Source organism: Hyperolius riggenbachi, chromosome 2 (assembly GCF_040937935.1).
Source record: "Hyperolius riggenbachi isolate aHypRig1 chromosome 2, aHypRig1.pri, whole genome shotgun sequence".
In the NCBI taxonomy this organism is placed as follows: Eukaryota; Metazoa; Chordata; class Amphibia; order Anura; family Hyperoliidae; genus Hyperolius; species Hyperolius riggenbachi.
Window position 1 is genome coordinate 155,488,343 of NC_090647.1, and position 170,430 is coordinate 155,658,772.

General features: G+C 59.4%; 264 non-coding genes and 471 pseudogenes across 264 annotated transcripts; all 735 read left to right on the forward strand.

Annotated features, from left to right (window-relative positions):
- The first annotated feature begins 21,889 nt into the window (after positions 1-21,889).
- LOC137557017 (5S ribosomal RNA) lies at positions 21,890-22,008 on the forward strand (annotated as a pseudogene).
- An 83-nt stretch (positions 22,009-22,091) lies between these two features.
- LOC137556896 (5S ribosomal RNA) lies at positions 22,092-22,210 on the forward strand (annotated as a pseudogene).
- Positions 22,211-22,293: 83 nt separating this feature from the next.
- Positions 22,294-22,412, forward strand: LOC137556897 (5S ribosomal RNA; annotated as a pseudogene).
- An 84-nt stretch (positions 22,413-22,496) lies between these two features.
- Positions 22,497-22,615, forward strand: LOC137556898 (5S ribosomal RNA; annotated as a pseudogene).
- Positions 22,616-22,698: 83 nt separating this feature from the next.
- LOC137551122 (5S ribosomal RNA) lies at positions 22,699-22,817 on the forward strand (annotated as a pseudogene).
- An 83-nt stretch (positions 22,818-22,900) lies between these two features.
- On the forward strand, positions 22,901-23,019 carry LOC137552829 (5S ribosomal RNA; annotated as a pseudogene).
- A 275-nt stretch (positions 23,020-23,294) lies between these two features.
- Positions 23,295-23,413, forward strand: LOC137557043 (5S ribosomal RNA; annotated as a pseudogene).
- An 83-nt stretch (positions 23,414-23,496) lies between these two features.
- LOC137549744 (5S ribosomal RNA) lies at positions 23,497-23,615 on the forward strand (annotated as a pseudogene).
- Positions 23,616-23,698: 83 nt separating this feature from the next.
- Positions 23,699-23,817, forward strand: LOC137549983 (5S ribosomal RNA; annotated as a pseudogene).
- An 83-nt stretch (positions 23,818-23,900) lies between these two features.
- On the forward strand, positions 23,901-24,019 carry LOC137553628 (5S ribosomal RNA; annotated as a pseudogene).
- An 83-nt stretch (positions 24,020-24,102) lies between these two features.
- On the forward strand, positions 24,103-24,221 carry LOC137548870 (5S ribosomal RNA; annotated as a pseudogene).
- An 83-nt stretch (positions 24,222-24,304) lies between these two features.
- LOC137553975 (5S ribosomal RNA) lies at positions 24,305-24,423 on the forward strand (annotated as a pseudogene).
- Positions 24,424-24,506: 83 nt separating this feature from the next.
- LOC137557605 (5S ribosomal RNA) lies at positions 24,507-24,625 on the forward strand (annotated as a pseudogene).
- Positions 24,626-24,708: 83 nt separating this feature from the next.
- On the forward strand, positions 24,709-24,829 carry LOC137550928 (5S ribosomal RNA; annotated as a pseudogene).
- Positions 24,830-24,912: 83 nt separating this feature from the next.
- Positions 24,913-25,032, forward strand: LOC137551176 (5S ribosomal RNA; annotated as a pseudogene).
- An 83-nt stretch (positions 25,033-25,115) lies between these two features.
- On the forward strand, positions 25,116-25,234 carry LOC137556908 (5S ribosomal RNA; annotated as a pseudogene).
- Positions 25,235-25,317: 83 nt separating this feature from the next.
- Positions 25,318-25,436, forward strand: LOC137558137 (5S ribosomal RNA; annotated as a pseudogene).
- An 83-nt stretch (positions 25,437-25,519) lies between these two features.
- Positions 25,520-25,638, forward strand: LOC137549877 (5S ribosomal RNA; annotated as a pseudogene).
- Positions 25,639-25,721: 83 nt separating this feature from the next.
- Positions 25,722-25,840, forward strand: LOC137559077 (5S ribosomal RNA; annotated as a pseudogene).
- An 84-nt stretch (positions 25,841-25,924) lies between these two features.
- Positions 25,925-26,043, forward strand: LOC137558436 (5S ribosomal RNA; annotated as a pseudogene).
- Positions 26,044-26,126: 83 nt separating this feature from the next.
- LOC137557561 (5S ribosomal RNA) lies at positions 26,127-26,245 on the forward strand (annotated as a pseudogene).
- An 83-nt stretch (positions 26,246-26,328) lies between these two features.
- On the forward strand, positions 26,329-26,449 carry LOC137550929 (5S ribosomal RNA; annotated as a pseudogene).
- An 83-nt stretch (positions 26,450-26,532) lies between these two features.
- LOC137556900 (5S ribosomal RNA) lies at positions 26,533-26,651 on the forward strand (annotated as a pseudogene).
- An 83-nt stretch (positions 26,652-26,734) lies between these two features.
- LOC137557236 (5S ribosomal RNA) lies at positions 26,735-26,853 on the forward strand (annotated as a pseudogene).
- Positions 26,854-26,936: 83 nt separating this feature from the next.
- On the forward strand, positions 26,937-27,055 carry LOC137559078 (5S ribosomal RNA; annotated as a pseudogene).
- Positions 27,056-27,138: 83 nt separating this feature from the next.
- LOC137549878 (5S ribosomal RNA) lies at positions 27,139-27,257 on the forward strand (annotated as a pseudogene).
- An 83-nt stretch (positions 27,258-27,340) lies between these two features.
- Positions 27,341-27,459, forward strand: LOC137559080 (5S ribosomal RNA; annotated as a pseudogene).
- Positions 27,460-27,542: 83 nt separating this feature from the next.
- On the forward strand, positions 27,543-27,661 carry LOC137558438 (5S ribosomal RNA; annotated as a pseudogene).
- Positions 27,662-27,744: 83 nt separating this feature from the next.
- Positions 27,745-27,863, forward strand: LOC137559233 (5S ribosomal RNA; annotated as a pseudogene).
- An 83-nt stretch (positions 27,864-27,946) lies between these two features.
- Positions 27,947-28,065, forward strand: LOC137547581 (5S ribosomal RNA; annotated as a pseudogene).
- An 83-nt stretch (positions 28,066-28,148) lies between these two features.
- LOC137549347 (5S ribosomal RNA) lies at positions 28,149-28,267 on the forward strand (annotated as a pseudogene).
- Positions 28,268-28,350: 83 nt separating this feature from the next.
- On the forward strand, positions 28,351-28,469 carry LOC137556901 (5S ribosomal RNA; annotated as a pseudogene).
- An 83-nt stretch (positions 28,470-28,552) lies between these two features.
- Positions 28,553-28,671, forward strand: LOC137557018 (5S ribosomal RNA; annotated as a pseudogene).
- An 83-nt stretch (positions 28,672-28,754) lies between these two features.
- Positions 28,755-28,873, forward strand: LOC137549157 (5S ribosomal RNA). Its single transcript, XR_011026785.1, has one exon. It is a non-coding gene; the product is annotated as a 5S ribosomal RNA (ribosomal RNA).
- Positions 28,874-28,956: 83 nt separating this feature from the next.
- On the forward strand, positions 28,957-29,075 carry LOC137549168 (5S ribosomal RNA). Its single transcript, XR_011026786.1, has one exon. It is a non-coding gene; the product is annotated as a 5S ribosomal RNA (ribosomal RNA).
- An 83-nt stretch (positions 29,076-29,158) lies between these two features.
- Positions 29,159-29,277, forward strand: LOC137549179 (5S ribosomal RNA). The gene has a single exon (XR_011026788.1). It is a non-coding gene; the product is annotated as a 5S ribosomal RNA (ribosomal RNA).
- An 83-nt stretch (positions 29,278-29,360) lies between these two features.
- Positions 29,361-29,479, forward strand: LOC137558858 (5S ribosomal RNA; annotated as a pseudogene).
- Positions 29,480-29,562: 83 nt separating this feature from the next.
- On the forward strand, positions 29,563-29,681 carry LOC137549190 (5S ribosomal RNA). Its single transcript, XR_011026789.1, has one exon. It is a non-coding gene; the product is annotated as a 5S ribosomal RNA (ribosomal RNA).
- An 83-nt stretch (positions 29,682-29,764) lies between these two features.
- On the forward strand, positions 29,765-29,883 carry LOC137556233 (5S ribosomal RNA). The gene has a single exon (XR_011028891.1). It is a non-coding gene; the product is annotated as a 5S ribosomal RNA (ribosomal RNA).
- An 83-nt stretch (positions 29,884-29,966) lies between these two features.
- On the forward strand, positions 29,967-30,085 carry LOC137556234 (5S ribosomal RNA). Its single transcript, XR_011028892.1, has one exon. It is a non-coding gene; the product is annotated as a 5S ribosomal RNA (ribosomal RNA).
- An 83-nt stretch (positions 30,086-30,168) lies between these two features.
- On the forward strand, positions 30,169-30,287 carry LOC137554926 (5S ribosomal RNA). The gene has a single exon (XR_011027639.1). It is a non-coding gene; the product is annotated as a 5S ribosomal RNA (ribosomal RNA).
- Positions 30,288-30,370: 83 nt separating this feature from the next.
- On the forward strand, positions 30,371-30,489 carry LOC137556237 (5S ribosomal RNA). Its single transcript, XR_011028894.1, has one exon. It is a non-coding gene; the product is annotated as a 5S ribosomal RNA (ribosomal RNA).
- Positions 30,490-30,572: 83 nt separating this feature from the next.
- Positions 30,573-30,690, forward strand: LOC137550429 (5S ribosomal RNA; annotated as a pseudogene).
- An 84-nt stretch (positions 30,691-30,774) lies between these two features.
- Positions 30,775-30,893, forward strand: LOC137549202 (5S ribosomal RNA). The gene has a single exon (XR_011026790.1). It is a non-coding gene; the product is annotated as a 5S ribosomal RNA (ribosomal RNA).
- An 83-nt stretch (positions 30,894-30,976) lies between these two features.
- Positions 30,977-31,094, forward strand: LOC137550430 (5S ribosomal RNA; annotated as a pseudogene).
- An 84-nt stretch (positions 31,095-31,178) lies between these two features.
- On the forward strand, positions 31,179-31,297 carry LOC137549848 (5S ribosomal RNA). The gene has a single exon (XR_011026860.1). It is a non-coding gene; the product is annotated as a 5S ribosomal RNA (ribosomal RNA).
- Positions 31,298-31,380: 83 nt separating this feature from the next.
- On the forward strand, positions 31,381-31,498 carry LOC137550431 (5S ribosomal RNA; annotated as a pseudogene).
- Positions 31,499-31,582: 84 nt separating this feature from the next.
- On the forward strand, positions 31,583-31,701 carry LOC137549215 (5S ribosomal RNA). The gene has a single exon (XR_011026792.1). It is a non-coding gene; the product is annotated as a 5S ribosomal RNA (ribosomal RNA).
- Positions 31,702-31,784: 83 nt separating this feature from the next.
- Positions 31,785-31,902, forward strand: LOC137550433 (5S ribosomal RNA; annotated as a pseudogene).
- Positions 31,903-31,986: 84 nt separating this feature from the next.
- LOC137549226 (5S ribosomal RNA) lies at positions 31,987-32,105 on the forward strand. The gene has a single exon (XR_011026793.1). It is a non-coding gene; the product is annotated as a 5S ribosomal RNA (ribosomal RNA).
- Positions 32,106-32,188: 83 nt separating this feature from the next.
- LOC137556719 (5S ribosomal RNA) lies at positions 32,189-32,307 on the forward strand. Its single transcript, XR_011029358.1, has one exon. It is a non-coding gene; the product is annotated as a 5S ribosomal RNA (ribosomal RNA).
- Positions 32,308-32,390: 83 nt separating this feature from the next.
- LOC137549237 (5S ribosomal RNA) lies at positions 32,391-32,509 on the forward strand. Its single transcript, XR_011026794.1, has one exon. It is a non-coding gene; the product is annotated as a 5S ribosomal RNA (ribosomal RNA).
- Positions 32,510-32,592: 83 nt separating this feature from the next.
- On the forward strand, positions 32,593-32,710 carry LOC137551280 (5S ribosomal RNA; annotated as a pseudogene).
- An 84-nt stretch (positions 32,711-32,794) lies between these two features.
- LOC137551139 (5S ribosomal RNA) lies at positions 32,795-32,912 on the forward strand (annotated as a pseudogene).
- Positions 32,913-32,996: 84 nt separating this feature from the next.
- LOC137549249 (5S ribosomal RNA) lies at positions 32,997-33,115 on the forward strand. Its single transcript, XR_011026795.1, has one exon. It is a non-coding gene; the product is annotated as a 5S ribosomal RNA (ribosomal RNA).
- An 83-nt stretch (positions 33,116-33,198) lies between these two features.
- On the forward strand, positions 33,199-33,316 carry LOC137552089 (5S ribosomal RNA; annotated as a pseudogene).
- Positions 33,317-33,400: 84 nt separating this feature from the next.
- Positions 33,401-33,519, forward strand: LOC137558114 (5S ribosomal RNA; annotated as a pseudogene).
- An 83-nt stretch (positions 33,520-33,602) lies between these two features.
- On the forward strand, positions 33,603-33,720 carry LOC137550434 (5S ribosomal RNA; annotated as a pseudogene).
- Positions 33,721-33,804: 84 nt separating this feature from the next.
- On the forward strand, positions 33,805-33,922 carry LOC137550435 (5S ribosomal RNA; annotated as a pseudogene).
- An 84-nt stretch (positions 33,923-34,006) lies between these two features.
- LOC137549260 (5S ribosomal RNA) lies at positions 34,007-34,125 on the forward strand. The gene has a single exon (XR_011026796.1). It is a non-coding gene; the product is annotated as a 5S ribosomal RNA (ribosomal RNA).
- An 83-nt stretch (positions 34,126-34,208) lies between these two features.
- LOC137550436 (5S ribosomal RNA) lies at positions 34,209-34,326 on the forward strand (annotated as a pseudogene).
- Positions 34,327-34,410: 84 nt separating this feature from the next.
- Positions 34,411-34,529, forward strand: LOC137549273 (5S ribosomal RNA). The gene has a single exon (XR_011026798.1). It is a non-coding gene; the product is annotated as a 5S ribosomal RNA (ribosomal RNA).
- An 83-nt stretch (positions 34,530-34,612) lies between these two features.
- Positions 34,613-34,730, forward strand: LOC137550437 (5S ribosomal RNA; annotated as a pseudogene).
- Positions 34,731-34,814: 84 nt separating this feature from the next.
- LOC137549285 (5S ribosomal RNA) lies at positions 34,815-34,933 on the forward strand. The gene has a single exon (XR_011026799.1). It is a non-coding gene; the product is annotated as a 5S ribosomal RNA (ribosomal RNA).
- An 83-nt stretch (positions 34,934-35,016) lies between these two features.
- On the forward strand, positions 35,017-35,134 carry LOC137551281 (5S ribosomal RNA; annotated as a pseudogene).
- An 84-nt stretch (positions 35,135-35,218) lies between these two features.
- LOC137553172 (5S ribosomal RNA) lies at positions 35,219-35,336 on the forward strand (annotated as a pseudogene).
- Positions 35,337-35,420: 84 nt separating this feature from the next.
- On the forward strand, positions 35,421-35,539 carry LOC137549297 (5S ribosomal RNA). The gene has a single exon (XR_011026801.1). It is a non-coding gene; the product is annotated as a 5S ribosomal RNA (ribosomal RNA).
- Positions 35,540-35,622: 83 nt separating this feature from the next.
- On the forward strand, positions 35,623-35,740 carry LOC137550439 (5S ribosomal RNA; annotated as a pseudogene).
- An 84-nt stretch (positions 35,741-35,824) lies between these two features.
- LOC137549308 (5S ribosomal RNA) lies at positions 35,825-35,943 on the forward strand. The gene has a single exon (XR_011026802.1). It is a non-coding gene; the product is annotated as a 5S ribosomal RNA (ribosomal RNA).
- An 83-nt stretch (positions 35,944-36,026) lies between these two features.
- Positions 36,027-36,145, forward strand: LOC137549320 (5S ribosomal RNA). Its single transcript, XR_011026803.1, has one exon. It is a non-coding gene; the product is annotated as a 5S ribosomal RNA (ribosomal RNA).
- Positions 36,146-36,228: 83 nt separating this feature from the next.
- LOC137550440 (5S ribosomal RNA) lies at positions 36,229-36,346 on the forward strand (annotated as a pseudogene).
- An 84-nt stretch (positions 36,347-36,430) lies between these two features.
- LOC137549351 (5S ribosomal RNA) lies at positions 36,431-36,549 on the forward strand (annotated as a pseudogene).
- Positions 36,550-36,632: 83 nt separating this feature from the next.
- Positions 36,633-36,750, forward strand: LOC137550441 (5S ribosomal RNA; annotated as a pseudogene).
- An 84-nt stretch (positions 36,751-36,834) lies between these two features.
- LOC137550442 (5S ribosomal RNA) lies at positions 36,835-36,952 on the forward strand (annotated as a pseudogene).
- Positions 36,953-37,036: 84 nt separating this feature from the next.
- LOC137552097 (5S ribosomal RNA) lies at positions 37,037-37,154 on the forward strand (annotated as a pseudogene).
- An 84-nt stretch (positions 37,155-37,238) lies between these two features.
- Positions 37,239-37,356, forward strand: LOC137550443 (5S ribosomal RNA; annotated as a pseudogene).
- Positions 37,357-37,440: 84 nt separating this feature from the next.
- LOC137550445 (5S ribosomal RNA) lies at positions 37,441-37,558 on the forward strand (annotated as a pseudogene).
- An 84-nt stretch (positions 37,559-37,642) lies between these two features.
- Positions 37,643-37,761, forward strand: LOC137549332 (5S ribosomal RNA). Its single transcript, XR_011026805.1, has one exon. It is a non-coding gene; the product is annotated as a 5S ribosomal RNA (ribosomal RNA).
- Positions 37,762-37,844: 83 nt separating this feature from the next.
- Positions 37,845-37,962, forward strand: LOC137550446 (5S ribosomal RNA; annotated as a pseudogene).
- Positions 37,963-38,046: 84 nt separating this feature from the next.
- On the forward strand, positions 38,047-38,164 carry LOC137550447 (5S ribosomal RNA; annotated as a pseudogene).
- Positions 38,165-38,248: 84 nt separating this feature from the next.
- On the forward strand, positions 38,249-38,367 carry LOC137549345 (5S ribosomal RNA). The gene has a single exon (XR_011026807.1). It is a non-coding gene; the product is annotated as a 5S ribosomal RNA (ribosomal RNA).
- An 83-nt stretch (positions 38,368-38,450) lies between these two features.
- On the forward strand, positions 38,451-38,568 carry LOC137552400 (5S ribosomal RNA; annotated as a pseudogene).
- Positions 38,569-38,652: 84 nt separating this feature from the next.
- Positions 38,653-38,770, forward strand: LOC137551621 (5S ribosomal RNA; annotated as a pseudogene).
- Positions 38,771-38,854: 84 nt separating this feature from the next.
- On the forward strand, positions 38,855-38,972 carry LOC137550448 (5S ribosomal RNA; annotated as a pseudogene).
- An 84-nt stretch (positions 38,973-39,056) lies between these two features.
- LOC137550449 (5S ribosomal RNA) lies at positions 39,057-39,174 on the forward strand (annotated as a pseudogene).
- An 84-nt stretch (positions 39,175-39,258) lies between these two features.
- On the forward strand, positions 39,259-39,377 carry LOC137557641 (5S ribosomal RNA; annotated as a pseudogene).
- An 83-nt stretch (positions 39,378-39,460) lies between these two features.
- On the forward strand, positions 39,461-39,578 carry LOC137550451 (5S ribosomal RNA; annotated as a pseudogene).
- An 84-nt stretch (positions 39,579-39,662) lies between these two features.
- On the forward strand, positions 39,663-39,781 carry LOC137549356 (5S ribosomal RNA). Its single transcript, XR_011026808.1, has one exon. It is a non-coding gene; the product is annotated as a 5S ribosomal RNA (ribosomal RNA).
- An 83-nt stretch (positions 39,782-39,864) lies between these two features.
- LOC137549368 (5S ribosomal RNA) lies at positions 39,865-39,983 on the forward strand. The gene has a single exon (XR_011026809.1). It is a non-coding gene; the product is annotated as a 5S ribosomal RNA (ribosomal RNA).
- An 83-nt stretch (positions 39,984-40,066) lies between these two features.
- LOC137550452 (5S ribosomal RNA) lies at positions 40,067-40,184 on the forward strand (annotated as a pseudogene).
- Positions 40,185-40,268: 84 nt separating this feature from the next.
- Positions 40,269-40,387, forward strand: LOC137549379 (5S ribosomal RNA). The gene has a single exon (XR_011026810.1). It is a non-coding gene; the product is annotated as a 5S ribosomal RNA (ribosomal RNA).
- An 83-nt stretch (positions 40,388-40,470) lies between these two features.
- On the forward strand, positions 40,471-40,588 carry LOC137550453 (5S ribosomal RNA; annotated as a pseudogene).
- An 84-nt stretch (positions 40,589-40,672) lies between these two features.
- On the forward strand, positions 40,673-40,791 carry LOC137549391 (5S ribosomal RNA). Its single transcript, XR_011026811.1, has one exon. It is a non-coding gene; the product is annotated as a 5S ribosomal RNA (ribosomal RNA).
- An 83-nt stretch (positions 40,792-40,874) lies between these two features.
- LOC137547944 (5S ribosomal RNA) lies at positions 40,875-40,993 on the forward strand (annotated as a pseudogene).
- An 83-nt stretch (positions 40,994-41,076) lies between these two features.
- Positions 41,077-41,194, forward strand: LOC137550557 (5S ribosomal RNA; annotated as a pseudogene).
- An 84-nt stretch (positions 41,195-41,278) lies between these two features.
- LOC137550454 (5S ribosomal RNA) lies at positions 41,279-41,396 on the forward strand (annotated as a pseudogene).
- Positions 41,397-41,480: 84 nt separating this feature from the next.
- On the forward strand, positions 41,481-41,599 carry LOC137556874 (5S ribosomal RNA; annotated as a pseudogene).
- An 83-nt stretch (positions 41,600-41,682) lies between these two features.
- On the forward strand, positions 41,683-41,800 carry LOC137550455 (5S ribosomal RNA; annotated as a pseudogene).
- Positions 41,801-41,884: 84 nt separating this feature from the next.
- Positions 41,885-42,002, forward strand: LOC137552569 (5S ribosomal RNA; annotated as a pseudogene).
- Positions 42,003-42,086: 84 nt separating this feature from the next.
- LOC137552098 (5S ribosomal RNA) lies at positions 42,087-42,204 on the forward strand (annotated as a pseudogene).
- Positions 42,205-42,288: 84 nt separating this feature from the next.
- LOC137550456 (5S ribosomal RNA) lies at positions 42,289-42,406 on the forward strand (annotated as a pseudogene).
- An 84-nt stretch (positions 42,407-42,490) lies between these two features.
- On the forward strand, positions 42,491-42,609 carry LOC137557177 (5S ribosomal RNA; annotated as a pseudogene).
- An 83-nt stretch (positions 42,610-42,692) lies between these two features.
- LOC137550457 (5S ribosomal RNA) lies at positions 42,693-42,810 on the forward strand (annotated as a pseudogene).
- Positions 42,811-42,894: 84 nt separating this feature from the next.
- On the forward strand, positions 42,895-43,013 carry LOC137549404 (5S ribosomal RNA). The gene has a single exon (XR_011026813.1). It is a non-coding gene; the product is annotated as a 5S ribosomal RNA (ribosomal RNA).
- Positions 43,014-43,096: 83 nt separating this feature from the next.
- Positions 43,097-43,215, forward strand: LOC137556843 (5S ribosomal RNA). Its single transcript, XR_011029481.1, has one exon. It is a non-coding gene; the product is annotated as a 5S ribosomal RNA (ribosomal RNA).
- A 72-nt stretch (positions 43,216-43,287) lies between these two features.
- Positions 43,288-43,406, forward strand: LOC137549415 (5S ribosomal RNA). Its single transcript, XR_011026814.1, has one exon. It is a non-coding gene; the product is annotated as a 5S ribosomal RNA (ribosomal RNA).
- Positions 43,407-43,489: 83 nt separating this feature from the next.
- LOC137551999 (5S ribosomal RNA) lies at positions 43,490-43,607 on the forward strand (annotated as a pseudogene).
- An 84-nt stretch (positions 43,608-43,691) lies between these two features.
- Positions 43,692-43,809, forward strand: LOC137550458 (5S ribosomal RNA; annotated as a pseudogene).
- An 84-nt stretch (positions 43,810-43,893) lies between these two features.
- On the forward strand, positions 43,894-44,011 carry LOC137550459 (5S ribosomal RNA; annotated as a pseudogene).
- An 84-nt stretch (positions 44,012-44,095) lies between these two features.
- Positions 44,096-44,214, forward strand: LOC137549426 (5S ribosomal RNA). Its single transcript, XR_011026815.1, has one exon. It is a non-coding gene; the product is annotated as a 5S ribosomal RNA (ribosomal RNA).
- An 83-nt stretch (positions 44,215-44,297) lies between these two features.
- Positions 44,298-44,415, forward strand: LOC137550460 (5S ribosomal RNA; annotated as a pseudogene).
- An 84-nt stretch (positions 44,416-44,499) lies between these two features.
- Positions 44,500-44,617, forward strand: LOC137550462 (5S ribosomal RNA; annotated as a pseudogene).
- Positions 44,618-44,701: 84 nt separating this feature from the next.
- Positions 44,702-44,820, forward strand: LOC137549437 (5S ribosomal RNA). Its single transcript, XR_011026816.1, has one exon. It is a non-coding gene; the product is annotated as a 5S ribosomal RNA (ribosomal RNA).
- Positions 44,821-44,903: 83 nt separating this feature from the next.
- LOC137551793 (5S ribosomal RNA) lies at positions 44,904-45,021 on the forward strand (annotated as a pseudogene).
- Positions 45,022-45,092: 71 nt separating this feature from the next.
- Positions 45,093-45,210, forward strand: LOC137551622 (5S ribosomal RNA; annotated as a pseudogene).
- An 84-nt stretch (positions 45,211-45,294) lies between these two features.
- On the forward strand, positions 45,295-45,412 carry LOC137550463 (5S ribosomal RNA; annotated as a pseudogene).
- An 84-nt stretch (positions 45,413-45,496) lies between these two features.
- LOC137552369 (5S ribosomal RNA) lies at positions 45,497-45,614 on the forward strand (annotated as a pseudogene).
- Positions 45,615-45,698: 84 nt separating this feature from the next.
- Positions 45,699-45,816, forward strand: LOC137551673 (5S ribosomal RNA; annotated as a pseudogene).
- Positions 45,817-45,900: 84 nt separating this feature from the next.
- LOC137550464 (5S ribosomal RNA) lies at positions 45,901-46,018 on the forward strand (annotated as a pseudogene).
- An 84-nt stretch (positions 46,019-46,102) lies between these two features.
- Positions 46,103-46,221, forward strand: LOC137557178 (5S ribosomal RNA; annotated as a pseudogene).
- An 83-nt stretch (positions 46,222-46,304) lies between these two features.
- On the forward strand, positions 46,305-46,422 carry LOC137550465 (5S ribosomal RNA; annotated as a pseudogene).
- Positions 46,423-46,506: 84 nt separating this feature from the next.
- Positions 46,507-46,625, forward strand: LOC137549450 (5S ribosomal RNA). Its single transcript, XR_011026818.1, has one exon. It is a non-coding gene; the product is annotated as a 5S ribosomal RNA (ribosomal RNA).
- Positions 46,626-46,708: 83 nt separating this feature from the next.
- On the forward strand, positions 46,709-46,826 carry LOC137551601 (5S ribosomal RNA; annotated as a pseudogene).
- A 73-nt stretch (positions 46,827-46,899) lies between these two features.
- On the forward strand, positions 46,900-47,017 carry LOC137550466 (5S ribosomal RNA; annotated as a pseudogene).
- Positions 47,018-47,101: 84 nt separating this feature from the next.
- Positions 47,102-47,219, forward strand: LOC137552000 (5S ribosomal RNA; annotated as a pseudogene).
- An 84-nt stretch (positions 47,220-47,303) lies between these two features.
- On the forward strand, positions 47,304-47,421 carry LOC137550467 (5S ribosomal RNA; annotated as a pseudogene).
- An 84-nt stretch (positions 47,422-47,505) lies between these two features.
- Positions 47,506-47,623, forward strand: LOC137550468 (5S ribosomal RNA; annotated as a pseudogene).
- Positions 47,624-47,707: 84 nt separating this feature from the next.
- Positions 47,708-47,825, forward strand: LOC137549525 (5S ribosomal RNA; annotated as a pseudogene).
- Positions 47,826-47,909: 84 nt separating this feature from the next.
- LOC137550469 (5S ribosomal RNA) lies at positions 47,910-48,027 on the forward strand (annotated as a pseudogene).
- An 84-nt stretch (positions 48,028-48,111) lies between these two features.
- LOC137550470 (5S ribosomal RNA) lies at positions 48,112-48,229 on the forward strand (annotated as a pseudogene).
- An 84-nt stretch (positions 48,230-48,313) lies between these two features.
- On the forward strand, positions 48,314-48,431 carry LOC137550471 (5S ribosomal RNA; annotated as a pseudogene).
- An 84-nt stretch (positions 48,432-48,515) lies between these two features.
- LOC137550473 (5S ribosomal RNA) lies at positions 48,516-48,633 on the forward strand (annotated as a pseudogene).
- An 84-nt stretch (positions 48,634-48,717) lies between these two features.
- LOC137551794 (5S ribosomal RNA) lies at positions 48,718-48,835 on the forward strand (annotated as a pseudogene).
- Positions 48,836-48,906: 71 nt separating this feature from the next.
- LOC137551623 (5S ribosomal RNA) lies at positions 48,907-49,024 on the forward strand (annotated as a pseudogene).
- An 84-nt stretch (positions 49,025-49,108) lies between these two features.
- LOC137550474 (5S ribosomal RNA) lies at positions 49,109-49,226 on the forward strand (annotated as a pseudogene).
- Positions 49,227-49,310: 84 nt separating this feature from the next.
- On the forward strand, positions 49,311-49,428 carry LOC137552370 (5S ribosomal RNA; annotated as a pseudogene).
- An 84-nt stretch (positions 49,429-49,512) lies between these two features.
- On the forward strand, positions 49,513-49,630 carry LOC137551675 (5S ribosomal RNA; annotated as a pseudogene).
- An 84-nt stretch (positions 49,631-49,714) lies between these two features.
- LOC137552372 (5S ribosomal RNA) lies at positions 49,715-49,832 on the forward strand (annotated as a pseudogene).
- An 84-nt stretch (positions 49,833-49,916) lies between these two features.
- Positions 49,917-50,034, forward strand: LOC137550475 (5S ribosomal RNA; annotated as a pseudogene).
- Positions 50,035-50,118: 84 nt separating this feature from the next.
- On the forward strand, positions 50,119-50,236 carry LOC137549527 (5S ribosomal RNA; annotated as a pseudogene).
- An 84-nt stretch (positions 50,237-50,320) lies between these two features.
- Positions 50,321-50,438, forward strand: LOC137550476 (5S ribosomal RNA; annotated as a pseudogene).
- An 84-nt stretch (positions 50,439-50,522) lies between these two features.
- On the forward strand, positions 50,523-50,640 carry LOC137550477 (5S ribosomal RNA; annotated as a pseudogene).
- Positions 50,641-50,724: 84 nt separating this feature from the next.
- Positions 50,725-50,842, forward strand: LOC137550478 (5S ribosomal RNA; annotated as a pseudogene).
- An 84-nt stretch (positions 50,843-50,926) lies between these two features.
- Positions 50,927-51,044, forward strand: LOC137550479 (5S ribosomal RNA; annotated as a pseudogene).
- An 84-nt stretch (positions 51,045-51,128) lies between these two features.
- LOC137551635 (5S ribosomal RNA) lies at positions 51,129-51,246 on the forward strand (annotated as a pseudogene).
- An 84-nt stretch (positions 51,247-51,330) lies between these two features.
- LOC137550558 (5S ribosomal RNA) lies at positions 51,331-51,448 on the forward strand (annotated as a pseudogene).
- Positions 51,449-51,532: 84 nt separating this feature from the next.
- LOC137551693 (5S ribosomal RNA) lies at positions 51,533-51,650 on the forward strand (annotated as a pseudogene).
- Positions 51,651-51,734: 84 nt separating this feature from the next.
- On the forward strand, positions 51,735-51,852 carry LOC137550481 (5S ribosomal RNA; annotated as a pseudogene).
- An 84-nt stretch (positions 51,853-51,936) lies between these two features.
- On the forward strand, positions 51,937-52,054 carry LOC137552090 (5S ribosomal RNA; annotated as a pseudogene).
- Positions 52,055-52,138: 84 nt separating this feature from the next.
- LOC137550482 (5S ribosomal RNA) lies at positions 52,139-52,256 on the forward strand (annotated as a pseudogene).
- Positions 52,257-52,340: 84 nt separating this feature from the next.
- On the forward strand, positions 52,341-52,458 carry LOC137550483 (5S ribosomal RNA; annotated as a pseudogene).
- An 84-nt stretch (positions 52,459-52,542) lies between these two features.
- LOC137550485 (5S ribosomal RNA) lies at positions 52,543-52,660 on the forward strand (annotated as a pseudogene).
- An 84-nt stretch (positions 52,661-52,744) lies between these two features.
- On the forward strand, positions 52,745-52,862 carry LOC137550486 (5S ribosomal RNA; annotated as a pseudogene).
- Positions 52,863-52,946: 84 nt separating this feature from the next.
- LOC137550487 (5S ribosomal RNA) lies at positions 52,947-53,064 on the forward strand (annotated as a pseudogene).
- An 84-nt stretch (positions 53,065-53,148) lies between these two features.
- LOC137550488 (5S ribosomal RNA) lies at positions 53,149-53,266 on the forward strand (annotated as a pseudogene).
- Positions 53,267-53,350: 84 nt separating this feature from the next.
- LOC137550489 (5S ribosomal RNA) lies at positions 53,351-53,468 on the forward strand (annotated as a pseudogene).
- An 84-nt stretch (positions 53,469-53,552) lies between these two features.
- Positions 53,553-53,670, forward strand: LOC137550491 (5S ribosomal RNA; annotated as a pseudogene).
- An 84-nt stretch (positions 53,671-53,754) lies between these two features.
- LOC137550492 (5S ribosomal RNA) lies at positions 53,755-53,872 on the forward strand (annotated as a pseudogene).
- A 73-nt stretch (positions 53,873-53,945) lies between these two features.
- On the forward strand, positions 53,946-54,063 carry LOC137550493 (5S ribosomal RNA; annotated as a pseudogene).
- An 84-nt stretch (positions 54,064-54,147) lies between these two features.
- LOC137550977 (5S ribosomal RNA) lies at positions 54,148-54,265 on the forward strand (annotated as a pseudogene).
- Positions 54,266-54,349: 84 nt separating this feature from the next.
- On the forward strand, positions 54,350-54,467 carry LOC137550494 (5S ribosomal RNA; annotated as a pseudogene).
- An 84-nt stretch (positions 54,468-54,551) lies between these two features.
- On the forward strand, positions 54,552-54,669 carry LOC137550495 (5S ribosomal RNA; annotated as a pseudogene).
- An 84-nt stretch (positions 54,670-54,753) lies between these two features.
- Positions 54,754-54,871, forward strand: LOC137550498 (5S ribosomal RNA; annotated as a pseudogene).
- An 84-nt stretch (positions 54,872-54,955) lies between these two features.
- Positions 54,956-55,073, forward strand: LOC137552091 (5S ribosomal RNA; annotated as a pseudogene).
- An 84-nt stretch (positions 55,074-55,157) lies between these two features.
- On the forward strand, positions 55,158-55,275 carry LOC137552373 (5S ribosomal RNA; annotated as a pseudogene).
- An 84-nt stretch (positions 55,276-55,359) lies between these two features.
- Positions 55,360-55,477, forward strand: LOC137549756 (5S ribosomal RNA; annotated as a pseudogene).
- An 84-nt stretch (positions 55,478-55,561) lies between these two features.
- On the forward strand, positions 55,562-55,679 carry LOC137553099 (5S ribosomal RNA; annotated as a pseudogene).
- An 84-nt stretch (positions 55,680-55,763) lies between these two features.
- LOC137549528 (5S ribosomal RNA) lies at positions 55,764-55,881 on the forward strand (annotated as a pseudogene).
- Positions 55,882-55,965: 84 nt separating this feature from the next.
- On the forward strand, positions 55,966-56,083 carry LOC137550499 (5S ribosomal RNA; annotated as a pseudogene).
- An 84-nt stretch (positions 56,084-56,167) lies between these two features.
- Positions 56,168-56,285, forward strand: LOC137551266 (5S ribosomal RNA; annotated as a pseudogene).
- Positions 56,286-56,369: 84 nt separating this feature from the next.
- LOC137553189 (5S ribosomal RNA) lies at positions 56,370-56,488 on the forward strand (annotated as a pseudogene).
- Positions 56,489-56,572: 84 nt separating this feature from the next.
- Positions 56,573-56,690, forward strand: LOC137550500 (5S ribosomal RNA; annotated as a pseudogene).
- An 84-nt stretch (positions 56,691-56,774) lies between these two features.
- LOC137550501 (5S ribosomal RNA) lies at positions 56,775-56,892 on the forward strand (annotated as a pseudogene).
- An 84-nt stretch (positions 56,893-56,976) lies between these two features.
- Positions 56,977-57,094, forward strand: LOC137550502 (5S ribosomal RNA; annotated as a pseudogene).
- An 84-nt stretch (positions 57,095-57,178) lies between these two features.
- LOC137551143 (5S ribosomal RNA) lies at positions 57,179-57,296 on the forward strand (annotated as a pseudogene).
- An 84-nt stretch (positions 57,297-57,380) lies between these two features.
- Positions 57,381-57,498, forward strand: LOC137550503 (5S ribosomal RNA; annotated as a pseudogene).
- An 84-nt stretch (positions 57,499-57,582) lies between these two features.
- On the forward strand, positions 57,583-57,700 carry LOC137550504 (5S ribosomal RNA; annotated as a pseudogene).
- Positions 57,701-57,784: 84 nt separating this feature from the next.
- Positions 57,785-57,902, forward strand: LOC137553397 (5S ribosomal RNA; annotated as a pseudogene).
- Positions 57,903-57,987: 85 nt separating this feature from the next.
- LOC137549757 (5S ribosomal RNA) lies at positions 57,988-58,105 on the forward strand (annotated as a pseudogene).
- An 84-nt stretch (positions 58,106-58,189) lies between these two features.
- On the forward strand, positions 58,190-58,307 carry LOC137551241 (5S ribosomal RNA; annotated as a pseudogene).
- Positions 58,308-58,391: 84 nt separating this feature from the next.
- LOC137553398 (5S ribosomal RNA) lies at positions 58,392-58,509 on the forward strand (annotated as a pseudogene).
- An 85-nt stretch (positions 58,510-58,594) lies between these two features.
- LOC137549758 (5S ribosomal RNA) lies at positions 58,595-58,712 on the forward strand (annotated as a pseudogene).
- Positions 58,713-58,796: 84 nt separating this feature from the next.
- On the forward strand, positions 58,797-58,914 carry LOC137551242 (5S ribosomal RNA; annotated as a pseudogene).
- Positions 58,915-58,998: 84 nt separating this feature from the next.
- On the forward strand, positions 58,999-59,116 carry LOC137551915 (5S ribosomal RNA; annotated as a pseudogene).
- Positions 59,117-59,200: 84 nt separating this feature from the next.
- LOC137550505 (5S ribosomal RNA) lies at positions 59,201-59,318 on the forward strand (annotated as a pseudogene).
- An 84-nt stretch (positions 59,319-59,402) lies between these two features.
- On the forward strand, positions 59,403-59,520 carry LOC137550506 (5S ribosomal RNA; annotated as a pseudogene).
- An 84-nt stretch (positions 59,521-59,604) lies between these two features.
- On the forward strand, positions 59,605-59,722 carry LOC137550507 (5S ribosomal RNA; annotated as a pseudogene).
- An 84-nt stretch (positions 59,723-59,806) lies between these two features.
- On the forward strand, positions 59,807-59,924 carry LOC137552586 (5S ribosomal RNA; annotated as a pseudogene).
- Positions 59,925-60,008: 84 nt separating this feature from the next.
- Positions 60,009-60,126, forward strand: LOC137549562 (5S ribosomal RNA; annotated as a pseudogene).
- Positions 60,127-60,211: 85 nt separating this feature from the next.
- LOC137550509 (5S ribosomal RNA) lies at positions 60,212-60,329 on the forward strand (annotated as a pseudogene).
- Positions 60,330-60,413: 84 nt separating this feature from the next.
- Positions 60,414-60,531, forward strand: LOC137552291 (5S ribosomal RNA; annotated as a pseudogene).
- Positions 60,532-60,615: 84 nt separating this feature from the next.
- On the forward strand, positions 60,616-60,733 carry LOC137550510 (5S ribosomal RNA; annotated as a pseudogene).
- An 84-nt stretch (positions 60,734-60,817) lies between these two features.
- LOC137550511 (5S ribosomal RNA) lies at positions 60,818-60,935 on the forward strand (annotated as a pseudogene).
- Positions 60,936-61,020: 85 nt separating this feature from the next.
- LOC137550513 (5S ribosomal RNA) lies at positions 61,021-61,138 on the forward strand (annotated as a pseudogene).
- Positions 61,139-61,222: 84 nt separating this feature from the next.
- Positions 61,223-61,340, forward strand: LOC137551294 (5S ribosomal RNA; annotated as a pseudogene).
- An 84-nt stretch (positions 61,341-61,424) lies between these two features.
- LOC137550514 (5S ribosomal RNA) lies at positions 61,425-61,542 on the forward strand (annotated as a pseudogene).
- An 84-nt stretch (positions 61,543-61,626) lies between these two features.
- On the forward strand, positions 61,627-61,744 carry LOC137551140 (5S ribosomal RNA; annotated as a pseudogene).
- An 84-nt stretch (positions 61,745-61,828) lies between these two features.
- On the forward strand, positions 61,829-61,946 carry LOC137550841 (5S ribosomal RNA; annotated as a pseudogene).
- An 84-nt stretch (positions 61,947-62,030) lies between these two features.
- Positions 62,031-62,148, forward strand: LOC137552292 (5S ribosomal RNA; annotated as a pseudogene).
- An 84-nt stretch (positions 62,149-62,232) lies between these two features.
- Positions 62,233-62,350, forward strand: LOC137550515 (5S ribosomal RNA; annotated as a pseudogene).
- An 85-nt stretch (positions 62,351-62,435) lies between these two features.
- On the forward strand, positions 62,436-62,553 carry LOC137553878 (5S ribosomal RNA; annotated as a pseudogene).
- Positions 62,554-62,637: 84 nt separating this feature from the next.
- Positions 62,638-62,755, forward strand: LOC137551561 (5S ribosomal RNA; annotated as a pseudogene).
- An 84-nt stretch (positions 62,756-62,839) lies between these two features.
- Positions 62,840-62,957, forward strand: LOC137550516 (5S ribosomal RNA; annotated as a pseudogene).
- Positions 62,958-63,041: 84 nt separating this feature from the next.
- On the forward strand, positions 63,042-63,159 carry LOC137550517 (5S ribosomal RNA; annotated as a pseudogene).
- Positions 63,160-63,243: 84 nt separating this feature from the next.
- On the forward strand, positions 63,244-63,361 carry LOC137550518 (5S ribosomal RNA; annotated as a pseudogene).
- An 83-nt stretch (positions 63,362-63,444) lies between these two features.
- LOC137550519 (5S ribosomal RNA) lies at positions 63,445-63,562 on the forward strand (annotated as a pseudogene).
- Positions 63,563-63,646: 84 nt separating this feature from the next.
- LOC137553348 (5S ribosomal RNA) lies at positions 63,647-63,764 on the forward strand (annotated as a pseudogene).
- An 84-nt stretch (positions 63,765-63,848) lies between these two features.
- Positions 63,849-63,966, forward strand: LOC137550521 (5S ribosomal RNA; annotated as a pseudogene).
- Positions 63,967-64,050: 84 nt separating this feature from the next.
- On the forward strand, positions 64,051-64,168 carry LOC137550522 (5S ribosomal RNA; annotated as a pseudogene).
- Positions 64,169-64,252: 84 nt separating this feature from the next.
- LOC137551613 (5S ribosomal RNA) lies at positions 64,253-64,370 on the forward strand (annotated as a pseudogene).
- An 84-nt stretch (positions 64,371-64,454) lies between these two features.
- Positions 64,455-64,572, forward strand: LOC137553870 (5S ribosomal RNA; annotated as a pseudogene).
- An 84-nt stretch (positions 64,573-64,656) lies between these two features.
- Positions 64,657-64,774, forward strand: LOC137552293 (5S ribosomal RNA; annotated as a pseudogene).
- Positions 64,775-64,858: 84 nt separating this feature from the next.
- On the forward strand, positions 64,859-64,976 carry LOC137550523 (5S ribosomal RNA; annotated as a pseudogene).
- Positions 64,977-65,060: 84 nt separating this feature from the next.
- Positions 65,061-65,178, forward strand: LOC137550524 (5S ribosomal RNA; annotated as a pseudogene).
- Positions 65,179-65,262: 84 nt separating this feature from the next.
- LOC137550525 (5S ribosomal RNA) lies at positions 65,263-65,380 on the forward strand (annotated as a pseudogene).
- Positions 65,381-65,464: 84 nt separating this feature from the next.
- Positions 65,465-65,582, forward strand: LOC137550526 (5S ribosomal RNA; annotated as a pseudogene).
- An 84-nt stretch (positions 65,583-65,666) lies between these two features.
- On the forward strand, positions 65,667-65,784 carry LOC137552457 (5S ribosomal RNA; annotated as a pseudogene).
- An 84-nt stretch (positions 65,785-65,868) lies between these two features.
- LOC137552294 (5S ribosomal RNA) lies at positions 65,869-65,986 on the forward strand (annotated as a pseudogene).
- Positions 65,987-66,070: 84 nt separating this feature from the next.
- Positions 66,071-66,188, forward strand: LOC137553504 (5S ribosomal RNA; annotated as a pseudogene).
- An 84-nt stretch (positions 66,189-66,272) lies between these two features.
- LOC137550527 (5S ribosomal RNA) lies at positions 66,273-66,390 on the forward strand (annotated as a pseudogene).
- Positions 66,391-66,475: 85 nt separating this feature from the next.
- LOC137552587 (5S ribosomal RNA) lies at positions 66,476-66,593 on the forward strand (annotated as a pseudogene).
- Positions 66,594-66,677: 84 nt separating this feature from the next.
- On the forward strand, positions 66,678-66,795 carry LOC137553871 (5S ribosomal RNA; annotated as a pseudogene).
- Positions 66,796-66,879: 84 nt separating this feature from the next.
- On the forward strand, positions 66,880-66,997 carry LOC137552295 (5S ribosomal RNA; annotated as a pseudogene).
- Positions 66,998-67,081: 84 nt separating this feature from the next.
- Positions 67,082-67,199, forward strand: LOC137550529 (5S ribosomal RNA; annotated as a pseudogene).
- Positions 67,200-67,283: 84 nt separating this feature from the next.
- On the forward strand, positions 67,284-67,401 carry LOC137550530 (5S ribosomal RNA; annotated as a pseudogene).
- Positions 67,402-67,485: 84 nt separating this feature from the next.
- On the forward strand, positions 67,486-67,603 carry LOC137550531 (5S ribosomal RNA; annotated as a pseudogene).
- An 84-nt stretch (positions 67,604-67,687) lies between these two features.
- Positions 67,688-67,805, forward strand: LOC137550533 (5S ribosomal RNA; annotated as a pseudogene).
- A 68-nt stretch (positions 67,806-67,873) lies between these two features.
- Positions 67,874-67,991, forward strand: LOC137552458 (5S ribosomal RNA; annotated as a pseudogene).
- An 85-nt stretch (positions 67,992-68,076) lies between these two features.
- On the forward strand, positions 68,077-68,194 carry LOC137552296 (5S ribosomal RNA; annotated as a pseudogene).
- An 84-nt stretch (positions 68,195-68,278) lies between these two features.
- Positions 68,279-68,396, forward strand: LOC137553505 (5S ribosomal RNA; annotated as a pseudogene).
- Positions 68,397-68,480: 84 nt separating this feature from the next.
- LOC137550534 (5S ribosomal RNA) lies at positions 68,481-68,598 on the forward strand (annotated as a pseudogene).
- An 84-nt stretch (positions 68,599-68,682) lies between these two features.
- On the forward strand, positions 68,683-68,800 carry LOC137552297 (5S ribosomal RNA; annotated as a pseudogene).
- An 84-nt stretch (positions 68,801-68,884) lies between these two features.
- On the forward strand, positions 68,885-69,002 carry LOC137553171 (5S ribosomal RNA; annotated as a pseudogene).
- Positions 69,003-69,086: 84 nt separating this feature from the next.
- LOC137551733 (5S ribosomal RNA) lies at positions 69,087-69,204 on the forward strand (annotated as a pseudogene).
- Positions 69,205-69,288: 84 nt separating this feature from the next.
- Positions 69,289-69,406, forward strand: LOC137551396 (5S ribosomal RNA; annotated as a pseudogene).
- An 84-nt stretch (positions 69,407-69,490) lies between these two features.
- LOC137551832 (5S ribosomal RNA) lies at positions 69,491-69,608 on the forward strand (annotated as a pseudogene).
- An 84-nt stretch (positions 69,609-69,692) lies between these two features.
- Positions 69,693-69,810, forward strand: LOC137550535 (5S ribosomal RNA; annotated as a pseudogene).
- An 84-nt stretch (positions 69,811-69,894) lies between these two features.
- LOC137550536 (5S ribosomal RNA) lies at positions 69,895-70,012 on the forward strand (annotated as a pseudogene).
- Positions 70,013-70,096: 84 nt separating this feature from the next.
- On the forward strand, positions 70,097-70,214 carry LOC137553804 (5S ribosomal RNA; annotated as a pseudogene).
- An 84-nt stretch (positions 70,215-70,298) lies between these two features.
- LOC137552298 (5S ribosomal RNA) lies at positions 70,299-70,416 on the forward strand (annotated as a pseudogene).
- Positions 70,417-70,500: 84 nt separating this feature from the next.
- Positions 70,501-70,618, forward strand: LOC137550674 (5S ribosomal RNA; annotated as a pseudogene).
- An 84-nt stretch (positions 70,619-70,702) lies between these two features.
- LOC137553850 (5S ribosomal RNA) lies at positions 70,703-70,820 on the forward strand (annotated as a pseudogene).
- Positions 70,821-70,904: 84 nt separating this feature from the next.
- Positions 70,905-71,022, forward strand: LOC137549066 (5S ribosomal RNA; annotated as a pseudogene).
- Positions 71,023-71,106: 84 nt separating this feature from the next.
- LOC137549067 (5S ribosomal RNA) lies at positions 71,107-71,224 on the forward strand (annotated as a pseudogene).
- An 84-nt stretch (positions 71,225-71,308) lies between these two features.
- On the forward strand, positions 71,309-71,426 carry LOC137550537 (5S ribosomal RNA; annotated as a pseudogene).
- Positions 71,427-71,511: 85 nt separating this feature from the next.
- On the forward strand, positions 71,512-71,629 carry LOC137550538 (5S ribosomal RNA; annotated as a pseudogene).
- Positions 71,630-71,713: 84 nt separating this feature from the next.
- On the forward strand, positions 71,714-71,831 carry LOC137553758 (5S ribosomal RNA; annotated as a pseudogene).
- An 85-nt stretch (positions 71,832-71,916) lies between these two features.
- On the forward strand, positions 71,917-72,034 carry LOC137550539 (5S ribosomal RNA; annotated as a pseudogene).
- An 84-nt stretch (positions 72,035-72,118) lies between these two features.
- Positions 72,119-72,236, forward strand: LOC137552299 (5S ribosomal RNA; annotated as a pseudogene).
- An 84-nt stretch (positions 72,237-72,320) lies between these two features.
- LOC137552374 (5S ribosomal RNA) lies at positions 72,321-72,438 on the forward strand (annotated as a pseudogene).
- Positions 72,439-72,522: 84 nt separating this feature from the next.
- LOC137552092 (5S ribosomal RNA) lies at positions 72,523-72,640 on the forward strand (annotated as a pseudogene).
- Positions 72,641-72,724: 84 nt separating this feature from the next.
- Positions 72,725-72,842, forward strand: LOC137550540 (5S ribosomal RNA; annotated as a pseudogene).
- An 84-nt stretch (positions 72,843-72,926) lies between these two features.
- LOC137550541 (5S ribosomal RNA) lies at positions 72,927-73,044 on the forward strand (annotated as a pseudogene).
- An 84-nt stretch (positions 73,045-73,128) lies between these two features.
- LOC137552375 (5S ribosomal RNA) lies at positions 73,129-73,246 on the forward strand (annotated as a pseudogene).
- Positions 73,247-73,331: 85 nt separating this feature from the next.
- LOC137556578 (5S ribosomal RNA) lies at positions 73,332-73,450 on the forward strand. The gene has a single exon (XR_011029222.1). It is a non-coding gene; the product is annotated as a 5S ribosomal RNA (ribosomal RNA).
- An 83-nt stretch (positions 73,451-73,533) lies between these two features.
- On the forward strand, positions 73,534-73,651 carry LOC137550542 (5S ribosomal RNA; annotated as a pseudogene).
- Positions 73,652-73,735: 84 nt separating this feature from the next.
- On the forward strand, positions 73,736-73,853 carry LOC137552019 (5S ribosomal RNA; annotated as a pseudogene).
- Positions 73,854-73,938: 85 nt separating this feature from the next.
- LOC137551913 (5S ribosomal RNA) lies at positions 73,939-74,056 on the forward strand (annotated as a pseudogene).
- Positions 74,057-74,141: 85 nt separating this feature from the next.
- LOC137550545 (5S ribosomal RNA) lies at positions 74,142-74,259 on the forward strand (annotated as a pseudogene).
- An 84-nt stretch (positions 74,260-74,343) lies between these two features.
- LOC137552301 (5S ribosomal RNA) lies at positions 74,344-74,461 on the forward strand (annotated as a pseudogene).
- An 84-nt stretch (positions 74,462-74,545) lies between these two features.
- Positions 74,546-74,663, forward strand: LOC137552588 (5S ribosomal RNA; annotated as a pseudogene).
- Positions 74,664-74,747: 84 nt separating this feature from the next.
- LOC137552053 (5S ribosomal RNA) lies at positions 74,748-74,865 on the forward strand (annotated as a pseudogene).
- Positions 74,866-74,949: 84 nt separating this feature from the next.
- LOC137552303 (5S ribosomal RNA) lies at positions 74,950-75,067 on the forward strand (annotated as a pseudogene).
- An 84-nt stretch (positions 75,068-75,151) lies between these two features.
- On the forward strand, positions 75,152-75,269 carry LOC137550546 (5S ribosomal RNA; annotated as a pseudogene).
- Positions 75,270-75,354: 85 nt separating this feature from the next.
- Positions 75,355-75,472, forward strand: LOC137552343 (5S ribosomal RNA; annotated as a pseudogene).
- Positions 75,473-75,557: 85 nt separating this feature from the next.
- Positions 75,558-75,675, forward strand: LOC137552304 (5S ribosomal RNA; annotated as a pseudogene).
- Positions 75,676-75,759: 84 nt separating this feature from the next.
- Positions 75,760-75,877, forward strand: LOC137553279 (5S ribosomal RNA; annotated as a pseudogene).
- Positions 75,878-75,962: 85 nt separating this feature from the next.
- LOC137550547 (5S ribosomal RNA) lies at positions 75,963-76,080 on the forward strand (annotated as a pseudogene).
- An 84-nt stretch (positions 76,081-76,164) lies between these two features.
- On the forward strand, positions 76,165-76,282 carry LOC137550548 (5S ribosomal RNA; annotated as a pseudogene).
- Positions 76,283-76,367: 85 nt separating this feature from the next.
- On the forward strand, positions 76,368-76,485 carry LOC137550549 (5S ribosomal RNA; annotated as a pseudogene).
- An 84-nt stretch (positions 76,486-76,569) lies between these two features.
- On the forward strand, positions 76,570-76,687 carry LOC137552305 (5S ribosomal RNA; annotated as a pseudogene).
- An 84-nt stretch (positions 76,688-76,771) lies between these two features.
- Positions 76,772-76,889, forward strand: LOC137550550 (5S ribosomal RNA; annotated as a pseudogene).
- Positions 76,890-76,973: 84 nt separating this feature from the next.
- Positions 76,974-77,091, forward strand: LOC137552306 (5S ribosomal RNA; annotated as a pseudogene).
- An 84-nt stretch (positions 77,092-77,175) lies between these two features.
- On the forward strand, positions 77,176-77,293 carry LOC137550551 (5S ribosomal RNA; annotated as a pseudogene).
- An 85-nt stretch (positions 77,294-77,378) lies between these two features.
- On the forward strand, positions 77,379-77,496 carry LOC137549759 (5S ribosomal RNA; annotated as a pseudogene).
- Positions 77,497-77,580: 84 nt separating this feature from the next.
- LOC137553352 (5S ribosomal RNA) lies at positions 77,581-77,698 on the forward strand (annotated as a pseudogene).
- An 84-nt stretch (positions 77,699-77,782) lies between these two features.
- LOC137553229 (5S ribosomal RNA) lies at positions 77,783-77,900 on the forward strand (annotated as a pseudogene).
- Positions 77,901-77,984: 84 nt separating this feature from the next.
- LOC137553764 (5S ribosomal RNA) lies at positions 77,985-78,102 on the forward strand (annotated as a pseudogene).
- Positions 78,103-78,186: 84 nt separating this feature from the next.
- On the forward strand, positions 78,187-78,304 carry LOC137553851 (5S ribosomal RNA; annotated as a pseudogene).
- An 84-nt stretch (positions 78,305-78,388) lies between these two features.
- Positions 78,389-78,506, forward strand: LOC137553799 (5S ribosomal RNA; annotated as a pseudogene).
- Positions 78,507-78,590: 84 nt separating this feature from the next.
- On the forward strand, positions 78,591-78,708 carry LOC137552589 (5S ribosomal RNA; annotated as a pseudogene).
- An 84-nt stretch (positions 78,709-78,792) lies between these two features.
- Positions 78,793-78,910, forward strand: LOC137552307 (5S ribosomal RNA; annotated as a pseudogene).
- An 84-nt stretch (positions 78,911-78,994) lies between these two features.
- LOC137550552 (5S ribosomal RNA) lies at positions 78,995-79,112 on the forward strand (annotated as a pseudogene).
- An 84-nt stretch (positions 79,113-79,196) lies between these two features.
- LOC137550842 (5S ribosomal RNA) lies at positions 79,197-79,314 on the forward strand (annotated as a pseudogene).
- Positions 79,315-79,398: 84 nt separating this feature from the next.
- LOC137552758 (5S ribosomal RNA) lies at positions 79,399-79,516 on the forward strand (annotated as a pseudogene).
- An 84-nt stretch (positions 79,517-79,600) lies between these two features.
- LOC137552308 (5S ribosomal RNA) lies at positions 79,601-79,718 on the forward strand (annotated as a pseudogene).
- An 84-nt stretch (positions 79,719-79,802) lies between these two features.
- On the forward strand, positions 79,803-79,920 carry LOC137553765 (5S ribosomal RNA; annotated as a pseudogene).
- Positions 79,921-80,004: 84 nt separating this feature from the next.
- LOC137553852 (5S ribosomal RNA) lies at positions 80,005-80,122 on the forward strand (annotated as a pseudogene).
- An 84-nt stretch (positions 80,123-80,206) lies between these two features.
- LOC137553800 (5S ribosomal RNA) lies at positions 80,207-80,324 on the forward strand (annotated as a pseudogene).
- An 84-nt stretch (positions 80,325-80,408) lies between these two features.
- On the forward strand, positions 80,409-80,526 carry LOC137552591 (5S ribosomal RNA; annotated as a pseudogene).
- An 84-nt stretch (positions 80,527-80,610) lies between these two features.
- LOC137552759 (5S ribosomal RNA) lies at positions 80,611-80,728 on the forward strand (annotated as a pseudogene).
- An 84-nt stretch (positions 80,729-80,812) lies between these two features.
- Positions 80,813-80,930, forward strand: LOC137551739 (5S ribosomal RNA; annotated as a pseudogene).
- Positions 80,931-81,014: 84 nt separating this feature from the next.
- Positions 81,015-81,132, forward strand: LOC137553768 (5S ribosomal RNA; annotated as a pseudogene).
- An 84-nt stretch (positions 81,133-81,216) lies between these two features.
- On the forward strand, positions 81,217-81,334 carry LOC137553853 (5S ribosomal RNA; annotated as a pseudogene).
- An 84-nt stretch (positions 81,335-81,418) lies between these two features.
- Positions 81,419-81,536, forward strand: LOC137553802 (5S ribosomal RNA; annotated as a pseudogene).
- Positions 81,537-81,620: 84 nt separating this feature from the next.
- Positions 81,621-81,738, forward strand: LOC137552592 (5S ribosomal RNA; annotated as a pseudogene).
- An 84-nt stretch (positions 81,739-81,822) lies between these two features.
- On the forward strand, positions 81,823-81,940 carry LOC137552309 (5S ribosomal RNA; annotated as a pseudogene).
- Positions 81,941-82,024: 84 nt separating this feature from the next.
- On the forward strand, positions 82,025-82,142 carry LOC137550553 (5S ribosomal RNA; annotated as a pseudogene).
- An 84-nt stretch (positions 82,143-82,226) lies between these two features.
- On the forward strand, positions 82,227-82,344 carry LOC137550554 (5S ribosomal RNA; annotated as a pseudogene).
- An 84-nt stretch (positions 82,345-82,428) lies between these two features.
- Positions 82,429-82,546, forward strand: LOC137552761 (5S ribosomal RNA; annotated as a pseudogene).
- Positions 82,547-82,630: 84 nt separating this feature from the next.
- LOC137553468 (5S ribosomal RNA) lies at positions 82,631-82,748 on the forward strand (annotated as a pseudogene).
- Positions 82,749-82,832: 84 nt separating this feature from the next.
- On the forward strand, positions 82,833-82,950 carry LOC137553769 (5S ribosomal RNA; annotated as a pseudogene).
- An 84-nt stretch (positions 82,951-83,034) lies between these two features.
- LOC137553854 (5S ribosomal RNA) lies at positions 83,035-83,152 on the forward strand (annotated as a pseudogene).
- An 84-nt stretch (positions 83,153-83,236) lies between these two features.
- Positions 83,237-83,354, forward strand: LOC137554454 (5S ribosomal RNA; annotated as a pseudogene).
- An 84-nt stretch (positions 83,355-83,438) lies between these two features.
- LOC137552593 (5S ribosomal RNA) lies at positions 83,439-83,556 on the forward strand (annotated as a pseudogene).
- Positions 83,557-83,640: 84 nt separating this feature from the next.
- LOC137552762 (5S ribosomal RNA) lies at positions 83,641-83,758 on the forward strand (annotated as a pseudogene).
- An 84-nt stretch (positions 83,759-83,842) lies between these two features.
- LOC137553469 (5S ribosomal RNA) lies at positions 83,843-83,960 on the forward strand (annotated as a pseudogene).
- Positions 83,961-84,044: 84 nt separating this feature from the next.
- LOC137553770 (5S ribosomal RNA) lies at positions 84,045-84,162 on the forward strand (annotated as a pseudogene).
- Positions 84,163-84,246: 84 nt separating this feature from the next.
- Positions 84,247-84,364, forward strand: LOC137553855 (5S ribosomal RNA; annotated as a pseudogene).
- An 84-nt stretch (positions 84,365-84,448) lies between these two features.
- LOC137552763 (5S ribosomal RNA) lies at positions 84,449-84,566 on the forward strand (annotated as a pseudogene).
- An 84-nt stretch (positions 84,567-84,650) lies between these two features.
- On the forward strand, positions 84,651-84,768 carry LOC137553470 (5S ribosomal RNA; annotated as a pseudogene).
- An 84-nt stretch (positions 84,769-84,852) lies between these two features.
- On the forward strand, positions 84,853-84,970 carry LOC137553771 (5S ribosomal RNA; annotated as a pseudogene).
- Positions 84,971-85,054: 84 nt separating this feature from the next.
- On the forward strand, positions 85,055-85,172 carry LOC137553856 (5S ribosomal RNA; annotated as a pseudogene).
- Positions 85,173-85,256: 84 nt separating this feature from the next.
- On the forward strand, positions 85,257-85,374 carry LOC137554455 (5S ribosomal RNA; annotated as a pseudogene).
- Positions 85,375-85,458: 84 nt separating this feature from the next.
- Positions 85,459-85,576, forward strand: LOC137552594 (5S ribosomal RNA; annotated as a pseudogene).
- Positions 85,577-85,660: 84 nt separating this feature from the next.
- LOC137552310 (5S ribosomal RNA) lies at positions 85,661-85,778 on the forward strand (annotated as a pseudogene).
- Positions 85,779-85,862: 84 nt separating this feature from the next.
- Positions 85,863-85,981, forward strand: LOC137556238 (5S ribosomal RNA). Its single transcript, XR_011028895.1, has one exon. It is a non-coding gene; the product is annotated as a 5S ribosomal RNA (ribosomal RNA).
- An 84-nt stretch (positions 85,982-86,065) lies between these two features.
- Positions 86,066-86,184, forward strand: LOC137556239 (5S ribosomal RNA). The gene has a single exon (XR_011028896.1). It is a non-coding gene; the product is annotated as a 5S ribosomal RNA (ribosomal RNA).
- Positions 86,185-86,268: 84 nt separating this feature from the next.
- LOC137556240 (5S ribosomal RNA) lies at positions 86,269-86,387 on the forward strand. Its single transcript, XR_011028897.1, has one exon. It is a non-coding gene; the product is annotated as a 5S ribosomal RNA (ribosomal RNA).
- An 83-nt stretch (positions 86,388-86,470) lies between these two features.
- Positions 86,471-86,589, forward strand: LOC137556241 (5S ribosomal RNA). Its single transcript, XR_011028898.1, has one exon. It is a non-coding gene; the product is annotated as a 5S ribosomal RNA (ribosomal RNA).
- Positions 86,590-86,672: 83 nt separating this feature from the next.
- LOC137558100 (5S ribosomal RNA) lies at positions 86,673-86,791 on the forward strand (annotated as a pseudogene).
- Positions 86,792-86,874: 83 nt separating this feature from the next.
- On the forward strand, positions 86,875-86,993 carry LOC137556242 (5S ribosomal RNA). The gene has a single exon (XR_011028899.1). It is a non-coding gene; the product is annotated as a 5S ribosomal RNA (ribosomal RNA).
- Positions 86,994-87,076: 83 nt separating this feature from the next.
- LOC137548073 (5S ribosomal RNA) lies at positions 87,077-87,195 on the forward strand (annotated as a pseudogene).
- An 83-nt stretch (positions 87,196-87,278) lies between these two features.
- Positions 87,279-87,397, forward strand: LOC137556243 (5S ribosomal RNA). The gene has a single exon (XR_011028900.1). It is a non-coding gene; the product is annotated as a 5S ribosomal RNA (ribosomal RNA).
- An 83-nt stretch (positions 87,398-87,480) lies between these two features.
- Positions 87,481-87,599, forward strand: LOC137556244 (5S ribosomal RNA). The gene has a single exon (XR_011028901.1). It is a non-coding gene; the product is annotated as a 5S ribosomal RNA (ribosomal RNA).
- Positions 87,600-87,683: 84 nt separating this feature from the next.
- Positions 87,684-87,802, forward strand: LOC137549773 (5S ribosomal RNA; annotated as a pseudogene).
- Positions 87,803-87,885: 83 nt separating this feature from the next.
- Positions 87,886-88,004, forward strand: LOC137556245 (5S ribosomal RNA). Its single transcript, XR_011028902.1, has one exon. It is a non-coding gene; the product is annotated as a 5S ribosomal RNA (ribosomal RNA).
- Positions 88,005-88,087: 83 nt separating this feature from the next.
- On the forward strand, positions 88,088-88,206 carry LOC137556246 (5S ribosomal RNA). The gene has a single exon (XR_011028903.1). It is a non-coding gene; the product is annotated as a 5S ribosomal RNA (ribosomal RNA).
- An 83-nt stretch (positions 88,207-88,289) lies between these two features.
- LOC137556248 (5S ribosomal RNA) lies at positions 88,290-88,408 on the forward strand. The gene has a single exon (XR_011028905.1). It is a non-coding gene; the product is annotated as a 5S ribosomal RNA (ribosomal RNA).
- Positions 88,409-88,491: 83 nt separating this feature from the next.
- On the forward strand, positions 88,492-88,610 carry LOC137550606 (5S ribosomal RNA; annotated as a pseudogene).
- Positions 88,611-88,693: 83 nt separating this feature from the next.
- On the forward strand, positions 88,694-88,812 carry LOC137556850 (5S ribosomal RNA). Its single transcript, XR_011029488.1, has one exon. It is a non-coding gene; the product is annotated as a 5S ribosomal RNA (ribosomal RNA).
- An 83-nt stretch (positions 88,813-88,895) lies between these two features.
- On the forward strand, positions 88,896-89,014 carry LOC137556249 (5S ribosomal RNA). Its single transcript, XR_011028906.1, has one exon. It is a non-coding gene; the product is annotated as a 5S ribosomal RNA (ribosomal RNA).
- An 83-nt stretch (positions 89,015-89,097) lies between these two features.
- On the forward strand, positions 89,098-89,216 carry LOC137549336 (5S ribosomal RNA; annotated as a pseudogene).
- Positions 89,217-89,299: 83 nt separating this feature from the next.
- On the forward strand, positions 89,300-89,418 carry LOC137558881 (5S ribosomal RNA; annotated as a pseudogene).
- Positions 89,419-89,502: 84 nt separating this feature from the next.
- LOC137556250 (5S ribosomal RNA) lies at positions 89,503-89,621 on the forward strand. Its single transcript, XR_011028907.1, has one exon. It is a non-coding gene; the product is annotated as a 5S ribosomal RNA (ribosomal RNA).
- An 83-nt stretch (positions 89,622-89,704) lies between these two features.
- LOC137558418 (5S ribosomal RNA) lies at positions 89,705-89,823 on the forward strand (annotated as a pseudogene).
- An 83-nt stretch (positions 89,824-89,906) lies between these two features.
- On the forward strand, positions 89,907-90,025 carry LOC137556251 (5S ribosomal RNA). The gene has a single exon (XR_011028908.1). It is a non-coding gene; the product is annotated as a 5S ribosomal RNA (ribosomal RNA).
- An 83-nt stretch (positions 90,026-90,108) lies between these two features.
- LOC137549326 (5S ribosomal RNA) lies at positions 90,109-90,227 on the forward strand. The gene has a single exon (XR_011026804.1). It is a non-coding gene; the product is annotated as a 5S ribosomal RNA (ribosomal RNA).
- An 82-nt stretch (positions 90,228-90,309) lies between these two features.
- On the forward strand, positions 90,310-90,428 carry LOC137558708 (5S ribosomal RNA; annotated as a pseudogene).
- Positions 90,429-90,511: 83 nt separating this feature from the next.
- On the forward strand, positions 90,512-90,630 carry LOC137558709 (5S ribosomal RNA; annotated as a pseudogene).
- An 83-nt stretch (positions 90,631-90,713) lies between these two features.
- Positions 90,714-90,832, forward strand: LOC137556253 (5S ribosomal RNA). Its single transcript, XR_011028909.1, has one exon. It is a non-coding gene; the product is annotated as a 5S ribosomal RNA (ribosomal RNA).
- An 83-nt stretch (positions 90,833-90,915) lies between these two features.
- LOC137556254 (5S ribosomal RNA) lies at positions 90,916-91,034 on the forward strand. The gene has a single exon (XR_011028910.1). It is a non-coding gene; the product is annotated as a 5S ribosomal RNA (ribosomal RNA).
- An 83-nt stretch (positions 91,035-91,117) lies between these two features.
- Positions 91,118-91,236, forward strand: LOC137559291 (5S ribosomal RNA; annotated as a pseudogene).
- An 84-nt stretch (positions 91,237-91,320) lies between these two features.
- On the forward strand, positions 91,321-91,439 carry LOC137558419 (5S ribosomal RNA; annotated as a pseudogene).
- Positions 91,440-91,523: 84 nt separating this feature from the next.
- Positions 91,524-91,642, forward strand: LOC137548319 (5S ribosomal RNA; annotated as a pseudogene).
- An 83-nt stretch (positions 91,643-91,725) lies between these two features.
- On the forward strand, positions 91,726-91,844 carry LOC137556255 (5S ribosomal RNA). Its single transcript, XR_011028911.1, has one exon. It is a non-coding gene; the product is annotated as a 5S ribosomal RNA (ribosomal RNA).
- An 83-nt stretch (positions 91,845-91,927) lies between these two features.
- On the forward strand, positions 91,928-92,046 carry LOC137548215 (5S ribosomal RNA; annotated as a pseudogene).
- Positions 92,047-92,129: 83 nt separating this feature from the next.
- LOC137556256 (5S ribosomal RNA) lies at positions 92,130-92,248 on the forward strand. The gene has a single exon (XR_011028912.1). It is a non-coding gene; the product is annotated as a 5S ribosomal RNA (ribosomal RNA).
- An 83-nt stretch (positions 92,249-92,331) lies between these two features.
- Positions 92,332-92,450, forward strand: LOC137549455 (5S ribosomal RNA; annotated as a pseudogene).
- Positions 92,451-92,533: 83 nt separating this feature from the next.
- On the forward strand, positions 92,534-92,652 carry LOC137556257 (5S ribosomal RNA). Its single transcript, XR_011028913.1, has one exon. It is a non-coding gene; the product is annotated as a 5S ribosomal RNA (ribosomal RNA).
- An 83-nt stretch (positions 92,653-92,735) lies between these two features.
- On the forward strand, positions 92,736-92,854 carry LOC137548897 (5S ribosomal RNA; annotated as a pseudogene).
- Positions 92,855-92,937: 83 nt separating this feature from the next.
- On the forward strand, positions 92,938-93,056 carry LOC137556258 (5S ribosomal RNA). The gene has a single exon (XR_011028914.1). It is a non-coding gene; the product is annotated as a 5S ribosomal RNA (ribosomal RNA).
- Positions 93,057-93,139: 83 nt separating this feature from the next.
- LOC137558710 (5S ribosomal RNA) lies at positions 93,140-93,258 on the forward strand (annotated as a pseudogene).
- Positions 93,259-93,341: 83 nt separating this feature from the next.
- Positions 93,342-93,460, forward strand: LOC137553751 (5S ribosomal RNA; annotated as a pseudogene).
- Positions 93,461-93,543: 83 nt separating this feature from the next.
- Positions 93,544-93,662, forward strand: LOC137556260 (5S ribosomal RNA). The gene has a single exon (XR_011028916.1). It is a non-coding gene; the product is annotated as a 5S ribosomal RNA (ribosomal RNA).
- An 83-nt stretch (positions 93,663-93,745) lies between these two features.
- On the forward strand, positions 93,746-93,864 carry LOC137557824 (5S ribosomal RNA; annotated as a pseudogene).
- An 83-nt stretch (positions 93,865-93,947) lies between these two features.
- LOC137558271 (5S ribosomal RNA) lies at positions 93,948-94,066 on the forward strand (annotated as a pseudogene).
- Positions 94,067-94,149: 83 nt separating this feature from the next.
- LOC137558711 (5S ribosomal RNA) lies at positions 94,150-94,268 on the forward strand (annotated as a pseudogene).
- An 83-nt stretch (positions 94,269-94,351) lies between these two features.
- LOC137549031 (5S ribosomal RNA) lies at positions 94,352-94,470 on the forward strand (annotated as a pseudogene).
- An 83-nt stretch (positions 94,471-94,553) lies between these two features.
- LOC137559125 (5S ribosomal RNA) lies at positions 94,554-94,672 on the forward strand (annotated as a pseudogene).
- An 83-nt stretch (positions 94,673-94,755) lies between these two features.
- Positions 94,756-94,874, forward strand: LOC137556261 (5S ribosomal RNA). Its single transcript, XR_011028917.1, has one exon. It is a non-coding gene; the product is annotated as a 5S ribosomal RNA (ribosomal RNA).
- An 83-nt stretch (positions 94,875-94,957) lies between these two features.
- Positions 94,958-95,076, forward strand: LOC137557055 (5S ribosomal RNA; annotated as a pseudogene).
- Positions 95,077-95,159: 83 nt separating this feature from the next.
- On the forward strand, positions 95,160-95,278 carry LOC137557553 (5S ribosomal RNA; annotated as a pseudogene).
- Positions 95,279-95,361: 83 nt separating this feature from the next.
- On the forward strand, positions 95,362-95,480 carry LOC137558882 (5S ribosomal RNA; annotated as a pseudogene).
- An 83-nt stretch (positions 95,481-95,563) lies between these two features.
- On the forward strand, positions 95,564-95,682 carry LOC137557554 (5S ribosomal RNA; annotated as a pseudogene).
- Positions 95,683-95,765: 83 nt separating this feature from the next.
- LOC137556262 (5S ribosomal RNA) lies at positions 95,766-95,884 on the forward strand. The gene has a single exon (XR_011028918.1). It is a non-coding gene; the product is annotated as a 5S ribosomal RNA (ribosomal RNA).
- An 83-nt stretch (positions 95,885-95,967) lies between these two features.
- LOC137559030 (5S ribosomal RNA) lies at positions 95,968-96,086 on the forward strand (annotated as a pseudogene).
- An 83-nt stretch (positions 96,087-96,169) lies between these two features.
- On the forward strand, positions 96,170-96,288 carry LOC137556263 (5S ribosomal RNA). The gene has a single exon (XR_011028919.1). It is a non-coding gene; the product is annotated as a 5S ribosomal RNA (ribosomal RNA).
- Positions 96,289-96,371: 83 nt separating this feature from the next.
- LOC137549453 (5S ribosomal RNA) lies at positions 96,372-96,490 on the forward strand (annotated as a pseudogene).
- Positions 96,491-96,573: 83 nt separating this feature from the next.
- On the forward strand, positions 96,574-96,692 carry LOC137558966 (5S ribosomal RNA; annotated as a pseudogene).
- Positions 96,693-96,764: 72 nt separating this feature from the next.
- Positions 96,765-96,883, forward strand: LOC137556264 (5S ribosomal RNA). The gene has a single exon (XR_011028920.1). It is a non-coding gene; the product is annotated as a 5S ribosomal RNA (ribosomal RNA).
- Positions 96,884-96,966: 83 nt separating this feature from the next.
- LOC137556265 (5S ribosomal RNA) lies at positions 96,967-97,085 on the forward strand. Its single transcript, XR_011028921.1, has one exon. It is a non-coding gene; the product is annotated as a 5S ribosomal RNA (ribosomal RNA).
- Positions 97,086-97,168: 83 nt separating this feature from the next.
- On the forward strand, positions 97,169-97,287 carry LOC137556266 (5S ribosomal RNA). The gene has a single exon (XR_011028922.1). It is a non-coding gene; the product is annotated as a 5S ribosomal RNA (ribosomal RNA).
- Positions 97,288-97,370: 83 nt separating this feature from the next.
- Positions 97,371-97,489, forward strand: LOC137556267 (5S ribosomal RNA). The gene has a single exon (XR_011028923.1). It is a non-coding gene; the product is annotated as a 5S ribosomal RNA (ribosomal RNA).
- An 83-nt stretch (positions 97,490-97,572) lies between these two features.
- On the forward strand, positions 97,573-97,691 carry LOC137556268 (5S ribosomal RNA). The gene has a single exon (XR_011028924.1). It is a non-coding gene; the product is annotated as a 5S ribosomal RNA (ribosomal RNA).
- Positions 97,692-97,774: 83 nt separating this feature from the next.
- On the forward strand, positions 97,775-97,893 carry LOC137550030 (5S ribosomal RNA; annotated as a pseudogene).
- An 83-nt stretch (positions 97,894-97,976) lies between these two features.
- Positions 97,977-98,095, forward strand: LOC137556269 (5S ribosomal RNA). Its single transcript, XR_011028925.1, has one exon. It is a non-coding gene; the product is annotated as a 5S ribosomal RNA (ribosomal RNA).
- An 83-nt stretch (positions 98,096-98,178) lies between these two features.
- Positions 98,179-98,297, forward strand: LOC137549312 (5S ribosomal RNA; annotated as a pseudogene).
- An 83-nt stretch (positions 98,298-98,380) lies between these two features.
- On the forward strand, positions 98,381-98,499 carry LOC137557130 (5S ribosomal RNA; annotated as a pseudogene).
- Positions 98,500-98,582: 83 nt separating this feature from the next.
- Positions 98,583-98,701, forward strand: LOC137558528 (5S ribosomal RNA; annotated as a pseudogene).
- Positions 98,702-98,784: 83 nt separating this feature from the next.
- Positions 98,785-98,903, forward strand: LOC137547995 (5S ribosomal RNA; annotated as a pseudogene).
- An 83-nt stretch (positions 98,904-98,986) lies between these two features.
- Positions 98,987-99,105, forward strand: LOC137559031 (5S ribosomal RNA; annotated as a pseudogene).
- Positions 99,106-99,188: 83 nt separating this feature from the next.
- LOC137556271 (5S ribosomal RNA) lies at positions 99,189-99,307 on the forward strand. The gene has a single exon (XR_011028927.1). It is a non-coding gene; the product is annotated as a 5S ribosomal RNA (ribosomal RNA).
- Positions 99,308-99,390: 83 nt separating this feature from the next.
- LOC137558712 (5S ribosomal RNA) lies at positions 99,391-99,509 on the forward strand (annotated as a pseudogene).
- Positions 99,510-99,592: 83 nt separating this feature from the next.
- On the forward strand, positions 99,593-99,711 carry LOC137556272 (5S ribosomal RNA). The gene has a single exon (XR_011028928.1). It is a non-coding gene; the product is annotated as a 5S ribosomal RNA (ribosomal RNA).
- An 83-nt stretch (positions 99,712-99,794) lies between these two features.
- LOC137558967 (5S ribosomal RNA) lies at positions 99,795-99,913 on the forward strand (annotated as a pseudogene).
- Positions 99,914-99,985: 72 nt separating this feature from the next.
- LOC137556273 (5S ribosomal RNA) lies at positions 99,986-100,104 on the forward strand. Its single transcript, XR_011028929.1, has one exon. It is a non-coding gene; the product is annotated as a 5S ribosomal RNA (ribosomal RNA).
- An 83-nt stretch (positions 100,105-100,187) lies between these two features.
- Positions 100,188-100,306, forward strand: LOC137556274 (5S ribosomal RNA). Its single transcript, XR_011028930.1, has one exon. It is a non-coding gene; the product is annotated as a 5S ribosomal RNA (ribosomal RNA).
- Positions 100,307-100,389: 83 nt separating this feature from the next.
- On the forward strand, positions 100,390-100,508 carry LOC137556275 (5S ribosomal RNA). The gene has a single exon (XR_011028931.1). It is a non-coding gene; the product is annotated as a 5S ribosomal RNA (ribosomal RNA).
- Positions 100,509-100,591: 83 nt separating this feature from the next.
- Positions 100,592-100,710, forward strand: LOC137557229 (5S ribosomal RNA; annotated as a pseudogene).
- An 83-nt stretch (positions 100,711-100,793) lies between these two features.
- Positions 100,794-100,912, forward strand: LOC137558859 (5S ribosomal RNA; annotated as a pseudogene).
- Positions 100,913-100,995: 83 nt separating this feature from the next.
- Positions 100,996-101,114, forward strand: LOC137558713 (5S ribosomal RNA; annotated as a pseudogene).
- An 83-nt stretch (positions 101,115-101,197) lies between these two features.
- Positions 101,198-101,316, forward strand: LOC137556276 (5S ribosomal RNA). The gene has a single exon (XR_011028932.1). It is a non-coding gene; the product is annotated as a 5S ribosomal RNA (ribosomal RNA).
- Positions 101,317-101,399: 83 nt separating this feature from the next.
- On the forward strand, positions 101,400-101,518 carry LOC137558714 (5S ribosomal RNA; annotated as a pseudogene).
- Positions 101,519-101,601: 83 nt separating this feature from the next.
- On the forward strand, positions 101,602-101,720 carry LOC137549461 (5S ribosomal RNA). The gene has a single exon (XR_011026819.1). It is a non-coding gene; the product is annotated as a 5S ribosomal RNA (ribosomal RNA).
- Positions 101,721-101,803: 83 nt separating this feature from the next.
- Positions 101,804-101,922, forward strand: LOC137556277 (5S ribosomal RNA). The gene has a single exon (XR_011028933.1). It is a non-coding gene; the product is annotated as a 5S ribosomal RNA (ribosomal RNA).
- An 84-nt stretch (positions 101,923-102,006) lies between these two features.
- LOC137558715 (5S ribosomal RNA) lies at positions 102,007-102,125 on the forward strand (annotated as a pseudogene).
- Positions 102,126-102,208: 83 nt separating this feature from the next.
- Positions 102,209-102,327, forward strand: LOC137558716 (5S ribosomal RNA; annotated as a pseudogene).
- An 84-nt stretch (positions 102,328-102,411) lies between these two features.
- On the forward strand, positions 102,412-102,530 carry LOC137548598 (5S ribosomal RNA; annotated as a pseudogene).
- An 83-nt stretch (positions 102,531-102,613) lies between these two features.
- On the forward strand, positions 102,614-102,732 carry LOC137548129 (5S ribosomal RNA; annotated as a pseudogene).
- An 83-nt stretch (positions 102,733-102,815) lies between these two features.
- LOC137556279 (5S ribosomal RNA) lies at positions 102,816-102,934 on the forward strand. The gene has a single exon (XR_011028934.1). It is a non-coding gene; the product is annotated as a 5S ribosomal RNA (ribosomal RNA).
- An 83-nt stretch (positions 102,935-103,017) lies between these two features.
- Positions 103,018-103,136, forward strand: LOC137557080 (5S ribosomal RNA; annotated as a pseudogene).
- An 84-nt stretch (positions 103,137-103,220) lies between these two features.
- LOC137558717 (5S ribosomal RNA) lies at positions 103,221-103,339 on the forward strand (annotated as a pseudogene).
- An 84-nt stretch (positions 103,340-103,423) lies between these two features.
- LOC137556280 (5S ribosomal RNA) lies at positions 103,424-103,542 on the forward strand. Its single transcript, XR_011028935.1, has one exon. It is a non-coding gene; the product is annotated as a 5S ribosomal RNA (ribosomal RNA).
- An 83-nt stretch (positions 103,543-103,625) lies between these two features.
- On the forward strand, positions 103,626-103,744 carry LOC137556281 (5S ribosomal RNA). The gene has a single exon (XR_011028936.1). It is a non-coding gene; the product is annotated as a 5S ribosomal RNA (ribosomal RNA).
- An 83-nt stretch (positions 103,745-103,827) lies between these two features.
- Positions 103,828-103,946, forward strand: LOC137556283 (5S ribosomal RNA). The gene has a single exon (XR_011028938.1). It is a non-coding gene; the product is annotated as a 5S ribosomal RNA (ribosomal RNA).
- An 83-nt stretch (positions 103,947-104,029) lies between these two features.
- On the forward strand, positions 104,030-104,148 carry LOC137559320 (5S ribosomal RNA; annotated as a pseudogene).
- Positions 104,149-104,232: 84 nt separating this feature from the next.
- Positions 104,233-104,351, forward strand: LOC137557186 (5S ribosomal RNA; annotated as a pseudogene).
- Positions 104,352-104,434: 83 nt separating this feature from the next.
- Positions 104,435-104,553, forward strand: LOC137558720 (5S ribosomal RNA; annotated as a pseudogene).
- An 83-nt stretch (positions 104,554-104,636) lies between these two features.
- Positions 104,637-104,755, forward strand: LOC137558721 (5S ribosomal RNA; annotated as a pseudogene).
- Positions 104,756-104,838: 83 nt separating this feature from the next.
- On the forward strand, positions 104,839-104,957 carry LOC137549601 (5S ribosomal RNA; annotated as a pseudogene).
- Positions 104,958-105,040: 83 nt separating this feature from the next.
- LOC137556284 (5S ribosomal RNA) lies at positions 105,041-105,159 on the forward strand. The gene has a single exon (XR_011028940.1). It is a non-coding gene; the product is annotated as a 5S ribosomal RNA (ribosomal RNA).
- Positions 105,160-105,242: 83 nt separating this feature from the next.
- On the forward strand, positions 105,243-105,361 carry LOC137549186 (5S ribosomal RNA; annotated as a pseudogene).
- Positions 105,362-105,444: 83 nt separating this feature from the next.
- LOC137556285 (5S ribosomal RNA) lies at positions 105,445-105,563 on the forward strand. Its single transcript, XR_011028941.1, has one exon. It is a non-coding gene; the product is annotated as a 5S ribosomal RNA (ribosomal RNA).
- An 84-nt stretch (positions 105,564-105,647) lies between these two features.
- LOC137549712 (5S ribosomal RNA) lies at positions 105,648-105,766 on the forward strand (annotated as a pseudogene).
- An 83-nt stretch (positions 105,767-105,849) lies between these two features.
- Positions 105,850-105,968, forward strand: LOC137550706 (5S ribosomal RNA; annotated as a pseudogene).
- An 84-nt stretch (positions 105,969-106,052) lies between these two features.
- LOC137548758 (5S ribosomal RNA) lies at positions 106,053-106,171 on the forward strand (annotated as a pseudogene).
- An 83-nt stretch (positions 106,172-106,254) lies between these two features.
- LOC137548482 (5S ribosomal RNA) lies at positions 106,255-106,373 on the forward strand (annotated as a pseudogene).
- An 83-nt stretch (positions 106,374-106,456) lies between these two features.
- Positions 106,457-106,575, forward strand: LOC137548599 (5S ribosomal RNA; annotated as a pseudogene).
- An 83-nt stretch (positions 106,576-106,658) lies between these two features.
- Positions 106,659-106,777, forward strand: LOC137556286 (5S ribosomal RNA). Its single transcript, XR_011028942.1, has one exon. It is a non-coding gene; the product is annotated as a 5S ribosomal RNA (ribosomal RNA).
- Positions 106,778-106,860: 83 nt separating this feature from the next.
- Positions 106,861-106,979, forward strand: LOC137548746 (5S ribosomal RNA; annotated as a pseudogene).
- An 83-nt stretch (positions 106,980-107,062) lies between these two features.
- On the forward strand, positions 107,063-107,181 carry LOC137556287 (5S ribosomal RNA). The gene has a single exon (XR_011028943.1). It is a non-coding gene; the product is annotated as a 5S ribosomal RNA (ribosomal RNA).
- Positions 107,182-107,264: 83 nt separating this feature from the next.
- LOC137556288 (5S ribosomal RNA) lies at positions 107,265-107,383 on the forward strand. The gene has a single exon (XR_011028944.1). It is a non-coding gene; the product is annotated as a 5S ribosomal RNA (ribosomal RNA).
- Positions 107,384-107,466: 83 nt separating this feature from the next.
- On the forward strand, positions 107,467-107,585 carry LOC137550229 (5S ribosomal RNA). Its single transcript, XR_011026899.1, has one exon. It is a non-coding gene; the product is annotated as a 5S ribosomal RNA (ribosomal RNA).
- An 84-nt stretch (positions 107,586-107,669) lies between these two features.
- On the forward strand, positions 107,670-107,788 carry LOC137556290 (5S ribosomal RNA). The gene has a single exon (XR_011028945.1). It is a non-coding gene; the product is annotated as a 5S ribosomal RNA (ribosomal RNA).
- An 83-nt stretch (positions 107,789-107,871) lies between these two features.
- On the forward strand, positions 107,872-107,990 carry LOC137556291 (5S ribosomal RNA). Its single transcript, XR_011028946.1, has one exon. It is a non-coding gene; the product is annotated as a 5S ribosomal RNA (ribosomal RNA).
- An 84-nt stretch (positions 107,991-108,074) lies between these two features.
- LOC137559066 (5S ribosomal RNA) lies at positions 108,075-108,193 on the forward strand (annotated as a pseudogene).
- Positions 108,194-108,276: 83 nt separating this feature from the next.
- On the forward strand, positions 108,277-108,395 carry LOC137559067 (5S ribosomal RNA; annotated as a pseudogene).
- Positions 108,396-108,478: 83 nt separating this feature from the next.
- On the forward strand, positions 108,479-108,597 carry LOC137556292 (5S ribosomal RNA). The gene has a single exon (XR_011028947.1). It is a non-coding gene; the product is annotated as a 5S ribosomal RNA (ribosomal RNA).
- An 83-nt stretch (positions 108,598-108,680) lies between these two features.
- Positions 108,681-108,799, forward strand: LOC137556293 (5S ribosomal RNA). Its single transcript, XR_011028948.1, has one exon. It is a non-coding gene; the product is annotated as a 5S ribosomal RNA (ribosomal RNA).
- Positions 108,800-108,883: 84 nt separating this feature from the next.
- On the forward strand, positions 108,884-109,002 carry LOC137556587 (5S ribosomal RNA). Its single transcript, XR_011029230.1, has one exon. It is a non-coding gene; the product is annotated as a 5S ribosomal RNA (ribosomal RNA).
- An 83-nt stretch (positions 109,003-109,085) lies between these two features.
- Positions 109,086-109,204, forward strand: LOC137556295 (5S ribosomal RNA). The gene has a single exon (XR_011028950.1). It is a non-coding gene; the product is annotated as a 5S ribosomal RNA (ribosomal RNA).
- Positions 109,205-109,287: 83 nt separating this feature from the next.
- On the forward strand, positions 109,288-109,406 carry LOC137556296 (5S ribosomal RNA). Its single transcript, XR_011028951.1, has one exon. It is a non-coding gene; the product is annotated as a 5S ribosomal RNA (ribosomal RNA).
- Positions 109,407-109,490: 84 nt separating this feature from the next.
- On the forward strand, positions 109,491-109,609 carry LOC137559069 (5S ribosomal RNA; annotated as a pseudogene).
- An 83-nt stretch (positions 109,610-109,692) lies between these two features.
- On the forward strand, positions 109,693-109,811 carry LOC137559070 (5S ribosomal RNA; annotated as a pseudogene).
- An 84-nt stretch (positions 109,812-109,895) lies between these two features.
- Positions 109,896-110,014, forward strand: LOC137556794 (5S ribosomal RNA). Its single transcript, XR_011029432.1, has one exon. It is a non-coding gene; the product is annotated as a 5S ribosomal RNA (ribosomal RNA).
- Positions 110,015-110,097: 83 nt separating this feature from the next.
- Positions 110,098-110,216, forward strand: LOC137559101 (5S ribosomal RNA; annotated as a pseudogene).
- Positions 110,217-110,299: 83 nt separating this feature from the next.
- Positions 110,300-110,418, forward strand: LOC137548325 (5S ribosomal RNA; annotated as a pseudogene).
- Positions 110,419-110,501: 83 nt separating this feature from the next.
- LOC137556297 (5S ribosomal RNA) lies at positions 110,502-110,620 on the forward strand. Its single transcript, XR_011028952.1, has one exon. It is a non-coding gene; the product is annotated as a 5S ribosomal RNA (ribosomal RNA).
- An 84-nt stretch (positions 110,621-110,704) lies between these two features.
- Positions 110,705-110,823, forward strand: LOC137556298 (5S ribosomal RNA). Its single transcript, XR_011028953.1, has one exon. It is a non-coding gene; the product is annotated as a 5S ribosomal RNA (ribosomal RNA).
- Positions 110,824-110,906: 83 nt separating this feature from the next.
- Positions 110,907-111,025, forward strand: LOC137556663 (5S ribosomal RNA). Its single transcript, XR_011029304.1, has one exon. It is a non-coding gene; the product is annotated as a 5S ribosomal RNA (ribosomal RNA).
- An 83-nt stretch (positions 111,026-111,108) lies between these two features.
- On the forward strand, positions 111,109-111,227 carry LOC137556299 (5S ribosomal RNA). The gene has a single exon (XR_011028954.1). It is a non-coding gene; the product is annotated as a 5S ribosomal RNA (ribosomal RNA).
- Positions 111,228-111,310: 83 nt separating this feature from the next.
- On the forward strand, positions 111,311-111,429 carry LOC137556300 (5S ribosomal RNA). The gene has a single exon (XR_011028955.1). It is a non-coding gene; the product is annotated as a 5S ribosomal RNA (ribosomal RNA).
- An 84-nt stretch (positions 111,430-111,513) lies between these two features.
- LOC137556301 (5S ribosomal RNA) lies at positions 111,514-111,632 on the forward strand. Its single transcript, XR_011028956.1, has one exon. It is a non-coding gene; the product is annotated as a 5S ribosomal RNA (ribosomal RNA).
- Positions 111,633-111,715: 83 nt separating this feature from the next.
- LOC137558860 (5S ribosomal RNA) lies at positions 111,716-111,834 on the forward strand (annotated as a pseudogene).
- An 83-nt stretch (positions 111,835-111,917) lies between these two features.
- Positions 111,918-112,036, forward strand: LOC137556927 (5S ribosomal RNA; annotated as a pseudogene).
- Positions 112,037-112,120: 84 nt separating this feature from the next.
- LOC137557577 (5S ribosomal RNA) lies at positions 112,121-112,239 on the forward strand (annotated as a pseudogene).
- Positions 112,240-112,323: 84 nt separating this feature from the next.
- LOC137556302 (5S ribosomal RNA) lies at positions 112,324-112,442 on the forward strand. The gene has a single exon (XR_011028957.1). It is a non-coding gene; the product is annotated as a 5S ribosomal RNA (ribosomal RNA).
- Positions 112,443-112,525: 83 nt separating this feature from the next.
- LOC137558265 (5S ribosomal RNA) lies at positions 112,526-112,644 on the forward strand (annotated as a pseudogene).
- An 83-nt stretch (positions 112,645-112,727) lies between these two features.
- On the forward strand, positions 112,728-112,846 carry LOC137557497 (5S ribosomal RNA; annotated as a pseudogene).
- Positions 112,847-112,929: 83 nt separating this feature from the next.
- Positions 112,930-113,048, forward strand: LOC137556303 (5S ribosomal RNA). Its single transcript, XR_011028958.1, has one exon. It is a non-coding gene; the product is annotated as a 5S ribosomal RNA (ribosomal RNA).
- A 94-nt stretch (positions 113,049-113,142) lies between these two features.
- On the forward strand, positions 113,143-113,261 carry LOC137556304 (5S ribosomal RNA). The gene has a single exon (XR_011028959.1). It is a non-coding gene; the product is annotated as a 5S ribosomal RNA (ribosomal RNA).
- An 83-nt stretch (positions 113,262-113,344) lies between these two features.
- On the forward strand, positions 113,345-113,463 carry LOC137549393 (5S ribosomal RNA; annotated as a pseudogene).
- Positions 113,464-113,547: 84 nt separating this feature from the next.
- LOC137556306 (5S ribosomal RNA) lies at positions 113,548-113,666 on the forward strand. The gene has a single exon (XR_011028961.1). It is a non-coding gene; the product is annotated as a 5S ribosomal RNA (ribosomal RNA).
- An 83-nt stretch (positions 113,667-113,749) lies between these two features.
- On the forward strand, positions 113,750-113,868 carry LOC137556307 (5S ribosomal RNA). The gene has a single exon (XR_011028962.1). It is a non-coding gene; the product is annotated as a 5S ribosomal RNA (ribosomal RNA).
- An 83-nt stretch (positions 113,869-113,951) lies between these two features.
- On the forward strand, positions 113,952-114,070 carry LOC137556665 (5S ribosomal RNA). The gene has a single exon (XR_011029306.1). It is a non-coding gene; the product is annotated as a 5S ribosomal RNA (ribosomal RNA).
- An 84-nt stretch (positions 114,071-114,154) lies between these two features.
- On the forward strand, positions 114,155-114,273 carry LOC137556308 (5S ribosomal RNA). The gene has a single exon (XR_011028963.1). It is a non-coding gene; the product is annotated as a 5S ribosomal RNA (ribosomal RNA).
- An 83-nt stretch (positions 114,274-114,356) lies between these two features.
- On the forward strand, positions 114,357-114,475 carry LOC137556309 (5S ribosomal RNA). Its single transcript, XR_011028964.1, has one exon. It is a non-coding gene; the product is annotated as a 5S ribosomal RNA (ribosomal RNA).
- Positions 114,476-114,558: 83 nt separating this feature from the next.
- Positions 114,559-114,677, forward strand: LOC137556310 (5S ribosomal RNA). The gene has a single exon (XR_011028965.1). It is a non-coding gene; the product is annotated as a 5S ribosomal RNA (ribosomal RNA).
- Positions 114,678-114,760: 83 nt separating this feature from the next.
- LOC137556928 (5S ribosomal RNA) lies at positions 114,761-114,879 on the forward strand (annotated as a pseudogene).
- An 84-nt stretch (positions 114,880-114,963) lies between these two features.
- LOC137556311 (5S ribosomal RNA) lies at positions 114,964-115,082 on the forward strand. The gene has a single exon (XR_011028966.1). It is a non-coding gene; the product is annotated as a 5S ribosomal RNA (ribosomal RNA).
- An 83-nt stretch (positions 115,083-115,165) lies between these two features.
- Positions 115,166-115,284, forward strand: LOC137556312 (5S ribosomal RNA). The gene has a single exon (XR_011028967.1). It is a non-coding gene; the product is annotated as a 5S ribosomal RNA (ribosomal RNA).
- Positions 115,285-115,367: 83 nt separating this feature from the next.
- On the forward strand, positions 115,368-115,486 carry LOC137549547 (5S ribosomal RNA; annotated as a pseudogene).
- Positions 115,487-115,569: 83 nt separating this feature from the next.
- On the forward strand, positions 115,570-115,688 carry LOC137557498 (5S ribosomal RNA; annotated as a pseudogene).
- An 83-nt stretch (positions 115,689-115,771) lies between these two features.
- LOC137558861 (5S ribosomal RNA) lies at positions 115,772-115,890 on the forward strand (annotated as a pseudogene).
- A 94-nt stretch (positions 115,891-115,984) lies between these two features.
- On the forward strand, positions 115,985-116,103 carry LOC137556313 (5S ribosomal RNA). Its single transcript, XR_011028968.1, has one exon. It is a non-coding gene; the product is annotated as a 5S ribosomal RNA (ribosomal RNA).
- An 84-nt stretch (positions 116,104-116,187) lies between these two features.
- LOC137549394 (5S ribosomal RNA) lies at positions 116,188-116,306 on the forward strand (annotated as a pseudogene).
- Positions 116,307-116,389: 83 nt separating this feature from the next.
- LOC137556314 (5S ribosomal RNA) lies at positions 116,390-116,508 on the forward strand. The gene has a single exon (XR_011028969.1). It is a non-coding gene; the product is annotated as a 5S ribosomal RNA (ribosomal RNA).
- An 83-nt stretch (positions 116,509-116,591) lies between these two features.
- On the forward strand, positions 116,592-116,710 carry LOC137556315 (5S ribosomal RNA). Its single transcript, XR_011028970.1, has one exon. It is a non-coding gene; the product is annotated as a 5S ribosomal RNA (ribosomal RNA).
- An 83-nt stretch (positions 116,711-116,793) lies between these two features.
- On the forward strand, positions 116,794-116,912 carry LOC137556317 (5S ribosomal RNA). Its single transcript, XR_011028972.1, has one exon. It is a non-coding gene; the product is annotated as a 5S ribosomal RNA (ribosomal RNA).
- An 83-nt stretch (positions 116,913-116,995) lies between these two features.
- Positions 116,996-117,114, forward strand: LOC137556318 (5S ribosomal RNA). Its single transcript, XR_011028973.1, has one exon. It is a non-coding gene; the product is annotated as a 5S ribosomal RNA (ribosomal RNA).
- Positions 117,115-117,198: 84 nt separating this feature from the next.
- On the forward strand, positions 117,199-117,317 carry LOC137549395 (5S ribosomal RNA; annotated as a pseudogene).
- An 84-nt stretch (positions 117,318-117,401) lies between these two features.
- LOC137556319 (5S ribosomal RNA) lies at positions 117,402-117,520 on the forward strand. Its single transcript, XR_011028974.1, has one exon. It is a non-coding gene; the product is annotated as a 5S ribosomal RNA (ribosomal RNA).
- An 84-nt stretch (positions 117,521-117,604) lies between these two features.
- Positions 117,605-117,723, forward strand: LOC137559292 (5S ribosomal RNA; annotated as a pseudogene).
- An 83-nt stretch (positions 117,724-117,806) lies between these two features.
- On the forward strand, positions 117,807-117,924 carry LOC137551464 (5S ribosomal RNA; annotated as a pseudogene).
- Positions 117,925-118,007: 83 nt separating this feature from the next.
- Positions 118,008-118,126, forward strand: LOC137556320 (5S ribosomal RNA). The gene has a single exon (XR_011028975.1). It is a non-coding gene; the product is annotated as a 5S ribosomal RNA (ribosomal RNA).
- An 84-nt stretch (positions 118,127-118,210) lies between these two features.
- LOC137556321 (5S ribosomal RNA) lies at positions 118,211-118,329 on the forward strand. The gene has a single exon (XR_011028976.1). It is a non-coding gene; the product is annotated as a 5S ribosomal RNA (ribosomal RNA).
- Positions 118,330-118,413: 84 nt separating this feature from the next.
- On the forward strand, positions 118,414-118,532 carry LOC137558420 (5S ribosomal RNA; annotated as a pseudogene).
- An 83-nt stretch (positions 118,533-118,615) lies between these two features.
- LOC137556322 (5S ribosomal RNA) lies at positions 118,616-118,734 on the forward strand. Its single transcript, XR_011028977.1, has one exon. It is a non-coding gene; the product is annotated as a 5S ribosomal RNA (ribosomal RNA).
- An 83-nt stretch (positions 118,735-118,817) lies between these two features.
- On the forward strand, positions 118,818-118,936 carry LOC137548021 (5S ribosomal RNA; annotated as a pseudogene).
- An 84-nt stretch (positions 118,937-119,020) lies between these two features.
- Positions 119,021-119,139, forward strand: LOC137557825 (5S ribosomal RNA; annotated as a pseudogene).
- An 84-nt stretch (positions 119,140-119,223) lies between these two features.
- LOC137556323 (5S ribosomal RNA) lies at positions 119,224-119,342 on the forward strand. The gene has a single exon (XR_011028978.1). It is a non-coding gene; the product is annotated as a 5S ribosomal RNA (ribosomal RNA).
- An 83-nt stretch (positions 119,343-119,425) lies between these two features.
- On the forward strand, positions 119,426-119,544 carry LOC137557826 (5S ribosomal RNA; annotated as a pseudogene).
- Positions 119,545-119,627: 83 nt separating this feature from the next.
- LOC137556324 (5S ribosomal RNA) lies at positions 119,628-119,746 on the forward strand. Its single transcript, XR_011028979.1, has one exon. It is a non-coding gene; the product is annotated as a 5S ribosomal RNA (ribosomal RNA).
- An 83-nt stretch (positions 119,747-119,829) lies between these two features.
- LOC137556326 (5S ribosomal RNA) lies at positions 119,830-119,948 on the forward strand. Its single transcript, XR_011028980.1, has one exon. It is a non-coding gene; the product is annotated as a 5S ribosomal RNA (ribosomal RNA).
- An 83-nt stretch (positions 119,949-120,031) lies between these two features.
- LOC137556327 (5S ribosomal RNA) lies at positions 120,032-120,150 on the forward strand. Its single transcript, XR_011028981.1, has one exon. It is a non-coding gene; the product is annotated as a 5S ribosomal RNA (ribosomal RNA).
- An 83-nt stretch (positions 120,151-120,233) lies between these two features.
- Positions 120,234-120,352, forward strand: LOC137556329 (5S ribosomal RNA). The gene has a single exon (XR_011028983.1). It is a non-coding gene; the product is annotated as a 5S ribosomal RNA (ribosomal RNA).
- An 83-nt stretch (positions 120,353-120,435) lies between these two features.
- On the forward strand, positions 120,436-120,554 carry LOC137558421 (5S ribosomal RNA; annotated as a pseudogene).
- Positions 120,555-120,637: 83 nt separating this feature from the next.
- Positions 120,638-120,756, forward strand: LOC137556330 (5S ribosomal RNA). Its single transcript, XR_011028984.1, has one exon. It is a non-coding gene; the product is annotated as a 5S ribosomal RNA (ribosomal RNA).
- Positions 120,757-120,839: 83 nt separating this feature from the next.
- Positions 120,840-120,958, forward strand: LOC137548023 (5S ribosomal RNA; annotated as a pseudogene).
- Positions 120,959-121,041: 83 nt separating this feature from the next.
- LOC137557827 (5S ribosomal RNA) lies at positions 121,042-121,160 on the forward strand (annotated as a pseudogene).
- Positions 121,161-121,243: 83 nt separating this feature from the next.
- On the forward strand, positions 121,244-121,362 carry LOC137556331 (5S ribosomal RNA). The gene has a single exon (XR_011028985.1). It is a non-coding gene; the product is annotated as a 5S ribosomal RNA (ribosomal RNA).
- An 83-nt stretch (positions 121,363-121,445) lies between these two features.
- Positions 121,446-121,564, forward strand: LOC137556332 (5S ribosomal RNA). The gene has a single exon (XR_011028986.1). It is a non-coding gene; the product is annotated as a 5S ribosomal RNA (ribosomal RNA).
- Positions 121,565-121,647: 83 nt separating this feature from the next.
- On the forward strand, positions 121,648-121,766 carry LOC137556333 (5S ribosomal RNA). Its single transcript, XR_011028987.1, has one exon. It is a non-coding gene; the product is annotated as a 5S ribosomal RNA (ribosomal RNA).
- An 84-nt stretch (positions 121,767-121,850) lies between these two features.
- Positions 121,851-121,969, forward strand: LOC137556335 (5S ribosomal RNA). The gene has a single exon (XR_011028989.1). It is a non-coding gene; the product is annotated as a 5S ribosomal RNA (ribosomal RNA).
- Positions 121,970-122,052: 83 nt separating this feature from the next.
- On the forward strand, positions 122,053-122,171 carry LOC137547688 (5S ribosomal RNA; annotated as a pseudogene).
- Positions 122,172-122,254: 83 nt separating this feature from the next.
- LOC137556336 (5S ribosomal RNA) lies at positions 122,255-122,373 on the forward strand. Its single transcript, XR_011028990.1, has one exon. It is a non-coding gene; the product is annotated as a 5S ribosomal RNA (ribosomal RNA).
- Positions 122,374-122,457: 84 nt separating this feature from the next.
- Positions 122,458-122,576, forward strand: LOC137556337 (5S ribosomal RNA). Its single transcript, XR_011028991.1, has one exon. It is a non-coding gene; the product is annotated as a 5S ribosomal RNA (ribosomal RNA).
- An 83-nt stretch (positions 122,577-122,659) lies between these two features.
- LOC137548020 (5S ribosomal RNA) lies at positions 122,660-122,778 on the forward strand (annotated as a pseudogene).
- Positions 122,779-122,861: 83 nt separating this feature from the next.
- On the forward strand, positions 122,862-122,980 carry LOC137549472 (5S ribosomal RNA). The gene has a single exon (XR_011026820.1). It is a non-coding gene; the product is annotated as a 5S ribosomal RNA (ribosomal RNA).
- Positions 122,981-123,063: 83 nt separating this feature from the next.
- On the forward strand, positions 123,064-123,182 carry LOC137556338 (5S ribosomal RNA). The gene has a single exon (XR_011028992.1). It is a non-coding gene; the product is annotated as a 5S ribosomal RNA (ribosomal RNA).
- Positions 123,183-123,265: 83 nt separating this feature from the next.
- LOC137558425 (5S ribosomal RNA) lies at positions 123,266-123,384 on the forward strand (annotated as a pseudogene).
- Positions 123,385-123,467: 83 nt separating this feature from the next.
- On the forward strand, positions 123,468-123,586 carry LOC137556339 (5S ribosomal RNA). Its single transcript, XR_011028993.1, has one exon. It is a non-coding gene; the product is annotated as a 5S ribosomal RNA (ribosomal RNA).
- Positions 123,587-123,670: 84 nt separating this feature from the next.
- Positions 123,671-123,789, forward strand: LOC137552115 (5S ribosomal RNA; annotated as a pseudogene).
- Positions 123,790-123,872: 83 nt separating this feature from the next.
- LOC137550310 (5S ribosomal RNA) lies at positions 123,873-123,991 on the forward strand. The gene has a single exon (XR_011026907.1). It is a non-coding gene; the product is annotated as a 5S ribosomal RNA (ribosomal RNA).
- An 83-nt stretch (positions 123,992-124,074) lies between these two features.
- LOC137556342 (5S ribosomal RNA) lies at positions 124,075-124,193 on the forward strand. The gene has a single exon (XR_011028995.1). It is a non-coding gene; the product is annotated as a 5S ribosomal RNA (ribosomal RNA).
- Positions 124,194-124,277: 84 nt separating this feature from the next.
- LOC137556343 (5S ribosomal RNA) lies at positions 124,278-124,396 on the forward strand. The gene has a single exon (XR_011028996.1). It is a non-coding gene; the product is annotated as a 5S ribosomal RNA (ribosomal RNA).
- Positions 124,397-124,479: 83 nt separating this feature from the next.
- On the forward strand, positions 124,480-124,598 carry LOC137556344 (5S ribosomal RNA). The gene has a single exon (XR_011028997.1). It is a non-coding gene; the product is annotated as a 5S ribosomal RNA (ribosomal RNA).
- An 83-nt stretch (positions 124,599-124,681) lies between these two features.
- LOC137558722 (5S ribosomal RNA) lies at positions 124,682-124,800 on the forward strand (annotated as a pseudogene).
- Positions 124,801-124,883: 83 nt separating this feature from the next.
- On the forward strand, positions 124,884-125,002 carry LOC137556345 (5S ribosomal RNA). The gene has a single exon (XR_011028998.1). It is a non-coding gene; the product is annotated as a 5S ribosomal RNA (ribosomal RNA).
- Positions 125,003-125,085: 83 nt separating this feature from the next.
- On the forward strand, positions 125,086-125,204 carry LOC137556346 (5S ribosomal RNA). Its single transcript, XR_011028999.1, has one exon. It is a non-coding gene; the product is annotated as a 5S ribosomal RNA (ribosomal RNA).
- Positions 125,205-125,287: 83 nt separating this feature from the next.
- LOC137556348 (5S ribosomal RNA) lies at positions 125,288-125,406 on the forward strand. The gene has a single exon (XR_011029000.1). It is a non-coding gene; the product is annotated as a 5S ribosomal RNA (ribosomal RNA).
- Positions 125,407-125,489: 83 nt separating this feature from the next.
- On the forward strand, positions 125,490-125,608 carry LOC137556349 (5S ribosomal RNA). Its single transcript, XR_011029001.1, has one exon. It is a non-coding gene; the product is annotated as a 5S ribosomal RNA (ribosomal RNA).
- An 83-nt stretch (positions 125,609-125,691) lies between these two features.
- Positions 125,692-125,810, forward strand: LOC137557941 (5S ribosomal RNA; annotated as a pseudogene).
- Positions 125,811-125,893: 83 nt separating this feature from the next.
- On the forward strand, positions 125,894-126,012 carry LOC137556350 (5S ribosomal RNA). The gene has a single exon (XR_011029002.1). It is a non-coding gene; the product is annotated as a 5S ribosomal RNA (ribosomal RNA).
- An 83-nt stretch (positions 126,013-126,095) lies between these two features.
- On the forward strand, positions 126,096-126,214 carry LOC137556351 (5S ribosomal RNA). Its single transcript, XR_011029003.1, has one exon. It is a non-coding gene; the product is annotated as a 5S ribosomal RNA (ribosomal RNA).
- An 83-nt stretch (positions 126,215-126,297) lies between these two features.
- On the forward strand, positions 126,298-126,416 carry LOC137556352 (5S ribosomal RNA). Its single transcript, XR_011029004.1, has one exon. It is a non-coding gene; the product is annotated as a 5S ribosomal RNA (ribosomal RNA).
- Positions 126,417-126,499: 83 nt separating this feature from the next.
- On the forward strand, positions 126,500-126,618 carry LOC137556354 (5S ribosomal RNA). Its single transcript, XR_011029006.1, has one exon. It is a non-coding gene; the product is annotated as a 5S ribosomal RNA (ribosomal RNA).
- An 83-nt stretch (positions 126,619-126,701) lies between these two features.
- On the forward strand, positions 126,702-126,820 carry LOC137557040 (5S ribosomal RNA; annotated as a pseudogene).
- An 83-nt stretch (positions 126,821-126,903) lies between these two features.
- On the forward strand, positions 126,904-127,022 carry LOC137556848 (5S ribosomal RNA). Its single transcript, XR_011029486.1, has one exon. It is a non-coding gene; the product is annotated as a 5S ribosomal RNA (ribosomal RNA).
- Positions 127,023-127,105: 83 nt separating this feature from the next.
- On the forward strand, positions 127,106-127,224 carry LOC137558189 (5S ribosomal RNA; annotated as a pseudogene).
- Positions 127,225-127,307: 83 nt separating this feature from the next.
- LOC137556355 (5S ribosomal RNA) lies at positions 127,308-127,426 on the forward strand. Its single transcript, XR_011029007.1, has one exon. It is a non-coding gene; the product is annotated as a 5S ribosomal RNA (ribosomal RNA).
- Positions 127,427-127,509: 83 nt separating this feature from the next.
- LOC137556356 (5S ribosomal RNA) lies at positions 127,510-127,628 on the forward strand. Its single transcript, XR_011029008.1, has one exon. It is a non-coding gene; the product is annotated as a 5S ribosomal RNA (ribosomal RNA).
- Positions 127,629-127,711: 83 nt separating this feature from the next.
- On the forward strand, positions 127,712-127,830 carry LOC137557091 (5S ribosomal RNA; annotated as a pseudogene).
- An 83-nt stretch (positions 127,831-127,913) lies between these two features.
- Positions 127,914-128,032, forward strand: LOC137558723 (5S ribosomal RNA; annotated as a pseudogene).
- Positions 128,033-128,115: 83 nt separating this feature from the next.
- Positions 128,116-128,234, forward strand: LOC137556877 (5S ribosomal RNA; annotated as a pseudogene).
- Positions 128,235-128,317: 83 nt separating this feature from the next.
- LOC137557557 (5S ribosomal RNA) lies at positions 128,318-128,436 on the forward strand (annotated as a pseudogene).
- Positions 128,437-128,519: 83 nt separating this feature from the next.
- On the forward strand, positions 128,520-128,638 carry LOC137556357 (5S ribosomal RNA). Its single transcript, XR_011029009.1, has one exon. It is a non-coding gene; the product is annotated as a 5S ribosomal RNA (ribosomal RNA).
- Positions 128,639-128,722: 84 nt separating this feature from the next.
- Positions 128,723-128,841, forward strand: LOC137556358 (5S ribosomal RNA). The gene has a single exon (XR_011029010.1). It is a non-coding gene; the product is annotated as a 5S ribosomal RNA (ribosomal RNA).
- An 83-nt stretch (positions 128,842-128,924) lies between these two features.
- LOC137547780 (5S ribosomal RNA) lies at positions 128,925-129,043 on the forward strand (annotated as a pseudogene).
- Positions 129,044-129,126: 83 nt separating this feature from the next.
- Positions 129,127-129,245, forward strand: LOC137556359 (5S ribosomal RNA). Its single transcript, XR_011029011.1, has one exon. It is a non-coding gene; the product is annotated as a 5S ribosomal RNA (ribosomal RNA).
- An 83-nt stretch (positions 129,246-129,328) lies between these two features.
- Positions 129,329-129,447, forward strand: LOC137556360 (5S ribosomal RNA). The gene has a single exon (XR_011029012.1). It is a non-coding gene; the product is annotated as a 5S ribosomal RNA (ribosomal RNA).
- Positions 129,448-129,530: 83 nt separating this feature from the next.
- LOC137556361 (5S ribosomal RNA) lies at positions 129,531-129,649 on the forward strand. The gene has a single exon (XR_011029013.1). It is a non-coding gene; the product is annotated as a 5S ribosomal RNA (ribosomal RNA).
- Positions 129,650-129,732: 83 nt separating this feature from the next.
- LOC137556362 (5S ribosomal RNA) lies at positions 129,733-129,851 on the forward strand. Its single transcript, XR_011029014.1, has one exon. It is a non-coding gene; the product is annotated as a 5S ribosomal RNA (ribosomal RNA).
- An 83-nt stretch (positions 129,852-129,934) lies between these two features.
- LOC137556363 (5S ribosomal RNA) lies at positions 129,935-130,053 on the forward strand. The gene has a single exon (XR_011029015.1). It is a non-coding gene; the product is annotated as a 5S ribosomal RNA (ribosomal RNA).
- An 83-nt stretch (positions 130,054-130,136) lies between these two features.
- On the forward strand, positions 130,137-130,255 carry LOC137557042 (5S ribosomal RNA; annotated as a pseudogene).
- Positions 130,256-130,338: 83 nt separating this feature from the next.
- LOC137556849 (5S ribosomal RNA) lies at positions 130,339-130,457 on the forward strand. The gene has a single exon (XR_011029487.1). It is a non-coding gene; the product is annotated as a 5S ribosomal RNA (ribosomal RNA).
- Positions 130,458-130,540: 83 nt separating this feature from the next.
- LOC137558190 (5S ribosomal RNA) lies at positions 130,541-130,659 on the forward strand (annotated as a pseudogene).
- Positions 130,660-130,743: 84 nt separating this feature from the next.
- Positions 130,744-130,862, forward strand: LOC137556365 (5S ribosomal RNA). Its single transcript, XR_011029017.1, has one exon. It is a non-coding gene; the product is annotated as a 5S ribosomal RNA (ribosomal RNA).
- An 83-nt stretch (positions 130,863-130,945) lies between these two features.
- Positions 130,946-131,064, forward strand: LOC137556366 (5S ribosomal RNA). Its single transcript, XR_011029018.1, has one exon. It is a non-coding gene; the product is annotated as a 5S ribosomal RNA (ribosomal RNA).
- Positions 131,065-131,147: 83 nt separating this feature from the next.
- Positions 131,148-131,266, forward strand: LOC137557093 (5S ribosomal RNA; annotated as a pseudogene).
- An 83-nt stretch (positions 131,267-131,349) lies between these two features.
- Positions 131,350-131,468, forward strand: LOC137558724 (5S ribosomal RNA; annotated as a pseudogene).
- Positions 131,469-131,551: 83 nt separating this feature from the next.
- Positions 131,552-131,670, forward strand: LOC137556878 (5S ribosomal RNA; annotated as a pseudogene).
- An 83-nt stretch (positions 131,671-131,753) lies between these two features.
- On the forward strand, positions 131,754-131,872 carry LOC137557558 (5S ribosomal RNA; annotated as a pseudogene).
- Positions 131,873-131,955: 83 nt separating this feature from the next.
- Positions 131,956-132,074, forward strand: LOC137556367 (5S ribosomal RNA). Its single transcript, XR_011029019.1, has one exon. It is a non-coding gene; the product is annotated as a 5S ribosomal RNA (ribosomal RNA).
- Positions 132,075-132,157: 83 nt separating this feature from the next.
- LOC137556368 (5S ribosomal RNA) lies at positions 132,158-132,276 on the forward strand. Its single transcript, XR_011029020.1, has one exon. It is a non-coding gene; the product is annotated as a 5S ribosomal RNA (ribosomal RNA).
- An 83-nt stretch (positions 132,277-132,359) lies between these two features.
- On the forward strand, positions 132,360-132,478 carry LOC137547782 (5S ribosomal RNA; annotated as a pseudogene).
- An 84-nt stretch (positions 132,479-132,562) lies between these two features.
- LOC137556369 (5S ribosomal RNA) lies at positions 132,563-132,681 on the forward strand. The gene has a single exon (XR_011029021.1). It is a non-coding gene; the product is annotated as a 5S ribosomal RNA (ribosomal RNA).
- Positions 132,682-132,764: 83 nt separating this feature from the next.
- On the forward strand, positions 132,765-132,883 carry LOC137558725 (5S ribosomal RNA; annotated as a pseudogene).
- Positions 132,884-132,966: 83 nt separating this feature from the next.
- Positions 132,967-133,085, forward strand: LOC137558870 (5S ribosomal RNA; annotated as a pseudogene).
- Positions 133,086-133,169: 84 nt separating this feature from the next.
- LOC137556929 (5S ribosomal RNA) lies at positions 133,170-133,288 on the forward strand (annotated as a pseudogene).
- An 83-nt stretch (positions 133,289-133,371) lies between these two features.
- Positions 133,372-133,490, forward strand: LOC137556370 (5S ribosomal RNA). Its single transcript, XR_011029022.1, has one exon. It is a non-coding gene; the product is annotated as a 5S ribosomal RNA (ribosomal RNA).
- Positions 133,491-133,574: 84 nt separating this feature from the next.
- On the forward strand, positions 133,575-133,693 carry LOC137556371 (5S ribosomal RNA). Its single transcript, XR_011029023.1, has one exon. It is a non-coding gene; the product is annotated as a 5S ribosomal RNA (ribosomal RNA).
- An 83-nt stretch (positions 133,694-133,776) lies between these two features.
- On the forward strand, positions 133,777-133,895 carry LOC137556372 (5S ribosomal RNA). The gene has a single exon (XR_011029024.1). It is a non-coding gene; the product is annotated as a 5S ribosomal RNA (ribosomal RNA).
- Positions 133,896-133,979: 84 nt separating this feature from the next.
- Positions 133,980-134,098, forward strand: LOC137559294 (5S ribosomal RNA; annotated as a pseudogene).
- An 83-nt stretch (positions 134,099-134,181) lies between these two features.
- On the forward strand, positions 134,182-134,300 carry LOC137556373 (5S ribosomal RNA). Its single transcript, XR_011029025.1, has one exon. It is a non-coding gene; the product is annotated as a 5S ribosomal RNA (ribosomal RNA).
- An 83-nt stretch (positions 134,301-134,383) lies between these two features.
- On the forward strand, positions 134,384-134,502 carry LOC137557499 (5S ribosomal RNA; annotated as a pseudogene).
- An 83-nt stretch (positions 134,503-134,585) lies between these two features.
- On the forward strand, positions 134,586-134,704 carry LOC137556374 (5S ribosomal RNA). Its single transcript, XR_011029026.1, has one exon. It is a non-coding gene; the product is annotated as a 5S ribosomal RNA (ribosomal RNA).
- An 84-nt stretch (positions 134,705-134,788) lies between these two features.
- Positions 134,789-134,907, forward strand: LOC137556376 (5S ribosomal RNA). Its single transcript, XR_011029028.1, has one exon. It is a non-coding gene; the product is annotated as a 5S ribosomal RNA (ribosomal RNA).
- An 84-nt stretch (positions 134,908-134,991) lies between these two features.
- Positions 134,992-135,110, forward strand: LOC137557500 (5S ribosomal RNA; annotated as a pseudogene).
- Positions 135,111-135,193: 83 nt separating this feature from the next.
- On the forward strand, positions 135,194-135,312 carry LOC137558281 (5S ribosomal RNA; annotated as a pseudogene).
- An 83-nt stretch (positions 135,313-135,395) lies between these two features.
- LOC137556377 (5S ribosomal RNA) lies at positions 135,396-135,514 on the forward strand. The gene has a single exon (XR_011029029.1). It is a non-coding gene; the product is annotated as a 5S ribosomal RNA (ribosomal RNA).
- An 83-nt stretch (positions 135,515-135,597) lies between these two features.
- LOC137558726 (5S ribosomal RNA) lies at positions 135,598-135,716 on the forward strand (annotated as a pseudogene).
- Positions 135,717-135,799: 83 nt separating this feature from the next.
- LOC137558871 (5S ribosomal RNA) lies at positions 135,800-135,918 on the forward strand (annotated as a pseudogene).
- Positions 135,919-136,001: 83 nt separating this feature from the next.
- Positions 136,002-136,120, forward strand: LOC137556930 (5S ribosomal RNA; annotated as a pseudogene).
- Positions 136,121-136,203: 83 nt separating this feature from the next.
- LOC137556379 (5S ribosomal RNA) lies at positions 136,204-136,322 on the forward strand. The gene has a single exon (XR_011029030.1). It is a non-coding gene; the product is annotated as a 5S ribosomal RNA (ribosomal RNA).
- Positions 136,323-136,406: 84 nt separating this feature from the next.
- On the forward strand, positions 136,407-136,525 carry LOC137556380 (5S ribosomal RNA). The gene has a single exon (XR_011029031.1). It is a non-coding gene; the product is annotated as a 5S ribosomal RNA (ribosomal RNA).
- An 83-nt stretch (positions 136,526-136,608) lies between these two features.
- Positions 136,609-136,727, forward strand: LOC137556788 (5S ribosomal RNA). The gene has a single exon (XR_011029427.1). It is a non-coding gene; the product is annotated as a 5S ribosomal RNA (ribosomal RNA).
- An 83-nt stretch (positions 136,728-136,810) lies between these two features.
- On the forward strand, positions 136,811-136,929 carry LOC137556381 (5S ribosomal RNA). The gene has a single exon (XR_011029032.1). It is a non-coding gene; the product is annotated as a 5S ribosomal RNA (ribosomal RNA).
- Positions 136,930-137,012: 83 nt separating this feature from the next.
- LOC137556382 (5S ribosomal RNA) lies at positions 137,013-137,131 on the forward strand. Its single transcript, XR_011029033.1, has one exon. It is a non-coding gene; the product is annotated as a 5S ribosomal RNA (ribosomal RNA).
- Positions 137,132-137,214: 83 nt separating this feature from the next.
- On the forward strand, positions 137,215-137,333 carry LOC137559295 (5S ribosomal RNA; annotated as a pseudogene).
- An 83-nt stretch (positions 137,334-137,416) lies between these two features.
- On the forward strand, positions 137,417-137,535 carry LOC137556383 (5S ribosomal RNA). The gene has a single exon (XR_011029034.1). It is a non-coding gene; the product is annotated as a 5S ribosomal RNA (ribosomal RNA).
- An 84-nt stretch (positions 137,536-137,619) lies between these two features.
- LOC137557502 (5S ribosomal RNA) lies at positions 137,620-137,738 on the forward strand (annotated as a pseudogene).
- An 83-nt stretch (positions 137,739-137,821) lies between these two features.
- On the forward strand, positions 137,822-137,940 carry LOC137556384 (5S ribosomal RNA). Its single transcript, XR_011029036.1, has one exon. It is a non-coding gene; the product is annotated as a 5S ribosomal RNA (ribosomal RNA).
- Positions 137,941-138,024: 84 nt separating this feature from the next.
- On the forward strand, positions 138,025-138,143 carry LOC137556385 (5S ribosomal RNA). The gene has a single exon (XR_011029037.1). It is a non-coding gene; the product is annotated as a 5S ribosomal RNA (ribosomal RNA).
- An 83-nt stretch (positions 138,144-138,226) lies between these two features.
- On the forward strand, positions 138,227-138,345 carry LOC137557503 (5S ribosomal RNA; annotated as a pseudogene).
- An 83-nt stretch (positions 138,346-138,428) lies between these two features.
- On the forward strand, positions 138,429-138,547 carry LOC137558282 (5S ribosomal RNA; annotated as a pseudogene).
- A 94-nt stretch (positions 138,548-138,641) lies between these two features.
- LOC137556386 (5S ribosomal RNA) lies at positions 138,642-138,760 on the forward strand. The gene has a single exon (XR_011029038.1). It is a non-coding gene; the product is annotated as a 5S ribosomal RNA (ribosomal RNA).
- An 83-nt stretch (positions 138,761-138,843) lies between these two features.
- Positions 138,844-138,962, forward strand: LOC137556388 (5S ribosomal RNA). Its single transcript, XR_011029040.1, has one exon. It is a non-coding gene; the product is annotated as a 5S ribosomal RNA (ribosomal RNA).
- An 83-nt stretch (positions 138,963-139,045) lies between these two features.
- Positions 139,046-139,164, forward strand: LOC137556390 (5S ribosomal RNA). The gene has a single exon (XR_011029041.1). It is a non-coding gene; the product is annotated as a 5S ribosomal RNA (ribosomal RNA).
- An 83-nt stretch (positions 139,165-139,247) lies between these two features.
- On the forward strand, positions 139,248-139,366 carry LOC137549511 (5S ribosomal RNA; annotated as a pseudogene).
- Positions 139,367-139,449: 83 nt separating this feature from the next.
- Positions 139,450-139,568, forward strand: LOC137549483 (5S ribosomal RNA). Its single transcript, XR_011026821.1, has one exon. It is a non-coding gene; the product is annotated as a 5S ribosomal RNA (ribosomal RNA).
- A 94-nt stretch (positions 139,569-139,662) lies between these two features.
- LOC137556391 (5S ribosomal RNA) lies at positions 139,663-139,781 on the forward strand. Its single transcript, XR_011029042.1, has one exon. It is a non-coding gene; the product is annotated as a 5S ribosomal RNA (ribosomal RNA).
- An 84-nt stretch (positions 139,782-139,865) lies between these two features.
- On the forward strand, positions 139,866-139,984 carry LOC137555388 (5S ribosomal RNA). The gene has a single exon (XR_011028075.1). It is a non-coding gene; the product is annotated as a 5S ribosomal RNA (ribosomal RNA).
- Positions 139,985-140,068: 84 nt separating this feature from the next.
- LOC137556392 (5S ribosomal RNA) lies at positions 140,069-140,187 on the forward strand. The gene has a single exon (XR_011029043.1). It is a non-coding gene; the product is annotated as a 5S ribosomal RNA (ribosomal RNA).
- An 84-nt stretch (positions 140,188-140,271) lies between these two features.
- LOC137556393 (5S ribosomal RNA) lies at positions 140,272-140,390 on the forward strand. The gene has a single exon (XR_011029044.1). It is a non-coding gene; the product is annotated as a 5S ribosomal RNA (ribosomal RNA).
- Positions 140,391-140,473: 83 nt separating this feature from the next.
- On the forward strand, positions 140,474-140,592 carry LOC137550693 (5S ribosomal RNA; annotated as a pseudogene).
- Positions 140,593-140,675: 83 nt separating this feature from the next.
- On the forward strand, positions 140,676-140,794 carry LOC137556919 (5S ribosomal RNA; annotated as a pseudogene).
- An 83-nt stretch (positions 140,795-140,877) lies between these two features.
- LOC137549053 (5S ribosomal RNA) lies at positions 140,878-140,996 on the forward strand (annotated as a pseudogene).
- An 84-nt stretch (positions 140,997-141,080) lies between these two features.
- LOC137559103 (5S ribosomal RNA) lies at positions 141,081-141,199 on the forward strand (annotated as a pseudogene).
- Positions 141,200-141,282: 83 nt separating this feature from the next.
- On the forward strand, positions 141,283-141,401 carry LOC137549494 (5S ribosomal RNA). The gene has a single exon (XR_011026822.1). It is a non-coding gene; the product is annotated as a 5S ribosomal RNA (ribosomal RNA).
- An 83-nt stretch (positions 141,402-141,484) lies between these two features.
- LOC137550978 (5S ribosomal RNA) lies at positions 141,485-141,603 on the forward strand (annotated as a pseudogene).
- Positions 141,604-141,686: 83 nt separating this feature from the next.
- On the forward strand, positions 141,687-141,805 carry LOC137556394 (5S ribosomal RNA). Its single transcript, XR_011029045.1, has one exon. It is a non-coding gene; the product is annotated as a 5S ribosomal RNA (ribosomal RNA).
- An 83-nt stretch (positions 141,806-141,888) lies between these two features.
- LOC137556395 (5S ribosomal RNA) lies at positions 141,889-142,007 on the forward strand. Its single transcript, XR_011029046.1, has one exon. It is a non-coding gene; the product is annotated as a 5S ribosomal RNA (ribosomal RNA).
- An 83-nt stretch (positions 142,008-142,090) lies between these two features.
- LOC137556396 (5S ribosomal RNA) lies at positions 142,091-142,209 on the forward strand. The gene has a single exon (XR_011029047.1). It is a non-coding gene; the product is annotated as a 5S ribosomal RNA (ribosomal RNA).
- Positions 142,210-142,293: 84 nt separating this feature from the next.
- On the forward strand, positions 142,294-142,412 carry LOC137556397 (5S ribosomal RNA). Its single transcript, XR_011029048.1, has one exon. It is a non-coding gene; the product is annotated as a 5S ribosomal RNA (ribosomal RNA).
- Positions 142,413-142,495: 83 nt separating this feature from the next.
- On the forward strand, positions 142,496-142,614 carry LOC137556398 (5S ribosomal RNA). Its single transcript, XR_011029049.1, has one exon. It is a non-coding gene; the product is annotated as a 5S ribosomal RNA (ribosomal RNA).
- An 84-nt stretch (positions 142,615-142,698) lies between these two features.
- On the forward strand, positions 142,699-142,817 carry LOC137557049 (5S ribosomal RNA; annotated as a pseudogene).
- Positions 142,818-142,900: 83 nt separating this feature from the next.
- LOC137556931 (5S ribosomal RNA) lies at positions 142,901-143,019 on the forward strand (annotated as a pseudogene).
- An 83-nt stretch (positions 143,020-143,102) lies between these two features.
- LOC137556400 (5S ribosomal RNA) lies at positions 143,103-143,221 on the forward strand. The gene has a single exon (XR_011029051.1). It is a non-coding gene; the product is annotated as a 5S ribosomal RNA (ribosomal RNA).
- An 83-nt stretch (positions 143,222-143,304) lies between these two features.
- On the forward strand, positions 143,305-143,423 carry LOC137556401 (5S ribosomal RNA). Its single transcript, XR_011029052.1, has one exon. It is a non-coding gene; the product is annotated as a 5S ribosomal RNA (ribosomal RNA).
- An 83-nt stretch (positions 143,424-143,506) lies between these two features.
- Positions 143,507-143,625, forward strand: LOC137547784 (5S ribosomal RNA; annotated as a pseudogene).
- Positions 143,626-143,708: 83 nt separating this feature from the next.
- Positions 143,709-143,827, forward strand: LOC137556402 (5S ribosomal RNA). The gene has a single exon (XR_011029053.1). It is a non-coding gene; the product is annotated as a 5S ribosomal RNA (ribosomal RNA).
- An 83-nt stretch (positions 143,828-143,910) lies between these two features.
- Positions 143,911-144,029, forward strand: LOC137556403 (5S ribosomal RNA). The gene has a single exon (XR_011029054.1). It is a non-coding gene; the product is annotated as a 5S ribosomal RNA (ribosomal RNA).
- An 83-nt stretch (positions 144,030-144,112) lies between these two features.
- LOC137556795 (5S ribosomal RNA) lies at positions 144,113-144,231 on the forward strand. Its single transcript, XR_011029433.1, has one exon. It is a non-coding gene; the product is annotated as a 5S ribosomal RNA (ribosomal RNA).
- An 83-nt stretch (positions 144,232-144,314) lies between these two features.
- LOC137550668 (5S ribosomal RNA) lies at positions 144,315-144,433 on the forward strand (annotated as a pseudogene).
- Positions 144,434-144,517: 84 nt separating this feature from the next.
- LOC137558911 (5S ribosomal RNA) lies at positions 144,518-144,636 on the forward strand (annotated as a pseudogene).
- Positions 144,637-144,720: 84 nt separating this feature from the next.
- Positions 144,721-144,839, forward strand: LOC137557504 (5S ribosomal RNA; annotated as a pseudogene).
- Positions 144,840-144,922: 83 nt separating this feature from the next.
- Positions 144,923-145,041, forward strand: LOC137547810 (5S ribosomal RNA; annotated as a pseudogene).
- An 83-nt stretch (positions 145,042-145,124) lies between these two features.
- On the forward strand, positions 145,125-145,243 carry LOC137556404 (5S ribosomal RNA). The gene has a single exon (XR_011029055.1). It is a non-coding gene; the product is annotated as a 5S ribosomal RNA (ribosomal RNA).
- Positions 145,244-145,326: 83 nt separating this feature from the next.
- LOC137551939 (5S ribosomal RNA) lies at positions 145,327-145,445 on the forward strand (annotated as a pseudogene).
- Positions 145,446-145,528: 83 nt separating this feature from the next.
- LOC137556405 (5S ribosomal RNA) lies at positions 145,529-145,647 on the forward strand. Its single transcript, XR_011029056.1, has one exon. It is a non-coding gene; the product is annotated as a 5S ribosomal RNA (ribosomal RNA).
- An 83-nt stretch (positions 145,648-145,730) lies between these two features.
- Positions 145,731-145,849, forward strand: LOC137556406 (5S ribosomal RNA). The gene has a single exon (XR_011029057.1). It is a non-coding gene; the product is annotated as a 5S ribosomal RNA (ribosomal RNA).
- An 83-nt stretch (positions 145,850-145,932) lies between these two features.
- On the forward strand, positions 145,933-146,051 carry LOC137550009 (5S ribosomal RNA). The gene has a single exon (XR_011026875.1). It is a non-coding gene; the product is annotated as a 5S ribosomal RNA (ribosomal RNA).
- Positions 146,052-146,134: 83 nt separating this feature from the next.
- Positions 146,135-146,253, forward strand: LOC137556407 (5S ribosomal RNA). The gene has a single exon (XR_011029058.1). It is a non-coding gene; the product is annotated as a 5S ribosomal RNA (ribosomal RNA).
- Positions 146,254-146,336: 83 nt separating this feature from the next.
- LOC137547774 (5S ribosomal RNA) lies at positions 146,337-146,455 on the forward strand (annotated as a pseudogene).
- An 83-nt stretch (positions 146,456-146,538) lies between these two features.
- LOC137556408 (5S ribosomal RNA) lies at positions 146,539-146,657 on the forward strand. The gene has a single exon (XR_011029059.1). It is a non-coding gene; the product is annotated as a 5S ribosomal RNA (ribosomal RNA).
- An 83-nt stretch (positions 146,658-146,740) lies between these two features.
- Positions 146,741-146,859, forward strand: LOC137556409 (5S ribosomal RNA). Its single transcript, XR_011029060.1, has one exon. It is a non-coding gene; the product is annotated as a 5S ribosomal RNA (ribosomal RNA).
- An 83-nt stretch (positions 146,860-146,942) lies between these two features.
- On the forward strand, positions 146,943-147,061 carry LOC137556411 (5S ribosomal RNA). Its single transcript, XR_011029062.1, has one exon. It is a non-coding gene; the product is annotated as a 5S ribosomal RNA (ribosomal RNA).
- Positions 147,062-147,144: 83 nt separating this feature from the next.
- Positions 147,145-147,263, forward strand: LOC137547599 (5S ribosomal RNA; annotated as a pseudogene).
- An 83-nt stretch (positions 147,264-147,346) lies between these two features.
- On the forward strand, positions 147,347-147,465 carry LOC137549479 (5S ribosomal RNA; annotated as a pseudogene).
- An 83-nt stretch (positions 147,466-147,548) lies between these two features.
- On the forward strand, positions 147,549-147,667 carry LOC137547689 (5S ribosomal RNA; annotated as a pseudogene).
- An 83-nt stretch (positions 147,668-147,750) lies between these two features.
- Positions 147,751-147,869, forward strand: LOC137557505 (5S ribosomal RNA; annotated as a pseudogene).
- An 83-nt stretch (positions 147,870-147,952) lies between these two features.
- LOC137559296 (5S ribosomal RNA) lies at positions 147,953-148,071 on the forward strand (annotated as a pseudogene).
- Positions 148,072-148,154: 83 nt separating this feature from the next.
- Positions 148,155-148,273, forward strand: LOC137559303 (5S ribosomal RNA; annotated as a pseudogene).
- Positions 148,274-148,356: 83 nt separating this feature from the next.
- On the forward strand, positions 148,357-148,475 carry LOC137556412 (5S ribosomal RNA). The gene has a single exon (XR_011029063.1). It is a non-coding gene; the product is annotated as a 5S ribosomal RNA (ribosomal RNA).
- An 83-nt stretch (positions 148,476-148,558) lies between these two features.
- On the forward strand, positions 148,559-148,677 carry LOC137556413 (5S ribosomal RNA). The gene has a single exon (XR_011029064.1). It is a non-coding gene; the product is annotated as a 5S ribosomal RNA (ribosomal RNA).
- Positions 148,678-148,760: 83 nt separating this feature from the next.
- On the forward strand, positions 148,761-148,879 carry LOC137558449 (5S ribosomal RNA; annotated as a pseudogene).
- An 83-nt stretch (positions 148,880-148,962) lies between these two features.
- Positions 148,963-149,081, forward strand: LOC137549505 (5S ribosomal RNA). Its single transcript, XR_011026823.1, has one exon. It is a non-coding gene; the product is annotated as a 5S ribosomal RNA (ribosomal RNA).
- Positions 149,082-149,164: 83 nt separating this feature from the next.
- On the forward strand, positions 149,165-149,283 carry LOC137556414 (5S ribosomal RNA). Its single transcript, XR_011029065.1, has one exon. It is a non-coding gene; the product is annotated as a 5S ribosomal RNA (ribosomal RNA).
- An 83-nt stretch (positions 149,284-149,366) lies between these two features.
- LOC137556416 (5S ribosomal RNA) lies at positions 149,367-149,485 on the forward strand. Its single transcript, XR_011029066.1, has one exon. It is a non-coding gene; the product is annotated as a 5S ribosomal RNA (ribosomal RNA).
- An 83-nt stretch (positions 149,486-149,568) lies between these two features.
- On the forward strand, positions 149,569-149,687 carry LOC137557506 (5S ribosomal RNA; annotated as a pseudogene).
- An 83-nt stretch (positions 149,688-149,770) lies between these two features.
- Positions 149,771-149,889, forward strand: LOC137549439 (5S ribosomal RNA; annotated as a pseudogene).
- Positions 149,890-149,972: 83 nt separating this feature from the next.
- LOC137556417 (5S ribosomal RNA) lies at positions 149,973-150,091 on the forward strand. Its single transcript, XR_011029067.1, has one exon. It is a non-coding gene; the product is annotated as a 5S ribosomal RNA (ribosomal RNA).
- Positions 150,092-150,174: 83 nt separating this feature from the next.
- Positions 150,175-150,293, forward strand: LOC137556418 (5S ribosomal RNA). Its single transcript, XR_011029068.1, has one exon. It is a non-coding gene; the product is annotated as a 5S ribosomal RNA (ribosomal RNA).
- Positions 150,294-150,376: 83 nt separating this feature from the next.
- LOC137549811 (5S ribosomal RNA) lies at positions 150,377-150,495 on the forward strand (annotated as a pseudogene).
- Positions 150,496-150,578: 83 nt separating this feature from the next.
- LOC137552239 (5S ribosomal RNA) lies at positions 150,579-150,697 on the forward strand (annotated as a pseudogene).
- An 83-nt stretch (positions 150,698-150,780) lies between these two features.
- LOC137549517 (5S ribosomal RNA) lies at positions 150,781-150,899 on the forward strand. The gene has a single exon (XR_011026824.1). It is a non-coding gene; the product is annotated as a 5S ribosomal RNA (ribosomal RNA).
- An 83-nt stretch (positions 150,900-150,982) lies between these two features.
- LOC137556419 (5S ribosomal RNA) lies at positions 150,983-151,101 on the forward strand. The gene has a single exon (XR_011029069.1). It is a non-coding gene; the product is annotated as a 5S ribosomal RNA (ribosomal RNA).
- An 83-nt stretch (positions 151,102-151,184) lies between these two features.
- LOC137555402 (5S ribosomal RNA) lies at positions 151,185-151,303 on the forward strand. The gene has a single exon (XR_011028087.1). It is a non-coding gene; the product is annotated as a 5S ribosomal RNA (ribosomal RNA).
- Positions 151,304-151,386: 83 nt separating this feature from the next.
- Positions 151,387-151,505, forward strand: LOC137556420 (5S ribosomal RNA). The gene has a single exon (XR_011029070.1). It is a non-coding gene; the product is annotated as a 5S ribosomal RNA (ribosomal RNA).
- Positions 151,506-151,588: 83 nt separating this feature from the next.
- On the forward strand, positions 151,589-151,707 carry LOC137556421 (5S ribosomal RNA). Its single transcript, XR_011029072.1, has one exon. It is a non-coding gene; the product is annotated as a 5S ribosomal RNA (ribosomal RNA).
- An 84-nt stretch (positions 151,708-151,791) lies between these two features.
- Positions 151,792-151,910, forward strand: LOC137557934 (5S ribosomal RNA; annotated as a pseudogene).
- An 83-nt stretch (positions 151,911-151,993) lies between these two features.
- Positions 151,994-152,112, forward strand: LOC137549099 (5S ribosomal RNA; annotated as a pseudogene).
- Positions 152,113-152,195: 83 nt separating this feature from the next.
- LOC137556796 (5S ribosomal RNA) lies at positions 152,196-152,314 on the forward strand. The gene has a single exon (XR_011029434.1). It is a non-coding gene; the product is annotated as a 5S ribosomal RNA (ribosomal RNA).
- An 83-nt stretch (positions 152,315-152,397) lies between these two features.
- On the forward strand, positions 152,398-152,516 carry LOC137556423 (5S ribosomal RNA). Its single transcript, XR_011029074.1, has one exon. It is a non-coding gene; the product is annotated as a 5S ribosomal RNA (ribosomal RNA).
- An 83-nt stretch (positions 152,517-152,599) lies between these two features.
- Positions 152,600-152,718, forward strand: LOC137557936 (5S ribosomal RNA; annotated as a pseudogene).
- An 83-nt stretch (positions 152,719-152,801) lies between these two features.
- LOC137558141 (5S ribosomal RNA) lies at positions 152,802-152,920 on the forward strand (annotated as a pseudogene).
- An 83-nt stretch (positions 152,921-153,003) lies between these two features.
- LOC137556424 (5S ribosomal RNA) lies at positions 153,004-153,122 on the forward strand. The gene has a single exon (XR_011029075.1). It is a non-coding gene; the product is annotated as a 5S ribosomal RNA (ribosomal RNA).
- An 83-nt stretch (positions 153,123-153,205) lies between these two features.
- LOC137556425 (5S ribosomal RNA) lies at positions 153,206-153,324 on the forward strand. Its single transcript, XR_011029076.1, has one exon. It is a non-coding gene; the product is annotated as a 5S ribosomal RNA (ribosomal RNA).
- An 83-nt stretch (positions 153,325-153,407) lies between these two features.
- LOC137549443 (5S ribosomal RNA) lies at positions 153,408-153,526 on the forward strand. Its single transcript, XR_011026817.1, has one exon. It is a non-coding gene; the product is annotated as a 5S ribosomal RNA (ribosomal RNA).
- Positions 153,527-153,608: 82 nt separating this feature from the next.
- On the forward strand, positions 153,609-153,727 carry LOC137552729 (5S ribosomal RNA; annotated as a pseudogene).
- An 83-nt stretch (positions 153,728-153,810) lies between these two features.
- LOC137556426 (5S ribosomal RNA) lies at positions 153,811-153,929 on the forward strand. Its single transcript, XR_011029078.1, has one exon. It is a non-coding gene; the product is annotated as a 5S ribosomal RNA (ribosomal RNA).
- An 83-nt stretch (positions 153,930-154,012) lies between these two features.
- On the forward strand, positions 154,013-154,131 carry LOC137556798 (5S ribosomal RNA). The gene has a single exon (XR_011029436.1). It is a non-coding gene; the product is annotated as a 5S ribosomal RNA (ribosomal RNA).
- Positions 154,132-154,214: 83 nt separating this feature from the next.
- Positions 154,215-154,333, forward strand: LOC137559104 (5S ribosomal RNA; annotated as a pseudogene).
- An 83-nt stretch (positions 154,334-154,416) lies between these two features.
- On the forward strand, positions 154,417-154,535 carry LOC137556637 (5S ribosomal RNA). The gene has a single exon (XR_011029278.1). It is a non-coding gene; the product is annotated as a 5S ribosomal RNA (ribosomal RNA).
- An 84-nt stretch (positions 154,536-154,619) lies between these two features.
- On the forward strand, positions 154,620-154,738 carry LOC137558862 (5S ribosomal RNA; annotated as a pseudogene).
- An 84-nt stretch (positions 154,739-154,822) lies between these two features.
- On the forward strand, positions 154,823-154,941 carry LOC137559071 (5S ribosomal RNA; annotated as a pseudogene).
- Positions 154,942-155,024: 83 nt separating this feature from the next.
- Positions 155,025-155,143, forward strand: LOC137559072 (5S ribosomal RNA; annotated as a pseudogene).
- An 83-nt stretch (positions 155,144-155,226) lies between these two features.
- LOC137559073 (5S ribosomal RNA) lies at positions 155,227-155,345 on the forward strand (annotated as a pseudogene).
- Positions 155,346-155,429: 84 nt separating this feature from the next.
- On the forward strand, positions 155,430-155,548 carry LOC137559105 (5S ribosomal RNA; annotated as a pseudogene).
- An 83-nt stretch (positions 155,549-155,631) lies between these two features.
- Positions 155,632-155,750, forward strand: LOC137556427 (5S ribosomal RNA). Its single transcript, XR_011029079.1, has one exon. It is a non-coding gene; the product is annotated as a 5S ribosomal RNA (ribosomal RNA).
- An 83-nt stretch (positions 155,751-155,833) lies between these two features.
- On the forward strand, positions 155,834-155,952 carry LOC137556428 (5S ribosomal RNA). The gene has a single exon (XR_011029080.1). It is a non-coding gene; the product is annotated as a 5S ribosomal RNA (ribosomal RNA).
- Positions 155,953-156,036: 84 nt separating this feature from the next.
- LOC137556429 (5S ribosomal RNA) lies at positions 156,037-156,155 on the forward strand. Its single transcript, XR_011029081.1, has one exon. It is a non-coding gene; the product is annotated as a 5S ribosomal RNA (ribosomal RNA).
- An 83-nt stretch (positions 156,156-156,238) lies between these two features.
- On the forward strand, positions 156,239-156,357 carry LOC137556666 (5S ribosomal RNA). Its single transcript, XR_011029307.1, has one exon. It is a non-coding gene; the product is annotated as a 5S ribosomal RNA (ribosomal RNA).
- An 83-nt stretch (positions 156,358-156,440) lies between these two features.
- Positions 156,441-156,559, forward strand: LOC137558727 (5S ribosomal RNA; annotated as a pseudogene).
- An 84-nt stretch (positions 156,560-156,643) lies between these two features.
- On the forward strand, positions 156,644-156,762 carry LOC137556430 (5S ribosomal RNA). The gene has a single exon (XR_011029082.1). It is a non-coding gene; the product is annotated as a 5S ribosomal RNA (ribosomal RNA).
- Positions 156,763-156,845: 83 nt separating this feature from the next.
- Positions 156,846-156,964, forward strand: LOC137556432 (5S ribosomal RNA). The gene has a single exon (XR_011029083.1). It is a non-coding gene; the product is annotated as a 5S ribosomal RNA (ribosomal RNA).
- Positions 156,965-157,047: 83 nt separating this feature from the next.
- On the forward strand, positions 157,048-157,166 carry LOC137556433 (5S ribosomal RNA). The gene has a single exon (XR_011029084.1). It is a non-coding gene; the product is annotated as a 5S ribosomal RNA (ribosomal RNA).
- Positions 157,167-157,249: 83 nt separating this feature from the next.
- Positions 157,250-157,368, forward strand: LOC137556932 (5S ribosomal RNA; annotated as a pseudogene).
- An 83-nt stretch (positions 157,369-157,451) lies between these two features.
- Positions 157,452-157,570, forward strand: LOC137556435 (5S ribosomal RNA). Its single transcript, XR_011029086.1, has one exon. It is a non-coding gene; the product is annotated as a 5S ribosomal RNA (ribosomal RNA).
- Positions 157,571-157,653: 83 nt separating this feature from the next.
- On the forward strand, positions 157,654-157,772 carry LOC137556436 (5S ribosomal RNA). The gene has a single exon (XR_011029087.1). It is a non-coding gene; the product is annotated as a 5S ribosomal RNA (ribosomal RNA).
- An 83-nt stretch (positions 157,773-157,855) lies between these two features.
- On the forward strand, positions 157,856-157,974 carry LOC137547728 (5S ribosomal RNA; annotated as a pseudogene).
- Positions 157,975-158,057: 83 nt separating this feature from the next.
- LOC137556437 (5S ribosomal RNA) lies at positions 158,058-158,176 on the forward strand. The gene has a single exon (XR_011029088.1). It is a non-coding gene; the product is annotated as a 5S ribosomal RNA (ribosomal RNA).
- A 94-nt stretch (positions 158,177-158,270) lies between these two features.
- LOC137556438 (5S ribosomal RNA) lies at positions 158,271-158,389 on the forward strand. Its single transcript, XR_011029089.1, has one exon. It is a non-coding gene; the product is annotated as a 5S ribosomal RNA (ribosomal RNA).
- Positions 158,390-158,472: 83 nt separating this feature from the next.
- Positions 158,473-158,591, forward strand: LOC137549396 (5S ribosomal RNA; annotated as a pseudogene).
- An 83-nt stretch (positions 158,592-158,674) lies between these two features.
- LOC137556439 (5S ribosomal RNA) lies at positions 158,675-158,793 on the forward strand. The gene has a single exon (XR_011029090.1). It is a non-coding gene; the product is annotated as a 5S ribosomal RNA (ribosomal RNA).
- An 83-nt stretch (positions 158,794-158,876) lies between these two features.
- On the forward strand, positions 158,877-158,995 carry LOC137557559 (5S ribosomal RNA; annotated as a pseudogene).
- An 83-nt stretch (positions 158,996-159,078) lies between these two features.
- Positions 159,079-159,197, forward strand: LOC137556440 (5S ribosomal RNA). Its single transcript, XR_011029091.1, has one exon. It is a non-coding gene; the product is annotated as a 5S ribosomal RNA (ribosomal RNA).
- Positions 159,198-159,280: 83 nt separating this feature from the next.
- LOC137556441 (5S ribosomal RNA) lies at positions 159,281-159,399 on the forward strand. The gene has a single exon (XR_011029092.1). It is a non-coding gene; the product is annotated as a 5S ribosomal RNA (ribosomal RNA).
- Positions 159,400-159,482: 83 nt separating this feature from the next.
- LOC137558422 (5S ribosomal RNA) lies at positions 159,483-159,601 on the forward strand (annotated as a pseudogene).
- Positions 159,602-159,684: 83 nt separating this feature from the next.
- LOC137557560 (5S ribosomal RNA) lies at positions 159,685-159,803 on the forward strand (annotated as a pseudogene).
- An 83-nt stretch (positions 159,804-159,886) lies between these two features.
- LOC137548024 (5S ribosomal RNA) lies at positions 159,887-160,005 on the forward strand (annotated as a pseudogene).
- An 83-nt stretch (positions 160,006-160,088) lies between these two features.
- LOC137557828 (5S ribosomal RNA) lies at positions 160,089-160,207 on the forward strand (annotated as a pseudogene).
- An 83-nt stretch (positions 160,208-160,290) lies between these two features.
- On the forward strand, positions 160,291-160,409 carry LOC137556442 (5S ribosomal RNA). The gene has a single exon (XR_011029093.1). It is a non-coding gene; the product is annotated as a 5S ribosomal RNA (ribosomal RNA).
- An 83-nt stretch (positions 160,410-160,492) lies between these two features.
- LOC137556443 (5S ribosomal RNA) lies at positions 160,493-160,611 on the forward strand. Its single transcript, XR_011029094.1, has one exon. It is a non-coding gene; the product is annotated as a 5S ribosomal RNA (ribosomal RNA).
- An 83-nt stretch (positions 160,612-160,694) lies between these two features.
- Positions 160,695-160,813, forward strand: LOC137556444 (5S ribosomal RNA). The gene has a single exon (XR_011029095.1). It is a non-coding gene; the product is annotated as a 5S ribosomal RNA (ribosomal RNA).
- An 83-nt stretch (positions 160,814-160,896) lies between these two features.
- Positions 160,897-161,015, forward strand: LOC137556446 (5S ribosomal RNA). The gene has a single exon (XR_011029097.1). It is a non-coding gene; the product is annotated as a 5S ribosomal RNA (ribosomal RNA).
- An 83-nt stretch (positions 161,016-161,098) lies between these two features.
- On the forward strand, positions 161,099-161,217 carry LOC137552617 (5S ribosomal RNA; annotated as a pseudogene).
- Positions 161,218-161,300: 83 nt separating this feature from the next.
- LOC137556448 (5S ribosomal RNA) lies at positions 161,301-161,419 on the forward strand. The gene has a single exon (XR_011029098.1). It is a non-coding gene; the product is annotated as a 5S ribosomal RNA (ribosomal RNA).
- Positions 161,420-161,502: 83 nt separating this feature from the next.
- Positions 161,503-161,621, forward strand: LOC137556449 (5S ribosomal RNA). Its single transcript, XR_011029099.1, has one exon. It is a non-coding gene; the product is annotated as a 5S ribosomal RNA (ribosomal RNA).
- Positions 161,622-161,704: 83 nt separating this feature from the next.
- Positions 161,705-161,823, forward strand: LOC137558451 (5S ribosomal RNA; annotated as a pseudogene).
- Positions 161,824-161,906: 83 nt separating this feature from the next.
- Positions 161,907-162,025, forward strand: LOC137549529 (5S ribosomal RNA). Its single transcript, XR_011026825.1, has one exon. It is a non-coding gene; the product is annotated as a 5S ribosomal RNA (ribosomal RNA).
- An 83-nt stretch (positions 162,026-162,108) lies between these two features.
- LOC137556450 (5S ribosomal RNA) lies at positions 162,109-162,227 on the forward strand. The gene has a single exon (XR_011029100.1). It is a non-coding gene; the product is annotated as a 5S ribosomal RNA (ribosomal RNA).
- Positions 162,228-162,310: 83 nt separating this feature from the next.
- On the forward strand, positions 162,311-162,429 carry LOC137558427 (5S ribosomal RNA; annotated as a pseudogene).
- An 83-nt stretch (positions 162,430-162,512) lies between these two features.
- Positions 162,513-162,631, forward strand: LOC137556451 (5S ribosomal RNA). Its single transcript, XR_011029101.1, has one exon. It is a non-coding gene; the product is annotated as a 5S ribosomal RNA (ribosomal RNA).
- An 83-nt stretch (positions 162,632-162,714) lies between these two features.
- LOC137552117 (5S ribosomal RNA) lies at positions 162,715-162,833 on the forward strand (annotated as a pseudogene).
- An 83-nt stretch (positions 162,834-162,916) lies between these two features.
- Positions 162,917-163,035, forward strand: LOC137556854 (5S ribosomal RNA). The gene has a single exon (XR_011029492.1). It is a non-coding gene; the product is annotated as a 5S ribosomal RNA (ribosomal RNA).
- An 83-nt stretch (positions 163,036-163,118) lies between these two features.
- Positions 163,119-163,237, forward strand: LOC137556453 (5S ribosomal RNA). Its single transcript, XR_011029103.1, has one exon. It is a non-coding gene; the product is annotated as a 5S ribosomal RNA (ribosomal RNA).
- Positions 163,238-163,320: 83 nt separating this feature from the next.
- Positions 163,321-163,439, forward strand: LOC137551935 (5S ribosomal RNA; annotated as a pseudogene).
- An 83-nt stretch (positions 163,440-163,522) lies between these two features.
- Positions 163,523-163,641, forward strand: LOC137556454 (5S ribosomal RNA). The gene has a single exon (XR_011029104.1). It is a non-coding gene; the product is annotated as a 5S ribosomal RNA (ribosomal RNA).
- Positions 163,642-163,724: 83 nt separating this feature from the next.
- On the forward strand, positions 163,725-163,843 carry LOC137548025 (5S ribosomal RNA; annotated as a pseudogene).
- Positions 163,844-163,926: 83 nt separating this feature from the next.
- LOC137557831 (5S ribosomal RNA) lies at positions 163,927-164,045 on the forward strand (annotated as a pseudogene).
- Positions 164,046-164,128: 83 nt separating this feature from the next.
- Positions 164,129-164,247, forward strand: LOC137558350 (5S ribosomal RNA; annotated as a pseudogene).
- An 83-nt stretch (positions 164,248-164,330) lies between these two features.
- On the forward strand, positions 164,331-164,449 carry LOC137556455 (5S ribosomal RNA). The gene has a single exon (XR_011029105.1). It is a non-coding gene; the product is annotated as a 5S ribosomal RNA (ribosomal RNA).
- Positions 164,450-164,532: 83 nt separating this feature from the next.
- On the forward strand, positions 164,533-164,651 carry LOC137556456 (5S ribosomal RNA). The gene has a single exon (XR_011029106.1). It is a non-coding gene; the product is annotated as a 5S ribosomal RNA (ribosomal RNA).
- An 83-nt stretch (positions 164,652-164,734) lies between these two features.
- LOC137556457 (5S ribosomal RNA) lies at positions 164,735-164,853 on the forward strand. The gene has a single exon (XR_011029107.1). It is a non-coding gene; the product is annotated as a 5S ribosomal RNA (ribosomal RNA).
- An 83-nt stretch (positions 164,854-164,936) lies between these two features.
- On the forward strand, positions 164,937-165,055 carry LOC137547691 (5S ribosomal RNA; annotated as a pseudogene).
- An 83-nt stretch (positions 165,056-165,138) lies between these two features.
- LOC137556459 (5S ribosomal RNA) lies at positions 165,139-165,257 on the forward strand. Its single transcript, XR_011029109.1, has one exon. It is a non-coding gene; the product is annotated as a 5S ribosomal RNA (ribosomal RNA).
- Positions 165,258-165,340: 83 nt separating this feature from the next.
- Positions 165,341-165,459, forward strand: LOC137556460 (5S ribosomal RNA). The gene has a single exon (XR_011029110.1). It is a non-coding gene; the product is annotated as a 5S ribosomal RNA (ribosomal RNA).
- Positions 165,460-165,542: 83 nt separating this feature from the next.
- Positions 165,543-165,661, forward strand: LOC137556461 (5S ribosomal RNA). The gene has a single exon (XR_011029111.1). It is a non-coding gene; the product is annotated as a 5S ribosomal RNA (ribosomal RNA).
- Positions 165,662-165,744: 83 nt separating this feature from the next.
- On the forward strand, positions 165,745-165,863 carry LOC137556575 (5S ribosomal RNA). Its single transcript, XR_011029219.1, has one exon. It is a non-coding gene; the product is annotated as a 5S ribosomal RNA (ribosomal RNA).
- Positions 165,864-165,946: 83 nt separating this feature from the next.
- Positions 165,947-166,065, forward strand: LOC137557509 (5S ribosomal RNA; annotated as a pseudogene).
- Positions 166,066-166,148: 83 nt separating this feature from the next.
- On the forward strand, positions 166,149-166,267 carry LOC137549540 (5S ribosomal RNA). Its single transcript, XR_011026827.1, has one exon. It is a non-coding gene; the product is annotated as a 5S ribosomal RNA (ribosomal RNA).
- Positions 166,268-166,350: 83 nt separating this feature from the next.
- LOC137556462 (5S ribosomal RNA) lies at positions 166,351-166,469 on the forward strand. Its single transcript, XR_011029112.1, has one exon. It is a non-coding gene; the product is annotated as a 5S ribosomal RNA (ribosomal RNA).
- An 83-nt stretch (positions 166,470-166,552) lies between these two features.
- Positions 166,553-166,671, forward strand: LOC137551844 (5S ribosomal RNA; annotated as a pseudogene).
- An 83-nt stretch (positions 166,672-166,754) lies between these two features.
- LOC137556464 (5S ribosomal RNA) lies at positions 166,755-166,873 on the forward strand. Its single transcript, XR_011029113.1, has one exon. It is a non-coding gene; the product is annotated as a 5S ribosomal RNA (ribosomal RNA).
- Positions 166,874-166,956: 83 nt separating this feature from the next.
- Positions 166,957-167,075, forward strand: LOC137552118 (5S ribosomal RNA; annotated as a pseudogene).
- An 83-nt stretch (positions 167,076-167,158) lies between these two features.
- Positions 167,159-167,277, forward strand: LOC137558210 (5S ribosomal RNA). Its single transcript, XR_011029669.1, has one exon. It is a non-coding gene; the product is annotated as a 5S ribosomal RNA (ribosomal RNA).
- An 83-nt stretch (positions 167,278-167,360) lies between these two features.
- Positions 167,361-167,479, forward strand: LOC137556465 (5S ribosomal RNA). The gene has a single exon (XR_011029114.1). It is a non-coding gene; the product is annotated as a 5S ribosomal RNA (ribosomal RNA).
- Positions 167,480-167,562: 83 nt separating this feature from the next.
- LOC137556466 (5S ribosomal RNA) lies at positions 167,563-167,681 on the forward strand. The gene has a single exon (XR_011029115.1). It is a non-coding gene; the product is annotated as a 5S ribosomal RNA (ribosomal RNA).
- Positions 167,682-167,764: 83 nt separating this feature from the next.
- On the forward strand, positions 167,765-167,883 carry LOC137559435 (5S ribosomal RNA; annotated as a pseudogene).
- Positions 167,884-167,966: 83 nt separating this feature from the next.
- Positions 167,967-168,085, forward strand: LOC137551936 (5S ribosomal RNA; annotated as a pseudogene).
- An 83-nt stretch (positions 168,086-168,168) lies between these two features.
- Positions 168,169-168,287, forward strand: LOC137556467 (5S ribosomal RNA). The gene has a single exon (XR_011029116.1). It is a non-coding gene; the product is annotated as a 5S ribosomal RNA (ribosomal RNA).
- An 83-nt stretch (positions 168,288-168,370) lies between these two features.
- Positions 168,371-168,489, forward strand: LOC137548519 (5S ribosomal RNA; annotated as a pseudogene).
- An 83-nt stretch (positions 168,490-168,572) lies between these two features.
- Positions 168,573-168,691, forward strand: LOC137548067 (5S ribosomal RNA; annotated as a pseudogene).
- Positions 168,692-168,774: 83 nt separating this feature from the next.
- On the forward strand, positions 168,775-168,893 carry LOC137557832 (5S ribosomal RNA; annotated as a pseudogene).
- Positions 168,894-168,976: 83 nt separating this feature from the next.
- LOC137548326 (5S ribosomal RNA) lies at positions 168,977-169,095 on the forward strand (annotated as a pseudogene).
- An 83-nt stretch (positions 169,096-169,178) lies between these two features.
- Positions 169,179-169,298, forward strand: LOC137551198 (5S ribosomal RNA; annotated as a pseudogene).
- An 83-nt stretch (positions 169,299-169,381) lies between these two features.
- Positions 169,382-169,500, forward strand: LOC137556468 (5S ribosomal RNA). Its single transcript, XR_011029117.1, has one exon. It is a non-coding gene; the product is annotated as a 5S ribosomal RNA (ribosomal RNA).
- An 83-nt stretch (positions 169,501-169,583) lies between these two features.
- LOC137557644 (5S ribosomal RNA) lies at positions 169,584-169,702 on the forward strand (annotated as a pseudogene).
- Positions 169,703-169,785: 83 nt separating this feature from the next.
- Positions 169,786-169,904, forward strand: LOC137553162 (5S ribosomal RNA; annotated as a pseudogene).
- An 83-nt stretch (positions 169,905-169,987) lies between these two features.
- Positions 169,988-170,106, forward strand: LOC137558289 (5S ribosomal RNA; annotated as a pseudogene).
- Positions 170,107-170,189: 83 nt separating this feature from the next.
- Positions 170,190-170,308, forward strand: LOC137555414 (5S ribosomal RNA). Its single transcript, XR_011028099.1, has one exon. It is a non-coding gene; the product is annotated as a 5S ribosomal RNA (ribosomal RNA).
- Positions 170,309-170,391: 83 nt separating this feature from the next.
- LOC137548604 (5S ribosomal RNA) overlaps positions 170,392-170,430 on the forward strand; it is a 119-nt pseudogene continuing 80 nt past the window's right edge.

Sequence of the window (170,430 nt, forward strand, 5' to 3'; positions counted from 1 at the left end):
GCTTAACGGTTACGTCACCGAGCCTCCAGCAAGCGTAGCAGACAAGACAGGCACACGAAAACAGGAACAAGCGAGAGATAGGATCCACAGCACTAGCGAAAAGTGGCTAGCGCGATCCAGGTACAGAGTAGCAGAACAGAAGGATCCCCAGCGCTAGCGAAAAGTGGCTAGCGCGATCCCAGAAGACAGAACAGAAGGATCCCCAGCGCTAGCGAAAAGTAGCTAGCGCGATCCCAGAAGACAGAACAGAAGGATCCCCAGCGCTAGCGAAAAGTAGCTAGCGCGATCCCAGAAGACAGAACAGAAGGATCCCCAGCGCTAGCGAAAAGTAGCTAGCGCGATCCCAGGAGACAGAACAGAAGAGATAGCTGGTAGCAACCGCTGCACCAGCTATACTCCAAGAACAGAGATCAGAACCATTTCCTGTCGACCACCGTTGGGACAGGACAATGACAACAGAACAAACAAACAGATAATACAACCTGACTGGGCTAGAAGGGGAGCCTAAAGCAACCCCCAGGAATTAACTATTCTAGATAGCAACGGCTGACACTCCAGCAGTGTCCATCAGGAACAGACCATGGAAGGGAAATGACCAGCAAAGCCTTCTGGGAAACATAAAGCTCTTATAGTGCCAGTCATCAAAGAAGGCAGGTAGGGGATTTGCATAACGAATGTATGCAAATTCCCCAGCAAGAGAACAGACCGGAACTTGCAATGGAAAGACAGGTCTCTGTTCCAGAGTCCTGCAGCATGCAAACCTAAACAATGGTCAAAAGGCTGCCTGCCTGCGCAGGCAGCTGAGTGGATTCTCACAAACGCCCTACCTGATGCCTAACCATCCCCCACACACAAACACCCTACCTGATGCCTAACACCCTCCCCCCCACAAACACCCTACCTGACACTTAATGCCACCGCCCCGCACAAACACCCTACCTGATGCCTAACTCTAATCATCCCCCCCAACACACACACAAACACCCTACATGATGCCTAACCCTAAACCCCCTCCCCCCACAAACATCCTACCTGACACCTAATGTCACCCTCCCCCCGCACAAACACCCTACCTGATGCCTAACCCTAACCACCCCCGCCCAAACAGCCTACCTGACACCTAACGCCACCGACCCACACAAACACCCTACCTGAAGCCTAAACCTAATCATCCTCCTGGCACAAACACCTTACCTGATGCCTTACCCTAATCATCCCCCTCACACAAACACCCTACCTGATGCCTAACTCTAATCATCCCCCCAACACACACACAAAAACCCTACATGATGCCTAACCCTAACCCCCCTCCCCCCACAAACATCCTACCTGACACCTAATGCCACCCTCCCCACGCACAAACACCCTACCTGATACCTAACCACCCCGACCAAACACCCTATCTGATGCGTAACCCTAACCATCCTCCCCACACCAACACCCTACGCCACCGACCCGCACAAACACCCTACCCGAAGCCTAACCCTAATCATCCCCCTCACACAAACACCCTACCTGATGCCTAACCCTAACCATCCTCCTGGCAAAAACACCCTACCTGATACCTTACCCTAACCCGAATGGGTGTAAGGGGGAAGAGGTCAGTGTGGGTGCTGGGGGGGAGAGAGTTCGTTAGTTTGGGTACTGGGGGGAAAGATCAGTGCTAGAGGGGGAGAGGTCAGTGTGGGTGCCCGGGAGGGAGAGGTCAGTGTGGGTGCTGGGGGGGGGGGAGGTCAGTGTGGGTGTAGGGGGATATGTGAGGAGAGGTCAGTGGTCAGTGTAGGTGCCAGGGAGAGTTGAGGTCAGTGTGGGTACTAGGGAGGGGGGGAGGTCAGTGTGGGTGTGGTGAGGATATGTGAGGAGATGTCAGTGTAGGTGCCAGGGAGAGTTACGTTCAGTGTGGGTACTAGGGAGGGTGGGGGGGTCAGTGTGGGTGTAGGGTAGAGTGACCAGATCTTTGTGGGTCCAACCTGGGACGGGGAGGGGGGGGCGTCACGCGTAGCGCGCCACGGTGAAAAGTGGGGAGGACTGAGGAGCGCGCAGCGACGAAGACTGGGGAGAGGGCTGGCGAAAAATGGGCGTGGCCATGCCATTGTATGGGCGGAGCTAACGTAATGATGTAACAGCGAGGCATAAGAAAGCAGTGTTTACTCCATTATGTGGACAAACAAGACTTTGCATCATGGGTGTGCAGAAACTGTGTGATGCTAATAGTATACCGTAACCACAAAGCAGCAAACATAGCTACCTATGACCATTAAATAATAAATGCAGTAACAGTTACCCCGGACACCAGAAAATAAACACAATGGGCAACATGTCAGCACAAAATAAACGCAATGCGGGCAACATGTCAGTACAAAATAAACGCAATGCGGGCAAACATGTCAGAACAAAATAAATGCAATTCGGGCAAACATTTCACCAAAAAATTAACGCAATGCGGGCAAACATTTCACCAGAAAATTAACGCAATGCGGGCAAACATTTCACCAGAAAAGAAACGCAATGCGGGCAAACATTTCACCAGAAAAGAAACGCATTGCGGGCAAACATTTCACTAAAAAAGAAACGCAATGCGGGAAAACATTTCACCAGAAAAGAAACGCAATGCAGGCAAACATTTCACCAGAAAAGAAACGCAATGCGGGCAAACATTTCACCAGAAAAGAAACGCAATGCAGGCAAACATTTCACCAGAAAAGAAACGCAATGCGGGAAAACATTTCACCAGAAAAGAAACGCAATGCGGGCAAACATTTCACCAGAAAAGAAACGCAATGCGGGCAAACATTTCACCTGAAAAAAAAAAGCAATGCGGGCAAACATTTCATTAGAAAAGAAATGCAATGCGGGCAAACATTTCACCAGAAAAGAAACACAATGCAGACAAACATTTCACCAGAAAATTAACGCAATGCGGGCAAACATTTCACCAGAAAAGAAACGCAATGCGGGCAAACATTTCACCAGAAAAGAAACGCAATGCGGGCAAACATTTCACCTGGAAAAAAAAAACACAATGCGGGCAAACATTTCACCAGAAAAGAAACGCAATGCGGGCAAACATTTCACCTGGAAAAGAAATGCAATGCGGGCAAACATTACACCTGGAAAAAAAATGCAATGCGGGCAAACATTTCACCTGAAAAAGAAACGCAATGCGGGCAAACATTTCACCTGGAAAAGAAACGCAATGCGGGCAAACATTTCACCTGGAAAAGAAACGCAATGCGGGCAAACATTTCACCTGGAAAAGAAACGCAATGCGGGCAAACATTTCACCTGGAAAAGAAAGCATTTACTCACCTGGCAGAAGTCTCCGGCCTCTGGCGCGCTGCTCCCGGGACCACCTTCCTCCTGAAGTCTCCCGCGCTGACAACCTGGCAGAGCAGGGCTACGGCAAGATGGCGCCCGAAGCCCTGTACTGGAGACAAATAGTCTCCAGTACAGGGCTCCGGCAGCCATCTTACCGTAGCCCTGCTCGCCTGCCGGTGTTGGAACAGACACCGGAAGAGGAGGCTGGAGCGGGGCTGCGGGCAATGAACTGGCACGGCGTCTATAGACGCCGCTGCCAGTTCATAAGGATAGAGTGGCCAGAGTCCCGAGGCCGGGACGTCCCGCTGCTGAAAGCGGGACGTTTCCCGGGACCTCATGCAGCCTGGGACAGCGGACCCCGAATCCGGGACGTGTCCCAGGCAATCTGGGACGTCTGGTCACTCTGATATGTGAGGAGAGGTCAGTGGTCAGTGTTGGTGCCAGGGAAAGTTGAGGTCAGTGTGGATACTAGGGAGGGGGGAGGTCAGTGTGGGTGTGGTGGGGATATGTGAGGAGATGTCAGTGTAGGTGCCAGGGATAGTTGAGGTCAGTGTGGGTACTAGGGAGGGGGGGTCCAGTGTGGGTGTAGGGTGATATGTGCAGAGAGGTCAGTGGTCAGTGTTGGTGCCAGGGAGAGTTGAGGTCAGTGTGGGTACTAGGGAGGGGGGAGGTCAGTGTGGGTATGGTGGGGATATGTGAGGAGATGTCAGTGTTGGTGCCAGGGATAGTTGAGGTCAGTGTGGGTACTAGGGAGGGGGGAGGTTAGTGTGGGTGTGGTGGGGATATGTGAGGAGATGTCAGTGTAGGTGCCAGGGATAGTTGAGGTCAGTGTGGGTACTAGGGAGGGGGGATCCAGTGTGGGTGTAGGGTGATATGTGCAGAGAGGTCAGTAGTCAGTGTTGGTGCCAGGGAGAGTTGAGGTCAGTGTGGGTACTAGGGAGGGGGGAGGTCAGTGTGGGTATGGTGGGGATATGTGAGGAGATGTCAGTGTTGGTGCCAGGGATAGTTGAGGTCAGTGTGGGTACTAGGGAGGGGGGAGGTTAGTGTGGGTGTGGTGGGGATATGTGAGGAGATGTCAGTGTAGGTGCCAGGGATAGTTGAGGTCAGTGTGGGTACTAGGGAGGGGGGAGGTCAGTGTGGGTGTGGTGGGAATATGTTAGGAGATGCCAGTGTAGGTGCCAGGGAGAGTTGAGGTCAGTTTGGGTACTAGGGAGGGGGGAGGTCAGTGTGGGTGTTGTGAGGATATGTGAGGAGATGTCAGTGTAGGTGCCAGGGAGAGTTGAGTTCAGTGTGGGTACTAGGGAGGGGGGGGGGGTCCAGTGTGGGTGTAGGGTGATATGTGAGGAGAGGTCAGTGGTCAGTGTTGGTGCCAGGGAGAGTTGAGGTCAGTGTGGATACTAGGGAGGGGGGAGGTTAGTGTGGGTGTGGTGGGGATATGTGAGGAGATGCCAGTGTAGGTGCCAGGGAAAGTTGAGGTCAGTGTGGGTACTAGGGAGGGGGGAGGTTAGTGTGGGTGTGGTGGGGATATGTGAGGAGATGCCAGTGTAGGTGCCAGGGAAAGTTGAGGTCAGTGTGGGTACTAGGGAGGGGGGAGGTTAGTGTGGGTGTGGTGAGGATATGTGAGGAGATGTCAGTGTAGGTGCCAGGGAGAGTTGAGTTCAGTGTAGGGTCTAGGGAGGGGGGAGGTCAGTGTTGGCATGGTGGGGCAATGTGAGAAGATGTCAGTGTAGGTGCCAGGGATAGTTGAGGTCAGTGTAAGTACAGGGGAAGGGGGGTCGGCGTGGGTGTGGTGGGGATATGTGAGGAGCGGTCAGTTTTAGTGCCAGTAAGAGTTAAGGTCAGTGTTAGTACTGGGGAGGAGGGAGGTCGGTGTGGGGGGATATGAGAGGAGAGGTCAGTGTGGGTGCGTTAGTTTGGGTACTGGGGGGAAAGATCAGTGCTGGAGGGGGAGAGGTCAGTGTGGGTGCTGGGGAGGGAGAGGTCAGTGTGGGTGCTGGGGGGAGGTCAGTGTGGGTGTGAGGGAGATATGTGAGGAGAGGTCAGTGTGGGTGCTGGGGGGGAGGTCAGTGTGGGTGTAGGGGGATATGTGAGGAGAGGTCAGTGTGGGTGCCAAGGAGAGTTGAGGTCAGTGTGGGTACTAGGGAGGGGGAAGGTCAGTGTGGGTGTGGTGAGGATATGTGAGGAGATGTCAGTGTAGGTGCCAGGGAGAGTTGCGTTCAGTGTGGGTACTAGGGAGGGGGGGGGGGGGGGTCAGTGTGGGTGTAGGGTGATATGTGAGGAGAGGCCAGTGGTCAGTGTTGGTGCCAGGGAGAGTTAAGGTCAGTGTGGGTACTAGGGAGGGGGGAGGTCAGTGTGGGTGTGGTGGGGATATGTGGGGATATGTGAGGAGATGTCAGTGTAGGTGCCAGGGATAGTTGAGGTCAGTGTGGGTACTAGGGAGGGGGGAGGTCAGTGTGGGTATGGTGGGGATATGTGAGGAGATGTCAGTGTAGGCGCCAGGGATAGTTGAGGTCAGTGTAAGTACAGGGGGAGGGGGGTCGGCGTGGGTGTGGTGGGGATATGTGAGGAGCGGTCAGTGTTGGTGCCAGTAAGAGTTGAGGTCAGTGTGGGTACTGGGGGAAGAAGCCTGTCAGGGGAGGCACCATATTACCTACCTGAACCATATTCTACCTGAAGTGTTACTCGCGTATGTGGTGGGAGGAGTTTGTCGTAGTTAGTGGAGGGGCGGGGCTTCTCCCGGCCGAGGGGCGGGGCTTCTCGCGGCGAGGAGCAGTGCCTAGTCCGACATCTCCATCTCCCTGCAGCTCGGGGTCACGTGACAGGCTCTGTGCTTCTCCAGTGACATCACACTCCTCATAGCATCCCATCACTGCCCCCTGGAGGCATCGACTAGCATTACACGTGTCTGCTAGAGACCACTCCTCCACTCCCAGCAGCGATCTCCGCTCTCTGCCTCCCTCTCACCCCCGCAATCTGCCCCCGAACAGCCGCCTCCCCGCCGCTAGCTCTGTGACCGCCAGGGGGCGCCCATGGATCGGGGGATTTCCACAAGAAAGCGGCGGCATTCCTCAGGGTTTCCTGTTCGGGTCTTCAGGGGGAGGTACGGAGATGGAGAGGCAGCAGGGGTCCCGGGTTTGCGGGTCGCCGATCGCCTGAAAACCCGCAAGGAGGCCGGACAAGAAGCACAAATCTGGCGCGCGGAGGATGTGTCTGTTCTCAACGTGGTCCTCTCTGTGGCTTTATAAGGAAGCTCCGCTGTAGGAGTGAGGCACTCGCCTCGAGACCTCTGTCGCTGATCGCAGCTCCGATGCCGCACACTGAAGAAGGAAGGAATGTTTTGGTAATTATTGATTTTTTTTTAATATTATTTAAACAACAATCATAGAGTCACATATAAGGATTTCAATACAGCAATTATGGTAATTAAAGCGGCATATATAGTAGCCAGAGAGTAGGTATGTAACCAGCTATACCAAATGATATCGTAAATGACTGTTATATATAACTGTCAAATGGCTATAATAAAAATCATTATGTGTGTGTGTGTGTGTGTGTGTGTGTGTGTGTGTGTGTGTGTGTGTGTGTGTGTGTGTCAAAGTTTTATTGAAAAGATAATCAAAGTCATTATATAAGAAAAGCCAGTGAGCCTCACGCAGGAACCAATACATCAGTGTGAATTATGAAAAGAGGTAAACAAATATGATCACATCCTTAGTTCAGAATAGACTATCAACAAAATGCAAACAATACTGTTTTTCCCCCCACCTGATGACGTCACAATACTCACCTGGGTATAAATACAGGATGCTGGGATTACCTGATGACCTCACAATACTCACCTGGGTATAAATACAGGATGCTGGGATTACCTGATGACCTCACAATACTCACCTGGGTATACATAGAGGATGATGGTATTACTATCTGATGACCTCACAATACTCACCTGGGTATAAATACAGGATGCTGGGATTACCTGATGACCTCACAATACTCAGCTGGGTATACATCGAGGATGCTGGTATTACTATCTGATGACGTCACAATACTCACCTGGGTATAAATACAGGATGCTGGGATTACCTGATGACCTCACAATACTTAGCTGGCTATACATAGAGGATGCTGGTATTACTATCTGATGACGTCACAATACTCACCTGGGTATAAATACAGGGTGCTGGGATTAACTGATGACCTCACAATACTCAGCTGGGTATACATAGAGGATGCTGGTATTACTATCTGATGACGTCACAATACTCACCTGGGTATAAATACAGGATGCTGGGATTACCTGATGACCTCACAATACTCAGCTGGGTATACATAGAGGATGCTGGTATTACTATCTGATGACCTCACAATACTCACCTGGGTATCAGTACAGGATGCTGGGATTACCTGATGACCTCACAATACTCACCTGGGTATAAATACAGGATGCTGGTATTACCTGATGACCTCACAATACTCAGCTGGGTATCAATCAGTACAGGATGCTGGGATTACCTGAGGACCTCACAATACTCAGCTGGGTATCAGTACAGGATGCTGGGATTACCTGATGACCTCACAATACTCAGCTGGGTATCAGTACAGGATGCTGGGATTACCTGATGACCTCACAATACTCAGCTGGGTATCAGTACAGGATGCTGGGAGCCTCTATCCTATTATTTATTTTTATTATTTAAACAACTCTTTTTATTATTTAAATAACAATCATATAGTCACATAAGGATCTCAATACAGCAATGATGGTAATTACAGCATGTATAGTAGCCAGAGAGAAAGTTATATAAACAAATATACCAAATTGTATCAGAAAGGACCTTTGCATATAACTGTCAAAAAGCTATAGCAGGGCTCTATGGAAGGAGTCACTGATGCTAGAGGTCTGCCGCTGATCGCAGCTAGGATGCCGCAAGAAGGAATATTTTAAAGTAGGGATGGGACGAATCCACAATTTCTTCGAATCCGAATCCGGATCCGAATCTAAAAAGGTTCTCGAATATCTCGAACCTTTCGAATCCCGAATCTAACGAATCCTGCACATAAGAATTGTGCGATCCATGCAATAGTTGCCCGCACTATAGGTAGCTAGGTAAAGGTGTCTTCAATATAGCTAGCAAGGTATAGGGGCCTTCACTATAGGTTGCAAGGTATAGTGGCCTTCAGTATAGGCAGCAGGGTATAGTGGCCTTCATTATAGGCAGCCAGGTATAGTGGCCTTCAGTATAGGCAGCAGGGTATAGGGGTCTTCAGTATAGACAGCAGGGTATAGGGGTCTTCAGTATAGGCAGCAGGGTATAGGGGGCCTCAGTATAGGTAGCAGGGTATAGGGGCCTTCAGTATAGGCAGCAGGGTATAGGGGCCTTCAGTATAGGTAGCAGAGTATAGGGGGCTTCAGTATAGGTAGCAGGGTATAGGGGCCTTCAGTATAGGCAGCAGGGTATAGGGGCCTAGCCTTCAGTATAGGTAGCAGAGTATAGGGGCCTTCAGTATAGGTAGCAGGGTATAGGGGCCTTCAGTATAGGTAGCAGGGTATAGGGGCCTTCAGTATAGGTAGCAGGCTATGGGGGTGCTTCAGTATAGGTAACAGGCTATGGGGGGCTTCAGTATAGGTAGCAGGCTATGGGGGTGCTTCAGTATAGGTAACAGGCTATGGGGGGCTTCAGTATAGGTAGCAGGCTATGGGGGTGCTTCAGTATAGGTAACAGGCTATGGGGGGCTTCAGTATAGGTAGCAGGCTATGGGGGGCTTCAGTATAGGTAGCAGGCTATGGGGGGCTTCAGTATAGTTAGCAGGCTATGGGGGTGCTTCAGTATAGGTAACAGGCTACGGGGGGCTTCAGTATAGGTAGTAGGCTATGGGGGGGCTTCAGTATAGGTAGCAGGCTATGGGGGGGCTTCAGTATAGGTAGCAGGCTATGGGGGGGGCTTCAGTATAGGTAACAGGCTATGGGGGGCTTCAGTATAGGTAGCAGGCTATGGGGGTGCTTCAGTATAGGTAACAGGCTATGGGGGGCTTCAGTATAGGTAGCAGGCTATGGGGGTGCTTCAGTATAGGTAACAGGCTATGGGGGGCTTCAGTATAGGTAGCAGGCTATGGGGGGCTTCAGTATAGTTAGCAGGCTATGGGGGTGCTTCAGTATAGGTAACAGGCTATGGGGGGCTTCAGTATAGGTAGCAGGCTATGGGGGGCTTCAGTATAGGTAGCAGGCTATGGGGGGCTTCAGTATAGTTAGCAGGCTATGGGGGTGCTTCAGTATAGGTAACAGGCTACGGGGGGCTTCAGTATAGGTAGCAGGCTATGGGGGGGCTTCAGTATAGGTAGCAGGCTATGGGGGGGCTTCAGTATAGGTAACAGACTATGGGGGGGCTTCAGTATAGGTAGCAGGCTATGGGGGTGCTTCAGTATAGGTAACAGGCTATGGGGGGCTTCAGTATAGGTAGCAGGCTATGGGGGTGCTTCAGTATAGGTAACAGGCTATGGGGGGCTTCAGTATAGGTAGCAGGCTATGGGGGGCTTCAGTATAGTTAGCAGGCTATGGGGGGCTTTAGTATAGGTAGCAGGCTATGGGGGGCTTCAGTATAGATAGCAGGCTATGAGGGGCTGCAGTATAGGTAGCTGGGTAATCCTCCTCCCTCCCCCCGCAGCCTCCTCCACTCGTCCCCCTGCATACATAAGGAGAAGCAGCCTCTCACCTCCAGCATCAGCGTGGAGCCCGGAGCAGCAGCCTTCTCCCTTCACTTCCTAGTTCCCCCTAGTGGCCACCTGACCGGCTCTTACTGATGACGCGTAGTAAGTGCCGGTCACTAGGGGGAATAAGGAAGTGTGCAGGAGGTCTGCCGCTCCGGGCTCCACGCTGGAGGTGAGAGGCTGCTTCATCTTATTTATGCGGCGGGGCGAGCGGAGGCGGCTGCGGGGAGCGGGAGGAGGACAATTGCGAGCGGGGGGAAGCGGCGGATGCGCGGCGATGCAGCGTCGGGATTCGGCGAACGGAAAATGGCGTCGGGATTCGAGTCCACGAATCTCGAATATTTCCTAATATTCGAGGGATTCGTGGATTCGCCGGATTCGTCGTCCCATCCCTATTTTAAAGTAATATTGTTTTTTAATTATTTAACACAAAGATCATAGAGTCACATTTTATATTTTGTTGTTTCAACGTTTTATTGAAGAGATAAGCAAAGTCATTTTATACACAAAAGCCAACTAGCTTCATGCAGGAAGCGTTACATCAGAGTGAATTATGAAAAGAAGTAAACAAATATAATTAGGGATGGGACGACGAATCCGGCGAATCCACGAATCCCTCGAATATTAGGAAATATTCGAGATTCGTGGACTCGAATCCCGACGCCATTTTCCGTTCGCCGAATCCGCCGAATCCCGACGCTGCATCGCCGCGCATCCGCCGCTTCCCCCGCTCGCAATTGTCCTCCTCCCGCTCCCCGCAGCCGCCTCCGCTCGCCCGCCGCATAAATAAGATGAAGCAGCCTCTCACCTCCAGCGTGGAGCCCGGAGCGGCAGACCTCCTGCACACTTCCTTATTCCCCCTAGTGACCGGCTCTTACTACGCGTCATCAGTAAGAGCCGGTCAGGTGGCCACTAGGGGGAACTAGGAAGTGAAGGGAGAAGGCTGCTGCTCCGGGCTCCACGCTGATGCTGGAGGTGAGAGGCTGCTTCTCCTTATGTATGCAGGGGGACGAGTGGAGGAGGCTGCGGGGGGAGGGAGGAGGATTACCCAGCTACCTATACTGCAGCCCCTCATAGCCTGCTATCTATACTGAAGCCCCCCATAGCCTGCTACCTATACTAAAGCCCCCCATAGCCTGCTAACTATGCTGAAGCTCCCCATACTGAAGCCCCCCCATAGCCTGCTACCTATACTGAAGCCCCCATAGCCTGTTACCTATACTAAAGCCCCTATAGCCTGCTAACTATACTGAAGCCCCCCATACTGAAGCCCCCCATAGCATGCTACCTATAATAAAGCCCCCATAGCCTGCTAACTATGCTGAAGCCCCCCATACTGAAGCCCCCCATAGCCTGCTACCTATACTGAAGCCCCCCATAGCCTGCTACCTATACTGAAGCCCCCCATAGCCTGCTACCTATACTGAAGCCCCCCATAGCCTGCTACCTATACTGAAGCCCCCCATAGCCTGTTACCTATACTGAAGCCCCCCCATAGCCTGCTACCTATACTGAAGCCCCCCCATAGCCTGCTACCTATACTGAAGCCCCCCGTAGCCTGTTACCTATACTGAAGCACCCCCATAGCCTGCTAACTATACTGAAGCCCCCCATAGCCTGCTACCTATACTGAAGCCCCCCATAGCCTGCTACCTATACTGAAGCCCCCCCATAGCCTGTTACCTATACTGAAGCACCCCCATAGCCTGCTAACTATACTGAAGCCCCCCATAGCCTGCTACCTATACTGAAGCCCCCCATAGCCTGTTACCTATACTGAAGCACCCCCATAGCCTGCTACCTATACTGAAGCCCCCCATAGCCTGTTACCTATACTGAAGCACCCCCATAGCCTGCTACCTATACTGAAGCCCCCCCATAGTCTGTTACCTATACTGAAGCCCCCCCATAGCCTGCTACCTATACTGAAGCCCCCCCATAGCCTGCTACCTATACTGAAGCCCCCCGTAGCCTGTTACCTATACTGAAGCACCCCCATAGCCTGCTAACTATACTGAAGCCCCCCATAGCCTGCTACCTATACTGAAGCCCCCCATAGCCTGCTACCTATACTGAAGCCCCCCATAGCCTGTTACCTATACTGAAGCACCCCCATAGCCTGCTAACTATACTGAAGCCCCCCATAGCCTGCTACCTATACTGAAGCCCCCCATAGCCTGTTACCTATACTGAAGCACCCCCATAGCCTGCTACCTATACTGAAGCCCCCCATAGCCTGTTACCTATACTGAAGCACCCCCATAGCCTGCTACCTATACTGAAGCCCCCCATAGCCTGTTACCTATACTGAAGCCCCCCCATAGCCTGCTACCTATACTGAAGCCCCCCCATAGCCTGCTACCTATACTGAAGCCCCCCCATAGCCTACTACCTATACTGAAGCCCCCCGTAGCCTGTTACCTATACTGAAGCACCCCCATAGCCTGCTAACTATACTGAAGCCCCCCATAGCCTGCTACCTATACTGAAGCCCCCCCATAGCCTGCTACCTATACTGAAGCCCCCCATAGCCTGTTACCTATACTGAAGCACCCCCATAGCCTGCTACCTATACTGAAGCCCCCCATAGCCTGTTACCTATACTGAAGCACCCCCATAGCCTGCTACCTATACTGAAGCCCCCCATAGCCTGTTACCTATACTGAAGCACCCCCATAGCCTGCTACCTATACTGAAGGCCCCTATACCCTGCTACCTATACTGAAGGCCCCTATACCCTGCTACCTATACTGAAGGCCCCTATACTCTGCTACCTATACTGAAGGCTAGGCCCCTATACCCTGCTGCCTATACTGAAGGCCCCTATACCCTGCTACCTATACTGAAGCCCCCTATACTCTGCTACCTATACTGAAGGCCCCTATACCCTGCTGCCTATACTGAAGGCCCCTATACCCTGCTACCTATACTGAGGCCCCCTATACCCTGCTGCCTATACTGAAGACCCCTATACCCTGCTGTCTATACTGAAGACCCCTATACCCTGCTGCCTATACTGAAGGCCACTATACCTGGCTGCCTATAATGAAGGCCACTATACCCTGCTGCCTATACTGAAGGCCACTATACCTTGCAACCTATAGTGAAGGCCCCTATACCTTGCTAGCTATACTGAAGACACCTTTACCTAGCTACCTATAGTGCGGGCAACTATTGCATGGATCGCACAATTCTTATGTGCAGGATTCGTTAGATTCGGGATTCGAAAGGTTCGAGATATTCGAGAACCTTTTTAGATTCGGATCCGGATTCGGATTCGAAGAAATTGTGGATTCGTCCCATCCCTAAATATAATCATTGCATTTAAATATCTATCCGAACAATAAGTATGCCTGTTCACTAGGGTGCGTTCATAGCTGATAGTCCAGCAGCCCCACATTGTACTAAACATGTTAAAGGCTTCCTCATTTTGCCGTATCAAATTATTTTTGATAATATCAGAGAAATTCCTTCTTCTATTCGTTTTTGTTGTCACTAGTGAGGAGATGCTTCCGGCGGGTACTGGGCAAAGCTTATGTTGGGTACACACGATGCAATTTCCCACCTGATTGACCGAAATCAAGTGATTATTTCCAACTTGTCCAATTGGCTCCCGATCGATAAAAGGATCGATTTTGTGCACTTATAATTGGAAAATTGATTGCTTTATTGATCGGGTGCACTTTGGACATGTACACATGATGCAACTTCCTGTCCGATCTAGTTTTGATCGGGCAGGAAATTGCATGTGTATACCCAGCATTTCAGTGGATTGTGGGCGGAGCTTCTCACAGCTGGGGGGGGGGATGGAGAAGTCTGTCAGTGGGAAGCACCATATTACCTGGTAGGTGGAGCTTCTCACAGCCTATTTCTTGAAAAAATAGATGTCTGGCCACCCAGAGCCCCCCCCCTCTGCAGGTGACCATCTCCAGTGATGGAGCCGCATCTGAGCCTCCAGTGCTGACATCCCCACCTCCCTGTAGCTCCGGGGTCACGTGACAGGCTCTGTGCTTCTCCAGTCACATCACACTCCTCATAGCTTACCATCACCGCCCCATGGAGGCTCCAAGTGGCATTACATGTGTCTGCCAAAGACCCCTCCTCCATCCCCAGCAGCGATCGCCCCCCTCTCACCATGCAATATGCCCCCGAACAGCAGCCTCCCCGCCACTAGCGCTATGACCGCCAGGGGGCGCCCATGGATCAGGGGATTTCCACATGAAAGTGGCAGTATTTCTCCGGGTTTCTTGTTCGGGTCTCTTGATCTCTGTGTGCCCTGTGTTGCTGGCTGGTGTGGAGTGGCATTGACTGGCGTCTTCAAGTTCTTGGGAGGGTCAGGTAAGAGGAAATCAGCGGTGGAGGACATGGGCGGCGGCAGCCATCGGTAGCTCAGAGTCACGTGGTCTTTTAGCTGAGCTGCCCACGTGACTCCGAAATTTGTAGCAGCTTCGGCAGGCGGCAGGCATTTGGCATCAGCGACGTTCCTGCTTTGCTACCGCCAGCAGAGAACGTCAGAAGAAATCAGTGGCTTGGGCAGGAGGAAGTCAGCGGCAGAGGACATCGGCGGTGGCGGCGGACATTGGTGGCTTGGAGTCACGTGGGCCATCAGCTGGAGCTGCCCACGTGACTCCGGTACTTGCATCGGCTTCGGAATGGCATGTGGCACCAGCAATGTCCCTTCTTCTCTACCACCATCAGGAAAGTGGAGGACATCGGCGGTGGAGGACATCGGTGGGTCTGTGTCACTATCGCCCCTCTGGAAGACATCAGCGGCGGAGGACATTAGCAGCTCTGAGTCACATGGGCCATCAGCTGGAGTTGCCCACGTGATTCCAGTTCTTTCAGCGGCTCCAGCTCCAGGAGGCATACTTGCCACAGATGCCAGCACAGCACGGACAGACCGGACTGCAGGGGACCCGGGACACCATCACCATTAGCCCAGGATCAAAAGCAGCCCAGCAGCATGCCTCTCCCCTAGGATTGGTGAGTATGAAACATGCATGTGTGTACATGTTGGAGGCAGGCATTGTGACTTAGTGGTGTAGGTAGTGGAGGTTATTATAGCTTAGTGTAGGTAGTGGGGGCAGGCATTGTAGTTTAGTGTAGGTTGGATGGCATTGTAGTTTAGCGTAGGTAGTGGGGGCATTGTGGCTTAGTGTAGGTAGTGGGGGTATTGTGGCTTAGTGTAGGTAGTGGGGGCATTGTAGCTTAGTGTAGGTTTTGGGGGGCAGCGGTAGTAAGTATAATGTAGGTAATGGGGCAGCAGGAGTAAGTGTAGAGTAGTTAGTGTAGCTGGTGGGGCAATAAGGGTTAATGTAGGGTAGTTACTGGAGCAGCAGGGGTCAGTGTAGCTTAGCTAGAGACAGTTTGGAAAGAAAAGGACCCATACAATGCCCCTGGACCATAGACGCTACAGGTTTAGTAGTTTTTTTTTTTTTTTCAGATTTGTGCCCTCTAAACCTAGGTGCGGCAAAAATCTGAAAAAAAAAACGTGTTTCCCCGAAAGTAGGCCTTCCCTTTAAAATAAGACCAATCCCAAATTCCTAGCATGCTCGAAATATAAGGCCTACCCCTAAAATAAGCCCTAGTGGTTGTGCAAGTCCCGTCCGTCTGCCCCCCTTCCACCACTGCCACTTTACCTCCTACTGACCCCCCCCCCCCCCCTCCTCCAGAAAGACGCATCCTCTTTCTTCACTGCCTGCCAACATACCGGTAATTCAAACCGCAGGACAGGTGATTCCCCCACTGCTGCTTTATTTCCTGCTGGCCCCGTTCCGTCATAATTCAAACCGCTGATCAGCGGTAAACTGCGGTTAAGTCAGCTAGTTACACTGTAACAGCGCTTCCGGATCCAACAGGTAGAAAAAGAGGGCTGTGCACATCCCTTAATAAAACTTCACTTTTATTCAATTTCTAAAAAGGCATACTTTACATATTCCATACAGGATAGAGAGAGGTACAAGGCTGGTGGGGAGGTCGACAGCTGTTTCGCGCCGTCACATACTGTGGCGCATCATCAGGACACCCACCCCTAAGTGAATCACCCCTTAAATAGACTCTTACCCTTCCAGGTGGAGCAGCTGCCCTGCATTAGCCCAAAAAGCGCGCCATCCGTACCTGGAACGCACGCCGGGTGATTCCAGGAAATGGTAAAAGTGAAGGCTTCCACTTGGTGGAATGCAAATACCGGAAGGCGTCATTGCGTCATATCCGGAAGTCGCTACTCCTGACGCATGCGTACAATAAGGACGCGTCCGCGTCATAGTAAGGGCACTTGCCCGCACTCGTAAAACAGGATGTGCATAGCGTATGCGTCCAAAGGGACGCCTCGATGGCTGACAATGAAAAAGCCATCCAAAAAATAGCCCCTAGAGGACAATGTAACTACGCTAAAAACGCTATAAACCAAATGCAGATGTCGCTGCCATCTAGTGGCCATATGTATTAAGACCACTCTATAAATTCATAATGGAAGCGACATATATCAGGCAACTGCTCCATCCTAATCCACAATTGAAACCAATACATTAAAACTAGCTACACATACCATAGAACGTCGTATAAAGTCCATCCATGTGGGGGGGAGATGGACCAATGATAGTCAAACTGTAACAAACAATATTAACCAGTATATATGCATATGCAAATTAAATACTCACCACCCCACAGAAATGGACTGTCCGACTGCAATCCTGTAACTAGAAAAAGAAGAAGGGTATAGGTTCATATAGGGGTGACCACTATGCAAGGGAATACAATTAAAAATAGATTAAAATATAAACACCTTAATCAGATAAATACTGCTAAATTATTCTTTTCATTAAGTCCTAAAGGTCCCACCGCATCAAAGTATGATATCCAAAAACTTTCCCTTTGTAGGAGTTTTCGATGCCAATCACCGCCCCTCCTGTCTCGTCTAACCTGTTCAAGTCCCAAAAACCTTAACTTAGTCACATCACTGTCATGAGCTGCTCGAATATGTTCTATCACTCTGGGGCACCCCACCCCACTATGGACTGACCGGCAGTGGGCCTGATAACGGTCTTTAAGCATGTTTGTAGTCTCACCAACGTAAATACGCTGGCAAGGGCACAACAATGCATAGACCAGACCTCTAGTTCTGCAATTTATGAACTGTTTGATCCTACACGTCCGTCCACCGTGGGTAAAGGTGCTACCCAGTTCCAAAAAGTTACAACATGAGCACCTCTGACATTTAAAATTGCCCTTTGGGCGATTGGAACCTAGCCAGGTTTGAGACTGTGGGCTAATAAACTCACTGTGTGTCAGTCTATCTTTCAAGTTAGGAGCCCGTTTGTATGAGACACAAGGGCGGGACATGCTCTTTGAACAAAGTGTCTTGTCTTGTTGGATGATCCACCAATTTCTATCTATTGCCTGTTTTATCTGATGAAACATTGGCGAATAGGAAAAATGCATAAAAAACCTCTTGTGGGCACAGTTTTGATTGTTTTCTTTCTTATGCAGTAACAGTGAGGCCCTCTCTTTTGAAGCTGCCCGAGAAAATGCTTGCTGGATTACATTTGACTTGTATCCTCTATCCAATAATCTAACCTTAAGGTCCTCAGACTGCTCCAGGAAGGTCTCCCATGTGCTAGCATTCCTCCGCAAACGGAGGAACTGCCCATAAGGGACCCCCCTGATCGTTGAGGACGGATGCGCTTCCGTGTACAGGAAGTGAAATCTCTATTTACTTCCTGTTCATGGAAGTGCTGTTACAGTGTAACTAGCTGCCCTAGCTGCAGTTTACAGCTGATCAGCAGTTTGAATTATGACAGCGGGCAATGGGGAACGGGGCCAACAGGAAACAAAGCATCAGTGGGGAAATCACCAGTTTACTGCTGTCCTGCGGTTTGAATTACTGGTACAGTGAAGAGCGTGGATGGGACTTTATGGAGGAGGGGGTCATCAAAAGGTAAAGTGGTGGTGGGGGAATGGGGATCTTGCTACCCTAACCATATATAAGACCTCCCCGAAAATAAGAACTAGCACATCTTTTGAAGGAAAAAAAAAAATAAGACAATGCCTTATTTTTGGGGAAACACGGTAGTAGCCAGAGAGAAAGTTATGTAAGCTGGTATACCAAATAATATCAGAAATGACGGTTATCTATAACTGTCAAATAGCTATTAAAAAAAGACCATAGAGTCACATATATATATTTTTTTTAGTTTCAACGTTTTATTGAAAAGATAAGCAGTCATTATATAGAAAAGCCAATTAACCTCACCCAGGAAGCATACATCAGTGTGAATTTGAAAGTGTATTATTGAAGTGTATTAAGTGTGAATTATGAGTGTAAACAAATGTAATCACATCCTTAGTTCAGAATAGACTATCAATGAAATGCAAACAATGCTGACGTGCTGTAAATTGTCTTTCCAGATGAAAAAAACTTGACTAATCAGTTACAGCTGTTTTTTTTCCCACCGCTACCTCACAACACTCAGCTCCGTATAGATAGAGGATGCTAGTATTACCTGATGACGTCACAATACTCAGCTGGGTAGAGATAGAGGATGCTGGGATTACGTTATGACCTTACAATGCACAGCTGGGTATAGAGAATGCTGGGATTACCTGATGACCTCACAATACTCAGATCGGTATAAATAGAGGATGCTGGGAGTCTCTGGCTCATGCCCTCTCAGGTGGTGCTTTTCACTGCTTTTCTAGTCTGGATGAAGACTGGGGAAGAGGGAGGAATGGAAAGCAGTTCCTGGTCACTCTGCAGTATTGGAGGCTGGGTGCAGGATTCTGCAGAGAATACATCCTGTAAGGGCTGGTGCACACCAGAGCGGTTCTGAAGTGCTCTTTAAAATACTTGCAGGGGAAAAAAAAAACTTGGCTAATGAAAGTGAATGGGATGGTGCACACCAGAGCGGTTAGTTTTTTCCACAAACTCGGGCTGCAGCATTTTTTAGATTTCTGAGTCGTTTCTGCCTCAATGTTAAAGTATAGGAAAGTGGAAACCGGCTCTGAAAAATGCTAGATCAGAGTGGTTTTCCAGACGTTTTTGTTACAGAAGCTGTTCAGTAACAGCTTTTACTGTAACAGTATTTGTAATCTGCTACACAAAAAACGCTAGGCATTCGTAGAAAACATGCCTAGAATCGCTCTGAAATCTGCTTCAAAAACCTCTAGCGTTTTGCAGATCTGCTAGAGGTTTTTGGTGTGCTGCAGCACTACAAATGGGAGAGGTACCCAAAGTCATTTATCACCCCCATTTACAACTGACTGACAGAGCGTAACTGTATATGGCCCTGAAACATGGTCACACTCGATAGTAATCTGGTGTCAAAACATAACAACAAGCAAAGTAATTGTACGTCTGTCATTGTTTGACTTGTGTTAGATTATTCTCACTGCCATGTGGTCCGGCCCCTGTTGTAGGAGCGCGACAGGTTGATAATGGAATTTTGAGTTACCTTGTGGTCTGGAGCCCTGGAGTTGGAGTGCGACGGGCTGCTGACCTAATTTTGATTGTTATAGCATGTTATGCCATAAGGCATTACATCCTGTGCGCATGCATTAGGTGGCGTAAAGAAAACTTTGTGTTAGCGCATGCGCATCATGCAAAAATTCATACTCAAATATGCCCAAATAGGGTTGTGTTTGTCATACTCATTGCCGTATGGTCCGGCGCCCTGTGGAAGGAGCGTGACGGGTTTATAATGTAACTTTAAGTTACCTTTTTGTCCAGCACCCTGTGGTAGGAGCGCGATGGGCTGATAATGTAATTTTAAGTTACCTTTTGATCCGGAGCCCTGGGGTAGGAGAGCAACGGGCTGATAATGTAATCTTGAGTTACCTTTTGGTCTGGCACCCTTTAGTAGGAGTGCGACGGGCTGATAATGTAATTTTGAGTTACCTTCTGGTGCGGCACCCTTTGGTAGGAGCGCGACGGGCTGCTAACGTAAATTTGGATTACCTTAGCCAAAGTACTTTGCCAAAAAATAATATAATAAAATACCTTACAACTAATAAGTGTAACGATTTGTGTCAGCAAAGAACAGAATTCTGATTTGTAAAGGATTGCGGAGATGCCGCCGCGTCAAGCAGTAGCATGGCGGCTATCTCCGCGTTCCAGCCGGCGGGTTCCGTCGTGCGGGGACAGGATGGACTGGTGCCTGGGTTAGTGGGGAATGAGAGGGAAGCCGCGGCAGCGCCGAGTGGCATGGCGGCTGTCCCCGCGTTTCAGCCAGTAGCTTTCGTCGCATGGTGGATCTTTGCCTACTCTTTCACCGGCACACAGACTAAGTTCTACGCGCGCGCACACAGACAGGATCTTTATGCATACAGAAGGGGAGTCAGCTGATCAGCCGGTCAGCTGACTCCAACACTGATCAGGATTGGTTGAGTGACTGGGGCGTGGCTTTAGAGCGCTCCCAATATATATAGGGCAGGCCTGTCAGTTGTTCCTTGTCTGCTGTTGCATTCGCTACGTGTTAGCACTCAGACCATAGTCAGACCCGAAAGTGTGCTAGAACCAGCAGGAGCTGGGGATCCACAGTTAGGCCTGGTGCACACCAAAAAACGCTAGCAGATCCGCAAAATGCTAGCAGATTTTGAAACGCTTTTTGTTATTTTTCTGTAGCGTTTCAGCTAGCATTTTGCGGTTTTGTGAAGCGTTTTTGGTGTAGTAGATTTCAGATATTGTTACAGTAAAGCTGTTACTGAACAGCTTCTGTAACAAAAACGCCTGCAAAACCGCTCTGAACTGCTGTTTTTCAGAGCAGTTTGCGTTTTTCCTATACTAAACATTGAGGCAGAAACGCATCCACAATCCAAAAAATGCCTCACCCCGGGAGTATGCGTTTCTGCAAAACGCCTCCCGCTCTGGTGTGCACCACCCCATTGAGATACATTGACCAAGCGTATCCACAGCCGCAAGCGGCTGCAGAAACGCTGAAAATGCCGCTCGGTGTGCACCAGCCCTTAGACAGATTCTGTTGATAGCTTAAAGTACTAATTGAATTGTATTATTTGTTATGACCTTCTGCTAGCCTTGACTACTCTCCTGTCTTGTGATTCTGTGCCTTCGCCTATCTGATCTGGTTGCCGACTGGCTTACCCCTCCGTTTTTGTGCTGTATCTGCCCGTGTGTTGCCAAACTGGCTAGTCTGACTCTCCTGCCCTCACCAGGGAGCTTAGTCCTGGTGAGGGGCCCTTAGGTTAGTTATCACCTGCTCCTCAGGTAGATAGCTGCAGTACAGTCTGAATCATCTAGATAGCTGCAGTACAGTCTGAATCATCTAGATAGCTGCAGTACAGTCTGAATCAATTCAATTCACTTTATTGTCATTGTGTAACACAACAAAATTACTTTTCATGACAACCCCACGGTGCATATAGGGAACATAGTGATAGTAACAAGGAAGAGAAGAAATTATACAAGTATGCCAGGTATTACAGATGTTTAAACAATTTGTACACATTGTTAATTATTTCAGAGAGGATTCAGAGTTTATCAAGTTTGGGAAAAAGCTGTCTTTCAGTCTGTTTGTGTGTGTGCGGGTTGATCTAAAACGTTTACTTGATGGAAGGAGCTCAAACAAGGCATTTCCAGGGTGAGTGTTGTTTTTGATAATGTTTTTGGCCCTTCTCAAGCTGCGAGTATTATACAAAAGTTTGGAGCTTGCCTGTGGACACACTAAGCCGAAGGCGCCCGCTCTTGTCAGATCGCAGAATCAAAGCGGCTTCAGGCCTGGTTAGTAGCTGCATGGGAGACCGGCTGTGAACCCCCCCGGTGCTGCAGGCTTTTTTTTTGGGTTTGCGGCCTAATGGCTATGAGCACGCGTGGGAAGCCTCACCTTCAAGGCGCCGGAACGGCGCCATGGAGTTTGCCTGTGGCCACACTAAGCCGAAAGCGCCCGCTCTCGTCAGATCGCGGAAGCTAAGCGGCTTCAGGCCTGGTTAGTAGCTGCATGGGAGACCGGCTGTGAACCCCAGGTGCTGCAGGCGTTTTTTTGGGTTTGAGGCCCAATGGCTATGAGCACGCGTGGGAAGCCTCACCTTCAAGGCGCCGGAACGGCGCCTTGGAATTTGCCTGCGGCCACACTAAGCCAAAAGCGCCCGCTCTCGTCAGATCGCGGAAGCTAAGTGGCTTCAGGCCTGGTTAGTAGCTGCATGGGAGACCGGCTGTGAACCCCAGGTGCTGCAGGCGTTTTTTTGGGTTTGAGGCCCAATGGCTATGAGCACGCGTGGGAAGCCTCACCTTCAAGGCGCCAGAACGGCGCCTTGGAGTTTGCCTGCGGCCACACTAAGCCAAAAGCGCCCGCTCTCGTCAGATCGCGGAAGCTAAGTGGCTTCAGGCCTGGTTAGTAGCTGCATGGGAGACCGGCTGTGAACCCCAGGTGCTGCAGGCGTTTTTTTTGGGTTTGAGGCCCAATGGCTATGAGCACGCGTGGGAAGCCTCACCTTCAAGGCGCCGGAACGGCGCCTTGGAGTTTGCCTGCGGCCACACTAAGCCAAAAGCGCCCGCTCTCGTCAGATCGCGGAAGCTAAGTGGCTTCAGGCCTGGTTAGTAGCTGCATGGGAGACCGGCTGTGAACCCCAGGTGCTGCAGGCGTTTTTTTGGGTTTGAGGCCCAATGGCTATGAGCACGCCTGGGAAGCCTCACCTTCAAGGCGCCGGAACGGCGCCTTGGAGTTTGCCTGCAGCTACATTAAGCCAAAAGCGCCCGCTCTCGTCAGATCGCGGAAGCTAAGTGGCTTCAGGCCTGGTTAGTAGCTGCATGGGAGACTGGCTGTGAACCCCAGGTGCTGCAGGCGTTTTTTTGGGTTTGAGGCCCAATGGCTATGAGCACGCGTGGGAAGCCTCACCTTCAAGGCGCCGGAACGGCGCTTTGGAGTTTGCCTGCGGCCACACAAAGCCAAAAGCGCCCGCTCTTGTCAGATTGCGGAAGCTAAGTGGCTTCAGGCCTGGTTAGTAGCTGCATGGGAGACCGGCTGTGAACCCCAGGTGCTGCAGGCGTTTTTTGGGTTTGAGGCCCAATGGCTATGAGCACGCGTGGGAAGCCTCACCTTCAAGGCGCCGGAACGGCGCCTTGGAGTTTGCCTGCGGCCACACTAAGCCAAAAGCGCCCGCTCTCGTCAGATCGCGGAAGCTAAGTGGCTTCACGCCTGGTTTGTAGCTGCCGGCTGTGAACCCCAGGTGCTGCAGGCGTTTTTTTGGGTTTGAGGCCCAATGGCTATGAGCACGCGTGGGAAGCCTCACCTTCAAGGCGCCGGAACGGCGCCTTGGAGTTTGCCTGCGGCCACACTAAGCCAAAAGCGCCCGCTCTCGTCAGATCGCGGAAGCTAAGTGGCTTCAGGCCTGGTTAGTAGCTGCATGGGAGACCGGCTGTGAACCCCTGGTGCTGCAGGCGTTTTTTTGGGTTTGAGGCCCAATGGCTATGAGCACGCGTGGGAAGCCTCACCTTCAAGGCGCCGGAACGGCGCCTTGGAGTTTGCCTGCGGCCACACTAAGCCAAAAGCGCCCGCTATCGTCAGATCGCGGAAGCTAAGTGGCTTCAGGCCTGGTTAGTAGCTGCATGGGAGACCGGCTGTGAACCCCAGGTGCTGCAGGCGTTTTTTTGGGTTTGAGGCCCAATGGCTATGAGCACGCGTGGGAAGCCTCACCTTCAAGGCGCCGGAACGGCGCCTTGGAGTTTGCCTGCGGCCACACTAAGCCAAAAGCGCCCGCTCTCGTCAGATTGCGGAAGCTAAGTGGCTTCAGGCCTGGTAAGTAGCTGCATGGGAGACCGGCTGTGAACCCCAGGTGCTGCAGGTGTTTTTTTGGGTTTGAGGCCCAATGGCTATGAGCACGCGTGGGAAGCCTCACCTTCAAGGCGCCGGAACGGTGCCTTGGAGTTTCCCTGCGGCCACACTAAGCCAAAAGCGCCTGCTCTCGTCAGATTGCGGAAGCTAAGTGGCTTCAGGCCTGGTTAGTGGCTGCATGGGAGACCGGCTGTGAACCCCAGGTGCTGCAGGCGTTTTTTTGGGTTTGAGGCCCAATGGCTATGAGCACGCGTGGGAAGCCTCACCTTCAAGGCGCCGGAACGGCGCCTTGGAGTTTGCCTGCGGCCACACTAAGCCAAAATCGCCCGCTCTCGTCAGATCGCGGAAGCTAAGTGGCTTCAGGCCTGGTTAGTAGCTGCATGGGAGACCGGCTGTGAACCCCAGGTGCTGCAGTCGTTTTTTTGGGTTTGAGGCCCAATGGCTATGAGCACGCGTGGGAAGCCTCACCTTCAAGGCGCCGGGACGGCGCCTTGGAGTTTGCCTGCATCCACACTAAGCCAAAAGCGCCCGCTCTCGTCAGATCGTGGAAGCTAAGTGGCTTCAGGTCTGGTTAGTAGCTGCTTGGGAGACTGGCTGTGAACCCCAGGTGCTGCAGGCGTTTTTTTGGGTTTGAGGCCCAATGGCTATGAGCACGCGTGGGAAGCCTCACCTTCAAGGCGCCAGAACGGCGCCTTGGAGTTTGCCTGCGGCCACACTAAGCCAAAAACGCCCGCTCTCGTCAGATCGCGGAAGCTAAGTGGCTTCAGGCCTGGTTAGTAGCTGCATGGGAGACCGGCTGTGAACCCCAGGTGCTGCAGGCGTTTTTTTGGGTTTGAGGCCCAATGGCTATGAGCACGCGTGGGAAGCCTCACCTTCAAGGCGCCGGAACGGCGCCTTGGAGTTTGCCTGCGGCCACACTAAGCCAAAAGCGCCCGCTCTCGTCAGATCGCGGAAGCTAAAAGTGGCTTCAGGCCTGGTTAGTAGCTGCATGGGAGACCGGCTGTGAACCCCAGGTGCTGCAGGCGTTTTTTTGGGTTTGAGGCCCAATAGCTATGAGCACGCGTGGGAAGCCTCACCTTCAAGGCGCCGGAACGGCGCCTTGGAGTTTGCCTGCGGCCACACTAAGCCAAAAGCGCCCGCTCTCGTCAGATACGCGGAAGCTAAGAGGCTTCAGGCCTGGTTAGTAGCTGCATGGGAGACCGGCTGTGAACCCCAGGTGCTGCAGGCGTTTTATTGGGTTTGAGGCCCAATGGCTATGAGCACGCGTGGGAAGTCTCACTTTCAAGGCGCCGGAACGGCGCCTTGGAGTTTACCTGCGGCCACACTAAGCCAAAAGCGCCCGCTCTCGTCCGATCGCGGAAGCTAAGTGGCTTCAGGCCTGGTTAGTAGCTGCATGGGAGACCGGCTGTGAACCCCAGGTGCTGCAGGTGTTTTTTTGGGTTTGAGGCCCAATGGCTATGAGCACGCGTGGGAAGCCTCACCTTCAAGGCGCCGGAACGGCGCCTTGGAGTATGCCTGCGGCCACACTAAGCCAAAAGCGCCCGCTCTCGTCAGATCGCGGAAGCTAAGTGGCTTTAGGCCTGGTTAGTAGCTGCATGGGAGTCCGGCTGTGAACCCCAGGTGCTGCAGGCGTTTTTTTGGGTTTGAGGCCCAATGGCTATGAGCACGCGTGGGAAGCCTCACCTTCAAGGCGCCGGAACGGCGCCTTGGAGTTTGCCTGCGGCCACACAAAGCCAAAAGCGCCTGCTCTCGTCAGATCGCGGAAGCTAAGTGGCTTCAGGCCTGGTTAGTAGCTGCATGGGAGACCGGCTGTGAACCCCAGGTGCTGCAGGCGTTTTTTTGGGTTTGAGGCCCAATGGCTATGAGCACGCGTGGGAAGCCTCACCTTCAAGGCGCCGGAACGGCGCCTTGGAGTTTGCCTGCGGCCACACTAAGCCAAAAGCGCCCGCTCTCGTCAGATCGCGGAAGCTAAGTGGCTTCAGGCCTGGTTAGTAGCTGCATGGGAGTCCGGCTGTGAACCCCAGGTGCTGCAGGCGTTTTTTTTGGGTTTGAGGCCCAATGGCTATGAGCACGCGTGGGAAGCCTCACCTTCAAGGCGCCGGAACGGCGCCTTGGAGGTTGCCTGCGGCCACACTAAGCCAAAAGCGCCCGCTCTCGTCAGATCGCGGAAGCTAAATGGCTTCAGGCCTGGTTAGTAGCTGCATGGGAGACCGGCTGTGAACCCCAGGTGCTGCAGGCGTTTTTTTGGGTTTGAGGCCCAATGGCTATGAGCACACGTGGGAAGCCTCACCTTCAAGGCGCCGGAACGGCGCCTTGGAGCTTGCCTGCGGCCAGACTAAGCCAAAAGCGCCCGCTCTCGTCAGATCGCGGAAGCTAAGTGGCTTCAGGCCTGGTTAGTAGCTGCATGGGAGACCGGCTGTGAACCCCAGGTGCTGCAGGCGTTTTTTTGGGTTTGAGGCCCAATGGCTATGAGCACGCGTGGGAAGCCTCACCTTCAAGGCGCCGGAACGGCGCCTTGGAGTTTGCCTGCGGCCACACTAAGCCAAAAGCGCCCGCTCTCGTCAGATCGCGGAAGCTAAAAGTGGCTTCAGGCCTGGTTAGTAGCTGCATGGGAGACCGGCTGTGAACCCCAGGTGCTGCAGGCGTTTTTTTGGGTTTGAGGCCCAATGGCTATGAGCACGCGTGGGAAGCCTCACCTTCAAGGCGCCGGAACGGCGCCTTGGAGTTTGCCTGCGGCCACACTAAGCCAAAAGCGCCCGCTCTCGTCAGATCGCGGAAGCTAAGTGGCTTCAGGCCTGGTTAGTAGCTGCATGGGAGACCGGCTGTGAACCCCAGGTGCTGCAGGCGTTTTATTGGGTTTGAGGCCCAATGGCTATGAGCACGCGTGGGAAGTCTCACCTTCAAGGCGCCGGAACGGCGCCTTGGAGTTTACCTGCGGCCACACTAAGCCAAAAGCGCCCGCTCTCGTCAGATCGCGGAAGCTAAGTGGCTTCAGGCCTGGTTAGTAGCTGCATGGGAGACCGGCTGTGAACCCCAGGTGCTGCAGGTGTTTTTTTGGGTTTGAGGCCCAATGGCTATGAGCACGCGTGGGAAGCCTCACCTTCAAGGCGCCGGAACGGCGCCTTGGAGTATGCCTGCGGCCACACTAAGCCAAAAGCGCCCGCTCTCGTCAGATCGCGGAAGCTAAGTGGCTTCAGGCCTGGTTAGTAGCTGCATGGGAGTCCGGCTGTGAACCCCAGGTGCTGCAGGCGTTTTTTTGGGTTTGAGGCCCAATGGCTATGAGCACGCGTGGGAAGCCTCACCTTCAAGGCGCCGGAACGGCGCCTTGGAGTTTGCCTGCGGCCACACAAAGCCAAAAGCGCCTGCTCTCGTCAGATCGCGGAAGCTAAGTGGCTTCAGGCCTGGTTAGTAGCTGCATGGGAGACCGGCTGTGAACCCCAGGTGCTGCAGGCGTTTTTTTGGGTTTGAGGCCCAATGGCTATGAGCACGCGTGGGAAGCCTCACCTTCAAGGCGCCGGAACGGCGCCTTGGAGTTTGCCTGCGGCCACACTAAGCCAAAAGCGCCCGCTCTCGTCAGATCGCGGAAGCTAAGTGGCTTCAGGCCTGGTTAGTAGCTGCATGGGAGTCCGGCTGTGAACCCCAGGTGCTGCAGGCGTTTTTTTGGGTTTGAGGCCCAATGGCTATGAGCACGCGTGGGAAGCCTCACCTTCAAGGCGCCGGAACGGCGCCTTGGAGGTTGCCTGCGGCCACACTAAGCCAAAAGCGCCCGCTCTCGTCAGATCGCGGAAGCTAAATGGCTTCAGGCCTGGTTAGTAGCTGCATGGGAGACCGGCTGTGAACCCCAGGTGCTGCAGGCGTTTTTTTGGGTTTGAGGCCCAATGGCTATGAGCACACGTGGGAAGCCTCACCTTCAAGGCGCCGGAACGGCGCCTTGGAGCTTGCCTGCGGCCAGACTAAGCCAAAAGCGCCCGCTCTCGTCAGATCGCGGAAGCTAAGTGGTTTCAGGCCTGGTTAGTAGCTGCATGGGAGACCGGCTGTGAACCCCAGGTGCTGCAGGCGTTTTTTTGGGTTTGAGGCCCAATGGCTATGAGCACGCGTGGGAAGCCTCACCTTCAAGGCGCCGGAACGGCGCCTTGGAGTTTGCCTGCGGCCACACTAAGCCAAAAGCGCCCGCTCTCGTCAGATCGCGGAAGCTAAGTGGCTTCAGGCCTGGTTAGTAGCTGCATGGGAGACTGGCTGTGAACCCCAGGTGCTGCAGGCGTTTTTTTGGGTTTGAGGCCCAATGGCTATGAGCACGCGTGGGAAGCCTCACCTTCAAGGCGCCGGAACGGCGCCTTGGAGTTTGCCTGCGGCCACACTAAGCCAAAAGCGCCCGCTCTCGTCAGATCGTGGAAGCTAAGTGGCTTCAGGCCTGGTTAGTAGCTGCATGGGAGTCCGGCTGTGAACCCCAGGTGCTGCAGGCGTTTTTTTGGGTTTGAGGCCCAATGGCTATGAGCACGCGTGGGAAGCCTCACCTTCAAGGCGCCGGAACGGCGCCTTGGAGTTTGCCTGCGGCCACACTAAGCCAAAAGCGCCCGCTCTCGTCAGATCGCGGAAGCTAAGTGGCTTCAGGCCTGGTTAGTAGCTGCATGGGAGACCGGCTGTGAACCCCAGGTGCTGCAGGCGTTTTTTGGGGTTTGAGGCCCAATGGCTATGAGCACGCGTGGGAAGCCTCACCTTCAAGGCGCCGGAACGGCGCCTTGGAGGTTGCCTGTGGCCACACTAAGCCGAAAGCGCCCGCTCTCGTCAGATCGCGGAAGCTAAGCGGCTTCAGGCCTGGTTAGTAGCTGCATGGGAGACCGGCTGTGAACCCCAGGTGCTGCAGGCGTTGTTTTGGGTTTGAGGCCCAATGGCTATGAGCACGCGTGGGAAGCCTCACCTTCAAGGCGCCGGAACGGCGCCTTGGAGGTTGCCTGCGGCCACACTAAGCCGAAAGCGCCCGCTCTCGTCAGATCGCGGAAGCTAAGCGGCTTCAGGCCTGGTTAGTAGCTGCATGGGAGACCGGCTGTGAACCCCAGGTGCTGCAGGCATTGTTTTGGGTTTGAGGCCCAATGGCTATGAGCACGCGTGGGAAGCCTCACCTTCAAGGCGCCGGAACGGCGCCTTGGAGGTTGCCTGCGGCCACACTAAGCCGAAAGCGCCCGCTCTCGTCAGATCGCGGAAGCTAAGCGGCTTCAGGCCTGGTTAGTAGCTGCATGGGAGACCGGCTGTGAACCCCAGGTGCTGCAGGCATTGTTTTGGGTTTGAGGCCCAATGGCTATGAGCACGCGTGGGAAGCCTCACCTTCAAGGCGCCGGAACAGCGCCCTGCAGGTTGCCTGCGGCCACACTAAGCCGAAAGCGCCCGCTCTCGTCAGATCGCGGAAGCTAAGCGGCTTCAGGCCTGGTTAGTAGCTGCATGGGAGACCGGCTGTGAACCCCAGGTGCTGCAGGCATTGTTTTGGGTTTGAGGCCCAATGGCTATGAGCACGCGTGGGAAGCCTCACCTTCAAGGCGCCGGAACGGCGCCTTGGAGGTTGCCTGCGGCCACACTAAGCCGAAAGCGCCCGCTCTCGTCAGATTGCGGAAGCTAAGCGGCTTCAGGCCTGGTTAGTAGCTGCATGGGAGACCGGCTGTGAACCCCAGGTGCTGCAGGCGTTGTTTTGGGTTTGAGGCCCAATGGCTATGAGCACGCGTGGGAAGCCTCACCTTCAAGGCGCCGGAACGGCGCCTTGGAGGTTGCCTGCGGCCACACTAAGCCGAAAGCGCCCGCTCTCGTCAGATCGCGGAAGCTAAGCGGCTTCAGGCCTGGTTAGTAGCTGCATGGGAGACCGGCTGTGAACCCCAGGTGCTGCAGGCATTGTTTTGGGTTTGAGGCCCAATGGCTATGAGCACGCGTGGGAAGCCTCACCTTCAAGGCGCCGGAATGGCGCCCTGGAGGTTGCCTGCGGCCACACTAAGCCGAAAGCGCCCGCTCTCGTCAGATCGCGGAAGCTAAGCGGCTTCAGGCCTGGTTAGTAGCTGCATGGGAGACCGGCTGTGAACCCCAGGTGCTGCAGGCGTTGTTTTGGGTTTGAGGCCCAATGGCTATGAGCACGCGTGGGAAGCCTCACCTTCAAGGCGCCGGAACGGCGCCTTGGAGGTTGCCTGCGGCCACACTAAGCCGAAAGCGCCCGCTCTCGTCAGATCGCGGAAGCTAAGCGGCTTCAGGCCTGGTTAGTAGCTGCATGGGAGACCGGCTGTGAACCCCAGGTGCTGCAGGCGTTGTTTTGGGTTTGAGGCCCAATGGCTATGAGCACGCGTGGGAAGCCTCACCTTCAAGGCGCCGGAACGGCGCCTTGGAGGTTGCCTGCGGCCACACTAAGCCGAAAGCGCCCGCTCTCGTCAGATCGCGGAAGCTAAGCGGCTTCAGGCCTGGTTAGTAGCTGCATGGGAGACCAGCTGTGAACCCCAGGTGCTGCAGGCATTGTTTTGGGTTTGAGGCCCAATGGCTATGAGCACGCGTGGGAAGCCTCACCTTCAAGGCGCCGGAATGGCGCCCTGGAGGTTGCCTGCGGCCACACTAAGCCGAAAGCGCCCGCTCTCGTCAGATCGCGGAAGCTAAGCGGCTTCAGGCCTGGTTAGTAGCTGCATGGGAGACCGGCTGTGAACCCCAGGTGCTGCAGGCGTTGTTTTGGGTTTGAGGCCCAATGGCTATGAGCACGCGTGGGAAGCCTCACCTTCAAGGCGCCGGAACGGCGCCTTGGAGGTTGCCTGCGGCCACACTAAGCCGAAAGCGCCCGCTCTCGTCAGATCGCGGAAGCTAAGCGGCTTCAGGCCTGGTTAGTAGCTGCATGGGAGACCGGCTGTGAACCCCAGGTGCTGCAGGCGTTGTTTTGGGTTTGAGGCCCAATGGCTATGAGCACGCGTGGGAAGCCTCACCTTCAAGGCGCCGGAACGGCGCCTTGGAGGTTGCCTGCGGCCACACTAAGCCGAAAGCGCCCGCTCTCGTCAGATCGCGGAAGCTAAGCGGCTTCAGGCCTGGTTAGTAGCTGCATGGGAGACCGGCTGTGAACCCCAGGTGCTGCAGGCATTGTTTTGGGTTTGAGGCCCAATGGCTATGGGCACGCGTGGGAAGCCTCACCTTCAAGGCGCCGGAACGGCGCCCTGGAGGTTGCCTGCGGCCACACTAAGCCGAAAGCGCCCGCTCTCGTCAGATCGCGGAAGCTAAGCGGCTTCAGGCCTGGTTAGTAGCTGCATGGGAGACCGGCTGTGAACCCCAGGTGCTGCAGGCGTTGTTTTGGGTTTGAGGCCCAATGGCTATGAGCACGCGTGGGAAGCCTCACCTTCAAGGCGCCGGAACGGCGCCTTGGAGGTTGTCTGCGGCCACACTAAGCCGAAAGCGCCCGCTCTCATCAGATCGCGGAAGCTAAGCGGCTTCAGGCCTGGTTAGTAGCTGCATGGGAGACCGGCTGTGAACCCCAGGTGCTGCAGGCATTGTTTTGGGTTTGAGGCCCAATGGCTATGAGCACGCGTGGGAAGCCTCACCTTCAAGGCGCCGGAACGGCGCCCTGGAGGTTGCCTGCGGCCACACTAAGCCGAAAGCGCCCGCTCTCGTCAGATCGCGGAAGCTAAGCGGCTTCAGGCCTGGTTAGTAGCTGCATGGGAGACCGGCTGTGAACCCCAGGTGCTGCAGGCGTTGTTTTGGGTTTGAGGCCCAATGGCTATGAGCACGCGTGGGAAGCCTCACCTTCAAGGCACCGGAACGGCGCCTTGGAGATTGCCTGCGGCCACACTAAGCCGAAAGCGCCCGCTCTCGTCAGATCGCGGAAGCTAAGCGGCTTCAGGCCTGGTTAGTAGCTGCATGGGAGACCGGCTGTGAACCCCAGGTGCTGCAGGCATTGTTTTGGGTTTGAGGCCCAATGGCTATGAGCACGCGTGGGAAGCCTCACCTTCAAGGCGCCGGAACGGCGCCTTGGAGGTTGCCTGCGGCCACACTAAGCCGAAAGCGCCCGCTCTCGTCAGATCGCGGAAGCTAAGCGGCTTCAGGCCTGGTTAGTAGCTGCATGGGAGACCGGCTGTGAACCCCAGGTGCTGCAGGCGTTGTTTTGGGTTTGAGGCCCAATGGCTATGAGCACGCGTGGGAAGCCTCACCTTCAAGGCGCCGGAACGGCGCCTTGAAGGTTGCCTGCGGCCACACTAAGCCGAAAGCGCCCGCTCTCGTCAGATCGCGGAAGCTAAGCGGCTTCAGGCCTGGTTAGTAGCTGCATGGGAGACCGGCTGTGAACCCCAGGTGCTGCAGGCATTGTTTTGGGTTTGAGGCCCAATGGCTATGAGCACGCGTGGGAAGCCTCACCTTCAAGGCGCCGGAACGGCGCCCTGGAGGTTGCCTGCGGCCACACTAAGTCGAAAGCGCCCGCTCTCGTCAGATCGCGGAAGCTAAGCGGCTTCAGGCCTGGTTAGTAGCTGCATGGGAGACCGGCTGTGAACCCCAGGTGCTGCAGGCATTGTTTTGGGTTTGAGGCCCAATGGCTATGAGCACGCGTGGGAAGCCTCACCTTCAAGGCGCCGGAACGGCGCCTTGGAGGTTGCCTGCGGCCACACTAAGCCGAAAGCGCCCGCTCTCGTCAGATCGCGGAAGCTAAGCGGCTTCAGGCCTGGTTAGTAGCTGCATGGGAGACCGGCTGTGAACCCCAGGTGCTGCAGGCATTGTTTTGGGTTTGAGGCCCAATGGCTATGAGCACGCGTGGGAAGCCTCACCTTCAAGGCGCCGGAACGGCGCTCTGGAGGTTGCTTGCGGCCACACTAAGCCGAAAGCGCCCGCTCTCGTCAGATCGCGGAAGCTAAGCGGCTTCAGGCCTGGTTAGTAGCTGCATGGGAGACCGGCTGTGAACCCCAGGTGCTGCAGGCGTTGTTTTGGGTTTGAGGACCAATGGCTATGAGCACGCGTGGGAAGCCTCACCTTTAAGGCGCCGGAACGGCGCCTTGGAGGTTGCCTGCGGCCACACTAAGCCGTAAGCGCCCGCTCTCGTCAGATCGCGGAAGCTAAGCGGCTTCAGGCCTGGTTAGTAGCTGCATGGGAGACCGGCTGTGAACCCCAGGTGCTGCAGGCGTTGTTTTGGGTTTGAGGCCCAATGGCTATGAGCACGCGTGGGAAGCCTCACCTTCAAGGCGCCGGAACGGCGCCTTGGAGGTTGCCTGCGGCCACACTAAGCCGAAAGCGCCCGCTCTCGTCAGATCGCGGAAGCTAAGCGGCTTCAGGCCTGGTTAGTAGCTGCATGGGAGACCGGCTGTGAACCCCAGGTGCTGCAGGCATTGTTTTGGGTTTGAGGCCCAATGGCTATGAGCACGCGTGGGAAGCCTCACCTTCAAGGCGCCGGAACGGCGCCCTGGAGGTTGCCTGCGGCCACACTAAGCCGAAAGCGCCCGCTCTCGTCAGATCGCGGAAGCTAAGCGGCTTCAGGCCTGGTTAGTAGCTGCATGGGAGACTGGCTGTGAACCCCAGGTGCTGCAGGCGTTGTTTTGGGTTTGAGGCCCAATGGCTATGAGCACGCGTGGGAAGCCTCACCTTCAAGGCGCCGGAACGGCGCCTTGGAGGTTGCCTGCGACCACACTAAGCCGAAAGCGCCCGCTCTCGTCAGATCGCGGAAGCTAAGCGGCTTCAGGCCTGGTTAGTAGCTGCATGGGAGACCGGCTGTGAACCCCAGGTGCTGCAGGCATTGTTTTGGGTTTGAGGCCCAATGGCTATGAGCACGCGTGGGAAGCCTCACCTTCAAGGCGCCGGAACGGCGCCCTGGAGGTTGCCTGCGGCCACACTAAGCCGAAAGCGCCCGCTCTCGTCAGATCGCGGAAGCTAAGCGGCTTCAGGCCTGGTTAGTAGCTGCATGGGAGACCGGCTGTGAACCCCAGGTGCTGCAGGCGTTGTTTTGGGTTTGAGGCCCAATGGCTATGAGCACGCGTGGGAAGCCTCACCTTCAAGGCGCCGGAACGGCGCCTTGGAGGTTGCCTGCGGCCACACTAAGCCGAAAGCGCCCGCTCTCGTCAGATCGCGGAAGCTAAGCGGCTTCAGGCCTGGTTAGTAGCTGCATGGGAGACCGGCTGTGAACCCCAGGTGCTGCAGGCGTTGTTTTGGGTTTGAGGCCCAATGGCTATGAGCACGCGTGGGAAGCCTCACCTTCAAGGCGCCGGAACGGCGCCTTGGAGGTTGCCTGCGGCCACACTAAGCCGAAAGCGCCCGCTCTCGTCAGATCGCGGAAGCTAAGCGGCTTCAGGCCTGGTTAGTAGCTGCATGGGAGACCGGCTGTGAACCCCAGGTGCTGCAGGCATTGTTTTGGGTTTGAGGCCCAATGGCTATGAGCACGCGTGGGAAGCCTCACCTTCAAGGCGCCGGAATGGCGCCCTGGAGGTTGCCTGCGGCCACACTAAGCCGAAAGCGCCCGCTCTCGTCAGATCGCGGAAGCTAAGCGGCTTCAGGCCTGGTTAGTAGCTGCATGGGAGACCGGCTGTGAACCCCAGGTGCTGCAGGCGTTGTTTTGGGTTTGAGGCCCAATGGCTATGAGCATGCGTGGGAAGCCTCACCTTCAAGGCGCCGGAACGGCGCCTTGGAGGTTGCCTGCGGCCACACTAAGCCGAAAGCGCCCGCTCTCGTCAGATCGCGGAAGCTAAGCGGCTTCAGGCCTGGTTAGTAGCTGCATGGGAGACCGGCTGTGAACCCCAGGTGCTGCAGGCATTGTTTTGGGTTTGAGGCCCAATGGCTATGAGCACGCGTGGGAAGCCTCACCTTCAAGGCGCCGGAACGGCGCCCTGGAGGTTGCCTGCGGCCACACTAAGCCGAAAGCGCCCGCTCTCGTCAGATCGCGGAAGCTAAGCGGCTTCAGGCCTGGTTAGTAGCTGCATGGGAGACCGGCTGTGAACCCCAGGTGCTGCAGGCGTTGTTTTGGGTTTGAGGCCCAATGGCTATGAGCACGCGTGGGAAGCCTCACCTTCAAGGCGCCGGAACGGCGCCTTGGAGGTTGCCTGCGGCCACACTAAGCCGAAAGCGCCCGCTCTCGTCAGATCGCGGAAGCTAAGCGGCTTCAGGCCTGGTTAGTAGCTGCATGGGAGACCGGCTGTGAACCCCAGGTGCTGCAGGCATTGTTTTGGGTTTGAGGCCCAATGGCTATGAGCACGCGTGGGAAGCCTCACCTTCAAGGCGCCCGAACGGCGCCCTGGAGGTTGCTTGCGGCCACACTAAGCCGAAAGCGCCCGCTCTCGTCAGATCGCGGAAGCTAAGCGGCTTCAGGCCTGGTTAGTAGCTGCATGGGAGACCGGCTGTGAACCCCAGGTGCTGCAGGCGTTGTTTTGGGTTTGAGGCCCAATGGCTATGAGCACGCGTGGGAAGCCTCACCTTTAAGGCGCCGGAACGGCGCCTTGGAGGTTGCCTGCGGCCACACTAAGCCGTAAGCGCCCGCTCTCGTCAGATCGCGGAAGCTAAGCGGCTTCAAGCCTGGTTAGTAGCTGCATGGGAGACCGGCTGTGAACCCCAGGTGCTGCAGGCGTTGTTTTGGGTTTGAGGCCCAATGGCTATGAGCACGCGTGGGAAGCCTCACCTTCAAGGCGCCGGAACGGCGCCTTGGAGGTTGCCTGCGGCCACACTAAGCCGAAAGCGCCCGCTCTCGTCAGATCGCGGAAGCTAAGCGGCTTCAGGCCTGGTTAGTAGCTGCATGGGAGACCGGCTGTGAACCCCAGGTGCTGCAGGCATTGTTTTGGGTTTGAGGCCCAATGGCTATGAGCACGCGTGGGAAGCCTCACCTTCAAGGCGCCGGAACGGCGCCCTGGAGGTTGCCTGCGGCCACACTAAGCCGAAAGCGCCCGCTCTCGTCAGATCGCGGAAGCTAAGCGGCTTCAGGCCTGGTTAGTAGCTGCATGGGAGACCGGCTGTGAACCCCAGGTGCTGCAGGCGTTGTTTTGGGTTTGAGGCCCAATGGCTATGAGCACGCGTGGGAAGCCTCACCTTCAAGGCGCCGGAACGGCGCCTTGGAGGTTGCCTGCGGCCACACTAAGCCGAAAGCGCCCGCTCTCGTCAGATCGCGGAAGCTAAGCGGCTTCAGGCCTGGTTAGTAGCTGCATGGGAGACCGGCTGTGAACCCCAGGTGCTGCAGGCATTGTTTTGGGTTTGAGGCCCAATGGCTATGAGCACGCGTGGGAAGCCTCACCTTCAAGGCGCCGGAACGGCGCCTTGGAGGCTGCCTGCGGCCACACTAAGCCGAAAGCGCCCGCTCTCGTCAGATCGCGGAAGCTAAGCGGCTTCAGGCCTGGTTAGTAGCTGCATGGGAGACCGGCTGTGAACCCCAGGTGCTGCAGGCATTGTTTTGGGTTTGAGGCCCAATGGCTATGAGCACGCGTGGGAAGCCTCACCTTCAAGGCGCCGGAACGGCGCCCTGGAGGTTGCCTGCGGCCACACTAAGCCGAAAGCGCCCGCTCTCGTCAGATCGCGGAAGCTAAGCGGCTTCAGGCCTGGTTAGTAGCTGCATGGGAGACCGGCTGTGAACCCCAGGTGCTGCAGGCGTTGTTTTGGGTTTGAGGCCCAATGGCTATGAGCACGCGTGGGAAGCCTCACCTTCAAGGCGCCGGAACGGCGCCTTGGAGGTTGCCTGCGGCCACACTAAGCCGAAAGCGCCCGCTCTCGTCAGATCGCGGAAGCTAAGCGGCTTCAGGCTTGGTTAGTAGCTGCATGGGAGACGGGCTGTGAACCCCAGGTGCTGCAGGCATTGTTTTGGGTTTGAGGCCCAATGGCTATGAGCACGCGTGGGAAGCCTCACCTTCAAGGCGCCGGAATGGCGCCCTGGAGGTTGCCTGCGGCCACACTAAGCCGAAAGCGCCCGCTCTCGTCAGATCGCGGAAGCTAAGCGGCTTCAGGCCTGGTTAGTAGCTGCATGGGAGACCGGCTGTGAACCCCAGGTGCTGCAGGCGTTGTTTTGGGTTTGAGGCCCAATGGCTATGAGCACGCGTGGGAAGCCTCACCTTCAAGGCGCCGGAACGGCGCCTTGGAGGTTGCCTGCGGCCACACTAAGCCGAAAGCGCCCGCTCTCGTCAGATCGCGGAAGCTAAGCGGCTTCAGGCCTGGTTAGTAGCTGCATGGGAGACCGGCTGTGAACCCCAGGTGCTGCAGGCGTTGTTTTGGGTTTGAGGCCCAATGGCTATGAGCACGCGTGGGAAGCCTCACCTTCAAGGCGCCGGAACGGCGCCCTGGAGGTTGCCTGCGGCCACACTAAGCCGAAAGCGCCCGCTCTCGTCAGATCGCGGAAGCTAAGCGGCTTCAGGCCTGGTTAGTAGCTGCATGGGAGACCGGCTGTGAACCCCAGGTGCTGCATGCGTTGTTTTGGGTTTGAGGCCCAATGGCTATGAGCACGCGTGGGAAGCCTCACCTTCAAGGCGCCGGTACGGCGCCCTGGAGGTTGCCTGCGGCCACACTAAGCCGAAAGCGCCCGCTCTCGTCAGATCGCGGAAGCTAAGCGGCTTCAGGCCTGGTTAGTAGCTGCATGGGAGACCGGCTGTGAACCCCAGGTGCTGCAGGCGTTGTTTTGGGTTTGAGGCCCAATGGCTATGAGCACGCGTGGGAAGCCTCACCTTCAAGGCGCCGGAACGGCGCCTTGGAGGTTGCCTGCGGCCACACTAAGCCGAAAGCGCCCGCTCTCGTCAGATCGCGGAAGCTAAGCGGCTTCAGGCCTGGTTAGTAGCTGCATGGGAGACCGGCTGTGAACCCCAGGTGCTGCAGGCGTTGTTTTGGGTTTGAGGCCCAATGGCTATGAGCACGCGTGGGAAGCCTCACCTTCAAGGCGCCGGAACGGCGCCTTGGAGGTTGCCTGCGGCCACACTAAGCCGAAAGCGCCCGCTCTCGTCAGATCGCGGAAGCTAAGCGGCTTCAGGCCTGGTTAGTAGCTGCATGGGAGACCGGCTGTGAACCCCAGGTGCTGCAGGCATTGTTTTGGGTTTGAGGCCCAATGGCTATGAGCACGCGTGGGAAGCCTCACCTTCAAGGCGCCGGAACGGCGCCCTGGAGGTTGCCTGCGGCCACACTAAGCCGAAAGCGCCCGCTCTCGTCAGATCGCGGAAGCTAAGCGGCTTCAGGCCTGGTTAGTAGCTGCATGGGAGACCGGCTGTGAACCCCAGGTGCTGCAGGCGTTGTTTTGGGTTTGAGGCCCAATGGCTATGAGCACGCGTGGGAAGCCTCACCTTCAAGGCGCCGGAACGGCGCCTTGTAGGTTGCCTGCGGCCACACTAAGCCGAAAGCGCCCGCTCTCGTCAGATCGCGGAAGCTAAGCGGCTTCAGGCCTGGTTAGTAGCTGCATGGGAGACCGGCTGTGAACCCCAGGTGCTGCAGGCGTTGTTTTGGGTTTGAGGCCCAATGGCTATGAGCACGCGTAGGAAGCCTCACCTTCAAGGCGCCGGAACGGCGCCTTAGAGGTTGCCTGCGGCCACACTAAGCCGAAAGCGCCCGCTCTCGTCAGATCGCGGAAGCTAAGCGGCTTCAGGCCTGGTTAGTAGCTGCATGGGAGACCGGCTGTGAACCCCAGGTGCTGCAGGCATTGTTTTGGGTTTGAGGCCCAATGGCTATGAGCACGCGTGGGAAGCCTCACCTTCAAGGCGCCGGAACGGCGCCCTGGAGGTTGCCTGCGGCCACACTAAGCCGAAAGCGCCTGCTCTCGTCAGATCGCGGAAGCTAAGCGGCTTCAGGCCTGGTTAGTAGCTACATGGGAGACCGGCTGTGAACCCCAGGTGCTGCAGGCGTTGTTTTGGGTTTGAGGCCCAATGCCTATGAGCACGCGTGGGAAGCCTCACCTTCAAGGCGCCAGAACGGCGCCTTGGAGGTTGCCTGCGGCCACACTAAGCCGAAAGTGCCCGCTCTCGTCAGATCGCGGAAGCTAAGCGGCTTCAGGCCTGGTTAGTAGCTGCATGGGAGACCGGCTGTGAACCCCAGGTGCTGCAGGCGTTGTTTTGGGTTTGAGGCCCAATGGCTATGAGCACGCGTGGGAAGCCTCACCTTCAAGGCGCCGGAACGGCGCCCTGGAGGTTGCCTGCGGCCACACTAAGCCGAAAGCGCCCGCTCTCGTCAGATCGCGGAAGCTAAGCGGCTTCAGGCCTGGTTAGTAGCTGCATGGGAGACCGGCTGTGAACCCCAGGTGCTGCAGGCGTTGTTTTGGGTTTGAGGCCCAATGGCTATGAGCACGCGTGGGAAGCCTCACCTTCAAGGCGCCGGAACGGCGCCTTGGAGGTTGCCTGCGGCCACACTAAGCCGAAAGCGCCCGCTCTCGTCAGATCGCGGAAGCTAAGCGGCTTCAGGCCTGGTTAGTAGCTGCATGGGAGACCGGCTGTGAACCCCAGGTGCTGCAGGCGTTGTTTTGGGTTTGAGGCCCAATGGCTATGAGCACGCGTGGGAAGCCTCACCTTCAAGGCGCCGGAACGGCGCCTTGGAGGTTGACTGCGGCCACACTAAGCCGAAAGCGCCCGCTCTCGTCAGATCGCGGAAGCTAAGCGGCTTCAGGCCTGGTTAGTAGCTGCATGGGAGACCGGCTGTGAACCCCAGGTGCTGCAGGCATTGTTTTGGGTTTGAGGCCCAATGGCTATGAGCACGCGTGGGAAGCCTCACCTTCAAGGCGCTGTTACGGCGCCCTGGAGGTTGCCTGCGGCCACACTAAGCCGAAAGCGCCCGCTCTCGTCAGATCGCGGAAGCTAAGCGGCTTCAGGCCTGGTTAGTAGCTGCATGGGAGACCGGCTGTGAACCCCAGGTGCTGCAGGCGTTGTTTTGGGTTTGAGGCCCAATGGCTATGAGCACGCGTGGGAAGCCTCACCTTCAAGGCTCCGGAACGGCGCCTTGGAGGTTGCCTGCGGCCACACTAAGCCGAAAGCGCCCGCTCTCGTCAGATCGCGGAAGCTAAGCGGCTTCAGGCCTGGTTAGTAGCTGCATGGGAGACCGGCTGTGAACCCCAGGTGCTGCAGGCATTGTTTTGGGTTTGAGGCCCAATGGCTATGAGCACGTGTGGGAAGCCTCACCTTCAAGGCGCCGGAACGGCGCCTTGGAGGTTGCCTGCGGCCACACTAAGCCGAAAGCGCCCGCTCTCGTCAGATCGCGGAAGCTAAGCGGCTTCAGGCCTGGTTAGTAGCTGCATGGGAGACCGGCTGTGAACCCCAGGTGCTGCAGGCATTGTTTTGGGTTTGAGGCCCAATGGCTATGAGCACGCGTGGGAAGCCTCACCTTCAAGGCGCCGGAACGGCGCCCTGGAGGTTGCCTGCGGCCACACTAAGCCGAAAGCGCCCGCTCTCGTCAGATCGCGGAAGCTAAGCGGCTTCAGGCCTGGTTAGTAGCTGCATGGGAGACCGGCTGTGAACCCCAGGTGCTGCAGGCGTTGTTTTGGGTTTGAGGCCCAATGGCTATGAGCACGCGTGGGAAGCCTCACCTTCAAGGCGCCGGAACGGCGCCTTGGAGGTTGCCTGCGGCCACACTAAGCCGAAAGCGCCCGCTCTCGTCAGATCGCGGAAGCTAAGCGGCTTCAGGCCTGGTTAGTAGCTGCATGGGAGACCGGCTGTGAACCCCAGGTGCTGCAGGCATTGTTTTGGATTTGAGGCCCAATGGCTATGAGCACGCGTGGGAAGCCTCACCTTCAAGGCGCCGGAACGGCGCCCTGGAGGTTGCCTGCGGCCACACTAAGCCGAAAGCGCCCGCTCTCGTCAGATCGCGGAAGCTAAGCGGCTTCAGGCCTGGTTAGTAGCTGCATGGGAGACCGGCTGTGAACCCCAGGTGCTGCAGGCGTTGTTTTGGGTTTGAGGCCCAATGGCTATGAGCACGCGTGGGAAGCCTCACCTTCAAGGCGCCGGAACGGCGCCTTGGAGGTTGCCTGCGGCCACACTAAGCCGAAAGCGCCCGCTCTCGTCAGATCGCGGAAGCTAAGCGGCTTCAGGCCTGGTTAGTAGCTGCATGGGAGACCGGCTGTGAACCCCAGGTGCTGCAGGCATTGTTTTGGGTTTGAGGCCCAATGGCTATGAGCACGCGTGGGAAGCCTCACCTTCAAGGCGCCGGAACGGCGCCTTGGAGGTTACCTGCGGCCACACTAAGCCGAAAGCGCCCGCTCTCGTCAGATCGCGGAAGCTAAGCGGCTTCAGGCCTGGTTAGTAGCTGCATGGGAGACTGGCTGTGAACCCCAGGTGCTGCAGGCATTGTTTTGGGTTTGAGGCCCAATGGCTATGAGCACGCGTGGGAAGCCTCACCTTCAAGGCGCCGGAACGGCGCCCTGGAGGTTGCCTGCGGCCACACTAAGCCGGAAGCGCCCGCTCTCGTCAGATCGCGGAAGCTAAGCGGCTTCAGGCCTGGTTAGTAGCTGCATGGGAGACCGGCTGTGAACCCCAGGTGCTGCAGGCGTTGTTTTGGGTTTGAGGCCCAATGGCTATGAGCACGCGTGGGAAGCCTCACCTTCAAGGCGCCGGAACGGCGCCTTGGAGGTTGCCTGCGGCCACACTAAGCCGAAAGCGCCCGCTCTCGTCAGATCGCGGAAGCTAAGCGGCTTCAGGCCTGGTTAGTAGCTGCATGGGAGACCGGCTGTGAACCCCAGGTGCTGCAGGCGTTGTTTTGGGTTTGAGGCCCAATGGCTATGAGCACGCGTGGGAAGCCTCACCTTCAAGGCGCCGGAACGGCGCCTTGGAGGTTGCCTGCGGCCACACTAAGCCGAAAGCGCCCGCTCTCGTCAGATCGCGGAAGCTAAGCGGCTTCAGGCTTGGTTAGTAGCTGCATGGGAGACCGGCTGTGAACCCCAGGTGCTGCAGGCATTGTTTTGGGTTTGAGGCCCAATGGCTATGAGCACGCGTGGGAAGCCTCACCTTCAAGGCGCCGGAATGGCGCCCTGGAGGTTGCCTGCGGCCACACTAAGCCGAAAGCGCCCGCTCTCGTCAGATCGCGGAAGCTAAGCGGCTTCAGGCCTGGTTAGTAGCTGCATGGGAGACCGGCTGTGAACCCCAGGTGCTGCAGGCGTTGTTTTGGGTTTGAGGCCCAATGGCTATGAGCACGCGTGGGAAGCCTCACCTTCAAGGCGCCGGAACGGCGCCTTGGAGGTTGCCTGCGGCCACACTAAGCCGAAAGCGCCCGCTCTCGTCAGATCGCGGAAGCTAAGCGGCTTCAGGCCTGGTTAATAGCTGCATGGGAGACCGGCTGTGAACCCCAGGTGCTGCAGGCGTTGTTTTGGGTTTGAGGCCCAATGGCTATGAGCACGCGTGGGAAGCCTCACCTTCAAGGCGCCGGAACGGCGCCCTGGAGGTTGCCTGCGGCCACACTAAGCCGAAAGCGCCCGCTCTCGTCAGATCGCGGAAGCTAAGCGGCTTCAGGCCTGGTTAGTAGCTGCATGGGAGACCGGCTGTGAACCCCAGGTGCTGCATGCGTTGTTTTGGGTTTGAGGCCCAATGGCTATGAGCACGCGTGGGAAGCCTCACCTTCAAGGCGCCGGTACGGCGCCCTGGAGGTTGCCTGCGGCCACACTAAGCCGAAAGCGCCCGCTCTCGTCAGATCGCGGAAGCTAAGCGGCTTCAGGCCTGGTTAGTAGCTGCATGGGAGACCGGCTGTGAACCCCAGGTGCTGCAGGCGTTGTTTTGGGTTTGAGGCCCAATGGCTATGAGCACGCGTGGGAAGCCTCACCTTCAAGGCGCCGGAACGGCGCCTTGGAGGTTTCCTGCGGCCACACTAAGCCGAAAGCGCCCGCTCTCGTCAGATCGCGGAAGCTAAGCGGCTTCAGGCCTGGTTAGTAGCTGCATGGGAGACCGGCTGTGAACCCCAGGTGCTGCAGGCATTGTTTTGGGTTTGAGGCCCAATGGCTATGAGCACGCGTGGGAAGCCTCACCTTCAAGGCGCCGGAACGGCGCCCTGGAGGTTGCCTGCGGCCACACTAAGCCGAAAGCGCCCGCTCTCGTCAGATCGCGGAAGCTAAGCGGCTTCAGGCCTGGTTAGTAGCTGCATGGGAGACCGGCTGTGAACCCCAGGTGCTGCAGGCGTTGTTTTGGGTTTGAGGCCCAATGGCTATGAGCACGCGTGGGAAGCCTCACCTTCAAGGCGCCGGAACGGCGCCTTGGAGGTTGCCTGCGGCCACACTAAGCCGAAAGCGCCCGCTCTCGTCAGATCGCGGAAGCTAAGCGGCTTCAGGCCTGGTTAGTAGCTGCATGGGAGACCGGCTGTGAACCCCAGGTGCTGCAGGCATTGTTTTGGGTTTGAGGCCCAATGGCTATGAGCACGCGTGGGAAGCCTCACCTTCAAGGCGCCGGAACGGCGCCCTGGAGGTTGCCTGCGGCCACACTAAGCCGAAAGCGCCCGCTCTCGTCAGATCGCGGAAGCTAAGCGGCTTCAGGCCTGGTTAGTAGCTGCATGGGAGACCGGCTGTAAACCCCAGGTGCTGCAGGCATTGTTTTGGGTTTGAGGCCCAATGGCTATGAGCACGCGTGGGAAGCCTCACCTTCAAGGCGCCTTGGAGGTTGCCTGCGGCCACACTAAGCCGAAAGCGCCCGCTCTCGTCAGATCGCGGAAGCTAAGCGGCTTCAGGCCTGGTTAGTAGCTGCATGGGAGACCGGCTGTGAACCCCAGGTGCTGCAGGCATTGTTTTGGGTTTGAGGCCCAATGGCTATGAGCACGCGTGGGAAGCCTCACCTTCAAGGCGCCGGAACGGCGCCCTGGAGGTTGCCTGCGGCCACACTAAGCCGAAAGCGCCCGCTCTCGTCAGATCGCGGAAGCTAAGCGGCTTCAGGCCTGGTTAGTAGCTGCATGGGAGACCGGCTTTGAACCCCAGGTGCTGCAGGCGTTGTTTTGGGTTTGAGGCCCAATGGCTATGAGCACGCGTGGGAAGCCTCACCTTCAAGGCGCCGGAACGGCGCCTTGGAGGTTGCCTGCGGCCACACTAAGCCGAAAGCGCCCGCTCTCGTCAGATCGCGGAAGCTAAGCGGCTTCAGGCCTGGTTAGTAGCTGCATGGGAGACCGGCTGTGAACCCCAGGTGCTGCAGGCGTTGTTTTGGGTTTGAGGCCCAATGGCTATGAGCACGCGTGGGAAGCCTCACCTTCAAGGCGCCGGAACGGCGCCTTGGAGGTTGCCTGCGGCCACACTAAGCCGAAAGCGCCCGCTCTCGTCAGATCGCGGAAGCTAAGCGGCTTCAGGCCTGGTTAGTAGCTGCATGGGAGACCGGCTGTGAACCCCAGGTGCTGCAGGCGTTGTTTTGGGTTTGAGGCCCAATGGCTATGAGCACGCGTGGGAAGCCTCACCTTCAAGGCGCCGGAACGGCGCCTTGGAGGTTGCCTGCGGCCACACTAAGCCGAAAGCGCCCGCTCTCGTCAGATCGCGGAAGCTAAGCGGCTTCAGGCCTGGTTAGTAGCTGCATGGGAGACCGGCTGTGAACCCCAGGTGCTGCAGGCATTGTTTTGGGTTTGAGGCCCAATGGCTATGAGCACGCGTGGGAAGCCTCACCTTCAAGGCGCCGGAACGGCGCCCTGGAGGTTGCCTGCGGCCACACTAAGCCGAAAGCGCCCGCTCTCGTCAGATCGCGGAAGCTAAGCGGCTTCAGGCCTGGTTAGTAGCTGCATGGGAGACCGGCTGTGAACCCCAGGTGCTGCAGGCGTTGTTTTGGGTTTGAGGCCCAATGGCTATGAGCACGCGTGGGAAGCCTCACCTTCAAGGCGCCGGAACGGCGCCTTGTAGGTTGCCTGCGGCCACACTAAGCCGAAAGCGCCCGCTCTCGTCAGATCGCGGAAGCTAAGCGGCTTCAGGCCTGGTTAGTAGCTGCATGGGAGACCGGCTGTGAACCCCAGGTGCTGCAGGCGTTGTTTTGGGTTTGAGGCCCAATGGCTATGAGCACGCGTAGGAAGCCTCACCTTCAAGGCGCCGGAACGGCGCCTTAGAGGTTGCCTGCGGCCACACTAAGCCGAAAGCGCCCGCTCTCGTCAGATCGCGGAAGCTAAGCGGCTTCAGGCCTGGTTAGTAGCTGCATGGGAGACCGGCTGTGAACCCCAGGTGCTGCAGGCATTGTTTTGGGTTTGAGGCCCAATGGCTATGAGCACGCGTGGGAAGCCTCACCTTCAAGGCGCCGGAACGGCGCTCTGGAGGTTGCCTGCGGCCACACTAAGCCGAAAGCGCCTGCTCTCGTCAGATCGCGGAAGCTAAGCGGCTTCAGGCCTGGTTAGTAGCTGCATGGGAGACCGGCTGTGAACCCCAGGTGCTGCAGGCGTTGTTTTGGGTTTGAGGCCCAATGCCTATGAGCACGCGTGGGAAGCCTCACCTTCAAGGCGCCAGAGGTTGCCTGCGGCCACACTAAGCCGAAAGTGCCCGCTCTCGTCAGATCGCGGAAGCTAAGCGGCTTCAGGCCTGGTTAGTAGCTGCATGGGAGACCGGCTGTGAACCCCAGGTGCTGCAGGCGTTGTTTTGGATTTGAGGCCCAATGGCTATGAGCACGCGTGGGAAGCCTCACCTTCAAGGCGCCGGAACGGCGCCCTGGAGGTTGCCTGCGGCCACACTAAGCCGAAAGCGCCCGCTCTCGTCAGATCGCGGAAGCTAAGCGGCTTCAGGCCTGGTTAGTAGCTGCATGGGAGACCGGCTGTGAACCCCAGGTGCTGCAGGCGTTGTTTTGGGTTTGAGGCCCAATGGCTATGAGCACGCGTGGGAAGCCTCACCTTCAAGGCGCCGGAACGGCGCCTTGGAGGTTGCCTGCGGCCACACTAAGCCGAAAGCGCCCGCTCTCGTCAGATTGCGGAAGCTAAGCGGCTTCAGGCCTGGTTAGTAGCTGCATGGGAGACCGGCTGTGAACCCCAGGTGCTGCAGGCGTTGTTTTGGGTTTGAGGCCCAATGGCTATGAGCACGCGTGGGAAGCCTCACCTTCAAGGCGCCGGAACGGCGCCTTGGAGGTTGACTGCGGCCACACTAAGCCGAAAGCGCCCGCTCTCGTCAGATCGCGGAAGCTAAGCGGCTTCAGGCCTGGTTAGTAGCTGCATGGGAGACCGGCTGTGAACCCCAGGTGCTGCAGGCGTTGTTTTGGGTTTGAGGCCCAATGGCTATGAGCACGCGTGGGAAGCCTCACCTTCAAGGCGCCGGTACGGCGCCCTGGAGGTTGCCTGCGGCCACACTAAGCCGAAAGCGCCCGCTCTCGTCAGATCGCGGAAGCTAAGCGGCTTCAGGCCTGGTTAGTAGCTGCATGGGAGACCGGCTGTGAACCCCAGGTGCTGCAGGCGTTGTTTTGGGTTTGAGGCCCAATGGCTATGAGCACGCGTGGGAAGCCTCACCTTCAAGGCGCCGGAACGGCGCCTTGGAGGTTTCCTGCGGCCACACTAAGCCGAAAGCGCCCGCTCTCGTCAGATCGCGGAAGCTAAGCGGCTTCAGGCCTGGTTAGTAGCTGCATGGGAGACCGGCTGTGAACCCCAGGTGCTGCAGGCATTGTTTTGGGTTTGAGGCCCAATGGCTATGAGCACGCGTGGGAAGCCTCACCTTCAAGGCGCCGGAACGGCGCCCTGGAGGTTGCCTGCGGCCACACTAAGCCGAAAGCGCCCGCTCTCGTCAGATCGCGGAAGCTAAGCGGCTTCAGGCCTGGTTAGTAGCTGCATGGGAGACCGGCTGTGAACCCCAGGTGCTGCAGGCGTTGTTTTGGGTTTGAGGCCCAATGGCTATGAGCACGCGTGGGAAGCCTCACCTTCAAGGCGCCGGAACGGAGCCTTGGAGGTTGCCTGCGGCCACACTAAGCCGAAAGCGCCCGCTCTCGTCAGATCGCGGAAGCTAAGCGGCTTCAGGCCTGGTTAGTAGCTGCATGGGAGACCGGCTGTGAACCCCAGGTGCTGCAGGCATTGTTTTGGGTTTGAGGCCCAATGGCTATGAGCACGCGTGGGAAGCCTCACCTTCAAGGCGCCGTAACGGCGCCCTGGAGGTTGCCTGCGGCCACACTAAGCCGAAAGCGCCCGCTCTCGTCAGATCGCGGAAGCTAAGCGGCTTCAGGCCTGGTTAGTAGCTGCATGGGAGACCGGCTGTAAACCCCAGGTGCTGCAGGCATTGTTTTGGGTTTGAGGCCCAATGGCTATGAGCACGCGTGGGAAGCCTCACCTTCAAGGCGCCTTGGAGGTTGCCTGCGGCCACACTAAGCCGAAAGCGCCCGCTCTCGTCAGATCGCGGAAGCTAAGCGGCTTCAGGCCTGGTTAGTAGCTGCATGGGAGACCGGCTGTGAACCCCAGGTGCTGCAGGCATTGTTTTGGGTTTGAGGCCCAATGGCTATGAGCACGCGTGGGAAGCCTCACCTTCAAGGCGCCGGAACGGCGCCCTGGAGGTTGCCTGCGGCCACACTAAGCCGAAAGCGCCCGCTCTCGTCAGATCGCGGAAGCTAAGCGGCTTCAGGCCTGGTTAGTAGCTGCATGGGAGACCGGCTTTGAACCCCAGGTGCTGCAGGCGTTGTTTTGGGTTTGAGGCCCAATGGCTATGAGCACGCGTGGGAAGCCTCACCTTCAAGGCGCCGGAACGGCGCCTTGGAGGTTGCCTGCGGCCACACTAAGCCGAAAGCGCCCGCTCTCGTCAGATCGCGGAAGCTAAGCGGCTTCAGGCCTGGTTAGTAGCTGCATGGGAGACCGGCTGTGAACCCCAGGTGCTGCAGGCATTGTTTTGGGTTTGAGGCCCAATGGCTATGAGCACGCGTGGGAAGCCTCACCTTCAAGGCGCCGGAACGGCGCCCTGTAGGTTGCCTGCGGCCACACTAAGCCGAAAGCGCCCGCTCTCGTCAGATCGCGGAAGCTAAGCGGCTTCAGGCCTGGTTAGTAGCTGCATGGGAGACCGGCTGTGAACCCCAGGTGCTGCAGGCGTTGTTTTGGGTTTGAGGCCCAATGGCTATGAGCACGCGTGGGAAGCCTCACCTTCAAGGCGCCGGAACGGCGCCTTGGAGGTTACCTGCGGCCACACTAAGCCGAAAGCGCCCGCTCTCGTCAGATCGCGGAAGCTAAGCGGCTTCAGGCCTGGTTAGTAGCTGCATGGGAGACCGGCTGTGAACCCCAGGTGCTGCAGGCGTTGTTTTGGGTTTGAGGCCCAATGGCTATGAGCACGCGTGGGAAGCCTCACCTTCAAGGCGCCGGAACGGCGCCTTGGAGGTTGCCTGCGGCCACACTAAGCCGAAAGCGCCCGCTCTCGTCAGATCGCGGAAGCTAAGCGGCTTCAGGCCTGGTTAGTAGCTGCATGGGAGACCGGCTGTGAACCCCAGGTGCTGCAGGCATTGTTTTGGGTTTGAGGCCCAATGGCTATGAGCACGCGTGGGAAGCCTCACCTTCAAGGCGCCGGAACGGCGCCCTGGAGGTTGCCTGCGGCCACACTAAGCCGAAAGCGCCCGCTCTCGTCAGATCGCGGAAGCTAAGCGGCTTCAGGCCTGGTTAGTAGCTGCATGGGAGACCGGCTGTGAACCCCAGGTGCTGCAGGCGTTGTTTTGGGTTTGAGGCCCAATGGCTATGAGCACGCGTGGGAAGCCTCACCTTCAAGGCGCCGGAACGGCGCCTTGTAGGTTGCCTGCGGCCACACTAAGCCGAAAGCGCCCGCTCTCGTCAGATCGCGGAAGCTAAGCGGCTTCAGGCCTGGTTAGTAGCTGCATGGGAGACCGGCTGTGAACCCCAGGTGCTGCAGGCGTTGTTTTGGGTTTGAGGCCCAATGGCTATGAGCACGCGTAGGAAGCCTCACCTTCAAGGCGCCGGAACGGCGCCTTAGAGGTTGCCTGCGGCCACACTAAGCCGAAAGCGCCCGCTCTCGTCAGATCGCGGAAGCTAAGCGGCTTCAGGCCTGGTTAGTAGCTGCATGGGAGACCGGCTGTGAACCCCAGGTGCTGCAGGCATTGTTTTGGGTTTGAGGCCCAATGGCTATGAGCACGCGTGGGAAGCCTCACCTTCAAGGCGCCGGAACGGCGCTCTGGAGGTTGCCTGCGGCCACACTAAGCCGAAAGCGCCTGCTCTCGTCAGATCGCGGAAGCTAAGCGGCTTCAGGCCTGGTTAGTAGCTGCATGGGAGACCGGCTGTGAACCCCAGGTGCTGCAGGCGTTGTTTTGGGTTTGAGGCCCAATGCCTATGAGCACGCGTGGGAAGCCTCACCTTCAAGGCGCCAGAGGTTGCCTGCGGCCACACTAAGCCGAAAGTGCCCGCTCTCGTCAGATCGCGGAAGCTAAGCGGCTTCAGGCCTGGTTAGTAGCTGCATGGGAGACCGGCTGTGAACCCCAGGTGCTGCAGGCGTTGTTTTGGATTTGAGGCCCAATGGCTATGAGCACGCGTGGGAAGCCTCACCTTCAAGGCGCCGGAACGGCGCCCTGGAGGTTGCCTGCGGCCACACTAAGCCGAAAGCGCCCGCTCTCGTCAGATCGCGGAAGCTAAGCGGCTTCAGGCCTGGTTAGTAGCTGCATGGGAGACCGGCTGTGAACCCCAGGTGCTGCAGGCGTTGTTTTGGGTTTGAGGCCCAATGGCTATGAGCACGCGTGGGAAGCCTCACCTTCAAGGCGCCGGAACGGCGCCTTGGAGGTTGCCTGCGGCCACACTAAGCCGAAAGCGCCCGCTCTCGTCAGATTGCGGAAGCTAAGCGGCTTCAGGCCTGGTTAGTAGCTGCATGGGAGACCGGCTGTGAACCCCAGGTGCTGCAGGCGTTGTTTTGGGTTTGAGGCCCAATGGCTATGAGCACGCGTGGGAAGCCTCACCTTCAAGGCGCCGGAACGGCGCCTTGGAGGTTGACTGCGGCCACACTAAGCCGAAAGCGCCCGCTCTCGTCAGATCGCGGAAGCTAAGCGGCTTCAGGCCTGGTTAGTAGCTGCATGGGAGACCGGCTGTGAACCCCAGGTGCTGCAGGCATTGTTTTGGGTTTGAGGCCCAATGGCTATGAGCACGCGTGGGAAGCCTCACCTTCAAGGCGCTGTTACGGCGCCCTGGAGGTTGCCTGCGGCCACACTAAGCCGAAAGCGCCCGCTCTCGTCAGATTGCGGAAGCTAAGCGGCTTCAGGCCTGGTTAGTAGCTGCATGGGAGACCGGCTGTGAACCCCAGGTGCTGCAGGCGTTGTTTTGGGTTTGAGGCCCAATGGCTATGAGCACGCGTGGGAAGCCTCACCTTCAAGGCTCCGGAACGGCGCCTTGGAGGTTGCCTGCGGCCACACTAAGCCGAAAGCGCCCGCTCTCGTCAGATCGCGGAAGCTAAGCGGCTTCAGGCCTGGTTAGTAGCTGCATGGGAGACCGGCTGTGAACCCCAGGTGCTGCAGGCATTGTTTTGGGTTTGAGGCCCAATGGCTATGAGCACGGGTGGGAAGCCTCACCTTCAAGGCGCCGGAACGGCGCCTTGGAGGTTACCTGCGGCCACACTAAGCCGAAAGCGCCCGCTCTCGTCAGATCGCGGAAGCTAAGCGGCTTCAGGCCTGGTTAGTAGCTGCATGGGAGACCGGCTGTGAACCCCAGGTGCTGCAGGCATTGTTTTGGGTTTGAGGCCCAATGGCTATGAGCACGCGTGGGAAGCCTCACCTTCAAGGCGCCGGAACGGCGCCCTGGAGGTTGCCTGCGGCCACACTAAGCCGAAAGCGCCCGCTCTCGTCAGATCGCGGAAGCTAAGCGGCTTCAGGCCTGGTTAGTAGCTGCATGGGAGACCGGCTGTGAACCCCAGGTGCTGCAGGCGTTGTTTTGGGTTTGAGGCCCAATGGCTATGAGCACGCGTGGGAAGCCTCACCTTCAAGGCGCCGGAACGGCGCCTTGGAGGTTGCCTGCGGCCACACTAAGCCGAAAGCGCCCGCTCTCGTCAGATCGCGGAAGCTAAGCGGCTTCAGGCCTGGTTAGTAGCTGCATGGGAGACCGGCTGTGAACCCCAGGTGCTGCAGGCATTGTTTTGGATTTGAGGCCCAATGGCTATGAGCACGCGTGGGAAGCCTCACCTTCAAGGCGCCGGAACGGCGCCCTGGAGGTTGCCTGCGGCCACACTAAGCCGAAAGCGCCCGCTCTCGTCAGATCGCGGAAGCTAAGCGGCTTCAGGCCTGGTTAGTAGCTGCATGGGAGACCGGCTGTGAACCCCAGGTGCTGCAGGCGTTGTTTTGGGTTTGAGGCCCAATGGCTATGAGCACGCGTGGGAAGCCTCACCTTCAAGGCGCCGGAACGGCGCCTTGGAGGTTGCCTGCGGCCACACTAAGCCGAAAGCGCCCGCTCTCGTCAGATCGCGGAAGCTAAGCGGCTTCAGGCCTGGTTAGTAGCTGCATGGGAGACCGGCTGTGAACCCCAGGTGCTGCAGGCATTGTTTTGGGTTTGAGGCCCAATGGCTATGAGCACGCGTGGGAAGCCTCACCTTCAAGGCGCCGGAACGGCGCCTTGGAGGTTACCTGCGGCCACACTAAGCCGAAAGCGCCCGCTCTCGTCAGATCGCGGAAGCTAAGCGGCTTCAGGCCTGGTTAGTAGCTGCATGGGAGACTGGCTGTGAACCCCAGGTGCTGCAGGCATTGTTTTGGGTTTGAGGCCCAATGGCTATGAGCACGCGTGGGAAGCCTCACCTTCAAGGCGCCGGAACGGCGCCCTGGAGGTTGCCTGCGGCCACACTAAGCCGGAAGCGCCCGCTCTCGTCAGATCGCGGAAGCTAAGCGGCTTCAGGCCTGGTTAGTAGCTGCATGGGAGACCGGCTGTGAACCCCAGGTGCTGCAGGCGTTGTTTTGGGTTTGAGGCCCAATGGCTATGAGCACGCGTGGGAAGCCTCACCTTCAAGGCGCCGGAACGGCGCCTTGGAGGTTGCCTGCGGCCACACTAAGCCGAAGGCGCCCGCTCTCGTCAGATCGCGGAAGCTAAGCGGCTTCAGGCCTGGTTAGTAGCTGCATGGGAGACCGGCTGTGAACCCCAGGTGCTGCAGGCGTTGTTTTGGGTTTGAGGCCCAATGGCTATGAGCACGCGTGGGAAGCCTCACCTTCAAGGCGCCGGAACGGCGCCTTGGAGGTTGCCTGCGGCCACACTAAGCCGAAAGCGCCCGCTCTCGTCAGATCGCGGAAGCTAAGCGGCTTCAGGCCTGGTTAGTAGCTGCATGGGAGACCGGCTGTGAACCCCAGGTGCTGCAGGCATTGTTTTGGGTTTGAGGCCCAATGGCTATGAGCACGCGTGGGAAGCCTCACCTTCAAGGCGCCGGAACGGCGCCTTGGAGGTTGCCTGCGGCCACACTAAGCCGAAAGCGCCCGCTCTCGTCAGATCGCGGAAGCTAAGCGGCTTCAGGCCTGGTTAGTAGCTGCATGGGAGACTGGCTGTGAACCCCAGGTGCTGCAGGCATTGTTTTGGGTTTGAGGCCCAATGGCTATGAGCACGCGTGGGAAGCCTCACCTTCAAGGCGCCGGAACGGCGCCCTGGAGGTTGCCTGCGGCCACACTAAGCCGAAAGCGCCCGCTCTCGTCAGATCGCGGAAGCTAAGCGGCTTCAGGCCTGGTTAGTAGCTGCATGGGAGACCGGCTGTGAACCCCAGGTGCTGCAGGCGTTGTTTTGGGTTTGAGGCCCAATGGCTATGAGCACGCGTGGGAAGCCTCACCTTCAAGGCGCCGGAACGGCGCCTTGGAGGTTGCCTGCGGCCACACTAAGCCGAAAGCGCCCGCTCTCGTCAGATCGCGGAAGCTAAGCGGCTTCAGGCCTGGTTAGTAGCTGCATGGGAGACCGGCTGTGAACCCCAGGTGCTGCAGGCATTGTTTTGGGTTTGAGGCCCAATGGCTATGAGCACGCGTGGGAAGCCTCACCTTCAAGGCGCCGGAACGGCGCCCTGGAGGTTGCCTGCGGCCACACTAAGCCGAAAGCGCCCGCTCTCGTCAGATCGCGGAAGCTAAGCGGCTTCAGGCCTGGTTAGTAGCTGCATGGGAGACCGGCTGTGAACCCCAGGTGCTGCAGGCGTTGTTTTGGGTTTGAGGCCCAATGGCTATGAGCACGCGTGGGAAGCCTCACCTTCAAGGCGCCGGAACGGCGCCTTGGAGGTTGCCTGCGGCCACACTAAGCCGAAAGCGCCCGCTCTCGTCAGATCGCGGAAGCTAAGCGGCTTCAGGCCTGGTTAGTAGCTGCATGGGAGACCGGCTGTGAACCCCAGGTGCTGCAGGCATTGTTTTGGGTTTGAGGCCCAATGGCTATGAGCACGCGTGGGAAGCCTCACCTTCAAGGCGCCGGAACGGCGCTTTGGAGGTTGCCTGCGGCCACACTAAGCCGAAAGCGCCCGCTCTCGTCAGATCGCGGAAGCTAAGCGGCTTCAGGCCTGGTTAGTAGCTGCATGGGAGACCGGCTGTGAACCCCAGGTGCTGCAGGCATTGTTTTGGGTTTGAGGCCCAATGGCTATGAGCACGCGTGGGAAGCCTCACCTTCAAGGCGCCCTAACGGCGCCCTGGAGGTTGCCTGCGGCCACACTAAGCCGAAAGCGCCCGCTCTCGTCAGATCGCGGAAGCTAAGCGGCTTCAGGCCTGGTTAGTAGCTGCATGGGAGACCGGCTGTGAACCCCAGGTGCTGCAGGCGTTGTTTTGGGTTTGAGGCCCAATGGCTATGAGCACGCGTGGGAAGCCTCACCTTTAAGGCGCCGGAACGGCGCCTTGGAGGTTGCCTGCGGCCACACTAAGCCGAAAGCGCCCGCTCTCGTCAGATCGCGGAAGCTAAGCGGCTTCAGGCCTGGTTAGTAGCTGCATGGGAGACCGGCTGTGAACCCCAGGTGCTGCAGGCGTTGTTTTGGGTTTGAGGCCCAATGGCTATGAGCACGCGTGGGAAGCCTCACCTTCAAGGCGCCGCAACGGCGCCTTGGAGGTTGCCTGCGGCCACACTAAGCCGAAAGCGCCCGCTCTCGTCAGATCGCGGAAGCTAAGCGGCTTCAGGCCTGGTTAGTAGCTGCATGGGAGACCGGCTGTGAACCCCAGGTGCTGCAGGCATTGGTTTGGGTTTGAGGCCCAATGGCTATGAGCACGCGTGGGAAGCCTCACCTTCAAGGCGCCGGAACGGCGCCCTGGAGGTTGCCTGCGGCCACACTAAGCCGAAAGCGCCCGCTCTCGTCAGATCGCGGAAGCTAAGCGGCTTCAGGCCTGGTTAGTAGCTGCATGGGAGACCGGCTGTGAACCCCAGGTGCTGCAGGCGTTGTTTTGGGTTTGAGGCCCAATGGCTATGAGCACGCGTGGGAAGCCTCACCTTCAAGGCGCCTTGGAGGTTGCCTGCGGCCACACTAAGCCGAAAGCGCCCGCTCTCGTCAGATCGCGGAAGCTAAGCGGCTTCAGGCCTGGTTAGTAGCTGCATGGGAGACCGGCTGTGAACCCCAGGTGCTGCAGGCATTGTTTTGGGTTTGAGGCCCAATGGCTATGAGCACGCGTGGGAAGCCTCACCTTCAAGGCGCCGGAACGGCGCCTTGGAGGTTGCCTGCGGCCACACTAAGCCGAAAACGCCCGCTCTCGTCAGATCGCGGAAGCTAAGCGGCTTCAGGCCTGGTTAGTAGCTGCATGGGAGACCGGCTGTGAACCCCAGGTGCTGCAGGCATTGTTTTGGGTTTGAGGCCCAATGGCTATGAGCACGCGTGGGAAGCCTCACCTTCAAGGCGCCGGAACGGCGCCCTGGAGGTTGCCTGCGGCCACACTAAGCCGAAAGCGCCCGCTCTCGTCAGATCGCGGAAGCTAAGCGGCTTCAGGCCTGGTTAGTAGCTGCATGGGAGACCGGCTGTGAACCCCAGGTGCTGCAGGCGTTGTTTTGGGTTTGAGGCCCAATGGCTATGAGCACGCGTGGGAAGCCTCACCTTCAAGGCGCCGGAACGGCGCCTTGGAGGTTGCCTGCGGCCACACTAAGCCGAAAGCGCCCGCTCTCGTCAGATCGCGGAAGCTAAGCGGCTTCAGGCCTGGTTAGTAGCTGCATGGGAGACCGGCTGTGAACCCCAGGTGCTGCAGGCATTGTTTTGGGTTTGAGGCCCAATGGCTATGAGCACGCGTGGGAAGCCTCACCTTCAAGGCGCCGGAACGGCGCCCTGTAGGTTGCCTGCGGCCACACTAAGCCGAAAGCGCCCGCTCTCGTCAGATCGCGGAAGCTAAGCGGCTTCAGGCCTGGTTAGTAGCTGCATGGGAGACCGGCTGTGAACCCCAGGTGCTGCAGGCGTTGTTTTGGGTTTGAGGCCCAATGGCTATGAGCACGCGTGGGAAGCCTCACCTTCAAGGCGCCGGAACGGCGCCTTGGAGGTTGCCTGCGGCCACACTAAGCCGAAAGCGCCCGCTCTCGTCAGATCGCGGAAGCTAAGCGGCTTCAGGCCTGGTTAGTAGCTGCATGGGAGACTGGCTGTGAACCCCAGGTGCTGCAGGCGTTGTTTTGGGTTTGAGGCCCAATGGCTATGAGCACGCGTGGGAAGCCTCACCTTCAAGGCGCCGGAACGGCGCCTTGGAGGTTGCCTGCGGCCACACTAAGCCGAAAGCGCCCGCTCTCGTCAGATTGCGGAAGCTAAGCGGCTTCAGGCCTGGTTAGTAGCTGCATGGGAGACCGGCTGTGAACCCCAGGTGCTGCAGGCATTGTTTTGGGTTTGAGGCCCAATGGCTATGAGCACGCGTGGGAAGCCTCACCTTCAAGGCGCCGGAACGGCGCCCTGGAGGTTTCCTGCGGCCACACTAAGCCGAAAGCGCCCGCTCTCGTCAGATCGCGGAAGCTAAGCGGCTTCAGGCCTGGTTAGTAGCTGCATGGGAGACCGGCTGTGAACCCCAGGTGCTGCAGGCGTTGTTTTGGGTTTGAGGCCCAATGGCTATGAGCACGCGTGGGAAGCCTCACCTTCAAGGCGCCGGAACGGCGCCTTGGAGGTTGCCTGCGGCCACACTAAGCCGAAAGCGCCCGCTCTCGTCAGATCGCGGAAGCTAAGCGGCTTCATGCCTGGTTAGTAGCTGCATGGGAGACCGGCTGTGAACCCCAGGTGCTGCAGGCGTTGTTTTGGGTTTGAGGCCCAATGGCTATGAGCACGCGTGGGAAGCCTCACCTTCAAGGCGCCGGAACGGCGCCTTGGAGGTTACCTGCGGCCACACTAAGCCGAAAGCGCCCGCTCTCGTCAGATCGCGGAAGCTAAGCGGCTTCAGGCCTGGTTAGTAGCTGCATGGGAGACCGGCTGTGAACCCCAGGTGCTGCAGGCATTGTTTTGGGTTTGAGGCCCAATGGCTATGAGCACGCGTGGGAAAACTCACCTTCAAGGCGCCGGAACGGCGCCCTGGAGGTTGCCTGCGGCCACACTAAGCCGAAAGCGCCCGCTCTCGTCAGATCGCGGAAGCTAAGCGGCTTCAGGCCTGGTTAGTAGCTGCATGGGAGACCGGCTGTGAACCCCAGGTGCTGCAGGCATTGTTTTGGGTTTGAGGCCCAATGGCTATGAGCACGCGTGGGAAGCCTCACCTTCAAGGCGCCGGTACGGCGCCCTGGAGGTTGTCTGCGGCCACACTAAGCCGAAAGCGCCCGCTCTCGTCAGATCGCGGAAGCTAAGCGGCTTCAGGCCTGGTTAGTAGCTGCATGGGAGACCGGCTGTGAACCCCAGGTGCTGCAGGCGTTGTTTTGGGTTTGAGGCCCAATGGCTATGAGCACGCGTGGGAAGCCTCACCTTCAAGGCGCCGGAACGGCGCCTTGGAGGTTGCCTGCGGCCACACTAAGCCGAAAGCGCCCGCTCTCGTCTAGATCGCAGAAGCTAAGCGGCTTCAGGCCTGGTTAGTAGCTGCATGGGAGACCGGCTGTGAACCCCAGGTGCTGCAGGCATTGTTTTGGGTTTGAGGCCCAATGGCTATGAGCACGTGTGGGAAGCCTCACCTTCAAGGCGCCGGAACGGCGCCTTGGAGGTTGCCTGCGGCCACACTAAGCCGAAAGCGCCCGCTCTCGTCAGATCGCGGAAGCTAAGCGGCTTCAGGCCTGGTTAGTAGCTGCATGGGAGACCGGCTGTGAACCCCAGGTGCTGCAGGCGTTGTTTTGGGTTTGAGGCCCAATGGCTATGAGCACGCGTGGGAAGCCTCACCTTCAAGGCGCCGGAACGGCGCCTTGGAGGTTGCCTGCGGCCACACTAAGCCGAAAGCGCCCGCTCTCGTCAGATCGCGGAAGCTAAGCGGCTTCAGGCCTGGTTAGTAGCTGCATGGGAGACCGGCTGTGAACCCCAGGTGCTGCAGGCATTGTTTTGGGTTTGAGGCCCAATGGCTATGAGCACGCGTGGGAAGCCTCACCTTTAAGGCGCCGGAACGGCGCCTTGGAGGTTGCCTGCGGCCACACTAAGCCGAAAGCGCCCGCTCTCGTCAGATCGCGGAAGCTAAGCGGCTTCAGGCCTGGTTAGTAGCTGCATGGGAGACCGGCTGTGAACCCCAGGTGCTGCAGGCATTGTTTTGGGTTTGAGGCCCAATGGCTATGAGCACGCGTGGGAAGCCTCACCTTCAAGGCGCCGGAACGGCGCCCTGGAGCTTGCCTGCGGCCACACTAAGCCGAAAGCGCCCGCTCTCGTTAGATCGCGGAAGCTAAGCGGCTTCAGGCCTGGTTAGTAGCTGCATGGGAGACCGGCTGTGAACCCCAGGTGCTGCAGGCGTTGTTTTGGGTTTGAGGCCCAATGACTATGAGCACGCGTGGGAAGCCTCACCTTCAAGGCGCCGGAACGGCGCCTTGGAGGTTGCCTGCGGCCACACTAAGCCGAAAGCGCCCGCTCTCGTCAGATCGCGGAAGCTAAGCGGCTTCAGGCCTGGTTAGTAGCTGCATGGGAGACCGGCTGTGAACCCCAGGTGCTGCAGGCGTTGTTTTGGGTTTGAGGCCCAATGGCTATGAGCACGCGTGGGAAGCCTCACCTTCAAGGCGCCGGAACGGCGCCCTGGAGGTTGCCTGCGGCCACACTAAGCCGAAAGCGCCCGCTCTCGTCAGATCGCGGAAGCTAAGCGGCTTCAGGCCTGGTTAGTAGCTGCATGGGAGACCGGCTGTGAACCCCAGGTGCTGCAGGCGTTGTTTTGGGTTTGAGGCCCAATGGCTATGAGCACGCGTGGGAAGCCTCACCTTCAAGGCGCCGGAACGGCGCCTTGGAGGTTGCCTGCGGCCACACTAAGCCGAAAGCGCCCGCTCTCGTCAGATCGCGGAAGCTAAGCAGGTTCAGGCCTGGTTAGTAGCTGCATGGGAGACCGGCTGTGAACCCCAGGTGCTGCAGGCATTGTTTTGGGTTTGAGGCCCAATGGCTATGAGCACGCGTGGGAAGCCTCACCTTCAAGGCGCCGGAACGGCGCCTTGGAGGTTTTCCTGCGGCCACACTAAGCCGAAAGCGCCCGCTCTCGTCAGATCGCGGAAGCTAAGCGGCTTCAGGCCTGGTTAGTAGCTGCATGGGAGACCGGCTGTGAACCCCAGGTGCTGCAGGCATTGTTTTGGGTTTGAGGCCCAATGGCTATGAGCACGCGTGGGAAGCCTCACCTTCAAGGCGCCGGAACGGCGCCTTGGAGGTTGCCTGCGGCCACACTAAGCCGAAAGCCCCCGCTCTCGTCAGATCGCGGAAGCTAAGCGGCTTCAGGCCTGGTTAGTAGCTGCATGGGAGACCGGCTGTGAACCCCAGGTGCTGCAGGCGTTGTTTTGGTTTTGAGGCCCAATGGCTATGAGCACGCGTGGGAAGCCTCACCTTCAAGGCGCCGGAACGGCGCCTTGGAGGTTGCCTGCGGCCACACTAAGCCGAAAGCGCCCGCTCTCGTCAGATCGCGGAAGCTAAGCAGGTTCAGGCCTGGTTAGTAGCTGCATGGGAGACCGGCTGTGAACCCCAGGTGCTGCAGGCATTGTTTTGGGTTTGAGGCCCAATGGCTATGAGCACGCGTGGGAAGCCTCACCTTCAAGGCGCCGGAACGGCGCCTTGGAGGTTTTCCTGCGGCCACACTAAGCCGAAAGCGCCCGCTCTCGTCAGATCGCGGAAGCTAAGCGGCTTCAGGCCTGGTTAGTAGCTGCATGGGAGACCGGCTGTGAACCCCAGGTGCTGCAGGCATTGTTTTGGGTTTGAGGCCCAATGGCTATGAGCACGCGTGGGAAGCCTCACCTTCAAGGCGCCGGAACGGCGCCTTGGAGGTTGCCTGCGGCCACACTAAGCCGAAAGCCCCCGCTCTCGTCAGATCGCGGAAGCTAAGCGGCTTCAGGCCTGGTTAGTAGCTGCATGGGAGACCGGCTGTGAACCCCAGGTGCTGCAGGCATTGTTTTGGGTTTGAGGCCCAATGGCTATGAGCACGCGTGGGAAGCCTCACCTTCAAGGCGCCGGAACGGCGCCCTGGAGGTTGCCTGCGGCCACACTAAGCCGAAAGCGCCCGCTCTCGTGAGATCGCGGAAGCTAAGCGGCTTCAGGCCTGGTTAGTAGCTGCATGGGAGACCGGCTGTGAACCCCAGGTGCTGCAGGCGTTGTTTTGGGTTTGAGGCCCAATGGCTATGAGCACGCGTGGGAAGCCTCACCTTCAAGGCGCCGGAACGGCGCCTTGGAGGTTGCCTGCGGCCACACTAAGCCGAAAGCGCCCGCTCTCGTCAGATCGCGGAAGCTAAGCGGCTTCAGGCCTGGTTAGTAGCTGCATGGGAGACCGGCTGTGAACCCCAGGTGCTGCAGGCGTTGTTTTGGGTTTGAGGCCCAATGGCTATGAGCACGCGTGGGAAGCCTCACCTTCAAGGCGCCGGAACGGCGCCTTGGAGGTTGCCTGCGGCCACACTAAGCCGAAAGCGCCCGCTCTCGTCAGATCGCGGAAGCTAAGCGGCTTCAGGCCTGGTTAGTAGCTGCATGGGAGACCGGCTGTGAACCCCAGGTGCTGCAGGCATTGTTTTGGGTTTGAGGCCCAATGGCTATGAGCACGCGTGGGAAGCCTCACCTTCAAGGCGCCGGAACGGCGCCTTGGAGGTTGCCTGCGGCCACACTAAGCCGAAAGCGCCCGCTCTCGTCAGATCGCGGAAGCTAAGCGGCTTCAGGCCTGGTTAGTAGCTGCATGGGAGACCGGCTGTGAACCCCAGGTGCTGCAGGCGTTGTTTTGGGTTTGAGGCCTAATGGCTATGAGCACGCGTGGGAAGCCTCACCTTCAAGGCGCCGGAACGGCGCCTTGGAGGTTGCCTGCGGCCACACTAAGCCGAAAGCGCCCGCTCTTGTCAGATCGCGGAAGCTAAGCGGCTTCAGGCCTGGTTAGTAGCTGCATGGGAGACCGGCTGTGAACCCCAGGTGCTGCAGGCGTTTTTTTGGGTTTGAGGCCCAATGGCTATGAGCACGCGTGGGAAGCCTCACCTTCAAGGCGCCGAAACGGCGCCTTGGAGTTTGCCTGCGGCCACACTAAGCCGAAAGCGCCCGCTCTCGTCAGATCGCGGAAGCTAAGCGGCTTCAGGCCTGGTTAGTAGCTGCATGGGAGACCGGCTGTCAACCCCAGGTGCTGCAGGCGTTTTTTTTGGGTTTGAGGCCCAATGGCTATGAGCACGCGTGGGAAGCCTCACCTTCAAGGCGCCGAAACGGCGCCTTGGAGTTTGCCTGCGGCCACACTAAGCCGAAAGCGCCCGCTCTCGTCAGATCGCGGAAGCTAAGCGGCTTCAGGCCTGGTTAGTAGCTGCATGGGAGACCGGCTGTGAACCCCAGGTGCTGCAGGCGTTTTTTTGGGTTTGAGGCCCAATGGCTATGAGCACGCGTGGGAAGCCTCACCTTCAAGGCGCCGAAACGGCGCCTTGGAGTTTGCCTGCGGCCACACTAAGCCGAAAGCGCCCGCTCTCGTCAGATCGTGGAAGCTAAGCGGCTTCAGGCCTGGTTAGTAGCTGCATGGGAGACCGGCTGTGAACCCCAGGTGCTGCAGGCGTTTTTTTGGGTTTGAGGCCCAATGGCTATGAGCACGCGTGGGAAGCCTCACCTTCAAGGCGCCGAAACGGCGCCTTGGAGTTTGCCTGCGGCCACACTAAGCCGAAAGCGCCCGCTCTCGTCAGATCGCGGAAGCTAAGCGGCTTCAGGCCTGGTTAGTAGCTGCATGGGAGACCGGCTGTGAACCCCAGGTGCTGCAGGCGTTTTTTTGGGTTTGAGGCCCAATGGCTATGAGCACGCGTGGGAAGCCTCACCTTCAAGGCGCCGAAACGGCGCCTTGGAGTTTGCCTGCGGCCACACTAAGCCGAAAGCGCCCGCTCTCGTCAGATCGCGGAAGCTAAGCGGCTTCAGGCCTGGTTAGTAGCTGCATGGGAGACCGGCTGTGAACCCCAGGTGCTGCAGGCGTTTTTTTTGGGTTTGAGGCCCAATGGCTATGAGCACGCGTGGGAAGCCTCACCTTCAAGGCGCCGAAACGGCGCCTTGGAGTTTGCCTGCGGCCACACTAAGCCGAAAGCGCCCGCTCTCGTCAGATCGCGGAAGCTAAGCGGCTTCAGGCCTGGTTAGTAGCTGCATGGGAGACCGGCTGTGAACCCCAGGTGCTGCAGGCGTTTTTTTGGGTTTGAGGCCCAATGGCTATGAGCACGCGTGGGAAGCCTCACCTTCAAGGCGCCGAAACGGCGCCTTGGAGTTTGCCTGCAGCCACACTAAGCCGTAAGCGCCCGCTCTCGTCAGATCGCGGAAGCTAAGCGGCTTCAGGCCTGGTTAGTAGCTGCATGGGAGACCGGCTGTGAACCCCAGGTGCTGCAGGCGTTTTTTGGGGTTTGAGGCCCAATGGCTATGAGCACGCGTGGGAAGCCTCACCTTCAAGGCGCCGAAACGGCGCCTTGGAGTTTGCCTGCGGCCACACTAAGCCGAAAGCGCCCGCTCTCGTCAGATCGCGGAAGCTAAGCGGCTTCAGGCCTGGTTAGTAGCTGCATGGGAGACCGGCTGTGAACCCCAGGTGCTGCAGGCGTTTTTTTGGGTTTGAGGCCCAATGGCTATGAGCACGCGTGGGAAGCCTCACCTTCAAGGCGCCGAAACGGCGCCTTGGAGTTTGCCTGCGGCCACACTAAGCCGTAAGCGCCCGCTCTCGTCAGATCGCGGAAGCTAAGCGGCTTCAGGCCTGGTTAGTAGCTGCATGGGAGACCGGCTGTGAACCCCAGGTGCTGCAGGCGTTTTTTTGGGTTTGAGGCCCAATGGCTATGAGCACGCGTGGGAAGCCTCACCTTCAAGGCGCCGAAACGGCGCCTTGGAGTTTGCCTGCGGCCACACTAAGCCGAAAGCGCCCGCTCTCGTCAGATCGCGGAAGCTAAGCGGCTTCAGGCCTGGTTAGTAGCTGCATGGGAGACCGGCTGTGAACCCCAGGTGCTGCAGGTGTTCTTTTGGGTTTGAGGCCCAATGGCTATGAGCACGCGTGGGAAGCCTCACCTTCAAGGCGCCGAAACGGCGCCTTGGAGTTTGCCTGCGGCCACACTAAGCCGAAAGCGCCCGCTCTCGTCAGATCGTGGAAGCTAAGCGGCTTCAGGCCTGGTTAGTAGCTGCATGGGAGACCGGCTGTGAACCCCAGGTGCTGCAGGCGTTTTTTTGGGTTTGAGGCCCAATGGCTATGAGCACGCGTGGGAAGCCTCACCTTCAAGGCGCCGAAACGGCGCCTTGGAGTTTGCCTGCGGCCACACTAAGCCGAAAGCGCCCGCTCTCGTCAGATCGCGGAAGCTAAGCGGCTTCAGGCCTGGTTAGTAGCTGCATGGGAGACCGGCTGTGAACCCCAGGTGCTGCAGGCGTTTTTTTTGGGTTTGAGGCCCAATGGCTATGAGCACGCGTGGGAAGCCTCACCTTCAAGGCGCCGAAACGGCGCCTTGGAGTTTGCCTGCGGCCACACTAAGCCGAAAGCGGCCGCTCTCGTCAGATCGTGGAAGCTAAGCGGCTTCAGGCCTGGTTAGTAGCTGCATGGGAGACCGGCTGTGAACCCCAGGTGCTGCAGGTGTTTTTTTGGGTTTGAGGCCCAATGGCTATGAGCACGCGTGGGAAGCCTCACCTTCAAGGCGCCGGAACGGCGCCTTGGAGTTTGCCTGCGGTCACACTAAGCCGAATGCGCCCGCTCTCGTCAGATCGCGGAAGCTAAGCGGCTTCAGGCCTGGTTAGTAGCTGCATGGGAGACCGGCTGTGAACCCCAGGTGCTGCAGGCGTTTTTTTGGGTTTGAGGCCCAATGGCTATGAGCACGCGTGGGAAGCCTCACCTTCAAGGCGCCGAAACGGCGCCTTAGAGTTTGCCTGCGGCCACACTAAGCCGAAAGCGCCCGCTCTCGTCAGATCGCGGAAGCTAAGCGGCTTCAGGCCTGGTTAGTAGCTGCATGGGAGACCGGCTGTGAACCCCAGGTGCTGCAGGCGGTTTTTTGGGTTTGAGGCCCAATGGCTATGAGCACGCGTGGGAAACCTCACCTTCAAGGCGCCGAAACGGCGCCTTGGAGTTTGCCTGCGGCCACACTAAGCCGAAAGCGCCCGCTCTCGTCAGATCGCGGAAGCTAAGCGGCTTCAGGCCTGGTTAGTAGCTGCATGGGAGACCGGCTGTGAACCCCAGGTGCTGCAGGCGGTTTTTTGGGTTTGAGGCCCAATGGCTATGAGCACGCGTGGGAAGCCTCACCTTCAAGGCGCCGAAACGGCGCCTTGGAGTTTGCCTGCGGCCACACTAAGCCGAAAGCGCCCGCTCTCGTCAGATCGCGGAAGCTAAGCGGCTTCAGGCCTGGTTAGTAGCTGCATGGGAGACCGGCTGTGAACCCCAGGTGCTGCAGGCGTTTTTTGGGTTTGAGGCCCAATGGCTATGAGCACGCGTGGGAAGCCTCACCTTCAAGGCGCCGAAACGGCGCCTTGGAGTTTGCCTGCGGCCACACTAAGCCGAAAGCGCCCGCTCTCGTCAGATCGCGGAAGCTAAGCGGCTTCAGGCCTGGTTAGTAGCTGCATGGGAGACCGGCTGTGAACCCCAGGTGCTGCAGGCGTTTTTTTGGGTTTGAGGCCCAATGGCTATGAGCACGCGTGGGAAACCTCACCTTCAAGGCGCCGAAACGGCGCCTTGGAGTTTGCCTGCGGCCACACTAAGCCGAAAGCGCCCGCTCTCGTCAGATCGTGGAAGCTAAGCGGCTTCAGGCCTGGTTAGTAGCTGCATGGGAGACTGGCTGTGAACCCCAGGTGCTGCAGGCGTTTTTTTGGGTTTGAGGCCCAATGGCTATGAGCACGCGTGGGAAACCTCACCTTCAAGGCGCCGAAACGGCGCCTTGGAGTTTGCCTGCGGCCACACTAAGCCGAAAGCGCCCGCTCTCGTCAGATCGCGGAAGCTAAGCGGCTTCAGGCCTGGTTAGTAGCTGCATGGGAGACCGGCTGTGAACCCCAGGTGCTGCAGGCGTTTTTTTGGGTTTGAGGCCCAATGGCTATGAGCACGCGTGGGAAGCCTCACCTTCAAGGCGCCGAAACGGCGCCTTGGAGTTTGCCTGCGGCCACACTAAGCCGAAAGCGCCCGCTCTCGTCAGATCGCGGAAGCTAAGCGGCTTCAGGCCTGGTTAGTAGCTGCATGGGAGACCGGCTGTGAACCCCAGGTGCTGCAGGCGGTTTTTTGGGTTTGAGGCCCAATGGCTATGAGCACGCGTGGGAAGCCTCACCTTCAAGGCGCCGAAACGGCGCCTTGGAGTTTGCCTGCGGCCACACTAAGCCGAAAGCGCCCGCTCTCGTCAGATCGCGGAAGCTAAGCGGCTTCAGGCCTGGTTAGTAGCTGCATGGGAGACCGGCTGTGAACCCCAGGTGCTGCAGACGTTTTTTTGGGTTTGAGGCCCAATGGCTATGAGCACGCGTGGGAAGCCTCACCTTCAAGGCGCCGAAACGGCGCCTTGGAGTTTGCCTGCGGCCACACTAAGCCGAAAGCGCCCGCTCTCGTCAGATCGAGGAAGCTAAGCGGCTTCAGGCCTGGTTAGTAGCTGCATGGGAGACCGGCTGTGAACCCCAGGTGTTGCAGGCGTTTTTTTGGGTTTGAGGCCCAATGGCTATGAGCACGCGTGGGAAGCCTCACCTTCAAGGCGCCGAAACGGCGCCTTGGAGTTTGCCTGCGGCCACACTAAGCCGAAAGCGCCCGCTCTCGTCAGATCGTGGAAGCTAAGCGGCTTCAGGCCTGGTTAGTAGCTGCATGGGAGACCGGCTGTGAACCCCAGGTGCTGCAGGCGTTTTTTTGGGTTTGAGGCCCAATGGCTATGAGCACGCGTGGGAAGCCTCACCTTCAAGGCGCCGAAACGGCGCCTTGGAGTTTGCCTGCGGCCACACTAAGCCGAAAGCGCCCGCTCTCGTCAGATCGCGGAAGCTAAGCGGCTTCAGGCCTGGTTAGTAGCTGCATGGGAGACCGGCTGTGAACCCCAGGTGCTGCAGGCGTTTTTTTGGGTTTGAGGCCCAATGGCTATGAGCACGCGTGGGAAGCCTCACCTTCAAGGCGCCGGAACGGCGCCTTGGAGTTTGCCTGCGGCCACACTAAGCCGAAAGCGCCCGCTCTCGTCAGATCGCGGAAGCTAAGCGGCTTCAGGCCTGGTTAGTAGCTGCATGGGAGACCGGCTGTGAACCCCAGGTGCTGCAGGCGTTTTTTTGGGTTTGAGGCCCAATGGCTATGAGCACGCGTGGGAAGCCTCACCTTCAAGGCGCCGAAACGGCGCCTTGGAGTTTGCCTGCGGCCACACTAAGCCGAAAGCGCCCGCTCTCGTCAGATCGCGGAAGCTAAGCGGCTTCAGGCCTGGTTAGTAGCTGCATGGGAGACCGGCTGTGAACCCCAGGTGCTGCAGGCGTTTTTTGGGGTTTGAGGCCCAATGGCTATGAGCACGCGTGGGAAGCCTCACCTTCAAGGCGCCGAAACGGCGCATTGGAGTTTGCCTGCGGCCACACTAAGCCGAAAGCGCCCGCTCTCGTCAGATCGCGGAAGCTAAGCGGCTTCAGGCCTGGTTAGTAGCTGCATGGGAGACCGGCTGTGAACCCCAGGTGCTGCAGGCGTTTTTTTGGGTTTGAGGCCCAATGGCTATGAGCACGCGTGGGAAGCCTCACCTTCAAGGCGCCGAAACGGCGCCTTGGAGTTTGCCTGCGGCCACACTAAGCCAAAAGCGCCCGCTCTCGTCAGATCGCGGAAGCTAAGCGGCTTCAGGCCTGGTTAGTAGCTGCATGGGAGACCGGCTGTGAACCCCAGGTGCTGCAGGCGTTTTTTTGGGTTTGAGGCCCAATGGCTATGAGCACGCGTGGGAAGCCTCACCTTCAAGGCGCCGAAACGGCGCCTTAGAGTTTGCCTGCGGCCACACTAAGCCGAAAGCGCCCGCTCTCGTCAGATCGTGGAAGCTAAGCGGCTTCAGGCCTGGTTAGTAGCTGCATGGGAGACCGGCTGTGAACCCCAGGTGCTGCAGGCGTTTTTTTGGGTTTGAGGCCCAATGGCTATGAGCACGCGTGGGAAGCCTCACCTTCAAGGAGCCGAAACGGCGCCTTGGAGTTTGCCTGCGGCCACACTAAGCCGAAAGCGCCCGCTCTTGTCAGATCGCGGAAGCTAAGCGGCTTCAGGCCTGGTTAGTAGCTGCATGGGAGACTGGCTGTGAACCCCAGGTGCTGCAGGCGTTTTTTTGGGTTTGAGGCCCAATGGCTATGAGCACGCGTGGGAAGCCTCACCTTCAAGGCGCCGGAACGGCGCCTTGGAGTTTGCCTGCGGCCACACTAAGCCGAAAGCGCCCGCTCTCGTCAGATCGCGGAAGCTAAGCGGCTTCAGGCCTGGTTAGTAGCTGCATGGGAGACCGGCTGTGAACCCCAGGTGCTGCAGGCGTTTTTTTTGGGTTTGAGGCCCAATGGCTATGAGCACGCGTGGGAAGCCTCACCTTCAAGGCGCCGAAACGGCGCCTTGGAGTTTGCCTGCGGCCACACTAAGCCGAAAGCGCCCGCTCTTGTCAGATCGCGGAAGCTAAGCGGCTTCAGGCCTGGTTAGTAGCTGCATGGGAGACCGGCTGTGAACCCCAGGTGCTGCAGGCGTTTTTTTGGGTTTGAGGCCCAATGGCTATGAGCACGCGTGGGAAGCCTCACCTTCAAGGCGCCGAAACGGCGCCTTGGAGTTTGCCTGCGGCCACACTAAGCCGAAAGCGCCCGCTCTCGTCAGATCGAGGAAGCTAAGCGGCTTCAGGCCTGGTTAGTAGCTGCATGGGAGACCGGCTGTGAACCCCAGGTGTTGCAGGCGTTTTTTTGGGTTTGAGGCCCAATGGCTATGAGCACGCGTGGGAAGCCTCACCTTCAAGGCGCCGAAACGGCGCCTTGGAGTTTGCCTGCGGCCACACTAAGCCGAAAGCGCCCGCTCTCGTCAGATCGTGGAAGCTAAGCGGCTTCAGGCCTGGTTAGTAGCTGCATGGGAGACCGGCTGTGAACCCCAGGTGCTGCAGGCGTTTTTTTGGGTTTGAGGCCCAATGGCTATGAGCACGCGTGGGAAGCCTCACCTTCAAGGCGCCGAAACGGCGCCTTGGAGTTTGCCTGCGGCCACACTAAGCCGAAAGCGCCCGCTCTCGTCAGATCGCGGAAGCTAAGCGGCTTCAGGCCTGGTTAGTAGCTGCATGGGAGACCGGCTGTGAACCCCAGGTGCTGCAGGCGTTTTTTTGGGTTTGAGGCCCAATGGCTATGAGCACGCGTGGGAAGCCTCACCTTCAAGGCGCCGGAACGGCGCCTTGGAGTTTGCCTGCGGCCACACTAAGCCGAAAGCGCCCGCTCTCGTCAGATCGCGGAAGCTAAGCGGCTTCAGGCCTGGTTAGTAGCTGCATGGGAGACCGGCTGTGAACCCCAGGTGCTGCAGGCGTTTTTTTGGGTTTGAGGCCCAATGGCTATGAGCACGCGTGGGAAGCCTCACCTTCAAGGCGCCGAAACGGCGCCTTGGAGTTTGCCTGCGGCCACACTAAGCCGAAAGCGCCCGCTCTCGTCAGATCGCGGAAGCTAAGCGGCTTCAGGCCTGGTTAGTAGCTGCATGGGAGACCGGCTGTGAACCCCAGGTGCTGCAGGCGTTTTTTGGGGTTTGAGGCCCAATGGCTATGAGCACGCGTGGGAAGCCTCACCTTCAAGGCGCCGAAACGGCGCATTGGAGTTTGCCTGCGGCCACACTAAGCCGAAAGCGCCCGCTCTCGTCAGATCGCGGAAGCTAAGCGGCTTCAGGCCTGGTTAGTAGCTGCATGGGAGACCGGCTGTGAACCCCAGGTGCTGCAGGCGTTTTTTTGGGTTTGAGGCCCAATGGCTATGAGCACGCGTGGGAAGCCTCACCGGCGCCTTGGAGTTTGCCTGCGGCCACACTAAGCCAAAAGCGCCCGCTCTCGTCAGATCGCGGAAGCTAAGCGGCTTCAGGCCTGGTTAGTAGCTGCATGGGAGACCGGCTGTGAACCCCAGGTGCTGCAGGCGTTTTTTTTGGGTTTGAGGCCCAATGGCTATGAGCACGCGTGGGAAGCCTCACCTTCAAGGCGCCGAAACGGCGCCTTAGAGTTTGCCTGCGGCCACACTAAGCCGAAAGCGCCCGCTCTCGTCAGATCGTGGAAGCTAAGCGGCTTCAGGCCTGGTTAGTAGCTGCATGGGAGACCGGCTGTGAACCCCAGGTGCTGCAGGCGTTTTTTTGGGTTTGAGGCCCAATGGCTATGAGCACGCGTGGGAAGCCTCACCTTCAAGGAGCCGAAACGGCGCCTTGGAGTTTGCCTGCGGCCACACTAAGCCGAAAGCGCCCGCTCTTGTCAGATCGCGGAAGCTAAGCGGCTTCAGGCCTGGTTAGTAGCTGCATGGGAGACTGGCTGTGAACCCCAGGTGCTGCAGGCGTTTTTTTGGGTTTGAGGCCCAATGGCTATGAGCACGCGTGGGAAGCCTCACCTTCAAGGCGCCGGAACGGCGCCTTGGAATTTGCCTGCGGCCACACTAAGCCGAAAGCGCCCGCTCTCGTCAGATCGCGGAAGCTAAGCGGCTTCAGGCCTGGTTAGTAGCTGCATGGGAGACCGGCTGTGAACCCCAGGTGCTGCAGGCGTTTTTTTGGGTTTGAGGCCCAATGGCTATGAGCACGCGTGGGAAGCCTCACCTTCAAGGCGCCGAAACGGCGCCTTGGAGTTTGCCTGCGGCCACACTAAGCCGAAAGCGCCCGCTCTCGTCAGATCGTGGAAGCTAAGCGGCTTCAGGCCTGGTTAGTAGCTGCATGGGAGACCGGCTGTGAACCCCAGGTGCTGCAGGCGTTTTTTTGGGTTTGAGGCCCAATGGCTATGAGCACGCGTGGGAAGCCTCACCTTCAAGGCGCCGAAACGGCGCCTTGGAGTTTGCCTGCAGCCACACTAAGCCTAAAGCGCCCGCTCTCGTCAGATCGTGGAAGCTAAGCGGCTTCAGGCCTGGTTAGTAGCTGCATGGGAGACCGGCTGTGAACCCCAGGTGCTGCAGGCGTTTTTTTGGGTTTGAGGCCCAATGGCTATGAGCACGCGTGGGAAGCCTCACCTTCAAGGCGCCGAAACGGCGCCTTGGAGTTTGCCTGCAGCCACACTAAGCCTAAAGCGCCCGCTCTCGTCAGATCGCGGAAGCTAAGCGGCTTCAGGCCTGGTTAGTAGCTGCATGGGAGACCGGCTGTGAACCCCAGGTGCTGCAGGCGTTTTTTTGGGTTTGAGGCCCAATGGCTATGAGCACGCGTGGGAAGCCTCACCTTCAAGGCGCCGGAACGGCGCCTTGGAGTTTGCCTGCGGCCACACTAAGCCGAAAGCACCCGCTCTCGTCAGATCGTGGAAGCTAAGCGGCTTCAGGCCTGGTTAGTAGCTGCATGGGAGACCGGCTGTGAACCCCAGGTGCTGCAGGCGTTTTTTTGGGTTTGAGGCCCAATGGCTATGAGCACGCGTGGGAAGCCTCACCTTCAAGGCGCCGAAACGGCGCCTTGGAGTTTGCCTGCGGCCACACTAAGCCGAAAGCGCCCGCTCTCGTCAGATTGCGGAAGCTAAGCGGCTTCAGGCCTGATTAGTAGTTGCATGGGAGACCGGCTGTGAACCCCAGGTGCTGCAGGCGTTTTTTTGGGTTTGAGGCCCAATGGCTATGAGCACGCGTGGGAAGCCTCACCTTCAAGGCGCCGAAACGGCGCCTTGGAGTTTGCCTGCGGCCACACTAAGCCGAAAGCGCCCGCTCTCGTCAGATCGCGGAAGCTAAGCGGCTTCAGGCCTGGTTAGTAGCTGCATGGGAGACCGGCTGTGAACCCCAGGTGCTGCAGGCGTTTTTTTGGGTTTGAGGCCCAATGGCTATGAGCACGCGTGGGAAGCCTCACCTTCAAGGCGCCGAAACGGCGCCTTGGAGTTTGCCTGCGGCCACACTAAGCCGAAAGCGCCCGCTCTCGTCAGATCGCGGAAGCTAAGCGGCTTCAGGCCTGGTTAGTAGCTGCATGGGAGACCGGCTGTGAACCCCAGGTGCTGCAGGCGTTTTTTTGGGTTTGAGGCCCAATGGCTATGAGCACGCGTGGGAAGCCTCACCTTCAAGGCGCCGAAACGGCGCCTTGGAGTTTGCCTGCGGCCACACTAAGCCAAAAGCGCCCGCTCTCGTCAGATCGCAGAAGCTAAGCGGCTTCAGGCCTGGTTAGTAGCTGCATGGGAGACCGGCTGTGAACCCCAGGTGCTGCAGGCGTTTTTTTGGGTTTGAGGCCCAATGGCTATGAGCACGCGTGGGAAGCCTCACCTTCAAGGCGCCGAAACGGCGCCTTGGAGTTTGCCTGCGGCCACACTAAGCCGAAAGCGCCCGCTCTCGTCAGATCGTGGAAGCTAAGCGGCTTCAGGCCTGGTTAGTAGCTGCATGGGAGACCGGCTGTGAACCCCAGGTGCTGCAGGCGTTTTTTTGGGTTTGAGGCCCAATGGCTATGAGCACGCGTGGGAAGCCTCACCTTCAAGGCGCCGAAACGGCGCCTTGGAGTTTGCCTGCGGCCACACTAAGCCGAAAGCGCCCGCTCTCGTCTGATCGCGGAAGCTAAGCGGCTTCAGGCCTGGTTAGTAGCTGCATGGGAGACCGGCTGTGAACCCCAGGTGCTGCAGGCGTTTTTTTGGGTTTGAGGCCCAATGGCTATGAGCACGCGTGGGAAGCCTCACCTTCAAGGCGCCGAAACGGCGCCTTGGAGTTTGCCTGTGGCCACACTAAGCCGAAAGCGCCCGCTTTTGTCAGATCGCGGAAGCTAAGCGGCTTCAGGCCTGGTTAGTAGCTGCATGGGAGACCGGCTGTGAACCCCAGGTGCTGCAGGCGTTTTTTTGGGTTTGAGGCCCAATGGCTATGAGCACGCGTGGGAAGCCTCACCTTCAAGGCGCCGAAACGGCGCCTTGGAGTTTGCCTGCGGCCACACTAAGCCGAAAGCACCCGCTCTCGTCAGATCGCGGAAGCTAAGCGGCTTCAGGCCTGGTTAGTAGCTGCATGGGAGACCGGCTGTGAACCCCAGGTGCTGCAGGCGTTTTTTTGGGTTTGAGGCCCAATGGCTATGAGCACGCGTGGGAAGCCTCACCTTCAAGGCGCCGAAACGGCGCCTTGGAGTTTGCCTGCGGCCACACTAAGCCGAAAGCACCCGCTCTCGTCAGATCGCGGAAGCTAAGCGGCTTCAGGCCTGGTTAGTAGCTGCATGGGAGACCGGCTGTGAACCCCAGGTGCTGCAGGCGTTTTTTTGGGTTTGAGGCCCAATGGCTATGAGCACGCGTGGGAAGCCTCACCTTCAAGGCGCCGAAACGGCGCCTTGGAGTTTGCCTGCGGCCACACTAAGCCGAAAGCGCCCGCTCTCGTCAGATCGCGGAAGCTAAGCGGCTTCAGGCCTGGTTAGTAGCTGCATGGGAGACCGGCTGTGAACCCCAGGTGCTGCAGGCGTTTTTTTTGGGTTTGAGGCCCAATGGCTATGAGCACGCGTGGGAAGCCTCACCTTCAAGGCGCCGAAACGGCGCCTTGGAGTTTGCCTGCGGCCACACTAAGCCGAAAGCGCCCGCTCTCGTCAGATCGCGGAAGCTAAGCGGCTTCAGGCCTGGTTAGTAGCTGCATGGGAGACCGGCTGTGAACCCCAGGTGCTGCAGGCGTTTTTTTGGGTTTGAGGCCCAATGGCTATGAGCACGCGTGGGAAGCCTCACCTTCAAGGCGCCGAAACGGCGCCTTGGAGTTTGCCTGCGGCCACACTAAGCCGAAAGCGCCCGCTCTCGTCAGATTGCGGAAACTAAGCGGCTTCAGGCCTGGTTAGTAGCTGCATGGGAGACCGGCTGTGAACCCCAGGTGCTGCAGGCGTTTTTTTTGGGTTTGAGGCCCAATGGCTATGAGCACGCGTGGGAAGCCTCACCTTCAAGGCGCCGAAACGGCGCCTTGGAGTTTGCCTGCGGCCACACTAAGCCGAAAGCGCCCGCTCTCGTCAGATCGCGGAAGCTAAGCGGCTTCAGGCCTGGTTAGTAGCTGCATGGGAGACCGGCTGTGAACCCCAGGTGCTGCAGGCGTTTTTTTGGGTTTGAGGCCCAATGGCTATGAGCACGCGTGGGAAGCCTCACCTTCAAGGCGCCGAAACGGCGCCTTGGAGTTTGCCTGCGGCCACACTAAGCCGAAAGCGCCCGCTCTCGTCAGATCGTGGAAGCTAAGCGGCTTCAGGCCTGGTTAGTAGCTGCATGGGAGACCGGCTGTGAACCCCAGGTGCTGCAGGCGTTTTTTTGGGTTTGAGGCCCAATGGCTATGAGCACGCGTGGGAAGCCTCACCTTCAAGGCGCCGAAACGGCGCCTTGGAGTTTGCCTGCGGCCACACTAAGCCGAAAGCGCCCGCTCTCGTCAGATTGCGGAAGCTAAGCGGCTTCAGGCCTGGTTAGTAGCTGCATGGGAGACCGGCTGTGAACCCCAGGTGCTGCAGGCGTTTTTTTGGGTTTGAGGCCCAATGGCTATGAGCACGCGTGGGAAGCCTCACCTTCAAGGCGCCGAAACGGCGCCTTGGAGTTTGCCTGCGGCCACACTAAGCCGAAAGCGCCCGCTCTCGTCAGATCGCGGAAGCTAAGCGGCTTCAGGCCTGGTTAGTAGCTGCATGGGAGACTGGCTGTGAACCCCAGGTGCTGCAGGCGTTTTTTTGGGTTTGAGGCCCAATGGCTATGAGCACGCGTGGGAAGCCTCACCTTCAAGGCGCCGAAACGGCGCCTTGGAGTTTGCCTGCGGCCACACTAAGCCGAAAGCGCCCGCTCTCGTCAGATCGCGGAAGCTAAGCGGCTTCAGGCCTGGTTAGTAGCTGCATGGGAGACCGGCTGTGAACCCCAGGTGCTGCAGGCGTTTTTTTGGGTTTGAGGCCCAATGGCTATGAGCACGCGTGGGAAGCCTCACCTTCAAGGCGCCGGAACGGCGCCTTGGAGTTTGCCTGCGGCCACACTAAGCCGAAAGCGCCCGCTCTCGTCAGATCGCGGAAGCTAAGCGGCTTCAGGCCTGGTTAGTAGCTGCATGGGAGACCGGCTGTGAACCCCAGGTGCTGCAGGCGTTTTTTTGGGTTTGAGGCCCAATGGCTATGAGCACGCGTGGGAAGCCTCACCTTCAAGGCGCCGAAACGGCGCCTTGGAGTTTGCCTGCGGCCACACTAAGCCGAAAGCGCCCGCTCTCGTCAGATTGCGGAAGCTAAGCGGCTTCAGGCCTGGTTAGTAGCTGCATGGGAGACCGGCTGTGAACCCCAGGTGCTGCAGGCGTTTTTTTTGGGTTTGAGGCCCAATGGCTATGAGCACGCGTGGGAAGCCTCACCTTCAAGGCGCCGAAACGGCGCCTTGGAGTTTGCCTGCGGCCACACTAAGCTGAAAGCGCCCGCTCTCGTCAGATCGCGGAAGCTAAGCGGCTTCAGGCCTGGTTAGTAGCTGCATGGGAGACCGGCTGTGAACCCCAGGTGCTGCAGGCTTTTTTTTGGGTTTTAGGCCCAATGGCTATGAGCACGCGTGGGAAGCCTCACCTTCAAGGCGCCGAAACGGCGCCTTGGAGTTTGCCTGCGGCCACACTAAGCCGAAAGCGCCCGCTCTCGTCAGATCGCGGAAGCTAAGCGGCTTCAGGCCTGGTTAGTAGCTGCATGGGAGACCGGCTGTGAACCCCAGGTGCTGCAGGCGTTTTTTTGGGTTTGAGGCCCAATGGCTATGAGCACGCGTGGGAAGCCTCACCTTCAAGGCGCCGAAACGGCGCCTTGGAGTTTGCCTGCGGCCACACCAAGCCGAAAGCGCCCGCTCTCGTCAGATCGCGGAAGCTAAGCGGCTTCAGGCCTGGTTAGTAGCTGCATGGGAGACCGGCTGTGAACCCCAGGTGCTGCAGGCGTTTTTTTTGGGTTTGAGGCCCAATGGCTATGAGCACGCGTGGGAAGCCTCACCTTCAAGGCGCCGAAACGGCGCCTTGGGGTTTGCCTGCGGCCACACTAAGCCGAAAGCGCCCGCTCTCGTCAGATCGCGGAAGCTAAGTGGCTTCAGGCCTGGTTAGTAGCTGCATGGGAGACCGGCTGTGAACCCCAGGTGCTGCAGGCGTTTTTTTTGGGTTTGAGGCCCAATGGCTATGAGCACGCGTGGGAAGCCTCACCTTCAAGGCGCCGAAACGGCGCCTTGGAGTTTGCCTGCGGCCACACTAAGCCGAAAGCGCCCGCTCTCGTCAGATCGCGGAAGCTAAGCGGCTTCAGGCCTGGTTAGTAGCTGCATGGGAGACCGGCTGTGAACCCCAGGTGCTGCAGGCGTTTTTTTGTGTTTGAGGCCCAATGGCTATGAGCACGCGTGGGAAGCCTCACCTTCAAGGCGCCGAAATGGCGCCTTGGAGTTTGCCTGCGGCCACACTAAGCCGAAAGCGCCCGCTCTCGTCAGATCGTGGAAGCTAAGCGGCTTCAGGCCTGGTTAGTAGCTGCATGGGAGACCGGCTGTGAACCCCAGGTGCTGCAGGCGTTTTTTTGGGTTTGAGGCCCAATAGCTATGAGCACGCGTGGGAAGCCTCACCTTCAAGGCGCCGAAACGGCGCCTTGGAGTTTGCCTGCGGCCACACTAAGCCGAAAGCGCCCGCTCTTGTCAGATCGCGGAAGCTAAGCGGCTTCAGGCCTGGTTAGTAGCTGCATGGGAGACCGGCTGTGAACCCCAGGTGCTGCAGGCGTTTTTTTGGGTTTGAGGCCCAATGGCTATGAGCACGCGTGGGAAGCCTCACCTTCAAGGCGCCGGAACGGCGCCTTGGAGTTTGCCTGCGGCCACACTAAGCCGAAAGCGCCTGCTCTCGTCAGATCGCGGAAGCTAAGCGGCTTCAGGCCTGGTTAGTAGCTGCATGGGAGACCGGCTGTGAACCCCAGGTGCTGCAGGTGTTTTTTTGGGTTTGAGGCCCAATGGCTATGAGCACGCGTGGGAAGCCTCACCTTCAAGGCGCCGAAACGGCGCCTTGGAGTTTGCCTGCGGCCACACTAAGCCGAAAGCGCCCGCTCTCGTCAGATCGTGGAAGCTAAGCGGCTTCAGGCCTGGTTAGTAGCTGCATGGGAGACCGGCTGTGAACCCCAGGTGCTGCAGGCGTTTTTTTGGGTTTGAGGCCCAATGGCTATGAGCACGCGTATGAAGCCTCACCTTCAAGGCGCCGAAACGGCGCCTTGGAGTTTGCCTGCGGCCACACTAAGCCGAAAGCGCCCGCTCTCGTCAGATCGCGGAAGCTAAGCGGCTTCAGGCCTGGTTAGTAGCTGCATGGGAGACCGGCTGTGAACCCCAGGTGCTGCAGGCGTTTTTTTTGGGTTTGAGGCCCAATGGCTATGAGCACGCGTGGGAAGCCTCACCTTCAAGGCGCCGAAACGGCGCCTTGGAGTTTGCCTGCGGCCACACTAAGCCGAAAGCGCCCGCTCTCGTCAGATCGTGGAAGCTAAGCGGCTTCAGGCCTGGTTAGTAGCTGCATGGGAGACCGGCTGTGAACCCCTGGTGCTGCAGGCGTTTTTTTTGGGTTTGAGGCCCAATGGCTATGAGCACGCGTGGGAAGCCTCACCTTCAAGGCGCCGAAACGGCGCCTTGGAGTTTGCCTGCGGCCACACTAAGCCGAAAGCGCCCGCTCTCGTCAGATCGTGGAAGCTAAGCGGCTTCAGGCCTGGTTAGTAGCTGCATGGGAGACCGGCTGTGAACCCCAGGTGCTGCAGGCGTTTTTTTGGGTTTGAGGCCCAATGGCTATGAGCACGCGTGGGAAGCCTCACCTTCAAGGCGCCGAAACGGCGCCTTGGAGTTTGCCTGCGGCCACACTAAGCCGAAAGCGCTCGCTCTTGTCAGATCGCGGAAGCTAAGCGGCTTCAGGCCTGGTTAGTAGCTGCATGGGAGACCGGCTGTGAACCCCAGGTGCTGCAGGCGTTTTTTTTGGGTTTGAGGCCCAATGGCTATGAGCACGCGTGGGAAGCCTCACCTTCAAGGCGCCGGAACGGCGCCTTGGAGTTTGCCTGCGGCCACACTAAGCCGAAAGCGCCCGCTCTCGTCAGATCGCGGAAGCTAAGCGGCTTCAGGCCTGGTTAGTAGCTGCATGGGAGACCGGCTGTGAACCCCAGGTGCTGCAGGCGTTTTTTTGGGTTTGAGGCCCAATGGCTATGAGCACGCGTGGGAAGCCTCACCTTCAAGGCGCCGAAACGGCGCTTTGGAGTTTGCCTGCGGCCACACTAAGCCGAAAGCGCCCGCTCTCGTCAGATCGCGGAAGCTAAGCGGCTTCAGGCCTGGTTAGTAGCTGCATGGGAGACCGGCTGTGAACCCCAGGTGCTGCAGGCGGTTTTTTTGGGTTTGAGGCCCAATGGCTATGAGCACGCGTGGGAAGCCTCTCCTTCAAGGCGCCGAAACGGCGCCTTGGAGTTTGCCTGCGGCCACACTAAGCCGAAAGCGCCCGCTCTCGTCAGATCGCGGAAGCTAAGCGGCTTCAGGCCTGGTTAGTAGCTGCATGGGAGACCGGCTGTGAACCCCAGGTGCTGCAGGCGTTTTTTTGGGTTTGAGGCCCAATGGCTATGAGCACGCGTGGGAAGCCTCACCTTCAAGGCGCCGAAACGGCGCCTTGGAGTTTGCCTGCGGCCACACTAAGCCGAAAGCGCCCGCTCTCGTCAGATCGTGGAAGCTAAGCGGCTTCAGGCCTGGTTAGTAGCTGCATGGGAGACCGGCTGTGAACCCCAGGTGCTGCAGGCGTTTTTTTGGGTTTGAGGCCCAATGGCTATGAGCACGCGTGGGAAGCCTCACCTTCAAGGCGCCGAAACGGCGCCTTGGAGTTTGCCTGCGGCCACACTAAGCCGAAAGCGCCCGCTCTCGTCAGATCGCGGAAGCTAAGCGGCTTCAGGCCTGGTTAGTAGCTGCATGGGAGACCGGCTGTGAACCCCAGGTGCTGCAGGCGTTTTTTTGGGTTTGAGGCCCAATGGCTATGAGCACGCGTGGGAAGCCTCACCTTCAAGGCGCCGGAACGGCGCCTTGGAGTTTGCCTGCGGCCACACTAAGCCGAAAGCGCCCGCTCTCGTCAGATCGTGGAAGCTAAGCGGCTTCAGGCCTGGTTAGTAGCTGCATGGGAGACCGGCTGTGAACCCCAGGTGCTGCAGGCGTTTTTTTGGGTTTGAGGCCCAATGGCTATGAGCACGCGTGGGAAGCCTCACCTTCAAGGCGCCGAAACGGCGCCTTGGAGTTTGCCTGCGGCCACACTAAGCCGAAAGCGCCCGCTCTCGTCAGATCGCGGAAGCTAAGCGGCTTCAGGCCTGGTTAGTAGCTGCATGGGAGACCGGCTGTGAACCCCAGGTGCTGCAGGCGTTTTTTTTGGGTTTGAGGCCCAATGGCTATGAGCACGCGTGGGAAGCCTCACCTTCAAGGCGCCGAAACGGCGCCTTGGAGTTTTCCTGCGGCCACACTAAGCCGAAAGCGCCCGCTCTCGTCAGATCGCGGAAGCTAAGCGGCTTCAGGCCTGGTTAGTAGCTGCATGGGAGACCGGCTGTGAACCCCAGGTGCTGCAGGCGTTTTTTTGGGTTTGAGGCCCAATGGCTATGAGCACGCGTGGGAAGCCTCACCTTCAAGGCGCCGAAACGGCGCCTTGGATTTTGCCTGCGGCCACACTAAGCCGAAAGTGCCCGCTCTCGTCAGATCGCAGAAGCTAAGCGGCTTCAGGCCTGGTTAGTAGCTGCATGGGAGACCGGCTGTGAACCCCAGGTGCTGCAGGCGTTTTTTTGGGTTTGAGGCCCAATGGCTATGAGCACGCGTGGGAAGCCTCACCTTCAAGGCGCCGAAACGGCGCCTTGGAGTTTACCTGCGGCCACACTAAGCCGAAAGCGCCCGCTCTCGTCAGATTGTGGAAGCTAAGCGGCTTCAGGCCTGGTTAGTAGCTGCATGGGAGACCGGCTGTGAACCCCAGGTGCTGCAGGCGTTTTTTTGGGTTTGAGGCCCAATGGCTATGAGCACGCGTGGGAAGCCTCACCTTCAAGGCGCCGAAACGGCGCCTTGGAGTTTCCCTGCGGCCACACTAAGCCGAAAGCGCCCGCTCTTGTCTGATCGCTGAAGCTAAGCGGCTTCAGGCCTGGTTAGTAGCTGCATGGGAGACCGGCTGTGAACCCCAGGTGCTGCAGGCGTTTTTTTGGGTTTGAGGCCCAATGGCTATGAGCACGCGTGGGAAGCCTCACCTTCAAGGCGCCGAAACGGCGCCTTGGAGTTTGCCTGTGGCCACACTAAGCCGAAAGCGCCCGCTTTTGTCAGATCGCGGAAGCTAAGCGGCTTCAGGCCTGGTTAGTAGCTGCATGGGAGACCGGCTGTGAACCCCAGGTGCTGCAGGCGTTTTTTTGGGTTTGAGGCCCAATGGCTATGAGCACGCGTGGGAAGCCTCACCTTCAAGGCGCCGGAACGGCGCCTTGGAGTTTGCCTGCGGCCACACTAAGCCGAAAGCGCCCGCTCTCGTCAGATCGTTGAAGCTAAGCGGCTTCAGGCCTGGTTAGTAGCTGCATGGGAGACCGGCTGTGAACCCCAGGTGCTGCAGGCGGTTTTTTGGGTTTGAGGCCCAATGGCTAAGAGCACGCGTGGGAAGCCTCACCTTCAAGGCGCCGAAACGGCGCCTTGGAGTTTGCCTGCGGCCACACTAAGCCGAAAGCGCCCGCTCTTGTCAGATCGCGGAAGCTAAGCGGCTTCAGGCCTGGTTAGTAGCTGCATGGGAGACCGGCTGTGAACCCCAGGTGCTGCAGGCGTTTTTTTGGGTTTGAGGCCCAATGGCTATGAGCACGCGTGGGAAGCCTCACCTTCAAGGCGCCGAAACGGCGCCTTGGAGTTTGCCTGCGGCCACACTAAGCCGAAAGCGCCCGCTCTCGTCAGATCGTGGAAGCTAAGCGGCTTCAGGCCTGGTTAGTAGCTGCATGGGAGACCGGCTGTGAACCCCAGGTGCTGCAGGCGTTTTTTTGGGTTTGAGGCCCAATGGCTATGAGCACGCGTGGGAAGCCTCACCTTCAAGGCGCCGAAACGGCGCCTTGGAGTTTGCCTGCGGCCACACTAAGCCGAAAGCGCCCGCTCTCGTCAGATCGCGGAAGCTAAGCGGCTTCAGGCCTGGTTAGTAGCTGCATGGGAGACCGGCTGTGAACCCCAGGTGCTGCAGGCGTTTTTTTGGGTTTGAGGCCCAATGGCTATGAGCACGCGTGGGAAGCCTCACCTTCAAGGCGCCGAAACGGCGCCTTGGAGTTTGCCTGCGGCCACACTAAGCCGAAAGCGCCCGCTCTCGTCAGATCGCGGAAGCTAAGCGGCTTCAGGCCTGGTTAGTAGCTGCATGGGAGACCGGCTGTGAACCCCAGGTGCTGCAGGTGTTTTTTTGGGTTTGAGGCCCAATGGCTATGAGCACGCGTGGGAAGCCTCACCTTCAAGGCGCCGAAACGGCGCCTTGGAGTTTGCCTGCGGCCACACTAAGCCGAAAGCGCCCGCTCTCGTCAGATCGCAGAAGCTAAGCGGCTTCAGGCCTGGTTAGTAGCTGCATGGGAGACCGGCTGTGAACCCCAGGTGCTGCAGGCGTTTTTTTGGGTTTGAGGCCCAATGGCTATGAGCACGCGTGGGAAGCCTCACCTTCAAGGCGCCGAAACGGCGCCTTGGAGTTTGCCTGCGGCCACACTAAGCCGAAAGCGCCCGCTCTCGTCAGATCGTGGAAGCTAAGCGGCTTCAGGCCTGGTTAGTAGCTGCATGGGAGACCGGCTGTGAACCCCAGGTGCTGCAGGCGTTTTTTTGGGTTTGAGGCCCAATGGCTATGAGCACGCGTGGGAAGCCTCACCTTCAAGGCGCCGAAACGGCGCCTTGGAGTTTCCCTGCGGCCACACTAAGCCGAAAGCGCCCGCTCTTGTCTGATCGCTGAAGCTAAGCGGCTTCAGGCCTGGTTAGTAGCTGCATGGGAGACCGGCTGTGAACCCCAGGTGCTGCAGGCGTTTTTTTGGGTTTGAGGCCCAATGGCTATGAGCACGCGTGGGAAGCCTCACCTTCAAGGCGCCGAAACGGCGCCTTGGAGTTTGCCTGTGGCCACACTAAGCCGAAAGCGCCCGCTTTTGTCAGATCGCGGAAGCTAAGCGGCTTCAGGCCTGGTTAGTAGCTGCATGGGAGACCGGCTGTGAACCCCAGGTGCTGCAGGCGTTTTTTTGGGTTTGAGGCCCAATGGCTATGAGCACGCGTGGGAAGCCTCACCTTCAAGGCGCCGGAACGGCGCCTTGGAGTTTGCCTGCGGCCACACTAAGCCGAAAGCGCCCGCTCTCGTCAGATCGTTGAAGCTAAGCGGCTTCAGGCCTGGTTAGTAGCTGCATGGGAGACCGGCTGTGAACCCCAGGTGCTGCAGGCGTTTTTTTGGGTTTGAGGCCCAATGGCTATGAGCACGCGTGGGAAGCCTCACCTTCAAGGCGCCGAAACGGCGCCTTGGAGTTTGCCTGCGGCCACACTAAGCCGAAAGCGCCCGCTCTTGTCAGATCGCGGAAGCTAAGCGGCTTCAGGCCTGGTTAGTAGCTGCATGGGAGACCGGCTGTGAACCCCAGGTGCTGCAGGCGTTTTTTTGGGTTTGAGGCCCAATGGCTATGAGCACGCGTGGGAAGCCTCACCTTCAAGGCGCCGAAACGGCGCCTTGGATTTTGCCTGCGGCCACACTAAGCCGAAAGCGCCCGCTCTCGTCAGATCGCAGAAGCTAAGCGGCTTCAGGCCTGGTTAGTAGCTGCATGGGAGACCGGCTGTGAACCCCAGGTGCTGCAGGCGTTTTTTTGGGTTTGAGGCCCAATGGCTATGAGCACGCGTGGGAAGCCTCACCTTCAAGGCGCCGAAACGGCGCCTTGGAGTTTACCTGCGGCCACACTAAGCCGAAAGCGCCCGCTCTCGTCAGATCGTGGAAGCTAAGCGGCTTCAGGCCTGGTTAGTAGCTGCATGGGAGACCGGCTGTGAACCCCAGGTGCTGCAGGCGTTTTTTTGGGTTTGAGGCCCAATGGCTATGAGCACGCGTGGGAAGCCTCACCTTCAAGGCGCCGAAACGGCGCCTTGGAGTTTCCCTGCGGCCACACTAAGCCGAAAGCGCCCGCTCTTGTCTGATCGCTGAAGCTAAGCGGCTTCAGGCCTGGTTAGTAGCTGCATGGGAGACCGGCTGTGAACCCCAGGTGCTGCAGGCGTTTTTTTGGGTTTGAGGCCCAATGGCTATGAGCACGCGTGGGAAGCCTCACCTTCAAGGCGCCGAAACGGCGCCTTGGAGTTTGCCTGTGGCCACACTAAGCCGAAAGCGCCCGCTTTTGTCAGATCGCGGAAGCTAAGCGGCTTCAGGCCTGGTTAGTAGCTGCATGGGAGACCGGCTGTGAACCCCAGGTGCTGCAGGCGTTTTTTTGGGTTTGAGGCCCAATGGCTATGAGCACGCGTGGGAAGCCTCACCTTCAAGGCGCCGGAACGGCGCCTTGGAGTTTGCCTGCGGCCACACTAAGCCGAAAGCGCCCGCTCTCGTCAGATCGTTGAAGCTAAGCGGCTTCAGGCCTGGTTAGTAGCTGCATGGGAGACCGGCTGTGAACCCCAGGTGCTGCAGGCGGTTTTTTGGGTTTGAGGCCCAATGGCTATGAGGACGCGTGGGAAGCCTCACCTTCAAGGCGCCGAAACGGCGCCTTGGAGTTTGCCTGCGGCCACACTAAGCCGAAAGCGCCCGCTCTTGTCAGATCGCGGAAGCTAAGCGGCTTCAGGCCTGGTTAGTAGCTGCATGGGAGACCGGCTGTGAACCCCAGGTGCTGCAGGCGTTTTTTTGGGTTTGAGGCCCAATGGCTATGAGCACGCGTGGGAAGCCTCACCTTCAAGGCGCCGAAACGGCGCCTTGGAGTTTGCCTGCGGCCACACTAAGCCGAAAGCGCCCGCTCTCGTCAGATCGTGGAAGCTAAGCGGCTTCAGGCCTGGTTAGTAGCTGCATGGGAGACCGGCTGTGAACCCCAGGTGCTGCAGGCGTTTTTTTGGGTTTGAGGCCCAATGGCTATGAGCACGCGTGGGAAGCCTCACCTTCAAGGCGCCGAAACGGCGCCTTGGAGTTTGCCTGCGGCCACACTAAGCCGAAAGCGCCCGCTCTCGTCAGATCGCGGAAGCTAAGCGGCTTCAGGCCTGGTTAGTAGCTGCATGGGAGACCGGCTGTGAACCCCAGGTGCTGCAGGCGTTTTTTTGGGTTTGAGGCCCAATGGCTATGAGCACGCGTGGGAAGCCTCACCTTCAAGGCGCCGAAACGGCGCCTTGGAGTTTGCCTGCGGCCACACTAAGCCGAAAGCGCCCGCTCTCGTCAGATCGCGGAAGCTAAGCGGCTTCAGGCCTGGTTAGTAGCTGCATGGGAGACCGGCTGTGAACCCCAGGTGCTGCAGGCGTTTTTTTGGGTTTGAGGCCCAATGGCTATGAGCACGCGTGGGAAGCCTCACCTTCAAGGCGCCGAAACGGCGCCTTGGAGTTTGCCTGCGGCCACACTAAGCCGAAAGCGCCCGCTCTCGTCAGATCGCAGAAGCTAAGCGGCTTCAGGCCTGGTTAGTAGCTGCATGGGAGACCGGCTGTGAACCCCAGGTGCTGCAGGCGTTTTTTTGGGTTTGAGGCCCAATGGCTATGAGCACGCGTGGGAAGCCTCACCTTCAAGGCGCCGAAACGGCGCCTTGGAGTTTGCCTGCGGCCACACTAAGCCGAAAGCGCCCGCTCTCGTCAGATTGTGGAAGCTAAGCGGCTTCAGGCCTGGTTAGTAGCTGCATGGGAGACCGGCTGTGAACCCCAGGTGCTGCAGGCGTTTTTTTGGGTTTGAGGCCCAATGGCTATGAGCACGCGTGGGAAGCCTTACCTTCAAGGCGCCGAAACGGCGCCTTGGAGTTTCCCTGCGGCCACACTAAGCCGAAAGCGCCCGCTCTTGTCTGATCGCTGAAGCTAAGCGGCTTCAGGCCTGGTTAGTAGCTGCATGGGAGACCGGCTGTGAACCCCAGGTGCTGCAGGCGTTTTTTTGGGTTTGAGGCCCAATGGCTATGAGCACGCGTGGGAAGCCTCACCTTCAAGGCGCCGAAACGGCGCCTTGGAGTTTGCCTGTGGCCACACTAAGCCGAAAGCGCCCGCTTTTGTCAGATCGCGGAAGCTAAGCGGCTTCAGGCCTGGTTAGTAGCTGCATGGGAGACCGGCTGTGAACCCCAGGTGCTGCAGGCGTTTTTTTGGGTTTGAGGCCCAATGGCTATGAGCACGCGTGGGAAGCCTCACCTTCAAGGCGCCGGAACGGCGCCTTGGAGTTTGCCTGCGGCCACACTAAGCCGAAAGCGCCCGCTCTCGTCAGATCGTTGAAGCTAAGCGGCTTCAGGCATGGTTAGTAGCTGCATGGGAGACCGGCTGTGAACCCCAGGTGCTGCAGGCGTTTTTTGGGGTTTGAGGCCCAATGGCTATGAGCACGCGTGGGAAGCCTCACCTTCAAGGCGCCGAAACGGCGCCTTGGAGTTTGCCTGCGGCCACACTAAGCCGAAAGCGCCCGCTCTTGTCAGATCGCGGAAGCTAAGCGGCTTCAGGCCTGGTTAGTAGCTGCATGGGAGACCGGCTGTGAACCCCAGGTGCTGCAGGCGTTTTTTTGGGTTTGAGGCCCAATGGCTATGAGCACGCGTGGGAAGCCTCACCTTCAAGGCGCCGAAACGGCGCCTTGGAGTTTGCCTGCGGCCACACTAAGCCGAAAGCGCCCGCTCTCGTCAGATCGCAGAAGCTAAGCGGCTTCAGGCCTGGTTAGTAGCTGCATGGGAGACCGGCTGTGAACCCCAGGTGCTGCAGGCGTTTTTTTGGGTTTGAGGCCCAATGGCTATGAGCACGCGTGGGAAGCCTCACCTTCAAGGCGCCGAAACGGCGCCTTGGAGTTTGCCTGCGGCCACACTAAGCCGAAAGCGCCCGCTCTCGTCAGATTGTGGAAGCTAAGCGGCTTCAGGCCTGGTTAGTAGCTGCATGGGAGACCGGCTGTGAACCCCAGGTGCTGCAGGCGTTTTTTTGGGTTTGAGGCCCAATGGCTATGAGCACGCGTGGGAAGCCTTACCTTCAAGGCGCCGAAACGGCGCCTTGGAGTTTCCCTGCGGCCACACTAAGCCGAAAGCGCCCGCTCTTGTCTGATCGCTGAAGCTAAGCGGCTTCAGGCCTGGTTAGTAGCTGCATGGGAGACCGGCTGTGAACCCCAGGTGCTGCAGGCGTTTTTTTGGGTTTGAGGCCCAATGGCTATGAGCACGCGTGGGAAGCCTCACCTTCAAGGCGCCGAAACGGCGCCTTGGAGTTTGCCTGTGGCCACACTAAGCCGAAAGCGCCCGCTTTTGTCAGATCGCGGAAGCTAAGCGGCTTCAGGCCTGGTTAGTAGCTGCATGGGAGACCGGCTGTGAACCCCAGGTGCTGCAGGCGTTTTTTTGGGTTTGAGGCCCAATGGCTATGAGCACGCGTGGGAAGCCTCACCTTCAAGGCGCCGAAACGGCGCCTTGGAGTTTGCCTGCGGCCACACTAAGCCGAAAGCGCCCGCTCTCGTCAGATCGCAGAAGCTAAGCGGCTTCAGGCCTGGTTAGTAGCTGCATGGGAGACCGGCTGTGAACCCCAGGTGCTGCAGGCGTTTTTTTGGGTTTGAGGCCCAATGGCTATGAGCACGCGTGGGAAGCCTCACCTTCAAGGCGCCGAAACGGCGCCTTGGAGTTTGCCTGCGGCCACACTAAGCCGAAAGCGCCCGCTCTCGTCAGATTGTGGAAGCTAAGCGGCTTCAGGCCTGGTTAGTAGCTGCATGGGAGACCGGCTGTGAACCCCAGGTGCTGCAGGCGTTTTTTTGGGTTTGAGGCCCAATGGCTATGAGCACGCGTGGGAAGCCTTACCTTCAAGGCGCCGAAACGGCGCCTTGGAGTTTCCCTGCGGCCACACTAAGCCGAAAGCGCCCGCTCTTGTCTGATCGCTGAAGCTAAGCGGCTTCAGGCCTGGTTAGTAGCTGCATGGGAGACCGGCTGTGAACCCCAGGTGCTGCAGGCGTTTTTTTGGGTTTGAGGCCCAATGGCTATGAGCACGCGTGGGAAGCCTCACCTTCAAGGCGCCGAAACGGCGCCTTGGAGTTTGCCTGTGGCCACACTAAGCCGAAAGCGCCCGCTTTTGTCAGATCGCGGAAGCTAAGCGGCTTCAGGCCTGGTTAGTAGCTGCATGGGAGACCGGCTGTGAACCCCAGGTGCTGCAGGCGTTTTTTTGGGTTTGAGGCCCAATGGCTATGAGCACGCGTGGGAAGCCTCACCTTCAAGGCGCCGGAACGGCGCCTTGGAGTTTGCCTGCGGCCACACTAAGCCGAAAGCGCCCGCTCTCGTCAGATCGTTGAAGCTAAGCGGCTTCAGGCATGGTTAGTAGCTGCATGGGAGACCGGCTGTGAACCCCAGGTGCTGCAGGCGTTTTTTGGGGTTTGAGGCCCAATGGCTATGAGCACGCGTGGGAAGCCTCACCTTCAAGGCGCCGAAACGGCGCCTTGGAGTTCGCCTGCGGCCACACTAAGCCGAAAGCGCCCGCTCTTGTCAGATCGCGGAAGCTAAGCGGCTTCAGGCCTGGTTAGTAGCTGCATGGGAGACCGGCTGTGAACCCCAGGTGCTGCAGGCGTTTTTTTGGGTTTGAGGCCCAATGGCTATGAGCACGCGTGGGAAGCCTCACCTTCAAGGCGCCGAAACGGCGCCTTGGAGTTTGCCTGCGGCCACACTAAGCCGAAAGCGCCCGCTCTCGTCAGATCGTGGAAGCTAAGCGGCTTCAGGCCTGGTTAGTAGCTGCATGGGAGACCGGCTGTGAACCCCAGGTGCTGCAGGCGTTTTTTTGGGTTTGAGGCCCAATGGCTATGAGCACGCGTGGGAAGCCTCACCTTCAAGGCGCCGAAACGGCGCCTTGGAGTTTGCCTGCGGCCACACTAAGCCGAAAGCGCCCGCTCTCGTCAGATCGCGGAAGCTAAGCGGCTTCAGGCCTGGTTAGTAGCTGCATGGGAGACCGGCTGTGAACCCCAGGTGCTGCAGGCGTTTTTTTTGGGTTTGAGGCCCAATGGCTATGAGCACGCGTGGGAAGCCTCACCTTCAAGGCGCCGGAACGGCGCCTTGGAGTTTGCCTGCGGCCACACTAAGCCGAAAGCGCCCGCTCTCGTCAGATCGCGGAAGCTAAGCGGCTTCAGGCCTGGTTAGTAGCTGCATGGGAGACCGGCTGTGAACCCCAGGTGCTGCAGGCGTTTTTTTTGGGTTTGAGGCCCAATGGCTATGAGCACGCGTGGGAAGCATCACCTTCAAGGCGCCGAAACGGCGCCTTGGAGATTGCCTGCGGCCACACTAAGCCGAAAGCGCCCGCTCTCGTCAGATCGCGGAAGCTAAGCGGCTTCAGGCCTGGTTAGTAGCTGCATGGGAGACCGGCTGTGAACCCCAGGTGCTGCAGGCGTGTTTTTGGGTTTGAGGCCCAATGGCTATGAGCACGCGTGGGAAGCCTCACCTTCAAGGCGCCGAAACGGCGCCTTGGAGTTTGCCTGCGGCCACACTAAGCCGAAAGCGCCCGCTCTCGTCAGATCGCGGAAGCTAAGCGGCTTCAGGCCTGGTTAGTAGCTGCATGGGAGACCGGCTGTGAACCCCAGGTGCTGCAGGCGGTTTTTTGGGTTTGAGGCCCAATGGCTATGAGCACGCGTGAGAAGCCTCACCTTCAAGGCGCCGAAACGGCGCCTTGGAGTTTGCCTGCGGCCACACTAAGCCGAAAGCGCCCGCTCTCGTCAGATCGCGGAAGCTAAGTGGCTTCAGGCCTGGTTAGTAGCTGCATGGGAGACCGGCTGTGAACCCCAGGTGCTGCAGGCGTTTTTTTGGGTTTGAGGCCCAATGGCTATGAGCACGCGTGGGAAGCCTCACCTTCAAGGCGCCGAAACGGCGCCTTGGAGTTTGCCTGCGGCCACACTAAGCCGAAAGCGCCCGCTCTCGTCAGATCGCGGAAGCTAAGCGGCTTCAGGCCTGGTTAGTAGCTGCATGGGAGACCGGCTGTGAACCCCAGGTGCTGCAGGCGTTTTTTTGGGTTTGAGGCCCAATGGCTATGAGCACGCGTGGGAAGCCTCACCTTCAAGGCGCCGAAACGGCGCCTTGGAGTTTGCCTGCGGCCACACTAAGCCGAAAGCGCCCGCTCTCGTCAGATCGTGGAAGCTAAGCGGTTTCAGGCCTGGTTAGTAGCTGCATGGGAGACCGGCTGTGAACCCCAGGTGCTGCAGGCGTTTTTTTGGGTTTGAGGCCCAATGGCTATGAGCACGCGTGGGAAGCCTCACCTTCAAGGCGCCGAAACGGCGCCTTGGAGTTTGCCTGCGGCCACACTAAGCCGAAAGCGCCCGCTCTCGTCAGATCGCGGAAGCTAAGCGGCTTCAGGCCTGGTTAGTAGCTGCATGGGAGACCGGCTGTGAACCCCAGGTGCTGCAGGCGTTTTTTTGGGTTTGAGGCCCAATGGCTATGAGCACGCGTGGGAAGCCTCACCTTCAAGGCGCCGGAACGGCGCCTTGGAGTTTGCCTGCGGCCACACTAAGCCGAAAGCGCCCGCTCTCGTCAGATCGCGGAAGCTAAGCGGCTTCAGGCCTGGTTAGTAGCTGCATGGGAGACCGGCTGTGAACCCCAGGTGCTGCAGGCGTTTTTTTTGGGTTTGAGGCCCAATGGCTATGAGCACGCGTGGGAAGCATCACCTTCAAGGCGCCGAAACGGCGCCTTGGAGATTGCCTGCGGCCACACTAAACCGAAAGCGCCCGCTCTCGGCAGATCGCGGAAGCTAAGCGGCTTCAGGCCTGGTTAGTAGCTGCATGGGAGACCGGCTGTGAACCCCAGGTGCTGCAGGCGTGTTTTTGGGTTTGAGGCCCAATGGCTATGAGCACGCGTGGGAAGCCTCACCTTCAAGGCGCCGAAACGGCGCCTTGGAGTTTGCCTGCGGCCACACTAAGCCGAAAGCGCCCGCTCTCGTCAGATCGCGGAAGCTAAGCGGCTTCAGGCCTGGTTAGTAGCTGCATGGGAGACCGGCTGTGAACCCCAGGTGCTGCAGGCGGTTTTTTGGGTTTGAGGCCCAATGGCTATGAGCACGCGTGAGAAGCCTCACCTTCAAGGCGCCGAAACGGCGCCTTGGAGTTTGCCTGCGGCCACACTAAGCCGAAAGCGCCCGCTCTCGTCAGATCGCGGAAGCTAAGCGGCTTCAGGCCTGGTTAGTAGCTGCATGGGAGACCGGCTGTGAACCCCAGGTGCTGCAGGCGTTTTTTTGGGTTTGAGGCCCAATGGCTATGAGCACGCGTGGGAAGCCTCACCTTCAAGGCGCCGAAACGGCGCCTTGGAGTTTGCCTGCGGCCACACTAAGCCGAAAGCGCCCGCTCTCGTCAGATCGCGGAAGCTAAGCGGCTTCAGGCCTGGTTAGTAGCTGCATGGGAGACCGGCTGTGAACCCCAGGTGCTGCAGGCGTTTTTTTGGGTTTGAGGCCCAATGGCTATGAGCACGCGTGGGAAGCCTCACCTTCAAGGCGCCGAAACGGCGCCTTGGAGTTTGCCTGCGGCCACACTAAGCCGAAAGCGCCCGCTCTCGTCAGATCGTGGAAGCTAAGCGGTTTCTGGCCTGGTTAGTAGCTGCATGGGAGACCGGCTGTGAACCCCAGGTGCTGCAGGCGTTTTTTTGGGTTTGAGGCCCAATGGCTATGAGCACGCGTGGGAAGCCTCACCTTCAAGGCGCCGAAACGGCGCCTTGGAGTTTGCCTGCGGCCACACTAAGCCGAAAGCGCCCGCTCTTGTCAGATCGCGGAAGCTAAGCGGCTTCAGGCCTGGTTAGTAGCTGCATGGGAGACCGCCTGTGAACCCCAGGTGCTGCAGGCGTTTTTTTGGGTTTGAGGCCCAATGGCTATGAGCACGCGTGGGAAGCCTCACCTTCAAGGCGCCGGAACGGCGCCTTGGAGTTTGCCTGCGGCCACACTAAGCCGAAAGCGCCCGCTCTCGTCAGATCGCGGAAGCTAAGCGGCTTCAGGCCTGGTTAGTAGCTGCATGGGAGACCGGCTGTGAACCCCAGGTGCTGCAGGCGTTTTTTTGGGTTTGAGGCCCAATGGCTATGAGCACGCGTGGGAAGCCTCACCTTCAAGGCGCCGAAACGGCGCCTTGGAGTTTTCCTGCGGCCACACTACGCCGAAAGCGCCCGCTCTCGTCAGATCGCGGAAGCTAAGCGGCTTCAGGCCTGGTTAGTAGCTGCATGGGAGACCGGCTGTGAACCCCAGGTGCTGCAGGCGGTTTTTTGGGTTTGAGGCCCAATGGCTATGAGCACGCGTGGGAAGCCTCAACTTCAAGGCGCCGAAACGGCGCCTTGGAGTTTGCCTGCGGCCACACTAAGCCGAAAGCGCCCGCTCTCGTCAGATCGCGGAAGCTAAGCGGCTTCAGGCCTGGTTAGTAGCTGCATGGGAGACCGGCTGTGAACCCCAGGTGCTGCAGGAGTTTTTTTTGGGTTTGAGGCCCAATGGCTATGAGCACGCGTGGGAAGCCTCACCTTCAAGGCGCCGAAACGGCGCCTTGGAGTTTGCCTGCGGCCACACTAAGCCGAAAGCGCCCGCTCTCGTCAGATCGCGGAAGCTAAGCGGCTTCAGGCCTGGTTAGTAGCTGCATGGGAGACCGGCTGTGAACCCCAGGTGCTGCAGGCGTTTTTTTGGGTTTGAGGCCCAATGGCTATGAGCACGCGTGGGAAGCCTCACCTTCAAGGCGCCGAAACGGCGCCTTGGAGTTTGCCTGCGGCCACACTAAGCCGAAAGCGCCCGCTCTCGTCAGATCGCGGAAGCTAAGCGGCTTCAGGCCTGGTTAGTAGCTGCATGGGAGACTGGCTGTGAACCCCAGGTGCTGCAGGCGTTTTTTTGGGTTTGAGGCCCAATGGCTATGAGCACGCGTGGGAAGCCTCACCTTCAAGGCGCCGAAACGGCGCCTTGGAGTTTGCCTGCGGCCACACTAAGCCGAAAGCGCCCGCTCTCGTCAGATCGCGGAAGCTAAGCGGCTTCAGGCCTGGTTAGTAGCTGCATGGGAGACCGGCTGTGAACCCCAGGTGCTGCAGGCGGTTTTTTGGGTTTGAGGCCCAATGGCTATGAGCACGCGTGGGAAGCCTCAACTTCAAGGCGCCGAAACGGCGCCTTGGAGTTTGCCTGCGGCCACACTAAGCCGAAAGCGCCCGCTCTCGTCAGATCGCGGAAGCTAAGCGGCTTCAGGCCTGGTTAGTAGCTGCATGGGAGACCGGCTGTGAACCCCAGGTGCTGCAGGCTTTTTTTGGGTTTGAGGCCCAATGGCTATGAGCACGCGTGGGAAGCCTCACCTTCAAGGCGCCGAAACGGCGCCTTGGAGTTTGCCTGCGGCCACACTAAGCCGAAAGCGCCCGCTCTCGTCAGATCGTGGAAGCTAAGCGGCTTCAGGCCTGGTTAGTAGCTGCATGGGAGACCGGCTGTGAACCCCAGGTGCTGCAGGCGTTTTTTTGGGTTTGAGGCCCAATGGCTATGAGCACGCGTGGGAAGCCTCACCTTCAAGGCGCCGAAACGGCGCCTTGGAGTTTGCCTGCGGCCACACTAAGCCGAAAGCGCCCGCTCTCGTCAGATCGTGGAAGCTAAGCGGCTTCAGGCCTGGTTAGTAGCTGCATGGGAGACCGGCTGTGAACCCCAGGTGCTGCAGGCGTTTTTTTGGGTTTGAGGCCCAATGGCTATGAGCACGCGTGGGAAGCCTCACCTTCAAGGCGCCGAAACGGCGCCTTGGAGTTTGCCTGCGGCCACACTAAGCCGAAAGCGCCCGCTCTCGTCAGATCGCGGAAGCTAAGCGGCTTCAGGCCTGGTTAGTAGCTGCATGGGAGACCGGCTGTGAACCCCAGGTGCTGCAGGCGTTTTTTTGGGTTTGAGGCCCAATGGCTATGAGCACGCGTGGGAAGCCTCACCTTCAAGGCGCCGGAACGGCGCCTTGGAGTTTGCCTGCGGCCACACTAAGCCGAAAGCGCCCGCTCTCGTCAGATCGCGGAAGCTAAGCGGCTTCAGGCCTGGTTAGTAGCTGCATGGGAGACCGGCTGTGAACCCCAGGTGCTGCAGGCGTTTTTTTGGGTTTGAGGCCCAATGGCTATGAGCACGCGTGGGAAGCCTCACCTTCAAGGCGCCGAAACGGCGCCTTGGAGTTTGCCTGCGGCCACACTAAGCCGAAAGCGCCCGCTCTTGTCAGATCGCGGAAGCTAAGCGGCTTCAGGCCTGGTTAGTAGCTGCATGGGAGACCGGCTGTGAACCCCAGGTGCTGCAGGCGTTTTTTTTGGGTTTGAGGCCCAATGGCTATGAGCACGCGTGGGAAGCCTCACCTTCAAGGCGCCGAAACGGCGCCTTGGAGTTTGCCTGCGGCCACACTAAGCCGAAAGCGCCCGCTCTCGTCAGATCGCGGAAGCTAAGCGGCTTCAGGCCTGGTTAGTAGCTGCATGGGAGACTGGCTGTGAACCCCAGGTGCTGCAGGCGTTTTTTTTGGGTTTGAGGCCCAATGGCTATGAGCACGCGTGGGAAGCCTCACCTTCAAGGCGCCGAAACGGCGCCTTGGAGTTTGCCTGCGGCCACACTAAGCCGAAAGCGCCCGCTCTCGTCAGATTGCGGAAGCTAAGCGGCTTCAGGCCTGGTTAGTAGCTGCATGGGAGACCGGCTGTGAACCCCAGGTGCTGCAGGTGTTTTTTTGGGTTTGAGGCCCAATGGCTATGAGCACGCGTGGGAAGCCTCACCTTCAAGGCGCCGAAACGGCGCCTTGGAGTTTGCCTGCGGCCACACTAAGCCGAAAGCGCCCGCTCTCGTCAGATCGCGGAAGCTAAGCGGCTTCAGGCCTGGTTAGTAGCTGCATGGGAGACCGGCTGTGAACCCCAGGTGCTGCAGGCGTTTTTTTGGGTTTGAGGCCCAATGGCTATGAGCACGCGTGGGAAGCCTCACCTTCAAGGCGCCGAAACGGCGCCTTGGAGTTTGCCTGCGGCCACACTAAGCCGAAAGCGCCCGCTCTCGTCAGATCGTGGAAGCTAAGCGGCTTCAGGCCTGGTTAGTAGCTGCATGGGAGACCGGCTGTGAACCCCAGGTGCTGCAGGTGTTTTTTTGGGTTTGAGGCCCAATGGCTATGAGCACGCGTGGGAAGCCTCACCTTCAAGGCGCCGAAACGGCGCCTTGGAGTTTGCCTGCGGCCACACTAAGCCGAAAGCGCCCGCTCTCGTCAGATCGCGGAAGCTAAGCGGCTTCAGGCCTGGTTAGTAGCTGCATGGGAGACCGGCTGTGAACCCCAGGTGCTGCAGGCGTTTTTTTGGGTTTGAGGCCCAATGGCTATGAGCACGCGTGGGAAGCCTCACCTTCAAGGCGCCGAAACGGCGCCTTGGAGTTTGCCTGCGGCCACACTAAGCCGAAAGCGCACGCTCTCGTCAGATCGCGGAAGCTAAGCGGCTTCAGGCCTGGTTAGTAGCTGCATGGGAGACTGGCTGTGAACCCCAGGTGCTGCAGGCGTTTTTTTGGGTTTGAGGCCCAATGGCTATGAGCACGCGTGGGAAGCCTCACCTTCAAGGCGCCGAAACGGCGCCTTGGAGTTTGCCTGCGGCCACACTAAGCCGAAAGCGCCCGCTCTCGTCAGATCGCGGAAGCTAAGCGGCTTCAGGCCTGGTTAGTAGCTGCATGGGAGACCGGCTGTGAACCCCAGGTGCTGCAGGCGTTTTTTTGGGTTTGAGGCCCAATGGCTATGAGCACGCGTGGGAAGCCTCACCTTCAAGGCGCCGAAACGGCGCCTTGGAGTTTGCCTGCGGCCACACTAAGCCGAAAGCGCCCGCTCTCGTCAGATCGTGGAAGCTAAGCGGCTTCAGGCCTGGTTAGTAGCTGCATGGGAGACTGGCTGTGAACCCCAGGTGCTGCAGGCGTTTTTTTGGGTTTGAGGCCCAATGGCTATGAGCACGCGTGGGAAGCCTCACCTTCAAGGCGCCGAAACGGCGCCTTGGAGTTTGCCTGCGGCCACACTAAGCCGAAAGCGCCCGCTCTCGTCAGATCGCGGAAGCTAAGCGGCTTCAGGCCTGGTTAGTAGCTGCATGGGAGACCGGCTGTGAACCCCAGGTGCTGCAGGCGTTTTTTTGGGTTTGAGGCCCAATGGCTATGAGCACGCGTGGGAAGCCTCACCTTCAAGGCGCCGAAACGGCGCCTTGGAGTTTGCCTGCGGCCACACTAAGCCGAAAGCGCCCGCTCTCGTCAGATCGTGGAAGCTAAGCGGCTTCAGGCCTGGTTAGTAGCTGCATGGGAGACCGGCTGTGAACCCCAGGTGCTGCAGGCGTTTTTTTGGGTTTGAGGCCCAATGGCTATGAGCACGCGTGGGAAGCCTCACCTTCAAGGCGCCGAAACGGCGCCTTGGAGTTTGCCTGCGGCCACACTAAGCCGAAAGCGCCCGCTCTTGTCAGATCGCGGAAGCTAAGCGGCTTCAGGCCTGGTTAGTAGCTGCATTCGAGACCGGCTGTGAACCCCAGGTGCTGCAGGCGTTTTTTTGGGTTTGAGGCCCAATGGCTATGAGCACGCGTGGGAAGCCTCACCTTCAAGGCGCCGGAACGGCGCCTTGGAGTTTGCCTGCGGCCACACTAAGCCGAAAGCGCCCGCTCTCGTCAGATCGCGGAAGCTAAGCGGCTTCAGGCCTGGTTAGTAGCTGCATGGGAGACCGGCTGTGAACCCCAGGTGCTGCAGGCGTTTTTTTGGGTTTGAGGCCCAATGGCTATGAGCACGCGTGGGAAGCCTAACCTTCAAGGCGCCGAAACGGCGCCTTGGAGTTTGCCTGCGGCCACACTAAGCCGAAAGCGCCTGCTCTCGTCAGATCGCGGAAGCTAAGCGGCTTCAGGCCTGGTTAGTAGCTGCATGGGAGACCGGCTGTGAACCCCAGGTGCTGCAGGCGGTTTTTTGGGTTTGAGGCCCAATGGCTATGAGCACGCGTGGGAAGCCTCACCTTCAAGGCGCCGAAACGGCGCCTTGGAGTTTGCCTGCGGCCGCACTAAGCCGAAAGCGCCCGCTCTCGTCAGATCGCGGAAGCTAAGCGGCTTCAGGCCTGGTTAGTAGCTGCATGGGAGACCGGCTGTGAACCCCAGGTGCTGCAGGCGTTTTTTTGGGTTTGAGGCCCAATGGCTATGAGCACGCGTGGGAAGCCTCACCTTCAAGGCGCCGAAACGGCGCCTTGGAGTTTGCCTGCGGCCACACTAAGCCGAAAGCGCCCGCTCTCGTCAGATCGTGGAAGCTAAGCGGCTTCAGGCCTGGTTAGTAGCTGCATGGGAGACCGGCTGTGAACCCCAGGTGCTGCAGGCGTTTTTTTGGGTTTGAGGCCCAATGGCTATGAGCACGCGTGGGAAGCCTCACCTTCAAGGCGCCGAAACGGCGCCTTGGAGTTTGCCTGCGGCCACACTAAGCCGAAAGCGCCCGCTCTCGTCAGATCGCGGAAGCTAAGCGACTTCAGGCCTGGTTAGTAGCTGCATGGGAGACTGGCTGTGAACCCCAGGTGCTGCAGGCGTTTTTTTGGGTTTGAGGCCCAATGGCTATGAGCACGCGTGGGAAGCCTCACCTTCAAGGCGCCGGAACGGCGCCTTGGAGTTTGCCTGCGGCCACACTAAGCCGAAAGCGCCCGCTCTCGTCAGATCGCGGAAGCTAAGCGTCTTCAGGCCTGGTTAGTAGCTGCATGGGAGACCGGCTGTGAACCCCAGGTGCTGCAGGCGTTTTTTTGGGTTTGAGGCCCAATGGCTATGAGCACGCGTGGGAAGCCTCACCTTCAAGGCGCCGAAACGGCGCCTTGGAGTTTGCCTGCGGCCACACTAAGCCGAAAGCGCCCGCTCTCGTCAGATCGCGGAAGCTAAGCGGCTTCAGGCCTGGTTAGTAGCTGCATGGGAGACCGGCTGTGAACCCCAGGTGCTGCAGGCGTTTTTTTGGGTTTGAGGCCCAATGGCTATGAGCACGCGTGGGAAGCCTCACCTTCAAGGCGCCGAAACGGCGCCTTGGAGTTTGCCTGCGGCCACACTAAGCCGAAAGCGCCCGCTCTCTTCAGATCGCGGAAGCTAAGCGGCTTCAGGCCTGGTTAGTAGCTGCATGGGAGACCGGCTGTGAACCCCAGGTGCTGCAGGCGTTTTTTTGGGTTTGAGGCCCAATGGCTATGAGCACGCGTGGGAAGCCTCACCTTCAAGGCGCCGAAACGGCGCCTTGGAGTTTGCCTGCGGCCACACTAAGCCGAAAGTGCCCGCTCTCGTCAGATCGCGGAAGCTAAGCGGCTTCAGGCCTGGTTAGTAGCTGCATGGGAGACCGGCTGTGAACCCCAGGTGCTGCAGGCGTTTTTTTGGGTTTGAGGCCCAATGGCTATGAGCACGCGTGGGAAGCCTCACCTTCAAGGCGCCGAAACGGCGCCTTGGAGTTTGCCTGCGGCCACACTAAGCCGAAAGCGCCCGCTCTCGTCAGATCGCGGAAGCTAAGCGGCTTCAGGCCTGGTTAGTAGCTGCATGGGAGACCGGCTGTGAACCCCAGGTGCTGCAGGAGTTTTTTTGGGTTTGAGGCCCAATGGCTATGAGCACGCGTGGGAAGCCTCACCTTCAAGGCGCCGAAACGGCGCCTTGGAGTTTGCCTGCGGCCACACTAAGCCGAAAGTGCCCGCTCTCGTCAGATCGCGGAAGCTAAGCGGCTTCAGGCCTGGTTAGTAGCTGCATGGGAGACCGGCTGTGAACCCCAGGTGCTGCAGGCGTTTTTTTGGGTTTGAGGCCCAATGGCTATGAGCACGCGTGGGAAGCCTCACCTTCAAGGCGCCGAAACGGCGCCTTGGAGTTTGCCTGCGGCCACACTAAGCCGAAAGCGCCCGCTCTCGTCAGATCGCGGAAGCTAAGCGGCTTCAGGCCTGGTTAGTAGCTGCATGGGAGACCGGCTGTGAACCCCAGGTGCTGCAGGCGTTTTTTTGGGTTTGAGGCCCAATGGCTATGAGCACGCGTGGGAAGCCTCACCTTCAAGGCGCCGAAACGGCGCCTTGGAGTTTGCCTGCGGCCACACTAAGCCGAAAGCGCCCGCTCTCGTCAGATCGCGGAAGCTAAGCAGCTTCAGGCCTGGTTAGTAGCTGCATGGGAGACCGGCTGTGAACCCCAGGTGCTGCAGGCGTTTTTTTGGGTTTGAGGCCCAATGGCTATGAGCACGCGTGGGAAGCCTCACCTTCAAGGCGCCGAAACGGCGCCTTGGAGTTTGCCTGCGGCCACACTAAGCCGAAAGCGCCCGCTCTCGTCAGATCGCGGAAGCTAAGCGGCTTCAGGCCTGGTTAGTAGCTGCATGGGAGACCGGCTGTGAACCCCAGGTGCTGCAGGCGTTTTTTTGGGTTTGAGGCCCAATGGCTATGAGCACGCGTGGGAAGCCTCACCTTCAAGGCGCCGAAACGGCGCCTTGGAGTTTGCCTGCGGCCACACTAAGCCGAAAGCGCCCGCTCTTGTCAGATCGTGGAAGCTAAGCGGCTTCAGGCCTGGTTAGTAGCTGCATGGGAGACCGGCTGTGAACCCCAGGTGCTGCAGGCGTTTTTTTGGGTTTGAGGCCCAATGGCTATGAGCACGCGTGGGAAGCCTCACCTTCAAGGCGCCGAAACGGCGCCTTGGAGTTTGCCTGCGGCCACACTAAGCCAAAAGCGCCCGCTCTCGTCAGATCGCGGAAGCTAAGCGGCTTCAGGCCTGGTTAGTAGCTGCATGGGAGACCGGCTGTGAACCCCAGGTGCTGCAGGCGTTTTTTTGGGTTTGAGGCCCAATGGCTATGAGCACGCGTGGGAAGCCTCACCTTCAAGGCGCCGTTTCGTTTGCCTGCGGCCACACTAAGCCGAAAGCGCCCGCTCTCGTCAGATCGCGGAAGCTAAGCGGCTTCAGGCCTGGTTAGTAGCTGCATGGGAGACCGGCTGTGAACCCCAGGTGCTGCAGGCGTTTTTTTGGGTTTGAGGCCCAATGGCTATGAGCACGCGTGGGAAGCCTCACCTTCAAGGCGCCGAAACGGCGCCTTGGAGTTTGCCTGCGGCCACACTAAGCCGAAAGCGCCCGCTCTCGTCAGATCGCGGAAGCTAAGCGGCTTCAGGCCTGGTTAGTAGCTGCATGGGAGACCGGCTGTGAACCCCAGGTGCTGCAGGCGTTTTTTTGGGTTTGAGGCCCAATGGCTATGAGCACGCGTGGGAAGCCTCACCTTCAAGGCGCCGAAACGGCGCCTTGGAGTTTGCCTGCGGCCACACTAAGCCGAAAGCGCCCGCTCTCGTCAGATCGCGGAAGCTAAGCGGCTTCAGGCCTGGTTAGTAGCTGCATGGGAGACCGGCTGTGAACCCCAGGTGCTGCAGGCGGTTTTTTGGGTTTGAGGCCCAATGGCTATGAGCACGCGTGGGAAGCCTCACCTTCAAGGCGCCGAAACGGCGCCTTGGAGTTTGCCTGCGGCCACACTAAGCCGAAAGCGCCCGCTCTCGTCAGATCGCGGAAGCTAAGCGGCTTCAGGCCTGGTTAGTAGCTGCATGGGAGACCGGCTGTGAACCCCAGGTGCTGCAGGCGTTTTTTTGGGTTTGAGGCCCAATGGCTATGAGCACGCGTGGGAAGCCTCACCTTTAAGGCGCCGAAACGGCGCCTTGGAGTTTGCCTGCGGCCACACTAAGCCGAAAGCGCCCGCTCTCGTCAGATCGCGGAAGCTAAGCGGCTTCAGGCCTGGTTAGTAGCTGCATGGGAGACCGGCTGTGAACCCCAGGTGCTGCAGGCGTTTTTTTGGGTTTGAGGCCCAATGGCTATGAGCACGCGTGGGAAGCCTCACCTTCAAGGCGCCGAAACGGCGCCTTGGAGTTTGCCTGCGGCCACACTAAGCCGAAAGCGCCCGCTCTCGTCAGATCGTGGAAGCTTAGCGGCTTCAGGCCTGGTTAGTAGCTGCATGGGAGACCGGCTGTGAACCCCAGGTGCTGCAGGCGTTTTTTTGGGTTTGAGGCCCAATGGCTATGAGCACGCGTGGGAAGCCTCACCTTCAAGGCGCCGAAACGGCGCCTTGGAGTTTGCCTGCGGCCACACTAAGCCGAAAGCGCCCGCTCTCGTCAGATCGCGGAAGCTAAGCGGCTTCAGGCCTGGTTAGTAGCTGCATGGGAGACCGGCTGTGAACCCCAGGTGCTGCAGGCGTTTTTTTGGGTTTGAGGCCCAATGGCTATGAGCACGCGTGGGAAGCCTCACCTTCAAGGCGCCGAAACGGCGCCTTGGAGTTTGCCTGCGGCCACACTAAGCCGGAAGCGCCCGCTCTCGACAGATCGTGGAAGCTAAGCGGCTTCAGGCCTGGTTAGTAGCTGCATGGGAGACCGGCTGTGAACCCCAGGTGCTGCAGGCGTTTTTTTGGGTTTGAGGCAGAATGGCTATGAGCACGCGTGGGAAGCCTCACCTTCAAGGCGCCGAAACGGCGCCTTGGAGTTTGCCTGCGGCCACACTAAGCTGAAAGCGCCCGCTCTCGTCAGATCGCGGAAGCTAAGCGGCTTCAGGCCTGGTTAGTAGCTGCATGGGAGACCGGCTGTGAACCCCAGGTGCTGCAGGCGTTTTTTTGGGTTTGAGGCCCAATGGCTATGAGCACGCGTGGGAAGCCTCACCTTCAAGGCGCCGAAACGGCGCCTTGGAGTTTGCCTGCGGCCACACTAAGCCGAAAGCGCCCGCTCTTGTCAGATCGCGGAAGCTAAGCGGCTTCAGGCCTGGTTAGTAGCTGCATGGGAGACCGGCTGTGAACCCCAGGTGCTGCAGGCATTTTTTTGGGTTTGAGGCCCAATGGCTATGAGCACGCGTGGGAAGCCTCACCTTCAAGGCGCCGGAACGGCGCCTTGGATTTTGTCTGCGGCCACACTAAGACGAAAGCGCCCGCTCTCGTCAGATCGCGGAAGCTAAGCGGCTTCAGGCCTGGTTAGTAGCTGCATGGGAGACCGGCTGTGAACCCCAGGTGCTGCAGGCGTTTTTTTGGGTTTGAGGCCCAATGGCTATGAGCACGCGTGGGAAGCCTCACCTTCAAGGCGCCGAAACGGCGCCTTGGAGTTTGCCTGCGGCCACACTAAGCCGAAAGCGCCCGCTCTCGTCAGATCGCGGAAGCTAAGCAGCTTCAGGCCTGGTTAGTAGCTGCATGGGAGACCGGCTGTGAACCCCAGGTGCTGCAGGCGTTTTTTTGGGTTTGAGGCCCAATGGCTATGAGCACGCGTGGGAAGCCTCACCTTCAAGGCGCCGAAACGGCGCCTTGGAGTTTGCCTGCGGCCACACTAAGCCGAAAGCGCCCGCTCTCGTCAGATCGCGGAAGCTAAGCGGCTTCAGGCCTGGTTAGTAGCTGCATGGGAGACCGGCTGTGAACCCCAGGTGCTGCAGGCGTTTTTTTGGGTTTGAGGCCCAATGGCTATGAGCACGCGTGGGAAGCCTCACCTTCAAGGCGCCGAAACGGCGCCTTGGAGTTTGCCTGCGGCCACACTAAGCCGAAAGCGCCCGCTCTCGTCAGATCGTGGAAGCTAAGCGGCTTCAGGCCTGGTTAGTAGCTGCATGGGAGACCGGCTGTGAACCCCAGGTGCTGCAGGCGTTTTTTTGGGTTTGAGGCCCAATGGCTATGAGCACGCGTGGGAAGCCTCACCTTCAAGGCGCCGAAACGGCGCCTTGGAGTTTGCCTGCGGCCACACTAAGCCGAAAGCGCCCGCTCTCGTCAGATCGCGGAAGCTAAGCGGCTTCAGGCCTGGTTAGTAGCTGCATGGGAGACCGGCTGTGAACCCCAGGTGCTGCAGGCGTTTTTTTGGGTTTGAGGCCCAATGGCTATGAGCACGCGTGGGAAGCCTCACCTTCAAGGCGCCGGAACGGCGCCTTGGAGTTTGCCTGCGGCCACACTAAGCCAAAAGCGCCCGCTCTCGTCAGATCGCGGAAGCTAAGCGGCTTCAGGCCTGGTTAGTAGCTGCATGGGAGACCGGCTGTGAACCCCAGGTGCTGCAGGCGTTTTTTTGGGTTTGAGGCCCAATGGCTATGAGCACGCGTGGGAAGCCTCACCTTCAAGGCGCCGTTTCGTTTGCCTGCGGCCACACTAAGCCGAAAGCGCCCGCTCTCGTCAGATCGCGGAAGCTAAGCGGCTTCAGGCCTGGTTAGTAGCTGCATGGGAGACCGGCTGTGAACCCCAGGTGCTGCAGGCGTTTTTTTGGGTTTGAGGCCCAATGGCTATGAGCACGCGTGGGAAGCCTCACCTTCAAGGCGCCGAAACGGCGCCTTGGAGTTTGCCTGCGGCCACACTAAGCCGAAAGCGCCCGCTCTCGTCAGATCGCGGAAGCTAAGCGGCTTCAGGCCTGGTTAGTAGCTGCATGGGAGACCGGCTGTGAACCCCAGGTGCTGCAGGCGTTTTTTTGGGTTTGAGGCCCAATGGCTATGAGCACGCGTGGGAAGCCTCACCTTCAAGGCGCCGAAACGGCGCCTTGGAGTTTGCCTGCGGCCACACTAAGCCGAAAGCGCCCGCTCTCGTCAGATCGCGGAAGCTAAGCGGCTTCAGGCCTGGTTAGTAGCTGCATGGGAGACCGGCTGTGAACCCCAGGTGCTGCAGGCGGTTTTTTGGGTTTGAGGCCCAATGGCTATGAGCACGCGTGGGAAGCCTCACCTTCAAGGCGCCGAAACGGCGCCTTGGAGTTTGCCTGCGGCCACACTAAGCCGAAAGCGCCCGCTCTCGTCAGATCGCGGAAGCTAAGCGGCTTCAGGCCTGGTTAGTAGCTGCATGGGAAACCGGCTGTGAACCCCAGGTGCTGCAGGCGTTTTTTTGGGTTTGAGGCCCAATGGCTATGAGCACGCGTGGGAAGCCTCACCTTTAAGGCGCCGAAACGGCGCCTTGGAGTTTGCCTGCGGCCACACTAAGCCGAAAGCGCCCGCTCTCGTCAGATTGCGGAAGCTAAGCGGCTTCAGGCCTGGTTAGTAGCTGCATGGGAGACCGGCTGTGAACCCCAGGTGCTGCAGGCGTTTTTTTGGGTTTGAGGCCCAATGGCTATGAGCACGCGTGGGAAGCCTCACCTTCAAGGCGCCGAAACGGCGCCTTGGAGTTTGCCTGCGGCCACACTAAGCCGAAAGCGCCCGCTCTCGTCAGATCGTGGAAGCTAAGCGGCTTCAGGCCTGGTTAGTAGCTGCATGGGAGACCGGCTGTGAACCCCAGGTGCTGCAGGCGTTTTTTTGGGTTTGAGGCCCAATGGCTATGAGCACGCGTGGGAAGCCTCACCTTCAAGGCGCCGAAACGGCGCCTTGGAGTTTGCCTGCGGCCACACTAAGCCGAAAGCGCCCGCTCTCGTCAGATCGCGGAAGCTAAGCGGCTTCAGGCCTGGTTAGTAGCTGCATGGGAGACCGGCTGTGAACCCCAGGTGCTGCAGGCGTTTTTTTGGGTTTGAGGCCCAATGGCTATGAGCACGCGTGGGAAGCCTCACCTTCAAGGCGCCGAAACGGCGCCTTGGAGTTTGCCTGCGGCCACACTAAGCCGAAAGCGCCCGCTCTCGTCAGATCGTGGAAGCTAAGCGGCTTCAGGCCTGGTTAGTAGCTGCATGGGAGACCGGCTGTGAACCCCAGGTGCTGCAGGCGTTTTTTTGGGTTTGAGGCCCAATGGCTATGAGCACGCGTGGGAAGCCTCACCTTCAAGGCGCCGAAACGGCGCCTTGGAGTTTGCCTGCGGCCACACTAAGCCGAAAGCGCCCGCTCTCGTCAGATCGCGGAAGCTAAGCGGCTTCAGGCCTGGTTAGTAGCTGCATGGGAGACCGGCTGTGAACCCCAGGTGCTGCAGGCATTTTATTGGGTTTGAGGCCCAATGGCTATGAGCACGCTTGGGAAGCCTCACCTTCAAGGCGCCGAAACGGCGCCTTGGAGTTTGCCTGCGGCCACACTAAGCCGAAAGCGCCCGCTCTCGTCAGATCGCGGAAGCTAAGCGGCTTCAGGCCTGGTTAGTAGCTGCATGGGAGACCGGCTGTGAACCCCAGGTGCTGCAGGCGTTTTTTTTGGGTTTGAGGCCCAATGGCTATGAGCACGCGTGGGAAGCCTCACCTTCAAGGCGCCGAAACGGCGCTTTGGAGTTTGCCTGCGGCCACACTAAGCCGAAAGCGCCCGCTCTCGTCAGATCGTGGAAGCTAAGCGGCTTCAGGCCTGGTTAGTAGCTGCATGGGAGACCGGCTGTGAACCCCAGGTGCTGCAGGCGTTTTTTTGGGTTTGAGGCCCAATGGCTATGAGCACGCGTGGGAAGCCTCACCTTCAAGGCGCCGAAACGGCGCCTTGGAGTTTGCCTGCGGCCACACTAAGCCGAAAGCGCCCGCTCTCGTCAGATCGTGGAAGCTAAGCGGCTTCAGGCCTGGTTAGTAGCTGCATGGGAGACCGGCTGTGAACCCCAGGTGCTGCAGGCGTTTTTTTTGGGTTTGAGGCCCAATGGCTATGAGCACGTGTGGGAAGCCTCACCTTCAAGGCGCCGAAACGGCGCTTTGGAGTTTGCCTGCGGCCACACTAAGCCGAAAGCGCCCGCTCTTGTCAGATCGCGGAAGCTAAGCGGCTTCAGGCCTGGTTAGTAGCTGCATGGGAGACCGGCTGTGAACCCCAGGTGCTGCAGGTGTTTTTTTGGGTTTGAGGCCCAATGGCTATGAGCACGCGTGGGAAGCCTCACCTTCAAGGCGCCGGAACGGCGCCTTGGAGTTTGCCTGCGGCCACACTAAGCCGAAAGCGCCCGCTCTCGTCAGATCGCGGAACCTAAGCGGCTTCAGGCCTGGTTAGTAGCTGCATGGGAGACCGGCTGTGAACCCCAGGTGCTGCAGGCGTTTTTTTGGGTTTGAGGCCCAATGGCTATGAGCACGCGTGGGAAGCCTCACCTTCAAGGCGCCGAAACGGAGCCTTGGAGTTTGCCTGCGGCCACACTAAGCCGAAAGCGCCCGCTCTCGTCAGATCGCGGAAGCTAAGCGGCTTCAGGCCTGGTTAGTAGCTGCATGGGAGACCGGCTGTGAACCCCAGGTGCTGCAGGCGTTTTTTTGGGTTTGAGGCCCAATGGCTATGAGCACGCGTGGGAAGCCTCACCTTCAAGGCGCCGAAACGGCGCCTTGGAGTTTGCCTGCGGCCACACTAAGCCGAAAGCGCCCGCTCTCGTCAGATCGCGGAAGCTAAGCGGCTTCAGGCCTGGTTAGTAACTGCATGGGAGACCGGCTGTGAACCCCAGGTGCTGCAGGCGTTTTTTTTGGGTTTGAGGCCCAATGGCTATGAGCACGCGTGGGAAGCCTCACCTTCAAGGCGCCGAAACGGCGCCTAGGAGTTTGCCTGCGGCCACACTAAGCCGAAAGCGCCCGCTCTCGTCAGATCGTGGAAGCTAAGCGGCTTCAGGCCTGGTTAGTAGCTGCATGGGAGACCGGCTGTGAACCCCAGGTGCTGCAGGCGTTTTTTTTGGGTTTGAGGCCCAATGGCTATGAGCACGCGTGGGAAGCCTCACCTTCAAGGCGCCGAAACGGCGCCTTGGAGTTTGCCTGCGGCCACACTAAGCCGAAAGCGCCCGCTCTCGTCAGATCGCGGAAGCTAAGCGGCTTCAGGCCTGGTTAGTAGCTGCATGGGAGACCGGCTGTGAACCCCAGGTGCTGCAGGCGTTTTTTTGGGTTTGAGGCCCAATGGCTATGAGCACGCGTGGGAAGCCTCACCTTCAAGGCGCCGAAACGGCGCCTTGGAGTTTGCCTGCGGCCACACTAAGCCGAAAGCGCCCGCTCTCGTCAGATCGCGGAAGCTAAGCGGCTTCAGGCCTGGTTAGTAGCTGCATGGGAGACCGGCTGTGAACCCCAGGTGCTGCAGGCGTTTTTTTGGGTTTGAGGCCCAATGGCTATGAGCACGCGTGGGAAGCCTCACCTTCAAGGCGCCGAAACGGCGCCTTGGAGTTTGCCTGCGGCCACACTAAGCCGAAAGCGCCCGCTCTCGTCAGATCGCGGAAGCTAAGCGGCTTCAGGCCTGGTTAGTAGCTGCATGGGAGACCGGCTGTGAACCCCAGGTGCTGCAGGCGTTTTTTTGGGTTTGAGGCCCAATGGCTATGAGCACGCGTGGGAAGCCTCACCTTCAAGGCGCCGGAACGGCGCCTTGGAGTTTGCCTGCGGCCACACTAACCCGAAAGCGCCCGCTCTCGTCAGATCGCGGAAGCTAAGCGGCTTCAGGCCTGGTTAGTAGCTGCATGGGAGACCGGCTGTGAACCCCAGGTGCTGCAGGCGTTTTTTTTGGGTTTGAGGCCCAATGGCTATGAGCACGCGTGGGAAGCCTCACCTTCAAGGCGCCGAAACGGCGCCTTGGAGTTTGCCTGCGGCCACACTAAGCCGAAAGCGCCCGCTCTCATCAGATCGCGGAAGCTAAGCGGCTTCAGGCCTGGTTAGTAGCTGCATGGGAGACTGGCTGTGAACCCCAGGTGCTGCAGGCGTTTTTTTGGGTTTGAGGCCCAATGGCTATGAGCACGCGTGGGAAGCCTCACCTTCAAGGCGCCGAAACGGCGCCTTGGAGTTTGCCTGCGGCCACACTAAGCCGAAAGCGCCCGCTCTCGTCAGATCGTGGAAGCTAAGCGGCTTCAGGCCTGGTTAGTAGCTGCATGGGAGACCGGCTGTGAACCCCAGGTGCTGCAGGCGTTTTTTTGGGTTTGAGGCCCAATGGCTATGAGCACGCGTGGGAAGCCTCACCTTCAAGGCGCCGAAACGGCGCCTTGGAGTTGGCCTGCGGCCACACTAAGCCGAAAGCGCCCGCTCTCGTCAGATCGTGGAAGCTAAGCGGCTTCAGGCCTGGTTAGTAGCTGCATGGGAGACCGGCTGTGAACCCCAGGTGCTGCAGGCGTTTTTTTGGGTTTGAGGCCCAATGGCTATGAGCACGCGTGGGAAGCCTCACCTTCAAGGCGCCGAAACGGCGCCTTGGAGTTTGCCTGCGGCCACACTAAGCCAAAAGCGCCCGCTCTTGTCAGATCGCGGAAGCTAAGCGGCTTCAGGCCTGGTTAGTAGCTGCATGGGAGACCGGCTGTGAACCCCAGGTGCTGCAGGCGTTTTTTTGGGTTTGAGGCCCAATGGCTATGAGCACGCGTGGGAAGCCTCACCTTCAAGGCGCCGGAACGGCGCCTTGGACTTTGCCTGCGGCCACACTAAGCCGAAAGCGCCCGCTCTCGTCAGATCGCGGAAGCTAAGCGGCTTCAGGCCTGGTTAGTAGCTGCATGGGAGACCGGCTGTGAACCCCAGGTGCTGCAGGCGTTTTTTTGGGTTTGAGGCCCAATGGCTATGAGCACGCGTGGGAAGCCTCACCTTCAAGGCGCCGAAACGGCGCCTTGGAGTTTGCCTGCGGCCACACTAAGCCGAAAGCGCCTGCTCTCGTCAGATCGCGGAAGCTAAGCGGCTTCAGGCCTGGTTAGTAGCTGCATGGGAGACCGGCTGTGAACCCCAAGTGCTGCAGGCGTTTTTTTGGGTTTGAGGCCCAATGGCTATGAGCACGCGTGGGAAGCCTCACCTTCAAGGCGCCGAAACGGCGCCTTGGAGTTTGCCTGCGGCCACACTAAGCCGAAAGCGCCCGCTCTCGTCAGATCGCGGAAGCTAAGCGGCTTCAGGCCTGGTTAGTAGCTGCATGGGAGACCGGCTGTGAACCCCAGGTGCTGCAGGCGTTTTTTTTGGGTTTGAGGCCCAATGGCTATGAGCACGCGTGGGAAGCCTCACCTTCAAGGCGCCGAAACGGCGCCTTGGAGTTTCCCTGCGGCCACACTAAGCCGAAAGCGCCCGCTCTCGTCAGATCGCGGAAGCTAAGCGGCTTCAGGCCTAGTTAGTAGCTGCATGGGAGACCGGCTGTGAACCCCAGGTGCTGCAGGCGTTTTTTTGGGTTTGAGGCCCAATGGCTATGAGCACGCGTGGGAAGCCTCACCTTCAAGGCGCCGAAACGGCGCCTTGGAGTTTGCCTGCGGCCACACTGAGCCGAAAGCGAACGCTCTCGTCAGATCGCGGAAGCTAAGCGGCTTCAGGCCTGGTTAGTAGCTGCATGGGAGACCGGCTGTGAACCCCAGGTGCTGCAGGCGTTTTTTTTGGGTTTGAGGCCCAATGGCTATGAGCACGCGTGGGAAGCCTCACCTTCAAGGAGCCGAAACGGCGCCTAGGAGTTTGCCTGCGGCCACACTAAGCCGAAAGAGCCCGCTCTCGTCAGATCGCGGAAGCTAAGCGGCTTCAGGCCTGGTTAGTAGCTGCATGGGAGACCGGCTGTGAACCCCAGGTGCTGCAGGTGTTTTTTTGGGTTTGAGGCCCAATGGCTATGAGCACGCGTGGGAAGCCTCACCTTCAAGGCGCCGAAACGGCGCCTTGGAGTTTGCCTGCGGCCACGCTAAGCCGAAAGCGCCCGCTCTCGTCAGATCGTGGAAGCTAAGCGGCTTCAGGCCTGGTTAGTAGCTGCATGGGAGACCGGCTGTGAACCCCAGGTGCTGCAGGCGTTTTTTTGGGTTTGAGGCCCAATGGCTATGAGCACGCGTGGGAAGCCTCACCTTCAAGGCGCCGAAACGGCGCCTTGGAGTTTGCCTGCGGCCACACTAAGCCGAAAGCGCCCGCTCTTGTCAGATCGCGGAAGCTAAGCGGCTTCAGGCCTGGTTAGTAGCTGCATGGGAGACCGGCTGTGAACCCCAGGTGCTGCAGGTGTTTTTTTGGGTTTGAGGCCCAATGGCTATGAGCACGCGTGGGAAGCCTCACCTTCAAGGCGCCGGAACGGCGCCTTGGAGTTTGCCTGCGGCCACACTAAGCCGAAAGCGCCCGCTCTCGTCAGATCGCGGAAGCTAAGCGGCTTCAGGCCTGGTTAGTAGCTGCATGGGAGACCGGCTGTGAACCCCAGGTGCTGCAGGCGGTTTTTTGGGTTTGAGGCCCAATGGCTATGAGCACGCGTGGGAAGCCTCACCTTCAAGGCGCCGAAACGGCGCCTTGGAGTTTGCCTGCGGCCACACTAAGCCGAAAGCGCCCGCTTTCGTCAGATCGTGGAAGCTAAGCGGCTTCAGGCCTGGTTAGTAGCTGCATGGGAGACCGGCTGTGAACCCCAGGTGCTGCAGGCGTTTTTTTGGGTTTGAGGCCCAATGGCTATGAGCACGCGTGGGAAGCCTCACCTTCAAGGCGCCGAAACGGCGCCTTGGAGTTTGCCTGCGGCCACACTAAGCCGAAAGCGCCCGCTCTCGTCAGATCGCGGAAGCTAAGCGGCTTCAGGCCTGGTTAGTAGCTGCATGGGAGACCGGCTGTGAACCCCAGGTGCTGCAGGCGTTTTTTTGGGTTTGAGGCCCAATGGCTATGAGCACGCGTGGGAAGCCTCACCTTCAAGGCGCCGAAACGGCGCCTTGGAGTTTGCCTGCGGCCACACTAAGCCGAAAGCGCCCGCTCTCGTCAGATCGCGGAAGCTAAGCGGCTTCAGGCCTGGTTAGTAGCTGCATGGGAGACCGGCTGTGAACCCCAGGTGCTGCAGGCGTTTTTTTGGGTTTGAGGCCCAATGGCTATGAGCACGCGTGGGAAGCCTCACCTTCAAGGCGCCGAAACGGCGCCTTGGAGTTTGCCTGCAGCCACACTAAGCCGAAAGCGCCCGCTCTCGTCAGATCGCGGAAGCTAAGCGGCTTCAGGCCTGGTTAGTAGCTGCATGGGAGACCGGCTGTGAACTCCAGGTGCTGCAGGCGTTTTTTTTGGGTTTGAGGCCCAATGGCTATGAGCACGCGTGGGAAGCCTCACCTTCAAGGCGCCGAAACGGCGCCTTGGAGTTTGCCTGCGGCCACACTAAGCCGAAAGCGCCCGCTCTCGTCAGATCGCGGAAGCTAAGCGGCTTCAGGCCTGGTTAGTAGCTGCATGGGAGACCGGCTGTGAACCCCAGGTGCTGCAGGCGTTTTTTTGGGTTTGAGGCCCAATGGCTATGAGCACGCGTGGGAAGCCTCACCTTCAAGGCGCCGAAACGGCGCCTTGGAGTTTGCCTGCGGCCACACTAAGCCGAAAGCGCCCGCTCTCGTCAGATCGCGGAAGCTAAGCGGCTTCAGGCCTGGTTAGTAGCTGCATGGGAGACCGGCTGTGAACCCCAGGTGCTGCAGGCGTTTTTTTTGGGTTTGAGGCCCAATGGCTATGAGCACGCGTGGGAAGCCTCACCTTCAAGGCGCCGAAACGGCGCCTTGGAGTTTGCCTGCGGCCACACTAAGCCGAAAGCGCCCGCTCTCGTCAGATCGCGGAAGCTAAGCGGCTTCAGTCCTGGTTAGTAGCTGCATGGGAGACCGGCTGTGAACCCCAGGTGCTGCAGGCGTTTTTTTGGGTTTGAGGCCCAATGGCTATGAGCACGCGTGGGAAGCCTCACCTTCAAGGCGCCGAAACGGCGCCTTGGAGTTTGCCTGCGGCCACACTAAGCCGAAAGCGCCCGCTCTCGTCAGATCGCGGAAGCTAAGCGGCTTCAGTCCTGGTTAGTAGCTGCATGGGAGACCGGCTGTGAACCCCAGGTGCTGCAGGCGTTTTTTTGGGTTTGAGGCCCAATGGCTATGAGCACGCGTGGGAAGCCTCACCTTCAAGGCGCCGAAACGGCGCCTTGGAGTTTGCCTGCGGCCACACTAAGCCGAAAGCGCCCGCTCTCGTCAGATCGCGGAAGCTAAGCGGCTTCAGGCCTGGTTAGTAGCTGCATGGGAGACCGGCTGTGAACCCCAGGTGCTGCAGGCGTTTTTTTGGGTTTGAGGCCCAATGGCTATGAGCACGCGTGGGAAGCCTCACCTTCAAGGCGCCGAAACGGCGCCTTGGAGTTTGCCTGCGGCCACACTAAGCCGAAAGCGCCCGCTCTCGTCAGATCGCGGAAGCTAAGCGGCTTCAGGCCTGGTTAGTAGCTGCATGGGAGACCGGCTGTGAACCCCAGGTGCTGCAGGCGTTTTTTTTGGGTTTGAGGCCCAATGGCTATGAGCACGCGTGGGAAGCCTCACCTTCAAGGCGCCGAAACGGCGCCTTGGAGTTTGCCTGCAGCCACACTAAGCCGAAAGCGCCCGCTCTCGTCAGATCGCGGAAGCTAAGCGGCTTCAGGCCTGGTTAGTAGCTGCATGGGAGACCGGCTGTGAACCCCAGGTGCTGCAGGCGTTTTTTTGGGTTTGAGGCCCAATGGCTATGAGCACGCGTGGGAAGCCTCACCTTCAAGGCGCCGAAACGGCGCCTTGGAGTTTGCCTGCGGCCACACTAAGCCGAAAGCGCCCGCTCTCGTCAGATCGCGGAAGCTAAGCGGCTTCAGGCCTGGTTAGTAGCTGCATGGGAGACCGGCTGTGAACCCCAGGTGCTGCAGGCGTTTTTTTGGGTTTGAGGCCCAATGGCTATGAGCACGCGTGGGAAGCCTCACCTTCAAGGCGCCGAAACGGCGCCTTGGAGTTTGCCTGCGGCCACACTAAGCCGAAAGCGCCCGCTCTCGTCAGATCGCGGAAGCTAAGCGGCTTCAGGCCTGGTTAGTAGCTGCATGGGAGACCGGCTGTGAACCCCAGGTGCTGCAGGCGTTTTTTTTGGGTTTGAGGCCCAATGGCTATGAGCACGCGTGGGAAGCCTCACCTTCAAGGCGCCGAAACGGCGCTTTGGAGTTTGCCTGCGGCCACACTAAGCCGAAAGCGCCCGCTCTCGTCAGATCGCGGAAGCTAAGCGGCTTCAGTCCTGGTTAGTAGCTGCATGGGAGACCGGCTGTGAACCCCAGGTGCTGCAGGCGTTTTTTTGGGTTTGAGGCCCAATGGCTATGAGCACGCGTGGGAAGCCTCACCTTCAAGGCGCCGAAACGGCGCCTTGGAGTTTGCCTGCGGCCACACTAAGCCGAAAGCGCCCGCTCTCGTCAGATCGCGGAAGCTAAGCGGCTTCAGTCCTGGTTAGTAGCTGCATGGGAGACCGGCTGTGAACCCCAGGTGCTGCAGGCGTTTTTTTTGGGTTTGAGGCCCAATGGCTATGAGCACGCGTGGGAAGCCTCACCTTCAAGGCGCCGAAACGGCGCCTTGGAGTTTGCCTGCGGCCACACTAAGCCGAAAGCGCCCGCTCTCGTCAGATCGCGGAAGCTAAGCGGCTTCAGGCCTGGTTAGTAGCTACATGGGAGACCGGCTGTGAACCCCAGGTGCTGCAGGCGTTTTTTTGGGTTTGAGGCCCAATGGCTATGAGCACGCGTGGGAAGCCTCACCTTCAAGGCGCCGAAACGGCGCCTTGGAGTTTGCCTGCGGCCACACTAAGCCGAAAGCGCCCGCTCTCGTCAGATCACGGAAGCTAAGCGGCTTCAGGCCTGGTTAGTAGCTGCATGGGAGACCGGCTGTGAACCCCAGGTGCTGCAGGCGTTTTTTTGGGTTTGAGGCCCAATGGCTATGAGCACGCGTGGGAAGCCTCACCTTCAAGGCGCCGAAACGGCGCCTTGGAGTTTGCCTGCGGCCACACTAAGCCGAAAGCGCCCGCTCTCGTCAGATCGCGGAAGCTAAGCGGCTTCATGCCTGGTTAGTAGCTGCATGGGAGACCGGCTGTGAACCCCAGGTGCTGCAGGCGTTTTTTTGGGTTTGAGGCCCAATGGCTATGAGCACGCGTGGGAAGCCTCACCTTCAAGGCGCCGGAACGGCGCCTTGGAGTTTGCCTGCGGCCACACTAAGCCGAAAGCGCCCGCTCTCGTCAGATCGCGGAAGCTAAGCGGCTTCAGGCCTGGTTAGTAGCTGCATGGGAGACCGGCTGTGAACCCCAGGTGCTGCAGGCGTTTTTTTTGGGTTTGAGGCCCAATGGCTATGAGCACGCGTGGGAAGCCTCACCTTCAAGGCGCCGAAACGGAGCGTTGGAGTTTGCCTGCGGCCACACTAAGCCGAAAGCGCCCGCTCTCGTCAGATCGCGGAAGCTAAGCGGCTTCAGGCCTGGTTAGTAGCTGCATGGGAGACCGGCTGTGAACCCCAGGTGCTGCAGGCGTTTTTTTGGGTTTGAGGCCCAATGGCTATGAGCACGCGTGGGAAGCCTCACCTTCAAGGCGCCGAAACGGCGCCTTGGAGTTTGCCTGCGGCCACACTAAGCCGAAAACGCCCGCTCTCGTCAGATCGCGGAAGCTAAGCGGCTTCAGGCCTGGTTAGTAGCTGCATGGGAGACCGGCTGTGAACCCCAGGTGCTGCAGGCGTTTTTTTGGGTTTGAGGCCCAATGGCTATGAGCACGCGTGGGAAGCCTCACCTTCAAGGCGCCGGAACGGCGCCTTGGAGTTTGCCTGCGGCCACACTAAGCCGAAAGCGCCCGCTCTCGTCAGATCGCGGAAGCTAAGCGGCTTCAGGCCTGGTTAGTAGCTGCATGGGAGACCGGCTGTGAACCCCAGGTGCTGCAGGCGTTTTTTTGGGTTTGAGGCCCAATGGCTATGAGCACGCGTGGGAAGCCTCACCTTCAAGGCGCCGAAACGGAGCCTTGGAGTTTGCCTGCGGCCACACTAAGCCGAAAGCGCCCGCTCTCGTCAGATCGCGGAAGCTAAGCGGCTTCAGGCCTGGTTAGTAGCTGCATGGGAGACCGGCTGTGAACCCCAGGTGCTGCAGGCGTTTTTTTTGGGTTTGAGGCCCAATGGCTATGAGCACGCGTGGGAAGCCTCACCTTCAAGGCGCCGAAACGGCGCTTTGGAGTTTGCCTGCGGCCACACTAAGCCGAAAGCGCCCGCTCTCGTCAGATCGCGGAAGCTAAGCGGCTTCAGGCCTGGTTAGTAGCTGCATGGGAGACCGGCTGTGAACCCCAGGTGCTGCAGGCGTTTTTTTGGGTTTGAGGCCCAATGGCTATGAGCACGCGTGGGAAGCCTCACCTTCAAGGCGCCGAAACAGCGCCTTGGAGTTTGCCTGCGGCCACACTAAGCCGAAAGCGCCCGCTCTCGTCAGATTGCGGAAGCTAAGCGGCTTCAGGCCTGGTTAGTAGCTGCATGGGAGACCGGCTGTGAACCCCAGGTGCTGCAGGCGTTTTTTTGGGTTTGAGGCCCAATGGCTATGAGCACGCGTGGGAAGCCTCACCTTCAAGGCGCCGAAACGGCGCCTTGGAGTTTGTCTGCGGCCACACTAAGCCGAAAGCGCCCGCTCTCGTCAGATCGCGGAAGCTAAGCGGCTTCAGGCCTGGTTAGTAGCTGCATGGGAGACCGGCTGTGAACCCCAGGTGCTGCAGGCGTTTTTTTTGGGTTTGAGGCCCAATGGCTATGAGCACGCGTGGGAAGCCTCACCTTCAAGGCGCCGGAACGGCGCCTGGGAGTTTGCCTGCGGCCACACTAAGCCGAAAGCGCCCGCTCTCGTCAGATCGCGGAAGCTAAGCGGCTTCAGGCCTGGTTAGTAGCTGCATGGGATACCGGCTGTGAACCCCAGGTGCTGCAGGCGTTTTTTTTGGGTTTGAGGCCCAATGGCTATGAGCACGCGTGGGAAGCCTCACCTTCAAGGCGCCGGAACGGCGCCTTGGAGTTTGCCTGCGGCCACACTAAGCCGAAAGCGCCCGCTCTCGTCAGATCGCGGAAGCTAAGCGGCTTCAGGCCTGGTTAGTAGCTGCATGGGAGACCGGCTGTGAACCCCAGGTGCTGCAGGCGTTTTTTTGGGTTTGAGGCCCAATGGCTATGAGCACGCGTGGGAAGCCTCACCTTCAAGGCGCCGAAACGGCGCCTTGGAGTTTGCCTGCGGCCACACTAAGCCGAAAGCGCCCGCTCTCGTCAGATCGCGGAAGCTAAGCGGCTTCAGGCCTGGTTAGTAGCTGCATGGGAGACCGGCTGTGAACCCCAGGTGCTGCTGGCGTTTTTTTGGGTTTGAGGCCCAATGGCTATGAGCACGCGTGGGAAGCCTCACCTTCAAGGCGCCGAAACGGCGCCGTGGAGTTTGCCTGCGGCCACACTAAGCCGAAAGCGCCCGCTCTCGTCAGATCGCGGAAGCTAAGCGGCTTCAGGCCTGGTTAGTAGCTGCATGGGAGACCGGCTGTGAACCCCAGGTGCTGCAGGTGTTTTTTTGGGTTTGAGGCCCAATGGCTATGAGCACGCGTGGGAAGCCTCACCTTCAAGGCGCCGAAACGGCGCCTTGGAGTTTGCCTGCGGCCACACTAAGCCGAAAGCGCCCGCTCTCGTCAGATCGCGGAAGCTAAGCGGCTTCAGGCCTGGTTAGTAGCTGCATGGGAGACCGGCTGTGAACCCCAGGTGCTGCAGGCGTTTTTTTGGGTTTGAGGCCCAATGGCTATGAGCACGCGTGGGAAGCCTCACCTTCAAGGCGCCGAAACGGCGCCGAAACGGCGCCTTGGAGTTTGCCTGCGGCCACACTAAGCCGAAAGCGCCCGCTCTCGTCAGATCGCGGAAGCTAAGCGGCTTCAGGCCTGGTTAGTAGCTGCATGGGAGACCGGCTGTGAACCCCAGGTGCTGCAGGCGTTTTTTTGGGTTTGAGGCCCAATGGCTATGAGCACGCGTGGGAAGCCTCACCTTCAAGGCGCCGGAACGGCGCCTTGGAGTTTGCCTGCGGCCACACTAAGCCGAAAGCGCCCGCTCTCGTCATATCGCGGAAGCTAAGCGGCTTCAGGCCTGGTTAGTAGCTGCATGGGAGACCGGCTGTGAACCCCAGGTGCTGCAGGCGTTTTTTTTGGGTTTGAGGCCCAATGGCTATGAGCACGCGTGGGAAGCCTCACCTTCAAGGCGCCGAAACGGCGCCTTGGAGTTTGCCTGCGGCCACACTAAGCCGAAAGCGCCCGCTCTCGTCAGATCGCGGAAGCTAAGCGGCTTCAGGCCTGGTTAGTAGCTGCATGGGAGACCGGCTGTGAACCCCAGGTGCTGCAGGCGTTTTTTTGGGTTTGAGGCCCAATGGCTATGAGCACGCGTGGGAAGCCTCACCTTCAAGGCGCCGAAACGGAGCCTTGGAGTTTGCCTGCGGCCACACTAAGCCGAAAGCGCCCGCTCTCGTCAGATCGCGGAAGCTAAGCGGCTTCAGGCCTGGTTAGTAGCTGCATGGGAGACCGGCTGTGAACCCCAGGTGCTGCAGGCGTTTTTTTGGGTTTGAGGCCCAATGGCTATGAGCACGCGTGGGAAGCCTCACCTTCAAGGCGCCGAAACGGCGCCTTGGAGTTTGCCTGCGGCCACACTAAGCCGAAAACGCCCGCTCTCGTCAGATCGCGGAAGCTAAGCGGCTTCAGGCCTGGTTAGTAGCTGCATGGGAGACCGGCTGTGAACCCCAGGTGCTGCAGGCGTTTTTTTTGGGTTTGAGGCCCAATGGCTATGAGCACGCGTGGGAAGCCTCACCTTCAAGGCGCCGAAACGGAGCCTTGGAGTTTGCCTGCGGCCACACTAAGCCGAAAGCGCCCGCTCTCGTCAGATCGCGGAAGCTAAGCGGCTTCAGGCCTGGTTAGTAGCTGCATGGGAGACCGGCTGTGAACCCCAGGTGCTGCAGGCGTTTTTTTGGGTTTGAGGCCCAATGGCTATGAGCACGCGTGGGAAGCCTCACCTTCAAGGCGCCGAAACGGCGCTTTGGAGTTTGCCTGCGGCCACACTAAGCCGAAAGCGCCCGCTCTCGTCAGATCGCGGAAGCTAAGCGGCTTCAGGCCTGGTTAGTAGCTGCATGGGAGACCGGCTGTGAACCCCAGGTGCTGCAGGCGTTTTTTTGGGTTTGAGGCCCAATGGCTATGAGCACGCGTGGGAAGCCTCACCTTCAAGGCGCCGAAACAGCGCCTTGGAGTTTGCCTGCGGCCACACTAAGCCGAAAGCGCCCGCTCTCGTCAGATCGCGGAAGCTAAGCGGCTTCAGGCCTGGTTAGTAGCTGCATGGGAGACCGGCTGTGAACCCCAGGTGCTGCAGGCGTTTTTTTGGGTTTGAGGCCCAATGGCTATGAGCACGCGTGGGAAGCCTCACCTTCAAGGCGCCGAAACGGCGCCTTGGAGTTTGTCTGCGGCCACACTAAGCCGAAAGCGCCCGCTCTCGTCAGATCGCGGAAGCTAAGCGGCTTCAGGCCTGGTTAGTAGCTGCATGGGAGACCGGCTGTGAACCCCAGGTGCTGCAGGCGTTTTTTTTGGGTTTGAGGCCCAATGGCTATGAGCACGCGTGGGAAGCCTCACCTTCAAGGCGCCGGAACGGCGCCTGGGAGTTTGCCTGCGGCCACACTAAGCCGAAAGCGCCCGCTCTCGTCAGATCGCGGAAGCTAAGCGGCTTCAGGCCTGGTTAGTAGCTGCATGGGAGACCGGCTGTGAACCCCAGGTGCTGCAGGCGTTTTTTTGGGTTTGAGGCCCAATGGCTATGAGCACGCGTGGGAAGCCTCACCTTCAAGGCGCCGGAACGGCGCCTTGGAGTTTGCCTGCGGCCACACTAAGCCGAAAGCGCCCGCTCTCGTCAGATCGCGGAAGCTAAGCGGCTTCAGGCCTGGTTAGTAGCTGCATGGGAGACCGGCTGTGAACCCCAGGTGCTGCAGGCGTTTTTTTGGGTTTGAGGCCCAATGGCTATGAGCACGCGTGGGAAGCCTCACCTTCAAGGCGCCGAAACGGCGCCTTGGAGTTTGCCTGCGGCCACACTAAGCCGAAAGCGCCCGCTCTCGGCAGATCGCGGAAGCTAAGCGGCTTCAGGCCTGGTTAGTAGCTGCATGGGAGACCGGCTGTGAACCCCAGGTGCTGCTGGCGTTTTTTTGGGTTTGAGGCCCAATGGCTATGAGCACGCGTGGGAAGCCTCACCTTCAAGGCGCCGAAACGGCGCCTTGGAGTTTGCCTGCGGCCACACTAAGCCGAAAGCGCCCGCTCTCGTCAGATCGCGGAAGCTAAGCGGCTTCAGGCCTGGTTAGTAGCTGCATGGGAGACCGGCTGTGAACCCCAGGTGCTGCAGGTGTTTTTTTGGGTTTGAGGCCCAATGGCTATGAGCACGCGTGGGAAGCCTCACCTTCAAGGCGCCGAAACGGCGCCTTGGAGTTTGCCTGCGGCCACACTAAGCCGAAAGCGCCCGCTCTCGTCAGATTGCGGAAGCTAAGCGGCTTCAGGCCTGGTTAGTAGCTGCATGGGAGACCGGCTGTGAACCCCAGGTGCTGCAGGCGTTTTTTTGGGTTTGAGGCCCAATGGCTATGAGCACGCGTGGGAAGCCTCACCTTCAAGGCGCCGAAACGGCGCCGAAACGGCGCCTTGGAGTTTGCCTGCGGCCACACTAAGCCGAAAGCGCCCGCTCTCGTCAGATCGCGGAAGCTAAGCGGCTTCAGGCCTGGTTAGTAGCTGCATGGGAGACCGGCTGTGAACCCCAGGTGCTGCAGGCGTTTTTTTTGGGTTTGAGGCCCAATGGCTATGAGCACGCGTGGGAAGCCTCACCTTCAAGGCGCCGGAACGGCGCCTTGGAGTTTGCCTGCGGCCACACTAAGCCGAAAGCGCCCGCTCTCGTCATATCGCGGAAGCTAAGCGGCTTCAGGCCTGGTTAGTAGCTGCATGGGAGACCGGCTGTGAACCCCAGGTGCTGCAGGCGTTTTTTTGGGTTTGAGGCCCAATGGCTATGAGCACGCGTGGGAAGCCTCACCTTCAAGGCGCCGAAACGGCGCCTTGGAGTTTGCCTGCGGCCACACTAAGCCGAAAGCGCCCGCTCTCGTCAGATCGCGGAAGCTAAGCGGCTTCAGGCCTGGTTAGTAGCTGCATGGGAGACCGGCTGTGAACCCCAGGTGCTGCAGGCGTTTTTTTTGGTTTGAGGCCCAATGGCTATGAGCACGCGTGGGAAGCCTCACCTTCAAGGCGCCGGAACGGCGCCTTGGAGTTTGCCTGCGGCCACACTAAGCCGAAAGCGCCCGCTCTCGTCAGATCGCGGAAGCTAAGCGGCTTCAGGCCTGGTTAGTAGCTGCATGGGAGACCGGCTGTGAACCCCAGGTGCTGCAGGCGTTTTTTTGGGTTTGAGGCCCAATGGCTATGAGCACGCGTGGGAAGCCTCACCTTCAAGGCGCCGAAACGGAGCCTTGGAGTTTGCCTGCGGCCACACTAAGCCGAAAGCGCCCGCTCTCGTCAGATCGCGGAAGCTAAGCGGCTTCAGGCCTGGTTAGTAGCTGCATGGGAGACCGGCTGTGAACCCCAGGTGCTGCAGGCGTTTTTTTGGGTTTGAGGCCCAATGGCTATGAGCACGCGTGGGAAGCCTCACCTTCAAGGCGCCGAAACGGCGCCTTGGAGTTTGCCTGCGGCCACACTAAGCCGAAAGCGCCCGCTCTCGTCAGATCGCGGAAGCTAAGCGGCTTCAGGCCTGGTTAGTAGCTGCATGGGAGACCGGCTGTGAACCCCAGGTGCTGCAGGCGTTTTTTTTGGGTTTGAGGCCCAATGGCTATGAGCACGCGTGGGAAGCCTCACCTTCAAGGCGCCGAAACGGCGCCTTGGAGTTTGCCTGCGGCCACACTAAGCCGAAAGCGCCCGCTCTCGTCATATCGCGGAAGCTAAGCGGCTTCAGGCCTGGTTAGTAGCTGCATGGGAGACCGGCTGTGAACCCCAGGTGCTGCAGGCGTTTTTTTTGGGTTTGAGGCCCAATGGCTATGAGCACGCGTGGGAAGCCTCACCTTCAAGGCGCCGAAACGGCGCCTTGGAGTTTGCCTGCGGCCACACTAAGCCGAAAGCGCCCGCTCTCGTCAGATCGCGGAAGCTAAGCGGCTTCAGGCCTGGTTAGTAGCTGCATGGGAGACCGGCTGTGAACCCCAGGTGCTGCAGGCGTTTTTTTTTGGTTTGAGGCCCAATGGCTATGAGCACGCGTGGGAAGCCTCACCTTCAAGGCGCCGGAACGGCGCCTTGGAGTTTGCCTGCGGCCACACTAAGCCGAAAGCGCCCGCTCTTGTCAGATCGCGGAAGCTAAGCGGCTTCAGGCCTGGTTAGTAGCTGCATGGGAGACCGGCTGTGAACCCCAGGTGCTGCAGGCGTTTTTTTGGGTTTGAGGCCCAATGGCTATGAGCACGCGTGGGAAGCCTCACCTTCAAGGCGCCGAAACGGAGCCTTGGAGTTTGCCTGCGGCCACACTAAGCGAAAGCGCCCGCTCTCGTCAGATCGCGGAAGCTAAGCGGCTTCAGGCCTGGTTAGTAGCTGCATGGGAGACCGGCTGTGAACCCCAGGTGCTGCAGGCGTTTTTTTGGGTTTGAGGCCCAATGGCTATGAGCACGCGTGGGAAGCCTCACCTTCAAGGCGCCGAAACGGCGCCTTGGAGTTTGCCTGCGGCCACACTAAGCCGAAAGCGCCCGCTCTCGTCAGATCGCGGAAGCTAAGCGGCTTCAGGCCTGGTTAGTAGCTGCATGGGAGACCGGCTGTGAACCCCAGGTGCTGCAGGCGTTTTTTTTGGGTTTGAGGCCCAATGGCTATGAGCACGCGTGGGAAGCCTCACCTTCAAGGCGCCGAAACGGCGCCTTGGAGTTTGCCTGCGGCCACACTAAGCCGAAAGCGCCCGCTCTCGTCAGATCGCGGAAGCTAAGCGGCTTCAGGCCTGGTTAGTAGCTGCATGGGAGACCGGCTGTGAACCCCAGGTGCTGCAGGCGTTTTTTTTGGGTTTGAGGCCCAATGGCTATGAGCACGCGTGGGAAGCCTCACCTTCAAGGCGCCGGAACGGCGCCTTGGAGTTTGCCTGCGGCCACACTAAGCCGAAAGCGCCCGCTCTCGTCAGATCGCGGAAGCTAAGCGGCTTCAGGCCTGGTTAGTAGCTGCATGGGAGACTGGCTGTGAACCCCAGGTGCTGCAGGCGTTTTTTTGGGTTTGAGGCCCAATGGCTATGAGCACGCGTGGGAAGCCTCACCTTCAAGGCGCCGAAACGGCGCCTTGGAGTTTGCCTGCGGCCACACTAAGCCGAAAGCGCCCGCTCTCGTCAGATCGCGGAAGCTAAGCGGCTTCAGGCCTGGTTAGTAGCTGCATGGGAGACCGGCTGTGAACCCCAGGTGCTGCAGGCGTTTTTTTGGGTTTGAGGCCCAATGGCTATGAGCACGCGTGGGAAGCCTCACCTTCAAGGCGCCGGAACGGCGCCTTGGAGTTTGCCTACGGCCACACTAAGCCGAAAGCGCCCGCTCTCGTCAGATCGCGGAAGCTAAGCGGCTTCAGGCCTGGTTAGTAGCTGCATGGGAGACCGGCTGTGAACCCCAGGTGCTGCAGGCGTTTTTTTTGGGTTTGAGGCCCAATGGCTATGAGCACGCGTGGGAAGCCTCACCTTCAAGGCGCCGAAACGGAGCCTTGGAGTTTGCCTGCGGCCACACTAAGCCGAAAGCGCCTGCTCTCGTCAGATCGCGGAAGCTAAGCGGCTTCAGGCCTGGTTAGTAGCTGCATGGGAGACCGGCTGTGAACCCCAGGTGCTGCAGGCGTTTTTTTTGGGTTTGAGGCCCAATGGCTATGAGCACGCGTGGGAAGCCTCACCTTCAAGGCGCCGAAACGGCGCCTTGGAGTTTGCCTGCGGCCACACTAAGCCGAAAGCGCCCGCTCTCGTCAGATCGCGGAAGCTAAGCGGCTTCAGGCCTGGTTAGTAGCTGCATGGGAGACCGGCTGTGAACCCCAGGTGCTGCAGGCGTTTTTTTGGGTTTGAGGCCCAATGGCTATGAGCACGCGTGGGAAGCCTCACCTTCAAGGCGCCGGAACGGCGCCTTGGAGCTTGCCTGCGGCCACACTAAGCCGAAAGCGCCTGCTCTCGTCAGATCGCGGAAGCTAAGCGGCTTCAGGCCTGGTTAGTAGCTGCATGGGAGACCGGCTGTGAACCCCAGGTGCTGCAGGCGTTTTTTTGGGTTTGAGGCCCAATGGCTATGAGCACGCGTGGGAAGCCTCACCTTCAAGGCGCCGAAACGGCGCCTTGGAGTTTGCCTGCGGCCACACTAAGCCGAAAGCGCCCGCTCTCGTCAGATCGCGGAAGCTAAGCGGCTTCAGGCCTGGTTAGTAGCTGCATGGGAGACCGGCTGTGAACCCCAGGTGCTGCAGGCGTTTTTTTGGGTTTGAGGCCCAATGGCTATGAGCACGCGTGGTAAGCCTCACCTTCAAGGCGCCGAAACGGCGCCTTGGAGTTTGCCTGCGGCCACACTAAGCCGAAAGCGCCCGCTCTCGTCAGATCGCGGAAGCTAAGCGGCTTCAGGCCTGGTTAGTAGCTGCATGGGAGACCGGCTGTGAACCCCAGGTGCTGCAGGCGTTTTTTTGGGTTTGAGGCCCAATGGCTATGAGCACGCGTGGGAAGCCTCACCTTCAAGGCGCCGAAACGGCGCCTTGGAGTTTGCCTGCGGCCACACTAAGCCGAAAGCGCCCGCTCTCGTCAGATCGCGGAAGCTAAGCGGCTTCAGGCCTGGTTAGTAGCTGCATGGGAGACCGGCTGTGAACCCCAGGTGCTGCAGGCGTTTTTTTGGGTTTGAGGCCCAATGGCTATGAGCACGCGTGGGAAGCCTCACCTTCAAGGCGCCGAAACGGCGCCTTGGAGTTTGCCTGCGGCCACACTAAGCCGAAAGCGCCCGCTCTCGTCAGATCGCGGAAGCTAAGCGGCTTCAGGCCTGGTTAGTAGCTGCATGGGAGACCGGCTGTGAACCCCAGGTGCTGCAGGCGTTTTTTTGGGTTTGAGGCCCAATGGCTATGAGCACGCGTGGGAAGCCTCACCTTCAAGGCGCCGGAACGGCGCCTTGGAGTTTGCCTGCGGCCACACTAAGCCGAAAGCGCCCGCTCTCGTCAGATCGCGGAAGCTAAGCGGCTTCAGGCCTGGTTAGTAGCTGCATGGGAGACTGGCTGTGAACCCCAGGTGCTGCAGGCGTTTTTTTGGGTTTGAGGCCCAATGGCTATGAGCACGCGTGGGAAGCCTCACCTTCAAGGCGCCGAAACGGCGCCTTGGAGTTTGCCTGCGGCCACACTAAGCCGAAAGCGCCCGCTCTCGTCAGATCGCGGAAGCTAAGCGGCTTCAGGCCTGGTTAGTAGCTGCATGGGAGACCGGCTGTGAACCCCAGGTGCTGCAGGCGTTTTTTTGGGTTTGAGGCCCAATGGCTATGAGCACGCGTGGGAAGCCTCACCTTCAAGGCGCCGGAACGGCGCCTTGGAGTTTGCCTACGGCCACACTAAGCCGAAAGCGCCCGCTCTCGTCAGATCGCGGAAGCTAAGCGGCTTCAGGCCTGGTTAGTAGCTGCATGGGAGACCGGCTGTGAACCCCAGGTGCTGCAGGCGTTTTTTTGGGTTTGAGGCCCAATGGCTATGAGCACGCGTGGGAAGCCTCACCTTCAAGGCGCCGAAACGGAGCCTTGGAGTTTGCCTGCGGCCACACTAAGCCGAAAGCGCCTGCTCTCGTCAGATCGCGGAAGCTAAGCGGCTTCAGGCCTGGTTAGTAGCTGCATGGGAGACCGGCTGTGAACCCCAGGTGCTGCAGGCGTTTTTTTGGGTTTGAGGCCCAATGGCTATGAGCACGCGTGGGAAGCCTCACCTTCAAGGCGCCGAAACGGCGCCTTGGAGTTTGCCTGCGGCCACACTAAGCCGAAAGCGCCCGCTCTCGTCAGATCGCGGAAGCTAAGCGGCTTCAGGCCTGGTTAGTAGCTGCATGGGAGACCGGCTGTGAACCCCAGGTGCTGCAGGCGTTTTTTTGGGTTTGAGGCCCAATGGCTATGAGCACGCGTGGGAAGCCTCACCTTCAAGGCGCCGGAACGGCGCCTTGGAGCTTGCCTGCGGCCACACTAAGCCGAAAGCGCCCGCTCTCGTCAGATCGCGGAAGCTAAGCGGCTTCAGGCCTGGTTAGTAGCTGCATGGGAGACCGGCTGTGAACCCCAGGTGCTGCAGGCGTTTTTTTGGGTTTGAGGCCCAATGGCTATGAGCACGCGTGGGAAGCCTCACCTTCAAGGCGCCGAAACGGCGCCTTGGAGTTTGCCTGCGGCCACACTAAGCCGAAAGCGCCCGCTCTCGTCAGATCGCGGAAGCTAAGCGGCTTCAGGCCTGGTTAGTAGCTGCATGGGAGACCGGCTGTGAACCCCAGGTGCTGCAGGCGTTTTTTTTGGGTTTGAGGCCCAATGGCTATGAGCACGCGTGGTAAGCCTCACCTTCAAGGCGCCGAAACGGCGCCTTGGAGTTTGCCTGCGGCCACACTAAGCCGAAAGCGCCCGCTCTCGTCAGATCGCGGAAGCTAAGCGGCTTCAGGCCTGGTTAGTAGCTGCATGGGAGACCGGCTGTGAACCCCAGGTGCTGCAGGCGTTTTTTTGGGTTTGAGGCCCAATGGCTATGAGCACGCGTGGGAAGCCTCACCTTCAAGGCGCCGAAACGGAGCCTTGGAGTTTGCCTGCGGCCACACTAAGCCGAAAGCGCCCGCTCTCGTCAGATCGCGGAAGCTAAGCGGCTTCAGGCCTGGTTAGTAGCTGCATGGGAGACCGGCTGTGAACCCCAGGTACTGCAGGTGTTTTTTTGGGTTTGAGGCCCAATGGCTATGAGCACGCGTGGGAAGCCTCACCTTCAAGGCGCCGAAACGGCGCCTTGGAGTTTGCCTGCGGCCACACTAAGCCGAAAGCGCCCGCTCTCGTCAGATCGCGGAAGCTAAGCGGCTTCAGGCCTGGTTAGTAGCTGCATGGGAGACCGGCTGTGAACCCCAGGTGCTGCAGGCGTTTTTTTTGGGTTTGAGGCCCAATGGCTATGAGCACGCGTGGGAAGCCTCACCTTCAAGGCGCCGGAACGGCGCCTTGGAGTTTGCCTGCGGCCACACTAAGCCGAAAGCGCCCGCTCTCGTCAGATCGCGGAAGCTAAGCGGCTTCAGGCCTGGTTAGTAGCTGCATGGGAGACCGGCTGTGAACCCCAGGTGCTGCAGGCGGTTTTTTGGGTTTGAGGCCCAATGGCTATGAGCACGCGTGGGAAGCCTCACCTTCAAGGCGCCGAAACGGAGCCTTGGAGTTTGCCTGCGGCCACACTAAGCCTAAAGCGCCCGCTCTCGTCAGATCGCGGAAGCTAAGCGGCTTCAGGCCTGGTTAGTAGCTACATGGGAGACCGGCTGTGAACCCCAGGTGCTGCAGGTGTTTTTTTGGGTTTGAGGCCCAATGGCTATGAGCACGCGTGGGAAGCCTCACCTTCAAGGCGCCGAAACGGCGCCTTGGAGTTTGCCTGCGGCCACACTAAGCCGAAAGCGCCCGCTCTCGTCAGATCGCGGAAGCTAAGCGGCTTCAGGCCTGGTTAGTAGCTGCATGGGAGACCGGCTGTGAACCCCAGGTGCTGCAGGCATTTTTTTGGGTTTGAGGCCCAATGGCTATGAGCACGCGTGGGAAGCCTCACCTTCAAGGCGCCGAAACGGCGCCTTGGAGTTTGCCTGCGGCCACACTAAGCCGAAAGCGCCCGCTCTCGTCAGATCGCGGAAGCTAAGCGGCTTCAGGCCTGGTTAGTAGCTGCATGGGAGACCGGCTGTGAACCCCAGGTGCTGCAGGCGTTTTTTTGGGTTTGAGGCCCAATGGCTATGAGCACGCGTGGGAAGCCTCACCTTCAAGGCGCCGAAACGGAGCCTTGGAGTTTGCCTGCGGCCACACTAAGCCGAAAGCGCCCGCTCTTGTCAGATCGCGGAAGTTAAGCGGCTTCAGGCCTGGTTAGTAGCTGCATGGGAGACCGGCTGTGAACCCCAGGTGCTGCAGGCGTTTTTTTGGGTTTGAGGCCCAATGGCTATGAGCACGCGTGGGAAGCCTCACCTTCAAGGCGCCGAAACGGCGCCTTGGAGTTTGCCTGCGGCCACACTAAGCCGAAAGCGCCCGCTCTCGTCAGATCGCGGAAGCTAAGCGGCTTCAGGCCTGGTTAGTAGCTGCATGGGAGACCGGCTGTGAACCCCAGGTGCTGCAGGCGTTTTTTTTGGGTTTGAGGCCCAATGGCTATGAGCACGCGTGGGAAGCCTCACCTTCAAGGCGCCGAAACGGCGCCTTGGAGTTTGCCTGCGGCCACACTAAGCCGAAAGCGCCCGCTCTCGTCAGATCGCGGAAGCTAAGCGGCTTCAGGCCTGGTTAGTAGCTGCATGGGAGAAGGGCTGTGAACCCCAGGTGCTGCAGGCGTTTTTTTGGGTTTGAGGCCCAATGGCTATGAGCACGTGTGGGAAGCCTCACCTTCAAGGCGCCGAAACGGCGCCTTGGAGTTTGCCTGCGGCCACACTAAGCTGAAAGCGCCCGCTCTCGTCAGATCGCGGAAGCTAAGCGGCTTCAGGCCTGGTTAGTAGTTGCATGGGAGACCGGCTGTGAACCCCAGGTGCTGCAGGCGTTTTTTTGGGTTTGAGGCCCAATGGCTATGAGCACGCGTGGGAAGCCTCACCTTCAAGGCGCCGAAACGGCGCCTTGGAGTTTGCCTGCGGCCACACTAAGCCGAAAGCGCCCGCTCTCGTCAGATCGCGGAAGCTAAGCGGCTTCAGGCCTGGTTAGTAGCTGCATGGGAGACCGGCTGTGAACCCCAGGTGCTGCAGGCGTTTTTTTTGGGTTTGAGGCCCAATGGCTATGAGCACGCGTGGGAAGCCTCACCTTCAAGGCGCCGAAACGGCGCCTTGGAGTTTGCCTGCGGCCACACTAAGCCGAAAGCGCCCGCTCTCGTCAGATCGCGGAAGCTAAGCGGCTTCAGGCCTGGTTAGTAGCTGCATGGGAGACCGGCTGTGAACCCCAGGTGCTGCAGGCGTTTTTTTGGGTTTGAGGCCCAATGGCTATGAGCACGCGTGGGAAGCCTCACCTTCAAGGCGCCGAAACGGCGCCTTGGAGTTTGCCTGCGGCCACACTAAGCCGAAAGCGCCCGCTCTCGTCAGATCGCGGAAGCTAAGCGGCTTCAGGCCTGGTTAGTAGCTGCATGGGAGACCGGCTGTGAACCCCAGGTGCTGCAGGCGTTTTTTTGGGTTTGAGGCCCAATGGCTATGAGCACGCGTGGGAAGCCTCACCTTCAAGGCGCCGAAACGGCGCCTTGGAGTTTGCCTGCGGCCACACTAAGCCGAAAGCGCCCGCTCTCGTCAGATCGTGGAAGCTAAGCGGCTTCAGGCCTGGTTAGTAGCTGCATGGGAGACCGGCTGTGAACCCCAGGTGCTGCAGGCGTTTTTTTGGGTTTGAGGCCCAATGGCTATGAGCACGCGTGGGAAGCCTCACCTTCAAGGCGCCGAAACGGCGCCTTGGAGATTGCCTGCGGCCACACTAAGCCGAAAGCGCCCGCTCTCGTCAGATCGCGGAAGCTAAGCGGCTTCAGGCCTGGTTAGTAGCTGCATGGGAGACCGGCTGTGAACCCCAGGTGCTGCAGGCGTTTTTTTGGGTTTGAGGCCCAATGGCTATGAGCACGCGTGGGAAGCCTCACCTTCAAGGCGCCGGAACGGCGCCTTGGAGTTTGCCTGCGGCCACACTAAGCCGAAAGCGCCCGCTCTCGTCAGATCGCGGAAGCTAAGCGGCTTCAGGCCTGGTTAGTAGCTGCATGGGAGACCGGCTGTGAACCCCAGGTGCTGCAGGCGTTTTTTTGGGTTTGAGGCCCAATGGCTATGAGCACGCGTGGGAAGCCTCACCTTCAAGGCGCCGAAACGGCGCCTTGGAGATTGCCTGCGGCCACACTAAGCCGAAAGCGCCCGCTCTCGTCAGATCGCGGAAGCTAAGCGGCTTCAGGCCTGGTTAGTAGCTGCATGGGAGACCGGCTGTGAACCCCAGGTGCTGCAGGCGTTTTTTTGGGTTTGAGGCCCAATGGCTATGAGCACGCGTGGGAAGCCTCACCTTCAAGGCGCCGGAACGGCGCCTTGGAGTTTGCCTGCGGCCACACTAAGCCGAAAGCGCCCGCTCTCGTCAGATCGCGGAAGCTAAGCGGCTTCAGGCCTGGTTAGTAGCTGCATGGGAGACCGGCTGTGAACCCCAGGTGCTGCAGGCGTTTTTTTGGGTTTGAGGCCCAATGGCTATGAGCACGCGTGGGAAGCCTCACCTTCAAGGCGCCGGAACGGCGCCTTGGAGTTTGCCTGCGGCCACACTAAGCCGAAATCGCCCGCTCTCGTCAGATCGCGGAAGCTAAGCGGCTTCAGGCCTGGTTAGTAGCTGCATGGGAGACCGGCTGTGAACCCCAGGTGCTGCAGGCGTTTTTTGGGGTTTGAGGCCCAATGGCTATGAGCACGCGTGGGAAGCCTCACCTTCAAGGCGCCGAAACGGCGCCTTGGAGTTTGCCTGCGGCCACACTAAGCCGAAAGCGCCCGCTCTCGTCAGATCGCGGAAGCTAAGCGGCTTCAGGCCTGGTTAGTAGCTGCATGGGAGACCGGCTGTGAACCCCAGGTGCTGCAGGCGGTTTTTTGGGTTTGAGGCCCAATGGCTATGAGCACGCGTGGGAAGCCTCACCTTCAAGGCGCCGAAACGGCGCCTTGGAGTTTGCCTGCGGCCACACTAAGCCGAAAGCGCCCGCTCTCGTCAGATCGCGGAAGCTAAGCGGCTTCAGGCCTGGTTAGTAGCTGCATGGGAGACCGGCTGTGAACCCCAGGTGCTGCAGGCGTTTTTTTGGGTTTGAGGCCCAATGGCTATGAGCACGCGTGGGAAGCCTCACCTTCAAGGCGCCGAAACGGCGCCTTGGAGTTTGCCTGCGGCCACACTAAGCCGAAAGCGCCCGCTCTCGTCAGATCGCGGAAGCTAAGCGGCTTCAGGCCTGGTTAGTAGCTGCATGGGAGACCGGCTGTGAACCCCAGGTGCTGCAGGCGTTTTTTTGGGTTTGAGGCCCAATGGCTATGAGCACGCGTGGGAAGCCTCACCTTCAAGGCGCCGAAACGGCGCCTTGGAGTTTGCCTGCGGCCACACTAAGCCGAAAGCGCCCGCTCTCGTCAGATCGCGGAAGCTAAGCGGCTTCAGGCCTGGTTAGTAGCTGCATGGGAGACCGGCTGTGAACCCCAGGTGCTGCAGGCGTTTTTTTGGGTTTGAGGCCCAATGGCTATGAGCACGCGTGGGAAGCCTCACCTTCAAGGCGCCGGAACGGCGCCTTGGAGTTTGCCTGCGGCCACACTAGGCCGAAAGCGCCCGCTCTCGTCAGATCGCGGAAGCTAAGCGGCTTCAGGCCTGGTTAGTAGCTGCATGGGAGACCGGCTGTGAACCCCAGGTGCTGCAGGCGTTTTTTTGGGTTTGAGGCCCAATGGCTATGAGCACGCGTGGGAAGCCTCACCTTCAAGGCGCCGAAACGGCGCCTTGGAGTTTGCCTGCGGCCACACTAAGCCGAAAGCGCCCGCTCTCGTCAGATCGCGGAAGCTAAGCGGCTTAAGGCCTGGTTAGTAGCTGCATGGGAGACCGGCTGTGAACCCCAGGTGCTGCAGGTGTTTTTTTGGGTTTGAGGCCCAATGGCTATGAGCACGCGTGGGAAGCCTCACCTTCAAGGCGCCGAAACGGCACCTTGGAGGTTGCCTGCGGCCACACTAAGCCGAAAGCGCCCGCTCTCGTCAGGTCGCGGAAGCTAAGCGGCTTCAGGCCTGGTTAGTAGCTGCATGGGAGACCGGCTGTGAACCCCAGGTGCTGCAGGCGTTTTTTTGGGTTTGAGGCCCAATGGCTATGAGCACGCGTGGGAAGCCTCACCTTCAAGGCGCCGAAACGGCGCTTTGGAGTTTGCCTGCGGCCACACTAAGCCGAAAGCGCCCGCTCTCGTCAGATCGCGGAAGCTAAGCGGCTTCAGGCCTGGTTAGTAGCTGCATGGGAGACCGGCTGTGAACCCCAGGTGCTGCAGGCGTTTTTTTGGGTTTGAGGCCCAATGGCTATGAGCACGCGTGGGAAGCCTCACCTTCAAGGCGCCGAAACGGCGCCTTGGAGTTTGCCTGCGGCCACACTAAGCCGAAAGCGCCCGCTCTCGTCAGATCGCGGAAGCTAAGCGGCTTCAGGCCTGGTTAGTAGCTGCATGGGAGACCGGCTGTGAACCCCAGGTGCTGCAGGCGTTTTTTTGGGTTTGAGGCCCAATGGCTATGAGCATGCGTGGGAAGCCTCACCTTCAAGGCGCCGAAACGGCGCCTTGGAGTTTGCCTGCGGCTACACTAAGCCGAAAGCGCCCGCTCTCGTCAGATCGCGGAAGCTAAGCGGCTTCAGGCCTGGTTAGTAGCTGCATGGGAGACCGGCTGTGAACCCCAGGTGCTGCAGGCGTTTTTTTGGGTTTGAGGCCCAATGGCTATGAGCACGCGTGGGAAGCCTCGCCTTCAAGGCGCCGAAACGGCGCCTTGGAGTTTGCCTGCGGCCACACTAAGCCGAAAGCGCCCGCTCTCGTCAGATCGTGGAAGCTAAGCGGCTTCAGGCCTGGTTAGTAGCTGCATGGGAGACCGGCTGTGAACCCCAGGTGCTGCAGGCGTTTTTTTGGGTTTGAGGCCCAATGGCTATGAGCACGCGTGGGAAGCCTCACCTTCAAGGCGCCGAAACGGCGCCTTGGAGTTTGCCTGCGGCCACACTAAGCCGAAAGCGCCCGCTCTCCTCAGATCGCGGAAGCTAAGCGGCTTCAGGCCTGGTTAGTAGCTGCATGGGAGACCGGCTGTGAACACCAGGTGCTGCAGGCGTTTTTTTGGGTTTGAGGCCCAATGGCTATGAGCACGCGTGGGAAGCCTCACCTTCAAGGCGCCGAAACGGCGCCTTGGAGTTTGCCTGCGGCCACACTAAGCCGAAAGTGCCCGCTCTCGTCAGATCGCGGAAGCTAAGCGGCTTCAGGCCTGGTTAGTAGCTGCATGGGAGACCGGCTGTGAACCCCAGGTGCTGCAGGCGTTTTGTTGGGTTTGAGGCCCAATGGCTATGAGCACGCGTGGGAAGCCTCACCTTCAAGGCGCCGAAACGGCGCCTTGGAGTTTGCCTGCGGCCACACTAAGCCGAAAGCGCCCGCTCTCGTCAGATCGCGGAAGCTAAGCGGCTTCAGGCCTGGTTAGTAGCTGCATGGGAGACCGGCTGTGAACCCCAGGTGCTGCAGGCGTTTTTTTTGGGTTTGAGGCCCAATGGCTATGAGCACGCGTGGGAAGCCTCACCTTCAAGGCGCCGAAACGGCGCCTTGGAGTTTGCCTGCGGCCACACTAAGCCGAAAGCGCCCGCTCTCGTCAGATCGCGGAAGCTAAGCGGCTTCAGGCCTGGTTAGTAGCTGCATGGGAGACCGGCTGTGAACCCCAGGTGCTGCAGGCGTTTTTTTGGGTTTGAGGCCCAATGGCTATGAGCACGCGTGGGAAGCCTCACCTTCAAGGCGCCGGAACGGCGCCTTGGAGTTTGCCTGCGGCCACACTAAGCCGAAAGCGCCCGCTCTCGTCAGATCGCGGAAGCTAAGCGGCTTCAGGCCTGGTTAGTAGCTGCATGGGAGACCGGCTGTGAACCCCATGTGCTGCAGGCGTTTTTTTGGGTTTGAGGCCCAATGGCTATGAGCACGCGTGGGAAGCCTCACCTTCAAGGCGCCTAAACGGAGCCTTGGAGTTTGCCTGCGGCCACACTAAGCCGAAAGCGCCCGCTCTCGTCAGATCGCGGAAGCTAAGCGGCTTCAGGCCTGGTTAGTAGCTGCATGGGAGACCGGCTGTGAACCCCAGGTGCTGCAGGCGTTTTTTGGGGTTTGAGGCCCAATGGCTATGAGCACGCGTGGGAAGCCTCACCTTCAAGGCGCCGAAACGGCGCCTTGGAGTTTGCCTGCGGCCACACTAAGCCGAAAGCGCCCGCTCTCGTCAGATCGCGGAAGCTAAGCGGCTTCAGGCCTGGTTAGTAGCTGCATGGGAGACCGGCTGTGAACCCCAGGTGCTGCAGGCGGTTTTTTGGGTTTGAGGCCCAATGGCTATGAGCACGCGTGGGAAGCCTCACCTTCAAGGCGCCGAAACGGCGCCTTGGAGTTTGCCTGCGGCCACACTAAGCCGAAAGCGCCCGCTCTCGTCAGATCGCGGAAGCTAAGCGGCTTCAGGCCTGGTTAGTAGCTGCATGGGAGACCGGCTGTGAACCCCAGGTGCTGCAGGCGTTTTTTTGGGTTTGAGGCCCAATGGCTATGAGCACGCGTGGGAAGCCTCACCTTCAAGGCGCCGAAACGGCGCCTTGGAGTTTGCCTGCGGCCACACTAAGCCGAAAGCGCCCGCTCTCGTCAGATCGCGGAAGCTAAGCGGCTTCAGGCCTGGTTAGTAGCTGCATGGGAGACCGGCTGTGAACCCCAGGTGCTGCAGGCGTTTTTTTGGGTTTGAGGCCCAATGGCTATGAGCACGCGTGGGAAGCCTCACCTTCAAGGCGCCGAAACGGCGCCTTGGAGTTTGCCTGCGGCCACACTAAGCCGAAAGCGCCCGCTCTCGTCAGATCGCGGAAGCTAAGCGGCTTCAGGCCTGGTTAGTAGCTGCATGGGAGACCGGCTGTGAACCCCAGGTGCTGCAGGCGTTTTTTTGGGTTTGAGGCCCAATGGCTATGAGCACGCGTGGGAAGCCTCACCTTCAAGGCGCCGGAACGGCGCCTTGGAGTTTGCCTGCGGCCACACTAGGCCGAAAGCGCCCGCTCTCGTCAGATCGCGGAAGCTAAGCGGCTTCAGGCCTGGTTAGTAGCTGCATGGGAGACCGGCTGTGAACCCCAGGTGCTGCAGGCGTTTTTTTGGGTTTGAGGCCCAATGGCTATGAGCACGCGTGGGAAGCCTCACCTTCAAGGCGCCGAAACGGCGCCTTGGAGTTTGCCTGCGGCCACACTAAGCCGAAAGCGCCCGCTCTCGTCAGATCGCGGAAGCTAAGCGGCTTAAGGCCTGGTTAGTAGCTGCATGGGAGACCGGCTGTGAACCCCAGGTGCTGCAGGTGTTTTTTTGGGTTTGAGGCCCAATGGCTATGAGCACGCGTGGGAAGCCTCACCTTCAAGGCGCCGAAACGGCACCTTGGAGGTTGCCTGCGGCCACACTAAGCCGAAAGCGCCCGCTCTCGTCAGGTCGCGGAAGCTAAGCGGCTTCAGGCCTGGTTAGTAGCTGCATGGGAGACCGGCTGTGAACCCCAGGTGCTGCAGGCGTTTTTTTTGGGTTTGAGGCCCAATGGCTATGAGCACGCGTGGGAAGCCTCACCTTCAAGGCGCCGAAACGGCGCTTTGGAGTTTGCCTGCGGCCACACTAAGCCGAAAGCGCCCGCTCTCGTCAGATCGCGGAAGCTAAGCGGCTTCAGGCCTGGTTAGTAGCTGCATGGGAGACCGGCTGTGAACCCCAGGTGCTGCAGGCGTTTTTTTGGGTTTGAGGCCCAATGGCTATGAGCACGCGTGGGAAGCCTCACCTTCAAGGCGCCGAAACGGCGCCTTGGAGTTTGCCTGCGGCCACACTAAGCCGAAAGCGCCCGCTCTCGTCAGATCGCGGAAGCTAAGCGGCTTCAGGCCTGGTTAGTAGCTGCATGGGAGACCGGCTGTGAACCCCAGGTGCTGCAGGCGTTTTTTTGGGTTTGAGGCCCAATGGCTATGAGCATGCGTGGGAAGCCTCACCTTCAAGGCGCCGAAACGGCGCCTTGGAGTTTGCCTGCGGCTACACTAAGCCGAAAGCGCCCGCTCTCGTCAGATCGCGGAAGCTAAGCGGCTTCAGGCCTGGTTAGTAGCTGCATGGGAGACCGGCTGTGAACCCCAGGTGCTGCAGGCGTTTTTTTGGGTTTGAGGCCCAATGGCTATGAGCACGCGTGGGAAGCCTCGCCTTCAAGGCGCCGAAACGGCGCCTTGGAGTTTGCCTGCGGCCACACTAAGCCGAAAGCGCCCGCTCTCGTCAGATCGTGGAAGCTAAGCGGCTTCAGGCCTGGTTAGTAGCTGCATGGGAGACCGGCTGTGAACCCCAGGTGCTGCAGGCGTTTTTTTGGGTTTGAGGCCCAATGGCTATGAGCACGCGTGGGAAGCCTCACCTTCAAGGCGCCGAAACGGCGCCTTGGAGTTTGCCTGCGGCCACACTAAGCCGAAAGCGCCCGCTCTCCTCAGATCGCGGAAGCTAAGCGGCTTCAGGCCTGGTTAGTAGCTGCATGGGAGACCGGCTGTGAACACCAGGTGCTGCAGGCGTTTTTTTGGGTTTGAGGCCCAATGGCTATGAGCACGCGTGGGAAGCCTCACCTTCAAGGCGCCGAAACGGCGCCTTGGAGTTTGCCTGCGGCCACACTAAGCCGAAAGTGCCCGCTCTCGTCAGATCGCGGAAGCTAAGCGGCTTCAGGCCTGGTTAGTAGCTGCATGGGAGACCGGCTGTGAACCCCAGGTGCTGCAGGCGTTTTGTTGGGTTTGAGGCCCAATGGCTATGAGCACGCGTGGGAAGCCTCACCTTCAAGGCGCCGAAACGGCGCCTTGGAGTTTGCCTGCGGCCACACTAAGCCGAAAGCGCCCGCTCTCGTCAGATCGCGGAAGCTAAGCGGCTTCAGGCCTGGTTAGTAGCTGCATGGGAGACCGGCTGTGAACCCCAGGTGCTGCAGGCGTTTTTTTGGGTTTGAGGCCCAATGGCTATGAGCACGCGTGGGAAGCCTCACCTTCAAGGCGCCGAAACGGCGCCTTGGAGTTTGCCTGCGGCCACACTAAGCCGAAAGCGCCCGCTCTCGTCAGATCGCGGAAGCTAAGCGGCTTCAGGCCTGGTTAGTAGCTGCATGGGAGACCGGCTGTGAACCCCAGGTGCTGCAGGCGTTTTTTTGGGTTTGAGGCCCAATGGCTATGAGCACGCGTGGGAAGCCTCACCTTCAAGGCGCCGGAACGGCGCCTTGGAGTTTGCCTGCGGCCACACTAAGCCGAAAGCGCCCGCTCTCGTCAGATCGCGGAAGCTAAGCGGCTTCAGGCCTGGTTAGTAGCTGCATGGGAGACCGGCTGTGAACCCCATGTGCTGCAGGCGTTTTTTTTGGGTTTGAGGCCCAATGGCTATGAGCACGCGTGGGAAGCCTCACCTTCAAGGCGCCTAAACGGAGCCTTGGAGTTTGCCTGCGGCCACACTAAGCCGAAAGCGCCCGCTCTCGTCAGATCGCGGAAGCTAAGCGGCTTCAGGCCTGGTTAGTAGCTGCATGGGAGACCGGCTGTGAACCCCAGGTGCTGCAGGCGTTTTTTTGGGTTTGAGGCCCAATGGCTATGAGCACGCGTGGGAAGCCTCACCTTCAAGGCGCCGAAACGGCGCCTTGGAGTTTGCCTGCGGCCACACTAAGCCGAAAGCGCCCGCTCTCGTCAGATCGTGGAAGCTAAGCGGCTTCAGGCCTGGTTAGTAGCTGCATGGGAGACCGGCTGTGAACCCCAGGTGCTGCAGGCGTTTTTTTGGGTTTGAGGCCCAATGGCTATGAGCACGCGTGGGAAGCCTCACCTTCAAGGCGCCGAAACGGCGCCTTGGAGTTTGCCTGCGGCCACACTAAGCCGAAAGCGCCCGCTCTCGTCAGATCACGGAAGCTAAGCGGCTTCAGGCCTGGTTAGTAGCTGCATGGGAGACCGACTGTGAACCCCAGGTGCTGCAGGCGTTTTTTTTGGGTTTGAGGCCCAATGGCTATGAGCACGCGTGGGAAGCCTCACCTTCAAGGCGCCGAAACGGCGCCTTGGAGTTTGTCTGCGGCCACACTAAGCCGAAAGCGCCCGCTCTCGTCAGATCGCGGAAGCTAAGCGGCTTCAGGCCTGGTTAGTAGCTGCATGGGAGACCGGCTGTGAACCCCAGGTGCTGCAGGCGTTTTTTTGGGTTTGAGGCCCAATGGCTATGAGCACGCGTGGGAAGCCTCACCTTCAAGGCGCCGAAACGGCGCCTTGGAGTTTGCCTGCGGCCACACTAAGCCGAAAGCGCCCGCTCTCGTCAGATCGCGGAAGCTAAGCGGCTTCAGGCCTGGTTAGTAGCTGCATGGGAGACCGGCTGTGAACCCCAGGTGCTGCAGGCGTTTTTTTTGGGTTTGAGGCCCAATGGCTATGAGCACGCGTGGGAAGCCTCACCTTCAAGGCGCCGAAACGGCGCCTTGGAGTTTGCCTGCGGCCACACTAAGCCGAAAGCGCCCGCTCTCGTCAGATCGCGGAAGCTAAGCGGCTTCAGGCCTGGTTAGTAGCTGCATGGGAGACCGGCTGTGAACCCCAGGTGCTGCAGGCGTTTTTTTGGGTTTGAGGCCCAATGGCTATGAGCACGCGTGGGAAGCCTCACCTTCAAGGCGCCGAAACGGAGCCTTGGAGTTTGCCTGCGGCCACACTAAGCCGAAAGCGCCCGCTCTCGTCAGATCGCGGAAGCTAAGCGGCTTCAGGCCTGGTTAGTAGCTGCATGGGAGACCGGCTGTGAACCCCAGGTGCTGCAGGCGTTTTTTTTGGGTTTGAGGCCCAATGGCTATGAGCACGCGTGGGAAGCCTCACCTTCAAGGCGCCGAAACGGCGCCTTGGAGTTTGCCTGCGGCCACACTAAGCCGAAAGCGCCCGCTCTTGTCAGATCGCGGAAGCTAAGCGGCTTCAGGCCTGGTTAGTAGCTGCATGGGAGACCGGCTGTGAACCCCAGGTGCTGCAGGCGTTTTTTTGGGTTTGAGGCCCAATGGCTATGAGCACGCGTGGGAAGCCTCACCTTCAAGGCGCCGAAACGGCGCCTTGGAGTTTGCCTGCGGCCACACTAAGCCGAAAGCGCCCGCTCTCGTCAGATCGCGGAAGCTAAGCGGCTTCAGGCCTGGTTAGTAGCTGCATGGGAGACCGGCTGTGAACCCCAGGTGCTGCAGGCGTTTTTTTGGGTTTGAGGCCCAATGGCTATGAGCACGCGTGGGAAGCCTCACCTTCAAGGCGCCGGAACGGCACCTTGGAGTTTGCCTGCGGCCACACTAAGCCGAAAGCGCCCGCTCTCGTCAGATCGCGGAAGCTAAGCGGCTTCAGGCCTGGTTAGTAGCTGCATGGGAGACCGGCTGTGAACCCCAGGTGCTGCAGGTGTTTTTTTGGGTTTGAGGCCCAATGGCTATGAGCACGCGTGGGAAGCCTCACCTTCAAGGCGCCGAAACGGCGCCTTGGAGTTTGCCTGCGGCCACACTAAGCCGAAAGCGCCCGCTCTCGTCAGATCGCGGAAGCTAAGCGGCTTCAGGCCTGGTTAGTAGCTGCATGGGAGACCGGCTGTGAACCCCAGGTGCTGCAGGCGTTTTTTTTGGGTTTGAGGCCCAATGGCTATGAGCACGCGTGGGAAGCCTCACCTTCAAGGCACCGGAACGGCGCCTTGGTGTTTGCCTGCGGCCACACTAAGCCGAAAGCGCCCGCTCTCGTCAGATCGCGGAAGCTAAGCGGCTTCAGGCCTGGTTAGTAGCTGCATGGGAGACCGGCTGTGAACCCCAGGTGCTGCAGGCGTTTTTTTTGGGTTTGAGGCCCAATGGCTATGAGCACGCGTGGGAAGCCTCACCTTCAAGGCGCCGAAACGGAGCCTTGGAGTTTGCCTGCGGCCACACTAAGCCGAAAGCGCCCGCTCTCGTCAGATCGCGGAAGCTAAGCGGCTTCAGGCCTGGTTAGTAGCTGCATGGGAGACCGGCTGTGAACCCCAGGTGCTGCAGGTGTTTTTTTGGGTTTGAGGCCCAATGGCTATGAGCACGCGTGGGAAGCCTCACCTTCAAGGCGCCGAAACGGCGCCTTGGAGTTTGCCTGCGGCCACACCAAGCCGAAAGCGCCCGCTCTCGTCAGATCGCGGAAGCTAAGCGGCTTCAGGCCTGGTTAGTAGCTGCATGGGAGACCGGCTGTGAACCCCAGGTGCTGCAGGCGTTTTTTTGGGTTTGAGGCCCAATGGCTATGAGCACGCGTGGGAAGTCTCACCTTCAAGGCGCCGAAACGGCGCCTTGGAGTTTGCCTGCGGCCACACTAAGCCGAAAGCGCCCGCTCTCGTCAGATCGCGGAAGCTAAGCGGCTTCAGGCCTGGTTAGTAGCTGCATGGGAGACCGGCTGTGAACCCCAGGTGCTGCAGGCGTTTTTTTGGGTTTGAGGCCCAATGGCTATGAGCACGCGTGGGAAGCCTCACCTTCAAGGCGCCGAAACGGCGCCTTGGAGTTTGCCTGCGGCCACACTAAGCCGAAAGCGCCCGCTCTCGTCAGATCGTGGAAGCTAAGCGGCTTCAGGCCTGGTTAGTAGCTGCATGGGAGACCGGCTGTGAACCCCAGGTGCTGCAGGCGTTTTTTTGGGTTTGAGGCCCAATGGCTATGAGCACGCGTGGGAAGCCTCACCTTCAAGGCGCCGAAACGGCGCCTTGGAGTTTGCCTGCGGCCACACTAAGCCGAAAGCGCCCGCTCTCGTCAGATCACGGAAGCTAAGCGGCTTCAGGCCTGGTTAGTAGCTGCATGGGAGACCGACTGTGAACCCCAGGTGCTGCAGGCGTTTTTTTGGGTTTGAGGCCCAATGGCTATGAGCACGCGTGGGAAGCCTCACCTTCAAGGCGCCGAAACGGCGCCTTGGAGTTTGTCTGCGGCCACACTAAGCCGAAAGCGCCCGCTCTCGTCAGATCGCGGAAGCTAAGCGGCTTCAGGCCTGGTTAGTAGCTGCATGGGAGACCGGCTGTGAACCCCAGGTGCTGCAGGCGTTTTTTTGGGTTTGAGGCCCAATGGCTATGAGCACGCGTGGGAAGCCTCACCTTCAAGGCGCCGAAACGGCGCCTTGGAGTTTGCCTGCGGCCACACTAAGCCGAAAGCGCCCGCTCTCGTCAGATCGCGGAAGCTAAGCGGCTTCAGGCCTGGTTAGTAGCTGCATGGGAGACCGGCTGTGAACCCCAGGTGCTGCAGGCGTTTTTTTTGGGTTTGAGGCCCAATGGCTATGAGCACGCGTGGGAAGCCTCACCTTCAAGGCGCCGAAACGGCGCCTTGGAGTTTGCCTGCGGCCACACTAAGCCGAAAGCGCCCGCTCTCGTCAGATCGCGGAAGCTAAGCGGCTTCAGGCCTGGTTAGTAGCTGCATGGGAGACCGGCTGTGAACCCCAGGTGCTGCAGGCGTTTTTTTGGGTTTGAGGCCCAATGGCTATAAGCACGCGTGGGAAGCCTCACCTTCAAGGCGCCGAAACGGCGCCTTGGAGTTTGCCTGCGGTCACACTAAGCCGAAAGCGCCCGCTCTCGTCAGATCGCGGAAGCTAAGCGGCTTCAGGCCTGGTTAGTAGCTGCATGGGAGACCGGCTGTGAACCCCAGGTGCTGCAGGCGTTTTTTTGGGTTTGAGGCCCAATGGCTATGAGCACGCGTGGGAAGCCTCACCTTCAAGGCGCCGGAACGGCGCCTTGGAGTTTGCCTGCGGCCACACTAAGCCGAAAGCGCCCGCTCTCGTCAGATCGCGGAAGCTAAGCGGCTTCAGGCCTGGTTAGTAGCTGCATGGGAGACCGGCTGTGAACCCCAGGTGCTGCAGGCGTTTTTTTGGGTTTGAGGCCCAATGGCTATGAGCACGCGTGGGAAGCCTCACCTTCAAGGCGCCGAAACGGAGCCTTGGAGTTTGCCTGCGGCCACACTAAGCCGAAAGCGCCCGCTCTCGTCAGATCGCGGAAGCTAAGCGGCTTCAGGCCTGGTTAGTAGCTGCATGGGAGACCGGCTGTGAACCCCAGGTGCTGCAGGCGTTTTTTTGGGTTTGAGGCCCAATGGCTATGAGCACGCGTGGGAAGCCTCACCTTCAAGGCGCCGAAACGGCGCCTTGGAGTTTGCCTGCGGCCACACTAAGCCGAAAGCGCCCGCTCTTGTCAGATCGCGGAAGCTAAGCGGCTTCAGGCCTGGTTAGTAGCTGCATGGGAGACCGGCTGTGAACCCCAGGTGCTGCAGGCGTTTTTTTGGGTTTGAGGCCCAATGGCTATGAGCACGCGTGGGAAGCCTCACCTTCAAGGCGCCGAAACGGCGCCTTGGAGTTTGCCTGCGGCCACACTAAGCCGAAAGCGCCCGCTCTCGTCAGATCGCGGAAGCTAAGCGGCTTCAGGCCTGGTTAGTAGCTGCATGGGAGACCGGCTGTGAACCCCAGGTGCTGCAGGCGTTTTTTTTGGGTTTGAGGCCCAATGGCTATGAGCACGCGTGGGAAGCCTCACCTTCAAGGCGCCGGAACGGCACCTTGGAGTTTGCCTGCGGCCACACTAAGCCGAAAGCGCCCGCTCTCGTCAGATCGCGGAAGCTAAGCGGCTTCAGGCCTGGTTAGTAGCTGCATGGGAGACCGGCTGTGAACCCCAGGTGCTGCAGGTGTTTTTTTGGGTTTGAGGCCCAATGGCTATGAGCACGCGTGGGAAGCCTCACCTTCAAGGCGCCGAAACGGCGCCTTGGAGTTTGCCTGCGGCCACACTAAGCCGAAAGCGCCCGCTCTCGTCAGATCGCGGAAGCTAAGCGGCTTCAGGCCTGGTTAGTAGCTGCATGGGAGACCGGCTGTGAACCCCAGGTGCTGCAGGCGTTTTTTTTGGGTTTGAGGCCCAATGGCTATGAGCACGCGTGGGAAGCCTCACCTTCAAGGCACCGGAACGGCGCCTTGGTGTTTGCCTGCGGCCACACTAAGCCGAAAGCGCCCGCTCTCGTCAGATCGCGGAAGCTAAGCGGCTTCAGGCCTGGTTAGTAGCTGCATGGGAGACCGGCTGTGAACCCCAGGTGCTGCAGGCGTATTTTTGGGTTTGAGGCCCAATGGCTATGAGCACGCGTGGGAAGCCTCACCTTCAAGGCGCCGAAACGGAGCCTTGGAGTTTGCCTGCGGCCACACTAAGCCGAAAGCGCCCGCTCTCGTCAGATCGCGGAAGCTAAGCGGCTTCAGGCCTGGTTAGTAGCTGCATGGGAGACCGGCTGTGAACCCCAGGTGCTGCAGGTGTTTTTTTGGGTTTGAGGCCCAATGGCTATGAGCACGCGTGGGAAGCCTCACCTTCAAGGCGCCGAAACGGCGCCTTGGAGTTTGCCTGCGGCCACACCAAGCCGAAAGCGCCCGCTCTCGTCAGATCGCGGAAGCTAAGCGGCTTCAGGCCTGGTTAGTAGCTGCATGGGAGACCGGCTGTGAACCCCAGGTGCTGCAGGCGTTTTTTTGGGTTTGAGGCCCAATGGCTATGAGCACGCGTGGGAAGTCTCACCTTCAAGGCGCCGAAACGGCGCCGAAACGGCGCCTTGGAGTTTGCCTGCGGCCACACTAAGCCGAAAGCGCCCGCTCTCGTCAGATCGCGGAAGCTAAGCGGCTTCAGGCCTGGTTAGTAGCTGCATGGGAGACCGGCTGTGAACCCCAGGTGCTGCAGGCGTTTTTTTGGGTTTGAGGCCCAATGGCTATGAGCACGCGTGTTAAGCCTCACCTTCAAGGCGCCGAAACAGCGCCTTGGAGTTTGCCTGCGGCCACACTAAGCCGAAAGCGCCCGCTCTCGTCAGATCGCGGAAGCTAAGCGGCTTCAGGCCTGGTTAGTAGCTGCATGGGAGACCGGCTGTGAACCCCAGGTGCTGCAGGCGTTTTTTTTGGTTTGAGGCCCAATGGCTATGAGCACGCGTGGGAAGCCTCACCTTCAAGGCGCCGAAACGGCGCCTTGGAGTTTGCCTGCGGCCACACTAAGCCGAAAGCGCCCGCTCTCGTCAGATCGCGGAAGCTAAGCGGCTTCAGGCCTGGTTAGTAGCTGCATGGGAGACCGGCTGTGAACCCCAGGTGCTGCAGGCGTTTTTTTGGGTTTGAGGCCCAATGGCTATGAGCACGCGTGGGAAGCCTCACCTTCAAGGCGCCGAAACGGAGCCTTGGAGTTTGCCTGCGGCCACACTAAGCCGAAAGCGCCCGCTCTCGTCAGATCGCGGAAGCTAAGCGGCTTCAGGCCTGGTTAGTAGCTACATGGGAGACCGGCTGTGAACCCCAGGTGCTGCACGTGTTTTTTTGGGTTTGAGGCCCAATGGCTATGAGCACGCGTGGGAAGCCTCACCTTCAAGGCGCCGAAACGGCGCCTTGGAGTTTGCCTGCGGCCACACTAAGCCGAAAGCGCCCGCTCTCGTCAGATCGCGGAAGCTAAGCGGCTTCAGGCCTGGTTAGTAGCTGCATGGGAGACCGGCTGTGAACCCCAGGTGCTGCAGGCATTTTTTTGGGTTTGAGGCCCAATGGCTATGAGCACGCGTGGGAAGCCTCACCTTCAAGGCGCCGAAACGGCGCCTTAACGGCGCCTTGGAGTTTGCCTGCGGCCACACTAAGCCGAAAGCGCCCGCTCTCGTCAGATCGCGGAAGCTAAGCGGCTTCAGGCCTGGTTAGTAGCTGCATGGGAGACCGGCTGTGAACCCCAGGTGCTGCAGGCGTTTTTTTTGGGTTTGAGGCCCAATGGCTATGAGCACGCGTGGGAAGCCTCACCTTCAAGGCGCCGAAACGGAGCCTTGGAGTTTGCCTGCGGCCACACTAAGCCGAAAGCGCCCGCTCTCGTCAGATCGCGGAAGTTAAGCGGCTTCAGGCCTGGTTAGTAGCTGCATGGGAGACCGGCTGTGAACCCCAGGTGCTGCAGGCGTTTTTTTTGGGTTTGAGGCCCAATGGCTATGAGCACGCGTGGGAAGCCTCACCTTCAAGGCGCCGAAACGGCGCCTTGGAGATTGCCTGCGGCCACACTAAGCCGAAAGCGCCCGCTCTCGTCAGATCGCGGAAGCTAAGCGGCTTCAGGCCTGGTTAGTAGCTGCATGGGAGACCGGCTGTGAACCCCAGGTGCTGCAGGCGTTTTTTTTGGGTTTGAGGCCCAATGGCTATGAGCACGCGTGGGAAGCCTCACCTTCAAGGCGCCGAAACGGCGCCTTGGAGTTTGCCTGCGGCCACACTAAGCCGAAAGCGCCCGCTCTCGTCAGATCGCGGAAGCTAAGCGGCTTCAGGCCTGGTTAGTAGCTGCATGGGAGACCGGCTGTGAACCCCAGGTGCTGCAGGCGTTTTTTTGGGTTTGAGGCCCAATGGCTATGAGCACGCGTGGGAAGCCTCACCTTCAAGGAGCCGAAACGGCGCCTTGGAGTTTTCCTGCGGCCACACTAAGCCGAAAGCGCCCGCTCTCGTCAGATCGTGGAAGCTGAGCGGCTTCAGGCCTGGTTAGTAGCTGCATGGGAGACCGGCTGTGAACCCCAGGTGCTGCAGGAGTTTTTTTGGGTTTGAGGCCCAATGGCTATGAGCACGCGTGGGAAGCCTCACCTTCAAGGCGCCGAAACGGAGCCTTGGAGTTTGCCTGCGGCCACACTAAGCCGAAAGCGCCCGCTCTCGTCAGATCGCGGAAGCTAAGCGGCTTCAGGCCTGGTTAGTAGCTGCATGGGAGACCGGCTGTGAGCCCCAGGTGCTGCAGGCGTTTTTTTGGGTTTGAGGCCCAATGGCTATGAGCACGCGTGGGAAGCCTCACCTTCAAGGCGCCGAAACGGCGCCTTGGAGTTTGCCTGCGGCCACACTAAGCCGAAAGCGCCCGCTTTCGTCAGGTCGCGGAAGCTAAGCGGCTTCAGGCCTGGTTAGTAGCTACATGGGAGACCGGCTGTGAACCCCAGGTGCTGCAGGCGTTTTTTTTGGGTTTGAGGCCCAATGGCTATGAGCACGCGTGGGAAGCCTCACCTTCAAGGCGCCGAAACGGCGCCTTGGAGTTTGCCTGCGGCCACACTAAGCCGAAAGCGCCCGCTCTCGTCAGATCACGGAAGCTAAGCGGCTTCAGGCCTGGTTAGTAGCTGCATGGGAGACCGGCTGTGAACCCCAGGTGCTGCAGGCGTTTTTTTGGGTTTGAGGCCCAATGGCTATGAGCACGCGTGGGAAGCCTCACCTTCAAGGAGCCGAAACGGCGCCTTGGAGTTTGCCTGCGGCCACACTAAGCCGAAAGCGCCCGCTCTCGTCAGATCGCGGAAGCTAAGCGGCTTCAGGCCTGGTTAGTAGCTGCATGGGAGACCGGCTGTGAACCCCAGGTGCTGCAGGCATTTTTTTGGGTTTGAGGCCCAATGGCTATGAGCACGCGTGGGAAGCCTCACCTTCAAGGCGCCGGAACGGCGCCTGGGAGTTTGCCTGCGGCCACACTAAGCCGAAAGCGCCCGCTATCGTCAGATCGCGGAAGCTAAGCGGCTTCAGGCCTGGTTAGTAGCTGCATGGGAGACCGGCTGTGAACCCTAGGTGCTGCAGGCGTTTTTTTGGGTTTGAGGCCCAATGGCTATGAGCACGCGTGGGAAGCCTCACCTTCAAGGCGCCGAAACGGCGCCTTGGAGTTTGCCTGCGGCCACACTAAGCCGAAAGCGCCCGCTCTCGTCAGATCGCGGAAGCTAAGCGGCTTCAGGCCTGGTTAGTAGCTGCATGGGAGACCGGCTGTGAACCCCAGGTGCTGCAGGCGTTTTTTTGGGTTTGAGGCCCAATGGCTATGAGCACGCGTGGGAAGCCTCACCTTCAAGGCGCCGAAACGGCGCCTTGGAGTTTGCCTGCGGCCACACTAAGCCGAAAGCGCCCGCTCTCGTCAGATCGCGGAAGCTAAGCGGCTTCAGGCCTGGTTAGTAGCTGCATGGGAGACCGGCTGTGAACCCCAGGTGCTGCAGGCGTTTTTTTGGGTTTGAGGCCCAATGGCTATGAGCACGCGTGGGAAGCCTCACCTTCAAGGCGCCGGAACGGCGCCTTGGAGTTTGCCTGCGGCCACACTAAGCCGAAAGCGCCCGCTCTCGTCAGATCGCGGAAGCTAAGCGGCTTCAGGCCTGGTTAGTAGCTGCATGGGAGACCGGCTGTGAACCCCAGGTGCTGCAGGCGTTTTTTTTGGGTTTGAGGCCCAATGGCTATGAGCACGCGTGGGAAGCCTCACCTTCAAGGCGCCGAAACGGCGCCTTGGAGTTTGCCTGCGGCCACACTAAGCCGAAAGCGCCCGCTCTCGTCAGATCGCGGAAGCTAAGCGGCTTCAGGCCTGGTTAGTAGCTGCATGGGAGACCGGCTGTGAACCCCAGGTGCTGCAGGCGTTTTTTTGGGTTTGAGGCCCAATGGCTATGAGCACGCGTGGGAAGCCTCACCTTCAAGGCGCCGGAACGGCGCCTTGGAGTTTGCCTGCGGCCACACTAAGCCGAAAGCGCCCGCTCTCGTCAGATCGCGGAAGCTAAGCGGCTTCAGGCCTGGTTAGTAGCTGCATGGGAGACCGGCTGTGAACCCCAGGTGCTGCAGGCGTTTTTTTTGGGTTTGAGGCCCAATGGCTATGAGCACGCGTGGGAAGCCTCACCTTCAAGGCGCCGAAACGGAGCCTTGGAGTTTGCCTGCGGCCACACTAAGCCGAAAGCGCCCGCTCTCGTCAGATCGCGGAAGCTAAGCGGCTTCAGGCCTGGTTAGTAGCTGCTTGGGAGACCGGCTGTGAACCCCAGGTGCTGCAGGCGTTTTTTTGGGTTTGAGGCCCAATGGCTATGAGCACGCGTGGGAAGCCTCACCTTCAAGGCGCCGAAACGGCGCCTTGGAGTTTGTCTGCGGCCACACTAAGCCGAAAGCGCCCGCTCTCGTCAGATCGCGGAAGCTAAGCGGCTTCAGGCCTGGTTAGTAGCTGCATGGGAGACCGGCTGTGAACCCCAGGTGCTGCAGGCGTTTTTTTGGGTTTGAGGCCCAATGGCTATGAGCACGCGTGGGAAGCCTCACCTTCAAGGCGCCGGAACGGCGCCTGGGAGTTTGCCTGCGGCCACACTAAGCCGAAAGCGCCCGCTCTCGTCAGATCGCGGAAGCTAAGCGGCTTCAGGCCTGGTTAGTAGCTGCATGGGAGACCGGCTGTGAACCCCAGGTGCTGCAGGCGTTTTTTTGGGTTTGAGGCCCAATGGCTATGAGCACGCGTGGGAAGCCTCACCTTCAAGGCGCCGAAACGGCGCCTTGGAGTTTGCCTGCGGCCACACTAAGCCGAAAGCGCCCGCTCTCGTCAGATCGCGGAAGCTAAGCGGCTTCAGGCCTGGTTAGTAGCTGCATGGGAGACCGGCTGTGAACCCCAGGTGCTGCAGGCGTTTTTTTGGGTTTGAGGCCCAATGGCTATGAGCACGCGTGGGAAGCCTCACCTTCAAGGCGCCGGAACGGCGCCTTGGAGTTTGCCTGCGGCCACACTAAGCCGAAAGCGCCCGCTCTCGTCAGATCGCGGAAGCTAAGCGGCTTCAGGCCTGGTTAGTAGCTGCATGGGAGACCGGCTGTGAACCCAAGGTGCTGCAGGCGTTTTTTTGGGTTTGAGGCCCAATGGCTATGAGCACGCGTGGGAAGCCTCACCTTCAAGGCGCCGAAACGGCGCCTTGGAGTTTGCCTGCGGCCACACTAAGCCGAAAGCGCCCGCTCTCGTCAGATCGCGGAAGCTAAGCGGCTTCAGGCCTGGTTAGTAGCTGCATGGGAGACCGGCTGTGAACCCCAGGTGCTGCAGGCGTTTTTTTGGGTTTGAGGCCCAATGGCTATGAGCACGCGTGGGAAGCCTCACCTTCAAGGCGCCGAAACGGCGCCTTGGAGTTTGCCTGCGGCCACACTAAGCCGAAAGCGCCCGCTCTCGTCAGATCGCGGAAGCTAAGCGGCTTCAGGCCTGGTTAGTAGCTGCATGGGAGACCGGCTGTGAACCCCAGGTGCTGCAGGCGTTTTTTTGGGTTTGAGGCCCAATGGCTATGAGCACGCGTGGGAAGCCTCACCTTCAAGGCGCCGAAACGGCGCCTTGGAGTTTGCCTGCGGCCACACTAAGCCGAAAGCGCCCGCTCTCGTCAGATCGCGGAAGCTAAGCGGCTTCAGGCCTGGTTAGTAGCTACATGGGAGACCGGCTGTGAACCCCAGGTGCTGCAGGCGTTTTTTTGGGTTTGAGGCCCAATGGCTATGAGCACGCGTGGGAAGCCTCACCTTCAAGGCGCCGAAACGGCGCCTTGGAGTTTGCCTGCGGCCACACTAAGCCGAAAGCGCCCGCTCTCGTCAGATCACGGAAGCTAAGCGGCTTCAGGCCTGGTTAGTAGCTGCATGGGAGACCGGCTGTGAACCCAAGGTGCTGCAGGCGTTTTTTTTGGGTTTGAGGCCCAATGGCTATGAGCACGCGTGGGAAGCCTCACCTTCAAGGCGCCGAAACGGCGCCTTGGAGTTTGCCTGCGGCCACACTAAGCCGAAAGCGCCCGCTCTCGTCAGATCGCGGAAGCTAAGCGACTTCAGGCCTGGTTAGTAGCTGCATGGGAGACCGGCTGTGAACCCCAGGTGCTGCAGGCGTTTTTTTTGGGTTTGAGGCCCAATGGCTATGAGCACGCGTGGGAAGCCTCACCTTCAAGGCGCCGAAACGGCGCCTTGGAGTTTGCCTGCGGCCACACTAAGCCGAAAGCGCCCGCTCTCGTCAGATCGCGGAAGCTAAGCGGCTTCAGGCCTGGTTAGTAGCTGCATGGGAGACCGGCTGTGAACCCCAGGTGCTGCAGGTGTTTTTTTGGGTTTGAGGCCCAATGGCTATGAGCACGCGTGGGAAGCCTCACCTTCAAGGCGCCGAAACGGCGCCTTGGAGTTTGCCTGCGGCCACACTAAGCCGAAAGCGCCCGCTCTCGTCAGATCGCGGAAGCTAAGCGGTTTCAGGCCTGGTTAGTAGCTGCATGGGAGACTGGCTGTGAACCCCAGGTGCTGCAGGCGTTTTTTTGGGTTTGAGGCCCAATGGCTATGAGCACGCGTGGGAAGCCTCACCTTCAAGGCGCCGAAACGGCGCCTTGGAGTTTGCCTGCGGCCACACTAAGCCGAAAGCGCCCGCTCTCGTCAGATCGCGGAAGCTAAGCGGCTTCAGGCCTGGTTAGTAGCTGCATGGGAGACCGGCTGTGAACCCCAGGTGCTGCAGGCGTTTTTTTGGGTTTGAGGCCCAATGGCTATGAGCACGCGTGGGAAGCCTCACCTTCAAGGCGCCGGAACGGCGCCTTGGAGTTTGCCTGCGGCCACACTAAGCCGAAAGCGCCCGCTCTTGTCATATCGCGGAAGCTAAGCGGCTTCAGGCCTGGTTAGTAGCTGCATGGGAGACCGGCTGTGAACCCCAGGTGCTGCAGGCGTTTTTTTGGGTTTGAGGCCCAATGGCTATGAGCACGCGTGGGAAGCCTCACCTTCAAGGCGCCGAAACGGCGCCTTGGAGTTTGCCTGCGGCCACACTAAGCCGAAAGCGCCCGCTCTCGTCAGATCGCGGAAGCTAAGCGGCTTCAGGCCTGGTTAGTAGCTGCATGGGAGACCGGCTGTGAACCCCAGGTGCTGCAGGCGTTTTTTTGGGTTTGAGGCCCAATGGCTATGAGCACGCGTGGGAAGCCTCACCTTCAAGGCGCCGGAACGGCGCCTTGGAGTTTGCCTGCGGCCACACTAAGCCGAAAGCGCCCGCTCTCGTCAGATCGCGGAAGCTAAGCGGCTTCAGGCCTGGTTAGTAGCTGCATGGGAGACCGGCTGTGAACCCCAGGTGCTGCAGGCGTTTTTTTGGGTTTGAGGCCCAATGGCTATGAGCACGCGTGGGAAGCCTCACCTTCAAGGCGCCGAAACGGAGCCTTGGAGTTTGCCTGCGGCCACACTAAGCCGAAAGCGCCCGCTCTCGTCAGATCGCGGAAGCTAAGCGGCTTCAGGCCTGGTTAGTAGCTGCATGGGAGACCAGCTGTGAACCCCAGGTGCTGCAGGCGTTTTTTTGGGTTTGAGGCCCAATGGCTATGAGCACGCGTGGGAAGCCTCACCTTCAAGGCGCCGAAACGGCGCCTTGGAGTTTGCCTGCGGCCACACTAAGCCGAAAGCGCCCGCTCTCGTCAGATCGCGGAAGCTAAGCGGCTTCAGGCCTGGTTAGTAGCTGCATGGGAGACCGGCTGTGAACCCCAGGTGCTGCAGGCGTTTTTTTGGGTTTGAGGCCCAATGGCTATGAGCACGCGTGGGAAGCCTCACCTTCAAGGCGCCGAAACGGCGCCTTGGAGTTTGCCTGTGGCCACACTAAGCCGAAAGCGTCCGCTCTCGTCAGATCGCGGAAGCTAAGCGGCTTCAGGCCTGGTTAGTAGCTGCATGGGAGACCGGCTGTGAACCCCAGGTGCTGCAGGCGTTTTTTTGGGTTTGAGGCCCAATGGCTATGAGCACGCGTGGGAAGCCTCACCTTCAAGGCGCCGGAACGGCGCCTTGGAGTTTGCCTGCGGCCACACTAAGCCGAAAGCGCCCGCTCTCGTCAGATCGCGGAAGCTAAGCGGCTTCAGGCCTGGTTAGTAGCTGCATGGGAGACCGGCTGTGAACCCCAGGTGCTGCAGGCGTTTTTTTGGGTTTGAGGCCCAATGGCTATGAGCACGCGTGGGAAGCCTCACCTTCAAGGCGCCGAAACGGCGCCTTGGAGTTTGCCTGCGGCCACACTAAGCCGAAAGCGCCCGCTCTCGTCAGATCGCGGAAGCTAAGCGGCTTCAGGCCTGGTTAGTAGCTGCATGGGAGACCGGCTGTGAACCCCAGGTGCTGCAGGCGTTTTTTTGGGTTTGAGGCCCAATGGCTATGAGCACGCGTGGGAAGCCTCACCTTCAAGGCGCCGGAACGGCGCCTTGGAGTTTGCCTGCGGCCACACTAAGCCGAAAGCGCCCGCTCTCGTCAGATCGCGGAAGCTAAGCGGCTTCAGGCCTGGTTAGTAGCTGCATGGGAGACCGGCTGTGAACCCCAGGTGCTGCAGGCGTTTTTTTGGGTTTGAGGCCCAATGGCTATGAGCACGCGTGGGAAGCCTCACCTTCAAGGCGCCGAAACGGAGCCTTGGAGTTTGCCTGCGGCCACACTAAGCCGAAAGCGCCTGCTCTCGTCAGATCGCGGAAGCTAAGCGGCTTCAGGCCTGGTTAGTAGCTGCATGGGAGACCGGCTGTGAACCCCAGGTGCTGCAGGTGTTTTTTTGGGTTTGAGGCCCAATGGCTATGAGCACGCGTGGGAAGCCTCACCTTCAAGGCGCCGAAACGGCGCCTTGGAGTTTGCCTGTGGCCACACTAAGCCGAAAGCGCCCGCTCTCGTCAGATCGCGGAAGCTAAGCGGCTTCAGGCCTGGTTAGTAGCTGCATGGGAGAGCGGCTGTGAACCCCAGGTGCTGCAGGCGTTTTTTTGGGTTTGAGGCCCAATGGCTATGAGCACGCGTGGTAAGCCTCACCTTCAAGGCGCCGAAACGGCGCCTTGGAGTTTGCCTGCGGCCACACTAAGCCGAAAGCGCCCGCTCTCGTCAGATCGCGGAAGCTAAGCGGCTTCAGGCCTGGTTAGTAGCTGCATGGGAGACCGGCTGTGAACCCCAGGTACTGCAGGTGTTTTTTTGGGTTTGAGGCCCAATGGCTATGAGCACGCGTGGGAACCCTCACCTTCAAGGCGCCGAAACGGCGCCTTGGAGTTTGCCTGCGGCCACACTAAGCCGAAAGCGCCCGCTCTCGTCAGATCGCGGAAGCTAAGCGGCTTCAGGCCTGGTTAGTAGCTGCATGGGAGACCGGCTGTGAACCCCAGGTGCTGCAGGTGTTTTTTTGGGTTTGAGGCCCAATGGCTATGAGCACGCGTGGGAAGTCTCACCTTCAAGGCGCCGAAACGGCGCCTTGAAGTTTGCCTGCGGCCACACTAAGCCGAAAGCGCCCGCTCTTGTCAGATCGCGGAAGCTAAGCGGCTTCAGGCCTGGTTAGTAGCTGCATGGGAGACCGGCTGTGAACCCCAGGTGCTGCAGGCGTTTTTTTGGGTTTGAGGCCCAATGGCTATGAGCACGCGTGTTAAGCCTCACCTTCAAGGCGCCGAAACGGCGCCTTGGAGTTTGCCTGCGGCCACACTAAGCCGAAAGCGCCCGCTCTCGTCAGATCGCGGAAGCTAAGCGGCTTCAGGCCTGGTTAGTAGCTGCATAGGAGACCGGCTGTGAACCCCAGGTGCTGCAGGCGTTTTTTTGGGTTTGAGGCCCAATGGCTATGAGCACGCGTGGGAAGCCTCACCTTCAAGGCGCCGAAACGGCGCCTTGGAGTTTGCCTGCGGCCACACTAAGCCGAAAGCGCCCGCTCTCGTCAGATCGCGGAAGCTAAGCGGCTTCAGGCCTGGTTAGTAGCTGCATGGGAGACCGGCTGTGAACCCCAGGTGCTGCAGGCGTTTTTTTGGGTTTGAGGCCCAATGGCTATGAGCACGCGTGGGAAGCCTCACCTTCAAGGCGCCGGAACGGCGCCTTGGAGTTTGCCTGCGGCCACACTAAGCCGAAAGCGCCCGCTCTCGTCAGATCGCGGAAGCTAAGCGGCTTCAGGCCTGGTTAGTAGCTGCATGGGAGACCGGCTGTGAACCCCAGGTGCTGCAGGCGGTTTTTTGGGTTTGAGGCCCAATGGCTATGAGCACGCGTGGGAAGCCTCACCTTCAAGGCGCCGAAACGGAGCCTTGGAGTTTGCCTGCGGCCACACTAAGCCGAAAGCGCCCGCTCTCGTCAGATCGCGGAAGCTAAGCGGCTTCAGGCCTGGTTAGTAGCTACATGGGAGACCGGCTGTGAACCCCAGGTGCTGCAGGTGTTTTTTTGGGTTTGAGGCCCAATGGCTATGAGCACGCGTGGGAAGCCTCACCTTCAAGGCGCCGAAACGGCGCCTTGGAGTTTGCCTGCGGCCACACTAAGCCGAAAGCGCCCGCTCTCGTCAGATCGCGGAAGCTAAGCGGCTTCAGGCCTGGTTAGTAGCTGCATGGGAGACCGGCTGTGAACCCCAGGTGCTGCAGGCATTTTTTTGGGTTTGAGGCCCAATGGCTATGAGCACGCGTGGGAAGCCTCACCTTCAAGGCGCCGAAACGGCGCCTTGGAGTTTGCCTGCGGCCACACTAAGCCGAAAGCGCCCGCTCTCGTCAGATCGCGGAAGCTAAGCGGCTTCAGGCCTGGTTAGTAGCTGCATGGGAGACCGGCTGTGAACCCCAGGTGCTGCAGGCGTTTTTTTGGGTTTGAGGCCCAATGGCTATGAGCACGCGTGGGAAGCCTCACCTTCAAGGCACCGGAACGGCGCCTTGGAGTTTGCCTGCGGCCACACTAAGCCGAAAGCGCCCGCTCTCGTCAGATCGCGGAAGCTAAGCGGCTTCAGGCCTGGTTAGTAGCTGCATGGGAGACCGGCTGTGAACCCCAGGTGCTGCAGGCGTTTTTTTGGGTTTGAGGCCCAATGGCTATGAGCACGCGTGGGAAGCCTCACCTTCAAGGCGCCGAAACGGAGCCTTGGAGTTTGCCTGCGGCCACACTAAGCCGAAAGCGCCCGCTCTCGTCAGATCGCGGAAGCTAAGCGGCTTCAGGCCTGGTTAGTAGCTGCATGGGAGACCGGCTGTGAACCCCAGGTGCTGCAGGTGTTTTTTTGGGTTTGAGGCCCAATGGCTATGAGCACGCGTGGGAAGCCTCACCTTCAAGGCGCCGAAACGGCGCCTTAGAGTTTGCCTGCGGCCACACCAAGCCGAAAGCGCCCGCTCTCGTCAGATCGCGGAAGCTAAGCGGCTTCAGGCCTGGTTAGTAGCTGCATGGGAAACCGGCTATGAACCCCAGGTGCTGCAGGCGTTTTTTTGGGTTTGAGGCCCAATGGCTATGAGCACGCGTGGGAAGTCTCACCTTCAAGGCGCCGAAACGGCGCCTTGGAGTTTGCCTGCGGCCACACTAAGCCGAAAGCGCCCGCTCTCGTCAGATCGCGGAAGCTAAGCGGCTTCAGGCCTGGTTAGTAGCTGCATGGGAGACCGGCTGTGAACCCCAGGTGCTGCAGGCGTTTTTTTGGGTTTGAGGCCCAATGGCTATGAGCACGCGTGTTAAGCCTCACCTTCAAGGCGCCGAAACAGCGCCTTGGAGTTTGCCTGCGGCCACACTAAGCCGAAAGCGCCCGCTCTCGTCAGATCGCGGAAGCTAAGCGGCTTCAGGCCTGGTTAGTAGCTGCATGGGAGACCGGCTGTGAACCCCAGGTGCTGCAGGCGTTTTTTTGGGTTTGAGGCCCAATGGCTATGAGCACGCGTGGGAAGCCTCACCTTCAAGGCGCCGAAACGGCGCCTTGGAGTTTGCCTGCGGCCACACTAAGCCGAAAGCGCCCGCTCTCGTCAGATCGCGGAAGCTAAGCTGATTCAGGCCTGGTTAGTAGCTGCATGGGAGACCGGCTGTGAACCCCAGGTGCTGCAGGCGTTTTTTTGGGTTTGAGGCCCAATGGCTATGAGCACGCGTGGGAAGCCTCACCTTCAAGGCGCCGAAACGGAGCCTTGGAGTTTGCCTGCGGCCACACTAAGCCGAAAGCGCCAGCTCTCGTCAGATCGCGGAAGCTAAGCGGCTTCAGGCCTGGTTAGTAGCTACATGGGAGACCGGCTGTGAACCCCAGGTGCTGCACGTGTTTTTTTGGGTTTGAGGCCCAATGGCTATGAGCACGCGTGGGAAGCCTCACCTTCAAGGCGCCGAAACGGCGCCTTGGAGTTTGCCTGCGGCCACACTAAGCCGAAAGCGCCCGCTCTCGTCAGATCGCGGAAGCTAAGCGGCTTCAGGCCTGGTTAGTAGCTGCATGGGAGACCGGCTGTGAACCCCAGGTGCTGCAGGCATTTTTTTGGGTTTGAGGCCCAATGGCTATGAGCACGCGTGGGAAGCCTCACCTTCAAGGCGCCGAAACGGCGCCTTGGAGTTTGCCTGCGGCCACACTAAGCCGAAAGCGCCCGCTCTCGTCAGATCGCGGAAGCTAAGCGGCTTCAGGCCTGGTTAGTAGCTGCATGGGAGACCGGCTGTGAACCCCAGGTGCTGCAGGCGTTTTTTTGGGTTTGAGGCCCAATGGCTATGAGCACGCGTGGGAAGCCTCACCTTCAAGGCGCCGAAACGGAGCCTTGGAGTTTGCCTGCGGCCACACTAAGCCGAAAGCGCCCGCTCTCGTCAGATCGCGGAAGTTAAGCGGCTTCAGGCCTGGTTAGTAGCTGCATGGGAGACCGGCTGTGAACCCCAGGTGCTGCAGGCGTTTTTTTGGGTTTGAGGCCCAATGGCTATGAGCACGCGTGGGAAGCCTCACCTTCAAGGCGCCGAAACGGCGCCTTGGAGTTTGCCTGCGGCCACACTAAGCCGAAAGCGCCCGCTCTCGTCAGATCGCGGAAGCTAAGCGGCTTCAGGCCTGGTTAGTAGCTGCATGGGAGACCGGCTGTGAACCCCAGGTGCTGCAGGCGTTTTTTTGGGTTTGAGGCCCAATGGCTATGAGCACGCGTGGGAAGCCTCACCTTCAAGGCGCCGAAACGGCGCCTTGGAGTTTGCCTGCGGCCACACTAAGCCGAAAGCGCCCGCTCTCGTCAGATCGCGGAAGCTAAGCGGCTTCAGGCCTGGTTAGTAGCTGCATGGGAGACCGGCTGTGAACCCCAGGTGCTGCAGGCGTTTTTTTTGGGTTTGAGGCCCAATGGCTGTGAGCACGCGTGGGAAGCCTCACCTTCAAGGAGCCGAAACGGCGCCTTGGAGTTTGCCTGCGGCCACACTAAGCCGAAAGCGCCCGCTCTCGTCAGATCGTGGAAGCTAAGCGGCTTCAGGCCTGGTTAGTAGCTGCATGGGAGACCGGCTGTGAACCCCAGGTGCTGCAGGCATTTTTTTGGGTTTGAGGCCCAATGGCTATGAGCACGCGTGGGAAGCCTCACCTTCAAGGCGCCGAAACGGAGCCTTGGAGTTTGCCTGCGGCCACACTAAGCCGAAAGCGCCCGCTCTCGTCAGATCGCGGAAGCTAAGCGGCTTCAGGCCTGGTTAGTAGCTGCATCGGAGACCGGCTGTGAACCCCAGGTGCTGCAGGCGTTTTTTTGGGTTTGAGGCCCAATGGCTATGAGCACGCGTGGGAAGCCTCACCTTCAAGGCGCCGAAACGGCGCCTTGGAGTTTGCCTGCGGCCACACTAAGCCGAAAGCGCCCGCTCTCGTCAGATCGCGGAAGCTAAGCGGCTTCAGGCCTGGTTAGTAGCTACATGGGAGACCGGCTGTGAACCCCAGGTGCTGCAGGCGTTTTTTTGGGTTTGAGGCCCAATGGCTATGAGCACGCGTGGGAAGCCTCACCTTCAAGGCGCCGAAACGGCGCCTTGGAGTTTGCCTGCGGCCACACTAAGCCGAAAGCGCCCGCTCTCGTCAGATCGCGGAAGCTAAGCGGCTTCAGGCCTGGTTAGTAGCTGCATGGGAGACCGGCTGTGAACCCCAGGTGCTGCAGGCGTTTTTTTGGGTTTGAGGCCCAATGGCTATGAGCACGCGTGGGAAGCCTCACCTTCAAGGCGCCGAAACGGATCCTTGCAGTTTGCCTGCGGCCACACTAAGCCGAAAGCGCCCGCTCTCGTCAGATCGTGGAAGCTAAGCGGCTTCAGGCCTGGTTAGTAGCTGCATGGGAGACCGGCTGTGAACCCCAGGTGCTGCAGGCATTTTTTTGGGTTTGAGGCCCAATGGCTATGAGCACGCGTGGGAAGCCTCACCTTCAAGGCGCCGGAACGGCGCCTGGGAGTTTGCCTGCGGCCACACTAAGCCGAAAGCGCCCGCTCTCGTCAGATCGCGGAAGCTAAGCGGCTTCAGGCCTGGTTAGTAGCTGCATGGGAGACCGGCTGTGAACCCTAGGTGCTGCAGGCGTTTTTTTGGGTTTGAGGCCCAATGGCTATGAGCACGCGTGGGAAGCCTCACCTTCAAGGCGCCGAAACGGCGCCTTGGAGTTTGCCTGCGGCCACACTAAGCCGAAAGCGCCCGCTCTCGTCAGATCGCGGAAGCTAAGCGGCTTCAGGCCTGGTTAGTAGCTGCATGGGAGACCGGCTGTGAACCCCAGGTGCTGCAGGCGTTTTTTTGGGTTTGAGGCCCAATGGCTATGAGCACGCGTGGGAAGCCTCACCTTCAAGGCGCCGGAACGGCGCCTTGGAGTTGGCCTGCGGCCACACTAAGCCGAAAGCGCCCGCTCTCGTCAGATCGCGGAAGCTAAGCGGCTTCAGGCCTGGTTAGTAGCTGCATGGGAGACCGGCTGTGAACCCCAGGTGCTGCAGGCGTTTTTTTGGGTTTGAGGCCCAATGGCTATGAGCACGCGTGGGAAGCCTCACCTTCAAGGCGCCGAAACGGCGCCTTGGAGTTTGCCTGCGGCCACACTAAGCCGAAAGCGCCCGCTCTCGTCAGATCGCGGAAGCTAAGCGGCTTCAGGCCTGGTTAGTAGCTGCATGGGAGACCGGCTGTGAACCCCAGGTGCTGCAGGCTTTTTTTGGGTTTGAGGCCCAATGGCTATGAGCACGCGTGGGAAGCCTCACCTTCAAGGCGCCGAAACGGCGCCTTGGAGTTTGCCTGCGGCCACACTAAGCCGAAAGCGCCCGCTCTCGTCAGATCGCGGAAGCTAAGCGGCTTCAGTCCTCTTTAGTAGCTGCATGGGAGACCGGCTGTGAACCCCAGGTGCTGCAGGCGTTTTTTTGGGTTTGAGGCCCAATGGCTATGAGCACGCGTGGGAAGCCTCACCTTCAAGGCGCCGGAACGGCGCCTTGGAGTTTGCCTGCGGCCACACTAAGCCGAAAGCGCCCGCTCTCGTCAGATCGCGGAAGCTAAGCGGCTTCAGGCCTGGTTAGTAGCTGCATGGGAGACCGGCTGTGAACCCCAGGTGCTGCAGGCGTTTTTTTGGGTTTGAGGCCCAATGGCTATGAGCACGCGTGGGAAGCCTCACCTTCAAGGCGCCGAAACGGCGCCTTGGAGTTTGCCTGCGGCCACACTAAGCCGAAAGCGCCCGCTCTCGTCAGATCGCGGAAGCTAAGCGGCTTCAGGCCTGGTTAGTAGCTACATGGGAGACCGGCTGTGAACCCCAGGTGCTGCAGGCGTTTTTTTGGGTTTGAGGCCCAATGGCTATGAGCACGCGTGGGAAGCCTCACCTTCAAGGCGCCGAAACGGCGCCTTGGAGTTTGCCTGCGGCCACACTAAGCCGAAAGCGCCCGCTCTCGTCAGATCACGGAAGCTAAGCGGCTTCAGGCCTGGTTAGTAGCTGCATGGGAGACCGGCTGTGAACCCCAGGTGCTGCAGGCGTTTTTTTGGGTTTGAGGCCCAATGGCTATGAGCACGCGTGGGAAGCCTCACCTTCAAGGCGCCGAAACGGCGCCTTGGAGTTTGCCTGCGGCCACACTAAGCCGAAAGCGCCCGCTCTCGTCAGATCGCGGAAGCTAAGCGGCTTCAGGCCTGGTTAGTAGCTGCGTGGGAGACCGGCTGTGAACCCCAGGTGCTGCAGGCGTTTTTTTTGGGTTTGAGGCCCAATGGCTATGAGCACGCGTGGGAAGCCTCACCTTCAAGGCGCCGAAACGGCGCCTTGGAGTTTGCCTGCGGCCACACTAAGCCGAAAGCGCCCGCTCTCGTCAGATTGCGGAAGCTAAGCGGCTTCAGGCCTGGTTAGTAGCTGCATGGGAGACCGGCTGTGAACCCCAGGTGCTGCAGGCGTTTTTTTTGGGTTTGAGGCCCAATGGCTATGAGCACGCGTGGGAAGCCTCACCTTCAAGGCGCCGAAACGGCGCCTTGGAGTTTGCCTGCGGCCACACTAAGCCGAAAGCGCCCGCTCTCGTCAGATCGCGGAAGCTAAGCGGCTTCAGTCCTGGTTAGTAGCTGCATGGGAGACCGGCTGTGAACCCCAGGTGCTGCAGGCGTTTTTTTGGGTTTGAGGCCCAATGGCTATGAGCACGCGTGGGAAGCCTCACCTTCAAGGCGCCGAAACGGCGCCTTGGAGTTTGCCTGCGGCCACACTAAGCCGAAAGCGCCCGCTCTCGTCAGATCGCGGAAGCTAAGCGGCTTCAGTCCTGGTTAGTAGCTGCATGGGAGACCGGCTGTGAACCCCAGGTGCTGCAGGCGTTTTTTTGGGTTTGAGGCCCAATGGCTATGAGCACGCGTGGGAAGCCTCACCTTCAAGGCGCCGAAACGGCGCCTTGGAGTTTGCCTGCGGCCACACTAAGCCGAAAGCGCCCGCTCTCGTCAGATCGCGGAAGCTAAGCGGCTTCAGTCCTGGTTAGTAGCTGCATGGGAGACCGGCTGTGAACCCCAGGTGCTGCAGGCGTTTTTTTTGGGTTTGAGGCCCAATGGCTATGAGCACGCGTGGGAAGCCTCACCTTCAAGGCGCCGAAACGGCGCCTTGGAGTTTGCCTGCGGCCACACTAAGCCGAAAGCGCCCGCTCTCGTCAGATCACGGAAGCTAAGCGGCTTCAGGCCTGGTTAGTAGCTGCATGGGAGACCGGCTGTGAACCCCAGGTGCTGCAGGCGTTTTTTTGGGTTTGAGGCCCAATGGCTATGAGCACGCGTGGGAAGCCTCACCTTCAAGGCGCCGAAACGGCGCCTTGGAGTTTGCCTGCGGCCACACTAAGCCGAAAGCGCCCGCTCTCGTCAGATCGCGGAAGCTAAGCGGCTTCAGGCCTGGTTAGTAGCTGCATGGGAGACCGGCTGTGAACCCCAGGTGCTGCAGGCGTTTTTTTGGGTTTGAGGCCCAATGGCTATGAGCACGCGTGGGAAGCCTCACCTTCAAGGCGCCGGAACGGCGCCTTGGAGTTTGCCTGCGGCCACACTAAGCCGAAAGCGCCCGCTCTCGTCAGATCGCGGAAGCTAAGCGGCTTCAGGCCTGGTTAGTAGCTGCATGGGAGACCGGCTGTGAACCCCAGGTGCTGCAGGCGTTTTTTTTGGGTTTGAGGCCCAATGGCTATGAGCACGCGTGGGAAGCCTCACCTTCAAGGCGCCGAAACGGAGCCTTGGAGTTTGCCTGCGGCCACACTAAGCCGAAAGCGCCCGCTCTCGTCAGATCGCGGAAGCTAAGCGGCTTCAGGCCTGGTTAGTAGCTGCATGGGAGACCGGCTGTGAACCCCAGGTGCTGCAGGCGTTTTTTTGGGTTTGAGGCCCAATGGCTATGAGCACGCGTGGGAAGCCTCACCTTCAAGGCGCCGAAACGGCGCCTTGGAGTTTGCCTGCGGCCACACTAAGCCGAAAACGCCCGCTCTCGTCAGATCGCGGAAGCTAAGCGGCTTCAGGCCTGGTTAGTAGCTGCATGGGAGACCGGCTGTGAACCCCAGGTGCTGCAGGCGTTTTTTTGGGTTTGAGGCCCAATGGCTATGAGCACGCGTGGGAAGCCTCACCTTCAAGGCGCCGGAACGGCGCCTTGGAGTTTGCCTGCGGCCACACTAAGCCGAAAGCGCCCGCTCTCGTCAGATCGTGGAAGCTAAGCGGCTTCAGGCCTGGTTAGTAGCTGCATGGGAGACCGGCTGTGAACCCCAGGTGCTGCAGGCGTTTTTTTTGGGTTTGAGGCCCAATGGCTATGAGCACGCGTGGGAAGCCTCACCTTCAAGGCGCCGAAACGGAGCCTTGGAGTTTGCCTGCGGCCACACTAAGCCGAAAGCGCCCGCTCTCGTCAGATCGCGGAAGCTAAGCGGCTTCAGGCCTGGTTAGTAGCTGCATGGGAGACCGGCTGTGAACCCCAGGTGCTGCAGGCGTTTTTTTGGGTTTGAGGCCCAATGGCTATGAGCACGCGTGGGAAGCCTCACCTTCAAGACGCCGAAACGGCGCTTTGGAGTTTGCCTGCGGCCACACTAAGCCGAAAGCGCCCGCTCTCGTCAGATCGCGGAAGCTAAGCGGCTTCAGGCCTGGTTAGTAGCTGCATGGGAGACCGGCTGTGAACCCCAGGTGCTGCAGGCGTTTTTTTGGGTTTGAGGCCCAATGGCTATGAGCACGCGTGGGAAGCCTCACCTTCAAGGCGCCGAAACAGCGCCTTGGAGTTTGCCTGCGGCCACACTAAGCCGAAAGCGCCCGCTCTCGTCAGATCGCGGAAGCTAAGCGGCTTCAGGCCTGGTTAGTAGCTGCATGGGAGACCGGCTGTGAACCCCAGGTGCTGCAGGCGTTTTTTTGGGTTTGAGGCCCAATGGCTATGAGCACGCGTGGGAAGCCTCACCTTCAAGGCGCCGAAACGGCGCCTTGGAGTTTGTCTGCGGCCACACTAAGCCGAAAGCGCCCGCTCTCGTCAGATCGCGGAAGCTAAGCGGCTTCAGGCCTGGTTAGTAGCTGCATGGGAGACCGGCTGTGAACCCCAGGTGCTGCAGGCGTTTTTTTGGGTTTGAGGCCCAATGGCTATGAGCACGCGTGGGAAGCCTCACCTTCAAGGCGCCGGAACGGCGCCTGGGAGTTTGCCTGCGGCCACACTAAGCCGAAAGCGCCCGCTCTCGTCAGATCGCGGAAGCTAAGCGGCTTCAGGCCTGGTTAGTAGCTGCATGGGAGACCGGCTGTGAACCCCAGGTGCTGCAGGCGTTTTTTTGGGTTTGAGGCCCAATGGCTATGAGCACGCGTGGGAAGCCTCACCTTCAAGGCGCCGAATCGGCGCCTTGGAGTTTGCCTGCGGCCACACTAAGCCGAAAGCGCCCGCTCTCGTCAGATCGCGGAAGCTAAGCGGCTTCAGGCCTGGTTAGTAGCTGCATGGGAGACCGGCTGTGAACCCCAGGTGCTGCAGGCGTTTTTTTGGGTTTGAGGCCCAATGGCTATGAGCACGCGTGGGAAGCCTCACCTTCAAGGCGCCGAAACGGCGCCTTGGAGTTTGCCTGCGGCCACACTAAGCCGAAAGCGCCCGCTCTCGTCAGATCGCGGAAGCTAAGTGGCTTCAGGCCTGGTTAGTAGCTGCATGGGAGACCGGCTGTGAACCCCAGGTGCTGCAGGTGTTTTTTTGGGTTTGAGGCCCAATGGCTATGAGCACGCGTGGGAAGCCTCACCTTCAAGGCGCCGAAACGGCGCCTTGGAGTTTGCCTGCGGCCACACTAAGCCGAAAGCGCCCGCTCTCGTCAGATCGCGGAAGCTAAGCGGCTTCAGGCCTGGTTAGTAGCTGCATGGGAGACCGGCTGTGAACCCCAGGTGCTGCAGGCGTTTTTTTGGGTTTGAGGCCCAATGGCTATGAGCACGCGTGGGAAGCCTCACCTTCAAGGCGCCGAAACGGCGCCGAAACGGCGCCTTGGAGTTTGCCTGCGGCCACACTAAGCCGAAAGCGCCCGCTCTCGTCAGATCGCGGAAGCTAAGCGGCTTCAGGCCTGGTTAGTAGCTGCATGGGAGACCGGCTGTGAACCCCAGGTGCTGCAGGCGTTTTTTTGGGTTTGAGGCCCAATGGCTATGAGCACGCGTGGGAAGCCTCACCTTCAAGGCGCCGGAACGGCGCCTTGGAGTTTGCCTGCGGCCACACTAAGCCGAAAGCGCCCGCTCTCGTCATATCGCGGAAGCTAAGCGGCTTCAGGCCTGGTTAGTAGCTGCATGGGAGACCGGCTGTGAACCCCAGGTGCTGCAGGCGTTTTTTTGGGTTTGAGGCCCAATGGCTATGAGCACGCGTGGGAAGCCTCACCTTCAAGGCGCCGAAACGGCGCCTTGGAGTTTGCCTGCGGCCACACTAAGCCGAAAGCGCCCGCTCTCGTCAGATCGCGGAAGCTAAGCGGCTTCAGGCCTGGTTAGTAGCTGCATGGGAGACCGGCTGTGAACCCCAGGTGCTGCAGGCGTTTTTTTTGGTTTGAGGCCCAATGGCTATGAGCACGCGTGGGAAGCCTCACCTTCAAGGCGCCGAAACGGAGCCTTGGAGTTTGCCTGCGGCCACACTAAGCCGAAAGTGCCCGCTCTCGTCAGATCGCGGAAGCTAAGCGGCTTCAGGCCTGGTTAGTAGCTGCATGGGAGACCGGCTGTGAACCCCAGGTGCTGCAGGCGTTTTTTTGGGTTTGAGGCCCAATGGCTATGAGCACGCGTGGGAAGCCTCACCTTCAAGGCGCCGAAACGGCGCCTTGGAGTTTGCCTGCGGCCACACTAAGCCGAAAGCGCCCGCTCTCGTCAGATCGCGGAAGCTAAGCGGCTTCAGGCCTGGTTAGTAGCTGCATGGGAGACCGGCTGTGAACCCCAGGTGCTGCAGGCGTTTTTTTGGGTTTGAGGCCCAATGGCTATGAGCACGCGTGGGAAGCCTCACCTTCAAGGCGCCGAAACGGCGCCTTGGAGTTTGCCTGCGGCCACACTAAGCCGAAAGCGCCCGCTCTCGTCAGATCGCGGAAGCTAAGCGGCTTCAGGCCTGGTTAGTAGCTGCATGGGAGACCGGCTGTGAACCCCAGGTGCTGCAGGCGTTTTTTTGGGTTTGAGGCCCAATGGCTATGAGCACGCGTGGGAAGCCTCACCTTCAAGGCGCCGGAACGGCGCCTTGGAGTTTGCCTGCGGCCACACTAAGCCGAAAGCGCCCGCTCTCGTCAGATCGCGGAAGCTAAGCGGCTTCAGGCCTGGTTAGTAGCTGCATGGGAGACTGGCTGTGAACCCCAGGTGCTGCAGGCGTTTTTTTGGGTTTGAGGCCCAATGGCTATGAGCACGCGTGGGAAGCCTCACCTTCAAGGCGCCGAAACGGCGCCTTGGAGTTTGCCTGCGGCCACACTAAGCCGAAAGTGCCCGCTCTCGTCAGATCGCGGAAGCTAAGCGGCTTCAGGCCTGGTTAGTAGCTGCATGGGAGACCGGCTGTGAACCCCAGGTGCTGCAGGCGTTTTTTTGGGTTTGAGGCCCAATGGCTATGAGCACGCGTGGGAAGCCTCACCTTCAAGGCGCCGGAACGGCGCCTTGGAGTTTGCCTACGGCCACACTAAGCCGAAAGCGCCCGCTCTCGTCAGATCGCGGAAGCTAAGCGGCTTCAGGCCTGGTTAGTAGCTGCATGGGAGACCGGCTGTGAACCCCAGGTGCTGCAGGCGTTTTTTTGGGTTTGAGGCCCAATGGCTATGAGCACGCGTGGGAAGCCTCACCTTCAAGGCGCCGAAACGGAGCCTTGGAGTTTGCCTGCGGCCACACTAAGCCGAAAGCGCCTGCTCTCGTCAGATCGCGGAAGCTAAGCGGCTTCAGGCCTGGTTAGTAGCTGCATGGGAGACCGGCTGTGAACCCCAGGTGCTGCAGGCGTTTTTTTGGGTTTGAGGCCCAATGGCTATGAGCACGCGTGGGAAGCCTCACCTTCAAGGCGCCGAAACGGCGCCTTGGAGTTTGCCTGCGGCCACACTAAGCCGAAAGCGCCCGCTCTCGTCAGATCGCGGAAGCTAAGCGGCTTCAGGCCTGGTTAGTAGCTGCATGGGAGACCGGCTGTGAACCCCAGGTGCTGCAGGCGTTTTTTTGGGTTTGAGGCCCAATGGCTATGAGCACGCGTGGGAAGCCTCACCTTCAAGGCGCCGGAACGGCGCCTTGGAGCTTGCCTGCGGCCACACTAAGCCGAAAGCGCCCGCTCTCGTCAGATCGCGGAAGCTAAGCGGCTTCAGGCCTGGTTAGTAGCTGCATGGGAGACCGGCTGTGAACCCCAGGTGCTGCAGGCGTTTTTTTGGGTTTGAGGCCCAATGGCTATGAGCACGCGTGGGAAGCCTCACCTTCAAGGCGCCGAAACGGCGCCTTGGAGTTTGCCTGCGGCCACACTAAGCCGAAAGCGCCCGCTCTCGTCAGATCGCGGAAGCTAAGCGGCTTCAGGCCTGGTTAGTAGCTGCATGGGAGACCGGCTGTGAACCCCAGGTGCTGCAGGCGTTTTTTTGGGTTTGAGGCCCAATGGCTATGAGCACGCGTGGTAAGCCTCACCTTCAAGGCGCCGAAACGGCGCCTTGGAGTTTGCCTGCGGCCACACTAAGCCGAAAGCGCCCGCTCTCGTCAGATCGCGGAAGCTAAGCGGCTTCAGGCCTGGTTAGTAGCTGCATGGGAGACCGGCTGTGAACCCCAGGTGCTGCAGGCGTTTTTTTGGGTTTGAGGCCCAATGGCTATGAGCACGCGTGGGAAGCCTCACCTTCAAGGCGCCGAAACGGAGCCTTGGAGTTTGCCTGCGGCCACACTAAGCCGAAAGCGCCCGCTCTCGTCAGATCGCGGAAGCTAAGCGGCTTCAGGCCTGGTTAGTAGCTGCATGGGAGACCGGCTTTGAACCCCATGTACTGCAGGTGTTTTTTTGGGTTTGAGGCCCAATGGCTATGAGCACGCGTGGGAAGCCTCACCTTCAAGGCGCCGAAACGGCGCCTTGGAGTTTGCCTGCGGCCACACTAAGCCGAAAGCGCCCGCTCTCGTCAGATCGCGGAAGCTAAGCGGCTTCAGGCCTGGTTAGTAGCTGCATGGGAGACCGGCTGTGAACCCCAGGTGCTGCAGGCGTTTTTTTGGGTTTGAGGCCCAATGGCTATGAGCACGCGTGGGAAGCCTCACCTTCAAGGCGCCGGAACGGCGCCTTGGAGTTTGCCTGCGGCCACACTAAGCCGAAAGCGCCCGCTCTCGTCAGATCGCGGAAGCTAAGCGGCTTCAGGCCTGGTTAGTAGCTGCATGGGAGACCGGCTGTGAACCCCAGGTGCTGCAGGCGGTTTTTTGGGTTTGAGGCCCAATGGCTATGAGCACGCGTGGGAAGCCTCACCTTCAAGGCGCCGAAACGGAGCCTTGGAGTTTGCCTGCGGCCACACTAAGCCGAAAGCGCCCGCTCTCGTCAGATCGCGGAAGCTAAGCGGCTTCAGGCCTGGTTAGTAGCTACATGGGAGACCGGCTGTGAACCCCAGGTGCTGCAGGTGTTTTTTTGGGTTTGAGGCCCAATGGCTATGAGCACGCGTGGGAAGCCTCACCTTCAAGGCGCCGAAACGGCGCCTTGGAGTTTGCCTGCGGCCACACTAAGCCGAAAGCGCCCGCTCTCGTCAGATCGCGGAAGCTAAGCGGCTTCAGGCCTGGTTAGTAGCTGCATGGGAGACCGGCTGTGAACCCCAGGTGCTGCAGGCATTTTTTTGGGTTTGAGGCCCAATGGCTATGAGCACGCGTGGGAAGCCTCACCTTCAAGGCGCCGAAACGGCGCCTTGGAGTTTGCCTGCGGCCACACTAAGCCGAAAGCGCCCGCTCTCGTCAGATCGCGGAAGCTAAGCGGCTTCAGGCCTGGTTAGTAGCTGCATGGGAGACCGGCTGTGAACCCCAGGTGCTGCAGGCGTTTTTTTGGGTTTGAGGCCCAATGGCTATGAGCACGCGTGGGAAGCCTCACCTTCAAGGCGCCGAAACGGAGCCTTGGAGTTTGCCTGCGGCCACACTAAGCCGAAAGCGCCCGCTCTTGTCAGATCGCGGAAGTTAAGCGGCTTCAGGCCTGGTTAGTAGCTGCATGGGAGACCGGCTGTGAACCCCAGGTGCTGCAGGCGTTTTTTTGGGTTTGAGGCCCAATGGCTATGAGCACGCGTGGGAAGCCTCACCTTCAAGGCGCCGAAACGGCGCCTTGGAGTTTGCCTGCGGCCACACTAAGCCGAAAGCGCCCGCTCTCGTCAGATCGCGGAAGCTAAGCGGCTTCAGGCCTGGTTAGTAGCTGCATGGGAGACCGGCTGTGAACCCCAGGTGCTGCAGGCGTTTTTTTGGGTTTGAGGCCCAATGGCTATGAGCACGCGTGGGAAGCCTCACCTTCAAGGCGCCGAAACGGCGCCTTGGAGTTTGCCTGCGGCCACACTAAGCCGAAAGCGCCCGCTCTCGTCAGATCGCGGAAGCTAAGCGGCTTCAGGCCTGGTTAGTAGCTGCATGGGAGAAGGGCTGTGAACCCCAGGTGCTGCAGGCGTTTTTTTGGGTTTGAGGCCCAATGGCTATGAGCACGTGTGGGAAGCCTCACCTTCAAGGCGCCGAAACGGCGCCTTGGAGTTTGCCTGCGGCCACACTAAGCCGAAAGCGCCCGCTCTCGTCAGATCGCGGAAGCTAAGCGGCTTCAGGCCTGGTTAGTAGTTGCATGGGAGACTGGCTGTGAACCCCAGGTGCTGCAGGCGTTTTTTTGGGTTTGAGGCCCAATGGCTATGAGCACGCGTGGGAAGCCTCACCTTCAAGGCGCCGAAACGGCGCCTTGGAGTTTGCCTGCGGCCACACTAAGCCGAAAGCGCCCGCTCTCGTCAGATCGCGGAAGCTAAGCGGCTTCAGGCCTGGTTAGTAGCTGCATGGGAGACCGGCTGTGAACCCCAGGTGCTGCAGGCGTTTTTTTGGGTTTGAGGCCCAATGGCTATGAGCACGCGTGGGAAGCCTCACCTTCAAGGCGCCGAAACGGCGCCTTGGAGTTTGCCTGCGGCCACACTAAGCTGAAAGCGTCCGCTCTCGTCAGATCGCGGAAGCTAAGCGGCTTCAGGCCTGATTAGTAGCTGCATGGGAGACCGGCTGTGAACCCCAGTTGCTGCAGGCGTTTTTTTGGGTTTGAGGCCCAATGGCTATGAGCACGCGTGGGAAGCCTCACCTTCAAGGCGCCGAAACGGCGCCGTGGAGTTTGCCTGCGGCCACACTAAGCCGAAAGCGCCCGCTCTCGTCAGATCGCGGAAGCTAAGCGGCTTCAGGCCTGGTTAGTAGCTGCATGGGAGACCGGCTGTGAACCCCAGGTGCTGCAGGCGTTTTTTTGGGTTTGAGGCCCAATGGCTATGAGCACGCGTGGGAAGCCTCACCTTCAAGGCGCCGGAACGGCGCCTTGGAGTTTGCCTACGGCCACACTAAGCCGAAAGCGCCCGCTCTCGTCAGATCGCGGAAGCTAAGCGGCTTCAGGCCTGGTTAGTAGCTGCATGGGAGACCGGCTGTGAACCCCAGGTGCTGCAGGCGTTTTTTTGGGTTTGAGGCCCAATGGCTATGAGCACGCGTGGGAAGCCTCACCTTCAAGGCGCCGAAACGGAGCCTTGGAGTTTGCCTGCGGCCACACTAAGCCGAAAGCGCCTGCTCTCGTCAGATCGCGGAAGCTAAGCGGCTTCAGGCCTGGTTAGTAGCTGCATGGGAGACCGGCTGTGAACCCCAGGTGCTGCAGGCGTTTTTTTGGGTTTGAGGCCCAATGGCTATGAGCACGCGTGGGAAGCCTCACCTTCAAGGCGCCGAAACGGCGCCTTGGAGTTTGCCTGCGGCCACACTAAGCCGAAAGCGCCCGCTCTCGTCAGATCGCGAAAGCTAAGCGGCTTCAGGCCTGGTTAGTAGCTGCATGGGAGACCGGCTGTGAACCCCAGGTGCTGCAGGCGTTTTTTTGGGTTTGAGGCCCAATGGCTATGAGCACGCGTGGGAAGCCTCACCTTCAAGGCGCCGGAACGGCGCCTTGGAGCTTGCCTGCGGCCACACTAAGCCGAAAGCGCCCGCTCTCGTCAGATCGCGGAAGCTAAGCGGCTTCAGGCCTGGTTAGTAGCTGCATGGGAGACCGGCTGTGAACCCCAGGTGCTGCAGGCGTTTTTTTGGGTTTGAGGCCCAATGGCTATGAGCACGCGTGGGAAGCCTCACCTTCAAGGCGCCGAAACGGCGCCTTGGAGTTTGCCTGCGGCCACACTAAGCCGAAAGCGCCCGCTCTCGTCAGATCGCGGAAGCTAAGCGGCTTCAGGCCTGGTTAGTAGCTGCATGGGAGACCGGCTGTGAACCCCAGGTGCTGCAGGCGTTTTTTTGGGTTTGAGGCCCAATGGCTATGAGCACGCGTGGTAAGCCTCACCTTCAAGGCGCCGAAACGGCGCCTTGGAGTTTGCCTGCGGCCACACTAAGCCGAAAGCGCCCGCTCTCGTCAGATCGCGGAAGCTAAGCGGCTTCAGGCCTGGTTAGTAGCTGCATGGGAGACCGGCTGTGAACCCCAGGTGCTGCAGGCGTTTTTTTGGGTTTGAGGCCCAATGGCTATGAGCACGCGTGGGAAGCCTCACCTTCAAGGCGCCGAAACGGAGCCTTGGAGTTTGCCTGCGGCCACACTAAGCCGAAAGCGCCCGCTCTCGTCAGATCGCGGAAGCTAAGCGGCTTCAGGCCTGGTTAGTAGCTGCATGGGAGACCGGCTGTGAACCCCAGGTACTGCAGGTGTTTTTTTGGGTTTGAGGCCCAATGGCTATGAGCACGCGTGGGAAGCCTCACCTTCAAGGCGCCGAAACGGCGCCTTGGAGTTTGCCTGCGGCCACACTAAGCCGAAAGCGCCCGCTCTCGTCAGATCGCGGAAGCTAAGCGGCTTCAGGCCTGGTTAGTAGCTGCATGGGAGACCGGCTGTGAACCCCAGGTGCTGCAGGCGTTTTTTTGGGTTTGAGGCCCAATGGCTATGAGCACGCGTGGGAAGTCTCACCTTCAAGGCGCCGAAACGGCGCCTTGGAGTTTGCCTGCGGCCACACTAAGCCGAAAGCGCCCGCTCTCGTCAGATCGCGGAAGCTAAGCGGCTTCAGGCCTGGTTAGTAGCTGCATGGGAGACCGGCTGTGAACCCCAGGTGCTGCAGGCGTTTTTTTGGGTTTGAGGCCCAATGGCTATGAGCACGCGTGTTAAGCCTCACCTTCAAGGCGCCGAAACGGCGCCTTGGAGTTTGCCTGCGGCCACACTAAGCCGAAAGCGCCCGCTCTCGTCAGATCGCGGAAGCTAAGCGGCTTCAGGCCTGGTTAGTAGCTGCATGGGAGACCGGCTGTGAACCCCAGGTGCTGCAGGCGTTTTTTTGGGTTTGAGGCCCAATGGCTATGAGCACGCGTGGGAAGCCTCACCTTCAAGGCGCCGAAACGGCGCCTTGGAGTTTGCCTGCGGCCACACTAAGCCGAAAGCTCCCGCTCTCGTCAGATCGCGGAAGCTAAGCGGCTTCAGGCCTGGTTAGTAGCTGCATGGGAGACCGGCTGTGAACCCCAGGTGCTGCAGGCGTTTTTTTGGGTTTGAGGCCCAATGGCTATGAGCACGCGTGGGAAGCCTCACCTTCAAGGCGCCGGAACGGCGCCTTGGAGTTTGCCTGCGGCCACACTAAGCCGAAAGCGCCCGCTCTCGTCAGATCGCGGAAGCTAAGCGGCTTCAGGCCTGGTTAGTAGCTGCATGGGAGACCGGCTGTGAACCCCAGGTGCTGCAGGTGTTTTTTTGGGTTTGAGGCCCAATGGCTATGAGCACGCGTGGGAAGCCTCACCTTCAAGGCGCCGAAACGGCGCCTTGGAGTTTGCCTGCGGCCACACTAAGCCGAAAGCGCCCGCTCTCGTCAGATCGCGGAAGCTAAGCGGCTTCAGGCCTGGTTAGTAGCTGCATGGGAGACCGGCTGTGAACCCCAGGTGCTGCAGGCATTTTTTTGGGTTTGAGGCCCAATGGCTATGAGCACGCGTGGGAAGCCTCACCTTCAAGGCGCCGAAACGGCGCCTTGGAGTTTGCCTGCGGCCACACTAAGCCGAAAGCGCCCGCTCTCGTCAGATCGCGGAAGCTAAGCGGCTTCAGGCCTGGTTAGTAGCTGCATGGGAGACCGGCTGTGAACCCCAGGTGCTGCAGGCGTTTTTTTGGGTTTGAGGCCCAATGGCTATGAGCACGCGTGGGAAGCCTCACCTTCAAGGCGCCGAAACGGAGCCTTGGAGTTTGCCTGCGGCCACACTAAGCCGAAAGCGCCCGCTCTTGTCAGATTGCGGAAGTTAAGCTGCTTCAGGCCTGGTTAGTAGCTGCATGGGAGACCGGCTGTGAACCCCAGGTGCTGCAGGCGTTTCTTTGGGTTTGAGGCCCAATGGCTATGAGCACGCGTGGGAAGCCTCACCTTCAAGGCGCCGAAACGGCGCCTTGGAGTTTGCCTGCGGCCACACTAAGCCGAAAGCGCCCGCTCTCGTCAGATCGCGGAAGCTAAGCGGCTTCAGGCCTGGTTAGTAGCTGCATGGGAGACCGGCTGTGAACCCCAGGTGCTGCAGGCGTTTTTTTGGGTTTGAGGCCCAATGGCTATGAGCACGCGTGGGAAGCCTCACCTTCAAGGCGCCGAAACGGCGCCTTGGAGTTTGCCTGCGGCCACACTAAGCCGAAAGCGCCCGCTCTCGTCAGATCGCGGAAGCTAAGCGGCTTCAGGCCTGGTTAGTAGCTGCATGGGAGAAGGGCTGTGAACCCCAGGTGCTGCAGGCGTTTTTTTGGGTTTGAGGCCCAATGGCTATGAGCACGTGTGGGAAGCCTCACCTTCAAGGCGCCGAAACGGCGCCTTGGAGTTTGCCTGCGGCCACACTAAGCCGAAAGCGCCCGCTCTCGTCAGATCGCGGAAGCTAAGCGGCTTCAGGCCTGGTTAGTAGTTGCATGGGAGACCGGCTGTGAACCCCAGGTGCTGCAGGCGTTTTTTTGGGTTTGAGGCCCAATGGCTATGAGCACGCGTGGGAAGCCTCACCTTCAAGGCGCCGAAACGGCGCCTTGGAGTTTGCCTGCGGCCACACTAAGCCGAAAGCGCCCGCTCTCGTCAGATCGCGGAAGCTAAGCGGCTTCAGGCCTGGTTAGTAGCTGCATGGGAGACCGGCTGTGAACCCCAGGTGCTGCAGGCGTTTTTTTGGGTTTGAGGCCCAATGGCTATGAGCACGCGTGGGAAGCCTCACCTTCAAGGCGCCGAAACGGCGCCTTGGAGTTTGCCTGCGGCCACACTAAGCCGAAAGCGCCCGCTCTCGTCAGATCGCGGAAGCTAAGCGGCTTCAGGCCTGGTTAGTAGCTGCATGGGAGACCGGCTGTGAACCCCAGGTGCTGCAGGCGTTTTTTTGAGTTTGAGGCCCAATGGCTATGAGCACGCGTGGGAAGCCTCACCTTCAAGGCGCCGAAACGGAGCCTTGGAGTTTGCCTGCGGGCACACTAAGCCGAAAGCGCCCGCTCTCGTCAGATCGCGGAAGCTAAGCGGCTTCAGGCCTGGTTAGTAGCTGCATGGGAGACCGGCTGTGAACCCCAGGTGCTGCAGGCGTTTTTTTGGGTTTGAGGCCCAATGGCTATGAGCACGCGTGGGAAACCTCACCTTCAAGGCGCCGAAACGGCGCCTTGGAGTTTGCCTGCGGCCACACTAAGCTGAAAGCGTCCGCTCTCGTCAGATCGCGGAAGCTAAGCGGCTTCAGGCCTGATTAGTAGCTGCATGGGAGACCGGCTGTGAACCCCAGTTGCTGCAGGCGTTTTTTTGGGTTTGAGGCCCAATGGCTATGAGCACGCGTGGGAAGCCTCACCTTCAAGGCGCCGAAACGGCGCCGTGGAGTTTGCCTGCGGCCACACTAAGCCGAAAGCGCCCGCTCTCGTCAGATCGCGGAAGCTAAGCGGCTTCAGGCCTGGTTAGTAGCTGCATGGGAGACCGGCTGTGAACCCCAGGTGCTGCAGGCGTTTTTTTGGGTTTGAGGCCCAATGGCTATGAGCACGCGTGGGAAGCCTCACCTTCAAGGCGCCGAAACGGCGCCTTGGAGTTTGCCTGCGGCCACACTAAGCTGAAAGCGTCCGCTCTCGTCAGATCGCGGAAGCTAAGCGGCTTCAGGCCTGATTAGTAGCTGCATGGGAGACCGGCTGTGAACCCCAGGTGCTGCAGGCGTTTTTTTGGGTTTGAGGCCCAATGGCTATGAGCACGCGTGGGAAGCCTCACCTTCAAGGCGCCGAAACGGCGCCTTGGAGTTTGCCTGCGGCCACACTAAGCCGAAAGCGCCCACTCTCGTCAGATCGCGGAAGCTAAGCGGCTTCAGGCCTGGTTAGTAGCTGCATGGGAGACCGGCTGTGAACCCCAGGTGCTGCAGGCGTTTTTTTGGGTTTGAGGCCCAATGGCTATGAGCACGCGTGGGAAGCCTCACCTTCAAGGCGCCGGAACGGCGCCTTGGAGTTTGCCTGCGGCCACACTAAGCCGAAAGCGCCTGCTCTCGTCAGATCGCGGAAGCTAAGCGGCTTCAGGCCTGGTTAGTAGCTGCATGGGAGACCGGCTGTGAACCCCAGGTGCTGCAGGCGTTTTTTGGGGTTTGAGGCCCAATGGCTATGAGCACGCGTGGGAAGCCTCACCTTCAAGGCGCCGAAACGGAGCCTTGGAGTTTGCCTGCGGCCACACTAAGCCGAAAGCGCCCGCTCTCGTCAGATCGCGGAAGCTAAGCGGCTTCATGCCTGGTTAGTAGCTGCATGGGAGACCGGCTGTGAACCCCAGGTGCTGCAGGCGTTTTTTTGGGTTTGAGGCCCAATGGCTATGAGCACGCGTGGGAAGCCTCACCTTCAAGGCGCCGAAACGGCGCCTTGGAGTTTGCCTGCAGCCACACTAAGCCGAAAGCGCCCGCTCTCGTCAGATCGACGGAAGCTAAGCGGCTTCAGGCCTGGTTAGTAGCTGCATGGGAGACCGGCTGTGAACCCCAGGTGCTGCAGGCGTTTTTTTGGGTTTGAGGCCCAATGGCTATGAGCACGCGTGGGAAGCCTCACCTTCAAGGCTCCGAAACGGCGCCTTGGAGTTTGCCTGCGGCCACACTAAGCCGAAAGCGCCCGCTCTCGTCAGATCGCGGAAGCTAAGCGGCTTCAGGCCTGGTTAGTAGCTGCATGGGAGACCGGCTGTGAACCCCAGGTGCTGCAGGCGTTTTTTTGGGTTTGAGGCCCAATGGCTATGAGCACGCGTGGGAAGCCTCACCTTCAAGGCGCCGGAACGGCGCCTTGGAGTTTGCCTGCGGCCACACTAAGCCGAAAGCGCCCGCTCTCGTCAGATCGCGGAAGCTAAGCGGCTTCAGGCCTGGTTAGTAGCTGCATGGGAGACTGGCTGTGAACACCAGGTGCTGCAGGCGTTTTTTTGGGTTTGAGGCCCAATGGCTATGAGCACGCGTGGGAAGCCTCACCTTCAAGGCGCCGAAACGGAGCCTTGGAGTTTCCCTTTGGCCACACTAAGCCGAAAGCGCCCGCTCTCGTCAGATCGCGGAAGCTAAGTGGCTTCAGGCCTGGTTAGTAGCTGCATGGGAGACCGGCTGTGAACCCCAGGTGCTGCAGGCGTTTTTTTGGGTTTGAGGCCCAATGGCTATGAGCACGCGTGGGAAGCCTCACCTTCAAGGCGCCGAAACGGCGCCTTGGAGTTTGCCTGCGGCCACACTAAGCCGAAAGCGCCCGCTCTCGTCAGATCGCGGAAGCTAAGCGGCTTCAGGCCTGGTTAGTAGCTGCATGGAAGACCGGCTGTGAACCCCAGGTGCTGCAGGCGTTTTTTTGGGTTTGAGGCCCAATGGCTATGAGCACGCGTGGGAAGCCTCACCTTCAAGGCGCCGAAACGGCGCCTTGGAGTTTGCCTGCGGCCACACTAAGCCGAAAGCGCCCGCTCTCGTCAGATCGCGGAAGTTAAGCGGCTTCAGGCCTGGTTAGTAGCTGCATGGGAGACCGGCTGTGAACCCCAGGTGCTGCAGGCGTTTTTTTGGGTTTGAGGCCCAATGGCTATGAGCACGCGTGGGAAGCCTCACCTTCAAGGCGCCGGAACGGCGCCTTGGAGTTTGCCTGCGGCCACACTAAGCCGAAAGCGCCCGCTCTCGTC